The following is a 208,438-nucleotide window of genomic DNA, read 5'->3' as shown; positions in this document are numbered from 1 at the left end:
CCAGTGCCTCCGCCCTCAGGCACCGGCTCTGCTTGGGAATTAGCGGGATCGCTGGGAAGACAGGACTTCAAATTCATTACCCTGAGGGACTGTGGGACAATCTATGCCCCAAAATCCTGCCCGGGGGACCTGTTTTGCTGTTCCAGGGGCGGGGAATTGGCAGGTGGCTGGAGCACAGGAGAGCGGGGGTTGTCTGGAAGATCAGAATAAAGTCAAACACTGTGCCTGCGCTGGCAGGGTGGCACAGCCAGGTTTTACGGGTTTAATAACCTCAGGCGTGCTCAGGTGAGACACTCGCTCGGGGGACTCAGCACTTACAGGTGGGCGTTTCCCTGCTGTCGGTCCCGGCGATGGGCAGCGGCCGGTCCCGAGCCCCCGGGGACGCGGCTGCGGCCCTGCCCGCACCGTTCCGCCGCTCCTTCTCCCCGGGGCCCGGCAATTCCCCTCCGCTCCGCCAGACGGCGACCAGCCCCTGCCGGCGGGGTTAGCGCGATGCACGCCGGGAGCTGTAGGCGCGACGGTGTTAGCGCGATGCACGCCGGGAGATGTAGGCGCGAAGAGGTTATTGCGATGCACGCCGGGAGATGTAGGCGCGGCGGGGCTAGCGCGATGCACGCCGGGAGATGTAGGCGCGGCGGGGCTAGCGCGATGCACGCCGGGAGATGTAGGCGCGGCGCCGGCTTTATCAGGCCTCGGGCCAAGCGTTCCATGGTGGTGTCGTCACTTCCGGCGCGCGGGCTCCCGGCGGGATGGCGGCGCGGCGGGTGGCGCGGCAGGAGCGGGACCAGGAGCCGGACCCCGACCCCGACTGGGCCGGGATGGCGGCGCTCCCCGAGAAGACCGTGAACGGCTGGGTTCTGCAGTTCTACTTCCACCGCGCTATAGAGGCCTATCGCTCCGGCCGTAACCGTGATTTCCGCCAGTTCCGCGACATCATGCAAGGTGCGCGGGGCGGGGCCGGGGAGCGGCGGGGCCTCCAGCCCGGGCTGCTCCGGCCTGACCAGCCGTTTGTCCCGCAGCGCTGCTCGTGCGGCCCCTGGACAGGGAGCCGGAGATGGCCCAGATGCTCCGGATAATGCAGCTGCTGTCTCGGGTCGAGGAGGGCGAGAACCTCGGTAGGTGCCCAGTCCTTCCTGCGAGCTCTGGGGACCCCCGGTACTGCTTGCATCCCGCTCCCTCCTCCCCCTGTCCTGTGTCCGTGTCCCTGCAGCTCCCGGAGCTTTGTCCCTGCTTAGAGCTGGGGTTCTGGGGGTGTCCCTGCGGGTGAGGGGTCGCTGTTCGTATCTGTCTCACTGTGCGGCAAGAGCAGCGTCTGTGGCAGCCCGAGGCTGCCGTGTTGGACAGACACATCACCCTGGTGACTCCTGCTTAGCCTCAGCTTCCAAAACGCTCCTCTAGGTCAGTGCTGGGCACCTGGGAAATTCTGGAGTGCTGCTTCTGTAATTTCCTGTTGCTGCTGGGGGGCAGGAATTGCAGTTCAAACACTTGGCAGTGCTTGGTGGCTGTGGAATTTGGAATTTGTGGTGCACCTGTGTGGGTGGACGGCTGCCACCTGTGCAGGTGAATAACCAGCTCTCCGTAGGGAAGCGCCGTGACCCCCCAACAAAAGTGTGGATGCCAATTCTTATAGATTGCACCTTCGACAAGGAGTCAGAGCTGACCCCACTGGAGTCGGCCATGCTCGTCCTGGACTTCATCCGTGAGGAATTCTCTGTGGCCGACAGGACGATGGAGGCTGTGCAGAAAATGGTGAAGGAAGCTGTAAGATCTTTTTCTTTCTCAGTGAATATGTTGTGCAGCTTTTGCCCCTGGAAAGGCTGTGTGTGGGTGATGGTGAGAGCCGCCTCACGTGCAGAATTCCCTCGTTATCTACAAACGCATTCCTGCAGTGATGTGGGAGTTCTGCATGGAAGTTGGCCCTGAGTTGTTCCCTGCTTCAATCTGTCCTTGATTTCCTTTGTAGGCTGTGGTTGTTTGTATCAGAAACAAGGAGTTTGAAAAAGCTTCCGATATCGTCAAGAAGCACATAGGGAAGGAGCCCAGAAACCAAGTGAGTCCATGCTGGAATGAGGTGGGAGCTGCTGGTGTGTCTGATGTGTCCTTGGGGTGAGGAGGCCAGAATGGAAGCAATCCTCCTGTAGTGCTGGTCCCTCAGTGTTGCATGTTTGGATTGTCACCTTGGAGCCCCTCTGTCACTCACCTGTCCTCACACACCTCCACGGGCCTTCCAGGCATCACCATTTATCCCTTGATGAACCTCCAGCTCACCTTCAGAGCAGGTTCTGGGAGCAGCAGCAGTTCCCATTCCTGTTCTGCAGGCACTGGGGTGCTTGGGCACTGCAGGCAAGGAAATAAGGTAGTTCTGCTCCTTGGTTGCTCTCCTGATCCTCTGGCCTTTTCCCAGCCTCAGCTCAGTGTAGATTGGTTGTGCCTGGAGGATGCCAAACAGGAAAGGCCCAGTCCTTGCCCACATCCAGGCTGTGGCTGTCACTGATTCCCTTGTCCCTGCCCAGAGTGTTCTCACCTGATCTTATCAATCCCTCCTCTAGAAGAAGAGGAATGAGTGGCTGGCTGTCATCCGGGAGAAGAACCCCTCTCATCCAAAGGTCAAAAACTTCTCCTACGAGGACTTCCAGCAGAGCATCTTTGAGTTCCTGAAGGGCTACGTGGACGACTCGGAGCCAGCGCTGCTGACGGTGCGTGTCCACCCCTCTGCCCCGGGGATCCAGGTGCCTGATTACAGCAGGCTAAACCTGGAACACGCTAAACTCAGACCATTCCTAAGATGTTTATATGGTCAAACACCTTTTTCAATCCATGAAATGCCTTTGGGAGGGGATAAAGTGGAATGGGAGCATGAGGAATCATCTTTGTAACAGTGCTGTGCTTTTTCTTTCTCCAAGTTACTGAAAAGGACCTTGAATTCAGAACACGCCGACAAAGCAAGATCCTCACTAGGGACTTGTGAGTTTGCAGATGGGCTGAAGGACCAGGCAGCAGCTCCGGAGGCCACAGGAAGGGCAGAGGGCCCAGCCAGAGCTCCAGAGGCCTTGGGAAGGGCAGAGGGCCCAGCCAGAGCTCCAGAGGCCTTGGGAAGGGCAGAGGGCCCAGCGAGAGCTCCAGAGGCCTCAGGAAGGGCAGAGGGCCCAGCCAGAGCTCCTGAGCTTGCAAGGGCAACAGAAGACCTGGAGGGAGCTGCCAGGCCTGCAGAAAGGGCAGCTGATCCCACGGCAGCTCCAGAGATGGTGGCAGAAGCCAATGGCCCAGCAGCAACTGTGGAACCTATGGAAGTAGTCAGTGACCCAGCAGCAACACCTGAACATTTAACAGCAGCATATGACATCCTGCAGGGCACTCCAGAGCCTATGGAAATAGCTAAAGAACCAGCAGCAGCAACCCCAGAACTCCCCAGAGTGTCCACCAGGGAATCACAAAGGTGGGCAGAGGAGTCTGGCCTTAGACTGTGGATGCAGTGTGGCCACAAGTTCTCTTCCAAGGGGTAATCCCCTGTGTCCAGGCAGCTCCTAATTCCCCAAATGCCTGCCCAGGCCAGCCCAAAGGTGTTGGTGCAGGACTGTGGACCCCGGGAAAGGTGTTGTGGTGGTTTGGTTCAGTTGCTGGCAGGAGGTGCTGCTGTGACCAGGGAGGGGGCGGTGGCTGCTCTGGTGGAGCAGGTGGAACAGCAGGAGGCAGTGGAGCCTGAATGTGTGCTGTCCATCCCCGCTTCCCGGGGCACCGTGCCGTTTGGGAGGGAGGACTGCAGGCTTGGGAATGCCCTCTGCTGTAGGTCTGCACTGCGGGGCAGGAGCTGGGGGTGCCCGTGGAGGGGAAGGCTGGATGTGGGGGCAGCAGAGCTCCCTCAGCGCTTTCCCTACAAGCCGCTTGGTTGTGTTTATTTTATAGGCAGCCCCCCGGAGCTGTAACCTCGTACGGCATTTCTGTTCTGAGAGAAGCTTTCAAGATCCTGTCGGACTCCAGGGACTCGGACACCCTTTTCACCAAACTGGATGAAACAGACTTGCCTTCCCCCAAGCAACTGTCTCCTTCTGTATCCCACAGAACCAAGAGATGCAGAGAAGCGGAGAATCAAGCTTCTGAGACCTCAGAGCCTCCTGAAATACCCCATAAGATCAAAAACTTGTTCAGCATAAGCAATCTGATCGTGGATTTGGACGGCTCATCCAGCAAGTCGAGCGAGTGCCCCGACTCCTCCCAGGAGCACGTGGTCTCTTCCGCTTCCAAACCTGCTCTGAAATTGCCTGATGAGCCCTTGTCTGCCCCGAGTGAGAAGTATGAAGCCCCTCTCGTGTGCTATTGTCTGCTCTGCCCCATCCTGTCTTGCTGATGTTGGTAGCCTGAGCACCAAACCCTTGCCCTGTGTCCCAGGAGGAGTGCTGACCTCATTCCCACGTGGAACTGGGCACAGCAAACTCTCTCTTGTCCATGTCTGGCTTTAAATTTAATTATGGGTTAATGGACAGGAGAAAATTACCAGGTCTTGCTGATAGTGAGGTGCTGCAGCTGGTCCTGGCAGGTGATTCCAGTACAAGTAATGCCTGATTTTTCCACACTTCTCCCAGCTTCAGCATCACTGGCCAGAGTCTGTAGGAGCATCCTTCTCTTGCTTCCCACCTCTTGAGAAATACGGTGTCCAGAGGCTGGCCCTACTTGCTTGGTGGCCTTGCACCTGCTTCCCAAAAAACCTTTTCCTGGGCCAGTAGCCAAAGTAAAACCTCACCTAATTTCAGGTCCATCCAAGCAAGGTGGAACAGCTCCTGTGGCACGGAGGAGAAGGACAGCTGGAGTGACGAGGATGAGCTTTTTGCAAATGCAGGTATGAAAATTCCCCTGGCAGGGATTACCTGTGCTGATCCTGCCATGGGGGTCACCCACAGGGGTCTTGCTGCTGCCTGGGGGACTGAATTTTTGAAATCCCAATCCTGTGGAAAAGCTGGGATAAAGGAATTGGGGTGTATTGCCTGTCCCAGGGTGCTCTGACTGCACAGCTCAGCAGTTAAGCCCAAGGCAGCCTCTTAAGGAAGTCTGTACCTCCCAAATTATGGGAAATGTAACTCTCTCCCTTGTTTTCCAGCATTACTTGAGAAAAGCAATGTCTCCAAGAACTCCAGCTCCAAGAAACAGGTATGTGGAGCCTTAGGTGCTTCCAGCAGGCCCTGCAGTGGGGCAGTGTCCCTGCAGTCTCCATGGTGAAACAGGCTGGAGCTGTGTCCTGCAGGGCACTGGGAATGTGCCTCAGTTCCCTTTGTCTTGATGGCTCAGAGCAAGGTTTGCCGAGTTCCCCTCATGCTGGAGTGTTCAGAGTCTTGTTCAGGTGAGGGACACACATCTGGCAGCTGCTAACCAGGAGCAGGCCCCACTTTGGTGCCACCAGGAATGCTCCTCCTGACCCGTAGGAAGGCAGCTGCTGCACCACATCTGCAGTGCTGGAGTGTTGTGTGCAGCTGCCAGGACCCGTCTGCCTTCCCTGCTGTTCCTGGCACGGGTGGTGAGGGAAGGAATCGGCAGCAGGCTCTCTGCTGTGCAGCTCCTCCCTGCAGCTGCTTCCTTGCTCTTTGCAGAAATGGACCATGCAGGAGAGCGAGTGGATCAAGGAAGGGGTGAAGAAGTACGGAGAAGGGAGGTGGAAAGCCATTTGCCTCAAGTACCCCTTCGAGAACCGCACCCCAGTGATGATCAAGGACCGCTGGCGGACCATGAAGAAACTGGGAATCCTCTGAAGTTGGGAGCCACGGGAGATCCTTTTTCTTTTTTTTTGGACCTCGGTTTGTTTTTTGGAAGCTGGACCAGAAAGCTGTCTGTGCCAGTGTGGGCTGCCCCTCTGACACCAAAACCATGACTGCCAGGAACCCGGGAGCCTTGTGCTCCAGCTGTGTCTGCAAAGATCAGTGTGCTGCAGGTGGCAGGGGCTCTGATGCCTCTCTACATAAATTTAGAACCACCTGTATTGAGACTTCCTTGTCCACCTGACCACTGCAGACTCTGGAATGAATCCCAGGTGTTTGCTCTGCTCAGGTGTGATCAGCAGGGTGATCTCATAGGTGGAATTTTTTTGTGTTGTCTGTTCTGTGAATCACTTGTTTCATGTTTGCCACCACTCCCTTGTGGAAGAGAGGCAGCACTGACTCCCAGAGCTTCTCTGGGGAAGAGATCCAGGTACTTGGAATCTTCTTTTTTTCCCCCATTAATTTCTGCTTTGTAAATTACTAATCTGTGGGGAGCAATTCCTCCCTCCCAGCTGTGAGGCTTTAGAAAGCCAATTACTTTGTGTTTCAGTACCTGGACCTGTTTGTTCCCAAGCTAAAAACTTCAGATGTGTCTGACTTTGGTCATGTTTTCTTTGCACTTTTCCTGGTAATATCCTTGCTGTATATGAGCTACAAGGCTGCCACATGTTCCTGCCTTCAAGTGCCAAAGCTGGAACAGTCATTTGTAAAATAAAGTTTTTGTGTAATAGCAAGAGTTGTGAAAGTGTAATTTCTACCTCGTGGGTGGAAATGCAGCAGAGGGACAAGGGCTGCTTTCCCTTCCCCTCTGCGAGTGTTGGGTCAGGAGCAGCACTGCCCTGGAGCTGTGACATGCCAGTGTAAATGGGAAATGGGAGCTTCTGCATTAGATTCCTGTGGAAAAAGCTCAGGGCTGATAAAGGGGCACTTTCTAAACTTAGAAACTAAGTTTCTCTTGGCTGCCTTCCAGCAAAGCCAGGGCTGGGAGAAGTCTTGTCTAGGAACAGCTGCTTCCCCCTTTGTCCTTCAGCTGCAGGTGCTGCCGTCCCCTGGCCATGCATTTTCCTCCCCTTCTGTCGATCCTTTCCCTGGAGAGCCCAGGGCAGCAGGAGCACCAGGTCAGGGCTGTGGGCCACTACCGGCCCTGGCGAGGCAATGCCAGTCGGTGGTGTCCTGCTGGCAGGAGCTGTGTCCTGCTCCTGCCCTCTCCATGGCAGGCTGCTGCCCTGAGAGCAGAGGGTGTCCGAGCTGCAGGCTCCCCTCCATCCCTGGCAGCACAGGGTGTCTGAGCTGCAGGCTCCCCTGAGAGCACAGGGTGTCTGAGCTGCAGGCTCCCCTCCATCCCTGGCAGCAGAGGGTGTCCGAGCTGCAGGCTCCCCGGAGCCCTGGCTGCCTGGCAGCGTGGTTAATGATTGATTACCCCCCGTGCCCCGTCCTGCGCTGCCCTGCCCGGGGAGCGAGTGCTGGAGCCCAGGGAAGCAGGAGGATGCTGCTGCTGCTGCTGCTGGCGCTGCTGGGCCCCGCTGGCTGCCCCAGGACAGAGCCCCTGAGTGGCTCCAGCCAGGAGCCGCTGTTCCGCGGCGCCGATCGCTACGACTTTGCCATCGTCGTCCCTGCCGGCACCGTGGAGTGTTTCTGGCAGTTCTCACACCAGGGCGGCAACTTCTTCTTCAGCTACGAGGTGAGTGCTGGGGACGTGTCCTGGGAACGGCTGTGCTGGATCCATCCCTGCTGCTCCTGTGCCTTTCTAAAGCAGCATCGTGGAACAGTTTGGGTTGGAGGGATCTTAAAGACTCGTTTCCTTCCAGCCCCTGCAGGGACAGGGACAAGGACACCTTCCACTATCCCAGGTTGCTCCAAGCCCTGTGCAGCCTGAGCGTTGACACTTGCAGGGATGGGGCAGCCACAGCTTCTCTGGGCACCCTGAGCCAGGGCCTCACCTCCCTCCCAGGGAAGAGTATCTTCCCAATATAATCAACCTAATCCCTATCCACCATCGATTTTTAAACTACCTGGTTTAAACCCATGAAGAGGTGCTGGGAGCTCCAGCATTGTTGGAAACTCTGCCCTCCGCTGCCTGGCCAGGGGCTGCGGCACAGCTGAAGGTCCTGGCACAGCCTGTTCCCGAGCTCTGTCCCCTTCCCACAGGGAAACTCCAGCCCTTTCATCTCCTGTTTACACTGGGCTGGCTGAAGGAAAGCCAGGACATAGCTGTGCCTGGCAGTGGCAGCTTCCCCCTGGCTCTGTGCTTTGCAGCCCCACAGCAACACATCCCCAGGGCTTGGCACAGCTCCCTCCCCAACAGTGACCCACAAATTCCCCTCACGTGTTCCCTGCCTCCAGGTCCAGCGGGCAACGGGGATTGGCAACAGCAGGAGCATCCTGGTCACAGCGAGTGATCCCAATGGCTTCCAGCTTGGAGTGTCCCAGGACGTGCGAGGACAGATCAACTTCCTCACCAAGGACACAGGTTCCCCCAGTTCCTGCAGCAGCTCTGAGCCTGCCTGGCCAGGGCTCCCCTGAGTGCCCATTGCTCCTGCCAGGGGAGGATGAGGCTCGAGCCCTCAGGACGTGTCTGCCTGCTGTCCTTCCACCCAGGGACCAACAACCCCCTTCCCTCTGCAGGTTTCTACCAGCTCTGCCTGGACAACCAGCAAAACCACTTCGGCCTCATGCAGGTGTATCTCAACTTTGGCGTGTACTATGACGACTTCAACATGGAACACAAGCAGCCAGCAGAGAGGAAGGAGCTGAACGACACCCTGGAGGCAATTGGGGTGAGGGTCAGGGAGCCCAGAGGGTGCCCCAGCACAGCAGCGATGGCCATGTCCTGCCCAGGACACCAAACATTTGCTCAGGCTGAGCTCAGCACAGAGCCCCACGGGCAGCTCTGAGTGCGGCCCTGCCTCTCCTGCAGGTGAGCATCCAGAGGCTGCAGATCCACACCTTCCACATGTGGCGCTTCTACAACTTCGCCCGGATGCGGAAAGGGGCCGACTCCTTCCTCCTGGAGTCCAACTACAACTATGTCAACTGGTGGTCCCTGGCCCAGAGCTGTGCCATTGTCCTCTCCGGGGTGCTGCAGCTCTGCTTCCTCAAGCGCCTCTTCCACACACAAACCTCGGGCAGCCACAAGTGCTAGAACAGGGCAGGGACCCCCCTGCAGAGCCTGCCACTGTCCCACCACAGTCAGAGGAAATGCTGGATCCTGCTTCCAGGAGGAGGCTGCAGAGTTCCCCCTGCTCCTGCCTCATCTCTAGCCCTGACACCATCCCGAGAAAAGTCAAAGGCCACCCTGTCACCTGAGTTCTGTGTGGCTTTGTCACGTTTCTATGATTTAATGGGCTTTTTCTACCAGACTCCCAATAAAAGAACCCCTGGCAAAGTCTGGGGAGCGACTGCTGCCTGCTGCTGCTATCCAGTCTCTGTGAGCTTAAACACTGCTGGGGCCCTCTCTCCCTCTCCCTCTCTCCTTCCTGAAGCTTATCCTCAGCCTCTGAGGTTCCCCCCAGTCTCATCAGTCCCCACACACACCCCAGTGTCACATTCCCCCCAAGAGGGATAAGGACTGATTCCTCCTGGGTCTCCACACCAGAAAACAGGCACTGAAAAAAGGAACAGGCTTTATGTGACAGGGCTGGGGTCAGGTCCCCTCCTCCTGTGCTGGCAGCACCCCCTGAGGGCCCTGGGGCTCTGTGCTGGCAGCTCCCCACATCTCCAGCCCATTCCAGGTGGGCTTCCCGCACCCACAGTGCAGGACAACGTCCGTTCAACCCCGGAACACTCACAGAGCATGAGGGTCCCTGGGGCCCCCGAGGGTCCCTCATGTCAGCGTGTCCTCGTTCCGCACGTATTCCCCGACGTCGGCCTGGTGGAACACCACGATGGCCAAGGGGTCGACCTTCCTGCACTCCTGCGTGGACCTGGCAGCCACCCCGAAGCCCTGGGGGATGAGGGGAGGTGAGGGAGGTCGCCCACCTCGCGTCCCCCCCAGCCCCAGCCCCGGCCAGGCGCTCACCAGCGGCACGTCGGCCATGGAATACACCACGACACCCTGGTACTGCGCCGTGCTCTCCGTGATGCGGCCCAGCCCCGACTTCAGCACGTGGTTACCGTAGAGGAAGGACTGCTCGGAGCCCGGCTTCACCCACACCTTGGACTGCGAGAGAGGGGCAGAGCCGTGAGGGGCCGTGAGGGGCCGTGAGGGGCCGTGAGGGGCCGCTGCAGGCCGCCACCCACCTTGGCGTAGGGCGCCAGGAAATCCAGGGCCGTGACGCTGAGCCGGAACTTCTGGGACTTGGTGAACTTGCCGAAGCAGGTGCCCGGTGCCACCAGGCTCTCCCGGGGGATGCTGGCCGCCAGCTTCAGCAGCTTCTCACTGCGGGAGGGGAGCAGGGCAGCGCTGGGCCGGGCCCCGCGCCGCGGGCCGCCCGCTCCCCGCGCCGCCCGGCCTCACCTCAGGTAGTACACGCGGTCCCGGTGCAGGCGGAAGCAGTAGGTGCCATCGGGCCGGTCCACCAGCAGCTGGATGTTCTCCCCGATGCTGCAGGGCCGCACCCCGTGAGCCCGGCCCCGCCACCTCCGGGGCCCCGTCCGGTCCCCGGTGACACCACCCCCTCGGTCCCCCCTGGACTCCCCGCTCCCCCGGATCCAGCCCGCGCAGCCCTCCCGGTGCCCATCCCTCCTCCATGCCCGGTCCCGCCCGGTCCCCGGTGCCCGTTCCTCCCGGTCTCCGTCCTGTCCTCGTGCCCGATTCCCGGCGTCTCGCCGGCCCAGCACTCCCGATCCCCCGGTCCCGGCCCCTCACTATTTCCCGAGCTTCTCGAACACCGCCCGCGTCTCCGCCTCCGTGAGCGGCCGCATCTCCCGCGCCGCGCACGCGGGGCCACCGGGACCGGATGTGACGGAGCCGGAACCGGCGGTAGCGGAAGTGACGGAGCCGGAACCGGCGGGCCCGGAGGTGACGCGGCGGGCCCGGCGATGGCGGCGGCGGCGGAGGAGGCGCGGCTGCTGGCCTGGCTGCGCGGCCCGGCGGCGCCCGGCAGCCCCGAGCTCGCCGCTTATGTGTCGGAGCTGGCGGCGCTGGGGCTGGCGGAGCTGGGCCGGGAGCCGGCGCGGTTGGCGGCGGAGCGGGAGCGGGTCGGGGCCGAGACTCGCCGCCTCGCCTTCGAGCACTACCGAGCTTTCATCCGCTCCGCCGAGTGCACCGGCCGCGCCGGCCGCGGCTTCGGCGGCATCGAGAGCCGGCTCGGCAGCCTCCTGGAGCGGCTGCCCGCGCTGCAGGACGCCTGCCGGTGCGGGACGGGCACCGGGCACCGGGAGCGGCGGGCAAGGCGCGGGTGGGAACGGGGCAGGATGGGCCCGGGATGGACCGGGCTGGGCAGCGAGAGGTCCCAGGGCTGAGCCCACTAAGGGCCGGGCCAGCTGGGGCTGGGCAGGAGGCAGCGCCGGGAGCGGCCGGGGCTGGGGGAAGGGTCCCCGGAGCCAGCCGTGGCGGGGGGGGCTCGGCTGCTGATGCCGTCCCGGCCCCGCAGGACCTTCATGCGCGATGCCGAGGCCATCGCCTGCAGCCGGCGCATGAACAGCCTGACCCTGAACCGGCACACGGAGATCCTGGAGATCCTGGAGATCCCGCAGCTCATGGACACCTGTGTCCGTAATGGCTACTACGAGGAGGCGCTGGAGCTCACGGCCTACGTGCGCAGGCTGGAGAGGAAGCACAGCAGCATCCCTGTTATCCAGGTGAGCCCTGCGCCCTTCACCCCGTTACTGAGGTGAGCCCCGCGTTGTCCCACCCTGGGATCCGGGAGCGCCCTGTGCTGACCCGGGTGAACCCCGCGCTGGACGAGGGCTCTCTGTTCCCCAGAGCATCGTGGAGGAGGTGCGCCAGTCAGCCCAGCTGATGCTGAACCAGCTCATCCAGCAGCTGCGCACCAACATCCCTCTGCCCGCCTGCCTGCGCGTCATCGGCTTCCTGCGCCGCATGGACGTGCTCACCGAGGCCGAGCTGCGCGTCAAGTTCCTGCAGGCGCGGGACGCCTGGCTGCGCTCCATCCAGGCCTCCATCCCCGACCACGACCCCTACGTGCACATCACCAAGACCATCGAGGCCTGCCGCGTGCACCTGTTCGACATCGTCACCCAGTACCGCGCCATCTTCTCTGACGAGGAGCCGCTGGTGCCGGCCGAGGCGCCCGGCGAGGGGGCCATCTTCCACGGCTGGGTGCTGCAGAAGGTCTCCGAGTTCCTGCGGACGCTGCAGCGCGACCTGGAGCGCGGGGTGGGCGGCCGGCTGGACTCGCTGCTGGGGCAGTGCATGTACTTCGGGCTGTCCTTCAGCAGGGTGGGCGTGGATTTCCGTGGGCAGCTGGCCCCCCTCTTCCAGCGCGTGGCTGCCGAGGCCTTCAGGAAGGCGGTGGAGGAGGCGGTGGAGAAATTCCGGGAGGAGATGAATTCCTACACGCTGATCTCGGCGCCAGCCGTGCTGGGGGGCGGTGCAGGAGTGCCGGTGCCCACAGCCCAGCCTGGCACGCTGCAGCCCCCCATGGTGCTGCTGGATTTCCCACCCCTTGCCTGCTTCCTCAATGGGCTCCTCGTTGCTTTCAATGACCTGCGGCTCTGCTGCCCCATCGCCTTGGCACAGGACGTCACAGCCTGCCTGGACAGTGCCCTTGGTGAGGTGAGCCCAGGGGATGAAGCTGGGACTTGTCCTGTGAGATCATGGGGCAGGTTTGTTCTGAGTGGGTTGGGATCCTCCAGTCCAACCGCTCCCCCAGCACTGCCAGGGCCACCCCTACCTTATGTCCTCAAGTGCCACGTCCCCACAGCTGTTACATTTCTTCAGGGATGGGGATTCCAACACTGCCCTGGTCCAGGACTGGACAGTTCTTTCCGTGAAGAAATTTTCTTAATATCCAACTTCCCGTGGCACAGCTTGAGGCTGTTTCTTGTTGTCTTGTCCCTTGTTCTTGGGGATCAGAGCCCAGCCTCGCCCTGGCTGCCCCTCCTGCCAGGGAGTAGTGGAAAGCAGTAAGGTCTCCCTCAAGAGTCCCCCTGGCTGCTCCTTGTGCTTAAGCTCCTTCTCCAGCTCCATTTCCTTCCCTGGACACACTCCAGCCCCCCAGTGTTTATCTCAGAGTGTCCCAGAACTGACACCAGGATTCCAGGTGTGGTGTCTCAAATGCCCAGCACTGGAAGATGGGCAGAGCCCTGGTCCTGTGGCCACGCTGTTGCTGGTACAAGCCAAGTGCCATTGACCTCCTTACCCACCTGGGCACGTGGCTGTCATCAGGTGACCCATCTGCCTCTCTCTCCCTAGGTGACCAAAACCATCCTGGCCTTCCACCGTGCTGAGGAGGCGGCTTTCAGCGGGCGGGAGCAGGAGCTCTTTACCCAGTTTTGCACAGCCTTCCTGGAGGACCTGCTGCCCTACCTGAACCGCTGCCTCCAGGTGCTTTTCCCTCCAGCACAGATCGCACAGGCACTGGGTGAGATCTCGGGTTTGGTTTTCGTTGCAGGGGGTTTCCCTTCTCCCTGGCACTGAGCGGGCCCTGCCCTGCTCTCGCCCCCTCCTGGGCTCTCGTTGCCCGCAGACCCCCTGACCCCTCTCTCCCCATCCCCAAGGTGTTCCCCCCACGCAGCTGCAGCGTTTCGGCCGCCTGGGCCGCATCGACGTGGCTGCGCTCAGGGAGCCGCTGGCTTTCCTCCTTCCACCGGCACCGGGCGAAGAGAAGCTGTCCCCGGAGACCGCCCCGGACCCGGAGGGGGAACACGCGGCCGTGCCCTCCGAGCCCCCGGAGAGCCCCTCCGGGGACGCTGCTGCGCTGCCGGGTGCGGCGGTGGCCACGGGCTAACCGGGCCGCGGCGGGGCCCGCCCGCGTCCCCCGGAGGGGCCGCCAGGGGGCGCAGTGGCGGCGGGGTGCGCGCGCACGCGGTGCGCCATGGCGGCGGCGCTGGGGCGGGCGGCGGGACGGGCCCTGCCGGGACGGGCCCCGCTGCTCCGGGCCCTGCCGGGACGGGCCCCGCCGCTCCCGGCCCCGCCGCTCCCGGCCCGCGGCTGCGGACACGCGGCGGGGTGGGACCGGCGGGAGCGCTCTTACTGGCGGGCGCTGCGGCGGCGGGTGCTGGGCCCGCCCGTGCCGCCGTTCGCCGCCCCGGTGCAGGTGGGAGCGCCGGTGCTGCGCGGCGCCGCCGCCGCCGTGTCCCCGGAGCAGCTGGGCGGCCCCGAGCTGCGGCGGCTGGCGGAGGCGCTGGCGGCAGGGCTGCGGGGCCGGCCGTGCCTGGGGCTGAGCGCTCCGCAGCTCGGGGTGCCGCTGCGGGTGTTCGCGGCGGAGCTGCCGCCCGCCCGCTGCTCCCGGTACCCGCCGGCGCTGCGCCAAGCGCACCGCATCGAGCCCTTCCCGCTCCGCGTCCTCGTCAACCCCGCGCTCCGCGTCCTCGACAGCCGCCTCGTCACCGGCCCCGAGGGCTGCGCCAGCATCCACGGCTTCTCCGCCTACGTCCCGCGGCACTGGGCCGTCCATGTCTCCGGTACGGACCGACCCGCCCTGTCCCGGGTGGGAACTGCACCTGCCCCTCTCTCACACGGTCCCCTTCTCTTCCCCGTTTCCCGCAGTCTCTCCCGGGTCCCCCAACGCTCACACGGCTCCCTTAATTCTCTGATGGGTTCTGTCCTCTCCCGGGTCTCACCATTCTCTCACAAATCTCACCACACACCGATCCCTGCTCTCACAGATCCTCCCACTCACACGGGTCCCCTTTTCTCCCCTTCATCACCCCCCAACCCACTGCTATCCCGGCCGCAGGTGTGGATGAGCTCGGGGTGCCGGTGAGCTGGGAGGCCTCTGGCTGGGCTGCCAGGATTGTCCAGCATGAGATGGACCACCTGGACGGGATCCTCTACATCGACCGCATGGACCCCCGCACCTTCACCAACGTGGGCTGGATGGAGCTGCTGGACTGACCCTGCTGAAAGAACCAGCGCAGCTCTGGGGGCTCCCACTCAGCTTTACTGCAGCCAATACAGACCTGTGGCCTCAGCGTGGCTCCGGCCCTTCCTGCCCACCCATGTGCACAGGGAGACAGCCGGGGTCTGCCCCACACTCCCCCGGGCACCGGGAATCCCTCTGTGGGTCTAGGAACAACCTAACCTGCTGCCAAGGCTGTGCAGGGCAGAGGCAAAGGGGGGATTCTCTCCCCTGGGGCTTGTTTGGGGTTCATGGTCACAGTGTGGGCAGCAGCAGGGCTGAGGGGAGCCCAGGGACTGCACAGGGGTGTGGGCTGGTGGGTGTCATCAGCTGTTCCATCCAAGCAGCCCCTGCTGTAGGCACAAATCCCTGTCTGGGATGGCCGGAGCGTGAGGAACCTCTGCCCCCTCGGGACAGGCAGAGGCCTTAGCCCTGGGTCATTGCATTTTGGGGGGCTGGGGGCTGGGCTGAGCCCCCTGGTAAGGGCAGAGCCTTGGGGAGTGGCTGGGCACCAGCTGAAGCTCTCAGATTGTTTTTATTTTCATATAAACAAGACAGAACCCAAAGCAGCATTAAGTTAAAAAATAAAAAAAAGAGCAGGAAGAAGAGTGGAGCGCAGCCAGGGGGGGACCCGGCCGCCCATGCTCAGACCCACCCCCGTAGTGTGAGCCCCCCGGGCCGTGTCCCCGCGCCTGCCGGGCGCTGCAGTGCGATGGGGCAGGAGCGAGCGAGCACGGGTCGGTTTGGCACCGCCGGGGAGGGGGGCACAGCGGGGCCTGCAGCTGCCCCAACCCCACACCCCCCATGCCCCCCTCAACCTTCCTGTCCAAAGTCCTCCGTGAATTTCTTCACTTTGAGGAGATCCTCGACATTGACGGTGGGGCGGGTGGTGGCCAGCGAGCGCAGCATGTCTGACTGCAACACAGATGGGTGGGCACGGGGCTCAGACCATGGGCGTGGGATAGGGATCCCCCATGGCAGTGGGGCACCTCTGCCCCATGGCAGCAGCACTGACCGCAGGTGGGAGCTGCCTGGCAGGGCCAAGGCCCCTTCCTGTCACCCAGCCATCCTCCAGGGGACTCAGGACTCCAGGGGGGTAGACTGAGGGTTTGCCCACCCCCAGGAGCCACAGCCCTGCCTGACCCTTGGCCTGGAGGATGAACAGGGAAGTGGCCAGGCCAAAGCTGTGGAGGGGACACTTACCATGCAGACAGTGGGCTCCATCAGCTTGTCACTGGGCACCTCCATCCAGGTCATCTCGATGGCCCCAGGGTCACCGGGCGAGCACGGCGTCAGGAGATCATCCACGAGGGCACCGGGAGTGGTGCGGGAGGGGCCGCAGACCTGCGCAGAGCCACGGCACGTGGCACAGAGCTCGGGGTGGGGGGACAGCAGCCACAGTGCCCGGCCCTCCCCAGGACCACCCTGGGCTGTGGCAGCCCCCACTCACCTTCTTGAAGTGCGTGGCCGACTGCACCTTGCGCACGGGCTGCATCAGGGCGTCCCGCACGATGATGCTGATGTCGGCCCCTGAGTAGCCGTCGGTCTTGCGGGCGAGCTCCTGGATGTTGGCGTCCGTCAGGGAGTGCGGCGTGTTCCCCAGGTGCAGCCGGAACATCTGGGCCCGCGCCATCTCCTCGGGCAAGGGGATGTAGATCCTCTTCTCGAACCTGGGGGGCACAAGGGGTGAGCCCCAATGCCAGCCCTGCTATGGGGCTGGCACAGGGGGCTGCGTCTGGGGCTCACCTTCTCCTGATGGCTGAGTCCAGCACCCAGGGGATGTTGGTGGCACCCAGCACCAGGATCCCATCGCTGCTGTTTCCCACACCTGCAGGCAGATGGCTCAGAACAATCTCCAGGGATTCTCTGAATCCCCAGGTTGTGGCTGCCTCGTCCTGCTCCCACCCACCCACCTTGCATCTGCACCAGGAACTCGGTCTTGATGCGCCGGGCTGCCTCACTCTCGTTCTCGTTGCGGGAGCCACACAGTGAATCCACCTCGTCGATGAAGATGATGGAGGGCTTGTGCTGCCTTGCCAGCTCAAACAGGTTCTTCACCAGCCTGGGAACAAAGCAGGGGATGGGGTCCCCCCTCAGAGACCCTCCTCAGCACCACCATGGCAGCCCCACGTTCCTCCCATCCTGGGAACCCCACTCTGGAAAGGGAAGTGCCACATCAGGGGCTGTGGGGCCCCTCAAGGGGCTGTGCTCTCCCCTGGACCCTGCTGGCAATTAAAGTCTAATTATAAGGTACCAGAAATTAATAATGTAGAGTTAAGTGTAATTATGACTTGCTCACAGCCTGGCAAGGGTGGGCCCTCCTCGAAGTGAGCTGTAAATGAATTCTGAGCACAGACAGATGGGAAATCTTCAGGTAAGAGCTGCAACTCTGGAGAGCCCCAAAGCTGCCCCAAGCTGAAGCATGAGAGCAGTTAATCAAGACAAGGAGACAGAATCCAGTTAAGTGTTAGAAGACCCCAGCTTCAAGTTGCTGTTGGACTAAGAGGTCTGTAAAGATGGGGGGCACAGGCAGTGAGGGAAGAGGCCCAGGGATTGCTTTGTTCAGACTCTCTGAAGGCACCAGCTCCCAATTATTTAACATCCCCGTTACTGAGGCTCCCTGGTGCTGGTGGCACGTGGCCATGTCCCTGCTGCCAACTTACTTCTCACTCTCCCCCAGCCACTTCGACATCAGGTCAGAGGATGACACAGAGAAGAAGGTGGAGTTGTTTGCCTCAGTGGCCACAGCCTTGGCCAGGTAGGACTTGCCGGTGCCAGGCGGCCCAAAGAGCAGGATCCCACGCCAGGGCGTGCGCTTCCCTGCGGCAGAGACCGGGGTCAGGCCTCCCCATCCCGCACCCAGATCCCTGCTGGGGTCACCCAGGGAGGGGTCACCTCCTGCACAGCCCCCTCCCACTACCATGGCCTCACCTGTGAACAGGTGTGGGAATTTGATGGGCAGGATCACAGCCTCCTTCAGGGCTTCCTTGGCTCCCTCCAGCCCAGCCACATCGCTCCACCGCACGTTGGGCTTCTCCATCATGATGGCACCTGTGAGGGTGTGACTCTGCTCACATGGTGCCCCAGAGTGGGCACGGAGAGCAGTGAGAGCCAGAGACCCTACCCACACCCGCAATCCCGCCTCCCCTCAGCTGTTTGGGGTGAGCAGGCCACAGGAACAGGCCCCTGGGCCTCAGCCCCACAGCCACCCCTCAACAGGGCTGTCAGTGAATCCTCTTCAACCCCAGAGGATCGAACCCACCACAGCCCCTCTCACCCATCAGCTGCTCCTGCAGCTTCTTCTTCTCAGGGTTCTCGCCCTCGCTGTCACTGTCGCTCCTGGGGACAGGGAACAGGGTTCAGGTGCGGGACTGGCACTGGTGTGGCAAGGAAGGTCTTGCCAGCTCCGCAGCCAGACAGGGGATCCCCGCCACCCTCGTCCCCCACGCACCCCTTGTTGTCATTCTGTGCTTCTTTGACAGGCTTCTTGCCGTGCTTGTCCTTGCTCCGCAGGTACTCCTTCAGCTTCTCTGCCCGGTCCAGGTACTGCATGCACTTGGCTCGGATGCTCTCCTTGGCCTTGTCGCTGTGAGCCTCATCTGCAGGGACCCCCAGGCGTCACCCGGAGCCCCCCGAGCGCCGGAGCCCCCCGAGCCCCCGGCCGGACTCACATTTGATGGCGTGCAGGAAATACTCCACGGCGTGCTGGTACAGCCGCAGTGCCTCCTCGTAGTTCTTGGCCTTGTCCTCCTCAGTGGCTTTGGTGACCAGGTCGATGGCTTTCTGCGAGGGGGCAGCGCCGTGAGCACCGGGGCCGGGCGGAGCGGAGCCCCTCCCCACCGCCAGGGCCCGGCCCGGGCCCGCTCGCACCGGGGCTCTTCCGCTGCGCCCACCGCCCTCCCCACCGCGCCGGCACCGGGGCTCAGCGGGGCTCGGCGACCTCAGCGGGGCGCTGCACCGGGGCCGGTGAGGCCTTCCCCCGGCCGGCACGGCGCCGGGCCCCGGTGAGGCCTGTCCGCCGGGCCGTGCAGAAACCCCGCGGGAAGAGGGCGCGATGTGGGCGCGGCCGGAGCCCCAACCCCGTCCCGGTGCCCGCAGTCGGTACCTGCAGGGTGGACGTTGTCATCGCATCGCCCGGTGCGGCCGCTCCGGCGGCCCCGGGACGGCGGCGGCGGCAGCGACTGCGGCTGCGCCCGGCCCCGCGCCCCCTGCCGGCCCCGCCGGAACCGCGGTGAGGGGCGGGGCCGCGCCCCCCCCGGTGCGCGCGCGCGGGCCCGCCCACAGTGGGCGTGGCTTATTTAACAACGCCCATAATTATTATGTAATGCTGGAGGCGTGGTCTCTCAGGACACGCCTAATTGAGTGATGTCATATTGTGACGTATGATTTTATTCATCCCCGCCCATTGAGGCCCCGCCCCTCGGGCCCCCAGCGCGCGGGAACGCCCCAAAAACACGGCAACGTGTCTGTGTGTGTGTGTGTGTGTGTGTGTGTGTGTGTGTGTGTGTGTGTGTGTGTGTGTGTGTGTGTGTGTGTGTGTGTGTGTGTGTGTGTGTGTGTGTGTGTGTGTGTGTGTGTGTGTATATTGACGTGTGTTTGTGTGTGTTTATGTGTGTGTGTGAATATTGACGTGTTTGTGTGTGTTTATGTGTGTGTGTGAATATTGACGTGTGTTTGTGTGTGTGTGTGTGTGTGTGAATATTGACATGTGTTTGTGTGTGTTTATGTGTGTGTGAATATTGACGTGTGTTTGTGTGTGTTTACGTGTGTGACTGTTGATGTATGTTTATGTGTGTTTATGTGTGTGTGTGACTATTGCCGTGTGTTTATGTGTGTTTGTGTGCGTGTGTTCATGAGGTTATGTGCGTGTCCGTGTGTCTGTGTGTGTGTTACACGTTCATGTGTGTGTGTGCGGGCCCAGGTACACACCCCTGTGTATTTGCACACACGCTGCACATGTGTACGGTATTTACCTGTGCATACACACACCCCCCAAACACCTGCAGGACCTGTGCCCACTGCTGTACCCACCTGTCCCACAGCTGAACTGGCCCTGCTGCCCCTGCTGTAAAAGTCGTCTCAGCCCCTTCAGAAATCCCCACAGAGGCCCTGCCCCAGCTTCCCCAGAGACCCCCCCATTCCTTCCAGAGACCACCCCCCAGTCCCTCCATCACCCCCAGAGACCCCCCCAGTCTCCCCAGCTTCCCCAGAGATTCCTCCCACCATCCCCACGCCAGACTCAGTGAGACCCGGAGTCCCTGGAAAAGGCAATCTGATATAAATAGCGATTTACAAAGAATACAAAAATAGAAGGAGGGGGGGCAGCACCCCACGGCACCCCCAGCCAGCACAGCCCCCCCAGAGGCAGAGAACCGTGCAGGAGTTTGGCTGGGGGGTATTGGGGTCCCGGCAGGAGTGGGGGGAGCCCTGGGGGTCACACTCTGGCCCCACCTGGGCCCCCCAGCCCCCAGGGTGTGGGAGCTGCCCCCAAGGGGAGGGAAAGTACAAAAAGCGAAAAGTGCATCAATCTACGTGTCCTGCCCCGGGGAGCCCCCGTGGAGGGGCACAGGCAGCAGTGGCTGGGGAGGGACAGCCCCGGGAGGGTCCCCTGCAGCCCTAGCCCCGGGCAGACACGGCGTTTGTTCAGCCTTTGGGACATTTGGGGGTCACTGCTGGGGGACACTGGGGCATGGGGAGGAGGCCAAGCCCCAGGGAGCAGGACCCTGGGCCAGAGCATCCCCTTTGCACCCCTGAGTGCCCCCTGTAAGATAAATGTGTCCCCCCACCCTGAGCAGGGCGTGGAGACCCTGTCATGCAGCAATGGGGGGTCCCACATCCCCAGCCCTGTCCCATGTGGGGACAATGTCACCTCTTTGGGGAAAGCCCCCAGGCAGGGGGGGCCGAGCTGGCCCCGCTCCAAGGCACAGGCGGTGAGATCAGTGATGGCTTCAGCCCCGGGGGATTAAAGCTGGTGTGGGTACCCCGACACCCCCGGGGCATTGGGGGGCCAGGAGTGCTGGTGTGGGGCAGGAGGGGCTCTTCCCCCACAGCCATCCTGCCACATTCCCAGCAGGTCTCAGGGCAGCAATCCCAGCCCCAGCAAGGCACCGATGAGGCAGGAGAGGTTGGGGGGCCCTCTGTGACCCCCAGCTGGTTCGTGACAGGGCGAGGGGGCTGGGGCACCTATGCCAGCAGCCCCATGCGGGTGACTTTGGCCGAGAGGAAGGTGTGCAGGATGAAGACGATGGGCTTGGGGCAGGAGTGCAGGTCCAGTGCCTGGGGGGAGATGGAGAGCGGTGTCAGCCCCACACCCCACTGCAGACACTGGGGATTGCAGGGCTGGGGGTTCCAATCAGCCAAACCCGGTGGGTCTGGGAGCTGGGATGCTGCAGGGATGAGGGAAAGCAGGAGCAAGCAGGGGTCCCCTGGAGGAAGACCCCCAAACGAGGGGGTGAGCCTGGCTGACTCCTCACCAGCTCCCCCTCGGGGCCCCCGAAATCCAGGTAGAGGGTCCTGATGCCGTCGTCCGCAGACATCTTCAGCCGCTCGTAGGGGTAGCGGAAGAGGACGCTGGAGCCCGGCACGTCCCGGGAGATGGTGAACCCGCCCTCGTAGTGGATGGAGAGCTGGACCTCCTGCCCAGCCAGAGTACAGCCTGCGGGCACAGCTGCTGTCAGCCCCCGCAGCCCTGGAGGGGAGCACAGGGGAGCCAGGGGCTCCCAGCACGGCGGCACTCACCCACAGTCACCTCCTTGATCAGCTCGGCGGCGGCGTGGCAGCCCTGCACCAGGACGCGCGTCCACGCCGACAGGTCCCGGTGGGTCTCCACGCGGAACACGTGCATCTCCACGCCCTGGCGAGAGCCCGTCCGCGTGGCGAACGTCAGATCCGAGCCCAGCGCGGGCGAGCGGCGCCCGGAGCCCGAGTGGACCAGCCTGGAGGGGCAGCGGACAGATGGGGGTCAGGGGTGCCACGGCAGTGCCGGCACCACGTCACCCTGTGGGCGTTCTGGTGTTTCTTCCCTGCTCTGAGGCAGAGGCACGGCCCGAGGGGGCCCAGCCCCAGCTCACCTGGTGGCCACCAGCGGGTAACTGTGGCAGGGCGAGGCCCAGGCGTCCCTGGTCCAGGGCATCCCATCGTACAGCAGCAGGTCCTTCTCCGTCACTGCCATGAGCACCGGCCGCCACTGCTGCCGCCCCCCGTCCAGGCGCGCCTGCCGGCCACCGGGGCACCGTCAGGGGTGCCAGGGGCTGCAGGCACCCGCCACAGCCCAGGATCCCAACCCCTGAGCCCATGGTCAGATGGACCCCAGCCCAGTGGTTCCTCATTGCCAGGCAGCATCCATACCACTGCCATCCTGGGAAACCAAGCTGGGAGCAGCCCCCAGGGGCCCCGCTCACCACGCTGCCAGGGCTGGCTGCAGCTCTCAGGCAGTGAAATCATGGAATAGGGAGGGTGTGATGAGCGGTTCCATCTGGAAAATCCCATTAGGAGAAGGGGCTGAGGGCATGGGAAATGCTGCCATCACTGGGGCACGGCTGGATGGGAGAGCAGCAGAGCCAGCGCCCAGGCTGGGCTCTCTAGCTGCATCCACAGCCCCAGTGGCATCCTTGGCACATTCCGTGGGCACTGCTGTCCCTGGGAGCACCCCGGCACATCCCACCAGTGCGTACCTGCTCAGCCAGCCAGGCGATGTGCTTCACCTCCCGGCCTCCAGCCGTGGGGCTGCCAGAGCCCAGCGTGGCATTGAGCTCGGCCAGCACCTGGGGCAGCAGCGCGGTGATGTTGGCGTGCAGGGCACTGAACCAGGCGTGGGCCGTGGCCGTGTCCCGGCACCGCAGCACCAGCGTGTTCCGGCTGTCCGGCGAGTGCAGCTCGATCAGCCTGCGAGGGGACGGGGACACGGCCCGGGGTGGGACATCAGCACGGGCCGAGTGAGCCCCTGCCTGTGCCCAGCACAGCAAACCAGCTGCACTGCTGGGGCTTTGGGGCTTCCCCAGTGCACTTCCATCTTTTCCAGCATTTTTACTCCTCATTTTAAGGCAGAGGGGCAGCCAGGGGTCTGGGAGGGAACATGGCATAGCCCTGGCCAAACCCTCTGGAGGGTCCTGCCACAGCTCAGTGGTGAAGCAGGGGGTCATGGCCTCGGTGAGGGCAGCCCCCAGCTGTGCCCAGGTGTCTGTGGGCTGCAGGGACCCTCACACTGGCACTGGTGGGCAGACCCAATCCTGCCCTGGGGGTCTTTGGGGATCTCCCACACCAGCACCCACCGGCAGCCCCTGCCCTCACCTGTTCTCCAGGTCGGGCATGCTGAGGTTCCGGGCGGCAAAGCACATCTTGAGGGGGATCACCTTGCGGTCACGGGGCCCCTGGTGCTGGGGGGACCCCGAGTCCTCGCTGCCACTCAGGCTGGGGGACTGCGGGGCCGCCCCCTCCCACGGCAGGTCTGACACCAGCGACGGCTTCTTGATGTAGGGGGTCACCTCCCGCATGAACTTCACTGGGGGGAGTGGGGGCACAGTCAGGCCTGGGGAGGGTCCTGCACCCCCACACCACAGCCCCGTGCCCCAGGGTTGATCTGACAGGATGACGTGACCCTCACACACCAAGGCTTGGAGGGTCTTGGGGGGTCCCACCCTGTCCGGGTCAGGGACGTCCCGAGTGAAGGACGAGCTGCCAGCACCGTCCCACTGCCAGCGTGGCTGTAGGAAGGGGAAGGCGCCACAGGACAATGGTGCTGGGCAGGAGGTCAGGCTGCAGCCCATCCTGGTCCCATCCTGCCCTGCCGCTGGTGGAGCAGCCAGGACTGTGCCCGCCAAGTTTCCAGCACTGCTGGGATGCTGAGCACTGCCGCTCACGCCCCGACGGCAGCGAGGAGGGCGTGCAGGGCGAGGAGGAGGGTGTGCAGCCAAGACATCCCGGCTCCACGCGCCTCTCCAGGCCGGGAAGGAAGGAAGGAGGCACCAGCTCCAGCTCCTGCTCCCCCCAGACTGTCCCACCCCAGCAGCTCCCTGCTGACAGCAGCCCTGGACCCCTGCCTGGACACGGCTCTCGGCCGGCCCGCGCCAAGCCCCGGCAGCCAAGGCCGAGGGAGGGACGCGCTGGGGACAGAGATGGGGCAGTGAGAGGGAAAACCAAACCAAAACAGCAAATACTGCACTGCACTGGGAAGCAAGTGGTGAAAGGATCCTGGAGCCGGCACAATGCCATGGCCAGGCCCTCTGGAGGGGGAGCAACACTGGCGGTGGGGCCCAGGCTGTGCTGCTGCCAATCCTTCACTGCGAGGCTGCCGAGCGGGAAGGGGGAGCGAGGACGGGACAGCAGGGATGGGGAGTGGGCAGGAGACCCCAGCCCCGTGCCTTCCCACAGCTCTGCTGAGGCACGGCGCTGCCACAAGGTGCCTGCCCTTGCTGTGGGCAGCACACGAGTTAATATTAGCTGCCGCCGCGCTGATCCCGGGATTACCGCTGTCCCCGCACCCCTAATCCCGCGGCCGGGCCGGGCAGGGCAGGCAGCGCTGTGGGCAGCGGCACGGCCGGCAGCTCCCGCTGCGGGGCCGCTCGGCAGATGTTTGCCAGATGTGGGCAGCTGCCTCCAGCGCTGGGAGGGAGCTCAGCCCATGGGGGCTCCAGCTCACAGCGCTGTGACCCTGCGGTGCAGGCACTGACCCCGGCGAGTCAGGAGGGTGCGAGGCCAAGCTGGGCAGCCAGCAGCACTGGAGCCTGAGCGCTGTGCCAGGGCGCTGCCAGAGGAGTGTGGGTGCCCCGTGGTGAGTGGGAATGGTGGATGCCCAGGACTGTGTCTGCCCATGGTGCGGGCAGAACTGGCTCCCAGGTTTCAGTGGAGACAGGACATGGAGCACCTCATGCCAGCAGGCACATGGCTGGCACTGGGGTGGGGGCACCTGCAACCTCCCCTTCTGCTTCTGGCGAGCTGGTGACCGGCACCCAGCTGTACCAGCACTGCCACTGCTGCCCCGGCACAGCCACCATCACCCGGCACAGCCACTGCCGCCCCACCCACGCGCTCACCACAGAGGAAACCCGGCTGTCACCTGCGCCCCTCGCCTGTCCCACCACAGGAAGGCGGCTGCACGGCTGCACAGCAGCAGGCTGAGCCCCCTGCTCCAGCAGGCAGCACCGACCACGCTCCCCGGGCAGTGCCCATGGCCGGCACTGCGCCCACAGCTTCCCGCACGGGCGGAAGGGCTCCCTTCCCCCAGGGCAGCAGACGGGCCTGTGGGTGCCCGGGGAGGTGCTTGGCGTGGGCCCCGAGGCCAAACCCAGCCCCAGGATGGGTGACACCAGCCCCACGGAGATGCTGGTGCTTCTCCCTCCACCACCGGCACAGAGCCCGGGAGGAGCTCTGGCACCTGCCAGGGTGGTCACAGCTCCAGGGCTGCTGAGGAGGGATGGGGCACGGCCAGTGTCCCCCACCAGCTCCTCTCCAGGGCCCGCTGATACCAGCTGATCACCAGATGGTCCCAGCACAGCCAAGCAGCAGCAGTGCCCAGCTACAGTGAGAAGGGAAAGGAAGGGAAAGGAAGGGAAAGGAAGGGAAAGGAAGGGAAAGGAAGGGAAAGGAAGGGAAAGGAAGGGAAAGGAAGGGAAAGGAAGGGAAAGGAAGGGAAAGGAAGGGAAAGGAAGGGAAAGGAAGGGAAAGGAAGGGAAAGGAAGGGAAAGGAAGGGAAGAGGCGTTTGTCGTGGTGCCCATGCCCGTGGCGGAAGCGAAGGACAAACAGACCGGGGGGCTGGAGCTCCTGCGGGACAGGATCAAACGAGAGCAGCACGAGGAAGGACGCGCTGAATCAGGCGCGGGGTCCCGTGGGGACTCGCGCTGTGTCCTACAGCAGCCCCCACCAAAGCACCAGCCGTGGCCAAACAGCCCGTGCCAGCTGTGCCCACACCAGGGAGCCCAGCACAGAGTGCCAGGAGCACACGGCAGAGCGGCAGCACCCGTCCCTGCGCCCAACGGGCACCGTGTCCATGGAGCAGCCTCGTGCAGCGGAGGACGGACGTGCCGGGACACCGGGACAGTGCGTGTGGCACCAGAGCACTGCACGGCCACCCTGACCCACGGCACAGGGGCTCGTGTCCTCGCGGTGCCCCGTGGCACGAGCGCCGTGCCGCAGCGCCGGGCTGGGCAGGTCCTGCCCGAGCTTGTCGGGCTGCCGGGAACAGGTCGGGCAGGAGCCGGTGGCTCCGTCAGGCCAGTCCCGAGCCAGCCGTGCTGCGGGCACAGGGCCCACGGGGACACCGAGCCTGCCAAAGGGACCCGGGCAGACCCTGAACCGGCGCCCGGGGTCACAGCCCTCCCTGGGGACAGCCAGCCAGCCTGGGGGTTCTGCCACCAGGGATAGGGGACAACCTGTTCGGGGGGATGCCACAGCCAGGGGACACCAAGTCTACCCTGGGGGACCCCACGTCTGTCCCCAGATCTGTCTCTGAGGCACACAAGTCCGTCCTGGAGGGACACAGTCGGTGGAAATGTCCTGTCCTTGTCCGCAGCTGTGCGGGGTCCCCATCCTGCCACAGAGGGACAGCCCGACAGGGGGGACACCCCAGTCCCTGAGCCCGTGCCCGGGGGGCCCGCCGTGGGCTGGGGCTCTTGGGGCACACACACACACCAGGACTGCGGTGGCGAGTGGCGTCCCACACCCGGAAAAGGGACCCAAAGGGGCTCTGGGAGTCCGGTGACAGCGGCAGGGAGCTGTGGTGGGAGCCGGTAACGGCGGGGGAGCACCAGGGCGGGGGACAGGCGAGCAGCAGGGGCCCGTACCGGGGACTCGGGGGAAGAGGAAGGGGTTTAGGCGTTACCTTCAAGGATGACCTCCCTCCCGGCTCTCTTCAGCGCCTGCACAGCTTGATCGTGGGTGGCATCGCGGAGATCGACGCCGTTAACAGCGAGGATGGCGTCGCCTAACCGGAGCGCCCCGCTCCTTTCCGCCGCCAATCCCGGGAAGATCCGTGAGATCAGCACCGGCATCCGATTCTCCCGACCTCCCTTAATGCTGATCCCGAGCCCTCCCGCCTCCGCTTTCACCACCCGCACCCTCCTCACGCCACCGGGTGCCGCCGCCTCCGCGTTGCCGTTCACCACGCCGTTCACCACCGACGGATCGCCGGTTCCCGGTTCCGCCGTTAAGCTCAGCGTTTCCCCGGTCAGTTCCGCCGACACGCGGACCCAGCGTTCCCGCAGGAGCAGCTCCAGCAGCCCCGTTTTACAAGCCCGGGTCCACACGGCCATGCCGCCGCCGCCGCCGCCGCCGGTCACCGGGGAAGGGGCGTGGCCTGGAGAGGAGGGCGTGGTTTGTGACCACGCCCCCGCCCGCATGGCGCGCTGCGGTAGGCTCTGAGCCACGGGGGGGCCGGGGTGGGGCCGCCCCGCCCCCGCCCCGGCTCCACCAATCAAAAAGGTGGCGGCCGAACAGCCGCTACTCTGATTGGTCGCGTCGGAGAGCGGGCCCCAAGAAGCCACGCCCCCGCACGCCATGTCTGGCGCCGAGATTCATTTCGCGCGCTGCGATTTATTTCACGAGCTGCGCTTTAAATCTCCCGTATTCCCCGGGGATCCCCGATTCCTCTCCCTCCGTGCTGAGGGAATGACGCTTCCCTTCCCCACGCAACACCCACAGACCCCCGTCCTTAGGGAATGAGGCTGCCCGGCCCCTGGCAGCACCCATGGACCCACCCGGCTGCTGGGGAGAGAGAAGCCAATGCTGGGATTAGACATTGGAAGGGAAAAGGGAAGGAATTTGGGGTGTCACCTTGTCCCCGCAGCGCCGGGGAGGAGAACTGGAAGGACATGAGGGTCATGATGACATGATGGTGGTGTGACATCAGGGAGTCAGGCACAACAAGGATGAGCCCTGAGCCTGGGCACGTACAGAACAGTGAGGTTTTATTCCTACAGCACCTTAAGAAAATTCTTACAGTGCCCCAGGAAGGCAGCACAGAGACAGTTCCCGAGGTTGGAGTGGCTTCTTCTACTCTCAGGTGCCAAATTTCTTCTGTTGGACAGCCAGAGGCAGCTGCGTTTTGAAGTCCATGATGGGTCGTTCCACCACAACCAGGCAGTTCTCGTCCAGCAGATCCATGAAGAGCAGTGGCTGCAAGGCAGGAGATGGGAATCATGGAATCAGGGAATGGTTTGGGGTGGAGGGGACCTTGAAGGGATCTTATTCCATCCCCTGCCACTATCCCAGGTTGCTCCAAACCCCAGCCAACTTGGCCCTGGACGTTTCCAGGGATCCAGGGGCATCCACAGCTTCTCTGGGCACCTGTGCCAGGGCCTGCCCACCCTCACAGGGAACACTTCCATCCCACTATCCTGTCTAACCTGCCCTCTGGCAGTGGGAGCCACTCCCTGTGTCCTGTCCATATCCTCGTGCAAAGTCCCTCTCCAGAGCCCGAGCACCTCCCTGACCCCGCTCCCCAACACCACCACCCACCTGGAACTTCTTGCAGATCTTGAAGGCGTGGAGCTGCCGCTTCCTGGCCGTCTCTGGGAGCTGTTTCAGGGTGCTCTGGTTCATCAGGAGGGTGCTGTCGTCGGGCAGGGGCTGCGAGAGCGGGCACAGCCCAGGTCAGCGCTCCCGCAGGGACACAGCCAAGGCACCCCCGCCCTCCGCCCGCTCACCAGGGACTTGTCGAGGATGCAGAGCAGGTAGGTGTCGTGGAGCAGGATGTGAGCGGGGTTCTTGGGGTTGAAGGTGATGTGTGTGATGGGCGAGTCGCGCTCCAGCCAGGTGCGGTGCAGCCCGCGGCTCTGCACGGCGCGGCTCCAGCTCGTGTACTGCTTCTCGGGGATGCTGAACTCGAAGAGCTGCGTGGGACAGCAGCACACGGGCGGCTCGGGGGGGCTGCTCCTGACAGCACCCCCGTGCCAGCAGCTCCAGCCAGGTCCCCGAGCCAAGCCAAAAGCCCTGAAGGCAGAGAGACAGGCACAGGGAAGGGAGCAGGACCCCCAGAGCTCGAGCAGGAGAGCTCCTACCTGCTGGTCCGAGTAGGCGATGACGAGGTTGTTGGTGCTGGGGTGGATGGCGAGGGCCGATACGGCGCAGCTGTAGGCGGGCACCACGCAGTGATGCTGCAGGAGGGGACAGTGCACTGACAGGACCCACCGGGACCACCGCTGACACCTCTCCCACACGCCCCCCCGACCAGAACCTCCAGGACTGCCTCTGATCCCCCTTCCCACACACCCATCCCTGCCCTGCTCTGGGGACAGAGTGATGGCTCCCAGGGGGGCCCTGCCTGCTGAGCCCCCCATCCCACATCCCCTGAGGCTGGAGGGTCACTCCAGGCCTACCTGGAAGCATTTCAGGTTGTAGATGTGGATGGCCCAGTCGCCGCTGACGGCTGCCAGCCAGTGCCCGTCCGCGCTCGGCGCCAGCAGGTAAACGGCCTCGGAGCAGCCTGCAGAGACCCTCGGGCTGAAAGAGGTGCTGGGAGCCCCAAATCCCCAGAGACATCCAGCCCCTCACTGTCCAGTGCCCGGCCATGGGGGCACACACCCCTCAGGGCAGGAAAGGGGAACACCCCTGCTCTGCACCCACACGGAGGGGGATGCGGCGCCCAGGAAGCCCCAGCACCACCCCAGCTCCCCCCAGCCCACACCTGAGGGTGGCTGCAGTGTGTGCAGATGTTTGCAGCCCCCCGGCTCCAGCAGCTGGAAGACGTGGACAGATCCTCGAGCGGAGGCGACAAAGAGGCTCTCGGAGTCGGCGGAGAACTGGAGCTGGTATGCTGGAGGCAGCAGCTTGGGCACTTTGGGGACCTGGGAGCGGGAGAACGCATCCCACTGTCACCCAGACTCCCCACGAGTGACACCAGCCACGCCAGCCCCCCAGGACCCCGCAGCCCCCACCCCTCTGACCTTCCTGAGGCTGACGCCGTCCCCGTCACAGCGCACGCGGTACAGCTGGAAGCGGGAGGCCGTGGAGTAGCCGACCCAGGTGCCGCAGGGTGAGACACAGCTGCAGTAGATGTGCTCCGGGCCCTGGGAACACCACAGGACTGAGGGGGCCAGAGGGACCCCCAGAGCCCAGCACACCCCAGCTGCACTCCAGCCCACTCAGCCCTACCTTGCTCTTGAGCTGCACGAGGTGCTCGGGCATCCGGCACGGGGGAAGGACCTCGCCGTCCTTTCCTGGGAAAGAAAATACACGGACCATCGGTGATACTGGGAGAACCACACGGGGCTCTCTGAGCAGCTGTGGATCCTGGGGGAGTACCCAGACCCTTCCCTGAGGCCCAGGACAGCTCAATCCTGAAATCCAGCATGGGCTCTGCCAGGGAGCCGACGGCAGAGAGCTGCACCTGTGACTCACCGGTCTCCTCAGTGGAGCCAAGTCTCCAGAGCTCCAGGTACTGGGAGAACTGGAAGAGGAGCAGCCGGGCTTTCCTGGCACAGGAGACGAGGCGTCGCTGCGTGGAAAAAGGGGCAGGATGTCACAGACCCACAGCCTGGCACAACGGGCTGGGGCACAGCTGGAGTGCCCTGGGGTGCTGGAGACTCCACAGCGGGGGAGAGCAGGGAAATCAGGTCCCGTGGGATGGGAGCCTGGAGATGGAGACCCAGCGGGACCAGCAAGACCAGCTTGACAACTTCCACTGCTCCTTAGCAGGAGCCTCCAGATGTACCAGGAACGGGGACACAATGAGACAGAGGAGGGACCCAGGACAGGCAAGGAACACTGGGGGCAATGAGGACATCCAGCCCTGCCAGCCCCAGCAGCTCCAAGACCCCAGTCCATGCATCACTCACGTGGGGGAAGGTGAATTTTCGGAGCACTGCGTCGTAGCCCTTCTTCTGCACTTTCTCCATCAGCGGGCGGATCACCAGCTGGGCATCCAGTCCTGGAGGCCAAGCACAGGTCAGCCGAGCCGGGACCGGGAGGGGACATCCAGCCCAGTCCCGGTGCCAGCGGCAGTCCTACCCCCGGAGATGAGGGCGGTGGAGCTGTGCGCCACGGCCCGCACGTCGTGGCTGTGGAACTGGAAGGGCTTTGTCCGCACCCAGCATTTCTCCAGCCCGCCCAGCTTCACCGGCAGCAGCTGCAGCTGGTAGGTGGCCCCGGTCGAGGTGCCCACGACGATGCTGTCCTCCTTCTGCGGAGGAAAGCGGGACGAGGATGTGGAGCAGACCGGGAACAACAGGAGGGCGCTGCCTGGAGGCTTCGAGTGCAGCAGCTCCCTGTCAGCCAGGGGGGACTGGCGGTGTCACCCACCTCTGACACGGCCAGCGAGAGCGCGGCCGAGGTGCTGACGGTGTGGGACTCAGCCAGCGTGCCCTGCTCCCAGTCCCAGAACTGCACCCTCCCAAAGGAGTCGGCACTGACCACGGTGCCGCTGGAGAGGAGGGCGATGGCCCACACCACGCACTCGCGCTTGGCTTTCTCCACCTGGTGGTTCACCATGATCCTCTGCACGGTCTGGCCTGCAGTGGGAGAAGGTTGGGGGTGGCCGGGGGATGCCCCGCAGGACAGCGGTCCTGGGGGATGGGATGGGGCCGCTCCCGGGACAGGCGGTACCTGAAGCGACGTCGATCACGCGGAAGAAGTCGATGGAGCCAGCCACGATGTGAGTGCCCGAGCGGTGCCAGGACAGGCACAGGACACGGCCTGGGGAGGGAAGCTCCCGTGTAAGAGCCCGTGGGCTCACGGCCTCTCGGTCACCGGGACACCCGGAGGGACAGAGGGACGGTACCGCAGCCAGGACACACCTTTCCGCCTGTCCAGGTTCCGCTCAAACTGGATCCCCCCGGGAACGACTTGGAAGATCTTAACGGATCCGTCCTCGCAGCCGATCTGCGGGGGCCGGGATGAGCGCGGGGCGCGGCGGGAGCCTCGCCCCGGAGCCGCTCCCGCCGGGACTCACCGCCAGCTGGGTGCCGGTGCCGCTGGCCACCATGCTCCAGATGGGTCCCCCGCCGCCATCGACGCCTCGGGCCGCGCTCAGCCCGCACAGGTCGAACTCGGTGATGTCCCCGCCGAGCCCGGCCCCGAAGAGCCGCTCCCCGGCCGCCCAGCACAGCGACTCCACCGAGCGCGCCTCGTGCCCCGGGATCACCTGCAGGGAACCGGATCACGGGAACCCGGGAGCACGGCACGGACCGCCAGGGCCACACAGCCGGGCACAGCTCCGCACAGCCTCCCCGCACATCCCTAGGGCCGGGTAAAGCCCGGTCCCGGCTCGGTACGGCCCGGCTCGGCTCGGTACAGGCCCAGCACACGCTCGGTGCCGATCGGAAGGACCAAGTAAGCCCGGTACGGGCTCGGTACGTGCCCGGTACAAGCTCGATAAACCCCGGTACGGCTCAGTACTGGCCCGGTTCGGCCCGTGCCGGCGCCCTCACCTTCTCCTGGAAGTAGTTGGCGGCGAAGTTGTACACCTCGACGGTGCCGTCGGTGCGGGCCAGGGCCAGGCGGGCTCCGCGGGGGTGGCAGGCGAGGCAGCGCACGCCCGCCGGCACCAGCCCGAAGAACCGCACCCGGTGCACCTCGAACTCGCCCATGGCGCTCCGCCGGCCCCGCCGCCGCCGCCGCTGCCGGCCCCGCTCCGCCCCACGTGCGCGCGGCGCGCCGGAACCGGAGCTGCCCCGGGGCCGGAAGCGGAAGCGGCGGCGCGGCGGGAGATTCGGGCGCTGCCGGCGGCGGGTGCGGGAGCGGGGCCGGGGCGGCGGGCCCGGGGCGAGCGCACGGGGCAGGCGGGAGGGATCCGGTCCGAGAGAGCCGGCCGGGCCGCCCCGGGCCGTCCCCGCGGCACCGGCGCCGCTGGAGGGCACCAGCGCCCCGCGGAACCGGGCGGGGGGCGCGCGGAAGGGATCCGGGCCTAGGGGCCTGCGGTGTCCGGGGCAGGCTGCAGGGGCTCGGGGTCTGGGGGTGGTTTCTGGGCAGGGGATGGGGCTGGGGGGTTTGGGCTCTGGGCATGGGGGGCAGATGGACCCGTTATGGGGAGATCTGCGGGAGCCGGGGGATGGATGGCCTGGGGATCTGCGGGAGCCGGGGGATGGATGGCCTGGGGATGTGTAGGGCCTGAGGGGATGGATCTCAGGATCTGTGGGCCTAGAACAGGGTCTGTGTATGGCGGGTCTGTGGGGCCCAGGGGCAGAAGTTCATCCTGGGACCCCCAGAGGGGAAGGGCTGGGGGCTTCTGCTCCCCCACCCACTCCCCATCCCTGACTGTGTCTCTGCAGCCCCTGGCAGGGCCCGGCATGGTGCAGATCATCATCTCCAGGTGAGCCCCGTGGGGCTGGTCCCTGTGGCCCCTGTTCTTGCTGGGGCCTGGGTGACCATCCCCACTGTCTGTCCCACAGCGGTGGCACGGGGGCCCTGGCCCAGTGGGTGCTGGTGGAGCTGCAGGGTGAGGTGGAGCCCCGGCAGAGCGGGGACCTGGCTGGGAACCTGCTGGGAGACCTGCACTACACCTGCGAGGTGAGGCCGGACACCGCCGGGACCTGCCCGGGACAGCCCGGCCCAGCCTCACCCTCCGCTCTCCCCAGGGCATTCCCGTGCTCATCGTGGGCCACCACATCCTCTACGGGAAGGTGGTGCAGCTGGAGAAGCCGTTTGCTGTGCTGGTGAAGCAGAGAGGAGCCTCCCAGCCCAGCCCCACGGGGCCCCATGGCCACTACACCGTTACTGCCCTCATCAAAACCAAACTGCTCTTCAAAACCCGCCCCAAGCCCATCATCACCCACGTGCCCAAGAAGGTGTGAGGGGAAGGATGTGGGCTATGAACTGTGACCTGCTGCTGGAAAGAACAGCAGGGACTTGGGGAGATCCAGGACTTCATCCCTGTCCTGCACAGGAGACTCTGGGGCTGCTGGCTCCTGTGTCTGAGCACCTAAAGCCCTTCCTGCGTCACTTTCCCCCCTAAAATGACTTTTCAGAGAGCAACCAAGCTCTTAGCCACAGACCCTGTGTGGTGGATCACACCAGGGGACGTGGCTCCTGGTAGACAGGGACTTCCTGTGAGCCCAGGCAGGAGTGTCCCACCCCAGGGGCTGTCCACAGTGTCCAGCAGGTCCCAGGGATCCATGGAGGTGCCAGGGTGGACATGTCTCCTTCTACCCCCTCCCTGCAGCTGTAGGGACACCAGTGCCACGCAGGGACTTGGGACCAACCTCCCTCAAGTCAGGCAGGGGGCCCAGGGACCCTCCCCAAAACACACCATGTGTCCTCACTTCAAGTCTTTATTTCCACAACTCCATCAGGATATAAAAACCAGCTTTTTCCTCCCGAAATATGGAAAAAAAATCCCCCTGGCAGGATCAAAAATAAATAGATTTACAAACCATTTGCGACAATACCAAAGAGCTACAAAAGTCTTCTAAAAAACCTTGTATTAAATTAAACAAAAAACAGCTAAAAGCTCCGTCATAGAAAGAGGTTTTTATCCAAGTCCTGAAAAAAGGACCCACAGGTGAATTCCCTGGGGAGGGGGAAGTTGGGAAGCACCTTGCCTAAATCCCCATCTTCCCACCGCTGGGAAGGTAGCGGGGTGGGAGTGGCGGGGCTGCGTGTTGGCCAGAGCACGACGTGGCCCCAGAGGGTCTCCAGCAACACCAACCAACACACAGCCCACCAGTTTTCCCAGTTTCTCCATGCCAGGATCCCCCCTTGGCTCTTTGGCAAAGCTGAAGGAACCTGCTGCCCTCCTGGAGCAGCCAGACCCCCCAAAAGGCCTGGGGGGCTCCCCGTGGGTACGCGCCCGCACGCAGCCGTGGGCAGAGGCAGCACCAGCCAGCAGTGCCGGCACCGTGCTGGACGGAGACGGTGTGTCCTGGGGGTGGGAAGTGCTGTAGCACCGTGGAGATGGGATTGAAATCCCTGTAAAAAGCACCGAAGGGCGGAGGATTCTGGAGTGGGGTGTGGGGAGCGCGGCCAGCAGCGCTCCACACCGGGATGCTCCATAGGGCACAGCTGGGATGGAGCTGGCAGCACCTGGCTGGGTGATGGGCAGCCCTGGCTCGGCTTCTCCGTGGCCAGCTTGGGATGGAAAAATGAATACGTAGGAAAAATGTACATACTGATAAAGAAAAAAAGCAAGATTTCAAGATCTGATGAGAAATGCCAAGGGCTGGGAGCGCTCAGCGCTGCCCAGCAGCTCCGGGATTGGGAAAAAGGGGACTGTGGGTGTTCACTCCAGCAGGTGGGATCACCCCAGCACCTGGTGGTTCTGGGATGGGGAAGAGGGGACAGGGGGTGGTTACCCTGACACGTTGGATCACTGTGGCACACGGCAGGACCCCGGCACGGGACCGACCCACGGTCAGACCTCGGTGAAGACCAGCCCGCACTGCTCCTGCCTCTTGCCGCAGCGGCGGGCAACAATGGCCAGGTAGAGGGTGAGCAGGGCCACCCAGTAGCAGGCATAGAGGATGGCACCCGACACGAGGAAGGCCACCTCGGTCTCGCTGAAGAGGTCCTGGCTGTAGGCGGTGTAGGCCAGCCCGCCCAGCAGCACCGCCACCCACACCGACACCGGCAGCAGCCCCACGAAGTTCACCACAATGGTGCGGCGCCCTGAGGTGCCCCAGCCCGACTTGTTGATGGTGGCGATGGCGAAGATTTTGGCGGGCAGCAGGCTGGACATGTAGAGGAGGGCATAGAGGGACATGAAGATCATCTCGGCGTTGCCTCGCAGGAAGCAGGCGTAGGTGGCCTTGATGACACCCACCAGCTGCACGGTCAGCAGGAACAGGAGGATGTTCCAGACGCGGCCGCGGTAGAAGAGCTGGATGACGGTGGCAATGAGGAAGAAGGGGAAGAAGCCGGTGACCACCGACTCGTAGGTCATCCAGAGGTGATGCTTGTGGAACCAGAGCGCGTTGTAGAGCCACTCGCGGAAGTAGGACTTGCTCCAGCGGGTCTGCTGGTTGAGCCAGCGCAGGTACCGCGTGGGCGTCTCCGTCAGGCACTTGGAGCGAGCCGTGTACTTGGTCCGGTAGCCCAGGCTGAGCACGCGGTTGGTGAGGTGCCGGTCGTCCCCGAAGCTGCACTTGCTGCCCAGGAAGGTCTGGTGGTACCAGTCCTCGAGGAACTGCTGCAGCAGCGCGTTGCGGTACATGCCCAGGGGGCCGCTGATGCACTGCACGCAGCCGAAGTACGACTGGCACGCGCGCTCCACGTTGAAGGCCATCCAGTACCGCACGCTGCTCAGGAAGGAGAGCCACGAGTCGTACTTGTTCAGGATCTGGGGAGGGGATGGATGTGAGCCCCGGCAGTGCCGCAGCCCCCTGGAACCCCCAGCCGTGCCCTCCCTCGTGCCAGGGTACCTGGACATCGCCGCCGACGCCACCGACGTGGGGGTCGGCCTCCAGGATGCGGAGCATCTCGGCGGTGCAGGCGGGGTCCAGCACCGTGTCTGAGTCACACACCTGGGGGCAGAGGGAATGTCGAGCCCCGCTCCCGCCGCCCACGCGCGCCCGGCAGACGGCCCAGCCCACAGCCAGGCAAGCCCGAGCCACGGACGGCGAGACCAGGCAGAGCCCTGGAGACCGGCAGGCGATGGCAGGGAGCAGAGCGCTCGGTGGTACCGGGGCACCGCTGCCCAGGACACCCGTCTCTGGCTGCTGCCACTGAGGGACGATCCGTCACACGTGGGGACCTGGCACCCCGTGCCCCGCTGTCCCAGGGGATGGTGCCATAGCAGGCCGTGTGCTGAGGAGGTGATGGGACAGCCACGGGCAGCGGTGCGGGCAGGGCTCACCACCTCAGCCACCCCGGGGCCAGTGGCCCCCAGCCCTGGTGGCTCAAGGCCGGTGCGTGGGGCCAGCCCCGGTGCCAGGCACCCGGGAGCTACTGAGGATTCCCGGGGCTGCTCCCGTTCCACCCACAGCCCCTCAACCCGGCCGCGCTGGCAGGACGCTCACCGCACACACGCCCCCCCAGCCCGTGCATGCACCTGGATATAGTCCACGGAGTCTCCAAGCGCCCGGAAGGCCGTGTACATCACCTCCCGCTTCCCGCCCCACTTCTGGAGGATGCAGGAGTAGGTGTTGCTGCGGACCAGCGCCTGAACACGGGCCAGCCCTTCCCGCAGCCCGGCCTCCGTCTCCCCCTCGCCCTGCGCGTGGAAGTTGCTCCTCCAGATGTAGCTGCCGGAGCGCTCGGAGCCCATCACCTCGTGGAAGATGTCCAGCATGTAGGTGTCGTCGGGGCCATTCCCGTCCACCACCATCACCACTTTGAGGTCAGGGAAGGCGATGCGCTTGACGGAGCGTAGGCACTTCGTCAGGTAGTCGGGGTCCTCCTGGAAGGCGGCGATGCAGAGGGCCACCGAGCGCCCCGGCCGCACCGGCTGCCCCTCGTCCCGCATCCGCCGGTGCTCCAGGAAGGCGAAGAGGCTCTGGATGAAGAGGTGCAGCCCCAGGATGGCCCCGTAGAGCCCGAAGGAGAGGTAGTGCTTCTCCGTGTGGATGAACTGGTACCCTGTGACGTAGGCGGCCAGGATTCCCCCCAGCACCGCCACGGCGAAGAGGCTGGTCCCCACGACACGCAGGGCCGTGGAGAGGCTCCCTGGCATCTGGGAGGACACGGGGCACCGTCAGGGCAGGAGGACATCCTCCCCATCGTGTCATCAAGAACGCAAAAGGGGGGTGGCCCTGCTCCTCTGCTGCCCCACGGCCACCCTGTGCCGCGCCGGTCACTGGTTTGGGGGTGACACCTTCCCAGCGCCTCCACGGGGCCAGAGGAGGTGCGGGGATCCCACACACCCCACCGTGCGTGGTGCGAGGTGTAGGGGTCCCAAGTACCCCACCGCGCACGGTGCCAGCACCCCCCATCCACCCAAGCAGGAGCACGGCTGCTCGCAGGCAGGGCTGGAGGACAGGGAAGGGCACGGGGATGTCAGGGAGCAGGGTGTCCCCGGGGGAATCACGGCCGCCCGGAGCCCTCCTCCACCCCGAGCGGGTGCGGCGGGACCCCCGGCTGCGGGGATGGCAGCAGCCAGACCCCCGCCCCGCTGCGGGATGGGACGAGCGGCGCGGGCAGGACGGGACTGCGGAGCCGCACCGGGAGCGCGGGCAGGGGGTGCGGGCAGCTCGGGGGTGCACGAGCACGTTCGGGGTGCGGGCAGGGCGCAGAGCGAGCCCCAGGGAGCCCCGGCGGCACCTCCCGGGCAGCCCCCTCCGGCTTCTCCCCGGTCCCGCAGCCCCCGGCGCTCCCGACTGCCCGTTACCCCCGGCCCCGCAGCCTCCTGCGCTGCCGGTCTCACGGCACCGCGGGGGCACCCCGAGCCGCTACCAGCGGGGCCGGGAGGGAGAAGGAGGGACCGGGACTCACCGTGGAGGTGCCGCCGCTCCCCACCCGCCGCCGCCGCTGTGCGCCCGGCCCGGCCCGTGCGGCCCCTTTATACCGCGGCGGGGCCGGCACCGCCCGCAGCCCGCGGGGGCCCCGCCCGGCACCGGCACCGGCACCGGCACCGCCGGCACCGCCCCCGGCACCAGCACCGGCACCGGCTCCAGCTCCGCCCGCAGCCCCCGGGAACCCGCCCCGCACCGCCAGCACCTGGCACCGGCCCCAGCCCCGCACTGCGGGAGTGATGACCGGCGCCGGCGGCACCGGCAGCACCGGCGGCACCGGCAGCAGCGGCACCAGTGCTGCACCGGCACTGGCACCATCACGGGCATCACGGCACAGCTGCGATACCGGCGGCACCGGCGGCGGCTCTGCTGCTGCACCGGAACCGGCATCTCCATCACCCGGCACCGGCACAGAGCCACGGCGCAGGGACCGGCCACGCCACCTCCCCCGCCCCGCTCTTGGGGCCCCTCTCATGACACCCACGTGTCACCTTCCTGTGCCACCGTGTCCCCCCGCGACATAAGCCACCCGTGCCACCCTGTCCCCGCGGCCGGTGGGTGCCGGGGCAGGACCAGGGTCATCCCGGGGACAGCAGCACTTTGTCCCTGTGCCGGCCTGATGGCAGGGGACAACCGGCCCCTGGAGGGGCCGTTCCGAGTCTGTCGGAGGCACAGCCTCGACTCGGGGCTCAAATTCAGCACTTTTGGGTTTCTCCCCCAGATCGTGTCCTGCTGGGTGCGAGGTAACGCCGGGACTGGGCCCGGAGGCTCCAAGCACCAGGAGCTGAGAGAGGGGGTCCCTGCAGCAGGAGCACCCCGTGCAGGCGGATCCCCCTCCCCGACACCCCCGAGGCCGTGGTGATGTTGTCTGGGGGCTTCCCCAGCGCCTGGAGTGAGCGGTGAGGACCCGGTGAGCCCACGGAGGGGACAAGGACCGGGACCCTCAGCACCACCAGCGGGGCTCCCATAGCCACGGTGGGGCACAGCGGGGCCAGACGGGCACGGTCGTTCCTGTGCCACCACCACCGTGCTGGGACAGGTGACAGGGTGTCTGCAGCCCTCCCTGTGCCCTCATCAGGCATCCCTCACTTTTTGCTCCAGGTGGAAACCAAACTCTCTCCACCTCTGGCACAGCTGCTGCCTTGCTCCCAGCGGCAGGACACGTTCCTGCTCCTGGAGGCAGGATGCCTGGGCAGTGCCCAGCCAGTGCATCAGATCAAGAGACCTTTCATTCCAAATTCCTCCTCTGCCGTTCACAGCAGGCCCTGGACAGGCACAGCTGTCGGCAGCATCCCAGTGCGTGCCTGGGGTCCGAGAGCAGTGCCAGGAGCGATGAGGAGTGCTTGGCCACGCACTCTCGGGTGAGGAGCATGGGCTCCGGCTGCTTGTGCACTCACAGCAAGCCATGGCACCGGGTGGAGACACAGACAGGACTCCCGAGCTTGAAGAGAAGGGGAGTGCTGGGCCCCTGCATTTGGCAGGACACAGGGCAGCTGGGAAATGGGCCCCTGGGGCTGTTCACATTGGGGCCAGGCTGCCCGGTGCCAGGGGAGCAAGGGAGCCACCGAGCCGGGTCCCTGAGGACTCTGCTCCCCCCACACTGTGGGTGTGCAGCAGCTCTGGGTGCAGGAATGGGGCCCATGGTGCTGCAGCACTCCTGGGGACTCTGATCTTGGAGTATCTGTGAGCACATGGTGGTGAGTGGTGGTCCCAGCCAGGTACCCTGTAAAGCCTCTTAGCCCTTCCTCAGCATGGAGAGGCTCTTGGTGCCACACCAGAGGGACCCATCCTCAGACCCTGGGGTGAGGGAGCCCCCCAACCCTTCAGCATCCTTGTGGGGTGAGTACAGTGTCGAGGAGGGGCCATGGAATTGCACTCTGGGGGTGCAGACAGCAGAGACCCCCTCCCTCCTGACGCCCCTCGGGGACAGCCACACATTTGGTGCTGCCTAGCCAAAGGGAGCCTGAAGCCAGGCCCTGCCAGCTGCTTGCCCGACTCAGGGCTCACGCTGGGGTTGATGCCCACCCTTCCACGGGACACAGGAGCTGGGACATGGCTATGATGGCATCCATGAGCTTTGTGTGGCCCCACAGACATCACGGACACAGGGCTGAGCATGTCTCTGTTTAATCCCACACCTCGTGCCAGCGAGGTTCCCTCCCCATCCAACACCGCCAGCGGGATCCTGGAGGGCACAGCAAGCCCTTCCCTCGGGGAGCCACTGGCCCTGAGCCCAGAGCAGGAACACTTCATTTCCAGGGGCCCAGCCCCACTACGGCAGCACCACGATCTTCTTCTCCAGCGTCTGCGGGGGGAACAGGGCCCTCCTGACGGCGGTGTCCAGCTCCTCCAGCGCCAGCTGCGCGTGCAGCACCGCGGCGGCGTCGCGCTCGGCCGTCACCACGTGCTTCAGCAGGCGGTACAGGTCCCGCAGCACGTCCCGCAGCACCTGGGCACGGCGGGCAGGGGCAGGGGCAGCGTCAGCACCGACCCACGGCGAGCCCCGGCAGGAGCGGCACCGAGCGCCGCGGCCCCCCGTGACTCAGTTTCCCCACATGCCGGCAGCGCGTTGTGGTGATCCTTCAGCGCAGGGGCAGCGGGGCATGCCGGGATCCTGGCTGCGGGGATTCCCGGGGGGAACTGGCTGTTTCCTCCACGGGAGCCGAGTCCCAACACGCTCGTTACTGGGAATTGCGGAGGGAGGCCACAGTGGTGGAAAAACTGGGCATTTCCAAGTCAAATCAGAGATGAACAACTCCCACAGCTCCCAAGAGCTGGCACTGACCCCAGCATGGCATGGCACTGCCCATGGCACAGCACAGCAGCTCAGAGGGACACCTCCACAAAGCCCCCCTTCCCCAGGATCTGTTGAGGGAACCCTTTAGTGAGGAATGCCCAAACTGGGCAACTCTATCCCATGGGATTTTCCCTGGAAGCAGCTTGGGAATGAGCCCTGCAGCCCCTACAGAGCAGGGGCCCTCCCCAAGGGATGCCCAGGAGCCTCTTGGGGGCTGTCCCTGCCCCAGGGACGAGCAGGGTGACGCACCTCAGTGACCTTCTCACTCAGCCCCCGTAGCAGCAGCACCACCACGTGCACAGCGGCTCTTCGCACCTCGGCCTCGGGGTCTGTCCGGGCTATGGCTGTCACACAGCAGGTGACCTGTGGGCACAGGGCAGTGAGGACTCAGAGGTGCAGGGAATCCCATCGGAGCAGCCACTGAGGGGCTGGCCATGTCCCAAGAATGAGGATGGGACTCCCATGCCCTGTGGGGTGCAGGCTCCGAGCAGCTCCTACCAGGGCCAGGTGGCACATGGATGCCTCAGGAAGCTGTATAACAGTCTGGATGAAAATCAGGCAGAGCCAAAGGAATCTAATTAAATCCCGGCAGTGACAGCCGGGAGAATTAGCAGAGCTCGCACCTTCCCAAAATAGCAGCGAGTGGCTCACTGGCATCACATCAACTGCCAGGATCCACCGGTGCCGAGCGGGAACCGAGGGGAGCAGCCCGAATGCCAAATCCATGATGTCTCACTCCAGGAGCACCGTGGGGAGGGTAAAACTCTGGCTCCTGTGGGTCACAGACCCATCGGTTCCAGGGCTGCTGGGCCCCTGGGAGTCGGGCTCACCCCACTGGGATCTCCCAGCAGCTCTCCCAGCTGTACCTCACCCACAGCCTGCAGCCGGGGCGGGTGAGGGCCAGCTCGTGATACTGATGATACTGATAATGACAATTAAGATAACGGGAGGGTAACAAGGTGTCATTAAGCGGGAGGTGTCTCTGGCAGGCACCACTTGTGCCCCCAGGTCTCCTCTGGCAGTGGCTGCCATGGGTGGAGCAGACACCTAAAAATCAGGGCTAGAATCTCCGAGTGTTTCCTTCAGGCCCCATGACTTTTACCCTCCACAATATCAGCAATTACCATTCTCGTCCTTTATGGAAATGTCCCATTTCCATGTCCTCAGCAGCCCAACCGTGTGGTAACAAACACTCTGTAAGGACAGGTCCCGTTCTCCCCAGGCAGGGTCAGGGAAAGGATGGAGCTGGTACCTCCTGGATGATGGATCCCAGCTGGAAGCCGAGGTGCTGGCAGAGCTCCCCCAGGTTGGAGAGGCTGCTGGCCCGCAGGGCACTGTCGGGATCCCGGGCACCCCGCAGGAAAGCCCGGATCAGCGGCTCCCGGTGCTGGAACACCATGTCCCCTGCAAGGGAGAGCAGAGCTGTCCTTCACCACCCGTCCTGCCAAAGCCCTGGCTCCTTTGGGAACAGATGGGTTGGGCATCTGCCTTGCAACACCACTGAACAGCTGGATGCAACATCTGGAGTGTGGCTTGTGCCCCTCAGCACACACCCCATGGCACACACCCTGGGGCTCTTTGGCACATTCCAGTCTTCCCATGGGGTCACTCACAGCCCAGCAAACACACCAAGTGTGAATCTAAAATTCCCCCATCATCCAGACCCAATCCCTGCCCCAGTTAGCACACAGAGGTGCTGTGGATGTGTGAGACATGGACAATGAGAGCTCAGCATCCACAGCCATGCCAGGAGTGTGGCCATCCCACAGGAGCTGAGCAGCTGTGTGCCCCACGGTGTGGACACACCTCCTACGAGCAGGGCCTTGAGGGGTGGAAACAAAGCTCCAGAAGGCCAGCTGGCCTGTGGGTTCTGTTTTCCCAGCTCTCTCAAGCTCTGGAAGCTCTTGGACAATGGTGTCCTGCAGCAGATGGAGGCAGTGGGATGGATGCCTTGGGATGCCCCAGGGAATGATCCTTGTGGCAATGGAAGCTCCCCATCACCCTGCACATGGGGGCTCAGCGCTGGGGACTGGCACAGGCTGGGGAAGCACAGGGCAGTGCTGTGATGCCAAGGACTTGCTGGGAACGTATCATGCTCTGTGCCTGCAACCAGGACTGGGAATTACAGCAGTATGAGCAGTGCAGGGTGATCCCAGTGAGATCCCCTCCTAAGCCAGCAGCACACCAGCCTCTGTGCCAGATGGCTACAGAAGGGACATGCAACACTTCCTTTCCTCTCCTAGACAGGGAAAGCCACTCCCGTGGGACAGAAAACAGGGATGGCCACAGGGCAGGAGAGAGGCATGTTAGCTTCTTGGCAGAGCAGGAGAGCTCAGAGAGAGCTCAGGAGAGCTGTGGAGCGGTCCTGGAAGTGCTGGGTAAATCCTTGCTCTCAGATGCTGAAGCTTTGCAACAGAAACAACTTGGTGCAATTTGTTCTATAAATACGCCGGCGAGCCGGGACGCGCCGGAGCAGCCGCCCGCGGCAGCGGCACCACAGCGAGCGGGGAGAGCGCGGTGGGGAACGTGCCACCAGCCCCAGGGCAGCTGCCAAGGGAAACCTGCACCTGGCCAGACACACGGACATCATCACCCAGGGAGCTCCGGGACTGAGGGGCACTGAGCTGATCGCAGGAGCTCCACAGGACACAGTGGGATGACCTGTCCCCATCCCAGCAGCGAGGACGGATGCTGGCACAGCCTGGCACTGATGGGATGCCACAGCTGGCAGAGCCCAGGGGTGCCACCGGTGGCAGGGAAGGTGACACAGGCCACAGTAGAGTCACAGTCCTGGCAGTCAGGGGGTCCAGGCTCTTCAGGGGCGTCCCCAGCCAAGTCACACAGCACCCACCCAGTGACCAGAGACCTCTGCCTGGCTGCCCCAGCACCACTGACACCGGTTGCCACCTCCCTGGCCATGTACAGCTCCAGCTGTGTGCTCCCGCTGGCCAGGCCTTCTCCACAGAGTCAGACAAGGCATTTTAGGACGTGTCCCAACAGCAGATGCCAGAAAGGCCTCATCCAGCTTCTACCTCTCAGCCCGGCGTGTCCGGGCGCTTCCCGGCAGTCTCCAAGCCCGGTGCTGCTGACCGAGGGGATGGTGGGCTGCTGGCAGGACCCGTCATCCTGCTCCTGCTGCTGGCAAACCCCTGCCAGCTTCTCTTGGCTTTTGGACCTTTCCCACCTTCTGACAACAGAAATCCCCTGTGGGCTTTCCCCCGGTAACGGTGAGGCTGAGCAGTGCTGTGGCTGCTGGCAGCGGGCAGTGCCATGCCCATGGACTCACCCAGTGCCCGGGTGACACGCATCAGCACCTCGCCCAGCTTCATCCTGGTGACAGCAGCCACAGTGTCCTCTGTGCCCTGTGCTGGGCGCTCATACTGTGCCAGCAGGACAGGCAGAATCCGCTCTGGATAATCGCTGGAAAGCAGGGCAATGCCTGGAGGGGAGAAAAACTGGAAAATCAGTAATTTAGCAGTTGGCAGCAGGTGTCCACTCGCTGCTGGGTGATGTCCTTTGACCCAGTGGGGATTGCTGCACTGAGGGCAGCTGGGCACTGCAGCCAGTGCTTGGACAAAGGGTCTGGTGACTGCTCCCAGCTCTTGGCCATCAGCACATGCTGCCAGCATGTCTCTGTCCCTGCCACAACCACTGGCTCAGCCCCAGCCCCGCCGCTGGGCAGGGAGCAAGCGGGACATGGGGACCCGTCTGGCACGGCCCCCAGCCCCACGGGTGGCACAGCTCGGCATGGCACAGGTGGCGCTGCCATGGGCTGGGTGAGTCAGTGGAAGGAACCGCACCAGGGTTAATCACCGCGGCGGCCGCGCTGCCAAACGTGCGGCAGCTGCACCGGTGCGTTAATCACCAGGACGTTACGGCCCCTGCGCGCCGGCCGCGGGCAAGGACGGACCCGTCCCTCTCAAGACCGTACAGGCAGTGGGAAGCACAGCATAAACTCCTTTCCCAGCTGCTGCCAAAGGTTACCAACACAAGGGCAGCGGTGCCAGCATCGCTGTGGGCCAAGGGAATGGCACTTCCCTTCCACGGAAGCCAGGGGACCGTGACCATCCATTGTCACCCACTGCGGAAGCACCTGCCTGCAGATCCCACAGGCTGTGGGGCTGTGCTGAGCGTGTCGGAGCAAGCACTGACCTGTGGGTTTCCTGGGAAGGGGTGTGAGTGCTCAGTACCTTGGCAGAGCCCTGAGGGAGCACCAGCGGGTGCCCCTGGTCCTGCTGCTCTGCCAGCCTCAGCTGTGGGTGCCAGGCTGGGGTGCTGGGGCTGTGCCCAGGCTGTACTGGAACTGCAGCCCCAGTGGCACAGACCTGGCACAGGGATGCTGACCAGCTCCAGGGAGTAAGAATAACTGGGAGATGAAGTCTCCAGCTTCAGGAATTCAGCATGGAGCTCACATATGGCCCAAGGCTTGATGGAACAGCGCAAAACCGTAATTTGGGATGGCAGGAGATGCCGAGCCCTCAGCCTGGCCATGGCTCTTCTGCTCTTCACCCCCCGGGCCCTGAGCCCCCACAGCACAAAACCTTCCCTGACAAAGTGTTGGCACTCACCCCGAAAGGCACTGCTCACCTTGGATGGCAGAGAGGTAGACAAAGGCGTCCTCGTGCTGCACATTCTCCAGAAACACCTGGAAGGAAGGAAAGTGCTATCAGCAGTGACCCTGGGCTGGGCCAGCAAGGCCAAAGGGCTCCAATAATTGTGACCATCTGCAGCCCGATGGCACATTCAGCAGGGAACAGGGACCGCAGCAGGAGCCTGGTACCTGCAGCAGCTTCTCCTGCAGCCCAAGTGCCTCTGGATCCCGCTGGGTGACCAGGCTGGCGAGGCTGCGCAGGGCAGCTGCCCGGCTGGGGGGCTGGGGGTCGTAGGCTGACACCAGCAGCTCCTGGAGCCCAGCTGGGGCCAGGCTGTGGGCACGGGGGGCTGCAGAGGCGCTGGGATCACGGCACGTGCTCTGCTCTTCGCTGCTGTCCCTGTGAGCCCCGGGGCCGCCGTGTCCGTGCTGCAGTGATGTGGGGCTGGGGGCTCTGCCAGGAACACCAGCAGGGCTCTGTGCTCCCACGCCAGGCTTCCTGCCCAGCACGCCGTCGGCAGCGGCGCCCACCGTGCCGGGGGAACAGGCGCCGTGGGTGCAGATGGCGATGCGCAGGTCTGAGGCCAGCTCCTGGGTGAGGGGCTCGGGGTAGGTGCGGGACAGCTCCTCCAGCAGCGGCACCAGCCGCTTCAGCACCACGAAATCACTGGACTGGAGCTGTGGAGGGAGAAGAGCAGCGTTGGCAGCAGTGTAATGAGGGCTCACAGGAGGGTGGGCATGGGGTGAGGAGCTGCAGAGCCCCATCCCCAGCTCGTGAGCCAGGCTCCGGGCACCACCAGCTCCTCTCAGCCCAGCGCCAATCCCAGCCCTGGCAGCAGCCACGGGAAAAGGTGGGAAGTGCATGAACCTGAAGAACAAGAGTGTCTGGGTCTGGGGGCCAAGCCAGGGACATCCCTCCCACCAGCACTGTGCCATCAGTCCTGCCTGGAAGGACTCCCAGCACAGCAGCCATGACCTGTCCTGAGCTGGAGAAGCTCCTGCCCTAATCTGGATTTAACTGCTAAAATCTGGGATGTGAGGCCTGAAAAAGGGTGCTTTAGCAGAGATTTTGGATGATTGCATAAAACCCCTCGCCTGCTGAAACCCAAACAGCTCTGCAGCTGCTTCCAAAACCTTTCACATTCCATTTTCCAAATTATGTCACTCCCATTAAGGCAAAAGTGGTAGAAGGAGCTTGCCTGGGAGGGGCCCATTGCAGCAAAACTCTGGCTTTAACTTCTCTTCAACCACCCAGTTCTTTTCCCAGTGTTAGAAATTTAGCAATAAGAGATAATTAATGATCTTTTTCTGTTAACAGCTGGATTTTCCTTAGGGCAAATCCAGGGATGAAGCAACCCCAGCAGCTCAGCGATGGCAGCACGTTAACGGATGTGCCATTGCTCCCCATGGCAGCTCCACTGAGTGACACGGAGCTCATACATATATATAGGTATTACAAGGTAACTGAGAGGTATAAATAACAATATAAATATGTATAAAATGTAAATATAAAAATATAAGGGGATTTTCAAGGGTACAGCCCACTCGGGAAGTTCACAATGCTCTGCAGCCGAGTCTGAGACTGTGAGGGGATGCAGAGGGTGCAGTGCTGGTATTTAAAGATGCTGTACATGATTACCCTGCGCTGTCAGTGCCTTTTTAGGAGAGATTAAAAATGAGTTAATTAAGCTCTTGGGGGTGCCCTGCTCAGATTGAATCCTTGGTCAGAACCCTGGCACAGCCCCGAGGCAAAAAATTTTATCTATATCTCTATAAATCTATTTACAGGCTGTGACAGAGCAGGGACCCCGAGCCAGGGCACCCAGCTGTGCCACATCACCCTCGGCTGGGCATGGCAGTGCCACACAGGCCCCACCCTCACCCCTCACCTGGACAGCCCCGCCGAGCACGGCGGCCACCAGCCCCATGGCCATGGCGAGGGTCTGCGCCTCGGGCGCCGCGCCGGGGCCCTGCGCGGGCCGGACACAGGCGCGCTGCAGCACGGCCGCCACGAACTCCTGCACCTGCCAAGGGAACAGCCGTCAGGAGCAGCTGAACACCCCAAAGCACCTCCCCTGCAGCTCCCGCTGCCTCTGCGCCCCGCTCAGTCTGCCCATCCCACGCAGCTCTCCGGCACAATTCCGTCCGAATTCAAGGAGTGTCTGGACACCGCTCTCAGGGATGCACAGGATGGGATTGTTGGGGTTGAGCTGGACTGTGATCCCTGTGGGTCCCCTCTAATTGCTGGGAAGGCAACTGGGACAAAAGGGGAACTCAGGGTGGGTCTGTATGGAGCTGCCCTAGGTAAAGGTTTGGAAATTCCAGAGCCAAGGAGCTCCAGCCCCTGTCCACAATTCTCCAGGCCAGCCTCCCCCTTGTCCTGCACAGCTGACACTCCAGCTGGGCCATCTCCTGTGCTCTCACTTTGTGATTATTCCCACAATATTTTTATTCCACATGTAACGATGCTGCCTGGCTGGCACTGGCCTTCTGTACACTTGGCACCAACACCTTTGATCCCACGGGCTTCCTGCCCTGCTAACAGATCCTGAAATTAGGGAGTAGATGTCCTCCATGCCTTATCTTCTCCCAGACAAGCCTGGGAAGTGTTTGGATCAGGGTTATTCCTACCTAACAGGTGTGTTGCAAAAGAGGAGGAACTATTGTGTTCTTGTTCCAGAAAACAAACTCCTAGTGCACCAAATTCCAAACTTCCAGCCCCAGGGCACTGGGTGCAGGCAGCGTTTCCTCCTCTCCTGCCAGATTCCTTAAGCACATCCCTTAAGCAAGGAGGGAAACTGTGGAAAAAGGCTTTGGAAAAGGCTGCATGAAAGGCTCAGGTACCTACTGGGATAATTATTCCAGAGAATAAACTCCATTAAACAGCAAGTAAGTAAAAAAAATTGGAGTATTTGCTCTCACAACACAGTAACACACAAGCTGGAGGGGCTGAAGTTATATGTAATATAAAAAAAAGGAAAATTGTGAATAAATAACAGTAGATTGCAAGTGAGAAAAATTAAAGCTTAAAAAAAAATCTAGAAAAAAAACATTTTAAAGTGGGAGGGAAAAAAATGAAAAATAAAACACTGAGGCACAGTTGTGTCTGTGGCAGGAGGAAAGAATTCTTGGTGCAGTGAGGGAATCAAGTTGACCTTGGTTATGGAGAAGAATATGTAAATAAAATAATTGTGCAGTTGGGGGGGGGCACAGTGGCTGCTGCTCCTGGGCTCCAGCTTTGGAAGGATGGATCTCACTTGCTCCCACCTCATTAGGTTCCCCCAAACACCCCAGGGAACCCCACACTGCAGAACCTGCTCAAAGCCTGTCCCTGTCCCAGCCCAGGGCCTCCCTGAAACATAACCCCAGGCAGGAGGATAATGGATTTTTTGTCTGGATTTCTTTGGTGGTGGGGTTTTATCCCAGACTCCCGGCTGGACCCTGAAACCTGGCAAAACCCTTCCCCATTTCCCACCCCGACTCTCCGGCCCCAGCGGGTGGGAGTGATGGGGAGGCAGGTGGGGACAACGCGCCGCTGGCTGTGTCCCCTCTGCTGCTGAGCACACAAAGGCTCCTTTGTCCCAGAGGAAACGTGAGGAAACCTGCCTGAGCCGTGGCTGCCCCTGCCCACGGCAGCACGGGGAGCTGGCATGGCTGGGGCACTGGGGAAAGACAAAAAACAGGATGAGGAAGTTAAAAGACACCGGATCTGCCAGGGGATCCACAAGGGAATGCCATGCTGCCCTCGGTGTCCAGCTGCCTTCCCAATCCCATCCAGGGCAGGCTCAGGGGGAAAGATTTTAAGAATCCTTTTTGGGACCAAGGACAAGAGGCCCCAGTGGCCTTTGAAATTACAATACTTAATAAATTTGGCACTATCCATTCATGAATGTAGGAGCACAGTTATGCCAATCAGGCTGCTGCCATCCAACCTGGCCTTCCAGAGATGGCACAGCCACAACTTCTCTGGGCAACCTGTGCCAGGGCCTCACCATCCTAACAGGGAGGAATTTCTTCACTACATTCCTTCTAACCCTGCCTTCTGTCAGGGGGAAGCCATTCCCCTTTGTCCTGTCACTCCAGGCCCTTGTACAAAGTCCCTCTCCAGCTCCCTTGGAGCTCCTCTAGGCACTGGGAGTCTCTCTAAAGGTCACTCTGGACCCTTCTCTTCCCCAGGCTGAGCAATCCCTTTTCTCCTGGAAGCATTCAGCCGGTCCCCCGGGCTTTGCCATGACCAACCTGCACAATGTCAGTGAACACCGTGTCGGAGACGCCCTCGCACAGCGCGGCCACGAGCTGCAGGACCAGCAGCTTCCTCCCCTGCCTGGCCTGGTACTGCTCCAGCTCCAGCAAACTCCCTCCAGGCTCCACAGCTGGGTTTGGAGCCACCTCATCCTCCACAGCCACCTGAGTCAGCTCCTGCCGGGAAGGGAGCGCAGGACACGGAGAGGCAGCGGTTAAACATCGGGAACCAGTGCCAGCAATGCCAGGTCCTCACACCACCACCTCCTTGCAGCTGGTAGGTGAAGGTTTCTGAGAGCTGTCCACAGCTCCTGGGTGTCCCATCCCTATCCCCTCCTGTGACTATGGGCTGGGGCACAAAATCCCAGTTCAACCCAGGCCTGGAGGGAACTGTGGGGGCTCCACCAGAGATCAAAGGAAGCAGGTGTGGGGCCCCTCTTCGACAGCCAAGGAAGCAACAGGGATTATTCCCAGCCTCCAACACACTTCAGACACGCTCCTGTTGTTAAAACAGCCCGGGGGAAGGATGAGGGTTAACCCCTTCAGGGACAGGGCTGCTCCCACTCCTTGGCTTCCCACCCAGCACACAGGGCTGCTCCAGCACAAGCCATACCCCAGGACAGGGGGATGACCCCCTTGCCTTCTGCTTGTCCAGGGAACCCCCTCCTGCAGGTGTGCCCCAACCAGGGACTGGCTGCCCTCACCTTCAGGCAGTGGATGAAGAAGTCTCCTGCCAGACCACTCTTCTGGCAGTGGGAAAGGAGCTCCACCAAGCTCTCCACATGGCACTGCTCCAAGGAAATCTTCTGGTACAGGGCCTCATCTTCATCGCTGGAACAGGTCACTGTATTACCCACACGAACACACCCAGAACCCCCTGACCCCCAGACTCCAGGGCATGGTGAAATCCCAGTCTGCATTTCTCTGGAAGCCTTCCTTCCCAGCACTTCCCAGCAGAGCCTGGAGGCAGCTGAGCCAAACATTGCCCAGGTCATTTGGGCTCTGCTTATTAACTAATCTGCACTCATTAACAGAAACCATGCGCCCAAATCATACATTTCATCCAGCCCATAAATAACAGGATTAGTGCTGGCTAAGTTAGGCAGTGGTCAGAGCTGTGGCAGCGGGGCATGGGCAGAGCCAGGGCCAGCATGGAACAAGTTTGAAGTAGTCCCAGTTTAAGCAAGGCAGAGCTGCTTCTAATTCTGGCCTTCCAGTACCTAAAGATAGTTTATAAAAAGGCTGGAGAGGGACACCCTGGCACAGATTGCCCAGAGAAGCTGTGGCTACCCCATCCTTGGAAATGCCCCAGGCCAGGGGATGGGACTTGGAGCAACCTGCGACAGTGGAGGGTGTCCCTGCCCATGGCAGGGGGCGGAACGAGATGATCTTTAAGGACATTTCCAACCCAAAACAGCCTATAATTCTAACTCAGATCAGGAATAGCTTGAAAAGAAGCCAAACCAAATGTATTTGTGGGGATTTTGCTGCAGGTACCTCCAGCACCCAGCACACCCCTGGGCACAGCTGTGCCTCTGCCTGCCCCACAGTGCTGCCCTGGGTCCTCCTGCCAGCTCACAGCCCCTCTCTTTAAACCCAGCCTCCTGCTGCCAGACATCCCAGCCTGCGTGGCTGGAGACTAAAGGCTGCACTTAATGCCCAGCATGGCCAGCTCTGCCTCTGCCTAGAGACCATCTGCCCACGCCAGAGGAGCTCCAGGGCTGCTCCGTGACGCTGGCACTGCCACAGTCTGTGCTGTGACTGCGCCACCTGTGCCTGAGGGACACACTCACTGTGTCACCAGAGTGTGACAGGCTCGGGCTGGAGGCTGGAAGCTGAATTTGGGGGGTGTTGAGATTGGAAACACACATCCCATTCCCAGAAACTCTGCAGGCAGGGCTCAGGAAAAGCAGGCAGGGAGTGCACACCAACGCTCAGGTGGAGCATGACACTTTTTGGGGCTGGAAGTCAGAGCTCTGCACCATGTCCAGGGAACCTGGGGGCTGTGTTGGCTCTGTGGGAAGTGTGGAAGCATCACCTGCCTGAGCTCAAGGGGATGAGACCCTCTGGGATGGCACTGGCAGCCCCCTGCTTGCCCAGGCCCTCTGCCAGGCTTCCCTGGAAAGCCCTGGGTGGCGAGTGACTGTCCCACAGCACTCACCTGATGGTTTCCTCCACGACAATGGCAGCACCGCCCTCGCTGCCCACTCGGAGCTGGCACTGTGGGTGAAGGGTGGGCACGTGGCTGCTCAGCCTGGCCAGGCCTTCCAGCACAGCCAGGGACTGCTCCCGCTCCGCCTTCTCCAGGAACCATAGCAGGATGTCCTGGCATGGGGAGCTGGCAAGGAGAAAGGAGCCAGTGGTGACATTGCTCTGCCCACTGCACCTTCCCTGAAAGCCTTTTGGGATGAGCGACATGACGCTCTGGAGCAGCCGTGGGCTCTCCTTGGGATGCTCCAGCTCCTGGCTCTGGCAGCTGAAAGCATTTGTGCCTGTTTCTAAGGGGATCAGCAGCACATCCTGCCCTTCTGGCGCTCCCAGATGGAAGGATTTGGGTTCCTCCACACTCCAGGCTGGCAAGGAAGCACTGTGAACACCCCTGGCACGCCCTGCCTGTGCCTCGCGCCGAGGTGACAAGGGCTGCAGGCAGTGCCAAGGGAGAGGAGGCAGGAGATGGGAGCACTGAGGTGGCATGGGGAGCCCTGCCAAGGAGAGAGGCAGGTTAATGAGGTGAAGCAGCCACGCTGCCAGGGGTCTGGAAACCTGAATGCTTCCAGGCAGCCGTGCGTTCAGTCATCCCTGCCAAATTCCTTAGCAAAGGAAGCAGTGACTGCTGGCCCAGCAGCAGCGTGAACTTGGCACGTTCCACCAACTTGTCACTGCACTCACTGCTCTTTGGAGTGATTCATGAGGCCTTTAGCAACAGCAGAGGCCGAGTCTACACACACCTTTTAGGGAAAGCCTCCACACACCAGGATCACCAGAGCACTGTGCAACACCACCAGGAATGTTTTTACCTGGCCTAACTCCAGGGAAAGCCTGGGGGGGAGCAAGAAGAGAGGACAGCCAGCACCTGGTCACCCCTGTCCCCGCCACAAATGGCACATGTGGTGATTCCCACTGTACACCAGTCATGGGGAGCTGGGCATGGAATGGGGGATCAGCTGCCAGGAGGCAGGTCCTGATTGTACCAGATTGGAGAATGATCCTGTACTTCCAGGAGATGGTGTAGATCCCTCCATCCAGTTTCCAGCATCACTACCTCCATCCATGGACAACCGCAAACCCTGCTCTAGGCAGAGCCACCCTGTGCTCCCGAGGGCACGCTCAGCTCTACACAGAACATTCTGGCTTCAGGGAAGACAAAAGCTAATGTGAGAATGGCTTCCTCAGGCACAGGCTGCCAGTGAGGTCGTGTGCCCTGCCTGTGGTTACTGCCTGCTTGGAATGAGAGTGCTTTGGGATGAGAAGATGGATCTCTGCTCCTGCCTGTGCCCCGAGTGTGGCTGCTGGAGGTGGGCAGAGCCCAGCAGATGAAACCCCAGCAGAAGCTGAGTACAGATCCTCCCTTACCGTAAGTATGACACATTCTGCTTGGCGAAGGAATAGAGGGAAAAAACCACTCCCAGGACTGACTGTAAGGATCCCAGCAGCAGGCTCGAGCTGTCATTCCCAACCACATACACCTACGGAGAGAAGGGCACAGGGAGGGGAGTCAGTCACCTGTGTGGGGCAGAGGGGAGCTCAGGAACACGTCTGTGCACAGGGCAGCTACCAGGGAGGAAGGTGGAGGGTTCTCAGCCTCTTCCTTCAGCCTGGAGGCTGTCTTCCCTGATTATGCCGCATTCTCTGTTAAAAGCTGCCTTCAGCACCATCTTTCTCCACGAATTTGCTTAACCACAGCAGGGCTCCAAGCTACAGGAAGGCTGCAGGAAGTCTGCTGCTTAGAAGTAAGGTCCTGCCTTACCCAGGGATGCAACAGGCCCCCTGGAGTGAGCAGATCTTCACTGAATTACTCTAAGTCTCAAACAGAGATCAGTCACTAGCAGGGCAGCTGGGCTAGTGGGTGCTGAGCTGAGGCACTGCGCTGCTCAGGCTCTGGAGGGACTGCAGAGGCTCTGGGAATGTTGTTGGTGCTTAGAGGGTATTACAGGGGCCCTGGGGATGTTGCAGAGGCTCTTGAGAGGGTTGTAGGGACTCAGGGCTGATGGCAGAGCCCTGCTCCTCTCCTCCACCACATCCAGCACCCTCCCAAGAGGCTGAGAAATGGTCCCCATAGGGCCCTGCCCTGCACACAGACCTGTTTCCCTGTGCTAATCCCCATGGAGCCATTCCTCCTCCCCAGACCCTTGTGTACACAAAGCCTCCCCACGAAGCCCCAAGGATGGTTTCTCACTAAGCATCAAATGACACTTGCTAGGCAAGAACCTCCCCCAAACCTGGGGACCCCTCACTAGTCTGGCTGCTGTCAGGCCCCCAGCACTCTGCCATTAAGGAGGGGCCCACCCCAACCCCCCCAGCACTGCTCTGGGAGGGAGCAGCCCTCCAGACCGGTCTCTGCCTGCCAGCCAGTTACAACAGATCATTACTGGGAAAATAGACAACAATCCCAGCATTTAAGAGCTTAGCCTGCCTCAGGGCATGCCAGGAAGCAAGTCACCAGCTTCTGAAATTTGAATTCCTGGACTGGAGATGTCCTTTGGTTTGGAATGTGCAGCAGGAAGCTGCTGGAGCCTGCAGTGTGGCACTGGGGTTACTGGTGGGAATGGTAGGAAGTGGAGTTATGAGGGGAGGTGTCACAGGAGAAACCTCCACAAAAAGCCCCCATCCTTCACAGGAAGCACAAGGATGGACCTCACCAATCCTCCAAATACCAGAACCAAGATCTGTGCTCCAAGGAAAGCTCAGAGCTCCTTACAGTGCCTAAGGGGGCTCCAAGAGGGCTGGAGAGGGACTTTGGACAAGGGTCTGGAGTGACAGGACAAGGAGCAATAACCTCCAACTGCAAGAGGGTGGGTTAAACGGGATACTGGGAAGGAATCCTTCCCTGTGAGGGTGGTGAGACCCTGGCACAGCCCATGTTGGGTCTGGGGTACTCCTGCAGATGAAGACCAGACAACTGAGCATGACTGCAGGAGACACTGGTGTGGCCCAACACACTGAGCTGCTCACCAGGTCTCAAACCAGCTCTTTCTCTCACCCAAAGCAGACACGGTACCTTGAGCATATCTTCCACACAGCTGCCCAGCTCTGCCTCTGGCACCAGTACAGCCCCTGGTGTCAAATCCTCCAGTGCCAGCTCTGAAAGCAAAGAGCAGAGACATGAGCCCCCAAAACAGCCTGGAGCCCCCAGCAGCAGAACTGCCCCACTATTCCCTGCACCCAAAAGCACTTCCACAGCTCCCTTCCCTCCCCATAGGAGCAGACCAGCCCTCATTAGCCATACTAATTGTGCTGCAGTGTTGTAAACCCCCCAGCACACACAGAAATCAACAGAAACCACAACTCCATGATGGATGATTCCCCAAAGAGCTGCTAGCCAGTGTGGGGAACCCACGGCTTCCGTCTGGAAGCCCAGAACAAGGATGTCAGGCTGGGAGAGGTTCCCAAGGAGCATGGGGCAGAGCCAAGCTGCTCAACTCTCACGCTGCAGTAACTGGACTCAATGAGGAGTAAATATGGTGTACCCAGACAAACTGACAGGGTCAGCACACAGAGCTGGGCTCCTACCCTCCACAGCCTGGCTGCCAGCCTGAGAAAATTCAGATGGAATGACAAAAACCAGTGAGAAGAGAAACCAGACCCTTCCCCAATCCAGGTACCTGCGGCCTCGGAGCAGCGGCGGAGCGGTGCCAGCAGGGGCTGGAGCAGGTGCCTCTCTGCCAGCTGTGGCTGCTCCCTGGCCATGGTGAGCAGCGTGGTGGTGGCCACACGCTGGAACTGCCGCGCTGCCACTTTGTCCTGGATGTGCAGCAAGTCCAGAATCTGCAAGGAAAAAGAAACAAGGATCAGCACCCCCTCAGAGGGGGCAGCCTGGCGCCTCGGAGCAGCCAAGGAGCCGCCCATGTTCTGCTTTGCTGGGCAGCTGGCATGACATTCCATGTGTGGAAGAGCCAGTGTCCTTCCCACGCACGCAGGATACCTTTCTGGGCTCAAACCAGGAGCCTGCACCACTCCCAGAGCCAAAGGCTGGAAGCAAGAGCTACACACAGAGCTCTTGTGTAGCACAGTGCCGAGTACCTCGTGTGATGAGACAACATCATCCAGCATTTCAATAAAACACAGAAAACTGAAGAGTGGAAACGCCCTACTGCCAGAAAAACATGTCCACATTGTGCTGGCTTGAGCCAGGGCACACTCAAGCAAAAGGAACAGCCCCAGCACTCTCCAAGTTAGGAGCTGGCTCTGCATTCCCCAGCAGAGGGGACGAGGGACTTACCTGGGGGCACACCTGTCTGTAGTAGTCCTCGAGGGACAGGCACTGCTGTGGGCAGGCAGCCAGGATCTTCCCAACTGCATCGCACTTCCTCCAGTCCAGAGCTGCTGCTTCAGCACCAGCACCACCTACAACAGCAGCAGAAATCCTGGGTCAGCTCTGACCCACCGCCAGCTCTGGCTGAAGCCAGGTGTTCCTAGCCAAAAATTGGATTTTGAGCTCTAATTTCTCTTGTTAAGCCAAGCATCTTTCAGGAGACACCTGAACTTAAGGATAGAAAGGGGAAAATTGCAGTGCAAGAGCTCTGATAATGGAAAACAACTGCTACAGCCAGGTGGGTGAGCCAGAAGGTGGGGAGAGGCTGTGCTTGGACAGTTGGAGTTGACCAGACAAGATTTTGGCACTAAAAACTGTGGGATTCAGCTTGTGGAGAGCAACAGCTTCCCTCCCTGCAGGAGATGGAGAGCAGGGGATAGGTCTCACTGTCCCTACAGCTCTCACAGCCCAGTGTGCAGCACGGCTCCCACCACACTGGCACGGTGACAGGGCATTCCCCAGGACTGATCCCACTCTGGACAAACACAAGCTGTGACCCCATAAAGGCACAAACAGGATACATGGGCTTGGAGCATTTCAGCGTGGCCCTCAAACATACGTGTATCCCAAATTAGAGCAGTTTGGGAGCTCAGCGCAGTCAGAGGCAAAGTCTGTGTGTCGCTGTGTCACCTCAACCCGGCACAAGTCAGCTCCTACATCCAGCTCTTGTGGTTCCTGTGCCCTTCTGGGCCCCTTCCGGGCCTCTCATGGGCTGAACTGTCTCAAGCCACCTCTGAATCTGTGATGCTGGGACCCAGAGCCCCCCACTCACCGTCTGTGCCCTCTAAGACACCCCGAACCACGGCCTGCACCCCGCCAGGCCTCAGCAGCCTCTCGGAGAGCAGGTGCCCGCAGAGCCGCCGCAGCCAGGCCGGAGCCGCCCCGGCACTCGGAGACCTCTGGAAGGGAGCAAAGGAGCAGGGTAAGGAGCGTATTTGCACACACCTGTGCCAACCCCACCTCTGGGCAAACAGCCCATGCTCTGACAGGGAGCACAGGACACAGACAGGCTCTGAATTGCTGCTTCATCCAGTGGCATAAAGCAAATCGGGAATTAATGAGAGAGGACAGCCCTCAGGTGCTTAGCATGCCATTCCATCCCTGGAAGTGTGCAAGGCCAGGTTGGACATGGTTTGGAACAACATGGGATAGTGGAAAGCGTGCCTGTGCATGGTAGTGGGTGGAATGACATGAACTTTGAGATCCCTTCCAGCCCAAGTCGTTCTGGGATTCTATGATTCTATTAAGGGCATTAACCCATGGGGACTTTCTAAAACAACACTTAAGACATTCCCCATCTCCTCCTCCCCAGGAGGCTTTGGAACGGCCCCAAAGAGCAGCAGGCGCCCTGTGTCATCCCCGGAGCGTGAAGGTTGAGGTTTGGAGGAGCAGAGCTGCACTTGGCCGGGCTCGGAGGATGGGGGTGCCAAGCCAAGGCGGCACGTGCCGCGATGGCAGTCCCTGACACACCCTGGCACACCCAGGCACACCCACACTCATCTCTGGAACGACACACAGCCAGCAGCCTCGTCAGCGCTCGGGGACTGCTTTTCAAGGTGTAAGAACATTTCCAGAAGAGCAGCACCCTCGGAGTGCGGGAAGCGTGGCGGTACGGACCCTGCTGGCCCCGTGCCGGGGATGGCCCCGGGTACCTGCTTGGGCTGTCCCTGCAGGACGAGCAGCTCCTGCACCGCCAGCGGCTGGTAAACACGGTCCAGGATGTCCCTCAGGGCTTCCCGGCACCGCGCTCGCTCCGCTTCCGAAACACCCTGGAACAAAACATAGCAGGGCAGATGAGAACAGCCTGGCCGGGCACTGAAGCCGCGGTCCCGACGGCGTGCCGGGCTCCGTGCCGCCGGCTCTTTCTCCCGCAGCGGCACGGCGGGCAGGGCACGGGAGGCACCGCCTGAGGAGCGGGCTGGGGCTCCGTTAGACACCCACACCACCACCGGGGAGCGGGCCCACGGGCTGCGAGTGTGGCACGGACCTGGCAGAGGGCGGCGGGGCCGTGTCCCAGCCCGCAGAGCCCGAGGAGGAGCAGACGGAGGTGCCGGCCGAGCAGCGGGGCGCCCAGCGCGGGCAGCCGGGCCAGCTCCACCAGCGCAGCCACGGCGGCCAACAGCCGGGCCCCGCGGGTGCCGGGCGGCGGCCCCAGCCCCGGCCGCGGCCCGAGCCCCGGCGGCAGGTGCGGCAGCAGCCCCAGCCCCACGGCGGCCCGCAGCGCCCGCCGCACCGCCCGCTCCTGCCCCACGCTCAGCGCGTCGGCGCCGGGCCCCGGCGGCGCCCCGGGGGCGGCGGGGACGGCGGGGGTGGCGGCGAGCGCGGCCAGGCGCTCCTTGAGGCACAGCAGCAGCGCCAGCAGCCCGCAGGCCGCCGCCCAGCCCGGCTCCGCGCCCGCCGCCCCGGCCGCCAGCGCGGGCGCCCGGGACAGCACGGCCGCCCGGAGCTCGCGCAGCGCGGCCCAGCCCGCTGCCCGTGACAGCCGCTCCTCCAGCGCCGCCGCGTTCCTGCGCAACGTCTCCGGGCACAGGGCGGGCTCCGGGCCGGGCTCGGCAGCGTTGTCGCCATCCCTGGGGGGGCCCAGCAGCAGCTCCAGCGCCTCCACCACACGGCCCGGCTCCGGGCCCGGCCGCGCGCCGCCCGCCATGTCGGGACTGCTGTCAGCGAGCGCCGCCATGCTGCCGAGGTCAGGGGAAGGGGCGGGGCCGCCGCCGGCCGCCATGACAGGGAGGGCGCGTGAGGGGAGGGGCCGCGCTGCTGGCCGCCATCTTGGGGAGGTCGGGAGAGGGAGGAGAGAGCGGCCGGGGAGCCGGGGCGGGCCTGGGGACACGGGCTGGGCCGGGAAAATGGCTCCCGCCGCCTCAGGGCAGCGTTAGACGCGCTGTTAGGAAAGAATCCTTCTCACTTGAGAGCGATGAGGCCCTGCCACTTGTCCAGAGCAGCTGTGGCTGTCCCAGGCCTGGAAGTGCCCAAGGCCGGAGTGGCCGGGGCTTGGAGCAACCTGGGACAGTGGAAGGCGTCCTTGCCCTTGCAGAGTGGTGCAATTTAACATCCTTAAGGTCTCTTCCAGCTCAAACCCTTCCACGATTCTGATGGCCCACTTGCCCTGTGGAGGGGGCCACGGCCACACCTGTGCAGCAGGTAAAGCCTTCCAGCACCGGCAGAGCCTCACGCACAGGAAAGTGGTTTGGTTTTCTTAAAACAATTTATTTTTCAATTTTATATAAAAAACATGCAATCAACACTTGGCCGCCGCTGGTTTCACAGCTTGCGTCAGACCCTTTTCCCATGATAAAAAATACAAACTGTGATGACAGCTAAACACAGAGGTCAGGATTTTGGGAAAGCCCTTTGATTTTGGAAAGTACCTTTCAATGACTGCACGCTAATTACACCTGGGAAGACGCTAATTACACGACACGGGAAGAAATCAAACCATAATCTGGGATACGGAAAAATAGAAATCTGCCTGTACATACTGTAGTAAATACAATTCCCTGCGATGCGGGAATCACCACCTGTGATGGTGCATCTTTGGTCTGTGTTGATCGAGTGCCTGGTCACACTTCTCCATCAGCAGGTTCACGATCTGAGCCTGTGTGGGGCTGGGAGCACGAGGTATTTTGGAGAGCGCCAGAGAAACCCTTTTTCCCCGCATGGAATAGGGAAGAAGGACCTGATCCTGCCCCCCACAGCTGGGAGCACCTCAATTCCAGGATGGGGAATGGATTAAACTGTTCCATGCCCTGGAGCCAAGGGGGCCAGGAAACACCCAGACTACCCCAAAACCCCTCCATCCCCCAGCGAGCCTGAGGTTTTCTCAGTGAGGGGGACTTGGGCACGGGGTTCAGGAGGTGTTGGAGGGGGTTTGGCCACCCTGGACAGAGACCGACGTGAGTCCAGAGGGGTGAAATGAGGTGGCAGCGGCAGGCTGGGGGTCCCTAATCGTCCTCCTCGCCGCCGCCATACAGCTCGGCCAGCTTGCGGAAGCGGCCGCCCCAGTCGTTGAGGTAGTCGTAGTCCTGGTCCCCGTCGGAGGCGGAGGAGTTGAGGGAGCTGAGCGAGGTGGCTTCCGAGCCGCTGCCCTCGTAGTCAAACACCAGCAGCGAGTCGTAGGGGGGGGCCGTGGGGTCCGTGTCGGCCGCCTTCAGGTTCTGGGGGAGCAGAGGGGTCAGTACCTGTGTCCCTGCGCTGGTGTGGCAGGGATGTGCCACCCCCTGGGCCAGGACTCACCTCGTCAATGAAGTTCCCGATCTCATCGGGGTTGGCGGGGCGAGGCCGGTACTGGGGGGCTGGCAGGAGGGTGGGGGCCACATCATTGCGGATCACCTCGGGCCGGGCGTCCAGCCCCCGGTGCAGCTGGCTCAGGTCATAGTCCTGGGGGGACAGCAGGAGTCAAGGCTCGAGGGACAACTGCAGGCACCGCCACCAGCACCGGGTGGGCAGGGTCCAGCAGGCACAGGCATCCCACCTGGTCCTCCTCACCACCACCCTCCTCGTCATAGTGGTACACATTGTCCCTCATGTCATCCTCGGGTGGGAGCAGCGGTTCCTTCACCACCTTCCTCCTCCTTGCGAAGAGCAGCAGCAGCAGCAACAGGACTGCAGGCACAGGGATGGGGTGTCAGGGCAGCAGGGAGAGGGTGACCTTCTCTCTGTCCCTATCATCCTCATCCCCGGGTACTCACTGAGTAGCGCCAGGATGCCCCCCAGGATGCCCAGGATGGCAGGCACGCCCATGCCACCGGAGATGAACGCTCGCTTCTCGCAGTTCTTGGCTGGCCCCTCGCAGCTGCAGACCTGGGCTCGCACCTGTGTCACCTGCTCCTTGTTCTGCGCATCCAGCAGCTTCAGGAAGATGCTGTACTCACCCGGCTCCAGCTCTTTCTTCATGGTCAGCTTCACCAGGTCTTGGTGAACCACAGAATCATTCGGGTTGGAAAACATCTCCAAGATTACTGAGTCCAGCCATCCCCCAGCACTGCCAAGGCCACCACTGACCCATTTCCTGAAGTGCCACATTCACACAGCTCTTAAATCCCTCCACGGATGGGGATTCCACCACTGCCCTGGGCAGCCTGTTCCAATGCCTGACCACCCCTTTCCATGAATTAATTTTCCCCAATATCCAACCCAAATCTCTCCTGGCACAACTCAAGGTTGTTTCCCCTTGTCCTGTCCCTTAGGAGCAGATCCTGACCCTCACCTGGCTGCACCCTCCTGCCAGGGAGTTGTGGAGAGCAAGAAGGTCCCTCCTGAGCCTCCCCAGCTCCCTCAGCCACTCCTGGTGCTCCAGCCCCTTTCCCAGCTCTGCTTTGGGAACACCCTTGGCGCTGGCACAGGACTTTGTCCTGTGGCAGGTGCCCAGCCTAGTGCTCACGGCAGAGCCAGCCCCAGAGCAGGTGGCACCCACCTTGTTGCACCACCCTGGCAGTCCAGTTGCTGCCGGAGCCGTGCATCAGCTCTGCCTGGAAGGGGTAGGTGTTGGGGGGCAGGTCCTTGTCGATGATCTTCAGCGTCTGCTCCTCGGGCTGCCGGTTGCAGATGTCGAAGCTCCGGGGCTCTGGCACGGGCCAGTTGTCGTTCACATCTTGAAGCAGGAGGAGCAGTGTCCCCATGCCGGTGGCAGCTTGTGGTGACCCTGTGGGACTGAGAGTCAGCAAGGCACCCAGGGAGGGGCCTGGACACCATGGGGGCACACGGAGCTGGGCACGGGGACAGCAGTTGGCCATCCTCACCATTGTCCACAGCCAGGACGATGGCCTTGTAGGTGCTGTTGATGGCATACGCTGATTCCCGGTCCAGTGTCTGGATTGCCGTGATGATGCCGTTCTCAGGGTTAATGGCCAACCACCCCGCGGGGTCGCTGCCCATGCGATACCTGGGGGCAGCCAGGGGTCAGCAGCGGGAGAGAAAGGGGCACACGGGACAGTGCAGCCCCTCAGACACCCCAGCAAAGCCCCCACCACCCTCCACTCACGTGATTTTCTGGTTCTGGTCCTTGTCAGGATCCTGGGCTGTGTAGGAGGCGATCTGGTATCCCACTGGCACATCCTCCCTCACCATTACCTCCTTGACTGGGGGTATGAACATGGGGGCTTCATTCTTGTCCCTGACCACCACCAGGACAGTGGCTGTGGCAGGGTTCAGGGTCACAGTGAAGGGGACCTCGTTCTCCACTGACACCACGAGCTTGTACTGGTTCTGGGTCTCATAATCCAGGCCCTGGGGGTGGGAGAGAAGCCGGGTAGTGCCAGCAGGGAGTCAGCTGGTGCTGAGGCAGCCATGCAGCAGCAGGACCCACCTTGGCAGTTTTCAGAATCCCATCGTTAGTTTTGGGGTCAGTGCTGATCTCGAAGTCGCCCTGCGGGTCCCCACTCTGGATGCGGTAGACAGCATGCCAGGCTGGGGATCCTGGCAGGTCCTGGTCTGTCACATGCAGCCGGGCCACTGTCACCCCCACCTCGTTCTCATCCACTGCCACCTCATACTGCAAAATGAGACAGGGACAATCACCTGTGTGGCCCCAGGCACCCCAGGTGGGGGCTTGTGCCACGATGGTCAGGGAGGACAGCGGCCGGGGCCAGTTGGTACCATGCTGGGGTTGAAGATGGGAGGGTTGTCGTTGGCATCAGTGACTTTGATGATGGCAGTGGCAGTGTTGGTCAGGCCTCTGCCCTCCTGGTCTGCAGCCTGGATGATCAGTGTGTAGTTGGGAGTGGTCTGCAGGGAAAAATCACCTAGTTAGGGCTGGGGTGGGGACTGTGGTCTTCCCCTCCTCCAGCCATCACCTGCCTGCTCCTCCACCCTTCTCCAGACTCGCTGTTCCCTGCTGGCACAGAGGCAGCCAATGTCCCAGCTGCCCACCTGAGGGGCTGGCACTGCACCCACTCCAGGGCTCAGCAAGGCTGGAGGTCCCTGGAGTGTTTCCAGCACAGCTCGAGGCTGCAGACACCCCTACAGCCAGGGACAGTGGCCCAGGGATTGCATGTCCCAAAACCAGATAGACACCAGGGCTCCTGTATCCCTTTCTCCCCATAGCACATCCCGCTGCAGAGTAGCTGCAGGCTCCCCTGAGCTGTGGCAAGGTGCCCACCTCCCGGTCCAGTCCTGTGCCAATGACACTGATGATGCCCTTCTCGGCATTGATGGTGAACATGTCCTCTGCACTCTTGGGCTCCTCGCTGAGGATGGAGTAGCCAATGATGCCGTTGTTCACGTTGATCGCATCATCTGCATCTGTAGCGTTCACGGTCATCACAGATGTGCCTGGACATGGGGACAAGTCAGGGAGATTTTAATGATGGGACAGAATCCACTGGACACGCTGGCACTGCTCCCGCTCAGGGCTCTGTGTGGTCCCAGCTCAGAGTTCCCCACGTACCCGGCTTTGCGTTCTCCTCAATGTAGCCAACAAAGACTTGCTGGGTGAAGACGGGCCGGTTGTCGTTCTGGTCAGTGACGGTGATGATGATCTCCATGGGGTCTTCCACGGACTGCCCGTTGGCTGACACAGCATGGGAGTAGAGCTGCAAGGGCACAGTCAGCGTGTGTGCCGTCCCCAGGACCGTCCCCATCCTGCCACAGGCTCCCCTCACTCACCACATATTTATCCTTGTCCTCCCGGTCCAGGGGTTTTGTCACCTCCAGCCACCCCGTCTCCCGCTCGATGATGAAGACACCCACGGGGATGGTGTCTGCTCCCTGCCCCGTGATGCTGTAGAAAACCTTGGTCTCCTTGTCCTTGTTGGATTTGATCTGGCAGCGAGGCAGGAAGAAGATGAGACATGTCCAAGGGGACCCCCTTGGACCCTGCCTGGTCCCTGTGGGCACACGTACCTGCACCAGCTTCTTGGGGAAGGGTCCCCGCTCATTCTCAGGGCAGTTGATGGGAGGAATGACCCAGTCCCTCTTCTGCCGCCGGAGGCCGTGTCCATGCTCCGGGAAGGTCAGCACGTCGGGTACCGTGTCCTGTTGGGACAATGGCACCACTCAGTGCCAGCACCTTGCTGAGCCCTCTGCACCAGGGGCAGGGGCTGCTGTGACCCCAGGGAATGGGTCTGTGCTTTACCTGCTGCATCCTCTCGTGTGGGTGCTGGCGCCACCGCTGGCGCAGGGTCACCTTGGCCGAATGCTTCTTGCCCGTGGCGTCCCAGGTGTGCACGGCAAAGGCGATCTCCCGCTGCTGGAGCTGCACGGGCCGGGTGGCAGAGACGATGCCATCCCTGCTCACCTTGAAGCGCGTGTCGTCCGGGAGGAAGGCGGCACGGCGCGGCTCACCACAGTCCACAAAGCTCACTGGGGACAGGGGACTGAGTGGCAGGGGGTTCTGGGGACATGGGCACACACAGCACAGCCACGCCCCAGCGGTGCCGGGGATGCTCCACACGCAGTGACACTTGCCCTGCCAGGATTCCATCCTGGGCACAGCACACAGTGCACCCCTGACCTGGCTTTGGTCTAGGACAGGACATGGCAGGACCTACCGTGCCACAGGATCCTGCCAGACAGTGACAATGGGGCGAGTGGCACCTGGCACAGCACGTCCCGGTTCCTGGCACCATGTACGGCACGGCACCAGGCACGGCACATCCCCATACAGGTGTATCCCTGTGGCACAGCATGTCACCACCACTGTGCCCATGCTGCTCCAGCTGCTTTTCCAATAAAGACCAGTGCAGAAGTCCCTCACCTGCACTGGCACCCAGTGCCCTGGCAGACAGACCCCTCAACCTGCCCAGGTACGTCCGGGACCCCCAGCCCCAGGGACAGCGGGCAGGCGGGGTCCCGATGTCACCAGCTTGGCAGCGGGCTGGGCGCAGCAGAGCTGGGCCGCCGCGAGGCAGCGGTCAGCCGGCATCACATGAGCCGGGCCGTGCTCCCGAACAAGCCCCCTTTGTCTGGGAGAGAGCTGCTGGAGCCAGCGGCACCCAGGCTCCGGAGCCAGCCCTGCCAGCATCGCCCCGGCAGGGGACGCGCCGGGGTGGGCGGGAGGCAGCGCGGCCCCCATCGGAACGGAGCCCGTGGCTTACGTCAGCCCACGGGCAGCCCAGGAATCCGGGGTGGCTGTGCCATGGAGGGGGGAGCAGTCGCTGCCCCCCTGCCCACCCCGGTGCCCCCGACCCGGCCCAGGAGCAGCCGGCGCGATGCCAGCCCCGCTCGCCCCACGGCGGGACCCCCGGGCAGGGCTGGGGGAGCCGGTGGGGCCGGCTGGGCAGGAACGTGCCGGGGCAGGCGGGGAAGGAGCGGCAGCCTCGGGCACAGCCGCAGTGCTCGGCCCTGGCCCTGGCAGCGGGCCCGGTGGGTGCAGCGAGGGGCGGCACGAAGCCCCCAGCCCCACACGGGTGCACCGAGCGCTCAGTGCTCAGCCCGCACTGCATTCCAGGAGGGTGCTCAGAAACAGCTCCCCTCTCCCCGCTCTCCCCCCTTCCAACTCCCCCCCTTCCCACCTGGCCGTGCACAACCTGTTTTTCCAGCTCGGCTGAAGGAGGGCTGGCCCCAGCCCTCCTCTCCCCGGGGCTGGGAGCTGGGGGTGGAGGGGGGGCCCTCTCCTGGGAATGGTGGGGGTGGGAGAAAAGGAGAACTCAGGGAGTCCTACAGGGGGATCCCCCCACTTCAGTCCCCCACCACCACCTACAGGGCACTGGGACAGCCAGGCTGCCAAGCAGGGTGTGGGGCCGAGACCCCACTCAGGGAAACAGGGCAGCCCCCCAAAGCCACCTGATGCCCTGTGAGGTCTCAGCGGGGCTGGGCACAGGCAGAGCAGGGTGTCACCATCCCCGCAGTGCCACCAGCACCGTGGGTTGCACACACGCGGCTGTGCCAGGGCAGGGGGCTCACCCCGGGGTGAAGGTGCTGCGGGTGACACATCCACTGACGTCACCCCAGTTTCGCCGTGACTTCAGACTCTCGAGGTTTCTCCACCCAGGGCTGACGGGGACTGTCCCAGCCCCCATCACATCCCCACCGCCCCAGAGCCCCCCGACCCACGGAGCAGAGCCCTGGTGATGCCACAGCCCCCACGCAGGTGTTGCTGTTCGCCGCCCCGGCGCCGCGCAGGGCCTGTCTGGGCCTGCTGGAAGGAAAACACCGCGCTCAACTCATCAAGCTAATTACAGGCCGGCTCGTCAGCCTGGCCACAAGCTTTGGGGTGCTCTGTGGCCCAGCATGGCCTGGCATCCACCAGGCTCGGCCACCCCATGGCTGGCAGTGCCGTGGCACAGCTATGAATCACTGGGTGCAACACAGGCCTCAAGGGCAGATGGTCCCTTCCTTCCTCCCACGCCCTGACTGTGACCGGAACCCAAAACTGAAAGTGCTGGTGCCAGGACAGAGGATTCCAGCAGGTCTCAGTGCTGCAGGAAAGTCACAGGGCTGCCCGTCACCCTGGTATCAGGCCCTGCCCTGATGGACATCGGTTTCTGCAGTTAATGATCAACCCCAAGGCAAACAAACACAATTCCTGGGCTATGGGGCAGGGTCCGAGTCCCGGCTCTCCCAGGAAAAGCCGTTACGGAACTGAGGATGTTTGGGAGCCCTTGGTGTAGCACTGGGTGCTCAGTGCCCCTCAGCTCTGTGCCCACCCAGCCAGCCTGGCACACACACTGCGTGCCAGCATCACTCTCAGCATGAACTGGTGCAGATGGTGGCAGCCCCTGCACACAGCCCCAGAGCCCACGGAGCCTTTTGTGGGGGCCCCAGAGTGGCAGCAGCTCCCCAGTGCCCCCTTGCCACACCCGAACAGGGCTTTAGTGCCAGCACAATGGGACACCAACATCCCCAAAAGCCTAGGAGCCCATTCTGGTGCCCGTCCCCATGCCAAGAGCTGCTCTGGGGGCCTACACTGTGGGTCCAAAGTGGGGCTCACCCTGGTGAACCCAGGGTGCCAGGTGAGGCACGGGGCAGGGCAGGCGCCTGCGCACCCCACACCCCAACCTGCCGGCCCCAACAGGTCTGCGGTGCCTGAGTCAGCGCCGCCCGCGCCGGCGCACCCCGGGGAGCGGCTCCTGCTGCCCCCGCGCCACGACTCTGTCCCACCGTGCCAGGACCACTGACTGCCGCTTGCCCTGGGACCACCACAGCCCTCAGTGCGGCCCCACCGCTCTGGGGGACACACCAGCCTCTGTCCCCCATGCCACCTGCCACCACAGCCAGCCTGTCCCCACCGTCATGGCACTGTCCCCACCGCCATCCCCATGGCACCATCCCCACTGCCACAGCACTGTCCCCACCGCCCCATCCCCGTGGCCACACCAGCACCACTCGGGCACGGAGCCACGGCTTAACGTCCCCCATCGCCCACCCCCATCCCACACACCCCCCGTCTGTCCCACAGTCCCGTCCCTGTCCCCACAGCCACCCTGCCCTCCCTAGCCGGTTGTCCCCGTGTCCTTACCGCGTCCCACAGCCCGTCCCGCCGCCACGCTGTCCCGCGGCACCGTCAGGGCGAAGGTCTCGGCGGTGAAGCCGGGCTGGCACGACGCTGCCCGCTGGCACAGCCGCTGCCCGCTCTGCCCGGAGAGAGACCTTAGCACCGGGCAGGCTCCCGAGCAAGGTCCCGCTGCCCCGGGCAGGGTCCCGGGCAGGGTCCTGCCGCCCCATTCCGTGGCTCACCTGGAGCAGGAGCAAGAGGAGGCAGAGCGGGACCGAGCAACCCGCCCGCCGCCCCATGGCCGGTGCCGGTGCCGGTGCCGGTGCAGGTGCCGGTTGGTGCTGGAGGGATCGGGCGCTGCCACCACGGAGTCGCAGGTGCGTCCGGTCCCCTCCCGATCCCTCCCCGCAGGTGTCGACCCCGCCGAGAACCGCCCCGTCCCGCCCCGACGGGAGGCGGTCCCGTCCCGCCCGCACCCGGGATCCCGGTACCCCCGACACCCGCTGTCCCGGTACCCCCCACGGTACTGTGTACCCTACCCGGCACCGTGGAAGCCCCGTTACTCCTTCAGCCCCCGGTACCCTCAACACCCCGGGTGCTCTGCCCGTCCCGGGTACCCCCGGCTCCCCGTGCCCCTGGTACTCCCGGCACTCGTGCTCTCCGTGCCTCTCCCGTCCAGGGCAGTGGGAACAAGGGGTGCTGCTGGGTGACAGGAGCCAGGAGTACCCCAGGGTGTCCCCACAGATCCCAGCTCCGCCACAGGGGACAAATATCGTACCCAGGGATCCCCCGGGCAAGAAGGACCCCTCCTGATGCTGCAGTCCCTGGCTTCCCCCACACCCCTCTGTCCCAAAGCACAGCACAGCTGGGGGTGACCCTATGGAAGGGGAGCCCCTGTGCCATCAGCTGCCCCCATCCCATGCCTGTCAGGAGCTGATCCTGGAGCCACTGGGAGACCCCCAGAGCTCAGGATCCTGCCAGGGCCAGAGGCTGCTGTGCCCACCCATGCTAGCACCCATGGTCCGGCTGCCCAAGCCAGGAGGGATTTAGCACCAGGAATGCCCAATGCCACCAGTATCATTCCTGTGAAGCACAAATTGGTGGTCAGTGCCCATCAGCACCCCTTGGGGACAAGGACACCCTGGGGGGGGGCATGGGTGACACTGCAGCTGTGCCATAGGTTCCACACTGTGGTGGGCAAGGGGGCCCAGGGCTGGGGAGGGTTCACTGCAGGGCTCAGGGCAGCGCTGATCTCCAGGGCACAGAGTGACACAGAGCCTGGAACATCTAAAAAAACCAAATCCTTTATTAAAACTGACCCAGCTCCCATCCCCTTGTCCGCAGCATCACACGCCATCATTCCATACCTTAAAAAATAGATAACCACAAAAACACAGGCGAGGAGGTGAGGGGGCTGCGCTGGGGTGGGGGGCACGGCAGGGGGAACCCCCAAGGCACAAAAGCAGCAATAAGGCGGGGGCAGCGGCAGGCTGGGGGTCCCTAATCGTCCTCCTCGCCGCCGCCATACAGCTCGGCCAGCTTGCGGAAGCGGCCGCCCCAGTCGTTGAGGTAGTCGTAGTCCTGGTCCCCGTCGGAGGCGGAGGAGTTGAGGGAGCTGAGCGAGGTGGCTTCCGAGCCGCTGCCCTCGTAGTCAAACACCAGCAGCGAGTCATAGGGGGGGGCCGTGGGGTCCGTGTCGGCCGCCTTCAGGTTCTGGGGGAGCAGAGGGGTCAGTACCTGTGTCCCTGCGCTGTCACTCCCCAGGCTCTCTCCAGGTCAGGACTCACCTCCTCGATGAAGGTGCCGATATCGTCGGGGTTGGTGGGGCGAGGCCGGTACTGGGGGGCTGGCAGGAGGGTGGGGGCCACATCATTGCGGATCACCTCGGGCCGGGCGTCCAGCCCCCGGTGCAGCTGCCGCAGGTCGTAGTTCTGGGGACACACACACACACAGGGAGAGGGGCAGAGTCAGGTTGCCCACGCTGTCACCAGACCCCTGACCCCCCACACCCACCTGGTCCTCCTCGCCGCCGCCCTCTTCCCCGTAGTAGAAGATGTTGTCCCTTGTGTCATCTTCGGGCAGCAGCAGCGGCTCCTTCGTCACCTTCCTCCTCCTCATGAAGAGCAGCAGCAGCAGCAGGATGACTGGGGGGAATAGTGCCATCAGTGGGGACATGTGTCCCCCAGGTGCCCAGGACAGGGGTATCCCCACAGCCCCAGGAGCCCCACTCACGCAGCAGGGCCAGTAGCGCGCCCAGGGTGGCGAGGACGAAGGGCAGGGCGGTGACAGGCTGGGGTCTCTGGGGACAGCCCTGTGCCTGCCCCTCGCAGGCACAGACCCGTGCGGTGACAATGGTCACTTGGGCTCTGCCCGGCTGGTCCAGCAGCCGCAGGTACACGCTGTAGGTGTCCGGCTCCAGCGGTGCCACCAGCTGCAGTGTCACTGTGTCACCTGTGTGAGACTGGGGGCTCACGGACGATGCACCAGGAATGCAGCCACAGCACAGCTGCCTCTGCTGAGGACCCCCCACATAATGTTCAGCCCCACTGCAATACCTGTGTCCCCCACCTCCACAGCCCAGCTGTCCTCCGAGCCGTGGGTGAGCTCGGCGCGGAAGGGGCCGGTGTTGGGGGGCAGGTCCCGGTCGGTGACGGTGAGGAGCTGGGGCTGGGGACTGCGCTGGCAGACAGTGATGTCCCGTGGCTCGGCCTCGGGGCCGTTGTCGTTCACATCGAGCAGGGTGAGGAGTAGCGTGCCCGTGCCCGTAGCCGGCGGTGAGCCTGGTGGGGACAATTCTGGAGAGGGGACCCCAAACCCAGGACTCTCATGGGGCTGGGGTGCCCCGGGCAGGGGTGGGGCCAGGCAGCCCCTGCACTGCTCCATGCTGGAGCTGGGATGTGTTTCCTGGTGATGGCAGCACGTGCCCCTCATGTGGGAGGGGGAACAAGGGCCCTTTCATGTCCCTCACCATCATCCACGGCCAGCAGCATGGCCATGTAGGTGCTGTTCTTGACGAAGGGGGACTCGCGGTCCAGGTGGTCCCGCGCGGTCACCAGGCCATTCTCGGGGTGCACAGCCAGCCAGCCTGCCGGGTCGTGCCCCACCAGGTACCTGGGGGGCACAGGGGAGCTGGTGCTGCAGCGAGGGGCAGCGGAGACCCTCCAAACCTCCGCTCCAACCCCGTCCCCGCTCACTTGATCCTCTGGCCCTGCGCCTTGTCAGGGTCCTGGGCCGTGCAGGCGGTGAGGGTCTGCCCCGGGGGCACATCCTCTGACACCGTGGCCAGCTGCACCAGCGGCACGAACACCGGGGCCTCATTGACATCCTCCACGGTGACTGTCACCGTAGCAGTGGCCATCGGCAGCTTCACGACGAAGGGGACCTCGTTGGCCACTGCCACATGGAGCACAAACTGCTGCTTGGCCTCGTAGTCCAGACCCTGGGAGAGGGGGAGACACGGGCAGTGAGAGCGGCACAAGCAGGACCCCACTGTGGGCAGCACCGGGGGGACATGAGGTGACACAGACCTTGGCGGTGCGGAGGATGCCCTCGTTGGTGGCAGGGTCGGTGGTGATGGCAAAGGCACCCCCGTCGTTGCCACGCAGGATGGAGTAGACGGCTCGCCACGCCGGCGTGCCGGGCTCGTCCAGGTCAGTGACAGCCAGCCGGGCCACCTCCCGCCCGGCCACGTTCTCCGGCACGGCCGCCTCGTACTGCAGGTCAGGGGCACCATCAGCAGCACGGCCCAGCACGCACCAGGGAGGGTCACACCCAGTAGGGGGGCCCACATTACCGTTTTGGGGTCAAACTCGGGGGCATTGTCATTGACATCAGCGATCTCGATGACAGCCAGCGCTGTGGTGGTCAGCCCCTCCCCATCCAGGTCAGCTGCCTGCACAGTCAGCGTGTACTCCCGCACTCGCTGTGGTGGACAGACAGACAGACAGACAGACACTCTGTCAGCCCCTGCTTGGGGCTGGGACCCCTGCCCCACGGTGCTGCAGAGCCCACCTCCCGGTCGAGGCCGCTGGCAATCACGCTGAGGGTGCCAGTGGCCCGGTTGACGGTGAACATTTGGGGATGGGGCTCCCGTGGCTCCTGGCTGAGGATGGAGTAGGCGATGACACCATTGTAGGTCTCCACCGCATCATCCGCATCCGTGGCTGTCACCTGCATGACGGAGGTGCCTGGGGATGTGGGTGTCCAGGTAAGTGGGATGCCGAGGGGAACAGTGCCGGGGCTGTGCCCAAGGAACATGGCTGGTGGAATGCAGAGATTCCCCAAGGCATGGGGTTCTACCTGGCAGAGCTCCCTCTGGCACAGAGCCCCTGAACACCTCCTGCGTGAACTGGGGCTTGTTGTCATTCTGGTCTGTCACTGTCACAATGATCTCCATCGGCTCCTCCACTGGCTTCCCGTTCTCAGACACGGCGTGGGAGAAGAGCTGTGGGGTGGGGTGTGAGTGGGGGGCCTGGCAGAGCACCCCAACATCCCCCTGGTGTCCCCAGGCAAGGACCTACGTGGTACTTGTCGATGTGCTCACGGTCCAGCGGCTGCGTCACTTTCATCCAGCCTGACTCCTTCTCAATGGTGAAGATGCCCTCGGGGGGGGCATCTGCTCCCTGCCCTGTGATGCTGTAGAAGATCTTGGTGTCTCTGTCCCGGTTGGATTTGATCTGGGAGGAGACACAGGACATGCCAAAGGGATGGGGTCAGTATGCCCCGCCCCGGTGCAGCGGGGATGCACCCCCAGCACCCATCTCCATGCCCAGACTGACCAGCCTCATACCTGAACCAGCTTTTTGGGGAAGGGGCCCCTCTCATTTTCAGGAACCTTGATGGGGGGGATCACCCAGTCCCTCTTCTGCCTCCTGAGAGCAGCGTGAGCCCTGGGGAGCTCCTGTGGGATGGAGGTGAATGAGGGCACAGCCGGCTGGGGGAGCAGGGGATGGGGGATTTGCGGTGCAGCATTACCTGGGGGGAGTGCCTGCTCTTTGCAGGAACTGGGGCAGGGTCTGGCTGGCCAGCGGCATACCGGGGGAAACCAGCATCTTGGGGGGGTACGGCGAGAGCCCTGCCCACCCCCGGTAGCCGCACGGAGCCCCCGTCCTCCCGCACCCCGACATCGGGCTCCTCCGTCCTGTACGGCCCTGCGCAGCCTCCGGAGCTCCCTGCGAGGGTGAGGGGTCAGGGGGATGGGGGGGACCTCTCCCCCAACACCCCCGAGCCGCAACCACCAGCTCCAGGACCCCGCGATCCCCCAGGGTCCCGAGGCGGAGTGAGGCTGGCGGCGGTAGAAGAGGGGGAGAGGACACCAGGATCGGGGCAGGGAACACCGGGCGCACCGGGCGCCGTACGGGAGCGCAGTGGAAGTTTCGGTGGAAGTTTCGGCTTTGTTTCGCAGATGATGGGAAATTCCTGGGCGGGCAGAGCCCTGCCCCAACCCCCTCCCGGTGTGTCACCCCCTCGGGGCTCCCAGCCCCCCGTGGCCAGATCACTGGGCACTCAATCTCCCTCCCCCGCCTACCACGCTGCATCCCTCGTGCTGGACACAGCCCCGGCTCCGCTCCCCCCGGGGAGAGGATTAGGGGATTAGCGGGGCTGAGCCAGCTCCGGGCGGCCGAGCGGCCCAGGGCGGGACGCGGAGCGGGGCTGGGGGGGCTGCGGAAGGCGTGGAATGGGGCACGGAGAGCTGTGCCCCACACCGGAGGGATCGAGCCCAGGGCCGACGGTGGGGCCATGTGGGGAGCAGCAACCGTGCCCCGAGGGCAGTACCGGGGCCCCTCCCAGTCGCGGTGGCCGCGATAAGAGACTTTGATGGGGCTGGACGGGCATCAGTCACCCTGGCAAGCCGGGCACGAGTTGCTGTTCCCACCGCAGTGCCAGGCGGCACAGGGGGTACCCCACCGTGTCCTCGGGGGTCCCTCCGTGGAGGGCCCACGGGGCTCCGTGCCCGCCGGGTGCCAAGGCGGAGCCGCACGGTCGGTACCGGGGCCATGTAGTGCCCACGGAGGGGGTCGCAGCTGCACTGCCAGACCCCAGCCTGTGCCCACAGCAGGGGCCTGGCAGCGCCCACCTCCAGTCCTGGCAGGCTTCGCTGATGGAAACGGGATGTGGTGTCCACAGCAGGCGGAGGTCGGGGCCGCTCCCTGGCACTTACCGCCGAGGAGAGCTTTTAGTGCTCCCGCGGCCATTAGACGAGCGCTGGCTCCGGCCGCGTTCCCGGGCAGCTCCGATCCCCCGGGAGCCGCCGAGCGAAGAGGGCAACGGGCCCGGGCCAAGCGCCGGCAGCGAGCCAAGAGCTGGCAGCAGCAGGACCCTGCCCAGCCTCGGGCCAGCCACAGCCCGGACCCCAGGGCCGGAGAAGGGTGGCCCTGGGGCGCCCAGCCCCATTGCCGGCCCCGCGCCGGTCACCCACCCTGCGGGGACCCAGCCCTGCTCGCAGCGGGCGCCCCATGGCTGTGGGGCTGGCATCAGCCGCCAGCAGCCCGGTGAGATCAGACGGGCACCGCCAGCCCCCCGGGCACAGCCAGCCCCATGGCCAAGCCCCACAGCCCGGGGGGAGCACAGATCCGGACCACAGGAGCCCGGCTAGCCCCATGGCGCAGCCCCACACCCGGGGCACAGCGAGCTCCTCCCGAAAAGCAGCGGCCCCGCCACCGGGGGCAACGCGATCCTGATCCCGGCAGCGAGGGAGGCCCTGCCGTCTCCCCAGTGTTCGGAGGCCCGATTCCCGATCGCGGTCCCGATCGCGGCCCCAGCCCGTCCCCGAGGTGTTCCGGGGGTCCGGTGCCGCCGCGCCCCGACGGTGCGAGTTACCTGGTGCGGGGAGCGGCCCGCGGCGCAGCCCCGGGAGGACGCACGGCGGGGACGGGGAGAGGGCGGCCGCCGGCAGGAGCGGGGAGAGGAGGAGGAGGATGAAGATGGAGAGCGGGCAGAGCCCGGAGCGCGGCCCCCGCATGGCCCGTCCGTTGCTGTCGCCGCCGCCGCCGCTCCGGTCGCCGCCCGCCGCGTCCCGCCCCGTCCCGCCCCGCAACGCCCCAGGTGAGGCGGCGGCCGCGCAGGTACCGCCCCGCCCCGGAGAGCGGCCCCAGCACGCCCCGAGCATCCCCCGGCAATGCCCTGGACCCCTCTATTATCCCCGGGACCCTCCAACCGGGAGTTTACCCCCTACAACACCCTCGGCAATCCCCGTTACACCGCGGTACCGCTCTGGAAGCCTCCGGCAACCCCCGATACAACACCCCGATACCACACGGGCAGCGCCGGTATTCCCCTGGAGCCCTACGGCAATCCCCAGTACCCCACGTAACCTCCCGGGTACCCACCCGCCAAGATCCAGGCGCATCCCGGTACCACTGGGGCACCGCCCGGTACCGGAACCTTCAATACTCTCGGGGCACCCCTCTGAAATCCTGCTGTCAATCCACAGCACCTCCCGGGAACCCTGGGGCACCGCCGGTAAACTCTTGGAATGCCGTGGCAACCTTCGGCAACCCGCGATACCCCCCGTTAACCCCCGGGCACCCCGTCGGGCACCTCCCCGGTCTGTAGCCATCGGGATCGCCTTTGGAAGCCCCTGGCACTCCCCGGTAGGGCCCGGCAATCCTCGGGCACCGGCCGAGGCACCCCCGGTCTCTCAGTGCCGCCCCCGGTGCCCCCGGCCCCGGAGCGCAGCCCCGTGGGCACGGCCGGACATCCCGGTATCTCCAGGCACCTTCGTGGTCCCGCCGTTCCTCCCTCCCGGTGTTCCCGTGACCCCGGCACCTCCCCCCATCGCCCCCGCAGGAACAGCCCCCCTTCCCCCTTCCTCCGTGCCACCCCCGGGTGCCTCCTCCCCCTTTGCTGCCTATGGGAGCGCTGGAACTCTGGTGGGGGGACCTGTGTGTGCCCCCCAGCCCCGCTGGAGCGGGGGTTCCCGTGGCCACTGAGGGACAGCTCCGGGGGGTTCCTGGACTCCATCGTCCCGCCCAGCCTGGAGCAGCATCTCGTGTGCTGGGTCCCCCCATCCGGCGCCCGCAGACCCGCCGGGGCTGGCAGCTCTGGAAAGCCGGTTCTGCTTTCCTGGCCAAGGTCACTGACGCAACAGGGAAAGTTCCCAGCTGGCACCTGGGGGGAACAGCCAGTGCAGCTGCAGCCATGGCACTCTGCACCTTCACCCTCCTCCTCCTCCTCCTCCTCCTGCAGGTGGGACCATCGCAGTGGGGCCGCGGCTGTTGCATGGCCACCCCCACCCCAGCCCCCCGAGGTTCTGGGCAGAGCCGTGTCCCTCCGTGTCCCTCCGTGTCCCTCTGTGGCCCTACAGCCCTGCTCTCCATCCCACAGGACAAGCTGACCTTCCCGGAGCATGGACACTGCCTCCAGCGGCAGAAGAGGGACTGGATCATCCCCCCCATCAACTGCCCCGAGAATGATCAGGGACCCTTCCCCAAGAAGCTGGTGCAGGTACGTGTCCCCATGGACTGGGTCACAGGGGGGTCCCCAGAGCACTGGGACACCTCTCACCCTCCCCTTCCTGCCTCGCTGCCAGATCAAATCCAGCAAGGACAAGGAGACCAAGGTTTTCTACAGCATCACGGGGCAGGGAGCAGACACCATCCCCGTGGGTGTCTTCATCATCGAGCGGGAGACGGGGTGGCTGGAGGTGACAAAACCCCTGGACCGGGAGGACAAGGATAAATATGTGGTGAGTGAGGGGAGCCTGTGGCAGGATGGGGACGGTCCTGGGGACGGCACACACGCTGACTGTGCCCTTGCAGCTCTACTCCCATGCTGTGTCAGCCAACGGGCAGTCCGTGGAAGACCCCATGGAGATCATCATCACCGTCACTGACCAGAACGACAACCGGCCCGTCTTCACCCAGGCAGTTTTCCAGGGCTCTGTGCTGGAGGGAGCTAAGCCAGGTGGGACCACTGCCACCACCTGGCAGGCAGCACTGGAGGGATGTGTGACAGGTCACCAATAACCACCTGCTCCAGGCACGTCGGTTCTGCAGGTGCTGGCCACCGACGCAGACGACGCCGTGAACACCAACAATGGCGTTGTGAGATATTCCATCCTGAGCCAGGTGCCAGAGAAGCCCCAGCCCGGGATGTTCACCATCGACAGCAGCTCTGGGCTGGTCTCTGTAGCCAGGCTGGGGCTGGTGGCAGAGGTGAGTCCCGGACTCAGCCCCCACCGAGCTCATCCCCCACTTGTGGGTGACAGAGCCTCTTGCCACAGGTTGTCCCTGAATACACACTGGAGATCCAGGCTGCCGACCAGGAGGGGATGGGGCTGCGAGCCACCGCCACGGCCCGCATCACGGTGCAGGTGAGACGTTGAGCCCCCCGGTGCCCCGGCAGTGCAGAAGGGCAGGGCGAGGCTGTGGTGGAGCCGGTGCTGGCTCCTGACAGCCCCACGCGCCCGGCTGCCGCAGCACCGATGTGCTCCAGGTGCTTTCCATGGTGGGAGGCGAGACCGGGATGGCAGCTGTGCTGTGGCTCCTCCTGGCCCAGTGCCCCAGCTTCCCACCGGGCTCTGGGCCACCAGCCTCGGGGCCACGGCGCTGCCGGAGCGTGGGTGCCAGCGGGGCTCCTGGGCACAGCTCCCAGCGGGAAGCCGCCCGTGCGGCTCGGCCCAGCCGGGGAGGAGCACCCGGTTCTGCGGGAGCCCCGTGCCAGGATAGCGGCATCCAGCCGCGCCAGCTCCACCGGGAGAGCCGTGGCGCCACGGGAGGCCGGGCTGGGGATGGCGTTTTGTGCAGGGTCATCGGCCACAGGTCCCTGGCCGAGCGGGACAGAGGACAGGCAGGTAAGCTCGCCGGGGTGCCTCTGTGGCACCCCCACGTCATCTGGTGCTGGTGTCAGGCTGCCAGTGGGAGCTGCTCCGGCTCCAGGGAGGCTGCCTGGTCCTGCCGGCTGCTGGGACACAGCCCCGAACTGTGCTCCCACCCCAGCACGGGAACTGCAGGAGGGGAAGGGGCCTGGCTGCCCCCAGCAGCGCTGACCTTGATGCCAGCTGCAGAGAGCTGGGCAGGGTCAGTGTCCGCCGGAACGTGACAGCGTGGGCAGGGATGGGGCTGCTGGGGTGGGGCTGCTTCCTCGTCGGGTCCAGGCTGGCTGCTGGGCTGTGCTGAGGCCCACCAGGACAGGCAGGTGAGCAGGGAGCTGCTGGGGCTGAGCACCATGGCATGGGAAGAACGTGGGTTTCCATATCCCAGCTCTGGGGAAGAGCGAGGTGCAGGGGCTTGGCTGCAGCCCAGTCAAGGAGAAGGCAGATGGTGCTGCCAGGACAGGTCCAAGCCCTGCTTCTCCCTCTGCCACAGGCTGACAGCATGTCTGAGGTGGGAAACGGCACCCTGACCACCCATGTGCTGAACACGGCCACGGGGCTGCCGGCAGCCGGCCTTGCTGTCCGGCTGGCCCAGCTGCAGGAGCCGGGGCCGCAGTGGACGGAGCTGGCACAGAGGTAGGAGAGCTGATGGCACCGGAATGGGGCAGGGACACTGCTGCCAGTGCTCTGTGAGCTTGGCCAAAGGCTCCTGGCACAACTGGGGGTTGCTTGCAGGGCTGGTGCTTGGGGGTACGGCCAGGGCAGGTTCTGAGGGTACAGTGGGACAGGTTCTGGGGGTGGGGCTGTGTTTTGGGGTGCAGCAGGACTGGCTTGGTCTGGTTTCAGGTACACGGATGCGGACGGGCGCTGTCAGCCCCTCCTGGCACCGGGACAGGCCAGGTCTGGCACTTACAAGCTGCACTTTGAGACAGCCGAGTACTGGCGGGGTCTGGGGTACACCAGCTTCTACCCCTTCGTGGAGGTATGGAGTGTGGGGAGACTGGGAGCGGTGACACAGAAAGCCTGGGGGCTGGGGCCAGGCTCAAGGGGCTGCACTCCCCAGGGCCTCACTACAGGAGGGGGATTCCCACTGCTGTCTCCTCACTCTCCCTCAGGTTGTCTTCATCATCACCGACCCGGCACAGAAGCTCCATGTCCCGCTCCTGATCAGCCCCTACTCCTACACAACCTACCGGGGCAGTTAGAGGGGCTCTGCCTTCCCCTGGGGACACAGGAATGGTGCCACTGATGCCATTAAAAACTCCACACAGCACTGTTTTGTCTCAAAAAATCGCCTTCCTCTTCTGGAGGGACAGAAGGAGCCCCGGGGCAGCCTAGTGGGGTGGGTGGGATGCCTGGAGCCCTCCAACTGTGGTCCCCCTTGGGAGGAGAGGTTCCTAAAACTGCTCACTGGGGTCTGTTTAAAGGCATGGAGCAGGAAATGGGCACAGCCCCACTACCAGAGTGCCAGTAGGACCCTCAGTGCTGCTGGCATCAGGTGGGCACTGCAACGAGTCCAGCAGGGCCCTGCCCCAGTTCCTGCCCTGGGAAGGGGAAGGACAGTGGCTGGAAACCCAAGTTGTCCAGGGGGATGCCAAAGGCTGTCAGCTTTGCCTCGAAGGTCTGCAGCATGTCGTTGTGTGCCTGAGAGGAAAGGGTCCCTGTCAGCCCCTCTGTCAGCAGAGGAGAGCTCCCTGCACCCCCCGCCTCATTTCCAACCCCCGAGCCATGGAATCACAGAATCCTTTGGGTTGGAAATGCCTCTAAGATGACCGAGTCCAACTGTTCCCCCAGCAGTGCCAAGGCCAGCACTAACCCACATCCCCAAGTACCACATCCACACAGCTCTTAAACCTCTCCAGGATCCCTCCCCACCCTTACCTTGCAGACTCGGGCCAGCTGAAGCTGCAGGTCCTGGATGGTGGCATTCTTGGAATTGAGCACGTCCTGCAAGGGGAGATTGGGATGAGGCTGCGCTGCCCAGCCCTGGGGACACGATGGCCGGGTGTGGTGTGGCAGAGGACAGGCGAGCAGAGCAGCACGGCCTGGCAGATGGCCACCACCCTGCCCCCTCTGAGTGGCACTGCCAGGGACAGCCAGCCCCGGGCAGGGACAGGGAGCTCCCGGAGGAACAGCACAGCCATCCCGGTCTGCCCTGCTGCGTGGGGAGTGCTGGCAGCACCTGCTCCAGCAGCACCACCCTGCTGCCGCGGCACCACGGGAATTACGGGGAGCCAGGCTCCCCGAGGCAGCTGAGAGGAGGAATTCAGGGACCCCAGCAGCTGCAGGAGAGCCCGACGCCAGTGATGCCATCCCAGGAATGTGTTTTCCTTCCACCTGCTGGGAGGTGACACATCCACTGCCTGTCCCACAGGCCTGGTACGAATCCCAGAGCATCCCAGAGCTTCCCCGACTCCCCCTGCAGCAGGGACCAGGGTGGGGACATGCAGGAGGGCACCAGGTGGTGGAGCCCTCGTTCCCTGTGTCTGTGCCCAACCCGCAGCAAGCACTGCTCCCTGGCTCCAGCTGCGGCAGGCTGCAGGAATGTGGGTCTCCAGGCTCTCTGCAGAGGTATTTTTAGCACGGCAGACACCGCAGAGCCCCAGGATCCTGTCTGCACTGTCCCCATGGCCAGGCGAGGCTCACCAGGTGTGACCCCCCCCCCTGCACAGAGCCCCTGGGTGCCACTGGACCTGCTGGCAGCTGGCTGTGTGGCAGCACAGGGTGCTGGCAGTGCCATGGAGCCTGTGGCCATGCTCCTCCAAACAGGCCCCACCTGAGGGACAGACCAGTGCCAAACTGCCACCCACACACTCCACTCTCCAGGCAGAGCCGGGTGCCCCGTGGCACCACACGTGGCCCTGGGAGCACTGGGAACAAGTGCTGTGCCACCTACAGCCAAGGAGGATGGGGACTGGTGTGTTCCAGGGCAGCAGGCACCCCACAGTGTGCTCTGCCCCCCAAATCCAGCCCTCGCCGGGCCCCAGTACCTCCAGCTTGTGTGAGACCAAGGAGAGAGCGCTGGGGTCGAGGTTGGAGACTGCAACGACCTCGCTGAGCTCCACCTCCTTCTGCTCCAGGAGGCTGAGGAGTCCCTGCAACTTCCTCTCCAAGAGCAGGTTCTTGAACCCCGTTCTTTGTTGCACCTCGTTAATGGCTTTGGTGAACTTCTGATAGAGCTCGTCTCGCTCCTCCTGGACCTGCTCCGGGAGACAGCACAGTGTCACAGCACCCTCGGGACACAGGGGACACAGGGGCCTGCACAAGGCTGGCTGGGCTCTGTGTAATGGTGTGGAGCACAAACAGGGCAGAAAACTGGTCCAGCAGCTCAGCCTGGCCATTCCCCACGGCACCTGCAGCCCACAGGGAAGGCAGGTGCTGCAGCACAGCTTCCCCCCCTCCATTCTTCCCTCGCTCTCTCCTTCCCTCCATGGCGCAGCACCTGCGCTTCTCCCTCCTCCCCCTCCTCCCCTCCAGGCATGGAATGCCCCAACGGGCTCCCTGCAGCACTAATTCAGACCCCAGAGAGGGCCCCCGGCACATGGGGGTCTGTCATCCCCACAGCTGGCAGCAGTCCCTGGCTCACAGCTAGTTAATAACTGTCCTAATTAGGACAGTCTCTCCTCCAAAGCCTATTTCTGAACGCTCCGAATCTGGCGCTGTCTTAATGATGGATTGTTAATGAGGCCTCGGATCAATGTTCATAATCCTGGGGATTTCTACGAATTGCAAATGAGCTCTCTCCTGCCTCAAAAGATTTATCTGGGTTAGTGGGGGGGAGCACTCGCTCTGCAGGGCTCTTCCTGAGCACCCCAGAACAACGAGAGGGAGCGAGCCTGGAACGCCTGGCAGAGGAGGGGCCCGTGGCAATGCCCCTATCCCGGCTCTGCCCCGTGCAGCCCGGGGGCCTCGCTGGAGCGTGCATGACTGCTTAGCAAAGGACAAGGCCAGGCCTGTCTGCTGACCGTGGGAGAGGCTGGAGCTGGGAGCAGCTTTGCTGGGAGCAGCGGTTATCACCCGACTCTGGATTAGCTTTGGAAAGCCCTGGGCTAAGCACGGGCTCTGCTAAGCCCCACGCCCTATCCTCTGCAGAGGGTTTGGAGAAGGTTTGGAGAGAGTGCCAAGCCCTGCCTGCAGGTCCCACCTTACTGAACCGCTGCTCCAGCACCTCGTGTTCCCACTGAAGGTCCTTCAGTTCCTTCTGCGTGATTTTCAGATGGGCTTTGGAGTTCTGTGAACAGGAAGGGAACGTTAAAGAGGACAGGATTGTCTGGGAAGTGTTGGAGATGTGTTCTGGGAAGGGAGGAGAGTGAGCAGCAGGGAGAAAGCCAGGCAGCACCCACACCAACCCCCCCTTCAGTGGGGTTGGTCTCCCTTCCAGTCTCTCTTTGGATCCCCATGTGAGATCCCACAAAAGCACAGTAAGCAGAACAGGCAGGACTTGCTTTGCCCAGCAATCACAGCACATCAAGTGGCAGAGGTCAGTGTTTTTTCCTCCAGGAATGAGCCCATGAAAGGACAGGGCTGGCCACTCACCATCAGGGCCTCCTTGTCCCTGTAATAGTGAACCAACTTCTTTTGCAGCTCAGCCACCAGCTCCTGGGCCTCCTGCAGCGGCTCTGTCAGCCCCTTGTTCTGGCGCAGCACATCTGCCTTCTCTTTTTCCAAGACAGCCTCCTTCTTCTTCAGGTCTTCCACCTGCTCCTGTTCTTGGGAACACAAGTCCTGGCTCCTGGGAGCTGCCCAGCTCCTCAGAGTCCCCCACACCCTTGGGACACCCTCCCCACTCATATGCCGGTGCACAGGCCAGTGGCAGCACCCACATTGACACCAGAGAACTGCCAGATCCAGATGACACCCCGGCAGGAACAGTGACACAGGGATGGGCAATACCTTCAGGAGGCTGATGAGTGTCAGGTTTTTGGCAGTGATATCGTTGTAGTAGTTCTTGATGGCACCAAAAGCCCCCTCATGGTTCCCCATCAGCTCGCTGATCTGGGTGTTCTTCCTCTCCTCCAGCTCGTGGATCTCCGTCTTCCTCCGCAGGTCCATCTCATCCCGCAGTGCCTGCATCTTCCTGGTGTACTTGGCCTCCATCTCTGGGGGGAAAATTGTCACAGCTGGGGAAAAACTGGCTGAAACTGGGGAGGAAAGGTGATCAGAATGGGGAAGGGAGAAAAAACCACCCATAACTGAGGGAATACTCGCCAAAACTGTGTGGGTTGAGAACCGCTGAAATTGGAGGGAAAACCAGCCAGAACTGGAGGGCAAACTAGACAGATCCAGGGACGAAAACCAGCTGGGACTTGTGGGGAAAACTGGCCAGAACCTCGGGTGGGGGAGATCAGCCAGAAGTGGGGTGGGAAGGTGACCAGAACCAGGAAGAAAAAATGGCCACAACTGAGAAAGGAAAAATGGCCAGAACTGAGGAGAACCTGCCCCCATATGCTCAAGGTGCTGCTTGGGAACCAGAAACAGCTCTCCCTGTCATGCTCCTGTGGGATCTGCCTCATGCCCTGACCTTTGGTCTGCATCTCAAAGTCGCTGCGTAGCCGGGCCATCTCCTCCTCGTGTTTCTGTAGGAAGAAACTCAGTGTGGGAAGAAACAACCAAATCCCAAGTCAGCCCAGCCCCAGGGATTCCCTCCTGCTCTTTGGGAAAGGATTCTTATGCCATGCTGATGCAAACGGTGGCTTGTAGGTTCTCCAGCTGCTCTCACAGCTCCCCACTGTGGGAGAGGGGTCACCCAGGAATCTCTTCTCCTCATTCCTGCACCAGAAATCCCATCCCACCCCACAGAGAGCGACAAGGAGGCAAGATCCCACTCCTGCTCCCACCCTGGGGATAAGGCACCTCACAGGTGGCTCCAGCCCAGCCAGGGACGTACCAGGCAGAGGTTTGTAATGGCTGCCTCGTTGGCCAACTCCTGCTCCTTCAGCCTTATGTTCAAGGCGCGCTTCTCTTTCCACAGCTCCTGCTCCTGGTCCCAGTGATCCTTCTGGGCCCGCTTCAGGGACAGGACTTCCCCTGCCTTCAGCTCCGTCAGGTTCTCCTGCTGCTCATGCAACAGGTGCTTCACCTTCTGCTTGTACACCTGAGGAGAAACAGAGACCGGGTGAGGGGCTCAGCAGGATCACCCGGAACTGGGATGCTGGTGAAACATTCCTGGATTTCATCCTGCCCAGCTCCTACCCCTCGCCTCCTCAGAGCTGCCCAAGGCTCACCTGGAGCCCTTCAGCCCCACCTTGATCTCCAGTTGGTGCCGCTCCTCCGCCTCCTCCATCTCCCGGTCGCGGTTCCGCAGCTCTGCCTTCTTCTCCTCCAGCTCCCGGCGCGTGATTTCCCAGTAGCTCTGGATCCTGTTACACTCCAGCTGGAAGGAGTTCCGCTCCTGCCGCTCCCGGTCCAGCTCCTCCCGGAGACGCACCATGTGCTCCAGCAGCTGTGAAGCCAGGAGGAAGGGACAGGTAAGGGGGAAGGGAGGTCTTTGGAGACTCCACATCCCAAACACAGTAGGATGTGGTGGTTGTCACCGGTGTGGAGCTGTGGAGGTTCCTGACTGAACCCAGCAGCTTCTGGAAAAGGAGTCCCAAACCTCACCTGACTGCCCGCAGCCTGGGATGGGGTTCTGGCTCGCAGTGTCCAGTAACACCATTCTCAGGTGCTCAGATACTTCTGGTCCATGGAATTGTTTGGGTTGGAAAAGCCTCTAAGATCACACTGAACTGTTCCTCCAGCACTGCCAACCCCTAACCCGTGTCCCCAAGTGCTACATCCACATGACTCTTAAATCCCTCCAGGGACGGGGACTACAACACTGCCCTAGGCAGCCTGTCCACGGCTGGACAACCCTTTCCAGGAAGAAAATTCCCAATATCCAACTTGAACCTTCCTCAGCACAGCTTGAGTCCGTTCCCTCTCCTCCTGTCTCCTTTCCTTGGGAGCAGAACCCAGCCCATCCCAGCTGTCCTCTCCTATCAGGGAGTTGTGCAGAGCTAGAAGGTTCCCCCTTGAGCCTCCTTTTCTCCAGGCTGAGCCCCTTTCCAGCTCCCTCAGCCCCTCCTGGTGCTCTGGACCCTTCCCCAGCTTCATTCCCTCCTCTGGGCTGGAGCTCCTCAGGGTCTTTCTTGTCGCAGGGGACCCAAGATTCCATGTGTGGCCTGAGCAGTGCCCAGAACACAGGGCTGGAGAGCAGAGGGTGGGATGAGGAGGCTGCTCCTTCCAGGAACAAGAACCCCCCTCCCCAGCCCCAGCCAGGCGTCAGTGACACAAACCCCGGCTGCTTGTCCCTGTCACCCTCTGCACCTGTTGTCCCCAGAGCTGGGGCCAGGCGCCACGCAGGGTCCCCAGAGCTGTTCTGACATGTCCCTACGCCTCCTCCCCAGGGCTGGCCCGGGGACCTCTCACCTGCTCCTTGCTCATGTCCTCCGGGGCCAAGGCATCCACCATCGCCGGGCCTTTGCCCCCCTTCCCTTTGCCCCCTGCCTTCTTTTTGGGTGCCTGAGGACAGAAAGCCAAGCACGGGAGGTGAATGGGTGAGGAGCGCTGCTCAGGGTCCCCGTGCCGGCCCCGGAGCATCCCTGCTCTCACGGCAGGGACACGGCGACAACGGCGACACGGAGCCGGGAGCCCCGGGAGCGGGCGGGGAGAGGCTCATGCGCTGCCATTGCAGACTCGGTTCCGTGGTGAACCCCAGGTACAAAACGTCTGTACCCAAAATAACGCCTGAGAAGCATCGCCGCGGTGCTGGGAACGGCGCCGAGGGGCTCCGTACCCTCCCCGGGAGCGGGCCGGGACAGGACGGGGATCCTAGAAATCGGGCCGCGGGGCTCCACCGCTCTCCCCTGCCCGCACACCCCGGCTGCAGGACACCCTTCAGCAGCCGCCCCAGTTCTCCCCCCGACCCAGGTTCTCCTCCTGATCCCGATCCCGGCCCGGGCCCGGTTCCGCTCTCACCATGGCGGCGGCCGGCGTCTCCGGGCAACGGACGGCAGATCCCGCGAGACGACGGCGAAATCTCGCGAGAGCTACACTGCGGGAGACACGCTCCCTAACAACGCCACGCTCCGCCCTGGCAACGGGGGCGGGGCCAGCGAGATGGGCGGGAACGGGGCGGGGACCGGGAGGGGACGGGGCGGGGACCGGGAGGGGACACCGGGGAGAAGCGGGGGGACATCGCGGGGACCGGGCGGGGAGGAAGCGGCGGGGGGCAGTGTGAGGGAACGGGGAGACTGGGGGAACCGGGTTGTTCGGCGGCGGAACGAGTTCGGGAGGACTGAAGGGACAAACCCGGGGGTCCCGCTGTGCCCGGCACAGGCTGCTCCCACCCCCGCGACCCCCGCTGTGACCCGGGCTGTCCCCACAGCTGGGGTCCCCCGGTCCCCGCGTGCCCCTCGGCTCCTCCCGGTCCCCTCCTCGCCCTCTCTTGTCCTCCCGGTGCCTCCCGCCCCTCGGCTCCGCCCATCCCGGTGTCCCCGCCCCCGGTGTCCCCGCCCCCGCCGCGGCGGGCAGGACCGTGCGGGCTGCGGGCTGGCACCGGGCCCGCCCAGCACCGGACCGGCACCGGACCGGCACCGGCACCGGCATCAGCCCCGAGCCCGGCCCATGGCGGCTCCGGCAGCCGTGGCCGCCGCAGGTGAGGGCGGGGGGGCAGAGCGGGCAGGCACGGACCGGCACGCCCATCACCGTGGAACCGGGCCGGGCCCCGCGGGGCGGACAAGGAGATGTAGGGCGGGGGTGCAGCGGGAAGAGGAGCGGGGGGGGCGCATTGGGGTGCAGAGGGGGGCGTGGGGCCGTGCTGGGGGTGCCCGGCTGCAGGGGGAGGGGGATGTGGGGGCGGGGGCTGGACATCGCGGGGGGGTCTGTACAGGGAGAGTCGGGGATGGAGGGAGAGAGCGGTGGGGTACCCAGAGAATGTGGGGGGCCACGGGGGTGTCCTCGGGGGTCTGAGGGAGCACCGGAATGCCCTGGGGACTTGGGTGGCGGCAGTGGGATGCTCGCAGGAGGGGGGGTGCAGTGGGGTGACATGGGGAGGCAGTGGGGTGGCTGGGTGGTCAGCCTGAGCAGGGCAGTGCCCTGGGGATTTGGGATTGAGACGGGGTGCCCAGGGAATGTGGGGGTACGGTGGGGTGCTCGGGGGTGTAGAGGAGCGGTAGGGTGCTCACAGGACACGGAGGAACACTGGGGTGCCCAGGGGATGTGGGGAGCAGTGGGGTCCCTTGCAGACATCCCGCACAGCTGTGCCAGTGCCGGCGTGCGGAGGGGCTTGGGGACAGCGAGGTGGCCGTGCTGGTGCGGCTGAGGGGGGTCCGGTGTTCTGGGGGGGCTGCACCTGGCGACAGAGGCGGTTCCAGGGCCCCCCTGCATGCCCGTCCGTCCCTCGTGTGGCCCGCACACCGCCGTGCCACAGCCGCCAGTACGGGGCAGCCCCGGCCGTGACCCCGGGGGAACGGCGGGACACCGGGCCCTTGAGGGGACAGTGCCACCGGGGCGGGTCGCGGGTGCCCTGGGGTGCCGGTACCGGCGGCTGCCCGGCTCTGCGGTTGCCGTGAGTCAGCACACGTCGTGCGGGAGAGATCCCTGATCCGGCCCCGCTCCCGCCAGGCAGCCGGTGAGCCCAGGCCGGAGCGGGCGGTGTGGCTGGGGACACTGCTGGTGACACGGCCGGCGGCACGGCGGGACCATGCAGGCGGAGGCCAGAGGGGAATTCTGCAGCCGGGACCAGCGCCCTGGTGTGTGGGGGCGTGGTGCGGGCAGGGGGTGGCACGGCCCGGTGTCACCCACCGGGGCTGGGCACCGAGCGGGGCGAGGCGGCGGGAGCGGGCAAGAGCGGGCAGCCCCCGTGTCCGCCCCACGGGGATCTTCTCTGCTCTGGAGCGGGATGAGAACCTCGTGTCCCGGCCCGAGGGAACCCCGGCGGGGTCAGGATGTGGCAGAGTCAGTGTCGGGGCAGAGGGCTGGTGTCCCACTGGTGTCCTGCCGATGTCCTGCAGCTCCACGTGCCGGCAGCAGGAGCACCCCGTAACATCCCTTTCCCCATGGGGTTGGAGGTCTCTGTCCCTGCCCCGCTGTCACCATCCCGGTGGGAGGGAGGCGATGCCCACCCCTGTGCGGTGTCACCCGGTAACTCAGCGGTGGCACGGCTTGGTGGCGGCGCGTGGTGCCAGGACCTCGTGGGGACAGGGTGCCGCGTCCCCCCGTGCTGCCCTGGGCACGCAGGGCCTCCTGCCACCCTCAGCTCCCGCTCAGCCCCGAGACACGGCTGTGCCCCCTCTGTGTGCCACAGCCACGGGCTCTACCACCACCGTGTGCCATGACCTGTGCCATGACCGTGGCCGTGTGCCACGGCCGCCTGGTCCCTCCGGCTCTTCCCGGGGACAGTCCCCGCACAATGCGCCCTTGTCCGGGCCCCGGCACAGGCTGCGCTTTGTCTCGCCGACACAAAGGGGCTGCGCGGGGAGGGGGGCGGGGGCTGCCAGCTTCCAACACGAGGGTCTCGGGCAGCTCTGCCCGTTCCCCCGGTCATCCCCGGGGGTCCTGCTGTCCCCGGCCCCTTAGCTGGGCACCCCGGGAGTGCTGGGGGGCCCCGGGAGGAGCTGCCCTCACTGAAGCAGAAGGTGCTGATGTGGCAGAGCTTGGCAAGGAGCCACTGGTCCCGGAGCGCCCTGCAGGGACCCCGACCCACGGGCCGGCCCAGGAGACCCCCCGAGTCCCCGCGGAGGAGCAGGGTGGCATCCCCATCCCCAGCGCCGGCCTGCTGCAGGTCACCGAGCGCCGACGTGAGTGAGGCCCTGAGCTGGGCTCCCTGCCTGCCTACAGCATCACCTGCCTGTCCCCGGCACCTCTGGGTCTGCTCTGGGCTTTCCTGCCTGTCCCCCAGAGTCTCCTGCCAGCCCTTGGGTCTCCTGCCTGTCCCCGGTATTCTGCCATCCTCTGGGTTCTCCTTCCTGTCCCTGGGGTCCCCTGACACCCCTAGGGTCCCCTGCTAGCCCCCAGCCAGTCATACCCCCCCAAAGCCCCTCATACCCCCTGCTCCCTGGGCCACAAGCAGCAGACCCCCGCCTCCCCCACTGGGGACAGCGGTGGGTCCCCAGCCTCCCCCCGGTGCCCGCAGAGCCCCTGAGCAGCGTGTCTTCGCTGGAGGTGCACTTCGACCTGCTGGACCTGACGGAGTTGACGGATATGTCGGACCAGGAGCTTGCCGAGGTCTTCGCCGACTCCGACGAGGAGAACGTGGCCGGAGAGACGGCCGGCGGTGAGCGGGGGTCCGGGGCCGCCGCTCCCGGTCTGTCGGCCCGTCCCGGTGCGTCGCTGACCGGCCACCCGCCGGTGCGTCCCGCAGGGCTGCAGCCGCCGGCGGTGCCGCGGGCCGGGTACCTGCGCTCGCCCTCCTGGACCCGCGCGCGGGAGCAGGGCCGGGACAAGAAGCACCTGAGTGACCCCGAGCTGCCGCCGGGACCCCCGGACGCCTTCCTGCCCGCCGAGCGTCCGCGGGAGCCGTAGGGACAAAACCCGCCGGGGGACACCGGGACAGGCCGGTGCTGCTCCCGTCGGTACCGATGGAGCCCGTCCCCGGGCGCAGGACTCCCGTTAGCCCGCCCGGAGGGCAGAGGCGGCCCCAGCCCCGCGGCGGGGCCCTACCGGGGCTGTCCTCAGCCGGTGGCCCGCGGCCCCGGGGGAAAACCGGGCCGGCCCCGCCGGCCCCCGGGAGCGGCACGGCCTCGGTTGCCGGGAGCGGCGGGTGGGGCAGGACGGGACGGGTCGCACGGCTCAGCGCGGTCGATGCCGGTGCCCGCCCGGTTCTGATGTAGCAGTGCTGTGATCCGGTAAAACCGACCGACCGATCCACCGCCGGCCTCTGCCCGTCTGCGCCGCCGCGCGGGGGAGCGGGAGGAGCTGGGGGCACGGAACACCTCGGGAGCAGCGGGAACGGGGGTGCCCGGCCGGTACCGGGGCAGCGTGGCCGCGGCCGCTCTCGGTGGGCGAGAGACCGGCGGTGGCTGCGGCACATCCCCCGCAGCTCAATTCTATCCCGCGGACCGGCCCGGTGCCGCTGTTCGTCCCCCGCAGCCCCAGATCGGCGGGAGCTCCCGGGCTGCCACCCCCGGGCATTCGCACATCCTGCCCGTGGCCCCGGTGCCCGCCGCCGCCGCCCGAAGCAGGGACACGAGTGCTGGGTTGCGCAAAGAGGCTCGTTAATGCTACAGGAAACACCGGGGAGAAGCGGCTCCACACCGCACCCGGTCCAGCCCGGGGAACATCCCGCAACATCCCCCGCGGGGTTCGGCCCCGGTAACGGTGGTGGGGAGGGACCAGAGTCCAGTGCTGGGTGTGGGAGGGACTCGGTGCCATCCCGGTGCCAGGGCTGAGCCCTCCCGACAGCAGCAGCGACTCCAGGACAGCGCAGCACCAGCCCCGGCCTGCGCCCCATCCCTGCCCGCACCCGGCTCCCGGCAGGGACGGCAGGAGCCGCTGTGGGGCCTTAACCGGGTCCCAGTTAACCCGATCCTGGCCCCTCCGGGGAGGCTCTCCATGCTCCCGGGAATGGCTGGGGTCCAGCAGTGATTGCCTCCCAGCAGTGCTGCTATTTCCATGAGCAGAGGATCCCAGAGCCAGGGCCACCCCAGTCCCCAAACCACCACTGGGTTGATTGTGTCCATCCCAGGGCCCTGTGGTGGGTGGGGGACAGTCTTGGGCCTGAGACCCCACCGTGGGGCCAAACCCCCCTCAGGGCTCTGCCTCCGTGCCGGAGTCCTGGTACAAGGATTGCTTCCGCAGGCTCAGCCGGGTGCACCGGGGGCAGGTGGTGGAGTTGTCGTAGTAGCAGTCCCTGGAGGTGGAGTGGGACAGTGTTGGGTCACCCCCTGGCACCCCCATGTCCCCACATCCCGCCCCCGCGTGTCGGCACCTGTGGAAGACGGCGGAGCAGTCGGCGCAGACCGAGGTGTGGCTGTCGAAGGGGAAGAGCACGTCGCCCTCCCGGCACAGCTCGCAGACAAAGCCCTTGGCCTGGCATCGCTGGGGGAGCAGGCGGGAGGAGACAATGGTGACCCTTCCAGCCCTCCACTGACCCCACGGGGGTCTCCCCACGGCTCTGCCCCGCACCGTGGGCTCACCTCGCAGTCCAGCTTGATGTGCTTGGCAAAGAGCGTGTGGATCTCGGTGAGGGAGCAGCCCAGGCGCCCGGCCTCGATGTCGATCAGGTCCTGCAGCGAGTACATCTCATCGTTCTCCACAAAGTGCTGCCGGTCCTGCAGCTGTGGGCAAACGGGGCACTGTGACCGTCACTGCCGTGTGCCCGCCATCGCCGTGTGCCCGCCATCGCCGTGTGACCGCCATCGCTGTGTGACTGTCACCACCGTGTGCCCGCCACCGCCGTGTGCCCGTCACCGCCGTGTGACCGTCACCGCCGTGTGACCGTCACCGCCGTGTGCCCGCCATCGCCGTGTGACCGTCACTGCCGTGTGACCACCATCGCTGTGTGCCCGCCACCGCCGTGTGACCGTCACTGCCGTGTGACCACCACTGCCACGCCTGGCCCTGGCCCCCAGGCCTGACCTGCAGCAGCAGCCGCGCCTCCATTGCCTCCTTGCAGGTGATGAAGTAGGGCTTCATCAGCAGGATGTCCTGGCGCAGCTTCTGCAGGGACAGGATGGGATGGGGTGGGAATGGGAGTGCGTGTAGGGGCAGGGATGGGACAGGAAAAAGGGCAGTGACAGGGGCAGGATGGGGACAGGGGCAAGGATGAGATGGAGACAGTGTGAGAACGGGACAGGATGGGGATGGGGACAGGGACAGGAATGGCATGGGGTGGGAATGGGATGGGATGGAATACAGACAGGAATGGGGACAGGAATGGGAGTAGGAATGAGGACAGGGATGAAATGGGAATGGGGCAGGAATGGGAACAGGAATGGGGACAGAGATGGGGACAGGAATAGGACCATAGGGCAAACAGCAATGGCAGGGTCAGGATGAGGATGGCGACAGGGATGGGGTTGTTAATGGGATGGAGACAGAAGCGTGACAAGAAAAAGACCAGATGGGTCACGTTCATTTCTGTTGCAGTCTGGGCACCCTCTGTCCCAAACCCCCCACCTCACTTGCTTCCTCTCTGTGGGACCCAGTGGGTGCCACTGGGGTCTCCCCACCTCCTGCTCACCCCACAGCCCCTCTGTGGTGTCCCCTGCCCTTGTGGGGTCCTCCCCAGACCCAGCACTCACCCGGATCTCCACCAGCTCCTCCACGTAGTTGAAGAGCAGTGGGTTGATCTCCCGCAGCTTCAGCACCGGCCGTGACACCATCAGTGCCAGGTACCTCATGCTGCAGCGCGACACCTGCCAGGGCCACCGTCACCCCCCGCACCTGCCAGCCCTGCCGCCACCCACGGAGCCCTGCCAGGGACCTGTCACAGGGACACGGCCCTGGGGACACGGCCCTGGAGACACGGCTTCCCCTCAAGTGATCTCCACCCAGTGATCCCCATAACCAGGGACATGGCCCCCATGAACAGGGATGTGGTTCCCCAAGTGACATCTACACAAGGCCGTGGTCCCCAAGGACATGCAAGATCAGGGATGGGATCCCCCAGGTGACCCCACCAAGGGACGTGCTCCCCAGGGACCCCCAGGACCAAGCGCATGACCCCCCAGGTGGCCTCTACCCAGGGCCACTGTCCCGAGGGACTTTGGTGACACCCCAGGGTGTCCCCACCCCATGCCAGGGGCACCTTGCGGGGCTCGAAGTCCCAGTTGTGGATGGCACGGGCGGGCACCACGGCCAGGTCGTTCCAGTGGCAGCTGGAGCAGTAGTAGAGGCCGGTGTAGTCGCACTGCCGGGCCTCGCTGGGCACCCCCCCTGTGGTGGCACAGGGCTGGCATGGGGCTGGCACCGGCACACCCCTGCTCTCTGCTCACCCCACACCCTGTGTGTGCCCCCAGGACACCCAGAAACACCTGGGGACATGGCAGGGCCCCAATGTCACCTTCCTCAGATCCCCGTAACTCCCAGCCCCCAAAGCCCAAAGCTTCAGCTCCTACCAGCCCCACACACCTCCCAGCCCACAGCCCCTCAGCCCCAGGCAGCTCCTCCAGCCTCACAAAGCCCCCCTCTCAGTCCCACAGAGCTTCATGGAGCCCCCAGCCCTACACCCCCCAACCCCACAGAGCTCCCAGCTCATCCCAGCTCCACATCACCCAACCCCACAGAGCCCCACAGGCCTCCCAGCCCCAGAGCCCCCAGCTCCCCCCAGCTCCCCCCAGCTCCCTCCAGCTCCCCCCCGCTCTCCCCAGCTCCCCCCAGCCCCCCAGCAGCAGCAGGGGCTCACGGAGGGAGATGGGGGCCCGGCACTCAGCACAGCGATAGTCCTGGCTGTCCAGCCCGCTCTCGGGGCAGATGCTGAGCTGGTACTCGGCCTGGTGGCTCACCTGGGCCCGCACGCACGGCCGGCTCACCAGCGGCAGGCACTTGCTGTGGCACCGGTAGTAGCAGCCTGGGGGGCACAGGTGGGTGTCAGTGAGGGGATGGGGGAAGCAGGGATGTGGAGGGGGTGTCCCAGACCCACCTGTGCAGGTGTACCAGGTCTGGATGAGCCCCCAGATGATGGTGCTGCACTTGTCGCACATCTGCTTGACGCTCTTACTCTTCTCCTTGTAGAAACGATGCTCCAGGACCACCCGGATGTTGGGCTCATCCTCACCAGGGTCCTGGTGGAAAGGATGAGGGTCAGAGAAGTAAAGAACCATGGAATAGCTTGGGTTGTACCTTAAAGCTCATCCCATTCCACCTCCAGGGACACCTTCCACTATCCCACTGCTCCAAAGCTTGTCCAGCCTGGCCTTGGACACTGCCAGGGATGGGTGTCAGCATGGAGCCCCAGCCATAGAGACCCCCTTGCCCCAGCTCCAGCCTCAGCCCCACCTTCAGCTCCTGCAGCTTGAGGCGGAGGTGGATGAGCCGCACCACGGCGTCCTTCTGCCGCTCCGAGTGCTCGGGCAGCGCCAGGATCACCCGCTTGCACTCCTCAATGGCCCGGCGCAGCTGCGGCACGTCCGACGCCAGGATCAGCCCCTGCCGCCACCACCAGAGGAGGAGGAGGGTGAGCTGAGTCCCCCACATCCCCCCCATCCTCACAACACCCGCCCCACTCACCACGGGGCGGGAGAAGTGGTCCTCGGCCAGCCCCAGGTCCAGGGCGCCCTCGGGGTCCCCTGGGGTGGGATCCGGCTGCTGGGCTACAAAGTGGGGTCTCATGGGGGGCTGAAACCACCCCCAGAATAGGGGTACCAGGGAGGGGCTGGGCCTGGCTGCCCACCCCAGTGTGGGACAGGGAGTGGGGTGGGGGAATCAGCACCCACCTGGGGCAGGGGATTCTCCGTCGGGGCGCTCCAGCTGCTCAGGGGTCTTGTTGAAGGGGTTCAGGTGGGCCTGGCGGAAGCGGGCCAGCCGCTCATCTGACGCCATTGCCACCGTCCTGCCGGGGAATGGACACTGCCTCAGTCACCCCAGCGCTGGCACTGGCACCCTGGCACCCACACCCCAGCGCTGGCACCGTCACCAGCACCCTGGCACAGCACTTGCAGTGTATCAGCAGCACCCACACCCTGGCACCGGCACCATCACCCCATCACAGGCACCAATAGCACCTCAGCAGCACCGACACTGCCACCAACACCCTGTCATGGCACTGACACTCCAGCACTGGCACTGATGGCCCGGCAGCAGCAGCAGCGACATGCCAGCACCAGCAGCACTGTCACCAACACCTCGTTACCAGCACTGACACCCCGGCACCGACACCTGCTCACTGTCACCGACACCTTGGCACAGCCACAGAAACCCCAGCGCCGGCACAAACACCGACACACGGACACAAACACAGACACAAGGACACAAACACAGACACACGGACACCGACACACGGACACAAACACCGACACACGGACACAAACACCGACACACGGACACAAACACCGACACACGGACACTGACACACAGACACACGGACACCGACACACGGACACCAACACCGACACACGGACACAAACACCGACACACGGACATAAACACAGACACACGGACACCGACACACGGACATAAACACAGACACACGAACACTGACACCTACACACCGTCACCGGCATTCTGTCATAAGCACCAACACCCCAGCACCGTCCCCGTCCCCGACACCCCGGTCCTAGCGCCGTACCCCGTCTCCGTTCCCGTCCCGGTCCCCGTCTCCGTTCCCGTCCCCGCGGACAGACGCGTCTCTCCGCCTCCCACGCCCGTGCCCCCGCCCTGCCCCACCGCCAACGCCCGCTTCGGCCCACGGTCACCACCTACCGGCACCGTCCACCCATCCCGGCCCCCCGAGGGCGCCACTGTCCCCTCGCTGTCCCCTCGCTGTCCCCTCGCTGTCCCCTCGCAGCCCCCGCGGCCCCTCCCGCGCGCCCGCCAGGGGGCAGCGCCCCCGCCCCGCTCACCGCCGCGCGCGGCCGCCAGGCCCCGCCCCCTGCCAGGCCCCGCCCCCGCCGCCCCCGCCCCGCCCCGCAAGGCCCCGCCCCGCCCCGCCCCTCGCGCCCTGCGTGCTGCTGCCCCCTGGCGGCCGGCAGACCGCGCTGCGGCCGGGCGGGGCCGCTCCGCGACATCCGCACTGTCCCCACCCCTACAGCCCCCGGTGCCATCGCACTGTCCCCACCCCTACAGCCCCCGGTGCCATCGCACTGTCCCCACCCCTACAGACCCCACCCTACAGCCTTTATCGTCAGTGTCCCCATCCCCACAGCCCCCAGCCCCACCGTCCCCTCTCCTATAGCTCCTTGCTCCTATAGCCCACAGCCCTGCCGGCCAATGGCCTCCAAGGCCAGGGGACTCAGATCCAGGAGTGTCCTGGCTCCTCCACAGCTGGGCACACACCCAGCCCCGGGGAAACACCCTGGGGTCCCTGGGCTCTGTGCTACCACCTCAGTTTGGGGAACAAAGCAACTGTGTCCTGGCACAGGGAGGTGGCTGCCACGCCCCCCCCAGCGTGGAGAAGGGTGACAGTGGGGACAAAGGCACAGACTGCCCGGATATGAGGGGCAGAAGGGTGGGGGGCAGTGCATGGGAGCTTCTCAAACGCCTCCCCTGGCTGGGAATGTCTGAGGGGCCGAACCCTGTGGGTATCCCCCGTCCCCCATACTCAGCAGCCACAGACAAGTAGTACCTGGACAGCAATAAATTTATTAAGTATTCAAAAAAAATAATAAGACACAAACCAGTAAAAAATGAAAAGGTGGGAGGTAGGAAGGGGGGCAAGGGGCCGAGCCGGCTCAGGGGGGATGGGGCCAGGAGACACTGAGGGGATGGCAGGGGGAGCAGCACCTGGGGGGTGCAGCAGCGCAAAGCCGGGGGGGCTGCGGGCACTGTTGGGGGGCGGCGTCAGGCGTCACTTGGCGCCCTGCGCCTCCGACTCCTCCTCGTCGTCCTCGTACATTTCACCCTCCTCCTCGGCAGTGGCGTCCTGGTACTGCTGGTACTCGGACACCAGGTCATTCATGTTGCTCTCGGCCTCGGTGAACTCCATCTCGTCCATCCCCTCGCCCGTGTACCAGTGCAGGAAGGCTTTGCGGCGGAACATGGCTGTGAACTGCTCCGAGATGCGCTTGAAGAGCTCCTGGATGGCCGTGCTGTTCCCGATGAAGGTGGAGGACATCTTCAGCCCCCGCGGCGGGATGTCACACACAGCCACCTTGACATTGTTGGGGATCCACTCCACAAAGTAGGAGCTGTTCTTGCTCTGGATGGCCAACATCTGTTCATCCACCTCCTTCATGGACATGCGGCCACGGAAGACAGTGGCCACCGTGAGGTAGCGGCCATGGCGGGGGTCGCAGGCTGCCATCATGTTCTTGGCATCAAACATTTGCTGGGTGAGCTCGGGCACGGTGAGGGCGCGGTACTGCTGGCTGCCACGCGCCGTCAGCGGGGCAAAGCCGGGCATGAAGAAGTGCAGCCGCGGGAAGGGCACCATGTTGACGGCCAGCTTGCGGAGGTCAGCGTTGAGCTGGCCAGGGAAGCGCAGGGAGGTGGTGACACCGCTCATGGTGGCCGACACCAGGTGGTTGAGGTCGCCATAGGTGGGGGTGGCCAGTTTGAGGGTGCGGAAGCAGATGTCGTAGAGCGCCTCGTTGTCGATGCAGTACGTCTCGTCCGTGTTCTCCACCAGCTGGTGGATGGAGAGCGTGGCATTGTAGGGCTCCACCACCGTGTCCGACACCTTGGGGGACGGCACCACGCTGAAGGTGTTCATGATGCGGTCGGGGTACTCCTCCCGCACCTTGCTGATGAGCAGGGTGCCCATGCCCGAGCCGGTGCCCCCGCCCAGCGAGTGGGTCAGCTGGAAGCCCTGCAGGCAGTCGCAGTTCTCACACTCCTTCCGCACCACATCCAGCACCGAGTCCACCAGCTCGGCCCCCTCTGTGTAGTGCCCCTTTGCCCAGTTGTTCCCAGCACCGCTCTGCCCTGGGAAAGGAAAGAGGCTCCGATGGCCGCTGGCCCCCCACGCCCACGGCCCAAGGGGACCGTGGCGAGGATCAGGACTGGGACCAGCCGCTGCCGCCGGCAGCACCGGGGAGATCTGACGCCGGGGCGGGGTGGGAAGCAGGAACCGCAGAGGTTTGGCGGCGTGCCGGCAGTGCCGGGCCCCGCGGCGCGGGAGGGGTGTGCCCGCCGAGCGCCCCGGGGACAGCGGCTGGCAGGGCGGGTCTGAGGATGCAGGGGCTGGGGAGAACATGGGGGGACGGTGCACCCCTCCCTCGCCGGGGACCTACCAAAGATGAAGTTGTCAGGGCGGAAGAGGTGGCCGAAGGCACCCGAGCGCACGCTGTCCATCGTCCCCGGCTCCAGATCCACCAGGATGGCGCGAGGCACGTACTTGTGAGCTGAGAGAGACCCCATGATGGGAGGGGACCTGCTGCCGCCCCCCCGTCCCACCCCAGAGGTGTTCCCCAGCACCCTGCAGGGTTTTACGGGGCAGGGAGCACAGGTCGTGTCCCCCCCAAATCCCGGGGGCTCAAGGCGTGGGTGCATGTCTCATGGCCCCCAAACAATGGGGGTCACATGGGTGGGTGCACATCTGTCCCCCGTTCCCCCCCTGGGCCCCGTGGGCTGGGTCGATGTTCCTGTTTTGTCCCTCCCACACCACAGGACCCTACAGGGCGAGTGCAGGTGTCCCTGTCTCCCCAGACCACAGGGTCCCATGGGGTGGGTGCATGTATCACACCTCCACCCAGACTACAGGGTCCCATGAACTTGGAGGCACAGCCCTGCCCCCCAAACTGCAGGGTCTGAGGGGGTGGGTGCACATGTCTGCCCTCCCGGGGTCCAGCAGGGCTGGGGTGCAGGTGCTGTGTGTGACCCCTCCCAAATGGCAGGTCCCGTGGAACTGGGTGTACATGATTTCCCCCTGCCCCACACTAAATGGTCCCACGGGGTGGGTGCATGTGCCTGCCCACCCCACACCTCTGTGGGGTGGGTGTGTCTATCTGCCCCCCCCTCCCCACCGCAGCAGACCCAGCTCCCCCTGCACTGGGGGGTCAGACTGGGGTCCCAGCCCAGGGTGGGGGTGCCCAGCCACCCCGCCGGGGGAGGTTCCGAGGGGGGGTCGCTTACAAGAGGCCTCATTGTAGTAGACGCTGATGCGTTCAAGCTGCAGGTCCGAGTCCCCCACGTAGTTGCCGCTGGGGTCGATGCCGTGTTCGTCGCTGATCACCTCCCAGAACTGGGGAGGACGGGGAGCTCAGAAGGGGGGAGGTACTGGAACACCCCCAGGCCCCCGGGCGAGGCTCGGGGCACCAGGATCCTCCCATCCCTAGGCAGGGCTGGGTGGGGCAAGAGGCACTGGGATCCCCCAAACACCCAAAATCCCGAGCAGGGAGGGGCTTATCAGGTCTCCTCAAACCCCGGGACAGGGCTCAGCAGGGCGGGGGGCACCGGGAGCCCCAAACCCCGGGACAGGGCTCAGCAGGGCGGGGGGCACCGGGAGCCCCAAACCCCGGGACAGGGCTCAGCAGGGCGGGGGGCACCGGGAGCCCCAAACCCCGGGACAGGGCTCAGCAGGGCGGGGGGCACCGGGAGCCCCCAAGGGCGGGCAGGGCGCGGTGCGGGCGCTGTCCGCGGTGCTGACGGACAAAGGCGGGGGGGCGGGGGGCGCGGGGGGGGGCGGGGCGCTTTGTCCTCCCGGTGAGGCGGCAGCGGGGGAGGGGAGCGCAGGGGAGGGGGGAGCGGGTCTGCCTTTGTCCGCCGCCCGGCTCCGCCGAGGCGGGCGGGGCGGGGCGGCGGCGCCGTTACCTTGGCGCCGATCTGGTTGCCGCATTGCCCCGCCTGGATGTGGACGATCTCCCTCATGGTGCGGCCGGGCCGGAGCGGAGCGGGACGGGAGCGGGCTGGGGCCGGGAGCGGAGCGGCACCGGAGCGGAGCGGCACCGGGAGCGCGGGGGGCGGCGCGGCCGCCGCCGCATCCTTTATAGGCTCCCGCCGCCGCACCGGGCCGGCCGCTGACGTCACCGCCGGCCGCAGCCAATCAGCGGCCGCCGCCGCAGCGCCGCAACAGCCCTGCGGCACCGGCACCGCCCGCCACGCCCCGCCCGGCCCCGCCCGCGGCCACGCCCCGCCGCGGCGGAACGGGGACCCCGGCACCCGCGGGGGGCACGGCCGAGGGGCACCCCCCGCACCCACCGGGAGCGGGGATACCCCGGGATCCGTGCGAGGACCCCGGGACCACCCTGCGTCGGCGGGAGCGTCCCGGAGCGGCGGGGGCGGCGGGGCGGGGGGGGGACACACACGGGACACCCCTCCCAACCGCGTCCCGAAACGGGGAGGGATAGGGACGGGGTACGGGAGGGCCGCCCTGGGGGTCCCGGGGTCGCCGGTGGCCCCCGCGGGACCGGGAACAGTGCCGGTGCCAGTGAGGAGGTGGGCGGCGGCGGGCGCGGCCCGAGAACAAAGGCGACGGTGATGGGCCCTTTGTCCCCCGCGTGGGGTCCAGCCTCCCGCCGCCCAGCCGGTCCTTCCCGGTCCCGCCGGTCGCTCAAGGGTCACTTGGTCCCGGCGGGAACCGGGAGGGACCTCTCCCCCCGGGGCTCCCCGGGGCTGCCCGATGCCAGCCACAGCGTCACTGCAAAGAGCCTTTATTGGGAACCGCGAGTCCCTCGCCCGGACCGGGCACCCCGCGGCTCGTCCTGTCCATCCGTCAGTCCGTCCATCTGTCCGTTTCGGGGCGGGGGTGGCCGTGCCGGTACCGTGTCCCCCGGCCTACCAGGAGCACGTCACCACCTCCCGCAGCGTCCGCCGGAGCTCCTGGCTCCGGAAGGCGTAGATGAGGGGGTCAATCACCGAGTTACAGATGATGAGGATGAGGAAGAGGTTGAAGTAGCTGAAGAAGCAGGTGCAGAAGGGGTTGGTGGGACAAGTGACGATGAGGATGAGGTGGAAGAAGAAGGGCCCCCAGCAGATAAAGAAGACGCCCAGGAGGATGGTGAGGGTGACGGCACCCTTCAGGCTGCCACCGCGGTGGGCAGTGGGTGGCTTCTGCTGGCTGGAGATGCTGTGGAGGTGGTGGCGGGCCAGGGCGAACATGTGGATGTAGAGCACCAGCATGAGGACCAGCATGAAGAGGAAGAAGCCGATGAGGCAGAGGAGGATGGTGTTGCTGCGGTAGTAGGTGATCAAGACGGTGCTGGAGACAGTGCTGGCCAGCCAGACGCTGGCCATGGTGACCACGGCCCGCTGCAGCGTCATGATGCTGTGGTAGCGCAGGGCATAGAAGATGGTGATGTAGCGGTCAACGGCGATGACCCCCAGGAAGGAGAGGGAAGACACGACGGAGCTGCAGATGAGCATGTCGATGACGCTGTCCATGTGGCGCACGATGCTGGGGCGCATCACCAGCACCCCGTGCTCCAGCAGCAGCATGAAGAGCATCTCCGCCAGGTTGCTGATGCTCACCAGCATGTCAGACACCGCCAGGCAGCAGATGAAGTAGTAGGTGGGCGAGTGCAGGTTCCTGTTCTTCAGGATGGCGGCCACCACCAGCAGGTTCTCCACCAGGCTCACCAGCCCCAGTGCCAGGAACAGCTCGTTGGGAATGTCCAGCCCCTGGCACCAGCCACCGCTGGCCCCGACCGTGGCGTTGCTCTGGTTGCCCTCGCTGGCATTCGAGGGCTCGCGCAGCAGACGCAGGGGGGCCAGCGTCGACATGGCCCCCTCCACAGCCCCGGGGCCCCCCGTGGCACCCGCACAGCCCCCGAGCCCCCGTTGTGCCCCGCCAGTTCTCCCGCGGCGCCCGGCGGCGAGGCCGAGGGGATGCCGAGGAATTGGGGACGGGAGGCGTGGGATGTGCCGGGGGTGTCGTGCGCCCACCGGGACCCTCTGGTGTGGCGGCCGCTCTCTGTGCCAGCGCTGCCCGCGCCCCACGCCCGCCGGCCCAGGTTGCTGAGGAAGAAAGGGCCCTTTCTCTGCCCCACTTTAAAGGCGGCTCCCGCAGCTCCTCCTCCGAGGAGGGTGGGCACCTGCATGAGGGAGGCACTTGGGCAGTGAGGGGAGCCGCTGCTGAGGCCAGGGCTGAGAGGATGGCCTTGGGGAAGGCGATTGCTTGGGATCACCATGTGCCCGGGGTCCCAAACACCTGGGGTGGTCCATGCACCTTAGGGGCGCTGCCATAGGGTCCCCTGTGCCCTGGGGGACTGAGCACCTTAGAGTGTCCACATGTCCTGAGTCATGGGGGGCTGCATATCTTGAGAGGCCCCCTATGCCCTGCAGGCCTCTGTGTCCCATGGGGCTCAATGTGCCCCATGGGACTCTGTCTTGGGGGGTCCCATCCGCCGTGGGGATCATCCACACACCCTGAGCTATCCATGCTCCTCGGGGACCCCTGTAGGACCCTCTGCACTGCCCAGTCCAAGCTGTCCCACGCATTGGGACTGGCAGGGGTCCCATTCCCATGGCCCCAGGGAAGATGTACAATGGGGCAGGCATGGGATGCGATAGGAATCGTCAAAGGCACGATTAAATGGGATGCTGCAGAGCCCGGCGCCGGAGGGATCCCAGGCAGGCGGGGTGAGGACAGGACCCATCTGACCATCATGTGCCTTCGGTCCGTGTTGATGCCTGGAGCCGCGCGGCTGCCAAAGAGCCATTCACAGCTCCACCAGAAAGCCGATCCCACGGTTATCCACTTCCGTTGGGAAGCCCTTCCCTCTGGCACGGATGGGAATGGGGTCCCAGGCTGCCCCCATGCCAAATTACAGGGATGGGATCCCTTGGGATTTGGATATACCAGTGGGGAATGGAGCCAGGGCAGGCTGGCTTGAGACTCGGGTCTGCACACCCGGCCAACCCAGCTACAGCCCCCCAGGGAGGCAATACAGCAGAAACAGGGATTTACTTCATGTATTCACCATTACTCTGCCAAAAAAGGGGAAAAAAGCTTTACAGGAACAAGCAGGAGTTAAGGTTTGACTGTGGCTTACCTCGATCCTGTCTCTAGAAGGTGAAGGTGAGGGAATAAATGATAGACAAACAAAGAGGGGGGGAAAGATTTGTTCTCTGAACATAATTGAAAGGCTGAAAAAGCTACTCCATGCACAATTCTACTGGCACAGGGGATTCTGAGACCTTTGGAAGGTTCAGTGTAGTGAGGGTGCAGAGTATTTTGTGGAGGGAGGGAAGCTCCAGGCTATGGGAAGCACAAAGGAGCTGAAGAAGAGGGCAGCAAAACCCCTCTGGGAATTAAGGACAAGAGCCAGAAGAACAGGGAGGGGAATAGGATGGAAATTGTGTGTAGAGGAGGCCAGAAGGGGACTAAGCTGCCATGGGGACAAGGGACAGCTGCTGTTGATTAGCTCGGACATGCTCAGACAGCCCTTGTCCCCTGTTATGAGAGAGGCCCTGGCCAGGGCCCATCGCTGCAGATTCAGCCCCGCTCCCCAGATGGAGACTGTGCCATGGATGCAGCCCCCTCCTCAGAACAGCCCATTCCCACAGCCAGTCCATTGGTGTGACTTTATTGGAGTGCGACACAAATCGGGGGTGATGCCACAGGCTGTGGGGACAGACAGCCCGGGCTCAGTCCCAGTCGCCGTCACCCTCGGGATTGTCGTCACGGGGGGGCTCCTGGAACTGGATGTTGGCCAGCATGTCCCGCATGGCCGCCATCAGCCTGTTCACCCCCTGGTTGAGGTCCTGCGCTGCCCCGGCCTCGTCGTCCCCGTCGTGCCGGATGTCCCCCTACGAGAGAGCAGCACGGTGGTGGCAGGGACAGGGACAACACTGGTGCCAAAGCAGCAGCAGGGTGTTGCCAGCAGTGGCTCCTGGAGCAGGAGCACCATGGGGGAATGGTGCACCCAAATCCCAACGTGTGCTCACCTGCAAGTTAAAATTTGGCAACAGCGAGCGGAAGAAGAGGGATAAAGTGCTTTCGTTGGAGGGATGGCTTGTCCTGGAAGACACAAGTGGCACCATGGTGAAGGTACAGCTCAGTTTGTGACTCCTCAATGGGATGTGGCAGTGCTGGGAGAACCATGGTGCTGCTGGAACCAGCCCTGAGGGAGGGAACTGAGGGTTCCAATGGGATTCTGAATTCAGGCAACTCTGAGCAGCAAGTGTGCAAACCAGTCACTATGAGCATGACCAAGGCCAGGTTGGAAGGGGCTTGGAGCAACCTGGGATAGCGGAAGGTGTCCCTGCCCATAGCGGTGGAATGAGATAAGCTTTAAGGTCCTTCCAACCCAAACCATTCTAGGATTCCATGATTCTACCAGCTCTGTTCTGAGGGCTGGTGTTGAACACACGTATGGCATCACCCCAACACCAAGACTGGCTGTAACTTAGATTTTCATTTACCCCAAACCCTCCCACAGTCAGCCGTGGCCTGGGTTTTCCCTGGCTTTTGCCCTATGGCTGGGAATGGCCAGTGGTGACCACTACGGGAAGCAGCAGGACCAGTCCAGCCTGCAGCTCTGCCTGCCTGGAGCAGCACAGCTCTTGCTGTGCCATGGAGGAGGATGTCAGCACCCACGGACAGCCTGGGAACACGGCCGGCTGTGCCAGCACAGGCACCAGCGGACGAGGTGGTACCTTTCCGGTCGGGTGTAGGAAACAATGGAATCCAGAGGAGGCAGGGGGTCAAACCCCATCACAGGCTGGGAGGTCACCTCCTGCAGGGGGAGGAGAAAGAAGGGATGAAGGAGAAAAGAAGGGATGAAGGCTGTGCATCCAGCAGCAGCAAACACAAGTGCCCACAGAAGCCGTGAGTGACAGGGGTCAGGACGGGCCCAGCAGGGACACACGTGCCACCATACCACGTGCAGTCACAGCCCCTGTGTCCCACCAGGCCCCTCACCAGAGGCAGGGCTGCTGTGGCCTCCTTCATCTCCGAGAGGATGATGTGCCGGTAGATGTTCCTGGGAGCGCTCTGGTACCGGATCTTCCTCCTGAGGCGGGGAGGGGACACAGCAGTGAGCCCTGAGCAGGCACATTCCCATTTCTGCTGCTCCAGGTGCAGTGTCAGCAGCTTCCCTGGCTCCGGGGGACAAGGCCATATTGGATGGAGCTGGCTTAGAGCGAGCCAAAGGGGGTGGCAGCTGCTGAGCTCTGGAGAGAGTGGAGAGCTCAGGAATGAGCAGATTGACCTTGGTTTAGGACACCTGATGGCTCTCTCCTGTTTCTCAGCACTGGGAAGTGTTTCTAAGCTCTCACCTCCCTGTGTGGCCATCCCTGCCCTTCCAGGCCACCCCTCCACCCTCTCCAGGATGTTTCCAGGGTACAGGTGGCAGCCAAGCCTGGGGAAGGCAGTGCAGGATATGCAATGCAGGTTCAGCCACTGCCTTCCTGGCCCCATGCTGTGACCTCTGGCATCAGACCAGCAGCTGTGGGGCTCTGAGCCCTGTCTCAGACACTGGAACTGCTGCTGCCTAGGACAGACCCTCTGTCCCACTCTGTCCCCTGGCACAGGAACCCTGCCCTCCACCCTCTGTGCTCACTTGTGCTCGGCCTCCTGCACCAGCGTGTCCTGGGCCTCCACCATGTGCAGAACCTCGTGGACATGGGGCTCCAGCCAGGCCATGACTGCTGGGTCCTTCCACAGGGCGTGTGTCCTGCCCACGTACAGGGATGTCAGCTGGTTCAGGGCGGGCGACTGGCTGTGGGAGATGGCTGTTACTCACGGCACCCTCCTCCTCCTCCTCCTGCTCCTCGTGGGACGCTGGGGGCTCAGCTCTGGCCTTTGGCGTGGGAACCCGAGAGGACTCGCAGGCTCCTGCCTGGATATTGCCATCCACCTTCACCAGAACTTCTGCCTCCATCTATTTTTAGGCTAAGCAGAGCCATGAAATGAGGGGACACTGCCCTGGCCTGAGGGAGAGCCTTCGCACGCTGAGAAGAACACGTGTCAAGGGAACGCAGACTGGCTGGAGACAGCCTGCCCTGGGAGGACACACGCATCGCTCCCCTTCCCTGCACACACCAACAGGCTCTGGGGTGAACTTCTGACCTGTCCACCTGGAGGTGAGGTGGGTCTATCAGCCTGATCCACAGGCCATTATGGAAAGCCATTATCAAAAGGATTATCAAATGAGGCATTATCAAATGAGCCTACTCAGGGAAGCCAAACGAGCTCCTCCATTAGCTGTCTGAGCACGCAAGATCCCCGCCGCCGGCAAAATCGATCCCTTCCCTTTGCTGAGAACATCTCCAGGCCTTACCTGATCTGGGCATTCAGCCCAAAGAAGGGGTGGGAGGCGACCCTGGCATCGGGCTGCACGCTGCAGTGATCCAACAGCGGCATCAGAACTGCAAGACAAAGGCAGAGAACTCGTCTGGAGCTGCTGGTGAGGGGCAGTGTGGGGTGGGGTGGGGTCACTCCCCTCCTCAGGGCCAGAACCCCCGGGGCACCAACACGGACACAAGGAGGGGGTGAGCACACTGCTGGTCCCTGTGCTCACACAGGCATTATCCCAGTCACCCCAACAAGCAGCCTAAAAAATGTTTCCAGCCCCCACAAACTGAATCTCTGTCGGAGAGCTGGTTCTTCCTGCTGCACACACCCTCCCCTGGGCCTGAGGGCTGTGTGCTCCTTTCATGGACAGCAGCACCCACAGGATGAAAGGGAGAGTGATGGGCACCCATGGGGAGAGCACATCCAAAACAGAGCTGTGCCTCGGAGGGAGAGCCAAGGAAACCCGGCCTGTCCTTGCTCTGGGCAGCCTCCAGGAGGTGAGACATCTCCCTGCTCTGAGACTCCAGCTCTCATCCTCCCCCAGCCTGCTCACCCCTGACCATTGCTGGTGGAGGAGCATTGGCTGCTATGGGGAGGGAGGGCAGAATCATGGAATCACAGAATTGTAAGGCTGGAGAAGCCTCTAGGACCATTGAGTCCAACCATTCCTGCAGCACTGCCAAGGCCACCCCTAACCTGCATCCTCACGGCTTTTAAATCCCTCCAGGGTTGGGGACTCCACCACTGCCCTGGGCAGACTGGACCAGGGATGGACAACACTTCTGGGGAAGGAATTACTCCCAATATTGAACTTCGAGGCCATTTCCTCTTTTCCTGTCCCTGTTCCCTGGGAGCAGAGCCTGACCCCACCGTGGCTGCACACTCCTGTCAGGGAGTTGTGAAGTCAGTTCTGAGCCAGAAGGTCTCCCCTGAGCCTCCTTTTCTCCAGGCTGAGGCCCCAGCTGCCTCAGCTGCTCCAGGCCCTTCCCCAGCTCTGTTCCCTTCCCTGGACATGCTCCAGCCCCTCAGTGTCTGTGCTTGGGTGAGGAGCCCAGAGCTGCACTCGCCCAGCCACACTGGGCACAGGCACTGCCGTTCTGCCCGACCGCTTCCGCTCTGACTCAGGGCTCCCTCCTCAAAGGCCCTGGGCAAATTCCTGCCTCTGCATCCGCCTGCCGGGAATGCAGTCCCGGCTCTCCCAGAGGACAGTGACAAAGCCCTGGAGGATGACCTCACCGGTGGGGACAGACTCACCGCTTGGGAACATGATGAGCGCGAGCTGGATGAGCCGGGCCGCTCGCTCCCGGGCCTGGCCCCGCTCCAGCTCCGGGCGCTCTTCCTGCTGGCTCAGGAAGAAATAGGCCAGTGGCACCGAGAAGGCGAAATTGGGCAGCTGGGACAGATTCCGGTGACTCTGCAGGATCAGAGCGAGCGTTACCGAGAAATGATGCTGTGCAGCAGAGCTGGGCTGTGCGGGGTCGGGGCTCTGCCTGCTGGGGTTAAGTGAGTTCCCAGCCCCTGGCTCAGTGCCCCCACAGCTGAGTGAGCAATTTTGAGTTCTTACAGCTATCTGCAGGGCCCAAGGATTACAGGAACCAACAGCCCGGCCTGCATAGATCATTCCAATGCTGCTGGATGTCAGCTGGGCTGTGAGACCCCTTCAAAGGGCTGACCTGGTGGGGAGCACCCCAGGCACCCATCCCCTCACCTGCTGGCCACTCACCTCCCACTCCTGGAAGAGGCGGGTCAGGAAGGTGTATTCCCTGGCCCGGAGGGACAGGAAGTCGATCAGCAGCAGCACACAGAGCGGGTCATTCTCAGGATCAAGGCTTGGGAGCAGGGGGAGAGAACAAACCCAGTGTCACAACAGCTGAGAGAGCTGCCCTGATTTCTGAGTCCAACAGCCTTTCCCAGTGACATCCAGTGACTCAGCAAGTGAGGGAACAGGAACGCGGTCGCTCCTGCATGGCCAGCAGGATGACAGTGTGGTGCTCTGTGTCCCTGCAGAGGGGACAGTCCCCTGCCACCACCCAGGAGAAGGATCAGTGGCCACAAACTGAGTGGGCTGAAGCCACTGTCCCACTTTGCTCTGCTGAGCCTCCAAGCTCAGCCACAGTTTGGCAGTCACAGACTGCCCAGGACCCCTCGTCACCCATCACCTCTCCAAGGGCACCAGCACACCCCCAGCACAGACTGTGCAGCTCTAAGGGGTGGGAATGAGCCCACACCAAGCCCAGGAGCAGCAGGACCCCTCTGGGGTGACTGTGCCCCCAAACCCAGACACTCTACCCTTGGTGGAGGCACCTACCTCAGGATGAGCTTGCAGAACTCCAGGGCTGTGCGGGGACAGCCCCTCTTCTCCAGGAACATTAGGTGCTTGAAGAGAGCCAGGAAGAAAGCCCTGCATGGGGAACAGCAGCAGGACTTAGAGAAGCATTTTGTTTCACTCAAAAAAGGGAACACAGTCATCGAGAGCTCCTCACCTCCAAGCATCACACCTTGGTGAGGCATGGGATGCCACAGACACCCCCCAGCCCCATGCTCCCAGCTCTTGTTTTTGTTCCCTTTTTGTGCACGACCAGGGACAGAAAACTCACGGGCTGCTCTGGAGACTGGGATCAAGTAAATCCCCCAAATCCACATCCCACCTTGTCCCAGTGGCGTGGGGACGGTGACACAGAGCATGGAGGCCCAACACCTGAACTGGTGATACAGGTCACTGATGGCACAAAGCGTGTCAGCCACAGGGACTGAAATGTGAGCACCCTCCAGGTACAGCAGTTTGGGAGAGATGGCTTGGGTCAGCTGACTGGAAAATTCCCAGAATAAAGTCACCTTTCCCAGCAGCTGCAGAGCTGGAGTTACATAAAGACCCAAGCTGGGAGGAGTGTGAGTGCTGGGGGTGATGGCTGGAAACACACAGCAAGGGTTTTTGTACCGTTTCAGGCTAAGGGGTACTAGTGGCATGAGAAGGATATGACAGGGAGGGACAACTCCTACTGCAGTAAGGTATCCCTTGGGAAAAGGGATGCTTTGTGCAGAAGCCTCCATTCACGACCTGCCTGTGCTCCAGCACCATCCCAGGAGCCCCCCACAGAACAGGATGCTCAGGGGACTCCCTGGACGAGCAGCAGTGGTGAGTGTGGGTGGCTGTGGCCAAAAGGGGTCCAGGAGCTCCAGCTGAGCCTCCCTGCTCCCCAGCCCTGCTCACCTGTTCTCTGGCCGCCGGTAGTCCAGCCTGCAGGTCCCACTGGTGAGGCTGAACACGGGGTGGAAGGCGCATTCCAGGCTGTACAGGGCCCGCTCTGGGGACAGCAAGGTCCGTGTCAGGGACAGGACAGGGACACCAGCCCAGCACAGCACTGCCCAGCACTCAGTTTAGCCCAAAAAACAAGGAAACCAGCTCATTCCCAGCCCAGTAAGGCACAAAGTTACTTCACACAATGTGGTGGCAACAGGTACCAGGGCAGTGAGCACTTCCACGTAATTCACACTCTGGGTGGGAAAAGGAACCATTCTGCTTGGTCCAGGAAGAGCCAAGCTCCTGCCCCACACTGCCCCTGCCAGGGGAGGATTTCACACCAACACATCTGCTCCTCACCTCACTCTTACCTATGAGATCCCGGGCCATCTCCTGGTCCTCCTGCATCCGGCACACGTCGCTGAGCTGCAGGAGGGAGTCCACGTGGTAGGGGTTCATCTGGAGCAGCAGCTGCACAGAGCATTGCAAAGATTCTGTGTCATTACCGGTGTCTCACTCACTGACCCAGGTACCTTCCAGCTCTGTGACACACAATGCCAAGATTAATCCCACCCTGCCAGATCCATTCCCAAGCTGGAAGGGCACAGGGAGCTCTTCCCCAGCATGTGCAGGATGGGAGCCCCCAACAGCAGCCTCCCCTGGGCAGCTCCCTCCCAGCTTTTCCAGCAGAGGCCATGCCACGCCTTTGTTCAGCTTTACTGCTCTCCTCCAGATCTCTCCCAGCTCCTCCATTTCCTTGGAAAGGAGAGAACGAGATGCAGGCACTGTTACAGTTTGGGTTTTTTTTTATCTATCCCTCAACAGTTCTGAGCATTTGATCAGGCTTTTGCATCATCTGGACATTTGGACACATCTATTACAAATCCAGGAATCAGCAATGGTAATGGATAATAATAAATAAATATTTACTTCCAGGCTTCAGAAAAGAAGTTAACTTAAAAATCTTCTCTAATACACTAATTATACTAATACACTAATTATATTAACTGTACACTAATTATATTATAAATAGGCTACTTTTCTCAAGTACCTAAAACCTCAGTTCAGTAAAATACTGAAGCTACTACAAATCTTCTCACACTTTGGGGATTTTTTTTTTTTTTCTAAAACTGAAAAAACAAAGCTTCCAAAACTCTAGCAGTTTCCATCTGCAGGGTGGAGACCACCTACAGCACAAAGACTGGATATTCCAGGGTGTCCCAGCCCAGCCTGGAGCCGCTTGCCTGATGATTAACCTCTTCCTTAAGGGATAAAACTCTTAAGTTGCTTTCTAGTCCGCTTTTTGGGGGGGGACATGGAGCATTCAGGGTCACTGTGATGGGAAAAAGCCAAGGAAAGGTCATTGAGACCCTTTTAACCTGCCAGCAAGGACAGAAAAAGCACTCACTGAACAAGAGGCTCCCCAAAAGCAATGTTTTATGCACTGAAACCACAGCAACAAGGCAAAGCTGGGCTCTAGCTATGCCAGGACTGCGGTGACCATGGACAAACCATCTGGAATTGCCAAATCCATCTGTTACATCTTACCCTTGATGGAAAAGGGGAAGACTTCAAGCCGTATGAATGTCTTCAAATTTAGCCAGACCCCCTAAGAAGGTCAGAGCATCCAGATTAAAATACCATGGAAAGCCTGTCCTGTGTGAGGGACTGAGCTTGAGCTGTCCTTGGGACACTCACTGCTGCACAGGAATTACCTTGGCTCACTTAATCCAAATCCCTCAATCCAGGCAGAACTGCTGAGCTGGAGAGAGCCCCGCAGCCCTGAGCTGGGGATGGGAAAGCAGAAGGAAGTAAACTTTATTTAGCAGACAATGGGCTCTTTAAAGAACATCTCCAAGGCATGGATCCCAGCTCATGTGGCCAGACCTTTCAGAGAAACATCCCTCAGTTATGGTTTAGTTGGGTGCAGAGCAATTTTGCTGTTGCTTATCACTCCAAACTATAAATGTTACCATACAGCTTAATGAGCTCGGACACGCATGAAGGACTCCTAACACAAAAGCCTGTTTTGCTGAAATACCAAGAAAAGACACATTTTTCATTCTTGCAGGAGTTTATAAATAGAACAGCTGTTAGTTTGGATTCCCAGTTCATGATGGGTTTATACAATATTCCTCCTTTCCCGGCTAAGAGCTGAGACAAGGGAGCTTTGTTCCCACCCTTCCAGCCAAACGGACAGTTCCTGTGGGTTCCTCTCTCTGAAGGTGACCTGGCACGTGCTTGGCAGAGCCACCAAGGCTCGGCCACCAGACCTCCTCTGCACCAAGGAGGTCACTGATTAACAAGGTGACAGCACAACTCAGCGCTGCCTCACCCCACACAGGGCTCTACTGTCCAAAGAGATCCTAACAGTCCAAATGAGACTGGAAATAAATAATCCGAGGCTCTGCAGAGGGATCTGGACAGGATGGATCAGGGGGATGAGGCCAATGGGATGAAAGTCAACATGGTGACATGCTGGGTCCTGCTTGTGGGTCACACCAACCCCATGAACGCTACAGGCTGGGGGAAAAATGGCTGGAAAAGAACCTGGGGGTGCAGGAGACAGTGGATGGACAGGAGCCCAGGTGGGCAGGAAGGTCACTGCCACATGGCCTGTGTCAGCAATGGTGTGGCCACAGGAGTGACCAGGACAGTGCTCATCCCCTGTGCTGGCATTGCTGCAGCACTTCCAATCCTGGGGTCAGTTCTGGGCCCCTCACCCCAACACAAGCACCAAGGGGCTGGAGCACATCCAGGGAAAGGCAACGGAGCTGGAAAAGGGGCTGGAGCATCAGAAACAGCTGAGGGAGCTGTGGGGGGCTCAGCCTGGAGCAAAGGAGGCTCAGGGGGAACCTTCTGGCTCTGCACAATTCCCTAACAGGAGGGGGAAGCCAGGGAGGGGTCAGGCTCTGCTCCCAGGAACAGGGACAGGACAAGAGGAAATGACTTCAAGCTGTGGCAGAGGAGATTCACGTTGAATATTTGGGACAATTCCTCCCCCAGAAGTGTTGCCCAGCCCTGGCCTCAGTCTGCCCAGAGCAGGGGTGAATTCCCCATCCTTGGAAGGATTTAAAAGCCATGTAGATGTGACACCTGGGGACATGGGTTAGGAGTGGCCTTGGCAGTGCTGGGGGAACAGCTGGCTTAGAGGCTTTTCCAACCCAAACGATTCCACTGGAATGCACCAGCCCAACCTCCCAGGGAAAGGGGCTGCAGGAACACAGGAGGGAACACCACGACCAACCCAACGTACCACGATGTTGTTGGGGTCCATGGACTCCACAGCGTCCAGGAACTTGAACTGGACCTGCTGGTACTCACGGTGGTGCTCGAAGGTGAAGTGCTGCACGCCCCTCCGGGTGTCCAGCAGCTGCATGGTGATACCTGCAGGGTGCAGGGGAGACCTGGGTACCCCAAAACAACCTCCTGTGCTCTCTCACAGTGAGCATCAAAAGCTCACTCCCATCACTGGCTCCAGAGACACACGTGCTTTTGGAAACTCACAGAGAATTTCACTCTTTTTCTCCACCCCCTCTCATGAGTCCAAATCCCAAACCCACCCAAAAAACCCAGGCTGCTCGTTCTGCCCAGGGATCCTTCTCATTATCCAGCAGTTCTGCTGCTAAGATGGGAAGCACCCATGCCCTGCAACCTCCAAAAGAGGGGAAAACAAACCCAAATCATAAGGCACAGCTCCAGAGCTCTCTGTTGAGGCAGGAGGTGTATTTCTACCAGCTGAGGAGCACTTCTCCCTTAGATTCCATGGCCTGAGCAGCATCCATGTCACACTGGCCAAGGGTTAAGAGGGCAGGAGGCAGCCCCAAAAGCCTCACCTGTCTTGCTGTAGCGTGGCCAGGTGTTTTTGGGAGCTGTCAGCCACATGCTGCGGACGTACTGCCGCTGCCTTTGCCTTGGCCTGGGGAGGGGAACACACAGGTCACAACTCCTCAGCACTGACAGGATGAAACCATGTTAAAGGGAAAAATGTGATCCAATTTCTTCCCCACAGAGAGCTACACAAAGCTGTGCCCGGAGCTCTACATTTGCCTTCAGGACACAACATACCTGTGCTCAGGCTTTGCCTTATGTGCACCATCTAGGCCAGCCAGTGCCTCCAGCATCTCCACTTGTAGAGCTTCTCTCCCTGTTTTTATCCCTGCCAAACTCTCAGCTGCCTCTGTGCTTCAAACAGCTTCCCAGGTCCAATCAGGAGAGCCCCACATCCCTCTGACTCATCCCTCTTCCCAGCAGGGCCTTCAAATGGCAACTGATTAGTTTAAGCTGCACTCAAAAATGCACAATTTATTGTTTCAGGAGCAATTCAGGATCAAAGCTACTTTTAGGGAGTCATGTCTCCCCAGAAAGGGATCACTGACTATCCTGAGTTGGAAAAGACCCACACAGATTATTAAATCCAACTCCTGGCCATGCACAGGACAATCCCAAGGGACTGCAGTTTCTTCCTCAAGTACCAAATGCTCTTCCACACACTTTCCCTCCTTCCACCTGCACTGCTCCAAGCTCAGACCATTCATGGTTTTCCAACTGTGTGACAGCACAGTGCAGTGGATAAATGCAGAGACATCACACCCAGGGAGCAACAGGTTCCCTGGGCACCTGGAAGCAAGTGGATGAGACACTCTGAAAGTATTCAGTGTTCACCTTCTGTCCAGAGGCTCTGGGATGGCAACAAGGGATGAATGGTGGAGAAACAAACAAAACCTGTGTCTGCACTCTGTGAACTTGAATGAAAGGACCTTCGAGGGTGGTTTGGAAATAAATGAGAGGGGAAAGGAGCAAAAGAAAAAGCAAATGCCAGTAAAAGCCTGGAGAAGTCTTTCCCCACCTTGTTCATATTGCAGAAAATATTCCTCTGTCCCAATAAGCAGCTACTAAATGAGTAACACACCCTGAGCCTGGGATTACCTGGGTGTGGCACTGGGGACTCCATGAACCCTGCCAAGGGCAGGACAGACACACTTCCTCGGATTTGGAAAGGGTTTAATATCGAATTCTGGACTAACCTCTGGTCCCCGAGCACAGCACGAGCCCCAAAGTATCTCTTCAACTCATTCTCTGGATTCAAGTTTCTGAGAAGGTGGAAAGAAGAAAGAAAAGCTCCATTAATTAAACAGTGGCGCACTCAAGTATCTCCATCAACACCCAGCTGCCCAAAGTGCCTCTGGAAAACCCCCAAACTGTCACACACTCCCCACTGATCAGACACAGCATGGAGAAAGGAGACTGAAACTGCCAGAACTGAAGGGAAAGCCCTGCTCCATCAGACAGGCTTTCTTCCTGCTCTGCTCCAGAGCTGGGGAATACTGCTGCTGCCCTCTCCAGGGCAGCTGGAGCCTTAGCTGGGATGTTCCCAGGAGAAGCCTGGGCTCCAGAGCACAAGTGAATCCCATGTCAAGCTTTACACACCAGGGCTACTGACACCTCTGCAGAGGTTCTCCCACAAATGATCTGAGGCTAGAAGGTCCCTCTGGAGACTGGGTTCTGCCACCACTGCAAGCAGGCCTGGCAGCAGAGAATCCCCATCAGAACCAAACACAGCTTCCAGAGGAGCAGATAGGAGCAGGGATGTGCACAACCATCCCAACCCAGAGCAGGGATGTGCACAACCATCCCAACCAGAGCAGGGATGTGCACAACCATCCCAACCCAGAGCAGGGATGTGCACAACTATCCCAACCCAGAGCAGGGATGTGCACAACCATCTCAGCCTGGAGCAGGGCTGTGCACAACCATCCCAACCAGAGCAGGGATGTGCACAACCATCTCAGCCTGGAGCAGGGATGTGCACAACCATCCCAACCCAGAGCAGGGATGTGCACAACCATTCCCACCCTTTCAGTCAAGGTGCTGAGTTCCTGGCCAGATCACACTGGGAAGCTCCCAGCTGCCTCCTCAGGGAGCAGATATCTGTCACACCAAGGCCAGAGCCAGGTGGGAGCCAGCAGTACCTGTGCTCCACATAGAGCAGAGGCCGGGTGTCGGCGGTGATCCCACCCTGGCTCTGTGGGGCCAGCCTGGGGTCCTCGATCCTCTCCAAAAGGCTGTCGATGTCCTCCAGGTCGTTGTCTTCCTTAAGAAAGGCAAAGCCAAGGCATTTACTACAGGCTGAGTCACAGCAGCCTGCAGGCCACCCAGCACAGATCACACCCAGCTGCCTGCAGCTCATCCCGATCCCTGGGTGGGGGGCTGTGGCTCTGCAGAGAATCCTGGAATGCTTTAGGTTGGAAGGGACCTCAAAGCCCATCAAGTTCCACCCCTGCCATGGGCAGGGACACCTTCCACTATCCCAGGATGCTCCAAGCCCTGTCCAGCCTGACCTTGGACACTTCCAGGGATGGAGCAGCCATAGCTTCTCTGGGCACCCTGTGCCAGGGTGTCACCACCCTCCTCACAGGGAAGAATTTCCTCCCAATATCCCATCCAACCCTGCCCTCTGATAGTGGGAAGACATTTCCACTTGGCCTGATACTCCACTCTTTGTCCAAAGATGTTTTAAATATTTAACCCTCTACTTTCCACAGAAATACCAAGTTACTGCTGTGAGCCTCATGACAAGGTCTCAAACACTCACATGACTTAAATCCAACTCTCCCATTCCCCATTTCCAGCCACCCCAGGAATCCATCCAGCTGCTCACATCCAACAGTTATATAACACTTTAACCCTGATTTCCCTCAACAAACAAGTGACACATTTCTTATGTGCCTGTTTCACATCCTCCTCATGATGTCCATGGGTGGAACACAGAATTCCATTCAGGACACCCAAGCAGCACTGCCAGCCTGCCTTCTCAAGCTAAATTTAGCCCCTGTGAGTGGAGTGTACACAGGAAAGGGATAATGTGCATGGAACTGCTGGAACAGAGATTGCATTATCCCTCGTTGGCAAACCAATCTGCCTGGGTCTGGGTGTCCCCCCAGCCTCCAGCTGGCACATGTCCCCCTGCTGCTCAATATTCTTGGATTGGGAAAGGAAACAGGCTCTCCAAGAGGGTTTTCCACCTCAGAAACTCACTCCTGATCGGAATTCCCAGGGAGGAGGTGGCCAGCTGGGCGCTGGCACTGCTGTCACGGCTTAGCCACTCCAGAACCCGGTGGTTCAGCATGCTGAACACTGAATCTCCCTGGAGTGAAGAGGGAGGTTGGACTCCATCATCTGGGAGGTCTTTTCCAACCTCAAGGATTCAACTCTGTGGACAGTTCAGACTCAAACCTCACCAGCAAACCAGCTCCCACCTGAACCTCACTCCTATTGAATTAAGAAGATTAATGATTTTAATCCAACTGCTACTTCCAGCTCTGGGGTCCCCAGCACTGGAAGGATGTGGGGCTGCTGGAATGAGTCCAGAGAAGCCCATGTAGATGCTCCAAGGGCTGGAGCCCCTCTGCTCTGGAGACACCTTAGAGCATCTTTCAGTGCCTAAAAAGGCTCCAAGAGAACTGGAGAGAGACTTTGGACAGGGGATAAAGGGACAGGACAGGTTGGACAGGGCTTGTAGCAACCTGGTCTGATGGAAGGCCTCCCTGCCCATGGCAGGGGATGGAATGAGATGAGCTTTAAGGTCCCTTCCAATTGAAACCATTCCAGGATTCCACAATTCTAAAAAGGCTTCTTTAAATTTTGAAATGGCTTTTTTCCTAGAATCTCTCCTACAGACACCTCAGAATTCCCACTTTGCCAACCCCACTGCAGGAATCAGCCTGGTCCTTGACTCAGAACACACACACATACCACAGTCTCTCCTGCTGAATTTTTCTTGGTTTTCCTTTTCTTTTTTTTCTTCCGTGGCTTGTTACTCGTTGCCAGCTGCAAAGACAAAGGGAAGAGCTGTCAGCATTACCATGAACTGCAGAGGTGCCAGCTCCATGGGAAGGAGAGCATTTCCCACAGGGATCAGCACACTGAGGGTCCTTAAATGAAACCAAAATTCACCCTTTACTGTTTGTTAGTGGGTGGAAATGAAGACACAAGGAGAAAATAGAGGAAAGTACCAAAGATTCACAAAGGGTTAAACCTCAGCTGACTTTCACATCAATGTCTAAGGCTACAAAATCAGGAGAGAGACAAGTTTAGCTGTGCCAGGTGCGGAGGAAATGTTTCAGCATCTTTCAGTGCCCAGGATAAGCTGCATTTCTGCTTTCCCAGCGAGTGGGACAGTTCCCAATTTCACTCCCATTTCCACAGAAACCAACACCTGACAAAGGCCCCAGCACCAGAGTGCCTCTCCCCTGCAACTGCTTCAGCTCAGGATGCTGGGGGATTGTAGACCTGATTTTCTGAGTCTGAGAGAGTTTTCAGCCTGTCAGTAACTGATCTGTTCCCAAGGGAAAGTCTCTTGAGAACATTTCTCTCGCAAGGACTGTGTTTTGTAAATAGATAGTAGTTCTCAGAACAATATTGTACAGCTGTGTTAAGTGTTTTCTCTTGCCCCATCAATGAGATGAGAGAGGTGTTGTTCCCTTTAGCAATCATGTTAAACCTGTATTGGAACACCGTATAAAAGGAGCTGAAAAAACCCAAAATAAAACCCTTCTCTTCTGATAATCATACCTCTGCCTGCTGTAACTAAATCCATGCTACTTACCTCGTGTCCAGTAGTGACAGGGGATCCCCTAACCTGACTGGCACAGCTGGGGAGCACATTTCCAGGATCTAGCAGGTAGCTCAGCAAGGGATCACAGCATCATAGAATGGTTTTGGGTAGAAGTGACCTTAAAGTTTATCCAGTTCCTACCCTCTGTCTGGGCAGGGACACCTTCCACTAGACCAGGTTGCTCCAAGCCTTGTCCTGGCTCTGCCCAAGAGCAGCAGCTGCCTGCCCAGGGCTCCCATGTCCTCCCTGGAGCTCTGGGAGCAGCCACAGGTGTGTCCTGAGGTGCTGGCACAGCAAACTCACCAGATCAGGAGCCCTGGAGCCACTGCTCACACAGGCACCCACTATCCAGAGCACTCACAGGCCTGGGGCTGGCAGAGGCCAGCGGCACAGCTGGAATGCACACAGACAGTGGACTTTGTTCCTCTGCCACCCAAACCAGGAACACAAACCCCAAATGCACAGCCAACAAGTGAGCCCAGGGGCCAACCCCTTTGCTCCCCCAACCCTCTTCTCCATGAGATCTGGGCTGGACTCGCCATGGAAAATTGTTAATTAAATGCCCCTTTCCTTACAAAATCCTGCAAGGAGACACTGCTGGGCTGATACAGACCACAGGATCAATACCCAGTGACAACAAATCACTATGGGGAAGAAGAAGTTCAGTGTTCAGTTGACACTGCTCGAAGTTTTCACATCCCCTGTTCCAAAACAAACACCTCCTTGAGACCACTCCTCCTTGGCCCGACCTCAGAGCTCATGTGGACACAGCACAACGACCTCCTTGGGTGCCTCCTCTCTGCAGCTGGAAAATCCCTCTGCACCCTACACATAAACCCAGCTCTCAGCACCAAACTGCTCATCCTCACGCAGATACGAGTTCCCGGTGTGCATCCCTCCGCTGGATCCCTGGGAGCAGTTACCGTTTGGTCTGGCTGCTCAGCCTCCTGCCCCTCTCTCTGTCCATCACCGTCCGTCTCCTCGGTCACAGCCCCTTCCTTGCTCCTGTCCTTGCTCCCTCCTGCCGTGTCCTGCTCGCTGAGCCGGGTGTCTGCTCGCTCCTCCCCGGCCACCAGCTCATCCTCCGACTCCTCAGCCGGGATCTGCAAACAGAGGGACAAGCTGCAGGGACAGCCCAGGGATGGAATTCCCCACGGATCTGATCCAACACTCCACCTGCAAATAGATGGAGTTTTGGACACCCCTCGTGACAAGCATGGACCCAGTGGCTGCCCAGACAGTCCCGCACCCATGGAGGGGAGCACAGGATCTCCTCACACCACGGACTCTCCTCTTCCCTTGGAAGAGCCTCCAAACCCAGCCTTGCCTGTGCTGACACAGCCAGGCCTCGGGGAAGGACAGGGAATGGCTGGGGCTGGATCAGGTGTGTGGAGGGCAGGACAAGGCTCTGGACAAGGCACCCTAAGGACCCAGCAGTACCACCAGGGCCCATCTGACATCCAGCACTGGGATCCTGCAGTGCTGGGAAGGTGGCAGGGATGTTCCTAAAAACAGTTTCACCAGTCCAGCTCTGACAACATCCAAACCCAGCCCCCCGCCAGGCCTCTCTCCCATTTCCTCCCAGTTGAGCCCCAGTTACTGCCCCCCACCACCCAAACCGATCACTCCCACCCCAATCGCTGACCCCAAATCACTGTCTTACACACTGTCACCTCTGCCACCCCCGCTGTGAGCCCTTCCCAGTCACTGCCCCGTGTTCCCTCCAGGCACCCCCACACCCCGCCAGCCTCTGCCCCCAGGTCACTCCAGCCACCCCCAGTGACTTGTCACCTCAGCTGTCCCCCAGCAATGTCCCGGACTGCCCACCCAGCTGTCACCCCCAGTCACTGCCCCCCAGTTATCCCCCAGTAACTTTCCCCCCGAGTCCCTGACACCGCAGTAACCCCCAGCAACCGCTGCACCCCGGGGTCCCCTGGCTTTGCCCCCCTCACCAGCTCGAAGCGGTTGCTGACGCCGGCGCGGGGCGGCCCGCGGGGCCCCTTCCCGGGGGCTGGCGGCGGCCCCCCCTCACGGGCGCGCTCCGGGCCGGGGTCGAGGCCCAGCTCGCCCAGCCCCGGCCCCTCCTGGCCCCGCTGCTCCCCCCGCAGCCGCCTCAGGGCCCGGCGCGACATCGCCCCCCACCCGCTCCGCGCCTGCGCCCAAACTGCGCCTGCGCGCCCGCCCCGCGCCGGGCCCGCCCACTCCCACCGAGCGCACCCATTGGCTGATGCTCAGCAGGCCACGCCCCCTGAGCGCCGCGATCTCCGGCCCGGAACCGGGAGCGTGGGAACCGGGGCGAGGCACGGCCCGGGACACGGCTGGGGACCGGGGACCGCCTGCTCCGGGCCCGGGGACAGCCTGCTCCGGGCCCGGGGACAGCCTGCGCCGGGCCCGCGGTGGGAGGGCCGTGGGAATGGGGAGCGGGGTGTTCCCGCGGTGCTGTGCGGGGTCACGGGTGGGCACAGGCCGGGGGGGAGGAGGGATGGCGGTGGGAGATGTGCACGGTGAAATGGAGTGCCCCCATCCTCGATCCCCTCACACCCCGCAGCACCCTTCCCCGCTCTTCCCCATCCACTCCGGAGCAGCCACGCGGCCCCAGGGCAGCCCAGCGGGTTTATTATGGAGGGGACGTACAGAACAGCCATGCCAGCCCAGGGCACCGGGCACCCCGGCACAGCCAGGGCTTGGCACAGAAGCGGGGACAGCACAGGGACTGCGGGTGTCCCGCAGCAGGATCCGTCCCCCAGGAGCTGCCCCGCAGCGGGACCCGTCCTCCGGGGCTCTGCAGTGGCCCACAGCGGGATCCATCCCCTCGGGGGCCGGTGGCGGGGACAGAAGGGGATGGCAGGGACAGCGGGAACGGCTCCTTCTATCCCCCGGTCCATAACGTATATAAATATAGAAGCTGTGTGTATCCGTCCTATGTATATATGTACATCGGGGGGCTGTGCCGGGGTGACCGGCACCCCCGTGGCGACCATCACCGGGGCTCCCGGCCCTTCACTGGAGCCACGCGTCGCTGTAGAGGGAGCGGGCCTTGGCGTGGCGCCGGGACGCGGCGCTGGCGTTCAGGACGGCCACGCTGCGGCGGCTGGAGCTGACCACGTCCGTGACGAAGCCGGCGCAGTCGGAGCAGACGTCGCGCAGGACCGAGCCCTGGGCGTAGATGTGCGGGAATTCCTCCTCCACCCGGCGCCAGCACGGCCCCGACAGCGAGCTGCGGCACAGGGCACCCCGTCAGCCTCCGCCGGCAGAGGAGGAGGAGGAGGAGGGAGAGGGGGAGGAAGGCTCAGGGACTCACTGGAAGGGCTCCCTCCGGCGCAGCGGCGGGGCCCGGGGCGGCAGCGAGCCCGGCAGGCTCTCGAAGCCCAGCGCGTAGACGGGGATGTGAGCCAGCTTCTTGGAAGGCATCTTCATCTGCCGGAATGCGGGAGTCAGGGCGGATGGGACAGGGACAGGGATGGGATAGGGCGTACAGGAATGGGGATGGCTGCAGTGACAAGACAGGACAGGAGTGGAGTGGGACAGGGACAGGGACGCAGTGGCACTGCCCAGAGCCAGTCCCTTACCTTTAGACTGCAGGAGCTACAGACAGACCTGGGTACACAGAGAGAGGTGGGTGAGAGGGGCCATTGTGGGGACCCTGCTGCTGCCCTCCCAGCCCCGTGGCACGGCACAGCTTGGCACAGCTTGGCACAGCTTGGCACAGCTTGGCACAGCATGGCACAGTGCTCACCGCTTGCAGAAGAAACACGATGCAGGCCAGGAGAAGAGAGGAAACTTGGCCCTACAGCAGCAGCAGACCTGTGGGCAGAGCAGGGTGAGCTGGGGGTGTGTGGGTGAGGACACGTGGCCCCCAGCCCCTCCAGCCCCCCATTCCCACCTTCCCCCTCCGCAGGCTGCTGTACAGCTCCTTGCTCTGCAGGAACTTCTCCATCTCAGCCTTGACCAGCACCCTGCGCACGTTGATCATCTCCTCCACAGTCAGGGCCAGGCTCTCCACAGGGTGGCTGAACTCCTGTGGAACAGGGGGGAAATGTCACACTGGACTGTGGCACCGGGCACGGTCCAGAGCACTCCTGTGCCAGGGCAGAGACTCCAAACATGGGCAGAGCATCCCTGGCATAGGCAGAGTGTCCCAGGACAGGCAGAGTATCTCTGGCACAAGGACCCCCAGCCTCGGCTGTTGTCCCCAGCCCGTGTTCCCAGCTGGTGTCCCCAGAACCCACCAGCCAGAGGTGCTTGGAGCTGCTGGCAGGGGCAGCACTGGATCCATCCTCCGGCCTCTCTTCCACAGCGCCGAGGGCAGCCCGGGGCAGTGCTGGGCCATCTGGCAGCGGGTGGCAGCTGGCGGGGACAGAGCCTGCCGGGAGGGATAGGGAGGCATTGGTAAGGACATGTTGCTCAGTGCCCCCACTGCTGAAAGGCAGGGCACAGACCCCTGGGGACAGGGACATGGGGACTCCTGGCAGTACCTGAGCGGGGCCGGGGCTCGGGCTGCAGTGGCTCTGGGTCCCGGGGCACAGCCTGGTCACTTCCCAGCTGGCTCTGCAGCTGTGCCAGGTCCTGCTCTGAGAAGGAGCGATCCCGCTTCAGCGGCACCTCTGTGGCCGGAGAGTCCTCATCCTGCAAGGCCATGGCACTGTCACCAAGGGCACCCTGGCACCCCCTGAGACTCCCCACCTCTGCAGGTTCCCCCTTGCCTCAGAGAGGTTCATCTCCTCCATCTCGGCCAGGGTGGGTGCCTTGAGCAGGACACGTGGCCGTGGGCGCACAGGCACGGCGCTGGCCGGGCACCGGGACAGCTCGAGGCAGGAGCTGGAGGTCAGGTGGCCAGCACAGGCGTGTGGGATGCAGGGCAAGGAGCTGTATCCTGCAGAGGGACAGGCTCAGTGCCGTGGGGATGGGCACACAGGTGACATAGCACAGCAGGGAGGGGACATCGGTACCTTTCTGCTCCACGGGCCGGAGCTTCCGCTCCTGCCTGATCTCCTCCAGGATCTTCTCATGGAGCGTCCTCTGCTTCTGGGGCAGCGGCCGCAGCCGCCGCTCTGATGCCTGCGGGATGCACAGATGGGACACCCAGGGATGGCACCCATGGGACCCACCAGCATTGTCACACCAGGGAGGTGGCCCCGTGCTGGCACCCACCTGCTTCAGGGGGGGCCGTGAGCGGATGAAGTCAAGGATGAGCTCGTGGGCATCTTTCTTCACCCTGGGGGGGATGTCTCCATCCACCTGGGGAGAGAAGGGGGTCAGTCCTGGGCTGGAGAGTGGCAGGATGGAGGGTGAGGGGCTGGCACGGTGGCCACGCTCACCATGACCTTGCGGAGTTTGTAGTTGCGGGCACGGATGTCCTGCATGAGCATCTCAAAGGGTGTGAGCTGGTACTCGGTGGGCAGAGGGTTGAACTGCTTCTCTTGCACCTTCTTCAGCTTCACTCCGTGCCGCAGCTCCCTCATCAGCTGCACCCACAGCCGGGCCTGGGGGCACACACGGACACGGTGTCAGCACCTTGCCATGGCCGGCACAGCCCCCATGCCCGGGCACGCTGCCGTACCCAGTCTGTGTTGCGCAGGTTGCCCAGCTCCGCCGCCGGCCGCTCCTCCTCTTCCTCATCCTCCTTCAGCTTCTGCAGTAGCTGTTGAGGCACAAGATGCTGTCACCCTGTCCTGGTGGCGCTGAAGGTCCAGCTGGGAGTGCGGCGCTGAGGTGCACCCCAGTTCCTGATTCCCAGCCAGCACCACAGTGTGGCAGAGGCTGTACGGCCAAACACCGGCACCAGCAGCCCCGGCTGGGATGGGCAGAAGGGGCACCGCAGCCTCCCCAGTCCCTTGTCACTGCAGGTGCTTTCCCCGGCAGGGCGGCGGTGCCAGCGGGCACCCATGCTCACCTCCTTGGCATCGCGGATCTTGGCGAGGAAGGCCATGAGCTCCACGGTCTCGGCGAAGAGGGCGCGGCACACAGCCTGGTAGTGCCCCGGGGCGCCCGCGGGGTCGGCCAGGCGGGCGGCACAGCAGCGCATGGCCTGGCCGAAGGTGCGCACGGAGCGAGGCGGCCCCTCGCCCCCCTCCTCCTCCTCATCCTGCCCCCCATAGCCCTCGTCGGCCGTGGCGCAGCCGCTGTCCTCGGAGTCGCTGTTGGTCATCAGGTCGATGAGCTGCTCCAGGCGCGGGCTCAGCTCCCGCTCCTCGTTCTCGTCCAGTCCCCAGTCCAGCGCCCGGTACACGGCAAAGCCCAGCGACTGCACCATCTGCGGGGGACAGCACCGGTGGGGACCCCGTGCACCCTGGCACCCGCTGTCCCCGCTCCCCCCTTGCTGCTGGGTCCTGTCCCAGGACCTGTAACCCCTGTCGGGGGGGGAAGGGAGCCGTGCCCACCCCACACCGGGCTGGGATGGCAGACGGGGCAGGTCACCGGCCCCCACGTACCTGGGCTTCGGCGGAGGGCGTCAGCAGCGCGGGCAGGTCTGGGGGAGGAGGGCAGAGTCACCACCGGTACCCACGGCCCCGTGCTGAGTACTCCACCCTGCATCACCCAGGGATGTGGTACCCACCCCCTCCGGCTGAGGAGCCCCCACCCTGAGCTGCTGACACCCCCAGCTGCTCCTCCCCCCAGCTGGGATCCCTTCCCTGGCTCATCCCGTGCTGTCCCGGTCCCAGGGCATGGCTCCAAGGGACAGTGGGCATCTGCCCATTGAGCCCAGCTATCCGGCGGTGCTGGCACAGCTGCCCAGAGGGCACATTGTGGGGGCACAAGCATCCGTGTACCCCTCACCTCCGGGGCAGGAGGGAACTGAGAGCTCTGCACCCTCGGGGGAGCTGCCCCCTGCACTCCTCTGGGATGTGGACACCAGCAGAGTGGGGACAGGCAGCCGCAGCTGGAGTATGGCACACACGGGAATCCCAGGACATGTTTGTGGGCAGTTTGAACCCTCCTGGCAGCTGCAGCACAAGGAACACCAGTGGCCTCTGCAGTGTCCCCAGGGCTCCCGGCTCCACTTCCCTCATCATTAGCTCTGCATTGAGCTGATCAATGCGGCAGCCACCAGGATGTGCCAGCCGTGTGCAAGCCAGGAATGGACAGGAAAGGCAGCACAAGTGGTGGCCCTGCCATGGTACCACACACCAGCCCATCAAAAAACCGTGTCCCGGAGCCTGGCTCCCACTGCAGTGACAGCTCCTGGGATGCCACCTGGTGGGTCCCAGCAGCTCTCGCCAGTCACGGGGGCACAGCTGAGGAGGGAATTCCCACAGGACGGGGGAGTGGAGCGGTTCCAGAGGGTGCTGCTGGCTCACCTAGCCCGGATCCAGCCCTGGCAGAGCTGCAAAGCCACGTGCCAGGCTGGTGCCACCACCTGCAGTGGCACCGAGAGGCACCCGGAGCCCTCCCAGCCTCAGGCTTCACTGTAAAGCCTTCACTGTTTCATCCCTGGGGACACGGCTCAGGTTGGCACAGAAGCAACCTGGGAGCAGGAGGTGGCACAGTAGCACTGATAGGTGGCACTGGCAGGTGACACGGGCTCCAGCCCTGCGGTGGCTCAAGGCAGGGTGTGGGGCCACTGCCACGCAGGACCAGTGGAGCCGGTGTGACCACGCCATGCCCAGCTGCCACGGGCACGTGCCATGCCTGTGCATGTCCCTGCCCTGGGCATGCAGCCACCGGATGCGCCCCCGTGTCTGCACAGCCACCGGCACTGAGGACACACAGTGACCCCGCAGTGTCCCTGCCCAGTGTGAGCGAGGCCACGCAGTGGCTCGATGACACCAGGCGCCATCCCCGGTGGCCTCGCTGTGGGGCGAGACGGGTGGAGGCGCTGGCCATGCTCCAAGTGCTCCTCGTGGCATCCAGCCACCCGGTGTCACCGCTGGCAGCCAGCCCGGTGACACCCCGGAACCGTCACAGCCATACCCGGCAGTGCAAGCCACCTGTGGAAGGGTGGCTGGGAGGACAAAGACCAGGGATGGGGCTGTCCCGTGTGCCACTCCCGGGGCCCGGAGCGGGGGACAAGGTCCCCTGCAGTGCAGATGGGTGCCCGTGGAAGTGCCTTGTGTCCATGTGTCGGTCCATCTGTCCTTGCTGTGTGTCCTGCAGCCCCTTGGTGGATGCCAGGACCCCGCAAACACCCACACGTGTCCCACAGCGTCACTGGGTCACCTGGGACGTCCAGTGCTAGTGACCTTGTTGGTGATTGTGCCAGTAGCAGTGCCACACCAGACCCCCAAGTCACCTGCCCACGCCCTCCTCAGGCCCCAGGCCACCCCTTGCACCGATACCGGCACTGCTGGCGTCGGTCCCCCTTGCCAGAGCCAGGGCTTGGGGCTCACCCCCTCCCCTGCCGGTGCCGCTTTTCTGCTCCCCGGTGCTGGGACCGGCCCTTTTTCCTGTCCTCAGTCTGTCTGGTGACCCCCTGCACCGCTGCCCTGCTGCCGGTGCCTCGATGCCTGCTCCCCCTCTCCGGTGCCACTTCTCCTGCCCATCTGCCGCTCCGGGACCGCTTCTTCCCCGCCGCTGCCGGTCCCTCCCGCCGGGGCCTCTGCGGGTGCCCCCCCGCTGCCGATACCCCCGGTCCCTCCGCGTCCCCGACGCTGGTGCAGCACCCTCTGCCGGTGCCGGTAAGTCCCGGTGCCCCTAAGTCCCGGTGCCCCTAAGTCCCGGTGCCCCTAAGTCCCAGGTCCCCGCTATTCGTGCTGGTAAGTCCCGATGGGCCGGGTCCCGGTGCAGAGAAGTCCCGGTGCCAGCAAGCACCGGTGTGGATAAATCCCAGCGCCTCGCTCCTGGTGCCAACAAGCCCCGGTGCCGGTAAATCCCGACATCCCGGATCCCCGTGCTAGTTAGCCCTGGTAAGCTCTGGTGTCCCCGTGCCTTTAAGTCCCAGCTCCCCGTTCTTTGTGCTGGTAAGCTCCGGAGCAGGAAAGCCCCGGTGCCAGATCCCAGTGCCGGTAAGCTCCGGAGCAGGAAAGCCCCGGTGCCGGATCCCAGTGTCGGTAAGCTCCGGAGCAGGAAAGCCCCGGTGCCGGATCTCAGTGTCGGTAAGCTCCGATAAGCCTCAGTGCCAGTACGTTCCGGTGTCCCGGGTGTCGGTGCCCGTAAGCCCCGCTAAACCTTGGTAAACCCCCGTGCTCCGCTCCCGCGGTGCCGATAATTCCCAGTGCCGGCAAACCCTGCTGCCCCGCTCCCGGTGCTCGCAAGCCCCGGTGCCCCCCGGTGCGCTCCAGCAAGTCCCGGTGCCCGGAAGCCCCGGTAAACCCCGGTAATCCCCGTTTGGCGGTGCCGTCCCGTCCCCCCCCCCCCCCGCTCGGGCGCCGCCCGCTCCCGCCCCCCCCGGCGGCGGCGGCCCTCACCGTGCGGCGGGGCGGGCAGGCGGACGGAGCCGTCGGCGCGGAGGCGGATGTCGGTGGTGCGGAGCGGCGCGGGGGCCACGGGGGCGGCGGCGGCGGCGCGGCAGCCCTGGAAGCAGATCGCCCAGGCCTGCTCCTCGTTCAGCGGCTGCTCGTAGCACTTCAGCACCTCCTCCAGGGACAGCTCCCGCGGCGGCCCCGCGCCCGCCCGCGCCATCGCCCCATCCCGCACCGCCGAGCGCGGGCGGGGCGCGCCGGGCGGGGGAGACGGGGCGAGGCCGCGCGGGGCCACGCCCCAACAAGCCACGCCCACTCCGCATCTCCATCCCGCACCGCTGGGGCGCGCGCCGGGGGCGGGGCCGCGAAGGGGAGGGGCGGTGGGAGAGACCCCGCCCCCCGCACCGGCACCGGCACCGGCACCGGCACAGGCACCGGCACCGGCGCCCGGAACGGCTCGGGATGGCGCGGGCCGGGCCGGGCCGGGCCGGGCGGTTCGGGACGGTACGGTACGGTAACGGCACGGTACGGTGGGCGCGCCACGGCGTGGTGAGCTCGGTACAGCCTGGCACGGCACGGTACGGCGCGGTGTGGCACGGCACGTTACAGCACGGCTCGGCACGGTGTCTCATGGCTCGGGATTGTTTGGCACAGCGTGGGACAGAATGGGACGGGGCAGTGGTGTGGCACGGCACAGCGCGGCTCGGTGCAGTATGGTATGGCTGAGTGGCACAGCTTGGCATGGCACGACACAGCTCGGCTCCGCAGGGCACATCAGCGCTCAGCAGCATGGCACAGCACGGCTCAGCACAGGACAGAACCGTTCAGCACCCGTGGCATGGCATGGCATGGTACAGCACAGCTCAGCACAGTGTGGCACAGTGTGGCACAGCCCAGCACAGCTCGGCACAGTGTGGCACAGTGTGGCACAGCCCGGCACAGCTCAGCACAGCCCAGCACAGTGTGGCACAGCCCGGCACAGCTCGGCCCGCCCAGGCTGCGGGACTGGCAGCAGGGAGTGGTTGCACTGGGTGAACTGGAGCAGAGTGCAGGGTTCAGGGCGCACAGCGGGGCACGGGGCGCGGATTGCAGGGTGTGTGATGGGGCAGTGCCCAGCACGGGTGCGGAGCAGTGCTGGGTGACACCCCCGAGGGACACGAGACCTGCTGTGCCCCAAGAGGAGCAGGGTGGCCATGGTGCACGGCTCAGCCCAGACTGGGTCTTGCCCCATTGAACCCACATGCCACATGTGGGGCAGCACGGGTGGGGACACGGTGGCCTTGGCTCCAGGGGCAGCTGGGGACACACGAGCAGGAATGAGGGCAGGAACACAGGATGCCAGTGCCCACGGGGACTCCTGCCATCGGAGCAGTGCGGTGCCAGGAGAACCCTGGGGCACTCGGCTGGGATGAGGAGCTGGCACAGGGAAGGGGCCAGGCTGGGAGAGGAAAGCTTCCTGGAGGGAAGGACAAGAGTTCCAGGCACCAGGGTGTAGTTTGGGCATGGCCAGGAGCAGCAGGAGCTGGGTGAAGGTGCCAGGATGAGCTGGAGTCTCTAGGGAGACAATATCCCATGGGAATGTGGTGTGTGGGGTTGGCATCCTGCAGCCACTGGGAAAGTCTGACACGAGAGCAGGATCACCTTTGGGCACCAGCTGGTCCCTTCAGACACACGGGGAGGGCAGGATTGTCCTGACACAGCAGAAAGGACAACCAGTGCATGGGAAAGGTCAAAGGGAGCAAATGAACACTCTTGTCATGATGAGCTTCCCATTTCCATGATGGAAGGAGAATAAAATCCTGTCTCAGCTCCATTAACCAATGAGCACCAACTGGGATCAATCCCAGGGCTGTGCTGGCAGGGCTGGGACAGGGACAGAGCTGACACACAGCTGCTCGTCTGTCCCACATGGCCAAAGAGCCTCTCCAGGGCTGGAGATGTCTGTCAAACAGCCAGGGATGGAGCAGGAAAGCTCTTCAGTTCCCATCCCAGAGAACCTGAACAGTGCCAGCTCCATCTTTGGGGAGGAAACTGGGATAATGGAGCTGGGATGCTGAGAAACACAGCCCCGGTGGTGCCCTGGGGTACGAGAAAGGGGAGAAGGGATACGGGTGAGCCAAGGTGTCCGTGCATCTCCGGGAGCGCTCAGACGGGCCGTGTTGCAGGGAGTCAGGAGCGCGGTGCCAGCTTCATCCCCTGCTGGATCCACACGGCATCCTGCCCAGCTGCCGCCCCCGGGGCAGCTCGTGGCCGCGGCGCCGACATCTGGGTGGGAATTGAGAGGTTTGAATGCCCCGTTTAGCCTGTAACCAGCCGGTTCGGAGCCTGTTTGGATGCGGGAGGAAAGGCACCCGTGCTGCCCACCGGAGCAGAGCCGTGCCGGGCCGGTTCCCAGCTTTCCAGCGCCTCCGGACACAGCCGGGGCGGCACCGTCGGGGATGGGAGCGGGAGGACGTGCGGCGTTTGAAGGAAAACTCACCCTGCAGGATCCATGGGAAGGCATTTGCATGATAAAGCACGCAGCCTTTTGCTTTGGGTGAATCTGTAATTAATACGGAATCGTGGTGTAATTAAAAGCTACCGGCATGGAAAACTCAAACAGAAGCCAAGCGTGTGTGTGGATGAGGGAAATAGAATTAAAGCCGAAAGAAATTAGGGGGTAAAGAAAGATGAAGTGATTGGGAAATGGTGTCAGGGCACTAGGGGAGGGTTGGAATTCCTGGCTCCTGCAGTGTGGAAGCAGAATAAGGTGGGGAGCTGGGATGGGGGGTGGACAGAACCCTTCCCCAGCCACCTGCAGCAGGGCTGTGCCCCTCTTTCCTCGAGGATAATCTATTCCTGCGGCTTTCAGCTCTCATATGCAGGGAAAAAAAATCCTTACAAAGCCGCAGGAACCTGACATGAGCATGCAGAGCACCTGTGGGGTGGATGTGCCTCTCCTGCGTTCCCTCCATGCTGCAATAAACTGGGAACACGGGAGGAGGGAGCATTTTACTGGGCAGTTTGCTCCTCGGATATGGCCAGAGTTTGAGGGGGGATACTCTGAGACCTTGAGGACATTTGTGAGCACTCTAGAGGCATTTGAAACACCCTGGGAACCTCGGGGGCACCATGAGGACCTTAAGGTCACCCTTGGAAAGTCCCTGAAGACCCCGAAGGCATCGCAAGGACCTTGGGAACACCCTTGGGGACCCTGGGAATAAACTCCTGGGGCACTCTGGAATGCTGAGCTCGGATGCCTGCTGGGGCCAGTCAAGATGGGAGACTCCAAAATCTGGGGCTGACACAAAGCTGCAGGTGGCATTGGGGGTTAAAGCGACTCAGGAACGTGACTCTGGCAGGGATTGCCAGCCTCGGTGGGATCCCGTGGCACTGTCCATGCTGGACACCGTGCTGGATCTGCTGGCACTGCCGGGAAGTTCTCCCTGGCTCCTGGCATCACGTGCCGCTGACTCACACCCTGCCAGGCCACGCAATAAACCATCCATCAATAAACCATCCATGGCAAATTCCAGCCAGAGCTGCTTCCTGATGGTGGACACACCCCGGGGACTTCATCTTCCCATAAAGAATCATCATTTCTGCTCCAAGCCATGGTGGCCAACAGCAGCAGCTCATTGTCAGGAAGGATCAGATCAGAGGGAAAAATCCCTCGGGGAATTCTACTCTGCTCCCTGTGAAACTTTGAAGTCATTCTAGATTTAAAGAGATCTGAGGAAACAGAGGGTGAAGGGTTTTGGACAAGGGTCTGGAGTGCCAGGACAAGGGGAATGCCAGAGGGCAGGGTTGGACGGGATAGTGAGAGGGGTGGGGAGCTGTGGCTGCCCCCGGATCCCTGGAAGTGTCCAAGACTTGGGACATTGGGGCTGGGAGCAGCCTGGGACAGTGGAAGGAGTCCCTGCAATGGTGGGAGGTGCAACAGGATGAGCTTTAAGGTCCCTTCCAGGACGAACCATTCCCTTCCAATCCAAACCATTCCGTGATTCCATGATTTATTCTCCCAGCAGTGCTGGTGATTTTTCCCTTTAGGAATTCCAGCCTCTCTTGTCCCCTCCGCTGGGTGGGATCAGGGTCAGCAGCATCCTCACTGCTCAGAGCTGACAGGACCGGATCCCCCACCCTGGCCCGCACTCTCCGCAGCTCTCAGCCCGTGTGGAGCGGGTCCCCTCACGGTGTCCCGCACTCTCCGCAGCTCTCAGCCCGTGCGGAGCGGGTCCCCTCACCGTGCCCGACCCCCGTGTTTCCCCCCATCCCTCCGTGTCCCGCTCCCGCCGCTCCCGCCGCTCCCGCCGACCTTCCCAACATGGCAGCGCCCAGCTCCGCCACTACCAAGAAGGCGGCAGGGGGCGGGACCGCGCCGCGCCTCAACCAATGGGAAGCGGAGATGGGGTGGGCGCGGCACGGCCTCTCGTCCCTTCCAGCCAATGGAAGAGGGGGGCTCGGTCGGGGGCAGCCAATGGCAGCGCGGGCTCGCGTGGCGGGAAGCGGCGGGCCGCGATGGCGGGCGCGGGCGGGAGGAGCTGGCGGGATCTGCTCGGTACGTGTGGGCTGAGGCGGCCCCGGGGCGAACTCCGCGCCGGGCGCTCCCCGCGGGGACAGCGGAAGGGACGGGGGGCGTGCATGTCCCCGCTCTGCCTTCGTACATCCCTTCTCTCTACCTGCACATACCCCTCTCTCTGTCCCCGCGGCCCGCTCCATACACTCACCCACATCTTCCTTCCTCAAAACCCCGTGCCCCGATACACAACATCTGTCCCCGATACACAACATCTGCCCTCGGGACACAACATCTGCCCTCGGGACACAACATTTGCCCTCGGGACACAACATCTCCCCTCATACACCCCCGTCTCCCTGCCCTCATGTCCCCGTGTGTTTTCCTCACATCCACCAGCATCAGGGAGCGGGAGGTGGGAAACCTAACCCCAACCCTAACCCCAACCCCAACCCTAACCCCAACCCCAACTGTGAAAAACGAGGTTCACATGTTTTTTATAGAATTTGAAAGTTTAATAAAAAGACAATCGGGAGATAAAAATAAAGTATACAGATACGGCCAGGTGTCTCTGCGTTCAGCCAAGAGAGCACACCTTACTAACAAAGGGTTGTCTCTTAAAAATAGAATCCTACTACGTATCCATAAATTCTCATACATATTCAGACATTCTTCTTAGGATCTTTGGTGTTCCTCTGTTTAGTTTTTCCTTTCCCCCCCTTCCCAATAGATCAATCTTCTAGGTGCCACTAGGTTTTATGTCCTTCAATAAGGGGTGCCATAATTTTTTCCTTTGGAGGGCTTGGAGGACTGTTTGTCTTCCTCTGGACAAGATAATCTTAGGATGCAAGGGGGTCTCTGACTATTTTCTTTTTTAGTCTCTGGGTTATATAAACAGAAAAAGTAGTTTGTGCTTTAATATCATGTTATAGGCTAACATCTATGTATTATACCACTATTTCTAAGTTTCATCAATAACAGAAATAAAGGAAACTATATTAATACAACAAAATTTTCTAATCTTATACATATAACATTCATTATAATATTTGTGAAAAGCCAATAATATGATATGCATTTATAACACCAACCCTAACCCTAACCCCAACCCCAACCCTAATCCCAACCCTAACCCACAGCCAAGGGAGGTGCTCTCAGGGTGCCCTGACACTGGTTAATAAACCCAAACTTCTCAGCAGGGAGAGCCAGGAAGCGGAAAAGCTCCTTTGGGAGCGAAGCAGAGCTGCAGGAAGCGGCTCTGCAGCTGCTGGATCGCCACCAGAACCTGGGTGACCTTCTCCTGGAGGTAGGAACGGGACAGTTCAGGGTGTCGTGGCCCTGCTGGGACAGTGGGAGATCCCAGCTGGAGGTGGGTGCTGCAGGCTGTGGAGTCAATGTCCCAGGAACACAGTTTTCTGTGATAACGTGGAAAGAAAAACCAACAGTGAAAGATGAAGAAAGATGAAGTTGAAAGCTCTGTGTTGCAGAAATCAGATTGTTATCCCTTTTCCATCAATGTTTTACAGATTAAAAATAGTTAAGCATGGTTTGGATTTGGGACAAAAGGAAATACAGTACATTTTCCTTTGAGTCAGAACTGGCTTCTTGTGAATTTAGGGAAAACAACTCAGGAGAAACTTGGCTTTTCTCTGAATTACCAACCACACCTGACTAACATGACTGTCTTCACAACAACCTTATCTTGTGATTGTGATTCAGCCACGTTCTCCCTCTCCTCACACACTGATTTTACAGCTACAACAGATAATGCAAATATCTCCCATAGTACAGGATCTGTCTTTCTCTAGAGAATATTTCCCTGTTTAAAAAGAAAATGGGCATTTAGCTAGAAAATGATCCAACACTTGGACATGTTTCATCAAATATTTATGGCCTCATGGCTTCACAGAAAGGACTTGAAAGATAAGGATTATAGAAATTCTGCTCCTGGTGCTGCTGCTGGGCTGTTTGGTCCCTGGGGATGAGGAACTTTGACTTGTATCTCCTTTTTTCTGCATAAACTGACAATAACTAAACACACATCTCTTGTAAGGTGAAATCTGTGCTTTTTCATTCTCATGTGGGTTCTGTGTGTTCATTTCACTTCAGTTGCTCCAGCAGTGCAGAGATAGGTTTGTAAATGTGTGTGACAGATATCTAAGAGTTTTATGGTTTTTTTTTTTTGTTTCCAGGTGGGAGATTCAGCCAAGCCAGATGTGCAGGATGGGGCAGAGCACCAGGGAGGGTCATTTATAGGTGAGCATGTGCCAGGCCAGATGTGGGGAAGAACTCTTCCTCAGATTGAATTTTTCCCTTTATGTGCAACCTGTTTTACTTTCTTTTCATTGTTCTGGTCTTGTTTCTTACTTGCCTGGTGATGACAGTGCTTTGCTGGTTTGTTTAGTCTCTGTTCTGCAGGAACAGGCCTCAAAACTGGGTGTGCCCACAGCGACCTTGGCAGCCAAAAATGCCATTGCCAACGTGGAGCGGATCTGCCAGGATTCTGCCAGCCCCTCAAGAGTCCCACTGCTCAACTCTGACCAGAGAGTAAGGGGAAAGCTTTCTCTTTAATTTAGCAACAAAACAATTTATCAATTTAAACAAAAAAATTTATCAAAAATAGTTAGGTTTGACTCTAAGCCCAGTTTATCTGCTCTGATTAAGCCCCAAACACGAGCGGGCAGTTATTCACTGAGGTGTTTGATTTGCTTGCAGAAGAACAAGATATATAAAAAGAGAGGTTTAGGCCTTTGCCCTGAATTCTCTCCACCATTTCACCCTTTAAAAAGCATCAAACAGGGCAAAGCAACAAATTGTTTTTCTGAGAGTGTGTTATTCACAAAGGGAATTATTTCTGCTTTGTTTCTTGGGTGATGCCAGAAGAGGTTGTCCTGCTTGCTTCAGACTGTGAAGGATTTGCTGGCAAACAACGTGTTCTGTCGCTCACTCTTCTGCCAGGAAATGTGGAAAATGAAGGTGAGAACTCATGGAGAAACACTGTGGTGTTACAGACCTTGAGGTTTCATCCATGGGATGTGGCATCTCTGAATTCCTGAGAATGACTGGTTTTCCTGACCTTCCAAAAGCATGAGCTGAATTACAGATGGTGGGGGTTTTTTGGTTGTTTTGGTTTTTTTAGAGAAAGTTCAGTGGGGGCTTCCTTGTCTCTGCAGTGGGATTTGCTTTTTCAACTCAGGGTTCAAAACTCAAGGTTGGGAATTATTTGAATTATTGGAAGCTGCCACAAAAGATCATTGACAGCGCTGTGGTGATCAGGTGATGGTTTTGGGGTGCTCTCCAGTGCAGAAACTCCCAGCTGACTGGGGTGACAGTCCCAGCACACTTTGCCAGCAATATTCCAAGTGTCTTTGGCATCCTGGTTCTCTGCTTTGTTTACCTGAGAGTGGTGATAGGACAAAGTGAGGTCACAGAGAAAGAAACCAGATAGCAGATAACAGCTTGTGCTGCCTCACAAATGGGATGTCTTGATTTTATTTGGGTGTGTTTTGTGGAGACAGGTGGTGCTGTGAGTGGACTTAAGGGCTTTTTATGAGTGGGATGGTTCTGGTTCCTCCCTGCTCTCATGGGAAAGGAGGAAAAGGCTGATCTGCCCAGATAAAGGGCTGTGCTCTGGTCTCAAATATCCGCTCCTGAGCTGAAAATAGAACCTGTGTGTTTCACAGGCTGATTAAGATCTGGTCCTGGGGCAGACATGGGGATAAGTGAGAGATAACTCTGTAACTGAGGGTGTTACAGTAAGAATTAGGTTGTGAAGACAAAGTATGTGGGCTAGTTTGGGGTCAGGGTGTGAGGCAGCTGCTGGTCACCGCAGAAAGCTCCCGGGGCTTTGCCTTTTCCCTGTGCCCGAGGCCCCCTTTTCCTTCTCAAGGCTTTGTGAAGGCCTGGTTGGTTCTGCCTGGAATGCTCAGAAGCTGCTGCTGCTGCACCTTTCCCTGCCAGGTGCACCCTGCCGTGCTGTTTTGCCACCTCAGGACTCTCCTGGACATGCTGTTCTGGGCAGCAGCTGGAAGGGCAATTACAGGGCAGCAATTTGATCCACACAGGAGTGATGCCTGCTGCCTGCTGCAGATTTTTGTGCATTTTTCCTTTGTGTTCATCAGCCTTTCTGCCTGGTTGATTGCAGAGTCTCTCCCTGTAGTCTCCTGCAATCCCAGCTCTATTGGGAGTGGCAACCTTGTGCCACAGAGACTAATAAACAGTTCATAGACTAAAAGACAATTTTCTAATCAGCATCTGGATCTGCATTAACAAGACCTGAAACTCAGCTGTGTCGCCTGTTTCCTGGGATATCCCTGCTCCTTTTGATTCCCGAGGGGAAAGATGAATATATCCATTATTTGCCCAACAACATTTAAAATGATGATGCATCTACATCCCTAAACCCCCAAAATTTCTAGGAAGCATCATCTTTCATCACCACGTATTTCCTGTGCTGCCAGTTTTAAATTTTAACGATTTCTGGATAGCTGGGATGAACAGAATCCAGCTTTATTTTTCATGTATCACTTGCAATAGCCAAGTGTTGACTGCCCAGTGCAGGCTGTGACCTGATGGTGACATCTCCTTAGGAGCCCCCGGTGCTGGAGGCCGTGTGGCACCTGCACAGCGCTGACATCGCTGGCCTGGCAGAGCTGCTGGAGAGGTGAGCGGGGCTCTGGAGGTTTGCAGATGTAGCTAATCTCCTAAAGCCTGTTGAAACATAATCAGGGATTAGACATGAGTATTCTGGACTGAGGATATAGTCAGGTGCTGGCAAGGGATCAGATTAGCAGGATTGAAGAGCTGCTGTGGGCTTGGGGGGTTACTCTGGGGTAATTAGCCCAGTTTAGGTGTGGTGGCTGCTTGGTGTCCACCAAGTGGACTCGAGAAAGAGTCTTGCTCTGCAGAAGGTGGGTGTTTCCATCTTCACAAAATCTTACACTTTTTTGGTCTGGCAGGGTTAATCTCCAGAGAATTGGCAGTCTAAGAATTTTGCTTTTTTAACCCCCAAATGAGTGTTCAAGAGCAAGTTGGGTAGGGCTCAGAGCAACCTGGTTGAGTGAAAGATGTCCCTGCCCAAGCAGGGGGTGAAACAAGATGAACATTAAGGTTTCTTAACCATCCTTAACCCAAACCATCCCATTATTCCATGATACAGAGCTAACAACTCACCCATTTGTGGAGTTCAGGTTGTTTCCTTATTGTGTCAAAGGAATGTCCCAGTGATCTTCTAGGCTTCTGATATTGGTTTATTTGTCTTTTCACAATGAAAGCAGTTTAAGGGAACCAAAGACAATAGAGTAAGAATTTAATTTCTTTTATGAAGCATTTTTATCCATGTGTCTTAGAAATTTGAACTGAAATTCTTCTAGCAGAGGCTTTTCAATGGAAACACTTTCACGTCAGGGATGAGGAAATGCTTGGATGCACAATTTCACACACATTTTTCCTTTGCATGTGTGTGTTGTGGGATCCTTTTATAAAGCAAATAATATAAAAAGCAACTGTTGGTAAAGCAAACGTGCTGGTCCAAATTAAATAAATGAAGTGGCACATTTAGGGCAGAGTGCACAGGTAGAGACAGCTGAGCCTTACAGAAAGCAAGAAGGGTTGAACTGAAGGTGCTTTTGTGTGTTGCAGGAGCCCAGCAGGCCCAGCAGCAGTGGAGTGGCTCTGCAGCAGCCTCTGTGGCCTCTGTGAGCAGGCTGGGGACATCCCCTGTGGGGACATGGAGCTGGCACAACGAATTCTCTCAGGCAAGGCCCAGGGCTGGGTGCAGGGCAGAACCTCAGAGGAGTAACAACACAGGCCTCACTTTGTGTTTCCTTGCCTCATTTCTCTGGGGAGTATATTTTTTCTATGTTTGGCAAATACAGCAAATTTTCTCCCTTTAAAAAATAATTGGTTTGAATTTTTCCATCCCTTGGAGTTATGGTAACTGAAGAAAGTGTAATTGGGAGGGGTGTGGTTCAGGGGTGAAACACTGGCACTGTGTGTCTGAGATTTTGGGCCAGAAATACTTCAGAGTTCCATTTCCCCCCTGTCAATTTCTATTATTTATTTTCTTAGTTTATTTAGGGGAAAAAAAATCCCTCCAATGTCTGAGGAGCAAAGTGTCTCTGCTGAGGGGATGCTGGAACACCAATCCCTTCTTGATTTGCAGACTTTGCCGTCGTGTTTCTTCAGAATGGCTTTGAGCAGGCTTCAGAGCTGGGAAGGAAAGTGGAATTCCAGAAGGTTTCCTATGTAAGGACAAAATGAAGCCGGTAGCAAATGGTGCTTTAATAAAAACAATTCCATTAAACTCTGGCTCTTGCTGAGTACAAATAATTCAGAGCTTGGAGCTGCAAGGAGAGGGTGGTGGTACAAGTGCTGGAGTGGGGGAAATGGTGAAACCAGAAGGGAGACTTTTTGTATGGAGAATTGCTCCAAGGTGGTACATCAAGGGGTTTTAAAGCTTCCTTTCACCTGGATTCCTTGGGTATTCCATCAGAATATGAGACATGGAATGCTATTTTATTTTTATTTTTATTTCTGTCTATTTTATCCGTTCTATTGTAGAGCCTAAGGTCAAAGCGAAGCTTTAAGAGGGACAAAATACTTTGAGTCAGTTTACATTTTTTTTTTTTTGCATTGAACTGCAGCTCTTTAAAACTCTAAATCCCTTAATTTGTCAATTTTGAACAGATCTGCCGTGCTGTCTTGCAGAGAATGCTGGCATGTAAGTATTGCTGTGATCCCAGCATTGTGCAGCCACTGCTGTTTCCAAGACTTCTAGTCCTTGCTCACTGCTGAATCCCTAAGGAGAAATCCTTTGCCTGGCTGCTTTGTCTGTGCTGTTGTGCATAATATTTATGTCACTGATTTTATTTGCCTCTGCTTTCCCTGTGGTTCTCTTAAAGTGTCTCCAGATACTGCAGATAATTTCTTGTCTTTTATGCTGCTTTTTTTTCCTGCTCCCAGCTTTAACATCATATACCTGACCCCATTTCCTGATTTTAACAGGTTTTCTTGGGAGCAGGTGGAGCACAGAGGTTAGGCCAGGATCATTTTTGATGCTTAGATTTATTTTCTCCTGCCTAGTAAATTAAACTTTGAATTGACAGCGTTGAGCGATTTTTGCCGACTCACTGTTTGGATTTGCAGGCTAACGTTTTGTGAAACCTCTATTTTTGTGCTGAGCAAAGACATCTAGTGTAGGTGTGTAGTCTTTAAACACCGATGTTCACGAACTGCAACGTGCCTGCCCTGGCCTGAGCTGCCCTGGTGCCGAGGGCTCAGCGCAGCAGCGCCTGATTTACCGGCAAATCCCGACACAGGGAGACTAAACACACTCACACGGGGTTATTTTTGTCCTGTGTCACAGCTGATCCTCACAGGGAGATGCTGTACCTGCTGCTGTCACGTTCCTTACACCCCTGCCGTGTCCCAACCCCTGGTTGGTGTCACCTGACTGCAGCTGCTGTCGCTCCTGTCTCCTTAGTGACAGCTCTCCTGGCTGGCACTCCTGCTCGGTGCTGCTGCAGAGCCTGCTGCTTTCCCTCTGCTGAAAGGTGACCCCATCCATGCCAGGCCACAGCACCCCTCTCCATCCCTGTGGGCACTGCCAGCCCCATCCCTTGCTCCAGGTCTCGCAGGGAGCGCTGGCTGTACACAGAAATGCCTCACAGCCCTTGCCAGCTCTTCTAAAAAGAGAAAGCTGCAAGAGAAGTGCTGTATTATTTAATATGTATGAATCCCATCTCAGGTGGCCCTTTAAGGGTTGAAAAGCAGCCCTCCTCAGCAGAGGAGTGGGGATTTTGGAGGAGGAGGAGGAGCAGGCTGTTGGCAGGCAGACAGGAGCCTGCATCCTGCTCTTCATTTGCCCTTCCCGTTTGCGCAGCCTGCACTGCCACGCTCGCAGCCTGCGTGCCTGCAAAATGCACGGCATGGGGTTTATATAAGATATTTTATTAGTCCATACTTGTGGGTCACCTTTGAGGGGGTCTCACTTCATTAATCTTTGGAGAACATTTGGGTTTTTAATGTAAAAGAATTCCCTGTTACTGAAGACCTTCAGAGGAGGAGAAGGACAGGCTGGGAGTAGCTTGGGAGCGATGTGTTCACTGTAATGATCTGGCAGTGTTCAACTGCTGTGCCTGAAGATAAGCTGAGTTTATCTCCTTTGCTTTATTCTCCCCTACTTAACCTTAAAGTATTCCTCAGCAGGAGAGCAGTGTTACATCCTAAAGCTGTGGTGGCATGTGAGGGACCTCTGCTTCGCTGCCCCTGCTCAGTAAATTTTCTTTTCTGGTTTTGTTTTTTTTTTTTCCTTAACGAAATGATTTGAATACACCAACCAAGCTCCTTTAACAGTTGAAAGAGGAGGATTTTAAGGGCGGGGTGGCACAAAGCAGAAGTGCTGCTGCAGCAGGCTGCAAAGCAAAAGGATTTCCCAGTCTGTGGGCTCAGAGTGGTGTGGGCTGATCGTCAAGACAACGGCGCTGAGCAAGCTGCCAACCTGTTTGATCTCTACCCATCCTTTTGGGGCAGATGGAGCTTTTAAAGGAATTCCTGCTATGCAAATGGCACATTACAAACGCGTGGCCCTCCCCCAGCCTGTTCTTTGTTCGGACCCTGGTCTGCAGGGTGGTTAATTCAGTTTGTGCAGATCCCTGCCTCCAGACAGGCTTCACCCTCACAGATGCGTTAGGGCTGGGTTTGGGAATGAAATGCTGATTTGTGTGCATTTTTAGATGGCTTCATTATTAGCATGTTCTTGGGAATGTGTTTTAATTGGTTCAAGGGCAGTGGTAATAGTTTCTGAGTCTCTGTGTCACTTTGGAGGAAATCTGGTAAGAATTGAGCTGCTGAGTGGCTTCTGCACATTTCCCTAGCGAGGTCACCTTTGTAAAGGGGCACAAATTGCTCATTCCTGTTTGTTCCCCTGTGGGGTTTAGTGTCATGTTCCTTTCTCATTGGGTTTTTGTGTGTTTTGGGGTCCAGGGGTGCTTGATGCTGTCGGTAAAGAGAAGCAGGAAGATGTTTCCATGGTGCAGGCTGCGAGGTTCTGGTAAGAAACGTTCCAAACAGTGTCAGGAGGAGGATTTTATCCACTGTTGCTCTTCTTACAGAAGCAGGAGGAATGTTGTGAGGTGTTTTTTTACTTATTGACACAGCCCCCACCCCTCCCAGTGCTACTGGTGCTTGGAATTCTCCTCTAATAAAATATGTGCAGACAAAAGTGCTTGTAATAAAGATAAGGACCAGGTAGGAAAGTGGGTTCTGGCAGTGCTGGAGCCAACCCTGGACCTCCCTCTTGTCATGCCAAAAATTCCCCATCACATTTTCTCACTGCCTGTGAGCAGAAACACCTGGAAGGTGCAACCATCTCCAATTCCTGATTCCAAACTTGTTTTATTTAACTGCTTTGTGCATGTCACCTTCAAACCCCTGCTGGGATACACCTTAGACCCACATTTGTAAATCTGATGGCTGCGTAGTATTGGGTAACCACGAGTTGTTTGGGTTGTTTTAATACATGCAAAAAAAGTATATCTTTGTGGAAATTTGATAAGATGGATGTAGAACAAAAATCAGTCATTCACCCTAAGCTGCACCTGGTTGTTCCTATGACATCAGCAGCTATTGGATCATTTGTTATCAGTACCTGGGTGATCACAATTAATCAGTACCTGGCTGACACTGTTTCTGGTGTTTCCTTGTCCTTTGCAGGCTGAATGTGTTCAACGTGTCGCTTTATGGAAGCGTGGCTCACCCGGATTCCTTGAGGCAGTTTTTCAGACACACCCTGACCGAGGTTCTCACCTACAACCCTGTGCTGAAAGGTGGGAATGGGCAGGGACAGATGTGTCCAGGTGTGTCCAGGTGTGTCCAGGTGTGTCCAGTGCTCTGTCCCTCCTCTGCCTGGTGGACCCAGAGCCAGAGCAGCCTCTTGCTTCTCAGCTCCTTCCTGGGGTCTGTATAAGCAGGTGCCAAATCAGGGAAAAAAAAGTCATCTGAGGCTCATAGTTCAGGAGAAAGTTTTGGACAGGAAAGTTCTAATCCCAGATCAGTAATTGTGAAGCTTGATGTTTTCAGGAAGAAACATGTTTGAGCTATAAAATCTCTGGTAAAATCCCCATGAGCTGTGATGTGGAGCTGCTTGTCTGTTGTGTGGGAGAGCTGTGTCATTGCTGGCTCCCAGATGAGAGAGGTTAATGAGGGAAAAGCTGATTCCCTGGTGATTCTCTGTGCATGTGCCACGTCAGCCTACGCACGTGTGATCACCAAAACAGCTCTGGGGTCACAGTGCCATAGTGGAATGGCCCAGTCCCTGTGCCACAGCCAAAGACAAATGGGAGACACAATTACACTGGGCAGTTTTTAATGGCTGCACAAGGGAAACTGATGTGTTTTGGGTGTATTTCAAAACCTGCTGCTGAAGTTTTCTTTTTGTGGGTGCAGTGTCTGATGCCATCCAGATGCAGAAGGAGTGGAGCTTCACCAGGACTTCTCCCCTGCTCACAGCTCTGTACCGCAAGGTTCGTCTGCCTGGTGCCACTCAGAGAACTTTGTTATGTTGGGTTTATATCCACTGAAATACCTGAAATCAGGTTTTTGGAAATCAGTGTGACATTATCCACTTGCAGAATCCAAACCAATCACCTGAAACTCCGGGAGAAGGAAGCATGAGGGAAAGGAGCTATGCTGTTTTGTGCTAGTGCAGAGCACTTAATGAGAACAAAGATGCTGATTGGAGATGGGAATTTCCGCTGGTACAGAATAGACATGAGTTCTGAAATAATGTGAATTTTACTGTTTATTGTAGCTGGTGCTGGTTCCAGCCCAGGCTGATATTTGAGCCTGGGAAGCTGATCCAAAAGCTGCAGGATAGCTTGAAAAAGTCACAGAGAAGCCTGTCAGTCTTGTCTGTATTCCCCTCTTTCTTGTGGCTGGATGTCCTGGCTAACAGGATTTGCCATCACTCCTCCAGCTGCTGGTGGCATTCAGTGTGAAGGAATCCATCTGCCAGCTGCAGAAAGTCCTGGAGACCCACGAGGTGAACTGGCAGCACGTCCTGTCCTGTGTGTCCACGCTGGTGGTGTGCCAGGCTGAGGCTGAGCAGCTCTTCAAGGGTAGGTGGGCACTGCCAGCCTGGTGTGTGCCCTGCTGCTGGGGTGGGGAGCAGGGGAGTCATCCCCGGGGGCTGGCTGGGGTTCCTGCAAGGAAAAGAGCAGCAGGACATCTGCTTTTCCACTCAGACTTTCCATGTCTGTGGTGATGTGAATGCCAGGCCTCGTGCCTGCCACTTCTCAAACTTTGTGTACAGCCCAGGGTGGTTGTTTGATAATTACCTTCGTTATTAATTGGCATAGTGATTACTTAGTTCTAGCTCACCTTTGCTAGCAGAGCTTGTTTGTGAGAATTCCTTACTAATTATCCCAGTGCTGGACTGCCTGCAGGAAATGCAAGTGTGTTTGACAGCTGAAAGTGCATAAAAAAATAAAATCACACCCCAGAGGTTCTCCAGGCTGCAATACATGTCCTGCCTTATGTTTTATCACAGATATTTGTCTTCCTTTGCTGCAGAAAATACAGCACTGTAGTCAGGAGCAAAGTGTGAGGTTATTGTTTTATGTTCCTAGATCTACTGAGCCATCTCCTGCTAAAGGCCTTTGGGAATTATGACATGGAAAACATGATCACTGCGTTCCTGATCGCTCGTCAGGCTGCTCTGGAGGGCCCTGCTGTCTTCATGCCTTACTCAGAGTGGTTTAAGGTGAGACTAAGTGAGGCCTGACTGGTGAGCTTTGCTTTAATTGTGTGAGGCAACCTGTGCATAAGGAATGTTCTGCTACGTGGAGAAAGCCTTGCTCCAGACAGGATAACCAGGAATGAGAAAGGGGAAGAAAAATAAAAAAGAAAAGTACAAGTGATGTTATTGATATTAGAAATGATTGAATATTTATTACTGCCTTTGAGTCTGCAAAGAATAAATTTATTTGGCTTTCCTCAGTTTTCCCTCCTTTCATCTTTTAGGTCCACCTTGCCTGTTCTAGTTATTTGCTAGGAATGCAGACATGTAATTCCTGTTATTATCATCATCTTGGATAGATTTCAGTATCTTGATAAGCAGCACTGTTGTTATTGCATACGTTGGGGGTTGTGGCAGAGGAAGCATTCCTGTTTCCTGGAGGTTTGCATGCAGCTGTAATTGCTGTGTTTGACCTTACAGATAATTGGTTGTTGCTTTTAACTGTAAACAGGTGGGTATTTTAGGGATGCAAATCTCCACATAAATTCAACCTGGAAATTCCTTTGTATGAGTTTGCAAATCTAAGCTCAGCTTTGGCTGATAGAGCGTCCAGGAGGTATCAAAAGGCAAACTGCTTGTGTTCTCTGTGGTCTCAGACTGGTTGTTTTCCTTAGGATGCCCAGATAAACCTGTGTAGAAACCTGCAGATTTGTGGGTCCTCATGAATATCAATCTTCTGGTGGATCTCAAAGTTGCTTTGTTTAAGTGTTCTCATGGCAGCAAACTTCCACAGAAGTCACCATGATCCAAGGGAGCCCCTCTGCTCCAGAGCCAGGCTGGGAGAGCTGGGGGTGTTCACTGGAGAAGCTCCAGGGAGAGCTCAGAGCCCCTTGCAGGGCCTGAAGGGGCTCCAGGAGAGCTGGAGAGGGACTGGGGACAAGGGATGGAGGGACAGGACACAGGGAGTGGCTCCCACTGCCAGAGGGCCAGGATGGATGGGATATGGGGAAGGAATTTCTCCCTGTGAGGGTGGGCAGGCCCTGGCACAGGTGCCCAGAGCAGCTGTGGCTGCCCCTGGATCCCTGGCAGTGTCCAAGACCAGCTTGGATGGGGCTTGGAGCCACCTGGGACAGTGTGGCAGGGGATTGGATCTAGATGGTCTTTAAGGTCCCTCCCACCCAAACCATTCCATGATCCTATAAACATTCTCTGGAGCTTTTTCTCCAGAAGGATTCTCCTGGCAGAAGCAGGATGTTTGGGATTGGTGCGCTCGGTTATGGCACTGCTTAGGGGAGGATTCTCTCCACGCTGAAAGGCTGTCTTGCCATTTTCCCCTGTTTCAGGCTTCCTTTGGGAATGCTGGTGGCCACCACGGGAGCAGTAAGAAAACTCTGGTCTTCCTCTTTGAGTTCCTGTCGGAGCTGGTGCCCTTTGAAGCTGCGCCGTACCTGAAGGTGAGAAGGGGCTGACAGAGATGGTTTTCAGGTCCAGAGCTGCCCCACTGTCCTGCCGCCTTTCAGTAGGTTCAGCTCATTATAAATGTTGTTACAGTAATTGCATTACTTCTGGTTCATTATTCAAACCCTTTCCTTCCTGAAATAAGGAAGGACAAGATTCTTTTATTGATGGTGAGAATTCCTTTCATGGAATTAAGTTTAAGCACTTTGCCGATTCTATTTGTTTGTTGTTGGGAAAAATTATTGTCAGTTGCCATGAAAATGATTGATCCTTAACCAAGCAATAATGCTTTCTTTGGGGAGTATTTGAGGTGAACATTAGTCAGAATGAGTTAGTTAGAATCTTACCTGGATTTCCTGGAGAAAAGGCAAATCTTGTTGTGATTTCCACCTTTCAGGTGCACATCATGTACCCACCTTTTGTGCCCACAAAGCACCGCTCCCTGCTCTTGGAGTACATCACCCTGGCTAAAACCCGACTGGCCGACCTCAAGGTCAGGAAATACTGTCTCTTTTGAGAAGAATTCTCTCTGGATCTGTCCAGCCCTGCTGTGTGTGACCTCCTGCACCTCTCCCCTCACACAGGTGGCCATAGAAGACATGGGGCTCTATGAAGACCTCTCTGCTGCCAATGAGGCTGTGCAGGTACTGCTGCTGTCCCCCACTTTTCTCATCAGCCACATCCCTTTTCCTCTGGAAAAAACACCGAGGTTATCAACCTCCCTGCCATCCCAAAGCTGAGTGTGCTGCCAAAGTCTCCAGCTTTTAGCCAGAGGTTTTAGTGGCCATAAATACAGGATCTCCCCAGTTTTCATGGAGTCACATTTTATAGGTATCTTCATTCTTTTCAGTGGAGCACTCTCTATCTTGGTGGTGTGAGACCAAAGTGTGGATATCCAAAGGAGATCTGGGGATGGAGTCTACACCCTGCAGTTTCACACTGTGGCTCATGATAAATTTGGGGTAACAACAGTAATTTATAAAGAAGAGTCTGGCTTTATTATTCCTTCCTACTTTTTGATCAGAGGAAGATGATTAGATGATTACATGAAATACAGGCTGGAGGCAGGGTAGATTCATATAATACAAGAAACCCAGTCCTGTGATGAACTCAGAGGCATAAGCAAAGATTTAATTTAATTTTCCCGAGTCTGATCTGGTTGTCAGTTGAGAAATTTGTTGCAGCTTGTGGTGTCTTACAACTCCAACAAGAGAAACCCTGGGTGTCAGTCCCTCTGCCTGCAGGCACAGGCTGGAAGGGGAGATGATGTGTCCTAATTCCACATGTACAACTGAAATAGAATCACAATGAAGCAAATTCAGAACAGAAGAGGTAAGTTTGTCATCACCCTCCATTTCTCACATCTTTCTCTTGTGTGAGGCAGCCCCAGGCCCAGGCACTCCGTGATGTTGAAAAGGCCCTTCAGATATTTGAAAACACAAGGAAGATCCCAACCTCTGTGATAGAAGCCAGGTACTGTGTGCTTTTCAGCTCCTCCTGGGCTTAGCTAGAATAATAATAACAATAACAATAATACCAATAACAACAACAACAATAATTGTAGGAGCCAAGTCTGAAACAAGGAAACAAGAAAAATTGAGGATATGAGCAAGGGAGGTTTGGGGAAGTTCTTCCCACTTCCTGAGGAGTCATCTTAATAGAGGATATTTGTGGGGAGAGTGAAAGGGCACATTCTCCTGTGCAAAAGAAGTCCAAATTTATTACAATAGAAAGCAAAATGAAAGAAATTAAAAACCACTGGCTAGTCTGAACCTGGTTTGTCTGTGGTTATTCGTGTTGCCATGAACATTTTGTATTTGCAGGAGCCAAGTTTACTCCTGAGGTGTGGAGATGGCACTTTGGCATTGCTAATACTTGGCTCTGTTTATTTTCTCAGCATTTTCAGACGACCATATTACACTTCCTGGTTCCTTCCAGCTTTGCTCCGGCCCCGTGTGGTCAGTACTTGGCTTTTCCCTCTGCCCCTCCCATCAGCTGTGTGTTTGTACACTGATAATTTGCCCCTGACCTGCCTTTTCCTCTCTTGCAGCTCCCTAAAACCCCAGATGGACACATGGCTTTTATAGACTCCTTAAAGAGGTATCCAGACCTCCCAGTGTTGTTTTCTGTGCTGCTGGGATTTCTTTTTGGGGTGTTTGATATCAGATTATCAGAGGCTTTGACACCTTGGTTGCAACCAACCTCTTGGCAGGGCTTGGTGGCTCAGGTCTGTGGCTTGCAGGTTGTGCATGGAGGAACTTGTCTTCAGGTCTGTAATTAGTCCTCTGGCCACTGTGAAATCATTATTTAGGAGCCCCTCTGGCTCCAGGCCAGGTACATTTTAATGCAAATCTTGAAGGCTGAATATAAAATTTCCCCAGGAGTATGAGCTCCCTCTGTGAAAGGCTTTTTGGGAGGGGGTAAAGGGGGAGTGAAAGATGAGACTTAGATGTCTGTTGATGATCAAGGGGCACCAGGATGATGCCTCAGGAGGACACAGCTCCTCTCAGGACTCGAGCTTGCCTTTCATGCGTGTTTAAAAGTGCTTTTCTGCACTGCAGGAGCAGCTCTAGTTTACATCCAGTAGTTCCTCTGTAACCTCTCATGAAGGAAGAATGTTTGCAACACTGCCTGCAAATGAGGTGCTTGGTGCTGCCTTGTCATTCCAGTCTGGCTCTAAAATTAGAGACTGGATCATTTAGTGAAATTAAAGTTGTAAGAGAAGCAGCTGAGTTCTGGGGAGCCTCATGGGACGTGTTCCTAGCAGCGAGTGCCTGCCCCGCAGAGAGGAGGTCACACCTTGGTCTCAGCACGTTCGTGTTTTACATCTGTGAATGCTGCATCTCACAGCTCACTCTCTTATGGGATCTTAGACATCAACTAGATATTAAATAGGCATTAAAATATTAATTAATAGCATAGACAGTATTGGGTTGGTGTGTGCTACATGTGTGCGGTGCTTGCTGTGAAAGCCTTGGGTAGAAATCTCTGCCCCTCATGTCAGATAATTAAAAAATGCTTCAGATGCTCTTTATGCTTCAGAGTCCCTCTAATTACATTTCATAGAAGGGCTGTTGTTTGTGCTTATTTAATAAAGCTGCAGTTTGTGGTTATGCAGGATAATAAATCTCTTCTTTTTCACAGAGCTGATAAAATACCTTCAAACTTGTACTCCACATACCTGCAAGCCTGTCAGGCTATGAAAGAGAAGGTGTTACAAGGTAAAAAATACATTTATTTATGGATCAATATGAAATGTTAGTTTTTTCCACTGCTGCCCTCCTGAGATGAAAATTTTCAAAGATTTATGGCTGAATAGGTATTTAACCCATATAAATAAGTGTTACGTCCTTTTTGCTGTATTGAGGTGTTAAATCCTTCCTCCTGCAATGGCTTTTTCTGCCAGCCCTGTTTGGGTGGGATTTTTGCAGCCCTGGGAGTGCTGAGGCTGCAGATGATTCCTGAGCCTGAGCTGGCTGAATTCCACCTCCAGGACCTTTCCATGAATCAGCATTTGCAGCCTGAGCTGGGAATCTGCTGTGCTGGGGAGCTGCTGTGCTGATCCCTTGTGCAAATGACACTTGTGCTGTCTGAACTCCTGGCATCCTCTTTTAGGAGGGGATTAGGGAGATCCGGGGGGGCAGGAGGGGCTGGGAAAGGGATTGCAGCTCCTGGTTTATGGGTGTTTGGGTGGGAGGTGATTTCGGGTCCCATCGCTGCAGCTTTACTGGGGCAGGATTTTGGATATTTAATGAGGGTGTTTAATGAGCTCTGCTGTCTCTGTCAGCCAGTGGCTGTCTCAAACACACCTTCCCATGGATTACACACAATGAAAGGTCAGGCTGGGGAGCAGAGGCAGTTCCCAGAGCATGGTGGGGGTAAATTACAGATTCGTGCTCTGACTATGGAGGTAAATCTGTAGCCAAGCCCTGCTCAGGGCCTCTGGAGCTTTCTGGAGATGCTGTGGCTGGGGAGGTGTCCCCGGATCCCGGGACAGACGGGTCCCTGCGCTGCCACTGACCTCTAGTGGCACTGCCCTGGCCTGTGCCACCCCTGAGCCGTGTCCCCTCCTGTCCCCTGCGCTCTGATCCCGCTCCCTGTCCCCTCCCCGGGCTCGGCACACCCCGGGGTTTAGGGCAGCCCCAAACTCCGCTTGTCAGAGCTCTGCACACGCAGGTGACTCAGTGGGCTCCCAACACCTTCTTTCACAGCTTGTTTACAACCGACATCAATTTCAACCTTTGTCATTTGCTCTTCTCGCTCCTGGGTGATTTATTCCTGCCCCCTGTACAAGAAGCTGTTCCTAAGAACTCTGGGGTGGTTTTGGGGCTGTGGCAGTCGCTGGTGGCATCTCTTTCTAGTGGTAAAAGGCATTTCCTTTTAATCCTCCTCTTAAACAAAAAGCCAGAGTAACATGGGGCATCTGGAGAAGCTGCTGGTGTATCCATGCTGTAATGTCTGTCTCTGCATTCTGAGCCTGACTCCAGTCCTGAGGACAGCAAATGTTTCTGTGAGGGGTGGAGCTGGAGGAAGTGGGAAGAAATCTCTGAAAACAGAACTTTATTGCCTCTTGTCTTTAAAAACTGAATTCCTTTTTGCAACTAGGCATAAACCCATCAATTATTAATTAAATAGCACATTCTGAGTGTAAAAACAAAGCTCTGTGTGTGGCAGACTGACAGTTTGGGGTTTTGTTAGAGCTTCAGGAAAAGTAAACTCTGCTTCTCCAGAAAGTGCACGCTGAGATTGCTGAATGCATTTCCTCTCCTCCTTGTCTAGATGACTCCAAAGCAGAGCCCAGCCATTCCAAAGAGCCTTTTGAGCAGCTGAAGGCTGAGCTAGCTGAGCTCAGGACTCTGGTTGTGGACCAGGCTCAGTGGGAAGGTATGAGGGAGCTGCTCCTCACTGACTGTCCCAAAAGCTTTCTGAATAAAGTGTGGCAAAGGCACAGCAGGAGTTACTGCCACTGGCACCTGAAGCTGGTAATCCTGGTAATCCTTCAGAGCTGGCAATCCTTCCAGCTATGAATATGTACATTTCAGTGTCTGGTGTATTCCCATGCTTAATCTGGGGTTTATTTTTGTGATAATCACACCAATCATTGCTGACTTGGGCCCCCTTTGCAAAGCATTTTCCTCTCTGGAGTGAAAACTCTTCTTGAGGTGTGTTGGTAACAACACTGGGAAAAAAACAATGCTGTGGATGCTGATCCACTGTGCCCCAGCCAACATTTTGTGCTGGTTAAAGCTTTTACTAACACACTTCTGACTCTGCTTAGTTTATATTGTGCTTCTTCTCGCTGCTGTGGGGTGTTGTGAATGTTTCATGCCTGCTGTCCTGTCCCTCCCTGCAGATGTGGCAGCTCAGCTTGCCGCGGTTTCCGACAGACTCCGCCGTGTCCTGGGTGACAGCAGCGAGGACAATGAAGCTGCTCCTTTCAATTCCCCGGTCCAAGTGGCCGTCCCAGGCCCCAGGCTGGCACCCTGCCACCAGAGCGTGAGTACCATCTGCCCTGGGCTGAGCAAGAGCGGGGCTGGGCAGGGGAAAATCCGTCTGGATAGAAGGTGTGAAAGGCTGCTTTGTCTGCCAGAGCAGGAAATGCACTTCTCCTTTTGTCTCCCTTATCCTGCCCTGCACAGACACAGATTCCTGTGTTTTAACCACCTGGAAGTTGCTGGATCTGGAGATGTTTTCTACTATAGCTGTCCTGTGATGAGCAAGGCTTTCCTCAGCAGCTTTTTCTGGGTGTTTGTTGTGTGCTGGGGTCATTCCTGGGCTGTTATGGGCTTGATTTTCCACCCTTAGTGGCAGTGGATCTGTACAACCTGTAGCCAATCTCATTATCCAGTTTGTTTCCTTGCTTTAACATCAGGAAATGTAATATATACAAAGCAGAAAACTAGGTTTAGGCATCCAGCCTGACAAGCAGGAATTAGCAGTGAGGATTTTATTCCAGGTTTATTCCTGGTGCTTTTTGTTTCAGGTTGTTGATCTTCTGCTGACATCATTCTGCCAAACCCTCCTAGCTGCTTCCTCTTTTAACCCTCCTGACAGGTAAGATGGGAGTCAAAGAGTAGGAGAAGCAAAACTGGGTGGTAACCAGAATTCCAGCACTTGTGCAGGGCTGAGGAGGGGCTTTGGGTGCCCAAACCCCCGGTGCCAGGCTGGCAGCTGCAGGTGAAGTGTCTGCACTCCAAGAACGAATGCACTCTGAGCCACACGAGCAAATCAAACACATTTCTCCTCTCTTGTTACAGATCCCTTCAGTAAAGTGGCCTTTGGCTCTGCTTTGTGCTGTGTGACAGGGATTAACCACCCCCCAAACAGTGCCTGGCCGTGGGGGATGGCAAAACCAATCCCTTTTCTCCTGGAATTCCTCCCCCTGGCAAGGACTCGGAGTTCTGGCCTGGCTGAGGAGGAGGAGAGGCAGCCCTGGGAGCCCTGCTGGTACTCAGCTCCTCCTTGATGTAGCAGAGCCTGTAAACATTATGGGCAATGTGTCAGTGGAAAATCACTTTGTTGGGCAACAAGGCCGTGCTGAGGAGCTGGCTGGGATCCCTGGTGCCTTGGAACCAGGGCATCCCTCCTTCTCCTGCACTGCTCTGCCCTGCAGCAGATGAGTCACTGATAAATACCTGCCTGAAGAGTCACTGTGACAAACAAGAGTCCCAGGAAATGGTGTCTGAACACAGCTCCCACCTGATCCCCTTTGAGGATGGGTTTTTTCAGTTATCTGGGTGGGAAAATTCCTCCCTGCCCCTGCTTTACAGCAGGGCCTTGTCATAGCAATTCCTTCTTGCTTTGTTTTCTGATCTCATTTATTCCTCTGCTTGTGTTTGCCCTGTGCCCCAGGCAGCTCCTCCTGTCCTTACTGTCACCTCTGAGGCCACTCTGGCCTTCTGAGATGACACAGGTATTTGAGATGCCATCCATTTGGTGGGGGGCACGTCTGCTCCCTGCTCAGGTGCCCCAGAAGTGCCCCTTCCTTTGAGCCTGTGCATGGAATGATAATTGTGCTGTGTTTACAGACAAGCATGGATCAGCTCCAGGGTGTTTAAACATTTTTAATTACCCATTCCTGTGATGGGGATAAGTTTAATGAGCCTGTGGTTTCACCTTCTGCAGGCAGGGCCCGTGCCTCTCCCTGCTGGTGAAGATGATGTGTGGACACAGGAATCTCCTGCCTGCTCTCCTGGGCAGGCTCTGCCAGCTTATTTATCACCAGGTCGGTTTTCCAGCCAGGAATCCTGTGGTGCTAAAGGCCATCCTACTCCACTTCCTGAGCTGGGGGGCATGGAGCTGTCTGGGCTGCACTGGGCAGGGACTTCAGTGCCCTCCAGGCTTCCCAAAAATACCCTGTGTTTCTCCAAGAGTCTGAAGTTGCCCTCAGTAATGTGAGGAGAATTTTTCCCTACAGAAATACTGCTCGTGGAAGGTTAATGCATTCTGAGACATTTTAACACGAGCTAAACCAGGCAAGTTTAGGAAAGAGACAAAAGAAAAATGCTAGAATGTTTCATTCCTAAGCTTCCACGTTGAATAATTCAGTTATAAGAATTTAAAAATAAAATTAAGACACTCCTATCTGGGCTGCAGCAGTTTTATTATTATTGGTTTATTCCCTCTGCCCTGTGATATTGCAAGGGTGAAAATAAGAGGCTGATAAACTAAATTAGCTGTCAGAGAAGCTAAAAGCCCTGAGAACCCCAAAATCTGAATTTACAGTGAAATATTTCAAGTTGCTGTATTACAGAAAGCTCCAGTTTTGCTGTGGGCTGTCTCTTCTGCTCCATTGCTGCTGCAGCACCGATGAGCAGAAACAGAAACAGCTCTTTCCCTAATCCTTTTTTCCTTCAGAAAGGTGTTTTGGTACAAAAAGTTACAATAATACTAGTGAAGTATTACAGTATCAAAAGTGAAATCTTAAAACACAGCAATGAGACAAAATAGAAGACTATTACAAATGAAATGTTACAAAGTTACCTAAAATATCTTTGCTGCTCTTGTTTTACCTTCCAGGGTCCTTCCCTCCATGCTACTCATATTTTAGGACTGGCAGCTTTTGTGATCCACTTAAGTGAATGCAGAGCTTTAATTCCTGGAGTGGAAGCCGATTTTGGGGTTTCTCAGGGTGTTCCTGGAAAGGCCCTTTCTGTTTCAGAGTACTGGAGCTCCTTGCTCGTGTGCAGAACAGAGGAGTCCTTTGCCTTCTGCTTGAGGTGAGATGGGGCATCCACCCCCCTCCCTGCTCCCCCAGGTTTTTGGGGTGCTGGGGAGGCTCCCACGGAGGATTTCCAGAGCTCATGGAGGTGGTGGAGCCAACCAGACAATGGAGTTCTTTGCTTTTCTCTCTCTCAGGTTTTGCACTGCAGCAGCAGCTTATCTGATGTGCAAGTTTTCATCCTGCTCTCACGAAGAGTTTTGTGCCTTGATTCCTCCTGGCCTGATTAAAAAGGTAAAAGGGAAAAAGATTTTGCTGTAACTTATGAGAAAGTTCAGTCTCAGCCCGATGTCCTGCTGCAGGTCCCTGTACAAATACCACTCAACACCAAGAAAACAGTGTAGAAATACATCTTTGTGCCCTCCCCTCTCCTGCTGGGCAGTTCCACATGAGCAGAGGTGGCTCTGGGCCTGGTTCTGTGGCAGCCACCTGCAGGATGTGCTGCTTTCACTGCAGCTGCAGTACCTCGTGCCACGGCTGAGCTTGGAAGCTCGGGGAATCCTGTGTCAGGAGGCCAACGCTGCCCTGAGCTGGAGTTCCCTGTCCTGCCCCTCTCTGAACGACAGGAGAGCCAGCCTGTGCTTATGGAGGCAAGCACAATTCCAAGAGCTCCTGAAGGAAAAGGCATTCCAGGTACAAATCTTTTCCATCACCCAAATTCACCCTCTAATTCCCACTGGTTTAGATCTGCTCTTTGCAATTTCTTTACTGGTGACCAAAAGCTTCTTGAAAGAACCCAGTGCCTGGCAATAAGAACTAAATACCTGAAAAGTTGTCTGACAGCTGAGTCATGTGGGCTGGGATGGGTGCTGGGTGTTATTTGATGGGAATGATAAGGTAGAAAGAGAAAACCAAAGGTAAAACTCTTGTGTCCTACTTCTTGGAAAAGCAGGAAGCTTGGCAAGCTATGGAAGCTCAGGAACTGCAGAGCAGAGGCCTCTCCATCACCCTGGCTCCCTGCTGTGCTCTCTGTGAGGTGATGGAGAGGCAAATAACTGGAACTCCTTGCTTTTCTGGTGCTTTGTCTAAATGCCAATGTTCCCCTGAGCCACCTGTGCACCTTGGGTTGCCTGGCTCAAACCATCTCAGCTTTTGCCTTTGTACCACCCCTGCAAAGTCTCTGACTTGACAGACTCTCTTTTTTTTTAACCTACTTCCTCTAAAACCAGTTTGTGCAGAGGAGTTTTTGGTGTTCCTAGAATGACTCCTTGTGCTTGGCTGCCTCAGTGTCCAGGGCTGGAACACCCCTGTGTTATAACCTCTCTTTGATGCTCACACAGCCTGTCTGAGGTGCTTGGCTCATTTTACCTTTGTTTCTAATAGCACACGTTCATCCTGGTATCTGGGCTTGGAGGGGATGAGGAAATGTCAAAGTGGTGGGGGGTGTGAGACAGACTTTATGGGATTCACATGAATTTTTGAAGGCCAGTGGGGTTTTAGCTTGATTTTTTTTATAAGAGAAACAGCACAGGAACTTGCTTGGGTTGATGTCTCTTGTTTCATGTCTCTTAATCCACATGGGATTGTGTCTGGAGATGAAGGGAAAGTGGGTTTTATGCTGGGCTGCTCTGCACAAGTTATTTCCTTTGCTGTTCTTCCCTGCTCCTAAATCCTGGCTTTTCCCAGCTATCTTTTAGGGAGTGGCTGCTGATGGAGCTGGAAGTGTGCCCTGAAAAGGACATTCTCTCTGCTTCAGAGAGGTAAGGGCTGAGGGGCTCTGTTGGAAAGGGAATGGTCCAGGAGTCTCCCATCAAAATTCGGGAAAAGCGCTGAAAATCAGGCAGTAAATAAACAGTTGCTACAGGATGGAAATGCCTGTTGCCTGCTGTGGTTTGTCCTGAGTTCAAGCACTGCTGGAATGAGGTGTTTGTGTGTTTTTCCTTGAGGAAGATCAGGTTGGACGTGGCTTGGAGCAACCTGGTCTGATGGAAGGTGTCCCTGCCCATGGCAGGGGGTGGGACTGGGTGGGCTTTAAGGTCCTTTCCAACCCAAACCATCCCCTGGTTCTGTGGGGCTCACCCTGCATGTGCAGCCCTTCCAAATCACTTGTCACAAACCCTCCCAGTTTCTGGAAGCCAGAGCTGGGTGGGGTCTGCTGGAGGACTCCTTGTGTCTGTTCTTACATGGTGCTTTTATCTGAGCTCTCATCACTCATGGCTCTTGATGTGTGAGCTTCCCTTTACATCAAGGGAAGGGCACCATTCCAACAGCTTTCCCATCTCCTCCTTTTCCATACTGTAGACAGGATTTCCATTACTGGGCCATCTATCAGAGGTATCTTCCTGCACCTTCTGCTGCTGGTGGCTGTGATGGAGACCTGGAGAAGGCGTGTGGAGTCATCATCAACGCCATCCTGGATTCCTCACAGAGGTTTTGTGTGCCATGGCTTCCCTTTCTGGGCCCTGAGGCTGTGCTCTGGCAGCTTGTCCCTTGTGTGGGGCTGGGGAAGCTGTTCCCTCCTGGTGTGGCTGGAAGGGGGAGCTGGGAGGTGGCCCTGTGTGACTCACCAGTCTGTGCATAAGCATCTTGCTGTAGGAGGCAGAGGTCTGGGGCTGCAGCCACAGAGGGGCCCTCGTCTGGCTGTCTTTTTTAAGTTGACTTTGAACTCAGGCCTGTGTGGCCAGACAAGCACCAATGCCCCAGGGGAGTGGCTGGAGCTGGAAAATGAGGAGGGAGGTTAGAGGAGAGCTGCTGTTTCAGCTGCAGATTATTTAAGGCACAATGTTTGAGCTCAGTGCTCATCTGAAGCGTCTGACTGTATTTGAGCTGTGCTTTCCCCTGGGCTAGCAGGGTGAGTTACCTCGTGTGTCCCCTAATTTCAGGCTGGACCTGGGTGGCTGTGGCCAGTCGAAGATGTCAGTCAGCCCCGAGATTCTCTGCAGGCTGCAGGTGATTTCAGACTGGGAGGTGGATGTTTAGTCCCTGACCAAAGTATTCCCCTCTTCCTCGCAGCTGGTGAGGCTCCATTCGGCTCCCACCTGTGAGCTGAGGTGTGGCATCGAGAGAGCTTTGTCTTGTTGATCTCTGGTTGCTTCAGAGAGAAGCAAAGAGGGTTTGAGAGCAGGCTGGTGTGTGTCCCTCACTGGTTTCCCCCACCCTGTTCAGGAGCTGGTGCTGGAGCTGAGGTGCAGGCCAAAGCTGTTTCCTGGATGCTCACCTGCCCGCAGACCCTTGGTGTTTGAGGTTCTCCAGGAAAGGCTGATGGGCAGGCAGCATGGATCTGCTCTGGGAGAGCAGCTGTGGAGGCAGCAGGAGCTGCTGCTGCACAGAAGGTGAGTGCAGGCCTGAGCAGCTGGGAATGCCTCCAGCAGCACCGCTGCTCAGGGCAGGCTGCTGTGGGCAGTGTCCCCGCTGCTGAGCGCACAGCAAGTGACAGTGACACTTCACCTGGGGACAGCTGTGCAGGGGATACTTATTCCCTGGCACCCACTGGAATTAGCTGTGTTTCCATGTGCCTTCTTGGGCTCACACATCTTCATGGGGAGGCTGATTCCCTCCCTGACAGTAACCTCAGTTTTCATTCTTCCCTGCCCAAGGATTCTGGTCGGGCTCCCTGCGTCCGCCCTGATCACCACGTGTTGGAAAGGCAACAAAACTGTGTTGGACTGTGACAGCTTCTTTTGTTTTGTGAACTCTGAGCTGGTAGGTGTTGTGAGCCAAATGGTGATTGCTCAATGGGAAATGCTCTAGGTAAAGACCTTAAATTTGAATTTAGGGAAGGAGGTCACATCCAAACTACGCAGAAAAGTTGTAGCTGCCCCGCCCCTGGATGTATTCAAGGCCAAGCTGGAGCAACCTGGTCTATGGAAGGTGTTCCTGCCTGTGGTCCCTTCCAACACAAATCATCCCATGATTTTGTGGCTTTTGGATTCATTAATTTGGAATTGTGGTGGCATTTTACACTATTAAGAGTAAATCCTTGTGAGTCACTTTGTTTGGTGAAGTGGGTTACAGGCAAGCTTACAGTGTTTCTGTGGAGGCCTGGAAGGGGCTGAGCACGAGCCCTCCTCCAATCCCTCTGTCATGCCAGGGCCTTCAGCTGTTTTGCTGTGGGGTGAGATCCTCCTCATCCTCCTCAGAAACATCCAGGGACATCCCTGCAGCTTTCTGGGAGAAGGTCATTTGACTTGCAGGTCCCTCAGGACACTGCTTTGTGCTCCAAGGAGAGCTGATTTCTATTTATTCATCCTGACTGGCCTTTCCAGGCTCTTCTGTGCTGTCATATTGGGCACAGCCAGAAACCTCTGTTCACCCCAGGGCTGTTAATCCATCTGCTGCTGCCATCCTGGACCGTGGGTGCAGGGGCTGTGCAGCTCGGGTCCGTGGGAGTGCTTTACACAGAGGCCACGTTCCTGCTCAGCGTTCCCAGGGTGGTTCTGTGCTGTCTGAGCCCTGTTGTGCCAGACACCCAAAACGCTCTTAGGAAATCCAGAGGGAAGGGATGATGATTTTCTTTCCCTCTCCATGTCTTCCTGCAGAAGAACGTCTGTTCCAGGGGGTATGCGCTCTCCTACGACATCACAGCTCACTTCTTCAGGGTAATGCTGCTTCAGTCCCTCTGCCTCACTTTCCTCCTGACACAGAGGTGTCCCCTTTGTACCCTCCTTTTGAGAACTCCTGATGTGATTCCCAGGAGAGCAGTAGCCAGGAAAATGAGGGGGAGCAGCAGGAGGAAGAAGTGGTGGAGGTGAATTTTAATACAATGCAGCAGAGCTGCTGGGGGAAGGAGCTGTTGGTTTTTGTTTCTTTTGCTGAGCCGTGCTGACCCCTACAGTTCTCTCTGGTTAGTTCACACACGCTCAGTGAGAGACTTGGAGCAGCAGAGATGGATGTGTGGAGCCATCCTGTCATTTGTCCTCTTCCAGGGGCTGCTGAATGCCAGCCTGGACTGTGAGGATGCAGCAGAAGGGGTCAGCCAGGCTCTGACGACGTGTCAAACCAGGTGTCCCGTGGTGCTCCTCTCTGCAGCGGTGACTGATCTCATTTTGGTTCTCTGATTTTGGGAGGAATCCAGCACCAGCTCAGAGAGCTTGTGTTAAACACCACCCAAGTGTGTAACATTCAGCAGAAGCTGTTAAAGCTTTGGGAGGTTTGCTGGGTGTTTTTGAGCTGTCGGTATCACTGATCCTGGCTCTGGGCTCCTGTGGTGTTGCCACGGGGGCTGTGTCAGAGTGGGGAGCTGGGAGGCTTGTCCTGGTCTCTGATGCACTGTGTGGGCTGGTTGTTACATCACAAAATGCCCAGAAATCCCAGATTTGATTCTCTCTCCTGTGTGTAACTCCTTGTGTGCAGATTTACACAGGGATTGCAGTTTTGGTGCATGTGAGCACGCTCACAACTCACCCTCTGCATTTCCAGGACGTGAAATTTCTCCCATTTCTGATGTGTGCATGTACAACCTGGGCTTCTTCACTAAGGAGAGGGGAAAATCCCCTTTCTCTGAGCAGCTGCACCTGACTGCAACCAAGCACCGAGCACCCCACCACTAATGCTGCTGCTTTCCATCTTTGTCCCCAGTTTTGGTGGCCAAGGCTGGAGCCAGGACTTTGCTGTCAGTGGAAGAGACTCTTTGGGGCTCCACTTGCACAAGAGCTGGACAGATTGAGGGGCTGGCATGGCTCAAGCACCAGGTGTGTGAGAGGGATGGAGTGGGGAGCTGCTGTCCTGGAGGATGGAATGCTCACTGGGGCTGAGGCTTGCAGGACAGCTCCAGACAGACTCCTCTGTTGGGCTTAAATTCAAAATGGGTCGTGATAATGATGCAGTCTGGCCCTGTGTGTGATGTGGGTCAGAGTGCTTCCCCATGAGGACAAGGGAAGCTTTGCAGAGGAGGCTGGAAGATCCGGGTTAGGGAAAGCCTTAGCACGGGTTTGAGTCATTCCTGGGAGCTGCCACACCCTTTTCTCCCTGGATTTGGGGAATCTGGGCTCCTGAAGCTGCTCACTGGCTGCTTGCTTCCCTCTTTACCTCACACTGTCTGTCAGTGCCCTGCAGCTTTTCTCCAGAAGCTGGGAATTTATGTAAGAATCTCCTTGCAGGTTATGGCAGGTGATAATCACATGTTTCTGTAGTAGAGAGTTACTGCCTGTCCAACTGCTGATAAAAGAGATATGAGAATGCTTCTGTCTGCTTCTACACTTTGGCTTTTTTATAACTGTCTCCATGTAGCATCCAACTACAGGGAAAACAAAATGAAGAGAATTATATATTTTTTTTGTCCCAGTCACGAATTTGCACCTTTGCCCAAGTCCCTGCTTTCCTCCTCATTCACAGCAGTATTTTCCCCCTTTTTTACCTGCAAACCCATGGCATGTTTGTTCTGTTTCCCAGGTTCCTCTGTTCAGGGGCAGCTTTCCCTGCCTCTGACCCTCCTTGGCTCTCAGCTGCCTTCCTCCACGGTGCCATCCTGCAGCAGTCACCACGAGGACGAGGGAGAGAGGTGCTGGAGAGGCTGGGGACGGACGCAGAGCAGGCAAGGCTGGCTGCATTTTATGGGTCTGTTCTTCCCCACACCTGCAAACCAGAAATAGGAGGTCTCTAACTGAGAGAAGTTGTCCTGAGACTGTGCTGCACTCCTGGGAATCCCTGTTGGGAAATCTTGCTGGTGGATAGTTGATAAAAGGTGGCTGTAAATTGCCGGTTGCTAAATCCTTATCCTGAAGGCAAAGTTATTCCAAACATAAACTTGTACCCCAGACTGGCTCCTGTGAAGTCTGGGAGGGCTGTTCAACAGCTGCTTTATAAACTGAAGCTGGAGAGAGCCCTGCAGAGACAGAGAGCTCGATCTGTGGCACGCCAGGATTCCCTCTCCCTCCAACAACAGCAGTCCTTGTGGATTTTAGCTTGGGCAACTTGGCTGGAAGGTGAAGGAGATGCAGGAAGTTTGTGAGACAGCAGTGCAGGCATTTTAAGGGCTGTGGGAAGTTGTGCTGGGATTCCCAGAGACTGATTTCCTGAGGGTTTTCCCAAGCCTGGTCCAGGAAATGGCTCTGCCCGTCACCTCAGTGCAAGGGGAATTCTCTGGAGGGCTCTGCTGAGGAGGAAGCTGCGCTGCTGCCTGGCAGCTCTGGCTCTTGATTTTCCAGGGAAGAGCCAGGGTCAGAGCTCAGCATGGGAAGTGTCCCTGTGCCAGAGGCTCACAGCAGAACCTGGGCCTCGTGTTTACTCTGGGGGTTTTATTGCTCCTCTTCCTGTGGGATTGACTCCTCCACTGTTTGTACTGGTCTGGAGCCAGAAACTGCCAGTCAGGAGTCACTGAGTGCACTTGGCACATGGGGAATAACTGCAGCTTTCACCTCAGAGCTCCTGGAGGGTGCCAGGGGCACTGAGAGCCATGGGAGGGCTGGGGGTAACTGAGGTCCCAGCAGGTGAAACACTCTGTGGTTCATCCAGGTCCAGTCTGGGGATGTACCTGGTGAAATGTTTCTATTCCCTGACTGGAAAGGCCAAGTTCCAAGTCACCACTCCAGGCACAACTAACAGGCAGCCTCTTTTCCTTGCAGCTCCTCGTTGCTCTGCTGTTCTTCTCACTCCTGGATCTCATCTCAGCCAGAATAGCACCAAAGGTGAGCTCAGCCCCGAGGGAATTCTCATGACACTGGATGTGTCTGATCAGCTTGGTTTGCTGCCCAAAAACGCTTTGTAGCAGCCCTGGGAAGGCTGGGAGCTTGTTCTGCCAGGAGGAAGGGATCAGCAACACCCCAGACAAGGCTGCTGAAAGCCCTTCTGTTCCCATCAGATTAAACCTGTGTTTTCCTCTCACTGACGTTATCTCCCCTTTCACTACTTTTATTTCTCCTCCTGGATGATTTATTATTTTCAGTTTCCTGTTCAGACTTTACACCTCCCAGGTAGTGCAGGAACCTCGTATCTCACTCAGCTTTTGTGTAGCATCTCACATCTGTCAGATGATGTTTTTCCTCAGGCTGGAATGTGGTACTTCATGGGAGAAGGGCTGTCCAGGAAGGAGGAACATTAGTTTCCAAATGGTTTAATGTGATTTAGTGGAGGAGCAAAGATGACAGGCTGCTTCCAGCAGCTGCCTGCCCTGAGCATCCTGCTGCCTGTGAAGGCTTGTTTCTGTCCCTTTGCTGTCACCTCAGCTTTGAAGTGCAGCCATTTGGGGAGTCACCTCACAGATGGCATCAGGGAGCAGATTCAAGGCAAAAATAACCATTTGGTCTCAGTCTGCCCGTGGGAGAGTCTGGGGGAAGAGACAGGGAGGAGAGAAACATCGTGTGCAGACAGAGCTGGGAGGTTAATCCATGTGAAATGAGTAATGAAGAAAGAAACCCCACAATAATCCCAAGATGTGCTGTCACTAGGAAGGTTAGAGGGGACAGAAGCTTCTCCAGTGGGGTGGATGCAGATGTGCAGTGGTCTGTTGGTTAATCCAGGTTGGATGGGGCTTGGAGCAGTCTGGTCTGGGTGGAATTGAAATGATCTTTTGGTCCCTTCCAACCCAAACCATTCCACAATGCAGCTTTCCCCTCTCTCAGCGTCCTGTGGTGGCCTAGTTTGGTGAGGAAGGCACTGCCTTGCTCTGGTGCCAGATTCCTCTGGGGGAATCCAGGCTGCCAGGCATGGGGAAAGACTTGGGGTAAATCCCCAAGGTCCTTCAGCAGAGCACTTCATGTGCAGTCTCTTGTGGGGGCCCCTTTCTGCTCTGATGCAACCACAGCCCAAGAGGAACGAGACCTCTCCTTTCTGACAGCAGGAAGGAGTGGATTTTCAGACGTCTCTGGAATGGTCCCTGGAGATCCTGCAGTGCCTGGAAGAGAGGGGCACATCCTGGCCACTTCTCTTCCATTCAGCAGAGAGAGGTGAGTCCTGTCCCCAAGGGCTGGAAGGACGGGTGACCCGTCCCTTGGGTTGGAGTGTCCCTGTGAGAAGGGGCTGCTGGGCCTTTGGAAGCAGCACAAAAAACACTTTGTGTGAAAGCTGAGAACATCCTGCTTCTGTCCCAGAGCATGGCAAACCCAAGTGATGATCAGGAATGACTGAAGTCAGTCTTGTTCCTGCTGGTAGAGAAAGCCTGAGGGGACAACTTGCTTCTCTTGCTGGTCACCACCCCCCAGCACCCGTATTTATCGTGGCCTGGAAGGAAACTGTGCAGCCCCTGTGCTGCTCCAGGAGCATCAAAGGTGACGTGGGGCCCTCTGAAGGTGCTCAGTGCTTCTCCCTGTCCTTGCAGACCCTGGGCAGTGCCGTGTCCTGCGCAGCGCGGCCTCAGACCGGCACACCCGGCTCCTGCCCCTGGCGTTCTGCAGGTACCATCCAGCTGGGCTGGGGAGGGACTGAGGGGGATGTGGGTGATGGAGGGAACAGCACTGCTGGCCTGTGGGGAGCACAGTTAGCTCTCACCTGAGCTGTGCAGGACAGAACACCTCACCAGGGCACGGTGCTGCCTGAGGAGCCCTGCACCTTTTGATAAAGAACTTTGCTACAAGTGTCCCTTCAGCCTTTACAAACACAAGGGTTTGGAGCTGACTTCACTTCCTGCAGTGTTGAATCAGACAGGGCAGAGCAGCAGCTGTGTTTGCCTTGTGCCTGTGTGTGTCTGTGAGCTAACAGAGCCCGTGTGTGACCCCATCCAGCCTCACACCCTGCTTCCAACGGGAGCTGCTCCAGCGGGAGCCCACCTTCCTCAGCGTGGCTCTCCAGATGTACATCCAGCTGCTCCAGCTCTTTGTGGAAGGGGAAGTCCTGCCACAGTCTGATCAAGACCTCACAGAGCATGTAAGCAAAGCCTGGACTTTTTTTCTCCTATCATAGACTCCCAGAATGGTTTGGGTTGGAAATGACCTTAAACCTCATCCTGTTCCACCCCCTGCAATGGGCAGGGACACCTTCCACTACCCCAGGTTTCTCCAAGCCCCTCCAGCCTGGCAGAGGGAGCTCGTGCAGGTTTCTCATCCCCTGGGACGGAGGAACTGCCAGGGCTGCTCCCAAACCCTGAGCATCCCCTGCCCTCCGAGCTGTGACAGCCTCGGGTGTGGGGTTGTGGCTCCTGCTTCTCTTCTGAAGCAGGGACTGGGCTGAGGGTGATGTTTTGCCTCCACGGCTGTGTCTCTCCCGTGTCCTGCAGGATCCCTTGGAGCTGATCTCTGCAGCCCGGCGGTTCCTGCTGGGAGCCATCCCACACTGCCCTGCCCAGAGCTTTGTGAGCACACAGCCGGTACGTGCAGGTCTCCTCCCTTTTCTTCCAGCGTGTGAGCTGGGACTGCTGCTGTGGCTTCTCTGCCCCACCCGGGGCTGCTCTGTGCCTCCCTGACCCACCCGGGGCTGCTCTGTGCCTCCCTGCCCCACCCGGGGCTGCTCTGTGCCTCCCTGACCCACCTGGGGCTGCTCTGTGCCTCCCTGACCCACCCGGGGCTGCTCTGTGCCTCCCTGACCCACCTGGGGCTGCTCTGTGCCTCCCTGCCCCACCTGGGGCTGCTCTGTGCCTCCCTGACCCACCTGGGGCTGCTCTGTGCCTCTCTGACCCACCCGGGAGCAGGGGCACACCCGGTGCTCAGCCGCTGGTGCTCAGCCGGTGCCATGGCCACATCCTCCGCCGTTCCCTGCACACCAAACCCTGCCCTCGTGTGGCCATTCCCGCTCGCTCGGGGGGAATTGTCAGGAACAGCCACGGGCGCGAGTGGAAGTTTCCCCCTCCTCTGCCCGTGCTTGGCTGAGAAGGCAGAAACTGCCGCGGTGTTGCTGGAACTGGCTTGGAGGAAGCAGGAGCAGATCTAAACCGGCTCCCTGCCCTCTCTCCAGCTCCTGAGCGCCTGTGAAGGACTCGACCCGGAGCTGGCAGCCACCCTCCTGCACTTCTCACAGCCTGCTGTGGACATGGAGCTGGAGGAAGAGCTGGAACTGTTCTGAGCAATGGACTCAGCCCAACACCTCAATTCCACCTAACACAAGGAGCCACCCTTCCCACCTGGGCCATTCTTTTCAAATTACTTTGTAAATAATTTATTACAAGCATAACCATGAAGCTCTCGTTACAATAAAAAGTAGGTTACAAACTTTCGGTTTAGACTTACTTTGGGAATCGTAATTATGTTGTTGGTTTTTTTTTTTGTTTTTCTTCTTTTCCAAAACAAAATGTCTCCTTAAAGTTGTCCCACTGTCCTCTGTCCCCCTCGAGCCCCTGGGGGCACCTCTGTGCAGGCAGGGAACAGCTGTGGCCAACTTGGTTTCTACAACGTGTGCGTGGGGCTGGGGACACGGAGGGGGTGCTGCCCACAGTGTCCCTTCCCCTGGGATTAGACACTCTTAGTACAACACTGCTGAATCAGACGTGAGCATGGAAATCACTGCATGAGAACAAGCCTTTTCTGAGCAAGCTGAAGCTAATTCCACGGAGTTCTTTGGGAGACTAAAACGTAGATTAAAAATCTCCTCTGCCGTACGGCTTCTACGGGGCTGGGCTGGGAGCGCGTCCCCGTGCCCTCAGGTGGGCTCGGGCTGTGCAGTCACTTCTGGCTTCACCCCCTGGCCTTCCGCAGTCCCTGAAGGAGTGAGGAGGAGGATGGGCTCCGGCTCCAGCGGCTTGGCTTTGTCCTGAGTCTGGGTCAGAGGGTGCACCATGGACATGTGGACGTTGAGGTTGTGGGCCTTCTCGAAGCGCTTCCCGCACTGGTCGCAGGCGAACTCCAGCTCGGCCTCGGCTTTGTGTTTGGTCATGTGGTACTTGAGGGACGCGCGCTGGCGGCACTGGAACCCGCAGATCTCACACCTGCCAAGGGCAAAGGGGGCTCAGCACCAGCCTGTGCTGCCTCGCTCAGCCACGGAGAGCGCTGGGGCTGGAGCAGGTGTTGGGAACGGACATTTCATGGAATCACAGAATCCTGGAGCTGTTTGGGTTGGAAGGGACCTCAAAGCACATCCCATCCCACCCCCTGCCAAGGGCAGGGACACCTTCCACTATCCCAGATTGCTCCAAGCCCCATCCAACTTGGCCTTGAACACTTCCAGGGATGTGTTCCCTGGATGATCCCCAGGGGATGGGGAATCCACACAGGGAATCCCTGTGCCAGGGCCTCACCATCCTCACAGGAAAGAGTATCTTTCCAATATTTCCAAATATTCCATTTAACCCTGCCCTTTGGCAGTGGGAAGCCATTCCCCCCTTGTCCTGTTAGTCCAGGACTTTGTCCCAAGTCCCTCTCCAGCTCTCCTGCAGCCTCTTTAGGCACTGCAAGGGGCTCTAAGGTCTCCCTGGAATCTTCTCCAGGCTGAACCCACCCAACACTCTAAGCCTTTCCTCATAACAGAAGTGCTCTGTGACCCTCTCCTCATTCACTCTGTTTAAAGTGATCCAGCCAGGATGCTGCCAGCTCCAGGCAGGGTTTGTATCCCAGAATTACTGTGCCAGGGCCAGTGACTGATCCCTCTGATCCCCGTTGGAATCACTTACTGCAGGGGCTTAGCTCCCGAGTGCCGCATCTGATGGACCGAGAGGTGTTTGCGTTGCTTGAAGGTCTGTCCACACTCATCACAGATATAGTTCCGTACCTCTGCCACGGGAAACAGGAGAGAGTCACGGATTCTGCCCAGTTCCTGGACTGTGCCCCGCACACACAGCTGCCAGAGCCCCCTGCAGGAGTCTGAACCCCTCCCCAGCCTCGTGTCCCCTGCACAAGAGCCTGTTCCGTGCTCACAAGCACGCAGTTCCCTGTGCCCTCAGAGCCCCAGCACCTCCAAGGAGGGTGCCACGAGGCCCTGGGTGTCTGTGAGCTGTCAGCTGCAGGACACACCTGTGTGGATGAGCTTGACGTGCCGCTGTAGGTACCGGTCGATCATGAACACCTTGTTGCAGCCGGGGTGAGGGCAGGGCCTCTCCCGCACCTCCTCGTGGTGCTCTTTGATGTGTTTCTGCAAAGTGAGGACAGAGCTTCTGACAGGGAACAGTGGGGATCCCCAAACACCGAGACAACCACGTGCAAAACCAGGATTTGCATCCCAATCTACCCCTGGCAGCAGGGGCTTTAGCTGGACACGGTGGAGCCTGTTCCAAGGGCTGCTGTGAGCCAGTGGCAGGCTTCCAGGAGAAACAGGGAGAGCCTGAGCAGATTGGAAAAGGCCAGGACTCTCAGCAGGCTGCTTTTGGTGGCTCACTGCCTCCTGCAGTGTAGGGTGGGGAATTAAACAGCCATCAGGGATCCTCTGCTCACATGGAAGTGGCTCCAGGGTACTGGGAGCTGCTGGTGTGGGACAGGAGCAGAGCCCCAGCTCACCTTCATGCCATCAGCCCCTCTGTAGACAGCGGTGCAGCCCTGGTAAGGACACTTGTAGATGGTGGGCAGCTCCTCCCTGCAAGCAGAAGCATGTGAGGTGTTGTGGGCCTGGGGCCGTGGCCCAGCCCAGCCCTGACAGACTCTCCTTACCGTTCACATTTGATTTTTTTTTTCCAGCCTGGCTTAGGCCCCGGCTTCTTCCTTATTTTGGGCTCTTCTGCCTTCTTTGCTTCTTTACTGTCGCTTTTCTTGCCAGAAACCCTCCAAGAAAGATCCAGGACAGTGGTTTAAGACTTGATCTTGGTTTTAGACCCACCAAAGTGTCCCCAGCTGTTAGACCTAGCTGTGACCTGCCAGAGCAGGAGCACACACAGCCCCAGGTACCTAAGCTGGGCTGTGGCTGTGCCAGGCTGGGGATGAGGGCCCAGCCAATTTAACCAAGTGGGGAGCTTGGGGACATCTCTGTGGCCCCAGGAATGTGTAGGGAACAGAGCCATAAGGAAAGACATGTTGGCCCCATGAGGGTGGGCACCAGCCCCCCACCCACCCCGAGAGCCCCTCACTTTTTCTCGGGGTAAGGCTCGAAGGAGTCATCTGAAGATTGCACATTTCTCTTCTCACTTTCATCGTCGCTCAAGAAGTCCCTGGGAGAGAGAAGCTGTCCTTTACCAAGGTGACCTCAGGCTGACCCTGGGCACCAGCAGTTCCCCATTCCCAGCACATCCATCTCCCCCACAGCACAGCACAGCAGCTGCTCCACGTGTTCTCCTCCCCGTCCTCTCCCCAAGCCAACACAGCGCCGGTGAACACAGCAAAGACCCAAACCAGGTCCTTTTAGGGCTAAATCTCTGCAAGAATAATCAAACCACTGTCAGGAGAACAAAAAAACGGCTGTTACTGAAAGGATCTATTCATGGCTGAGGGATGTGGCTGCCGCTTCCTCCACTGGGAAAAGGAATTTTGTGGAGCAAGAATGTCACATAATAGTCTGGTGCAGGTTAATGAAGCTGTGGGTCATTCTGTATTCCCTCAAATTTAACAACCACATTTGGACTTTTTCCTCCTTTTAGGCCTGAAGCCGTACAAGAAGCAATTAATTCCTGAAAATCGGAAATAGGCAATAAATTGTTGTGGCCCTTTTAATGTGACCGCTGACAGGCTCAGCTGACACTGGAGTCACTGCACTTGGCCCTTTAGACTCTGAATGCCTGGATTCGTGTATTTACAGCCCCATTCCAAACACCTGCGTTGGACTGAGCCAAATCCTTGCTCACAGCAGACCGTGGAGCTGCCAGGTCCCTCCTGCTCCTGTTTCCCAGTTAATGGCTCTTCCTGGGAGCAAACAGGGTGGTTTCTCCACGTGCCACCCCAGGCCTGCATTCCCGCTCCCGCTGCTCTCCCGCAGCCCCGGCCGCGGAGGGAACTGCCCGGACGCTGAGGGGCTGCAGCAGCAGCTCCCGGCACGGCTCCTTCCCCAGCACAGAGAGGGGACAAAGCAGGGCCAGGATTGCTGGAAGCAGCCCACAGACACGGAGCACACGTGTGTGCAGACCCCCCAGAGCACAGGGGGAGCTCAGAGCCTCAGTGCCATGAGCTACGTGACGGCTGCGGCAGAGCCACCGCTCCGAGCCCCCGGCGCTGGTGGAGAAAAGAGCTCTCCGGGCTGGGGAGTTCCCACTGGCAAAGAAGACATTTAGGCTATTTTAAACCCACTCTTCTCTCACCCCTCAGAAAGGTCACTGAACTCGTCTTTTACCCGCTCATCCGACGTTGCAGACAGAACCTGCTTCCCACTCAACTGTCCTAGGGAATGAAGGAGAACACGGTGCGTTACAAGGAAAAGCAGCAGACCCACGGCGGCCGAGGAGGAGACGACTGCTCCATGGCAATCAGAGATTGCTTACACCAAACTGGCCCCTCTGCCCAGAAACGGCTCTCCCTGTGCTCCACCCTGACCCTGCAGCTCCCAGGAGCAGCTTTTGGTTCCTGTGACACCTGTAACTGAAAGATTTGTCCCCAGGCAAGTCCCAGCCGCCATTCCTGTGTCTAGCAGCAGACATCTCCTGTGGGTGCTGGAGCTAAACACAGCCCCACTTCTGGAACTCAAAATGGGTGTTAATCCCTTTCTTCTGAAAGTGGTGTTTGAGGCAGTGCACCCAGCCCAAACCCACTCAGCAGTTTTCCTTCAGGGACAGAAGGATTCAGCATCAGCTGCTGCACAGCAGGGAAACCCAACTTCAGGGTTGAGCCGAAAGAAACATCTGGCAAATGTGGTGCTGAGGAACCAGTGGCCATTCCATATCCCCACGAAGAGCCTGGCAGCAGGGTCTCCCCTCTGTCAGAGGGGGAACAGCACACAGGAGTATGACCCTGTGTTCCCCTCTCATGGCTCAGCATCCTCCTCCCCGATCAGGGGTCAATCTCTGAGCACTTCCCAGAAGGATCTGTGCCCTCAGTGACGAACAGCAGTCTCCAAGGAGAGGACCCAGCCCCTTGTTGCTCCCTGAGCCACTTCTCCAGCTCCCTGTCCATCCCATGAGGGATGGGAGGGAGATCAGGAAGCAAATCCCTTACCTGTGGCAGTGCTCAGGGGGGAGACGGGCTGCGGCAGGGCCTGTTCCCGGACGGAGGCCGCGCTGTCCAGCTGCGAGGGAGACCCATCCCTGTCCTGGGGCGGCTCATTCTCCACATTCAGTGGCACCGCCGTGGTCCCTTTGTTGGCGGGCTGCTGGCAAGGAGCTGTCCTTACTGGAGCATGCTGGGCTTTGGGAGCGGGAACGGCCTCGGCATCGTCTGCCCCGGCCCCGTTGTCAGTCAAGCGCTGCTGCGCCGTGCCCTTGCTCCACTCGCGTTTGACGGACAAGGCGTTGTCGAGCAGCACGGAGCTGCAGTCCGAGTCCGTGTCCATGACGTAGTCGTGGCCGTCCCCGCAGCCCCAGACGGCGCGGATGATGCCGCAGTACTCGGAGGAGAGCACGCTCCGCAGCCCCGGCACCGAGGCGCAGCTCCCGGCGTGCGCGTGCGTCCACGTCACCAGGCTGTGCAGGCACTGCGGGCTGGACGTGATCAGGTCAACTGGCCAGGGGAGAGGCAGCGCAGTCAGGCCTGGGCACGGAGGGGACACGAGGGGACAGGGATGTGGATCTGTTCCCCCCAGGGATGTCCCAGAAGGCAGGTGGGAGCCAGCCCAAAGGGTTGGAGCGCCTGCCAGGATCACAGAACCACCGAGGCTGGAAACAACCTCTGAGATCACTGAGTCCAACCCATGGCCAAGCACCACCCTGTCAGCCAGAGCAGAGCACTGTCACACCCAGTCTTTCCTTAAGCACCTCCAGGGACAGTAGCTCCGCCACCTCCCTCCATCATTCACAGCTAAAAGGGTATTTCCAATTGTTCCCAGTGTCCAACAGCAGCTGGGACAGGCCTGGCACTGCCACCCAAATCTGCTCTGCCTGCTCTTCCCACCCCCAGGTGAGCCTCTGCCTGCTCAGCCCAGCTCAGGAAGGTGAAGGTTCTCCTGGAAAGCCAGAGGGAGGAAGGAGAACCATAACCAGCCGTGTCAAAGGACGCCAGAACCCCTCTGGATGTGGTCACTTCTCACCACCCATCAACCCCAGCCCTCCACTGGTGCTGTGGCAGAAGGAAAAGGGGAGTGGGCACTCACCCAGGCAGGAGGCACCTCCTTCCATACCCGGCTGCGCCTGGACCCCGCTGCTCCTGCAAAAACCAGAGCGGCACAGTGGGATTTGGGGGTCACGGAGGGACCACGCGGCAGCACGGCACGGCGCCGCTCCCGGGAGGCAAGAAAGGCCACGTACTTTCCTTTGGACTTGGCGTGGCCCGTGGGCGAGGCATTCACCCTCTGGATGAAGGTCCGGAGGACGCTGCGGCACTTGTAGAACTGGGCATGGCATTTCTTGCAGACGAACTGTGGCAGCGCGGGGTCCTGCCGCACCGCCACACCCACCAGCCGCTGGAAGTCGGCGAAGAACACCTGGTCCACTCGCCGCTGCTTCTCCGAGTTCTCCCCCAGCACGGGCACCTTCCCGAAGGCATTGCGCAGGCTCCGCGACGAGAACTTGCCGTGGCACAGCCGGCAGTAGCCGGTGCTCAGGGCTCTGCCGACTCCTGCTGAGGAGGAACAAACTGTGTCTGCTGAGGGATGGACCCAAAGGTGTTCCCCTGCCCCTCATCCCAGCTGCCTCCTTAGCCCTGCCTTCAGCAAAGCACGGGACAAACAAGCAGGAAAAGACCCTTCTGACCCAAAATCAGCCCTTCCGGCCCCACTGTCGCAGTGGCAGAACCTCCTCCGTGCTGTGGTGTTCCGGGATTCTGCCAGTGCCATCCCTTGGTTTCGGCAGTTCTTCCCGGGTGCTTCTCTCCCAGATGTTCACAGCAGTCCCTTGGCTGCCAGTGCTGGCTGTGCCATTCCTCAGCTCCACAGCAGCGCCCTGGGGTGGGGCAGCTCCCGACCCAGAGCAGCGGGGCAGGATGCAAAGTGTCACCTGCTTCACTGACCGGCGACATCCCCACTCTGTGCAATAATTTCCATCCCTCTGCTGATCCCCGGCAGTGCGAAGGGAACCGGGGGCACAGCCTCTTCCCGGCCGTGATCCGGGCCAGCCGTGCTCGGGCTCTCCTGCCGGGACCACCCGGGCGGCCTGGGGGTCTCACCGCACCCCGCGGCAGCGGTGGGACAGGGCAGCCCCTCCCGGGGAGTGTCCTGGGGGGCTGAACCCCCCGTTTGTGAGTGTCCCGCGTGTCCCCCGGGTGGCGGGGCAGCGCCGGTGTCACGGCGCCCAGCGGGGCCGTTGGAGGTCCCGCTTATCTGCGGCCCCAGCCGCGGCACAGCCGGCATCAGCCACCCCCGAGCGGCTCCGACACCCCCAAAGCCCGGACAGGACGGCGGGAGTGTCCCGACCACACTCCAGCCGTGATGGAAGGAGGGTCCCGGTAGCCCCCAAACCGGAGCAGGCGGCGGCCGAGCACCCCGAGATAGCGGGAGGTTCCCCCGCTCTCCCTCCCCGAATTCCTGCTTACCTTGCGGTTCCCGGCACCGGGACGCTCGGTGTTTCGGGGGGAAGAAACTCCACACAGACGGGCAAATTCTGACCTGCCGCCCGCTCGGCACCGAGCCCCGGGACGAGGGCTGTGAGCCCGGCCGTGCGGAGGGAGCCCCGCCACACCGCGGCTCGCCCGGACCCGGTCCCCGCAGCCCGTCCCGGCGGCGGCCGCTCCCGCCGCTGCTCCCCCAGCCACTCCGGCCCCGGAGAAGCGACTGCGGCCGTGCCCCCGCTCCCCCCGCCCCGGTCCCCGCGCTCGGGCCTCACCTGCCTCCGGTGCGCAGGCGGCGGCCGCGGGCGGCTCGGCGGGCTCGGTGCCGCGGGCGGCCGTGCCGGGGGTCCGGCGGGGCGCGGGGGGGGCCCGGGGGCCGCCCGGGGCCGCCAGGAACCGCCCGCGCCGATCGCGCTTCATCGTCCCCGCCGGGCCCGGCGGCTCCGCCCGCCCGCAGCGCCCCCGCCGGCCGGGGGGACCCGCCGCGCCCGGTCCGTCCCGCCGCGCTCCGGGCGCGCCCGCGGCCCCAGCGCGCCGTTCCGGGCGGCCCCGCGGCCATGGCCGCGCCGGGGGGCGGCGAGGGGCCCGCGCCGGGCCGGGGGAGCCGCGGGCTGCAGGGAGCCATGAGGGCGGCGAGCGGTGCCTTGGGCATGGACAGCGCCGGGCGGACCAGGGTGAGAGCGGGGACGGCCCGGGAGGGACCCCCGGGCTCAGGCGCATCCCCGGGACTGCACCCCCGGGGCTCCCCCCGCGTCCCCGAGCTCAATCCCCATCCCCGGGGCTGCATCCTCGGCCTTCTCCTGCATCCCTGGGCTCCCCCCCGCATCCTCGGCTTCGCCTGCATCCCTGGGCTCCCCTCGCATCTCCCGGCTGCGTCCCTCGGCCTCACCCCCAGCCGCGGGGCTGCATCCCCGGTCTCATCGTGCATCCCGGGGCTCCCCCCGCATCCCCGGGCTCCCCCCGCATCCCCGGGGCTCCCCCCGCATCCCGGGGCTCCCCCCGCATCCCGGGGCTCCCCCCGCATCCCCGGGCTCCCCCCGCATCCCGGGGCTCCCCTCGCATCCCGGGGCTCCCCCCGCATCCCCGGGCTCCCCCCGCATCCCCGGGGCTCCCCCCGCATCCCCGGGCTCCCCCCGCATCCCCGGGGCTCCCCCCGCATCCCGGGGCTCCCCCCGCATCCCCGGGCTCACGCCCCGCTCTGACCCAGCACCCCTGGGCTCCCCCCGCCTCCCGTTCGGACCCGGAGCTGCGATCCCCCGAGGCCGGGGGGGTTCCCGAGCTCCCCCAGCCGCGGGGGTCCCTGCTCAGACCCCACTTTGGCAGGAGGCCTACGTGGAGTACCTGAAGAGCATCACCCTCATCGCCCAGGCCCTGCAGGAGGAGGCGGCAAGCACAGGTAAGGCAGCACCCCTTGCCCCCAGACCGTGGAACCGGGGTGGGAGTCCTGCAGCGACCTCAACACACCCTCCCCACAGAGAACAGTGAGGGGGTCACCCCTGACACCCCAAAGCTGCTGAAGCTGGCGGAGCAGTGCCTGGAGAGGGTCAAATCCATCGCAGCGGCGCTGGGTGAGTCAGGGGTGGGGGTCCCGTTTTGGGGAGCTGGGTGCCCCCGCAGGGCCAGGCTGGTGGTGAGGCACAGCCGACCTGTCCTGCCCCCCTCCCCAGGGAAAGCCCAGGTGAAACCGGCTGCAAAGGAGCAAGGTGGGGGCCCAGCGCCCCTCCCCAGGCACCGCCGGGTCTGCTCGGACGAGGGGGGGAAGCTCTCGCCATTCCTGCCCCCGGAGATCTTCCAGAAGCTGCAGATCGCTGAGGCACAGAGCGCACGGAAGTACGGGGCTTAGACATGGGAGCTGGGACAGAGAACGGTGCAGCATGTGGGGCTGATGTGGACTGGGATACAGGGCCTGGGATGTGGGAGGCTGGAACACAGCAGGTAGGACATGGGGGGTTCAAACACGAGGGGTTTGGGACACGAGGTCTGGCAAGAACTGCAACACAAGGACTGGCGGTGGCCCCGTGCCTGCCTGGGGGGTCAAGGAACAGGATGTGGTCCTGGCACGTGTCCTGTGTGCTGTGGCGAGTGCTGAGGCTGTTCCTACAGGGAGCTGACCCCGCTGGAGGAGGCCTCCCTGCAGAACCAGAAGCTGAAGGCGGCCTATGAGGCGCGGGTGGCGCGGCTGAACCCAAGCCAGGCCGTGCAGAAGACATCCCTGGCAAGTGGGAGCTGGGGAGGAGCTGGGAGCCGGATGAAACCGGCAGCCAGGCAGGGAGAGGGTCCCTGGGGGACCCCCACTCCCCGCTGGTGGCCATGGCATGTGGGTGCATGTTCCCATCTCTCCTCCTGCTCCGCAGACGCTGTCCCTGCAGCGGCAAATGATGGAGAACCTGGTGATCGCCAAGGCCCGAGAGGAGACCGTATCCTTTGGGATTGCTCTAAGAGCTGGCTCCAGCAGAGCCTCTGCCCTCTCCTGGGAGTCACTGACCCCATGCAGGCCTTTGGGCTCTCAGCTGGGGGATGGAGGAGGGTGAAGGGCAGTGGGTGAGCACAGTGGTGGCTCCGGACCCTTGACTGTGCCCGGCCCAGCTGCAGCGCAAGATGGAGGAGCGGCGGCTGCGGCTGCAGGAGGCGGCCAACCGGTGAGTGGGGAGCGCTGCAGGGACCCTGAGCTGTGGGGACACCCAGCAGTGCCCTCACTGGCCCGGGGTGTCCCCAGGAGGTTCTCCAGCAGCGTGGCCCTCACCCCTGAGGAGCAGGAGCAGCGAGCACTCTACGCTGCCATCCTTGAGTACGAGCAGGACTATGTGAGTGTGTGCCACGGGCTGCTGGCAGGGCTGGAGGCTGTGCCGTGGGGCAGGAGGCTGTGCCGTGGGGCAGGAGGCTGTGCCATGGGGCAGGAGGCTGCACCATCCCCACGACCAGCCCTGGACACTCCCCAGGACTGGCCAAGGCAGTGGAAAGCGCAGCTGAAGCGAAGCCCGGCGGATCTCTCGGTGGTGTCGGGGCTCTTCTCTTGCCTCCTGAGGTAGTGCTGGGGTGGGCACGGCCCTGCCAGAGCGAGGGGGCTGCAGCTGCTGCCGGTGCCCCCCGCCCACCCCATCCCTCTGCCCGCAGCTGCCCCGAGCACCCCATCACGCAGCTGCTGCGGCGGCTGCAGTGTGCGGTGTACGCCCGGCTCTACCCCGCCGTCAGCCGCGGCCCCGCCGACGCCTCCCCCGCCTCCCCCTCGGGTCTGTCCTTCCTGTCGCTGGACGCGGGGGGCTCCTCGCTGCCCTCCGAGCCGGGGGGCCGCCGGCTCCGAGCGTCCCGCAGCCTGCACTGCATGTTCTCGGTGCCCGAGCACGGCCCGGCCGCGCTGCGGCACAGCCAGTCCAGCACCCCCCTGGCCGACAGCGGCGCCCCGGGGCCCACACAGCCCCCCGAGACCCCCCGGGAAAGCTCCTTCGAGGACCTGGAGCGGTTCCTGGCGTCCCCCGAGGGCTGGGCCCCCGCAGAGCCCCCGGCCAGCTCCGGGCAGGACGCGGCGCTGCCGGAGCTGCTGAAGGGCGTCGTGAGGGACATCCACAACGCCATGGGTGAGGGACGGCTGAGGGAGCGGGGTGGATGGGGGGCTCGGGGCGCAGGGTGGGCAGGATGGGGGGTCCCAGTGTGGGTAGGACAGGGGTGTCAGCATGCTGTGTGACTCGCCCTTCCCAGACAGGCTGCTGGCTCTGACTCTGCTGGCCTTCGAGGGGCTCGGCACCGCTGCCGGCAAGGACCAGTGCCTGGCCTGCCTGGAGGAGGCTTTCTTCCCGCCGCTCTGGGCCCCGCTCCTGGCCCTCTACAGGTACCATGAGCCGCTTTGGAGGGTCCGAGACCCACTGACCCCCTCCTGGCACCCCCCCCGTCACCTCTGTGCCCGCAGGACGGTGCAGCAGCCCCGCGAGGCGGCCCTGGCACGCAGCATGGAGCGGCACCGGCACGCCAGCCCCGCCGACATGGGGCTGGCCTCACGCCTCTTCCCAGCCGGGCCCGGCCGCCCTGCCTACGCCTCGGCCGTGCAGGACCTGCGCCTCATCCCGCTGGAGACCTGTCCCCGCAGGAAGCTGGAGTGCATCGGTGAGCGGGGATGGGGCTGTGGGGAGGGCACTCGGGGCTGGCGGTGACCCTGACAGCCGCCCCGTGCCGCAGTGCGAGCCCTGCGGGGCATCTGCGAGTGTGCCGAGGAGTACTGCGGCAGCCGGGACAGCCGGAGCCTCGCCACGGCCGCCATGTGAGTACAGGAACCGCGTCCCTCGGCCACACACCGCAGGACGGGCAGCGACGGGAGCTCCTGCGGCTCCTGCGGCCGGCTCGGTGATGGGGCAGCAGTTCCTGTGGCCACCGTGGGTGATGGCCCTGTTGTCACAGCGGGGCAGATGACCTGCTGCCCATCCTGTCCTACGTGGTGCTGCAGACGGGGCTGCCCCAGCTGCTCTCCGAGTGTGCTGCCCTGGAGGAATTCATCCATGAGGGGTACGTGCCAGGGTGCTGGGCCATGCAGCCGCTGGGCTCAGGACACCGTCACCGTCTCGGGACAGGGCTGTCAGGGAGGGAGGAGGGTCGGAACAGCAGCAGGAACGAGGGGCGGCGGATGCCATGGTGGTGCTGGTCATGGCAGCGTCCCAGCCGTGTGATGGGTGTGCGCACAGGTACCTGATCGGGGAGGAGGGGTACTGCCTGACGTCCCTGCAGAGCGCCCTGTCCTACGTGGAGTCCCTGCAGTGAGGAGGGGGCGGCGCGGGACCCTCACACCCCCGGCCAGGTGCTGCCGCCGCCCCCCGCGGGTCCTCCCGCCCGGCAGGGGGCGCTGTGGCGCGGGAGAGGCCCCGCCCCGTGGGCGGAGCTACGGGCGGCACGCGCGTCCCGGCCCGGTGGGGGCGCGAAAGGAGCGGGACCGGCAGGTGGGGCGGGGGGGAACCGGGACCGGGGCGGGACCAGGGTCGGGTGGGAACACCGGGAGGCCTCGGGGGTGGAAAGGGGGTGAATCAGGGCCGGGGAGTGACGCCGGAGGGACTGGGAGCAGGGAAGTGCCGGGGAGGCCTCGGAGGAGCGGAGTTCCGGAGCTCGGGCTTTGGCCGGGGCGGGGGCCAGGGTCTCACCTCGGGTGCCGGGGTAGCAGGGCGGGGTCTCACGCTGCTGTACCCGCAGGATGTGTGCAGGCTCGGCGCTGCGGCAGGAGCACCGGCAGGACTACGCGCAGGAATTCCGGCAGGAATTGCACCGGGAGTACCGCCGCTCACTGGAGCGGGAGTTCGGCCCCGCCGGGACCTGCCCCGGCCCCGCCGTGGCGGAGCGGCTGCGGCAGCGGCTGCAGCGGGAGCCGGCGCTGCTGGGGGCCCTGCAGGAGGATGCCCTGGCACTGCTGGCCCGGGGGCTGCGGGACCACCGCGACCCCGGGCTGGCGCTGCGGGGCCTGGCCGGCGCCTTCCGGCTGCTGGAGCTGGCGGCCGTCAACCTCTACCTCTTCCCTTGGCGCCGGGAGTTCGGCACCATCCAGGTGAGGCCCTGAGGGGGTAAGGGGGTGGTGTGAGGATATCCAGACACCTCCAGCCACGCTCCCCGCTCTCCTTGCAGACCTTCTCCGGCGCCTACGTGCACCTGCTGCGCCCAGCGCTCCCCGAAGCCGACCTGGTGCGGAGTTTGGGCCGACTGGGCTACGAGCGGCAGGACCGGCACCGGCTGGCCGTGGCCCGGCTGCCCCCGGGGCCCGTGCTGATCGCCGCTGCTGTTGGCTTCCTCGCCTGCCGCCTGGAGTGTGAGATCCTGGCAGAGCTGGCACCGCAGCTGCGGCAGCCCTGCGCCGAGGAGCTGCTGGAGGCACGGCATGGAGCCACGGCTGCCAAGGGGTGCCCGGAGACCCTGCAGGACCTGGGGAAGCAGCAGAGGGCGGGTGCCGACTGCAACGACAGTATGGATCTCTACCGGGAGATGCCAGACAGCCCTGAGGACGTGGGTGGCAAGGACACAGCTCCCCCAGCGCTGTGGAGGGACCCTCAGGATGTGCCCACTGCGAGGGGCTGGGGACGCTGCGATGGCACACTTGGGCCAGAGCCTGTGGGCAGCGCCGATCCGGACACTTCCTCTCACCTCTTCCCAGAGCAGGAGCTGGTGGCGATCAGCAGAAGTCCCCAGGATTCCCGCCAGGACACGGCAGAGCTGCCCTGCTACCAGCTGCACTCGTGCCTGCGCCGGGGCATGCTGCCCTCGTACTGCTGCAGCACCTGCCGGCAGCTGCACGGCGGCGGCTGCAGCGCGGGACACGCCTGCCGCAGCCGGCACCGCGGGCAGGAGCTGCGCGGGGAGCGGCAGCAGCGGCTCTGGCTGCAGCGCACAGAGCTGGACATGCTGCTGGCCGAGGGCTCTGCACCCCGCTCCTGACACGGCTGCTGCTGCTGCCTGCGGGAAGGGATGGGCACGGCCACGGCTCCGCACAGGGACCCGGACTCGGCAGCCCTCGGTGCCTGGGCCCTGCTCCTGTAAATTATTCAGTGCATCAGTAAAGTGGCTGCCTTGGCACGGGGTGTTGTGTCCTGGGGAGGGGGACAAAGATGCCTGGTCCAGGGGCAGGGGCTGCAGTGATAGCTGGCAGCACAGCACCCTGCAGGAGTGGGCCTGGGATCTACAGAAATGCGGGGAGAACCTGGGGTGTCATGGAGGTCTCCTTGTCCCCAGGGTGAGACAGAAAGAGAACAGAGGCACAGCTTCTTCCAGTCAAAGAATGAGGTCACTCTCTCCCAAAGTTGCCACTGCCAGGTGTTTTTATTGATGGCAGAGTTGGGGTTCCCCCCACAGACAGCACAAGCCAGGACCCCATGGGATAGGACTGATCCTGCCAATCCTGGGCATCCCCAGGCCCCAATCTCTCCTCTCCAGGGCCCAGGGCCACGCTCACCCAGCCCCAGACTAGAGCCTGCCCCATCCTTCACGTGGAGATGGAGCTGGGAGCCGTCCTGGAAACGGATGGAGCCCCGTGGGGCACTGGGACTGTTGGGCTGAGGGAATCCTCCTCAGCCAGGACACATCACGCCTGTTCCCATGGGACAGCTCAGGGCTTGCTGCGCTTGGCCTGGCTCTCCACTGCCGTGCCGGCCGCCCGCTTGTTCCGGTGGTGTGGGAAGGTGGGCATCAGCTCTGGCTCACAGGCTGTGGGGCACAGAAGAGGGGTCAGCAGGGCCCAGAGCCTCCCCAAGTCCTGCCCTGCCCCAGGAAGGGGAGTACTTACGCAAAGGCTTCTCCTTGAAGTAGGAACTCTCCAGGCAGTCCTTGGCTGTGGCCCTGCAGGGACAAGGGCAAGTGGCAGGGACTACCCCAGCCTGGGGAACAGCGTGGGGCTGGTTCCCTGCCCTGCCTACCCCACATCCTGCCTGCTCTTACCTTTTCTTGGGGTCGTACATGAAGAGGAAGTTGAGCAGTCGCAGCCCAGCCTCCGAGAGCCAGGGAAACCTGTGTTTCAGGTTGTTGTAGGGCTGTTTGCGCAGGGTGTACTGGGTGGCCAGCGGCAGTTTGGAGAACCCCTGGGGGAAACACAGAGTGAGGAGGGGCCAGGGGAGCAGCCATGGAGAAAGGACAGGGAGAATGGGCAGGGAGCTCTCACTGGCCAGATGTTCTCGTTGGGTGTTCCCAAGAGCTGCACGATGAGGTCGATCTGGTGGATCTCAGAGGTGCCTGGCAGCAGCGGTTTGTGTGCCAGCAGCTCGGCCAGGATGCAGCCAGCAGCCCTGCGGAGCACAGGAGCCTCTCCAGTGATCCCCCTGCAGTTTGCAGCCCCCCAGTCCCATCCAGGCAGCCTCAGCATCCCCCCCTTACCACATGTCGATGCTGGTGGTCTGGGTTGTCATCCCCAGCAGCAGCTCCGGTGCGCGGTACCTGCACAGGGGACACTCGGTGGCAGAGCTGGCACGAGCCTGTCCTGCTGGGAGGACCCACCCCAGCACCAGCCACTCACCACAGAGTCACCACTTTGGGGGTCATGGGCTTAGGGGGCATCCCATAGGTGCGTGCCAGGCCGAAATCAGCTGCAACAGAGAGTCAGGGTCAGGAGGGAGCCAGCTCCGAGCTCTGCTCATGGCACAGAGCAGCCACAGCCATGCAGGTGCTGGGACTCACCTATCTTCACACAGCCTTTGTCCGTCATCAGCAGGTTGGAGACCTTCAGGTCCCTGTGGGAAAGAGCAGCTGGAGGTGAGAGACCACAAGCAAAATCCACTGCCATCGTTCCATGGCCTCCCTGCCCTGCCGGTGCTCCCGCACTGATGGGCACCAAAGCCGCACCCAGAGCCACTCCTGATGGTGCTGCCTGCTCTCATGATGTGCAAGGTGTCCCCTTTGTCCCCCAGCTCCATCCTGCCACTCCCACCTGTGGATGATGTAGTTCTCATGGAGGTACTGAAGGCCTTTGAGCACCTGCAGGATGATGCACTTCACCTGGGGACAGAGGACAGGAGCTGTAACCTCTGTGGGAGCAGCACTGACTGCACAAACCCCTGCAGGCCAAACCCAGCGGGGTGTCCTGCAGTCCCTCCAAAGCTGTGTCCTCCCAGGGGGTTCTGGGTGGGCATTTTCTCCCAGTTCTGTTTCTCTGACAGTTTGCTCCAGCCCCAAACCCAGCCTGGGAAGTCCCTGAAGGGTTTACTGAGAGTCAGCAAAGCCCAGGCTCCATCAGAATCCCTGGAATCCCCCAGCTCAAGGCCTAGGGAACCCTTCAAGGTGCCCACATGTTATGGCAGGAATGGCAGCACCCTGTCAGGACCTAAATCCTGCCCCACCCTGTACCTGAGCTTCTGAGAAGGGTGTTTGCATGTTCTCCAAGAGACTGGCCAGGTCCTGCTCGCAGTATCCCATCACCAGGAAAATGCTGTCGGAGACAAGGTAAGGTCAGAGCCTTCCCCAGGACAGGTTTGTGTGCTGAGGTGGCTGAGGGCTCCAAGGAAGGTTTGAATGGCAGAGGGAGGACAGACAGGGGACTCTTACCTCTCCAGGTGGTTTCCCACAACCACCTCCTTCAGTTCCACAATGTTGGGGTGCTGGAGCTGCAGGAGCAGGGTGATCTCCCGCAGGCTGCTGATGGGCATTCCTGGAGGAGGGAGGGAGGAACAGCCGAGCTGCAGGAATGGCCTGGAGCCAGAGCCAGGACAGAGCAGCCCCTGTTCCCCCCGCTCCTCCATTACCATCTTTCTCGTTGTCCATCCGCACCTTCTTCAGCGCCACCGTCTCGTCGGTCAGCGTGTCCCGGGCACGGTCTGGGGGCAGCACAGGCCACCTTGGCACCAGGACACACACCTGGCTTTGTCCCGGCCTCCCCTCAGCTCCCCAGCTCAGCTGCAGGGGGGAATCTGGCCCCTCCCGACCCGGGGAGCTGGGATTCCAGCCGGGGGAATGGCTTTCCACTGGCAGAGGCAGGTTTAGATGGGATATCCGTAAGGAATTCCTCCCTGCGAGGGTGGTGAGCCCCTGCCACTGGGTGCCCGAAAAAGCTGTGGCAGCCCCGTGCCTGGAAGTGTCCAAGGCCAGGCTGGACAGAGCAATGTGATCTAGTGGAAGGCGTCCCTAGCCACGGCAGGGAGTGGAACGGAACGAACTCGGAGATCCCCTCCCGGTCCCGCATGGCCCCGGCGCACCGGGAGCCGCCCCCGCCCGGGAGGCACTGCCCGTACTCACACACGATGCCGTACGTGCCCTCTCCGATCCGATTCAGCTTCTCAAACTCCTTCACGCTGCGGCATCGTCCCAGCTGAAACCAAAGAGCAGCGTCCGGGATGTGCGGCCTCTAGGGATCCTCACCGGGACCCCCGCCGGCACCGAGCCCTCTCACACCCCCGGGGACCCGCTGCACCAACCCGATCGGCTGCCGGAACCTCGAAGAAGCCGTCGCCCCGCAGTCGCCGCAGCCGCAGGGGTTCCAGCTCTGGCTCGGCCGGTCCCGACCCGGGTCCCGATTCCGGTGCCGCTCCCGATTCCGGTGCCGCTCCTGCCTCAGCCGCCGCCATGTCGGCGATGGCGAATCCCGTGCACGCCGGGTATTACCCTCCGCAGGCTCCGCCCACCCGCAGGGCCCGCCCACTACGTTAAGCCTCTGGCAACCGTTGCTAGAGAGGAACCAATAGCGACCCTGTCCCGACATAGCCCCGCCCCATTGGCTCCGCCTCCCCTCGGCCCCGCCCCATTGGCTCCTCCTCCTCTCGGCCCCTCCCCATTGGCTCCGCCTCCCCTCGGCCCCGCCCCTTCGCTCCGACACCCCAGGGTTCCCGCTGTCCACGTGACCTCCCCCGCCGCGTCGCTCTCGCGACACTCAGCGCGCGCACCCCGGAAGTAGCGTCGGCGTCACCCGGAAGCGGCGGTGGAACCCGGAAGCGGCGGCGGGCAGGATGGACGGTACCGGGGGGTTGGGTGGTACCGGCGCCTCCCGGTGGGGCTGGGGCGGGTGCTGAGGGGTGCGGGTGAGGGTCAGAGCCGGGACTGATGGCCGGGACATGTGTCCCCGGGCGGGGTCCCCGGTCACCCGGTCCCGGTCGTGTCGCTGAGCCTGTGCTCTCCTTCCTTTCCAGACACGCTCTTCCAGCTGAAGGTGAGAGCAGCGGAGCCCCTCCCGCCTCCTTTCCGGCCCATATCGCCGGTCCCGGGAGAGTCTCGGTGGCAGTTCCGCTGGCTCGGCCTCATCGGGGCCCCGGTGACGGGACCGGAACGGGAGGAGGCCCCGGGCCGCGGGGGGACCGGAGCGCCGCGGGCAGAGGGGCGGGCAGCCGCGGGCAGTGAGCGGTGGGGTGGGACAGGAGGGCACAAAGGGAACAGCTCCCCAGTGCCAGAGGGCAGGGATGGATGGGATACTGGGCAGGAATTCCTCTCTGGGAGGGTGGGGAGACCCTGGCACAGGGTGTCCAGAGAAGCTGTGGCTGTGCCATCCCTGGAAGTGTCCAAGGCCGGGTTGGATAGGGTTTGGAGCACCCTGGGCCAGTGGAAGGAGTCCTTGCCATGGCAGAGGGTGGGATGGGATGGGCTTTGAGGTCCCTTCCAGCCCGGAGAATTCCCTGCCTGTGCCTGGTCCTGCCCCGCTGGATCCCGCTGCTCTCCCGCTCCTTCCCGCAGTTCACAGCGAAGCAGCTGGAGAAACTCTCCAAGAAAGCTGAGAAGGACTCCAAGGCTGAGCAAGCCAAAGTCAAGAAGGTGTGTGGGGCTGAGCCTGCCAGTGCTCAGCACTGTGGGGCCGCTGGAATTCCCTCCTCCCACCCAGCAGGACAGGGGCAGATCCCCTCCCCTCCCTGCACCTGCTGGGCACGGGGCACAGCCAGCGACACGAGGGGGGCATTATTCCTGCTCTGGGCCATTCCCAGGTTTGGGCTCACACCAGATCTGTTTCCTGCTGGGAGCCCATCCAGCAGGAGCAGCGGGGGCTGGTGTGAAGCCCTGGGGGCTCTCTGAGCGCGGGCTCTCCGTGGGCAGGCCCTGCAGCAGAAGAATGTGGAGTGTGCCCGGGTTTATGCCGAGAACGCCATCCGCAAGAAGAACGAGGGCCTCAACTGGCTGCGGATGGCGTCCCGGGTGGACGCCGTGGCCTCCAAGGTGCAGACAGCCGTCACCATGAAGGGGGTAAGAGCCTCCAGCAGGGCTCTGGGAGCTCCAACCCCACCTGGAGCTTCCCCTCTCGCTGCCTCCAACCACCACAGGTTCCCCCTTCCCCCAAAAGGACCCCACCGGGGCTCCTGGTGGTCTCAGACCCCCTCAGGCAGGTTCATCCTACCTGGGATGGGGTCAGGACGGTGCTTGGATTTGTGTGTGACCCTGAAGGAATCTCCCCCTGCAGGTGACAAAAAACATGGCGCAGGTGACCAAGGCTCTGGACAAGGCCCTGAGCTCCATGGACCTGCAGAAGGTGTCGGCAGTGATGGATAAATTCGAGCAGCAGGTGCAGAATTTGGATGTTCACACGTCGGTGAGTGCCGGGCACCCAGGAGAGAGAGGGTGGGGCGAGGGTGGGATGATGGGGGGTCAGGGCAGGGTGACAGGGCTGTGTCTGTCCCAGGTCATGGAGGACTCCATGAGCTCGGCCACCACGCTGAGCACGCCGCAGGAGCAGGTGGACAGCCTGATCGTCCAGATCGCTGAGGAGAACGGGCTGGAGATCATGGACCAGCTCAACCAGCTGCCCGAGGGGGCCTCGGCCGTGGGGGAGAGCTCTGTCCGCTCCCAGGAGGACCAGCTGTCCCGGAGGTTGGTTCTCTCCTCTTCCCAGGATCCCTCACTGGCGCGATGGGAAAGAGCTGGCCCTTCCTGGGGGTTCAGAGGAGTTCCCTGGACACGCTGGCTGCAGCTGCTCCCGAGCTGAGCTGTTCCTGCCGCCCTGACCTCGCTCCCCTCTCGTGCTGTGCCCTCCAGGTTGGCTGCCCTGCGGAACTGAGCTCTCCCGTGGACGGCAGCGGTGGAGCCGGGACCCCCTCCCGCAGCCCCGGCCCTGCCGCCCCCGCAGCACGTCCCCAGCCCCCCCTGCCTCGGGACTCCTCGGGGGTGGCAGCAATCCCGGCCTGGCCGAGGAACGCTGTGCTGGATTGTGGGGGGCTCAGTCTGGGGGTGCTGCTGGTGGTGCCCGGCAGAGCCCCGGATCCCGCTGCTGACGGAACACTAAGGGGATTTTCCTGGGCTCTGGATGCTGCTCCCCAACTCCTCTGTTGTTCCCTGTCCCTGCCCAGAGCTGAGCTGTGGGCCGAGTTCCTCGGGAGCTGTTTGGGAGGAGCAGGAGAAGCCGCGGGGTTCCCAGGCTGCGGCAGAGCTGCGGGCAGGGCTCTGTGCCCGGCTGTGCATCTGGGGAGGTCGGTGCCTTGCAGGAAGGGGCGGTGGCAGCGGGTGTCCCCTCCCTCGCTGTCACTGTCCCTGTACCCTTTGCTGCTCCGTGTCCCGCCGGGCCGACACCCCCAGCCCCGTACCACGAAGTGCCCTTTGGAACGCCCCCCGCCCAGCCCTGTGCGTGTCGATCCACACATTCCCCAAGCACTGCCAGCTGGAAATGGTTATCCCGGCGCTGCCTGCCAGTTTGGACCAGTGGGGACCCGTGTCCAGCACTGGGAGCGGATTGCAGCAGCTGCGGTGGCTGCAGCCACGTCCCCAAATGTCCCCCTGCTGGGTGGGTGTGACAGGGAACGCAAAACCATCCCGGGAGCAGCTCTGTCTCCATCCCTGTGCCTCATCCCTGGGTACCCTCTGTCCCCTCGCTGCTGGCACCGGGCTGGGGGCTGGGGCTGCGCTCCGTGTCCCCTCCCGCTGCTCGTCCCTGTCCCTTGTCACCTTCCCTGGGGGCTGGAGCTGTTCGTGCCCCCCCCGCGATCCCCGGCACCGCGGGGCTGCTGGATCGCTGGAAGCTCTCCAGGAAGGAAGCGCCGTTTCCTTTGGGTCTCCCAGGAGGAACTTTCACCTCTGGGGGAATGTCACGGGGGCCGCCTCCCCTGCACGAACGCTTCCCGCTGCGTTGATTATTTTTCCTGAGTTCAGTGGCCTTGGAGCGTGTGGCTGGTGACACGGAGCCTGCCTTGCCGCCGAGGAGGAGGAGGAGGTGGCTTTGGGCTACAGCGGAGCATTGGATCTTGTGGCACCTCCTGATGGGCCGGGCGGGAAGCCGGGGACCCTGGCATTTGTGCCTGGCTCCCTGCATGGTGTCCCCGTGGCGCTGGGGGCTCCAGCCCTGCCCCCTGTCCCTCTCCCCGGGCTGTCTCTGGGTGGTTTCATTTGGGTTGGGTTTTTTTTTTAAGCTCGTCTTATTTGCCTTCTTTTTCCCCGAACGGTGTCCGTGCCCTTCTGTGTGTTTAAATAAACAATCTCTGAACAGCCCGGTGTGTGTTGGGGCTGTGGATGCAGACGGGGGTCCCCAGGGTCTCATGGTGTCCCCGCCCTGTGACAGGACCTGGTGCCAGGGGGCTGCCCTGGAGCTGAGGAGGAGGAAGGGACTGCTCTTGTTCCCAGAGCCCCTGCGGATCCAGGAGCCGGGAATTGGCTCGGGGTAGCCACTCTGGGGATTCTGCAGGGCGAATCCTTCCCCCTTCCCTCACTGTCACCACTCCTGCGGGGACCTGTCCCTTTCACACGGCCGAGCCGTGGGGACCAGAGTGAGCAGGAGCTCGGAGCAGCTGGAACCCAGCTCCCTGCACCGTCCCCCAGCCCTCGTGGGGACAAGCTGGACCCCCGAGGGGAGACCCTGGGCTTGTCACCGCACCCATCCTGCCATCAGCACCTGCCCACAGCAGCTTCACTGCCAGGGACGGGAGGAGGGAGCAGCCTTCCCTTCCCTCCTGCCTTCCCTTCCCCGTCCCTCGCCGTACCTGTCCCTCGCCTGTCCCCACACCCTTCCCCGTGCCCGGCTGGCAGCCGAGCACTGTTCCTCAGCCAACTCCCGAATGCCACAGGAAGATGGCTCTCCTTCTCCTGCCTGTTCTCCCGCCCCCGCTCCGAACACAGGCTGTTCCTGAATGCGAGAGGAAATTGCTAAGGAGATAATTAAGTAGCCAATTAATTAACTAATGATTAATGGGAGCATCCTGCGGAGGCAGCTCTGAGGCCGCCCTGGCCAGGTGCTGCCGGGATGTGTCACTCCCGGTGCGGTTACAGCTTCCCGGTGTACCGGGGTGGGCTCCGCCGGGGACATCGGGGACACGCGGGGGGACACGCGGGGGCACACGCGGGGGGACACGCGGGGGGACACCGGGGACACGCGGGGGGACACGCGGGGGGACACGGCATCTGCAGCCAGGAGCCGCCTCTGGTCCCGCAGAGCCCCACACGGACACTCACTGCCGCCGCTGCTCGAGCCACGGTTTTATTTTGCCGGCAGATCCGGCAGAAAGGGGCGCGGGGTGGTGCCCCGCCCGGCAGCCCCGGGCACGGTGCCACGGTGGCAGGCGGCTGCTAGGAGAGCACGGAGAGGAGCAGCGCCAGCCCCAGCGCCAGGGCTGCCGGCGGGCGCAGGGCAGCGCCGGCGTCCTTGGGGTAGCCGTAGCTGGTTCTGCACGGCCCCTCCAGCTCCTGGAAGGCGATGGGGGTCTCGTGGGCAGCTGTGTCCTGCAGGCTCCTCTTCACCTGCCGTGGGGACAGGGCGGGTTCCCGCTGTGAGGGGCAGTGCCCGTCCGCACAGAGCCCCTGCCACCCCACATTCCCCGTGCCACCCCAGCGCCCCATGTGTCCCTCCCCGTGTGCCCGTGAATTCCCGAGTGCCCCATGCCCCGATGTTCCAGCTGCCCCAAGTGTCCCTGTGCCACGTGTCCCCCTGTCCCGTACATCCCCGTGCCCCGTGCTTCCCATGCCCCACTCACCTCCTCCACTTTGCTGAAGACCCTGAGCAGGTTCTCAGCCAGGGCCCCCCTCACCTCCTGCTCCGTCCAGTTCCTCCTCAGCAGCTCGGCCACCAGCGCCGGGTACTTGGAGACGTCCTCCAGGCCAGTGGGGACCCTGTGCCACCCCACAGCTCACAGCTGGGCCACTCCCAGCACCCCCAGCTGCCCACACAGAGTGCAGAGGGGACACCCCCACCCCTCAGGAAGTCCCCATGGTGGGGACACTCTGCCCCACCCCATCCCACACCATCACCCCCTTTACCCTGTGACCCCGTCGTAGTCCCCACCAAAGCCGACAGCCTGGGCACCGGCCACCTTCTTCACATGGTCCATGTGGTCTGTGGGGGGTGACCGGGGTCAGCAGGGCAGGGGGGGTCACTGCCACCCCCCACCCACCCGGGCACCCCCTCACCTGCAACATCGGACAGCTGGGCCTTGTCGCTGCAGGTCACGTAGGCGTTGTAGAAGTTGATCATCACCAAGCTGTCCGTGGAGGCCTGGGGGGAACAGCCCTGAGCCTCCAGCTCCCCCAAAACCCCCAAGAGTCCCTGTCTCACCCTGGCCATGCCCTCACACTCACCACCAGCTCCAGCACCTCGTCGGGCACGTTGCGGCGGTGCTGGCAGATGCTGTAGGCGGATGAGTGGCTGAAGATGACGGGGGCTTTGGAGATGTTCAGCACCATCTTCATCGTGTCCACTGAGACGTGGGCCAGGTCCACAATCATGCCCAGGCGGTTCATCTCCTCCACCACTGTCTACAGGGACAGGGATGGGGTTGGGGGGCTGAGGAATGCATGGGAAAGGTCCCTGTGGGGATGCTTGGGTGGCTTTTGGTTGATGGGAGGGAGGGAGGGAGGGAGGGATGGAGGGATGGATGGATGATGGATGATGGATGGATGATGGATGGATGGATGGATGGATGGATGGATGGATGATGGATGGATGATGGATGGATGATGGATGGATGGATGGATGGATGGATGGATGGATGGATGGATAGATGGATGGATGGATGGAACACTGCACCCAGGCTGGGGCCGGTGGGTGCCAGTACCACGTTCCTCCAATGCCACTGCTCCCAGACATCACTGCTGATGCTATTCCTCACCTTCCCAAAGGGTGAGAGGCCATGGTGCACAGGGTTTTCATCCTTGGTGTCCACCAGCCAGTTGTCAGCCCTGCAGAAAAGCATCAGAGTGGCCACACCTCTGACCACATCCCCCCATGCCAGCACTGCCACACTCTGTGTCCCCCCTGGGGGTCCTACCAGGGGGTGTTGCAGCTGTGGGTGAGGGTCATGTAGCGGGCACCCAGGCGGTAGAGGGTGCGCAGGACGCCCAGGCTGCTGTCGATGGAGTGGCCGCCCTCCACCCCGATGAGGCTGGCCACCTTCCTGTTCTGGAACGCCTCCCGGATGCCTGCGGGAGGGCGGGGGCATCAGCTGGGCTGGGCACGCCCGTCAGCACCCCCGCGCTGCCTTGTCCCCGCTCACCATTGCTGTCGGTGACGCAGACGAAGGTCTCGGGGTACAGGTCACACATGCGGTGCACCACGTCCATCTGCTCCAGCGTGCGCTTCACCGCGTCCTTGTTCTGCGTCTCGCAGGGCACGTACACCGACCAGAACTGCCACGGGCACCGCCTCAGCATGGGCACTGCCCACCACACCACCCACCCCAGCGCTCACCCTGCTGCCCTCCCCGGTGTCCCTGCCCACCCAGTGCCCCCCACCCTCCCTGGTACCCTCCCTGGTTCCCCTGCCCACCCCGATGCTCCCTGCCCTCCCCAGAGCCCACCCCAGTGCCCGTCCCGGTGCTCCCACCTGCCCGCCCACGTGTCCCTGGCGCAGTTTGGGGATGTTGGTGTGGGTGCCGTTCAGCAGTGTCAGGTTGGCTGCTGGCAGCCTCAGCTGGTTGTTGAACTTCTGGAGGAGCTGCCAGGGCAGGTCATTGTGCCTGGGCAGGGACAGGATGGGCACTGAGGAGTGGCCCACTCACCCTCAAGCTGCCCACCCACAGTCCCCTTATCTGGTTGTCATTCCATCCATCCATCCATCCATCCATCCATCCATCCATCCATCATCCATCCATCATCCATCCATCCATCCATCCATCCATCCATCCATCATCCATCCATCCATCCATCCATCCATCCATCCATCATCCATCCATCCATCCATCCATCCATCCATCCATCCATCCATCCTCTCAGTCCATCTGCCCACCCACCTGTCCCCTCAGAAGCCCCCCAAGCAGTGCTAGCCAGGAACTGGAGACAGTCCTTTGTGGGACCCCCAGAGGGACCCTCCTGTGCACTTTCCAAGTCATCATCATCCCTCACACCCAGGGGAGCCAGCCCAACATCCCTTTGACAAGGATGTCACCACAGGGACATCCTGGCACGCAGGTCCCACACCCCGCGGTGCCACTGGGGAAGCGGCAAGGTCAGGCTAGGGCGCCACTTCCTGCTCCTGTCACATCCCCCTGCTCCCCCTGCCCTGCCCCCTGCTCCAGAGGCACAGCACTGACCCACAAGGGAATGCTGCGGGGGACTGGAGCCTCCTGAGGGTCCCGAGAAGGGAGCAGGGACATTGCTCAGGACTGAGCAGGAACTTCCCCCCGGGCAGCCTAACCCCAGCTTCCCGGTACCCTGCCCACTCCCGGCTGGGCTGCGGTGCTGGGGATCCCCTCGGCTGCACGGGCAGTCCCACGGGATCCCCGGGAAAGCTGTCCCTGTCCCCACACAGCTCTGGGGTGCCTGGCATGGGGATCCCCTGGGAAAGCTGTCCCTGTCCCCACACAGCTCTGGGGTGCCTGGCATGGGGATCCCCGGGAAAGCTGTCCCTGTCCCCGCACAGCTCTGGGGTGCCTGGCCCGGGGATCCCCCACCGGGCTGTCCCAGCAGGGTTTCCCAGCTGGGGTTTTCCCACAGACACGGAGCAGCTGGGCACGCTGAGGGCCAGGTGACCTTTGCTCACCCGTCGATGACCGGCGTGGTGGTCATGATGTGCTCGGCGTCCTGCAGGTGCTGCTGTCCAGTGCTGGGCAGTGCCAGCGCCAGCACCAGCACCCACACACTCCCTCCTGGCATCTTCTCCTGCTGGGTGCTGCTGGGGACAAAGAGGGGACCTGCCACCGCTGTGCGAGCACATGCACTGGGATGGCTGCCCCGCGCTCCTCCGTCCCCTCCCGCCGTCAATGAATAACCAGGAGCGCAGCGTTACCCCTCCCTGGGTGCCCTGTGCCCGCCTGGCAGTGCCAGGGCTCCACGGCCTCCCCAGCCAGCCCTGGTGGCTGTGCCGTGCCAGGGCCTCTCTTCCCAGCCGCGGTGACGCTCCCAATCCTTCTAATGAAGCCCAGATTATTTTTGGTTGGGAAAGCGCCAGTCCCATCCCCGCCTTACCCTCCCCGGCACTGGCACCCCCAGCATCCCCGGCACCCCCAGCAGCCCTGGCCCCGCTCACCCCGGCCCCGGGACACTTGGGCAGTCCCTGCCTGCGCCGGCTGTGAATTAAGTTTTCCGGCTTGCGTGCGGTGACGGGGCTGGGATGGGCTCCAGCCCCCCCAGAGCCACCCCCGCCATGGCGCCGGAGCAGCCACATGCCCGGGGGAAGCAGCCGGGGTGGCACGGCCGTGGCGCGGGGCTGCTGCTGCTGCTCCTCCGTGTGTGCTTGGATCCCCCGCACTCCGGTCCCGCTGCGGCGTCCCGAGGGGAAACTGAGGCACCACCATCCTGCGGATGCTGCGCATCCCTGCTGGCTCCAGCTGCGGTGTCCTTCCCTGCAAGAGGCCTTGGTGAGGCTTCTGGGAATGGCACGGAGCCACGTGGAGATGGCCGGTCCAAGCGGACACCTCATCCTGGGGTGTGCTGGGATGGGAACCCCCTCCTCCGGTGCCAGCCATGGGGAGCTCGGGGTGGGGACGGTGCGGGCTTCGCATCCCTCGGCCTTCCCGGCCCCCTTCCCGAGGTGCCGCGGCCCCCACGTTTGTCCCGGCTGCGGTGGTGGGTCTGGGAAGGGAGGACTCCCATCCCACCCATCCCCTCCCATCCCATCCCGGGTGTCTCCAGCCCCTGCCAGCAGCGCTCTCCCGGCGATGGCCCCAGCGATTCCCGGCTCCCGGGGAGGAATGTGCCGGGGGGTTCCGGACCCCGCCCGCCGGGGCCGCTTCCTCTTTCGGCGCTATTTAAGAGGCTCCCGGCGCGTCCCGCCCGGCCGGGCCATGGAGCGCATGGAGGTGACCGAGACCTTTGCGGGCATCGCCCTGCCCGGCCACCTCCACACCCAGGAGTCCCTCGGCTTCGCCGCCGCCTTCACCTTCCGCCCCACCGACGTGCTCATCGCCACCTACCCCAAATCGGGTGAGGGGATGGGGGGACGCGGGGACAACGAGGGGACGCGGCGGGACAGGGCTGGGACCCCGGCCTGGAGCGGGGCGGCTGTTCCAGAGCTGCCGGCGGGGCTGGGAGGTGGCCGGGCTCGGGGACACCCGCACCTGGTCCCCGCGGCCGCTCAGGGCAGGTCCTGTCCCTGAGCTCCTGTCCTGCTGCCGGACTGTCCCCAGCCCTGCGCTGGTGTCCCTGGGGGCTCGGGGAGGGGGGACACGGCCCCGCCAGCCCAGCCGCTGCTGCAGGAGCGGGGATGGGACGGGACAGGCTGAGCCGTGCCTTGCGGTGCCATTCCATGGTGCCACACCCTGACGTCCCCCTCTGCAGGCACCACCTGGATGCAGGAGATCCTGACGCTGCTCTTCAGCCTTGGAGATGCCCGCCCAGCCAAGACCATTCCCAACTGGGAGCGGGCGCCCTGGCTGGAGCAGATCTACTGCCGGGAGGCTCTGCGGGACACCGGGACCCGCCGGCTCCTCACCACCCACCTGCCCGCCCACGTCCTGGCCCCCGCCCTGCAGCGCAGCAAGGCCAAGGTGCGAGGGGTCCCCGGCGGTCTGGGGGGTCCCTGCAGGGACATCCCACACCCAGCGGGCTTCCCACAGCCGGGGAAACGCTGGGGGCTTTCTGAGCGGGGCAGAGAGGAATCCCCCGGCTGTGGGGGTGACACTGTGTCCCCCCCAGGTGATCTACGTGGCCAGGAACCCCAAAGACGTCGCTGTCTCCTTCTACCACTTCCACCACCTGGCCAAGTTCCTGCCCGACCCCAGCTCCTTCGATGCCTTCCTGAAGCAGTTCCTCGAGGGCACAGGTAGGGACTGGGGGAATCTGTGGGGGGGGACTCAGCCTCAGGGCCCCCCATTACCCCCCACCTCCCCCCAGTGCACTACGGCTCCTGGTTTGACCACGTCAAGGGCTGGCTGGGCCAGCGGCACCTCCTGGACATCCTGTACGTCACCTACGAGGAGCTGCACCAGGTGAGCCCCCTGGGTCCCCGTCCTTGTCCCCGTCCCCGCCGGTGCCCGGCGCTGATCGTGCTCCTGGCGCAGGACCTGCGTGGCACGGCGCAGCGCCTCAGCGGCTTCCTGGGCTGCCCGCTGGCACCGGCCACGCTGGCAGCCCTGCAGCAGCACTGCAGCTTCTCCGCCATGAGGGACAACGCCATGGCCAACTACTCCCTGATCCCCGCCGAGATCATGGACCACAGCCAGGGCCGCTTCATGCGCAAAGGTGAGGGGGAATTGGGCTGGGGGACGCGGGGGGCGCGGCTGCAGGGACCCTCACGCCCTGTCCCCTCCGTCCCACAGGGGTGGTGGGGGACTGGCGCAGCCACTTCTCCCCCGAGCAAAACGCCCTCTTCAACCGGCGCTACCAGGAGGAGATGGGGGACGTGGAGCTGCCCTCGCAGTGGCCCATGGCCTGAAGGACCCAGGCTCTGGGGGGACGCTGAGCCCTCACCTGCTGAGAACCGCATGGAGACCCTGCAGGGACCCCCTCAGGCGCCCCATAAAGCACCCCCTGTGTCACCCCGGCACCAGGGGGTCCCACGGGGCTGGGGGGCTGGTGGGGGGCCGTGGCACCATCCCATCTCCCTGGGGACGGGAAGCTTTTCCGGCCATGCACTGTGGCCATCCCCGTGGCCTCGCTCCCCCCGGCCAGGGCCGTGACCCCCCCTTTCCGCCCATCCCGCCCTGTGGAAATAAATATTTATTGCTGTTCCCAGGCAGGCAGCTGTTCCTATGGGTGTGAGGCGGGAAGCAGCGCCAGCAGCTGGAAGAGCTGCTGTTATCAGGAACACATTGGGGTGGAGACACACCCTGGGGACCTTATTATCAACGGCTGGGGGCAATGACCGGGGGGAGGGCAGCATGGCCTGGGGTCACAGCAGAGAGACAGCAGAGCTCCTGGCATGGAGCTGGCTCCTTCGGCAGGGCCCAGGGCCCTCCACCCCTGGAGTTTCCCTCCCAGCAGATCCCCTTCCAGTGCCCCCTGCCTCGACTACCCTGGTTGGATGCTCCCCTGCCCCTCTCCCCAGCTGGGGTGTTTGCTCCACACCCCCAGCACCCTGGGGTGTCCCAGGCAGGCACCCCCCGAGCCCCCCAGCACACAGAGGCTCAGTCAATAAATAACTGCCTTCCTTACCCTGCCCTGCAGGGTGAGCAGGGTGGGGGCTTGGCCCTGGCACCAGCAGGACCCCTGGCTAGGGCTAAGGCTGGCTGAGAGGGGGGAGGTGGTGACACTCTCCTTGAGCAGGCACAGTGGGACAGTGGCACCGGTGTCCTGCCCCTCCTGCCCCCTCTGCTAGCCTTGTCAGCCCTGCCACCTCTGCCAGCCCCTCCTGCGGGTGGGGACAGCCCAGCGAGGTGTCTCTGGGCACTCCCAGCCCCGTGGGGTCCCTCTGCACCCACCCTGGGGCACCCATCCGTCCCCAGGACTGGGGTGCCAGGGCAGCTCCTGCCCGCACCAGGAGCGGCCCCTGCTGCAGCCTCGCAGGCGCCAGGTTTGGGTTTCCACGGCAACATCCATGATCCCGCCTGAAGGGAGATGAATCAAGAACTATAAATAGGTGCTGAAGGGGGTGCAGGTACTGCGCCCCGCCCGGGCCTTGTGCTGCCCGCGGTGCCCGAAGGCCAGCAGAGCCAGCCCGGTGAGTGACACCCAGGTGGGGACAGCCTGGCACCTGTGCCTGTGCCAGGGACACGGCAGATTCCTGGAGCCCCGCTCAGTGGCACCCACATGGCAGCTCTCAGGTGGCCCCTACCCCACGAGGCTGTGCCAGGCCCCAGTCTCAGTCCCTTGGCCTTGGCACACCCTGCCCCTGGGGATGTCACCTTGCCAGGAGCATCTGCTGGCACCGTGCTGGCAGCATCAGCACACAGCGTGTGGCACAGTGCCCGGCACATGGCACAGCACGATGCACGGCACATGGCACAGCACACAGAACATGGCACATGGCACAGAGAACATGGCACATGGCACAGCACACAGAACATGGCACATGGCACAGGGCATGTGGCACATGGCACAGGGCATGTGGCACATGGCACACAGAACATGGCACACGGCACAGCACACAGATCATGGCACATGGCACAGAGAACATGGCACATGGCACAGCACACAGAACATGGCACATGGCACAGAGAATATGGCACAGGGCACAGCACACAGAACATGGCACATGGCACACAGAACATGGCACATGGCACAGAGAACAGGGCACAGGGCACAGGGCATGTGGCACACAGCACACAGAACATGGCACACGGCACGTGGCACAGGATATGTGGCACACAGAACATGACACAGGGCACATGGCACGTGGCATACAGAACATGGTATAGGGCATGTGGCACATAGCACATGTTACATCGCACACGGCACAGGGCATGTGGCACACGGCACACAGAACATGGCACATGGCACAGCACACAGAACATGGCACAGGGCACGTGGCACACAGAACATGGCACAGGGCATGTGGCACATGGCACACAGCACATGTTACATCGCACACGGCACAGGGCACACAGAACACGGCACACAGCACATGGCACACAGCACAGGGCACACAGCACAGGGCACACAGCACGTGGCAGTGGCTGTGTGCTGGGCAGCAGGGCCCGCTCCGTTGCCGCCTCTCTCTGCTCCATGCCCTGGATTCGGGGCCGCAGCACAGCGGGGCCAGCTCTGGCACATCAAAGCCGCAGCTGCTCCGGCGCTCCCGGCACGCTGTCAGCCACGGGCACCCGAAATGTGGGGGCTGGGGCTGCCCTCGGCTCTTGTCACCAGGTGTCACCGAGAGGGGACACGGCAGCGTCCAGGACCTGCCAGGCTCTCTACCCACCCCTACTGATCCCCGGAGGGTGGGGGTCAGCACCCAGAGACAGCAGGATGGGCACAGGGGTGGTGCTTTATTGGGGGGATCATGCAGCCTCCAAATATCACAGGGACAGAGAAGCGGGGACCGAGGGGACAGAGGGGACAGCAGGGGTGGGTCTGGGCCGCAGGGGACAGAGCTCCAGGAGCGAGCAGTGCCGGGGGTGTCCTGCACTGGGGAGCTGGGACTTTCCCCACATCCCAGCTGGGGGGGCTGTGGCAGGGCAGGGCCTGGCGGGGACCCCGACTGTCCCCACGCCACACCAGGACAGTGGGGGGGTCTCACTGGGGCACGCTGAGACTGGGGTTGGGCGCCCTTCACTGGGACAACCCAGGGCTGGGGGACACTGGGGGTCTCTCACTGGGGGAGCCAAGGCTGGGGTCGGGCTCGGGGGTCCCTCGCTAGGGAAAGATGAGGTTGGGGTTTGGGGGTCCCTCACTGCGGGGAGCCGAGGTTGGGCTCGGGGCTGGGGGGCCGGGGGCAGCGCGGGGGAAAGGCCTTGTAGCTGTAGTACTCCACCACCTGCTTGGGCACCTCGGCCAGCACGCACTTCGCCAGGGCTGTGGGTGACGCCTGGGGACACCGGGGACACCGGGGTGAGCCATGACATGGGGAGGGGACAGGAGGGGATGAGAGGGGAGGAGATGGATGGGAGAGGGAAAGAAGGGACAGGACAAGTCTGGGGTGGCACGGGAGGGGATGGAAAGGCACGGGAGAGGACGGGAGGGGAGGGCAGGGCTGGGAATGGAAGGCAGGAGCTCTCGCTGCCCCACTCACGTTCTTGAACTCGCGGAACGGGACGAACTGGACGATGTCGCGCAGGACGGGCTCGCCCTTGGGGGAGCGCAGGACGCCGTCGTCCCCGTCCAGGATCTGCATGTCCGTGAAGTCGGCGTTGCCCACGCCGACGATGATGATGGACATGGGCAGGTAGGAGGCGCGGACGATGGCCTCCCGCGTGTCCGCCATGTCCGTCACCACGCCGTCCGTCAGGATCAGCAGGATGAAGTATTGCTGGGGGAACAGGGATGCTCGGGGGGCTGCCTGACCCCGCTGCCGGAGCAGCCACGAGTGTCACGAGTGTGCGAGGCCTCAGCCCCGCCCTGGCACCCACCGACGCCTCCTTGGTCCGCTCCTCGTCGGCCGCCACGCGAGCCACCTTGGAGATGATGGGAGCCACGTTGGTGGGGCCGTAGAGCTGGATTTTGGGCAGGCAGCTCTGGTAGGACTCCACAACGCCCTGGATGCCTGTGGGGTGTACGAGAGGTGAGGGGTGTCCCAGCCATGGATCCCGCCCCTCTGGAGCTAGACTCACCCTCACACTCATCATTGTCGGGGTTGAAGTTGATGGCGAAGTCGTGGGAGACCTGAGGGGAGGGAGGGGAAGGAGCAACTGGTGCACCCCTGGCATCTGCCAAACGCCACCTGTGCCACAGCCGAGGGCACCCAGAGGGACGAGCTCATCCCTGGGGTGCCACAGGGCCCTGGCAGCCTGAGACCCCCTCACCTCATACTTGGGGGGGATCCTGGCACCAAAGCCCAGAGCCGAGAACTTCTTATCGCTGCAAGGAAAGGGGTGTGCCACCACTGAGTGCCTGTCACCAGCAGCTCTGACCCCAAGGGGGACGTCACCGATGTGTGCGGCCCCGGGGACCCCCAGAGCCACCGACCTGTCATAGTCCTGGCAGATCTCACCCACAGCCACCAGCGCCTTGAGGTACTCATTGGGCTGGTAGGGGTTGATGTAGTGCAGGGAGCAGCTGTTCCGGGGGTCCCCGTTGGAGGCCGTGAAGTCGATGGCCACCTGGTGGGGGGGCAGTGGGGGCCACCAGGGTGAGCAGGGCTGCTGGTGTGTCCCTGCTGGCTGGGAGGGGAGGCCGCTGCTCACCGTGAAATGGATCTGGCAGCCGCCCATGATGTAATCCAGGAAGGAGTAAACCCTGTGGATCTTCCAAAGGGAGCCGTGTCAGGCAGCCCTGCCCCGTGCCGGCCCACAGAGCCTCGGCACAGCCCGGCACAGGCGCTCACCTTCAGGTCCAGCAGCACCACCACCCCCGAATTCTTGTAGTTGCGCTTTTTGATCTTGTACTTGGGGTTCATGCAGTCCCACTGCACCTGTGGCACCGGCACCCGCGCTGCCTGCGGCCCCCGCCCGGGCCACGGCCTGGCCTGGCACCCCCGGCCCCGGGGGCCCAGTAACCCTGCACCCCCACAGCCCCAGGGTGCAGCTGCCTTCCCCCACCCCCAGCCACCCCCCAGGCTCCAGCCACCCCATCCATCCATGACTGATTCCCCAGAAGACCCCAAACCCACCGTCCCTTCCCCAAACAGGAGAGCAGTGAGAAGAAAACGACAGCAAACCCAGAGGAGGAGCTGGAAGGTGGCTGCTAGGACAGGGTCTGCTGGCAGCACACAGGGTGACCCCCAGGCCATCCCAGTGTCCCCATGTCCCACCTTGTTCTCCCCCATCGCCTTCTGCATCTCCTCGAAGGTGGTGAAGAACTCCCCGATGAAGTCGTGCTTGCCCCGCGAGTCGTAGTCCCACACCACGCACTGTGATAGGCACGGCTCAGCCCCGGCTCCAGGGGCTCCTCAGCCCCGTTCCCAGAGCTGTGGGGTCCCCAGATGGGGAAGCTGGGGTACAGATGCCCCCACGGCAGGAATGGGGGTCCCCAACATTCTTCCTTACCCTCAGCTTCCTCTTCTCCTCACAGCTGCAGAGCGAGTTGAGGGAGACTTTGAAGGGCTCCCAGATGGGGCTCAGGTTGTTCTTCACCACCTGCAGGACGGGGGGCTCAGTGGGGCTGGGAAGCCCCCGGGGAGGCCGTGGGGCAGCCGAGGGCCCGGTGCCGCCGTGGCCTCACCTCGGTGCGGTACACCAGCTGCTCGCTGCGGTCGTCGTCGATGCGGTAGATCTCCAGGAAGGGATCTGACTTGCTGAAGAGGTCCTGGGGGAGGAGGATGAGAGAGAGCGCTGCCCACCCTGCCTGCCCTGCCCTGTTTCCCCCCCGGGCACCTGGCTCACCTTGTCATCCAGTTTCTTGGCGCGGAAGGCGAGCTCCACGTAGCCGTTGTTCCCCGAGATCTCCTCCGAGATGATCTGAGAGGCGGCCGTGGGGTGCTCAGTGCCTGGCACAGCTTTGTCCCCCACCCACCACCTCCCTGTGGCGCCCTGGGAGGGGACAGGGTCCCACGTGCCTCCCTGGCACAGCAGGGACCTTCAGGATGGCCAGTAGATGCCATTGGGGACCCTGAGCCCACCCTCAGGGGTCTGTGCCACCCTACTGATCCAGTCCAGTGCCACCCGGAGGTCCCAGTTTGATGCTGTCCCAGTACCCCAGTCCATCACATGTCCTGTCTGGTGCCATCCCAGGATTCCAGCCCCATGTCACCTGTGCACCCCATCCCGGTGCCACCCATGTGCCCGTGCCCAGTGTCCCCCACCCCACTGTCACCCCCAGCACGGTGCTCACCGTGATCGTGGACTTGCCCGCAAACTTCCCGTACTTGAGGAACAGCGGCTTCGTCACCCGTTTCTGCGCCACGATCTGCGAGAGCCCGGGGTTGGGGAGGGGGCACCGTCACAGGGTCCCCGGGCGGGGGTCCCCAGGCTCACCTGCCCCACGGTGCACTCCATGCCCCCCAGGAAGTCGTCATCGTGCGTGCCCACGCCGGCCTGCCCGTGGCTGTCGTACACCTCGAACCGCAGCTTCTGCACCTCCTCGAAGTAGTAATCGACCGTGAAGATCTTGGCGAACACGGGGTTCAGGTTGCTCTTGATCACCTCGCTGCGATCCACCTGCGTGGGATTGGCACAGGGCCTTGGGGTGCCAGAGCTCACACAGGGACTGGGGAGACAGGGATGCGGGATGGGGCTGTTGTGATGGGGATGAAGGGATGGGACATGCCAGGCTGAGGGATACAGGGATGAGGAATGGGAGAATGAAGGATGAAGGGATAGGGAATGCAGGGAAGGCCCAGCTGTGTCAGAGTGAACAGCATTTGGAAGAGCCCCATGTGCCCCCCACAGCCTCCAGTGTGCCAGTCCTGGCTCTGGGGCGCTGCTCCCATGGGCTCCCTGTGGTCATCCAAGGAGATACTCTGCCACAGCTCTGCTGGAGAGGAGCAGTGGGTTAGTGCCAGGACAAGCTGCTGTGTCTGTCCTGGGGTGGCCACGCCTGGGGGTCACCAGCCCCCACCCTGGTGACCCCAGTGGGCGCTCAGCGTCTCCTGCCCGCGCTGGCAGCGGGTCCTGAGCAGTTCCGGAGCCTCCCCCACACCCGTCCCTGCCAGAGTTGACTCAAGGGGACACATCCTGGCCAGGGCACCCTGCCAGCCCCTGTCCCCTGCCTGCCCAGTCCAGCATCATCTGTCAGGCTCACGTTGCCACCACCCTGCCTCAGCCACCCGTGTCTGTCCTGCGTGGGCACTGCCAGCCCCTCGTCCTGGGGATGTGGCTGTTGGGTGCCTCAAGCCCAGCAGGCCCAGCAGCAGGTCCAGGGCCATCTCGACTCTTAGAGCCAGATTCAGTCATCGCCTCCTCTGGGGGACACAGGCTGGCTGGGACAGGAGTCACTCCAAAAGGTGGCTGAGGAGGGACCCTCTTGTCTCCTGGAGCTGGCACAGCACAGCATGGAGCGTGGCGTGGCACAGCATGGCACAGCACAGAGTGTGGCACTGTGGCACAGCCGGGGGCGAGTGTCTGGCATGGCACAGCACACCGTGCCTGGCACGGGGCCCTTGTCCCCCCCCTGGCTCCGTGCTGGCTTGAGCAGAGTCCATGACACGCCGAGGGATTTAGTGCTAAATCCGCCAGCTGAGCGGCCGCGATTAGAGCCGAGCTGCCGGAACCAGCCCAGAGATCAGCGTGGGGAGGGATGGAAGGAGCCGTGCCAGCCCCAGTGCCATCCCAGTGTCTGCCAGCCCCACTGCCAGCATCAGCTCCAGTGCCAGTGTCAGCAGCAGCCCTCCAGCTCTGAGCCACCCCGGGGGGGCTGAGGTGTCCCTTGTCCCTGTCCCGGGGCAGTGGAGCCACTCTGGAGCCACCACATCCCGCTCCGCTCCCCGGCCCCACTGCAGCCCCAGTGGGCTGGATGTGAGGCAGTGTTAGCACCATCCCCACAGGCTGCCCGGTGCCCCACAGTGCCCTGCCCACCCTGCATCACCCCGGGCCTCCTTCTGCACCCTGCACCCTGTCCTGCACTGTGCACCCTGCTCTGCACTGTGCACCCTGCTCTGCGCCCTGTACCCTGCCCTGAACCCTGCACCCCATTCTGAACCCTGTACCCTGCCCTGAACCCTGCACCCCATTCTGAACCCTGCAGCCTGCTCCGAACCCTGTACCCTGCCCTGAACCCTAAACCCTGCACTCCATTCTGAACCCTGCACCCCATTCTGAACCCTGTACCTTGCTCTGAACCCTGTACCTTGCTCTGAACCCTAAACCCTGCACCCCATCCCAAACCCTGTACCCTATTCTGCACCCAGCAGCCCGTTCATTATCTCCTGCACCCTGGTGTGAACCCTGCACCTCGTTCTGAGCTCTGCAACCTGTCTTGCACTATGCACCCTACTATGCATCACCTCCTGCGCCCTGTCCTGCATCCCTGCTCTGAACCCTGCACCCCTTTCTGCACCCTGTACCCCATTGCCTCCTGTACCCTGAACTCTGCTCCCCACTGTCTCCTGTACCCTGACCCCTGCTCTGCACCCTGCACCTCGCCCCCCACCATCTCCTGCACCCCTCCCTGCAGCCCCTTCCATGCACGGCCCTGTGCCCAGCCTGCTCCGGGTCCCGCCCTGCCCAGCCCAGCCCGGTGGGTGCCAGCCGTGCCCCCCCTCTCTCCTACCTCCATCCACTGGCCCTGGGACTGCATCAGCAGCAGGACACAGGGGTCCGACTTGTTGAGGGTGTCTCTGTCCAGGAGGTGTTTACAGCTGACCCGCAGCTCCACCTTGGAGAGCACGGCCAGCGGTGCCTGCGGGCACGGCTCGGGCACGGTGCCCATGCCGGCCGGGCGTGCCGGGGGACAGGCGGCCCCGTGGGCGAAGGGCATGGGGGGCGAGGGGGGCGAGGGGGGCGGCCGCTGCCTCGGGCGCCGTCAGGGAGCCGGGCAGGTGCCCGTCATGCCCGGGGCACGGCGCCCCGCGGTGCCAGGCACGGCCCCGGTGGCAGGACAGGGACCCCCGGGACCCTCTCTGGGGCGGGGTGACCGGTTCTGGTCCCGATGGCTCCGCGGGGCCCTGCAAGGCATCAAAGCACAGTGGGGTGAGCGGGAGCACTGCCCGAGTGCCCCCAAATCCCGGCCAGAGCCATGGGCACTGCTGGGGGGGTTCCCGTGCTCCTGCAGGGCCGTGCCCAGCTCTGTCCCAGCCCCAGCCCAGGGGCAGGATGTGTCCCGAGGGGAAAGGGGACCTGAGTGGGGTGGGGTACCCACCCTGGGCTGCCCCGTGTGGGGCTGTGGAGTGGAAACCCCTGCGGGCGGCACCCCCAGCCCGGGCAGGGCTCTCCGGAGGGGAGTGGGGACACCAACTCCGTGTCTGCGCCAGCAGGTGCTGGATTCCCCCTGTGCTGGGGACACTGTCCACCCTCCCCCGGGGGCTAACACCGAGCCAGGCGATGCTGCCGGGTCAGCGAGGGGCTCTGCCAGTCCCGGCCCCGCTCCGGGGCTTGTCCCTCCACCTGCAGGGTGCCGGGCTGGGGCAGGGCAGAGCCCACCTGTGCCCTCTCCTGCCCGGCCAAAGTTTCCTGGGGAAGTCATGCAGCGCCCAGGCCCTCCCGGCACGTGGTGCCCCAGCTCCGGTGGGCACCGTGCCCCTCCCCGGGATCGCGGGCATCCCTTGGCATCATCCACAGCTCAGTGGAGGGGACAGCGGCTCCCACCCTGCCCATCGCCCCCTCACCTGGGTGCTGGCGGCCAGGGCTGGGGCACGGCGGGGCAGGGGCTGGCTCGGGGTGCCGGTGTGCCCGGTGTGCCGGTGTGCCCGCCGGAGCTGCTGCCGCTGCCACCTCCACACAACTGACTCAAGCTGCAGCTCGGGAGCGGAGCCCTAAGAGGGAGATGGATGACAAGCTCCGTTAACTGCCTCGCTGCCGGCTCCGGAGCGGAGCCCACCCTGCTGAGGTCCCCAGGGTCCCCAACACCGCTGGCTGTGCCAGGGCAGGAGCTCCCGCCCCAAGTGAGAGTCCCATGGCACAGCCACAGCCCCCCACCCTCCCCAGCTCTCCCCATGGGGTACCCGAGGCCACCTTGGTCCTGGCACCCCACTCTCTGAGCCAACAGCCCAAGCACAAGGGCGGGGTCCCCCAAACCCTCCGGGTGCCCTCCCCACACGCTGGAGCATCCAGACCCACATTCCATGCACATGGAGCCCCACATGCTGAGTCCCCAGCTCGGGACCCCCTCCCACCCCTGTCCCGCCAGCACTGCTGCTTGACTGCGGTGCTGTCAACCCAGCTTTATGGAAGATGATGTAATTAGCTCAAATTTGGAGGGATTAAAATGCAGATAGGGCTAACAAGCACGAGGGCAGCACAGGGCCCGGGCTTCGGGAGCTAATCCCCAGCCTGCCTGGCAGAAATAGGCCACTCTCCTCCCCGCTCCCCCCACAGCCCCCAGCACGGCTCGGTGGGGCAGGAGGCACGGGACACAGCGGGACACCTCACCGGGCACACCTTGCCTCTTTGAACCGCCCAGATCCATGCAGCTGTGCCAGGGCTCCAGCACAGAGTGCCCCACCCTGTCCTTCCCAGAACTGATCAATGGGCTGGCTGAGTGCTCCTGGAGCAGCTCTGGTGCCACCAACACATCCCAGTGACCCCTCAGCCCCCTGCCCAGGCACAGGCAGAGCCTGAGATCCAAACAGCCACAAGGACCAGCCAGAACCCCCCGTTTCTCCTGTGGTGCCACTTGAAGTATCACAGAATCACCTGGGTTGGGAAGACTCCAAGTTCAGTTCACCCTCTTCCCACGACAGTGGCCCCAAGAGCCACACCTACCATGGGACAGCCTTTAAGCCATGAAGAAATAGCTAATAGGGCCCCAAAACTGTAGCAGGGGCTGAGCCAAGGGCCAGGAGTGCTGGATGGCAAAGAAGCACAGTCCAGCCCTGGGACTCCGCTCCATCCAAGCCCAGCTGAAGGGCTGGGCCACACCTTGCTCCTGCTGTAGCCCCCCAAAAGCAAGGAAAGCTCCCCATGTGGGCAGCACCTGAATGACCCTCACCATGACACCCAACTTGTACAGCTTTGCCTCACAGAGAGGTGTGGAAATCATCAAACCAGGAATACTGGCATGAAAGGCAGGGAAGGGGGCAGCAGACAAAGCTGCCAAAAACCCCTAAAGCCCCTCAGAACCAGAGCAGAAGGCAGCCCAGGCTGCAGCCCTGCCAAGGCAGAGGAGTGGGCACAAGGCAGGTGTTTAACTCGCTTCCAGGGAAATGTGGAGCCTCCAATCACAGCAAACGAGGCTTCCCACGCTCGAACACATCCCTGTACCGCCACGGGCACACGGCTCCGCTCCGTACATGTGCCCCAAAACCACAGCACACTCGGCTCTCTACGGCTTTTTATTGACAGTTCTGGGGAGAACAGTTCATTTCTTCTTCTCCACGTCCTGCTCCGCCGCTTCCTTGGCGCGCTTGGCGCGGATGCCGAAGAGGCGGGCGTTGGCCCGGGCCATGCGAAGGCTGGCAAAGGCCTTGAAGTTCTTCTCATCTTCTGAGATGACACGCGCCTTCTCCCGCTTGAAAACCTGCGGAGAGAGCGCCAGACAGTCACAGCCTGCCCCTCGGAGCCGGGAGCCATGCTTCCCACAGTTATCCCAGCGAGGAGCAGAGCGGAGCGCTCGTGCCATCTACAGGCCCTGCCCTCAGCCTGCTCCGTTCCCGCTGGCTCCTTGTGCTCCAGCACGGAGCACACTGGAGCAGGAATACAAACAAGCACCACAGGAAACCTGAGTCAGGTTTCACAGAATTGCAGCACTGTTAAGGTTGGTAAAGACCGTGAACAGCGAGCCCAACCGTCAGCCCAGCACCACCACTGTTACCACTAACCACGTCCTCAAGTGCCACATCTACCTGTTCTCTGAACTTGCAAGGGTGGGGGGTTCCACCACTGCCCTGTGCAGCTGGATGGACAGCCTGATCTGTGGAGCAATTTCCCTAATATCCAACCTAAACCTCCCCTGGCACAGCCTGAGGCTGCTCCCTCTCCTGTCACTTGTCACCTGAGAGGAGAGCCCGACCCTCCTCCCAGCTCCACCCTCCTGTCAGGGAGTTGTAGGGAATGACCAGAGGTTTGTGACACTACTGAGAGCAGAGAGGATTTAGGGACAGTGACCACAGAACCTGCCTGAGCACTCCTACCCCAGCTAAACCCAAAGCACCCTCAATTTCACAGTTCTCTCAAAGACCAATTCCTGGGGGTTTTTTGATCCAGAATGTGCAATGTCTGGAGACAGCCACCCTGAAGCTGTGAGACAGCAAAGAGAGAACCCTCTCCCCAAGTTCATCCTCAATCACATCACACAGAGAACATGATTAAATGACACTTACGTTCTTGATGGGCATAACAGGTCCTGTGAGCTGAGTGGCCATCTTGAGTTCCTCTGGCTGCACAACAGAAGATGAGAATGTTAGAAGAACAGAATTTAAACTTCTCTGGCTAAAACCTCAGCTATAGCACAGTCTGTATGCAGGTACCCAGCTTAAACCTGGTGCTAATGATCCTGACAGGAGCTTTAACACCAAACGGTAACGAGCACAGCACTTCAGAAAATTTGGCACTGATGAGCTGCATTGGCAACCCACGCTGTGCCCAGATCCGGCCAGAGCAGCAGCGGCCCTCAGCTCTGCCAGCTGGGACAGCTTTGACACCAACTGTGCTGTTCTCAATTTACACAGGATCACAGGATCATCCAGGTTGGAAAGATCTCTATCATTATCAAGTCCAACCTCTGCCTGATTCCCACCTTGTCACCAGCCCAGAGCACTGAGTGCCACATCCATTCCCTCCCTGGACACCTCCAGGGATGGGGACTCCAAACCTCCCTGGGCAGCTCTTTCCAATGTCTGACCACTGTTTCCAGGAAGCAATTCCTGATGTCCAACCTGAACCACCTTCCCTGGCACAAACTGAAGCCATTCCCTGAGCCTCCTTTTCTCTAGGTGGAGCCTCCACAGCTCATGTACACCCAAAACGTTTCTCAGCAACTCCTCAGGTTGATTCCAGCTTTTTGTAAGAGCACTTCATCAGACAAGGATGATTGAACGTTTACTGAGTACAAGTGACTTCCAGCAAACACATCTGAATCAGTGTTTCAGCTCGAGGCCCTTCCTCCCTGCTCTGAAGATGGGAGTTAAGCAGCCTGGAGCTGCCAGATTCCCCACAAGATAGGAGGACAGTCTGAACTCAACCTTGTGTTCCCTGGATCTACTGGCAGCAGAGCCAGGGAACACAGCTCTGCTCTGATCCTGGAGAGGTTTTAATGAAAACCATTTTTGAATGTCAATAACAATTGCCTTCTGGAGCCTGCCTGGCACACAGCTCTGGAGCCACACACAGCCTGTCCCTCAGCCTTCCACTGGCAGGACTGACTCCAAGGGCAATTTCCAGCCCCTGTGACAATTTAGCTCTCTAAACCAAAACTCAACGGGCTGAGTAAGGATCCAAGCTCCAGGAATCAGCACCAAAACAGGCCAGCAGCTGCTCAGCCAAATGCCTGGCTGAAGTGCCACTGCAACCCAGAGTGCCTCGTTAGACTTGACCCTGGCCAGGCCTGGCCTTGTGCCAGGCTCAGAACCATGGGATTCCTATGATGGGAGAAGGCTCAGGAGCTCTGCCTGACACCAAACCACCCAGAACAGGACACATTTCCAGCAGTCAGAAACTCACAGAGCTGTCTCCCTTCTTGGGCATGGCTGGCTTCCTCGGGAAGAGGATGAGCTTGGAGTGGTACTCCTTCAGCCTCTGCACGTTGGCCTGCAGGGACTCGGTGGACTTGTTCCGTCTCCGGGGATCCACGGAGATCCCAATAGTCCGGGCAAACTTCTTATTGATGCCAGCGAGCTGAGGAGAGAGAAGAGTGGTGTCAGCATGATCCCAACAGCCAGGCAGGGATCCAAGCACAGCCAGCAGGGATGCAGGGTCTGGAGAAAGGCTGAGGGCATCAGCTGAGGGAACAACTACACCAACAAAGGGTGTCCCGGTGAATCTTAGTGCTTAAAATGTTCCTCAGGCTAATTTTTGCAGGTGGATTTCCCTAGAGGAGCAAAGTGCACCCCCTGTGGGACACATTTAAACATGGATTCATAAGTTTATGAGTCAGCTCATGGACAGCTCTGGCTCACTGAATACTAGGAGCTGCATTACATCAGGATTTTTTTCCTAACCATCTGAAACATCATTAAACAATTATTTTTTTAGACTAACTTAAACAAAAAACTCATTTTCATTTTGAAGACTAACAGCTGCATCCTACTTTGTGTTCTGCCATTACCCCAAAATTAAAGAAAATAAGTAATTAAGTATTTGGCACCCAGAAGAACAATTTCCCTGCCTCAGTGCACCAATTTCAGTTATAAATGTTTTAATTAAGACACTGAACCAGGCGCAGAGGCAGTTGGTGGCTGTCAGTGAGTCCTGATGTAGAATCTGATCGCAGATACACAGCGGGCAGCCCTGCAGATCAGCTCAGCACACCTGGGCAGCTCACAGGGACAAGGAATGGAGAACAGGAAACACTTCCCACTTTAATCCGGCTGTTTGGACTAATCCAACCATTATTACCCTGAGAAGCTGTGCTGAATGGTTCTTCCTCCTGGTACAATATCCCCTGCTACTCTTAAAACTAAATTGAGCTGGGTTTATTTGGTCCTCAACATGGAAACATTGGCTAAAATATTTAGAATTAGCACAAAAATGTTTCATAAAGAAACAATTTAACAAAGGTGATCTTAATCTTCCCATTCCCCCAGAAAAGTTTAGGAGACTCAAAGCTGTTTTATAAATCAAATTTCATAGAATCTCTGAACAGGCTGGGTCGGAAGAGACTTTAAAGATCTTTTTAAAGGGTAGGGACACCTTCCGCTATCTCAGGGTGCTCCAAGCCCTGTCCAACCTGTGCTTGGGCACTTCCAAGGATGGGGCAGCCACAGCTCCTCAGGGCACTCTGTGCCAGGGCCTGACCACCCTCACAGGGAATAATTTATTTTGTGTATCCAACCTTGATTTCCCCTATTTCAGCTCGATTTTAATGGAATTTTAAATGACAGTCTGACCAGATAAACAGACATTTACCTCACGTACACCTGAGGAAGTCACCTTGTGCAGGACAGGAGAAGCAGCTGAGCCCAGACTTTATTTGAATTTTTTGAACTGATGCTCTGTACTTACTTTAAGCTCCTCCAGGCTGAAGCCTCTGCCAGCACGGACTTTTTTGTGGTATCTGATTGTAGGGCACCTCACGATGGGCCGGATGGGCCCAGCCACGGGGCGGGGGGCGATGCGGCGAGCCTTGGCCTGGCGAGCCTTCCTCCTGGAATGGCAGGATCACACCATCCTTCAGCTTGGGAATTACCTCCGAGTCACTGAGTCCAACCTGTGTCTGACCCCCACCTTATCCCCACTGGGTGCTGCATCCAGCCCTTCCTTGGGACAGCCCCAGGGATGGGGACTCCAAACCTCCCTGGGCAGTCCCTGCCAAGGCCTGACCTCCCTTTCCAGGAAGAAATTCTTCCTGATGCCCAACCTGAGCCTCCTGCAGCACAGCTTGAGGCTGTTCCCCCTCCTCCTGTCCTTGTTCCTTGGCAGCAGAACCCGGACCCCCCTGGCTGTCCCGTCCTGTCAGGGAGTTGTGCCTCCTGAGCCTCCCTGTCTCCAGACTGAGGCCCCCCAGATGCTCCTGGTGCTCCAGACCCTTCCCAGCTCCATTCCCTTCTCTAGACATGCCCCAGCTCCTCAATGTCTTGCAGTGAGGAACCAAACACAGCCTCAGAGTCCCAGGTGTGTATCAGCAGTACCAGCACAGGGGACAGGCACTGCCCCGCTCCTGCTGCTCACACCACAGCTGGTCCTACCCAAGTGTCACTAGCCTCTTGCCCACCTGTGACAGCCACGGCATCTCTACCGCATGTGCCACTCCTGCCCTCGCAGGGAGGAGGCATCTCCTGCTGCCCTGGAGCGGCCGCTGCCATCAGAGACCCAGGGAAGAGCGTTCATCACTGTGGATGCAGCGATTCCGGAGATGTCTCATCACTTGGCTGCGGCCGGCAGCGGCTCGCCCCGAGCACCAGCGGGGAATGTCTAAACAAATCCACGGCGCCCTGGCCTCGGAAGCGGCCCCGCAGCAGCCGGGCAAGCCCTCCCGCTGTTCCCGGAGCTCCGCGACTCACCTGCGCAGCTTGCGGGCGGGCTGGTTGAACCAGGTGGCGACTCGGCGCTGCCAGTCCTTGTGGAAGTGGGGCTTCAGGATCATCCCATTGCGGCTGGGCGCCATGGCTGCGGCCTGCGGACACGGGCACGGTTAACGCGGGGACACCCGACACGCCCCCAAGCCCCTGCCCGGCGCGGCCCCATCGGCGCCCCCGAGGCCTCCCCCACGGCCCCGCGCGGGGCTGTGGCGGCGGCGGGCGCGGCCCCGGCGGGCCGATGGCGGCGGATGGAGCCCCCGGCCCTCACTCACCTCCCGCCACGACAATGGCGACCAGAAAGGAAGCGCAGGCGCGGCGGCGCCGGAAGTGCCGCGGCGGCGCCCAATGGGCAGCGCGGGAGCGGCTCGAGAGGGGCGGGGCCAGCGAGAGGCGGCAGCGGCTTAAAGGGGCCGCGCACAGCGGGGCGAACGGGGACACGCGCGGGGACACAGGCGGGGACACGGGACCGCAGCCAGGCTCGATCGGCAGCAGCAGCTCGGTGCCCCCTCCCGTGCCCGGCAGCTCCCGGGCAGGGGAATGGGACGGACACTGGGCAGGAGTTACGAGGATCCCAAATCCCTGAGGAATCCCCATCCAAGCCCAGAGCAGGATCCCTGCTCCCCGCCCTTTTGCAGCATTATCTCCCATGAAGCAGGAGAGGGATGGGGGAATTCTGTGCCCCTGGGCAGTTGCCAGGTGCCACAGCAGTGGGATCCACAGCCTTTGCCTGGGAACAATGGCACAGCGGTGCTGGCAGCACCCCAGAAGCCACCAAGGACCCCGTGCTGTGCCCCCACTGCACCACTCCCACCCTCACCTCCACAGAAATGAACTCCCCTCCCTACAAAGGTTTTGTGAGTTATTAAAATAAAATCAAAGAACACTTAAAATTTCATCTGCTGCTGGAAAGGAAATTCGAAGAG

At 61.2% G+C, this 208,438-nt stretch overlaps 30 protein-coding genes and 1 long non-coding RNA gene across 73 annotated transcripts; 11 read left to right on the top strand and 20 right to left on the bottom strand.

Annotated features, from left to right (window-relative positions):
- Window positions 1-491: 491 nt before the first annotated feature.
- Window positions 492-6,478, top strand: TERF2 (telomeric repeat binding factor 2). 17 transcript variants are annotated; one of them, XM_086848006.1, is made up of 12 exons: window positions 495-512; window positions 669-942; window positions 1,020-1,115; window positions 1,631-1,761; window positions 1,964-2,050; window positions 2,550-2,696; window positions 2,904-3,086; window positions 3,126-3,436; window positions 4,060-4,290; window positions 4,749-4,834; window positions 5,093-5,142; window positions 5,580-6,478. In XM_086848006.1, exons 2-12 carry the CDS (start codon window positions 750-752, stop codon window positions 5,736-5,738), a joined length of 1,674 nt encoding a protein of 557 aa, XP_086704132.1. In that variant the 5' UTR covers window positions 495-512; window positions 669-749; the 3' UTR covers window positions 5,739-6,478. The 17 variants fall into 17 exon arrangements, with proteins under 17 accessions (XP_086704131.1, XP_086704132.1, XP_086704124.1 ...); XM_086847998.1 differs by having other exon boundaries at window positions 3,904-4,290; XM_086847993.1 differs by having other exon boundaries at window positions 497-512; window positions 1,583-1,761; window positions 3,904-4,290.
- A 344-nt stretch (window positions 6,479-6,822) lies between these two features.
- On the top strand, window positions 6,823-9,148 carry TMED6 (transmembrane p24 trafficking protein 6). Its single transcript, XM_023934439.2, has 4 exons — window positions 6,823-7,425; window positions 8,088-8,214; window positions 8,370-8,521; window positions 8,662-9,148. Exons 1-4 carry the CDS (start codon window positions 7,153-7,155, stop codon window positions 8,884-8,886), a joined length of 777 nt encoding a protein of 258 aa, XP_023790207.1. The 5' UTR covers window positions 6,823-7,152; the 3' UTR covers window positions 8,887-9,148.
- Window positions 9,149-9,350: 202 nt separating this feature from the next.
- Window positions 9,351-10,666, bottom strand: NIP7 (nucleolar pre-rRNA processing protein NIP7). The gene is made up of 5 exons (XM_086848081.1): window positions 10,552-10,666; window positions 10,201-10,287; window positions 9,984-10,122; window positions 9,763-9,903; window positions 9,351-9,687 (listed from the first exon to the last, which is right to left on the bottom strand). The coding sequence occupies exons 1-5, from the start codon at window positions 10,605-10,607 to the stop codon at window positions 9,568-9,570; spliced, it is 543 nt and encodes a 180-aa protein (XP_086704207.1). The 5' UTR covers window positions 10,608-10,666; the 3' UTR covers window positions 9,351-9,567.
- Window positions 10,667-10,724: 58 nt separating this feature from the next.
- Window positions 10,725-14,782, top strand: COG8 (component of oligomeric golgi complex 8). Of its 3 annotated transcripts, XM_086848044.1 has the most exons (6): window positions 10,725-11,038; window positions 11,279-11,486; window positions 11,611-12,423; window positions 13,063-13,231; window positions 13,368-13,566; window positions 14,577-14,782. In XM_086848044.1, the coding sequence occupies exons 1-6, from the start codon at window positions 10,725-10,727 to the stop codon at window positions 14,704-14,706; spliced, it is 1,833 nt and encodes a 610-aa protein (XP_086704170.1). In that variant the 3' UTR covers window positions 14,707-14,782. The 3 variants fall into 3 exon arrangements, with proteins under 3 accessions (XP_086704170.1, XP_086704171.1, XP_086704168.1); XM_086848045.1 differs by lacking the exon at window positions 13,368-13,566 and having other exon boundaries at window positions 14,549-14,782; XM_086848042.1 differs by lacking the exon at window positions 14,577-14,782 and having other exon boundaries at window positions 13,368-13,727.
- A 444-nt stretch (window positions 14,783-15,226) lies between these two features.
- VPS4A (vacuolar protein sorting 4 homolog A) lies at window positions 15,227-18,946 on the bottom strand. The gene is made up of 11 exons (XM_086848068.1): window positions 18,816-18,946; window positions 18,382-18,493; window positions 18,162-18,309; window positions 17,988-18,049; window positions 17,642-17,761; window positions 17,374-17,530; window positions 16,624-16,772; window positions 16,457-16,538; window positions 16,161-16,380; window positions 15,914-16,054; window positions 15,227-15,625 (listed from the first exon to the last, which is right to left on the bottom strand). Exons 1-11 carry the CDS (start codon window positions 18,834-18,836, stop codon window positions 15,524-15,526), a joined length of 1,314 nt encoding a protein of 437 aa, XP_086704194.1. The 5' UTR covers window positions 18,837-18,946; the 3' UTR covers window positions 15,227-15,523.
- Window positions 18,947-19,965: 1,019 nt separating this feature from the next.
- On the bottom strand, window positions 19,966-27,043 carry SNTB2 (syntrophin beta 2). The gene is made up of 7 exons (XM_086848049.1): window positions 26,527-27,043; window positions 23,000-23,210; window positions 22,384-22,594; window positions 21,781-21,923; window positions 21,449-21,645; window positions 21,184-21,365; window positions 19,966-20,986 (listed from the first exon to the last, which is right to left on the bottom strand). Exons 1-7 carry the CDS (start codon window positions 27,041-27,043, stop codon window positions 20,894-20,896), a joined length of 1,554 nt encoding a protein of 517 aa, XP_086704175.1. The 3' UTR covers window positions 19,966-20,893.
- Window positions 27,044-27,593: 550 nt separating this feature from the next.
- UTP4 (UTP4 small subunit processome component) lies at window positions 27,594-32,307 on the bottom strand. Its single transcript, XM_086847985.1, has 16 exons — window positions 32,069-32,307; window positions 31,591-31,782; window positions 31,436-31,520; window positions 31,245-31,334; window positions 30,942-31,150; window positions 30,651-30,822; window positions 30,479-30,570; window positions 30,042-30,138; window positions 29,796-29,860; window positions 29,588-29,710; window positions 29,329-29,488; window positions 29,021-29,127; window positions 28,703-28,798; window positions 28,349-28,534; window positions 28,161-28,271; window positions 27,594-27,818 (listed from the first exon to the last, which is right to left on the bottom strand). Exons 1-16 carry the CDS (start codon window positions 32,225-32,227, stop codon window positions 27,702-27,704), a joined length of 2,061 nt encoding a protein of 686 aa, XP_086704111.1. The 5' UTR covers window positions 32,228-32,307; the 3' UTR covers window positions 27,594-27,701.
- On the top strand, window positions 32,298-34,085 carry CHTF8 (chromosome transmission fidelity factor 8). 2 transcript variants are annotated; one of them, XM_086848073.1, is made up of 4 exons: window positions 32,298-32,369; window positions 32,909-32,949; window positions 33,029-33,146; window positions 33,215-34,085. In XM_086848073.1, exons 2-4 carry the CDS (start codon window positions 32,927-32,929, stop codon window positions 33,428-33,430), a joined length of 357 nt encoding a protein of 118 aa, XP_086704199.1. In that variant the 5' UTR covers window positions 32,298-32,369; window positions 32,909-32,926; the 3' UTR covers window positions 33,431-34,085. The 2 variants fall into 2 exon arrangements, with proteins under 2 accessions (XP_086704199.1, XP_023790212.2); XM_023934444.2 differs by lacking the exon at window positions 32,298-32,369 and having other exon boundaries at window positions 32,695-32,949; window positions 33,215-34,011.
- HAS3 (hyaluronan synthase 3) lies at window positions 33,892-38,073 on the bottom strand. Its single transcript, XM_086848048.1, has 4 exons — window positions 38,001-38,073; window positions 36,622-37,242; window positions 35,993-36,094; window positions 33,892-35,910 (listed from the first exon to the last, which is right to left on the bottom strand). The coding sequence occupies exons 2-4, from the start codon at window positions 37,240-37,242 to the stop codon at window positions 34,987-34,989; spliced, it is 1,647 nt and encodes a 548-aa protein (XP_086704174.1). The 5' UTR covers window positions 38,001-38,073; the 3' UTR covers window positions 33,892-34,986.
- Window positions 38,074-40,131: 2,058 nt separating this feature from the next.
- On the bottom strand, window positions 40,132-58,863 carry TANGO6 (transport and golgi organization 6 homolog). Of its 3 annotated transcripts, none has more exons than XR_015275497.1 (17): window positions 58,170-58,863; window positions 57,835-57,951; window positions 56,955-57,081; window positions 56,090-56,214; window positions 55,473-55,635; window positions 54,869-54,951; window positions 53,224-53,336; window positions 51,812-51,988; window positions 50,355-50,481; window positions 49,648-49,827; window positions 47,298-47,432; window positions 45,598-46,086; window positions 45,405-45,462; window positions 44,104-44,256; window positions 41,942-42,221; window positions 41,067-41,180; window positions 40,132-40,469 (listed from the first exon to the last, which is right to left on the bottom strand). XR_015275497.1 is itself a non-coding variant. In XM_086847971.1 (17 exons), the coding sequence occupies exons 1-17, from the start codon at window positions 58,857-58,859 to the stop codon at window positions 40,702-40,704; spliced, it is 3,006 nt and encodes a 1,001-aa protein (XP_086704097.1). In that variant the 5' UTR covers window positions 58,860-58,863; the 3' UTR covers window positions 40,132-40,701. The 3 variants fall into 3 exon arrangements, 2 of the variants coding, with proteins under 2 accessions (XP_086704097.1, XP_086704096.1); XM_086847971.1 differs by having other exon boundaries at window positions 40,132-40,704; window positions 42,070-42,221; XM_086847970.1 differs by having other exon boundaries at window positions 42,070-42,221.
- A 505-nt stretch (window positions 58,864-59,368) lies between these two features.
- Window positions 59,369-67,940, bottom strand: LOC111944815 (cadherin-1-like). Its single transcript, XM_086847984.1, has 16 exons — window positions 67,796-67,940; window positions 67,578-67,692; window positions 64,254-64,480; window positions 64,022-64,153; window positions 63,785-63,940; window positions 63,567-63,711; window positions 63,279-63,451; window positions 62,777-62,905; window positions 62,487-62,672; window positions 62,163-62,407; window positions 61,921-62,063; window positions 61,596-61,823; window positions 60,871-61,092; window positions 60,654-60,784; window positions 60,416-60,559; window positions 59,369-60,336 (listed from the first exon to the last, which is right to left on the bottom strand). The coding sequence occupies exons 1-16, from the start codon at window positions 67,850-67,852 to the stop codon at window positions 60,124-60,126; spliced, it is 2,646 nt and encodes an 881-aa protein (XP_086704110.1). The 5' UTR covers window positions 67,853-67,940; the 3' UTR covers window positions 59,369-60,123.
- Window positions 67,941-68,839: 899 nt separating this feature from the next.
- On the bottom strand, window positions 68,840-74,569 carry LOC147650915 (B-cadherin-like). The gene is made up of 15 exons (XM_086847982.1): window positions 74,373-74,569; window positions 72,528-72,724; window positions 72,343-72,453; window positions 72,074-72,229; window positions 71,853-71,997; window positions 71,565-71,740; window positions 71,347-71,475; window positions 71,081-71,266; window positions 70,748-70,992; window positions 70,522-70,664; window positions 70,109-70,333; window positions 69,786-70,004; window positions 69,567-69,697; window positions 69,341-69,484; window positions 68,840-69,266 (listed from the first exon to the last, which is right to left on the bottom strand). The coding sequence occupies exons 1-15, from the start codon at window positions 74,512-74,514 to the stop codon at window positions 69,054-69,056; spliced, it is 2,562 nt and encodes an 853-aa protein (XP_086704108.1). The 5' UTR covers window positions 74,515-74,569; the 3' UTR covers window positions 68,840-69,053.
- Window positions 74,570-75,363: 794 nt separating this feature from the next.
- LOC111942999 (B-cadherin-like) lies at window positions 75,364-78,640 on the top strand. Of its 3 annotated transcripts, XM_086848051.1 has the most exons (9): window positions 75,366-75,740; window positions 75,879-75,998; window positions 76,084-76,239; window positions 76,313-76,457; window positions 76,533-76,708; window positions 76,777-76,866; window positions 77,861-78,003; window positions 78,214-78,349; window positions 78,483-78,640. In XM_086848051.1, the coding sequence occupies exons 1-9, from the start codon at window positions 75,405-75,407 to the stop codon at window positions 78,570-78,572; spliced, it is 1,392 nt and encodes a 463-aa protein (XP_086704177.1). In that variant the 5' UTR covers window positions 75,366-75,404; the 3' UTR covers window positions 78,573-78,640. The 3 variants fall into 3 exon arrangements, with proteins under 3 accessions (XP_086704176.1, XP_086704177.1, XP_086704178.1); XM_086848050.1 differs by having other exon boundaries at window positions 75,364-75,998; XM_086848052.1 differs by lacking the exons at window positions 75,366-75,740; window positions 75,879-75,998; window positions 76,084-76,239; ... (1 more) ...; window positions 76,533-76,708; window positions 76,777-76,866 and adding an exon at window positions 76,905-77,346.
- Window positions 78,641-78,643: 3 nt separating this feature from the next.
- On the bottom strand, window positions 78,644-85,422 carry DRC4 (dynein regulatory complex subunit 4). Of its 2 annotated transcripts, XM_086848057.1 has the most exons (11): window positions 85,324-85,422; window positions 84,775-84,867; window positions 83,612-83,809; window positions 83,255-83,461; window positions 82,889-82,943; window positions 82,261-82,466; window positions 81,904-82,071; window positions 81,512-81,598; window positions 80,358-80,567; window positions 79,249-79,314; window positions 78,644-79,011 (listed from the first exon to the last, which is right to left on the bottom strand). In XM_086848057.1, exons 1-11 carry the CDS (start codon window positions 85,324-85,326, stop codon window positions 78,862-78,864), a joined length of 1,443 nt encoding a protein of 480 aa, XP_086704183.1. In that variant the 5' UTR covers window positions 85,327-85,422; the 3' UTR covers window positions 78,644-78,861. The 2 variants fall into 2 exon arrangements, with proteins under 2 accessions (XP_086704183.1, XP_086704182.1); XM_086848056.1 differs by lacking the exon at window positions 84,775-84,867 and having other exon boundaries at window positions 85,324-85,419.
- A 1,548-nt stretch (window positions 85,423-86,970) lies between these two features.
- On the top strand, window positions 86,971-88,953 carry DBNDD1 (dysbindin domain containing 1). 2 transcript variants are annotated; one of them, XM_086848075.1, is made up of 4 exons: window positions 86,971-87,098; window positions 87,999-88,145; window positions 88,481-88,621; window positions 88,709-88,953. In XM_086848075.1, exons 1-4 carry the CDS (start codon window positions 87,050-87,052, stop codon window positions 88,867-88,869), a joined length of 498 nt encoding a protein of 165 aa, XP_086704201.1. In that variant the 5' UTR covers window positions 86,971-87,049; the 3' UTR covers window positions 88,870-88,953. The 2 variants fall into 2 exon arrangements, with proteins under 2 accessions (XP_086704201.1, XP_086704200.1); XM_086848074.1 differs by having other exon boundaries at window positions 88,481-88,953.
- Window positions 88,954-89,540: 587 nt separating this feature from the next.
- DEF8 (differentially expressed in FDCP 8 homolog) lies at window positions 89,541-94,885 on the bottom strand. 3 transcript variants are annotated; one of them, XM_086848059.1, is made up of 12 exons: window positions 94,848-94,885; window positions 93,723-93,838; window positions 93,517-93,599; window positions 93,286-93,435; window positions 92,930-93,071; window positions 92,693-92,857; window positions 92,096-92,223; window positions 91,590-91,703; window positions 90,925-91,005; window positions 90,483-90,623; window positions 90,275-90,384; window positions 89,541-90,196 (listed from the first exon to the last, which is right to left on the bottom strand). In XM_086848059.1, the coding sequence occupies exons 2-12, from the start codon at window positions 93,826-93,828 to the stop codon at window positions 90,094-90,096; spliced, it is 1,323 nt and encodes a 440-aa protein (XP_086704185.1). In that variant the 5' UTR covers window positions 93,829-93,838; window positions 94,848-94,885; the 3' UTR covers window positions 89,541-90,093. The 3 variants fall into 3 exon arrangements, with proteins under 3 accessions (XP_086704185.1, XP_086704184.1, XP_086704186.1); XM_086848058.1 differs by lacking the exon at window positions 94,848-94,885 and adding an exon at window positions 94,708-94,805; XM_086848060.1 differs by lacking the exon at window positions 94,848-94,885 and adding an exon at window positions 94,574-94,672.
- A 681-nt stretch (window positions 94,886-95,566) lies between these two features.
- TUBB3 (tubulin beta 3 class III) lies at window positions 95,567-98,896 on the bottom strand. Its single transcript, XM_086848054.1, has 4 exons — window positions 98,695-98,896; window positions 98,017-98,125; window positions 97,176-97,286; window positions 95,567-96,867 (listed from the first exon to the last, which is right to left on the bottom strand). Exons 1-4 carry the CDS (start codon window positions 98,749-98,751, stop codon window positions 95,792-95,794), a joined length of 1,353 nt encoding a protein of 450 aa, XP_086704180.1. The 5' UTR covers window positions 98,752-98,896; the 3' UTR covers window positions 95,567-95,791.
- Window positions 98,897-99,657: 761 nt separating this feature from the next.
- MC1R (melanocortin 1 receptor) lies at window positions 99,658-100,602 on the bottom strand. The gene has a single exon (XM_023946738.2). It carries the CDS (start codon window positions 100,600-100,602, stop codon window positions 99,658-99,660), a length of 945 nt encoding a protein of 314 aa, XP_023802506.1.
- Window positions 100,603-102,391: 1,789 nt separating this feature from the next.
- On the bottom strand, window positions 102,392-119,138 carry TCF25 (TCF25 ribosome quality control complex subunit). Of its 2 annotated transcripts, none has more exons than XM_086847987.1 (18): window positions 118,929-119,138; window positions 117,900-118,079; window positions 116,115-116,189; window positions 114,332-114,453; window positions 113,387-113,452; window positions 112,196-112,278; window positions 111,616-111,746; window positions 108,731-108,830; window positions 108,330-108,423; window positions 107,427-107,519; window positions 106,842-106,947; window positions 106,373-106,532; window positions 105,105-105,192; window positions 104,385-104,543; window positions 103,745-103,835; window positions 103,480-103,559; window positions 102,769-102,944; window positions 102,392-102,630 (listed from the first exon to the last, which is right to left on the bottom strand). In XM_086847987.1, exons 1-17 carry the CDS (start codon window positions 119,106-119,108, stop codon window positions 102,776-102,778), a joined length of 1,977 nt encoding a protein of 658 aa, XP_086704113.1. In that variant the 5' UTR covers window positions 119,109-119,138; the 3' UTR covers window positions 102,392-102,630; window positions 102,769-102,775. The 2 variants fall into 2 exon arrangements, with proteins under 2 accessions (XP_086704113.1, XP_086704112.1); XM_086847986.1 differs by having other exon boundaries at window positions 102,769-102,841.
- Window positions 119,139-119,886: 748 nt separating this feature from the next.
- SPIRE2 (spire type actin nucleation factor 2) lies at window positions 119,887-126,611 on the bottom strand. The gene is made up of 15 exons (XM_086848031.1): window positions 126,321-126,611; window positions 123,408-123,445; window positions 122,870-123,229; window positions 122,537-122,617; window positions 122,295-122,459; window positions 122,128-122,214; window positions 121,926-122,034; window positions 121,680-121,849; window positions 121,452-121,602; window positions 121,206-121,339; window positions 120,860-120,994; window positions 120,713-120,780; window positions 120,546-120,573; window positions 120,278-120,393; window positions 119,887-120,193 (listed from the first exon to the last, which is right to left on the bottom strand). The coding sequence occupies exons 1-15, from the start codon at window positions 126,532-126,534 to the stop codon at window positions 119,977-119,979; spliced, it is 2,073 nt and encodes a 690-aa protein (XP_086704157.1). The 5' UTR covers window positions 126,535-126,611; the 3' UTR covers window positions 119,887-119,976.
- A 4,154-nt stretch (window positions 126,612-130,765) lies between these two features.
- On the top strand, window positions 130,766-163,240 carry FANCA (FA complementation group A). Of its 10 annotated transcripts, none has more exons than XM_086847962.1 (43): window positions 130,766-130,851; window positions 132,006-132,115; window positions 133,002-133,065; window positions 133,214-133,356; window positions 133,690-133,785; window positions 135,399-135,472; window positions 136,450-136,565; window positions 136,973-137,055; window positions 137,497-137,530; window positions 139,795-139,861; window positions 140,524-140,636; window positions 141,256-141,332; window positions 141,785-141,926; window positions 142,437-142,570; window positions 143,890-144,000; window positions 144,402-144,497; window positions 144,589-144,648; window positions 145,389-145,477; window positions 145,902-145,962; window positions 146,055-146,104; window positions 147,149-147,225; window positions 148,784-148,888; window positions 149,358-149,500; window positions 149,988-150,058; window positions 151,130-151,229; window positions 152,024-152,223; window positions 152,363-152,459; window positions 152,682-152,858; window positions 153,852-153,925; window positions 154,467-154,595; window positions 155,048-155,114; window positions 155,331-155,497; window positions 155,762-155,867; window positions 156,704-156,763; window positions 157,091-157,195; window positions 157,743-157,855; window positions 158,556-158,697; window positions 159,728-159,790; window positions 160,942-161,047; window positions 161,419-161,494; window positions 161,822-161,963; window positions 162,313-162,402; window positions 162,987-163,240. In XM_086847962.1, the coding sequence occupies exons 1-43, from the start codon at window positions 130,812-130,814 to the stop codon at window positions 163,092-163,094; spliced, it is 4,278 nt and encodes a 1,425-aa protein (XP_086704088.1). In that variant the 5' UTR covers window positions 130,766-130,811; the 3' UTR covers window positions 163,095-163,240. The 10 variants fall into 10 exon arrangements, 8 of the variants coding, with proteins under 8 accessions (XP_086704088.1, XP_086704087.1, XP_086704093.1 ...); XM_086847961.1 differs by having other exon boundaries at window positions 160,939-161,047; XR_015275495.1 differs by having other exon boundaries at window positions 130,775-130,851; window positions 132,009-132,115; window positions 156,704-156,912.
- LOC147650913 (uncharacterized) lies at window positions 158,351-161,784 on the bottom strand. Its single transcript, XR_015275508.1, has 3 exons — window positions 161,589-161,784; window positions 158,521-158,738; window positions 158,351-158,400 (listed from the first exon to the last, which is right to left on the bottom strand). It is a non-coding gene; the product is annotated as an uncharacterized LOC147650913 (long non-coding RNA).
- Window positions 163,172-170,967, bottom strand: ZNF276 (zinc finger protein 276). 4 transcript variants are annotated; one of them, XM_086848028.1, is made up of 11 exons: window positions 170,887-170,967; window positions 169,273-169,585; window positions 169,119-169,171; window positions 168,029-168,559; window positions 167,179-167,257; window positions 166,018-166,098; window positions 165,605-165,715; window positions 165,455-165,530; window positions 164,975-165,092; window positions 164,635-164,734; window positions 163,172-163,953 (listed from the first exon to the last, which is right to left on the bottom strand). In XM_086848028.1, the coding sequence occupies exons 1-11, from the start codon at window positions 170,927-170,929 to the stop codon at window positions 163,668-163,670; spliced, it is 1,791 nt and encodes a 596-aa protein (XP_086704154.1). In that variant the 5' UTR covers window positions 170,930-170,967; the 3' UTR covers window positions 163,172-163,667. The 4 variants fall into 4 exon arrangements, with proteins under 4 accessions (XP_086704154.1, XP_086704155.1, XP_086704152.1 ...); XM_086848029.1 differs by having other exon boundaries at window positions 168,029-168,529; window positions 170,887-170,956; XM_086848026.1 differs by having other exon boundaries at window positions 170,785-170,952.
- Window positions 170,968-171,045: 78 nt separating this feature from the next.
- VPS9D1 (VPS9 domain containing 1) lies at window positions 171,046-175,287 on the top strand. 3 transcript variants are annotated; one of them, XM_086847989.1, is made up of 15 exons: window positions 171,046-171,183; window positions 171,833-171,905; window positions 171,985-172,077; window positions 172,177-172,339; window positions 172,613-172,724; window positions 172,864-172,926; window positions 173,096-173,148; window positions 173,226-173,313; window positions 173,449-173,534; window positions 173,624-174,084; window positions 174,206-174,335; window positions 174,414-174,607; window positions 174,680-174,761; window positions 174,899-175,003; window positions 175,180-175,287. In XM_086847989.1, exons 1-15 carry the CDS (start codon window positions 171,067-171,069, stop codon window positions 175,253-175,255), a joined length of 1,896 nt encoding a protein of 631 aa, XP_086704115.1. In that variant the 5' UTR covers window positions 171,046-171,066; the 3' UTR covers window positions 175,256-175,287. The 3 variants fall into 3 exon arrangements, with proteins under 3 accessions (XP_086704115.1, XP_086704114.1, XP_086704116.1); XM_086847988.1 differs by having other exon boundaries at window positions 174,899-175,216; XM_086847990.1 differs by lacking the exons at window positions 174,899-175,003; window positions 175,180-175,287 and having other exon boundaries at window positions 172,613-172,728; window positions 172,864-172,985; window positions 174,680-174,765.
- A 392-nt stretch (window positions 175,288-175,679) lies between these two features.
- Window positions 175,680-177,046, top strand: SPATA2L (spermatogenesis associated 2 like). Its single transcript, XM_086848065.1, has 2 exons — window positions 175,680-176,027; window positions 176,105-177,046. The coding sequence occupies exons 1-2, from the start codon at window positions 175,680-175,682 to the stop codon at window positions 176,906-176,908; spliced, it is 1,152 nt and encodes a 383-aa protein (XP_086704191.1). The 3' UTR covers window positions 176,909-177,046.
- Window positions 177,047-177,270: 224 nt separating this feature from the next.
- Window positions 177,271-180,664, bottom strand: CDK10 (cyclin dependent kinase 10). The gene is made up of 13 exons (XM_086848066.1): window positions 180,367-180,664; window positions 180,188-180,260; window positions 179,698-179,769; window positions 179,501-179,603; window positions 179,303-179,384; window positions 178,887-178,954; window positions 178,637-178,689; window positions 178,476-178,545; window positions 178,337-178,396; window positions 178,125-178,248; window positions 177,905-178,044; window positions 177,753-177,805; window positions 177,271-177,673 (listed from the first exon to the last, which is right to left on the bottom strand). Exons 1-13 carry the CDS (start codon window positions 180,514-180,516, stop codon window positions 177,576-177,578), a joined length of 1,146 nt encoding a protein of 381 aa, XP_086704192.1. The 5' UTR covers window positions 180,517-180,664; the 3' UTR covers window positions 177,271-177,575.
- Window positions 180,665-180,823: 159 nt separating this feature from the next.
- Window positions 180,824-184,339, top strand: CHMP1A (charged multivesicular body protein 1A). Its single transcript, XM_086848072.1, has 7 exons — window positions 180,824-180,901; window positions 181,075-181,094; window positions 181,613-181,690; window positions 181,967-182,113; window positions 182,328-182,456; window positions 182,547-182,734; window positions 182,900-184,339. The coding sequence occupies exons 1-7, from the start codon at window positions 180,895-180,897 to the stop codon at window positions 182,919-182,921; spliced, it is 591 nt and encodes a 196-aa protein (XP_086704198.1). The 5' UTR covers window positions 180,824-180,894; the 3' UTR covers window positions 182,922-184,339.
- Window positions 184,340-185,308: 969 nt separating this feature from the next.
- On the bottom strand, window positions 185,309-189,997 carry DPEP1 (dipeptidase 1). The gene is made up of 11 exons (XM_086848062.1): window positions 189,303-189,997; window positions 188,817-188,945; window positions 187,662-187,794; window positions 187,333-187,465; window positions 187,108-187,258; window positions 186,949-187,018; window positions 186,419-186,595; window positions 186,251-186,335; window positions 186,101-186,176; window positions 185,818-185,953; window positions 185,309-185,584 (listed from the first exon to the last, which is right to left on the bottom strand). The coding sequence occupies exons 2-11, from the start codon at window positions 188,927-188,929 to the stop codon at window positions 185,414-185,416; spliced, it is 1,245 nt and encodes a 414-aa protein (XP_086704188.1). The 5' UTR covers window positions 188,930-188,945; window positions 189,303-189,997; the 3' UTR covers window positions 185,309-185,413.
- Window positions 189,439-191,951, top strand: LOC111934731 (sulfotransferase 1A1-like). Its single transcript, XM_086848053.1, has 6 exons — window positions 189,439-190,198; window positions 190,553-190,761; window positions 190,910-191,036; window positions 191,108-191,202; window positions 191,275-191,455; window positions 191,533-191,951. The coding sequence occupies exons 1-6, from the start codon at window positions 189,439-189,441 to the stop codon at window positions 191,646-191,648; spliced, it is 1,488 nt and encodes a 495-aa protein (XP_086704179.1). The 3' UTR covers window positions 191,649-191,951.
- Window positions 191,952-194,120: 2,169 nt separating this feature from the next.
- Window positions 194,121-200,231, bottom strand: CPNE7 (copine 7). Its single transcript, XM_086848046.1, has 15 exons — window positions 199,955-200,231; window positions 197,722-197,904; window positions 197,579-197,653; window positions 197,131-197,205; window positions 196,970-197,053; window positions 196,795-196,884; window positions 196,560-196,658; window positions 196,134-196,220; window positions 195,994-196,053; window positions 195,776-195,909; window positions 195,613-195,667; window positions 195,421-195,472; window positions 195,220-195,353; window positions 194,883-195,119; window positions 194,121-194,678 (listed from the first exon to the last, which is right to left on the bottom strand). The coding sequence occupies exons 1-15, from the start codon at window positions 200,159-200,161 to the stop codon at window positions 194,541-194,543; spliced, it is 1,710 nt and encodes a 569-aa protein (XP_086704172.1). The 5' UTR covers window positions 200,162-200,231; the 3' UTR covers window positions 194,121-194,540.
- A 2,429-nt stretch (window positions 200,232-202,660) lies between these two features.
- Window positions 202,661-207,844, bottom strand: RPL13 (ribosomal protein L13). Its single transcript, XM_086848082.1, has 6 exons — window positions 207,788-207,844; window positions 207,498-207,610; window positions 206,500-206,641; window positions 205,000-205,173; window positions 203,661-203,717; window positions 202,661-202,858 (listed from the first exon to the last, which is right to left on the bottom strand). Exons 2-6 carry the CDS (start codon window positions 207,599-207,601, stop codon window positions 202,700-202,702), a joined length of 636 nt encoding a protein of 211 aa, XP_086704208.1. The 5' UTR covers window positions 207,602-207,610; window positions 207,788-207,844; the 3' UTR covers window positions 202,661-202,699.
- Window positions 207,845-208,438: the final 594 nt, after the last annotated feature.

Source organism: Cyanistes caeruleus, chromosome 12, assembly GCF_971803275.1.
Source record: "Cyanistes caeruleus chromosome 12, bCyaCae1.hap1.1, whole genome shotgun sequence".
In the NCBI taxonomy this organism is placed as follows: Eukaryota; Metazoa; Chordata; class Aves; order Passeriformes; family Paridae; genus Cyanistes; species Cyanistes caeruleus.
Note: the sequence above shows the minus strand (reverse complement) of the source record. Positions and strands in the feature narration are given on the sequence as shown.

Coding starts and splice junctions, on each gene's coding strand:
- TERF2 (XM_086847991.1), top strand. CDS start 750: ATGGCGGCGCGGCGGGTGGCGCGGCAGGAGCGGGACCAGGAGCCGGAC. Junction 2,697..2,903: donor CGGAGCCAGCGCTGCTGACG/GTGCGTGTCCAC, acceptor TCTTTCTCCAAG/TTACTGAAAAGGACCTTGAA. Junction 4,835..5,092: donor TGAGCTTTTTGCAAATGCAG/GTATGAAAATTC, acceptor CTTGTTTTCCAG/CATTACTTGAGAAAAGCAAT.
- TMED6 (XM_023934439.2), top strand. CDS start 7,153: ATGATTGATTACCCCCCGTGCCCCGTCCTGCGCTGCCCTGCCCGGGGA. Junction 7,426..8,087: donor ACTTCTTCTTCAGCTACGAG/GTGAGTGCTGGG, acceptor CCCTGCCTCCAG/GTCCAGCGGGCAACGGGGAT. Junction 8,522..8,661: donor ACACCCTGGAGGCAATTGGG/GTGAGGGTCAGG, acceptor CCTCTCCTGCAG/GTGAGCATCCAGAGGCTGCA.
- NIP7 (XM_086848081.1), bottom strand. CDS start 10,607: ATGCGGCCGCTCACGGAGGCGGAGACGCGGGCGGTGTTCGAGAAGCTC. Junction 10,123..10,200: donor GACCGCGTGTACTACCTGAG/GTGAGGCCGGGC, acceptor CCCCTCCCGCAG/TGAGAAGCTGCTGAAGCTGG. Junction 9,904..9,983: donor TCCTGGCGCCCTACGCCAAG/GTGGGTGGCGGC, acceptor CCTCTCTCGCAG/TCCAAGGTGTGGGTGAAGCC.
- COG8 (XM_086848044.1), top strand. CDS start 10,725: ATGGCGGCGGCGGCGGAGGAGGCGCGGCTGCTGGCCTGGCTGCGCGGC. Junction 11,039..11,278: donor GCGCTGCAGGACGCCTGCCG/GTGCGGGACGGG, acceptor CCGGCCCCGCAG/GACCTTCATGCGCGATGCCG. Junction 12,424..13,062: donor TGGACAGTGCCCTTGGTGAG/GTGAGCCCAGGG, acceptor CTCTCTCCCTAG/GTGACCAAAACCATCCTGGC.
- VPS4A (XM_086848068.1), bottom strand. CDS start 18,836: ATGACAACGTCCACCCTGCAG. Junction 18,494..18,815: donor TGACAACGTCCACCCTGCAG/GTACCGACTGCG, acceptor GCCCCCTCGCAG/AAAGCCATCGACCTGGTCAC. Junction 17,531..17,641: donor ATTCCCACACCTGTTCACAG/GTGAGGCCATGG, acceptor TCTCTGCCGCAG/GGAAGCGCACGCCCTGGCGT.
- SNTB2 (XM_086848049.1), bottom strand. CDS start 27,043: ATGCGGGCGGGGGCGTGGTCACAAACCACGCCCTCCTCTCCAGGCCAC. Junction 21,366..21,448: donor GATCAAGGAGGTGACTGTGG/GTGAGTGCCGCC, acceptor CTGTGCCCGCAG/GCTGTACTCTGGCTGGGCAG. Junction 20,987..21,183: donor GGGGCCCCGAGGGGGAGCTG/GTGAGGAGTCAG, acceptor ATCTCCCCCCAG/GCACTGGACCTGCACTCCTG.
- UTP4 (XM_086847985.1), bottom strand. CDS start 32,227: ATGGGCGAGTTCGAGGTGCACCGGGTGCGGTTCTTCGGGCTGGTGCCG. Junction 30,823..30,941: donor TCTCGCTGGCCGTGTCAGAG/GTGGGTGACACC, acceptor TTTCCTCCGCAG/AAGGAGGACAGCATCGTCGT. Junction 28,272..28,348: donor GCATCCTCGACAAGTCCCTG/GTGAGCGGGCGG, acceptor CCGCTCTCGCAG/CCCCTGCCCGACGACAGCAC.
- CHTF8 (XM_023934444.2), top strand. CDS start 32,726: ATGGCCTGGGGATGTGTAGGGCCTGAGGGGATGGATCTCAGGATCTGT. Junction 32,950..33,028: donor GTGCAGATCATCATCTCCAG/GTGAGCCCCGTG, acceptor TCTGTCCCACAG/CGGTGGCACGGGGGCCCTGG. Junction 33,147..33,214: donor ACCTGCACTACACCTGCGAG/GTGAGGCCGGAC, acceptor CGCTCTCCCCAG/GGCATTCCCGTGCTCATCGT.
- HAS3 (XM_086848048.1), bottom strand. CDS start 37,242: ATGCCAGGGAGCCTCTCCACGGCCCTGCGTGTCGTGGGGACCAGCCTC. Junction 36,095..36,621: donor ACTCCGTGGACTATATCCAG/GTGCATGCACGG, acceptor CTCTGCCCCCAG/GTGTGTGACTCAGACACGGT. Junction 35,911..35,992: donor GCGTCGGCGGCGATGTCCAG/GTACCCTGGCAC, acceptor TCCCCTCCCCAG/ATCCTGAACAAGTACGACTC.
- TANGO6 (XM_086847970.1), bottom strand. CDS start 58,859: ATGGCGGCGCTCGCTGACAGCAGTCCCGACATGGCGGGCGGCGCGCGG. Junction 57,082..57,834: donor TGCAGGGACAGCCCAAGCAG/GTACCCGGGGCC, acceptor GCTCCCTTCCAG/AGGTCTCCGAGTGCCGGGGC. Junction 51,989..53,223: donor CAGAATGTGTCATACTTACG/GTAAGGGAGGAT, acceptor TCTCCTTGCCAG/CTCCCCATGCCAGGACATCC.
- LOC111944815 (XM_086847984.1), bottom strand. CDS start 67,852: ATGGGGCGGCGGGCGGGTTGCTCGGTCCCGCTCTGCCTCCTCTTGCTC. Junction 63,941..64,021: donor TCCCCAAGAAGCTGGTGCAG/GTACGTGTGCCC, acceptor CCTCGCTGCCAG/ATCAAATCCAACAAGGACAA. Junction 63,452..63,566: donor TGAGGAGAACGCAAAGCCGG/GTACGTGGGGAA, acceptor CCCCATGTCCAG/GCACATCTGTGATGACCGTG.
- LOC147650915 (XM_086847982.1), bottom strand. CDS start 74,514: ATGCGGGGGCCGCGCTCCGGGCTCTGCCCGCTCTCCATCTTCATCCTC. Junction 69,485..69,566: donor GCGGCGGCGAGGAGGACCAG/GTGGGTGTGGGG, acceptor GTGTGTCCCCAG/AACTACGACCTGCGGCAGCT. Junction 69,267..69,340: donor TCGGCACCTTCATCGAGGAG/GTGAGTCCTGAC, acceptor CTGCTCCCCCAG/AACCTGAAGGCGGCCGACAC.
- LOC111942999 (XM_086848050.1), top strand. CDS start 75,405: ATGGGAGCGCTGGAACTCTGGTGGGGGGACCTGTGTGTGCCCCCCAGC. Junction 75,999..76,083: donor TCCCCAAGAAGCTGGTGCAG/GTACGTGTCCCC, acceptor CCTCGCTGCCAG/ATCAAATCCAGCAAGGACAA. Junction 76,458..76,532: donor GCTGGAGGGAGCTAAGCCAG/GTGGGACCACTG, acceptor CACCTGCTCCAG/GCACGTCGGTTCTGCAGGTG.
- DRC4 (XM_086848057.1), bottom strand. Junction 83,462..83,611: donor GGCACCAACTGGAGATCAAG/GTGGGGCTGAAG, acceptor GTTTCTCCTCAG/GTGTACAAGCAGAAGGTGAA. Junction 81,599..81,903: donor GGGACAAGGAGGCCCTGATG/GTGAGTGGCCAG, acceptor TCCTGTTCACAG/AACTCCAAAGCCCATCTGAA.
- DBNDD1 (XM_086848074.1), top strand. CDS start 87,050: ATGCAGGCGGAGGCCAGAGGGGAATTCTGCAGCCGGGACCAGCGCCCT. Junction 87,099..87,998: donor CAGCCGGGACCAGCGCCCTG/GTGTGTGGGGGC, acceptor CTGATGTGGCAG/AGCTTGGCAAGGAGCCACTG. Junction 88,146..88,480: donor GCAGGTCACCGAGCGCCGAC/GTGAGTGAGGCC, acceptor CGGTGCCCGCAG/AGCCCCTGAGCAGCGTGTCT.
- DEF8 (XM_086848058.1), bottom strand. Junction 93,600..93,722: donor CGGAGAATCCCCTGCCCCAG/GTGGGTGCTGAT, acceptor CCCACTTTGTAG/CCCAGCAGCCGGATCCCACC. Junction 92,858..92,929: donor GACCTGGTACACCTGCACAG/GTGGGTCTGGGA, acceptor TGTGCCCCCCAG/GCTGCTACTACCGGTGCCAC.
- TUBB3 (XM_086848054.1), bottom strand. CDS start 98,751: ATGAGGGAGATCGTCCACATCCAGGCGGGGCAATGCGGCAACCAGATC. Junction 98,126..98,694: donor GCAACCAGATCGGCGCCAAG/GTAACGGCGCCG, acceptor CGTCCTCCCCAG/TTCTGGGAGGTGATCAGCGA. Junction 97,287..98,016: donor CTACTACAATGAGGCCTCTT/GTAAGCGACCCC, acceptor GGTCTCTCTCAG/CTCACAAGTACGTGCCTCGC.
- MC1R (XM_023946738.2), bottom strand. CDS start 100,602: ATGTCGACGCTGGCCCCCCTGCGTCTGCTGCGCGAGCCCTCGAATGCC.
- TCF25 (XM_086847986.1), bottom strand. CDS start 119,108: ATGTCGCGCCGGGCCCTGAGGCGGCTGCGGGGGGAGCAGCGGGGCCAG. Junction 111,747..112,195: donor GCCACGCTACAGCAAGACAG/GTGAGGCTTTTG, acceptor TGCACCCTGCAG/GTATCACCATGCAGCTGCTG. Junction 104,544..105,104: donor GGGCTGAATGCCCAGATCAG/GTAAGGCCTGGA, acceptor CATCTCCCACAG/CCAGTCGCCCGCCCTGAACC.
- SPIRE2 (XM_086848031.1), bottom strand. CDS start 126,534: ATGGCGCGGGCGGGCGCGGGGCCGCCGCGGGAGCTGTCCCTGGAGGAG. Junction 121,850..121,925: donor CCGGCCCGTGGAGCAGAAAG/GTACCGATGTCC, acceptor GTCCCTCTGCAG/GATACAGCTCCTTGCCCTGC. Junction 121,603..121,679: donor AGGAGATGAACCTCTCTGAG/GCAAGGGGGAAC, acceptor ATGGCCTTGCAG/GATGAGGACTCTCCGGCCAC.
- FANCA (XM_086847961.1), top strand. CDS start 130,812: ATGGCGGGCGCGGGCGGGAGGAGCTGGCGGGATCTGCTCG. Junction 145,963..146,054: donor CTTTGCTCCGGCCCCGTGTG/GTCAGTACTTGG, acceptor CCTCTCTTGCAG/CTCCCTAAAACCCCAGATGG. Junction 161,048..161,418: donor CTTCCATTCAGCAGAGAGAG/GTGAGTCCTGTC, acceptor CTGTCCTTGCAG/ACCCTGGGCAGTGCCGTGTC.
- ZNF276 (XM_086848026.1), bottom strand. CDS start 170,929: ATGAAGCGCGATCGGCGCGGGCGGTTCCTGGCGGCCCCGGGCGGCCCC. Junction 167,258..168,028: donor CCCCCTGAGCACTGCCACAG/GTAAGGGATTTG, acceptor TTCATTCCCTAG/GACAGTTGAGTGGGAAGCAG. Junction 164,735..164,974: donor CGTCAAGCTCATCCACACAG/GTGTGTCCTGCA, acceptor TTCCCGTGGCAG/AGGTACGGAACTATATCTGT.
- VPS9D1 (XM_086847988.1), top strand. CDS start 171,067: ATGGCCGCGCCGGGGGGCGGCGAGGGGCCCGCGCCGGGCCGGGGGAGC. Junction 172,725..172,863: donor CCGTGCAGAAGACATCCCTG/GCAAGTGGGAGC, acceptor CCTGCTCCGCAG/ACGCTGTCCCTGCAGCGGCA. Junction 174,608..174,679: donor CAGGAAGCTGGAGTGCATCG/GTGAGCGGGGAT, acceptor CCCGTGCCGCAG/TGCGAGCCCTGCGGGGCATC.
- SPATA2L (XM_086848065.1), top strand. CDS start 175,680: ATGTGTGCAGGCTCGGCGCTGCGGCAGGAGCACCGGCAGGACTACGCG. Junction 176,028..176,104: donor GGGAGTTCGGCACCATCCAG/GTGAGGCCCTGA, acceptor CTCTCCTTGCAG/ACCTTCTCCGGCGCCTACGT.
- CDK10 (XM_086848066.1), bottom strand. CDS start 180,516: ATGGCGGCGGCTGAGGCAGGAGCGGCACCGGAATCGGGAGCGGCACCG. Junction 178,955..179,302: donor CACCCTTCTCAGAAGCTCAG/GTACAGGGTGGG, acceptor CTCTGTCCCCAG/GTGAAGTGCATCATCCTGCA. Junction 178,397..178,475: donor CCCAAAGTGGTGACTCTGTG/GTGAGTGGCTGG, acceptor TCCCCTGTGCAG/GTACCGCGCACCGGAGCTGC.
- CHMP1A (XM_086848072.1), top strand. Junction 181,095..181,612: donor ACACGCTCTTCCAGCTGAAG/GTGAGAGCAGCG, acceptor TCCTTCCCGCAG/TTCACAGCGAAGCAGCTGGA. Junction 182,457..182,546: donor ATTTGGATGTTCACACGTCG/GTGAGTGCCGGG, acceptor TGTCTGTCCCAG/GTCATGGAGGACTCCATGAG.
- DPEP1 (XM_086848062.1), bottom strand. CDS start 188,929: ATGCCAGGAGGGAGTGTGTGGGTGCTGGTGCTGGCGCTGGCACTGCCC. Junction 187,019..187,107: donor CACAGCTGCAACACCCCCTG/GTAGGACCCCCA, acceptor GCTTTTCTGCAG/GGCTGACAACTGGCTGGTGG. Junction 185,954..186,100: donor GACTACGACGGGGTCACAGG/GTAAAGGGGGTG, acceptor GGGGTGGCACAG/GGTCCCCACTGGCCTGGAGG.
- LOC111934731 (XM_086848053.1), top strand. CDS start 189,439: ATGCCCGGGGGAAGCAGCCGGGGTGGCACGGCCGTGGCGCGGGGCTGC. Junction 190,199..190,552: donor CGCCACCTACCCCAAATCGG/GTGAGGGGATGG, acceptor CCCCCTCTGCAG/GCACCACCTGGATGCAGGAG. Junction 190,762..190,909: donor TGCAGCGCAGCAAGGCCAAG/GTGCGAGGGGTC, acceptor TGTCCCCCCCAG/GTGATCTACGTGGCCAGGAA.
- CPNE7 (XM_086848046.1), bottom strand. CDS start 200,161: ATGCCCTTCGCCCACGGGGCCGCCTGTCCCCCGGCACGCCCGGCCGGC. Junction 196,054..196,133: donor TGGTGCTGCTGGACCTGAAG/GTGAGCGCCTGT, acceptor TCCCTTTGGAAG/ATCCACAGGGTTTACTCCTT. Junction 195,120..195,219: donor AGCGGACCAAGGAGGCGTCG/GTGGGTGCCAGG, acceptor CTGTTCCCCCAG/CAATACTTCATCCTGCTGAT.
- RPL13 (XM_086848082.1), bottom strand. CDS start 207,601: ATGGCGCCCAGCCGCAATGGGATGATCCTGAAGCCCCACTTCCACAAG. Junction 206,642..207,497: donor CCCGCCCGCAAGCTGCGCAG/GTGAGTCGCGGA, acceptor CTGCCATTCCAG/GAGGAAGGCTCGCCAGGCCA. Junction 205,174..206,499: donor TCAGCCTGGAGGAGCTTAAA/GTAAGTACAGAG, acceptor CTCTCTCCTCAG/CTCGCTGGCATCAATAAGAA.